Source organism: Trachypithecus francoisi, unplaced genomic scaffold (assembly GCF_009764315.1).
Source record: "Trachypithecus francoisi isolate TF-2019V2 unplaced genomic scaffold, Tfra_2.0 Lachesis_group0, whole genome shotgun sequence".
Lineage (NCBI taxonomy): Eukaryota > Metazoa > Chordata > Mammalia > Primates > Cercopithecidae > Trachypithecus > Trachypithecus francoisi.
In genome coordinates, this window is record NW_022681453.1 from 142,833,573 (window position 1) to 143,040,066 (window position 206,494).

The 206,494-nt window shown below is 43.0% G+C and overlaps 1 protein-coding gene and 1 long non-coding RNA gene across 3 annotated transcripts; both read left to right on the plus strand.

Moving 5' to 3' along the window:
* The first annotated feature begins 7,902 nt into the window (after window positions 1–7,902).
* On the plus strand, window positions 7,903–175,400 carry LARS2 (leucyl-tRNA synthetase 2, mitochondrial). 2 transcript variants are annotated; one of them, XM_033212319.1, is made up of 22 exons: window positions 7,932–8,034; window positions 10,401–10,466; window positions 13,245–13,499; window positions 19,033–19,161; window positions 36,486–36,577; window positions 39,120–39,180; window positions 67,151–67,240; window positions 78,812–78,955; window positions 94,730–94,837; window positions 96,953–97,112; window positions 106,460–106,564; window positions 109,456–109,571; window positions 112,286–112,569; window positions 116,960–117,058; window positions 121,148–121,285; window positions 135,201–135,301; window positions 138,170–138,352; window positions 139,974–140,143; window positions 142,314–142,391; window positions 146,103–146,214; window positions 162,558–162,685; window positions 168,042–175,400. In XM_033212319.1, exons 3-22 carry the CDS (start codon window positions 13,266–13,268, stop codon window positions 168,219–168,221), a joined length of 2,712 nt encoding a protein of 903 aa, XP_033068210.1. In that variant the 5' UTR covers window positions 7,932–8,034; window positions 10,401–10,466; window positions 13,245–13,265; the 3' UTR covers window positions 168,222–175,400. The 2 variants fall into 2 exon arrangements, with proteins under 2 accessions (XP_033068211.1, XP_033068210.1); XM_033212320.1 differs by lacking the exon at window positions 10,401–10,466 and having other exon boundaries at window positions 7,903–8,034; window positions 168,042–169,538.
* Window positions 175,401–176,878: 1,478 nt separating this feature from the next.
* On the plus strand, window positions 176,879–182,875 carry LOC117084022. Its single transcript, XR_004437291.1, has 3 exons — window positions 176,879–177,163; window positions 177,645–177,753; window positions 180,649–182,875. It is a non-coding gene; the product is annotated as an uncharacterized LOC117084022 (long non-coding RNA).
* Window positions 182,876–206,494: the final 23,619 nt, after the last annotated feature.

Sequence of the window (206,494 nt, forward strand, 5' to 3'; positions counted from 1 at the left end):
GCCATGTTGGTGTGCTGCACCCATCAACTCGTCAGCACCCATCAATTCATCATTTATATCATGTATAACTCCCCAATGCAATCCCTCCCCCCTCCCCCCCACCACGATAGGCCCCAGTGTGTGATGTTCCCCGTCCCGAGTCCAAGTGATCTCATTGTTCAGTTCCCACCTATGAGTGAGAACATGCGGTGTTTGGTTTTCTCTTCTTGTGATAGTTTGCTAAGAATGACGGTTTCCAGCTGCATCCATGTCCCTACAAAGGACGCAAACTCATCCTTTTTTATGGCTGCATAGTATTCCATGGTGTATATGTGCCACATTTTCTTAATCCAGTCTGTCACAGATGGACATTTGTGTTGATTCCAAGTCTTTGCTATTGTGAATAGTGCCGCAATAAACATACGTGTGCATGTGTCTTTGTAGTAGAATAATTTGTAATCCTTTGGGTATATACCCAGTAGTGGGATGGCTGGGTCATATGGTACATCTAGTTCTAGATCCTTGAGGAATTGCCATACTGTTTTCCATAATGGTTGAACTAGTTTACAATCCCACCAACAGTGTAAAAGTGTTCCTATTTCTCCACATCCTCTCCAACACCTGTTGTTTCCTGACTTTTTAATGATTGCCATTCTAACTGGTGTGAGATGGTATCTCATTGTGGTTTTGATTTGCATTTCTCTGATGGCGAGTGATGATGAGCATTTTTTCATGTGTCTGTTGGCTGTATGAATGTCTTCTTTTGAGAAATGTCTGTTCATATCCTTTGCCCACTTTTTGATGGGGTTGTTTGTTTTTTTCTTGTATATTTGTTTGAGTTCTTTGTAGATTCTGGATATTAGCCCTTTGTCAGATGAGTAGATTGCAAAAATGTTCTCCCATTCTGTAGGTTGCCTGTTCACTCTGATGGTAGTTTCTTTTGCTGTGCAGAAGCTCTTTAGTTTAATTAGATCCCATTTGTCAATTTTGGCTTTTGCTGCCATTGCTTTTGGTGTTTTAGACATGAAGTCCTTGCCCATGCCTATGTCCTGAATGGTACTACCTAGATTTTCTTCTAGGGTTTTTATGGTATTAGGTCTAACATTTAAGTCTCTAATCCATCTTGAATTAATCTTCGTATAAGGAGTAAGGAAAGGATCCAGTTTCAGCTTTCTACTTATGGCTAGCCAATTTTCCCAGCACCATTTATTAAATAGGGAATCCTTTCCCCATTTCTTGTTTCTCTCAGGTTTCACAAAGATCAGATGGCTGTAGATGTGTGGTATTATTTCTGAGGACTCTGTTCTGTTCCATTGGTCTATATCTCTGTTTTAGTACCAGTACCATGCTGTTTTGGTTACTGTAGCCTTGTATAGTTTGAAGTCAGGTAGCGTGACGCCTCCAGCTTTGTCCTTTTGACTTAGGATTGTCTTGGCAATGCGGGCTCTTTTTTTGGTTCCATATGAACTTTAAAGCCGTTTTTTCCAATTCTGTGAAGAAACTCATTGGTAGCTTGATGGGGATGGCATTGAATCTATAATAACCTTGGGCAGTATGGCCATTTTCACGATATTGATTCTTCCTATCCATGAGCATGGAATGTTCTTCCATTTGTTTGTGTCCTCTTTGATTTCACTGAGCAGTGGTTTGTAGTTCTCCTTGAAGAGGTCCTTTACATCCCTTGTAGGTTGGATTCCTAGGTATTTTATTCTCTTTGAAGCAATTGTGAATGGAAGTTCACTCATGATTTGGCTCTCTGTTTGTCTGTTACTGGTGTATAAGAATGCTTGTGATTTTTGCACATTAATTTTGTATCCTGAGAAGTTGAATCCCTGAATAGACCAATAGCAGGCTCTGAAATTGAGGCAACAATCAGTAGCCTACCCACCGAAAAAAGTCCAGGACCAGATGGATTCACAGCTGAATTCTACCAGAGATACAAGGAGGAGCTGGTACCATTCCTTCTGAAACTATTCCAATCAATAGAAAAAGAGGGAATCCTCCCTAACTCATTTTATGAGCCCAACATCATCCTGATACCAAAGCCTGGCAGAGACACAACAAAAAAAGAGAATTTTAGACCAATATCCCTGATGAACATCGATGCAAAAATCCTCAATAAAATACTGGCAAACCGGATTCAGCAGCACATCAAAAAGCTTATCCACCATGATCAAGTGGGCTTCATCCCTGGGATGCAAGGCTGGTTCAACATTCGCAAATCAATAAACGTAATCCAGCATATAAACAGAACCAAAGACAAGAACCACATGATTATCTCAATAGATGCAGAAAAGGCTTTTGACAAAATTCAACAGTGCTTCATGCTAAAAACGCTCAATAAATTCGGTATTGATGGAACGTACCTCAAAATAATAAGAGCTATTTATGACAAACCCACAGCCAATATCATACTGAATGGGCAAAAACTGGAAAAATTCCCTTTGAAAACTGGCACAAGACAGGGATGCCCTCTCTCACCACTCCTATTCAACATAGTGTTGGAAGTTCTGGCTAGAGCAATCAGGCAAGAGAAAGAAATCAAGGGTATTCAGTTAGGAAAAGAAGAAGTCAAATTGTCCCTGTTTGCAGATGACATGATTGTATATTTAGAAAACCCCATTGTCTCAGCCCAAAATCTCCTTAAGCTGATAAGCAACTTCAGCAAAGTCTCAGGATACAACTTTTATCAAATGTGAAGAAGGCTCTCCTCTTTGGGGACTGTTTATGGTCTCTAGTATTGTTTGACTCTGACTTGCCCTTCAAGTTGAGTCCTGGCCGTAGGGGACAAATAGTGTTATGGGTGTGACTCTGGAGAGCCAAGTTCCTTTAATGGGACAGTGGCAAGTAAAAATATTTCTGAAGATCCATAAGTTAGAGTGTTAATAACAAACAACACTCTGAAAGGCATAAAATTAAGCAAATGGCGATGGGTATCAGTTCCTTTATTTAACGAAGAAACTTTTACACTCTTTTTGGGATACAAAATTCCAAAACCAATACAAACTCATTCCAGAAAACTAATCCCCAACTAATACAGAATCTGTATTCGTTTCTTATGGCTGCTATAACAAATTACCACAAACTTGGTGGCTTTAAAAAAAAAAAAAAACGCATTTATTCTCTTACAAGTCTGGATGTAAGTGAATCCCAAATCAGTTTCACTGGGCAGAAATCAAGGTGTTGGCAGGGACTCACTCCATGTGGAGGCTCTAGGAGATAATCTGTTTTCTTTTTTTTTTTTCTGAAATGGAGTTTTGCTCTTGTTGCCCACGCTGGAGTGCAATGATACGATCCCAGCTCACTGCAACCTTTGCCTCTCTGGTTCAAGCAATTCTCCTGCCTCAGCCTCCCAAGTAGCTGAGATTACAGGTATGAACCACTACGCCTGGATACTTTTGTATTTTACTAGAGATAGGGTTTCACCATGTTGGCCAGGCTGGTGTCAAACTCCTGACCTCGAGTGATCCACCCGCCTTGGCCTCCCAAAGTGCTGGGATTACAGGAATGAGCCACCACACCCAGCCTATTTTCTTTTGTTTTTTTAAATTATGGTAAAAAATATATATAGTGACATTTACCATTTTAACAATTTTTAAATGTACAGTTCAGTGGCATTAAGTACATTCACATTGTTGTGCCAACATGCCCACCTTCCACCCCAGAATTCTTTTTATCTTCCCAAACTGGAACTCTGTACCCCTTAAATAATAACTTCCCATTCCCTCCCCATTACCCTATCCTCTGGCAACCGCCATTCTGCTTTCCATCTTAGAATTTGACTGCTCTAAGTACCTTATATAAGAGGAATCATACAATATTTGTCCTTCAATGATCACCTTATTTCACTGAGCATTTGATTCATCTATATACAGTGCGTGTCACAATTTCCTTCCTTAAAGGCTGAATAACATTCCATTGAATGTATATACCATTTTCTTTTATACATTTAGCTGTGGATGGACACTTTTGTTACTTATACCTTTTTGCTGTAGTGAACAATGCTGCTATAAACATGGGTGTACAAATATCTCTTTGAGGCCCTACTTTCAAACCTTTTGGATATCTACCCAGAACTAGAGTTGCTGGATCACATGAGAAAAATTTGTATTCCTGCCTTTTTCATCTTCAACTGCATGAGCTGCACTCTTTATATTCTTTGGCTCATGGTCCTTTCCTTCATCTTCTAAAACAGCATTGTAGTATCTTGTTTTAGTGGTCATCTTGCCTCTTCTTTCTCAAATTTCTCTCTGCCTCCCTCTTATAAGGATCCTTGTGATTGCATTTAGGGCCACCTGGCTAATCCAGGCTAATCTCCCTACCTCAAGATCCTTAATGTAATCACATGTGCAAAGTCTCTTTTGCTATATAAGGTGACATTCGCAGGTTCCGGGGAGTAGAACCTGGATATCTTTGGGGGGCATTATTCAACCCCACACAGTAAAAAGAATACAGAAACATTGTTAATAGAAAGGTCCATAAAATCCTATTGTCCCTAGAGATCATCACAGGAAATAGTTTGGGATATAGTTTTTTATATTTCTTTCTATGCATATACTAACAAATGCCTTTCTTTTACTTCCTTTCCTTTTTTAAAAAACAAAAAAACGAAGCCAGGCGCGGTGGCTCATGCCTGTAATCCCAGCACTTTGGGAGGCCGAGGCGGGCGGATCACAAGGTTAGGAGATCGAGACCATGGTGAAACCCCATCTCTACTAAAAATACAAAAAATTAGCCGGGCGCGGTGGCAGGCACCTGTAGTCCCGGCTACTCAGGAGGCTGAGACAGGAGAATGGTGTGAACCCGGGAGGCGGAGCTTGCAGTGAGCCAAGATAGCGCCACTGCACTCCAGCCTGGGGGACAGAGCGAGACTCCGTCTCAAAAAAAAAAAAAAAAAAAAAAGGTAACATTCTATACAGCCCAGCAACTTGTCTGTTTCATTTAATAATATATTCAAGCAAGCTCTTTAAGAGTGAAAAGGATTTACTTTCATGCTACTGTCTTCTTTGAACTAAAAATAGCAACTTTCCAGTAAAGTAAGTGACTTTTAGAAAAATTCTAGTTGAAATAATCTTCTAGAAATGTCAATGTTAACTGTAATTCAAAATAGGAAAGACAGATTTTCAACCAAAATAAGGTTAGAAGCTGTATTTTGGGTAAGTTAGAGAAAGGGGCACTCTAGTTATATAAGGATGCACGTGACATACCTGAAGGCTAAACTGCATCAAGTGTGGCAGGTTAATATGCCAGCCAATGTTTCCATGGTATCAGTTTAAATTAAGCATCTGGTGTTCAGAGTGGAACCTGGGTTGGAACCCTGGCTCTGTCATCAACTACATATGTGACCTTAGGTAAGCTATGTCCAGCCTCTGGACCTCAGTGTCCTTGTCTTTGAAGTAAGAGGATTGGACTAGAAGTTCTAACCTCTTTATGATCTTCTGTTCTGCAACTTTATTATTTTTTTTTTTTTTTTGAGGCGGAGTCTCACTCTGTCGCCCGGACTGGAGTGCAGTGGACGGATCTCAGCTCACTGCAAGCTCCGCCTCCCGGGTTTACGCCATTCTCCTGCCTCAGCCTCCCGAGTAGCTGGGACTACAGGCGCCCGCCACCTCGCCCGGCTAGTTTTTGTATTTTTAGTAGAGACGGGGTTTCACCATGTTAGCCAGGATGGTCTCGATCTCCTGACCTCGTGATCCGCCCGTCTCGGCCTCCCAAAGTGCTGGGATTACAGGCTTGAGCCACCGCGCCCGGCCCTGTTCTGCAACTTGAGAAGGGCACTATTCTGCCAGGATGGAGATCCAGTTTTGAATAACAAATCTTATGACCTGAGCAAGACAGCTCTTTTGGGCCTCAGTTTATTTATCTGTAAAATGAGGAGATTGGACTAGAAAGGAGCTAGATCTTTTCTAGCTCTCACATTCTAGGACAGTGAGTCTTCAAACTGAATGTGTCTAGGATCAATTAGGGGTCTTGTTAAAATTCAGAGTCTGATTCAGAAGGTCTGGGGCAGAGACTGAGTTTCTCATTTCCAGCAAATTTCCAGGTGAGGCAATAACAAGGTATTTGGATGTTAAACTATTAGGAAACCTTGTTAGAGATATGGAAATGGGCAACAGAGAATATTGTATGTCCCTTGAGTGGAGTATTGGGGGATTATCTGATGCTATAGGAGCGCACACCTTTGCTTGCCTTTCTGTTAACTAGCTATTGTTCATCTCTGTAAGAATAGAAGCTAAATTATGGAATATGAGGCCGGGCACAGTGGCTCACACCTGTAATCCCAGCACTTTGGAAGGCCAGGGTGGATCACTTGAGGTCAGGAGTTCAAGAGCAGCCTGGCCAACATGGCGAAACTCCTTCTCTACTAAAAATGCAAAAATTAGCCAGGCATGGTAGTGTGCGCTTGTAGTCCCAGCTATTTAGGAGGCTGAGGCAGGAGAATTGCTTGAACCCGGGAGGCGGAGGTTGCAGTGAGCTGAGATCGTGCCACTGCATTCCAGCCTGGGCAACAGAGTGAGACCCTGTCTCAAATAAATAAATAAAAATGTAGAATATGGATACAGTAGTCCCCCTTATGTTCAGTTTCACTTTCTGAGGTTTTGGTTACCTGCGGTCAACCAAGGGCCGAAAATATTAAATGAAAATTTTCAGCAATAAATAATTCATAAGTTTTAAGTTGCATACCATTCTGAGTAGTGTGATGAAATCTTGCTACATCCTGCCTGGGATGTGAACCATTGTGAATCATCCCTTTGTCCAGCATATACACGCTATATAGCTACCTAACTTAGTAGCCATCTCGGTTATCAGACTGACAGATCACAATAAGAAGGGTGAGGACAGTACAATAAGCTATTTTGAGAGAGACCACAGTCATATAACTTTTATTACCGCATATTGTTACAATTGTTCTATTTTATTATTGGATATTTTTGTTAATATCTTACTGTTGTCTAATTTACAATTTAAACCTTATCATAGGTATGTATGCATAGGGAAGAAAAACAGTATACATAGAGTTCAGTACTGACCCAGTTTCAGGCATCCCCTGAAGGTCTTGAAACATGTCTCATGAGAATAGGAGGGACTACTGTAATCATGTGATGAATTTTGTTTGGTAGAGATACGATTTCAAGCCTGTAAGAAAGAAATGGCTCCCAAACATTACTTTTTCCCGTCCTATAGGATATTAACCAATTTTGCACAATTAGCAAACTCATTTCAGTATTCTTGACTGCCCACATATATGAGTTCTTCAAGTTCTCCTTTAAACCGGTTTTACCTTTTTGAAAATTATGCTCTAACACCACTGGTTCTTTGCAATTCATTGATTTGTTGATTTATTACAAGCATGAAACATTTGCCGGGTGTGTTACAGTGCGAGCATGAGATATACAAACTCCTCTAGGAAAGGGAAGGCATCATGCTTTCCTGACTCCCAGCACACTTGCCAGGTAAGAAAAGTACCTTACCCCAAACCTATTCTTGACCAGGTAATTCCACCCCCCGCCCCAGGGATAGAGGATTACGCAATATAGTGAAAGAAGGTGCCTCACTAATCAAGCGGTCAATTAGGAATCAAGAGGTCAAGACCTGCCCAAGCCCAGGAGGCAGTTGTTGCTACGCTGGGATTCAAACCCTGAGGTCTGGGCTACATCCCAGGGCTCTTTTCACCAGCTGCCGCCTAGTTTACTCTGAGGCCACTAAATTAACGGCTTTCATCAGTTTGCTATAATTATAATAATTTGAGCCCCACACGTCTAGAGATTTGCCGACGCCAGAGCGGTTGAAGGGCGTGCCAGAGGCCGGGGGGGCGGAGCCCAGGGCCGAAGCGCAGACGCCCCGCCCGACCCGGCGGGCTGCTGGGAGTTGAGGACTGGGTTGCTCTCTCTCCTTCTCCGGTCCCGCCCCCTTCTGTCTGTGTCGACGGCGGACGCTATCTATAAAGTTGTTGTTTTGACAACATGGCGGCGCCCATGATGCGTGGCAGGGCAGTGCTCGCCTAAAGGTGGAAAACGAGGAATAGAGGAGCCGCAGGCCAGAGCCTGTGAGCAGGTAAACCCCTGGACCGGGCGCAGCGAGATGAGAGACGAAACCCGGTCTCTTCTTCCTCCGGCTCGGGAGAGTCTGACTTGCTGAGGGCAGGAAGGGAAGGTGCGGGCTGAGTTAGGTGGTCCTGGAACGTTGCAGTTTCCACACTGAGAATATCTGAGATGCAGGTCTTCAGGATCTTTGAGCCACCGACCCCACTGATAGCTGTGGACTCTTTCCCAGAAAAATGCACATATACACGTAGTTTTGTACTCAAGCTCCCCTCCCCACTGCTCCCCTATCGCAGTTCATCCTTGGATCTTTGCTCCCCGGACTAAGGGTTTAGACCCAGTTGAAGGTCATCCCTTGCCTCTTTGGGGCCCACAGGTCGTTTTCACATGTTAGGGCTCCGAGGTCCTCAGAAAGATGAGGTTCCAGACAAGAAATCTGCCTGAGGTCACAGGTAATTAGTAGCTGCAAAATCCAAGATACTTATTTGTTTTCACAAAACTTGGTTTCTTTAAGATGAATTTTCCCAGGTGCATTCTTGCACTTTCTTTTGAGTGTTGTGCACAGATGCCCTTGTGTGCTTCTCCCCTGTGTTCTGTTTCTTTTTCTGCCTCCTACTCTTCTAGGCTTCTCTGTCCGTATATGATCTCATTTTTGGTCCAATTCTCAGGCGCTTCCTATTCTCAAAAACCTTAACCTTGAGCTCCAGCTGAGATTGAGGTCAGGGTTGATTCTAAACAGGGGTGGATTAGTGGGAATTGATTCTTTGGAAGGATGTGGAAGAAGAGACAAGATTCTCAGCATCTAGGGACGGAACTGGAGGAGCTAGAGCTAAGAAGAAAAGGGCCAAGTTGATCATAATAAGACATGAGCCACACCTTTCACATCGTCATATCCTCACAGCCGTTTAATAAAATGGCTGCTCTTCACTGTCAATAAGAGGCAGTCCATCAGGGCTTTGGTGGAGGGGTACTTGGAGTGGCCAAGAACAAGGCCTGGGAAGTAAGGGAAAGGAATAGGGCTGAACCCTAGGAAGTTCAGTGATGAATCACAGCCGTGAATAGTGACTATATGTTGATTCTTGTGAGTGCCCTTATGGGATTAGAATTTGAGTGGGGTCTTGGGGACTCCTAACCCCAAAAGATATGAACTATTCTTAAAAAGTCTTAACACAGGTTATCAGATTACTCCCCCAAAAAGGTGGAATCAGTTTATGTTCCTACCAGCAGTTATTTTAAAAATGCATATTTCTTTTTCATTTGCCAATCTGGTAACTGAAATTTCATTGTTTTAATTTGCATTTATTTGATTAGTTGTAAAGTTTATCTTTTTCAGATTAACCATTTGTATGTCCTCTTTATTAACCATTTATATGTCATCTTTGTTATTTTCTTTTGCCCATTTTTAAAATTTGATTTTTAGTGTTTCTTTTCTCACACATGAACTCAGGAGTAGAATAACCTTTTGTTTTTGCAGTTTTGGTGAACATTTTCTCATAGCTAATTGTTTGCTTTCCAATTCTGTTCTTAATGATTTTGATATACAGATATTTTACATTTTTAGCATCAGATTTATTAATATTTTCCTTTGTGAATTTTTTCATTGTTTCATTGTTTTTATACATTGTTTTATACATTTCATTGTTTTTATACTCAGGACAGAACATCCTGCACCCTCTTAAGATTTATTAAATACTCATCTGTGGTCCAGGCGCGGTGGCTCACGCCTGTAATCCCAGCACTTTGGGAGGCTGAGGCAGAGTGATCACGAGGTCAGGAATTCAAGACCAGCCTGGCCAACATAGTGAAACGCCATCTCTACTAAAAATACAAAAACTTAGCTGGGCATGGTGGCGTGTACCTGTAATCCCAGCTACTCGAGAGACTGAGGCAGGAGAATTGCTTAAACCCGGGAGGCGGAGGTTGCCATGAGCCGAGATCACACCATTGCATGATCTCATTGCGACAGTGCAAGACTTTGACTAAAAACAAACAAACTCATCTGTATTTTTATTTTGTTTTATGGTACTTAAAAAAATTCTTTTTTTTTTTGAGGCGGAGTCTCGCTCTGTCGCCCGGACTGGAGTGCAGTGGCCAGATCTCAGCTCACTGCAAGCTCCGCCTCCCGGGTTTACGCCATTCTCCTGCCTCAGCCTCCCGAGTAGCTGGGACTACAGGCGCCCGCCACCTCGCCCAGCTAGTTTTTGTATTTTTAGTAGAGACGGGGTTTCACCGTGTTAGCCAGGATGGTCTCGATCTGCTGACCTCGTGATCCGCCCGTCTCGGCCTCCCAAAGTGCGGGGATTACAGGCTTGAGCCACCGCGCCCGGCCAAAAAAATTCTTATTTATTTTATTTTATTTTTTCTTATTTCTGCTTTTAGATCGAGACCTACAGATAAAAAACATTATTTAATCTGTCTGGGATTTACTCCAGCTTATGATTTGAGGTGGGACTCTAATTTTAAGTTTTTCTCCTCTCTGTCGAATAATCTATTACTATCTAATCTGCTCCTGCTTTTTTAAAAAAATGAACTTTAAATGCTTTTAAATACCCAGATCTGTTTCAGGATTCTCTAGTTCACTGGTTTATTTAAGCAAAGCAGAGGTCATTAGTGAGCCAGGTATTATGTAAACATTTTTAGAAAGCTTATTCTTGTTGTGTAGACAGAGCAGTTTAAGTCACTGTATTTTATAATTTTGTTGTGCCCCTTCGTTTCTATTTGAGAGGATAGCCCAGAACACTCCTTATGTGTTCTTAGGGGATGCTGTCTAGGAGAGAAATGGCAAGCACCCGTGTATGTGTCTTCTGCTAAATGGCGTTCTTTGGCTTGCAAAGGTATGAAAGTATTGACTTGGCAGGAGAACCATAAAATCTATGACTTCTATATAATTAGGGAGTTCTAATTATAGAAACCTAAGCCCTAAAAATATATGCAGTTGCCTTAAGTGTAAAAATGTATGTATATTAGGTTGGTCATATAGAATTGCTAACATTTAACCAATTTCATATAGATCAAATACCTGTAATCAGATCTGTGTACTTTAAAATAGCCAAGCCCAACTAACAGAGCATTTAGTTTTCTTTTTTTCTTTTTCCTTTTTTTTTTGAGATGGAGTCTCACTTTGTCACCCAGGCTCTAGAGTGCAGTGGTGTGATCTCGGCTCACTGCAACCTTTGCCTCCCAGGTTCAAGTTATTCCTCTGCCTCAGCCACCCAAGTAGCTAGGATTACAGGCGCACATCACCATGCCCAGCTAATTTTTGTATTTTTAGTAGAGGAGGGATTTTGCCATGTTGGCCAGGTTGGTCTCAAACTCTTGACCTCAGGTGATCCATCTGCCTCAGCCTCCCAGAATGCTGGGATTACAGATGGAACCACTGCCCCCAGCCTAAGGGAGATTTTGTTTTAAAGTCTATACTTTACCCCTAAAGAAACAAGAGGTGTTTAATGCAGTGAGAATGTCAGTGACTTTGGCAGACCAACTTGTAAGATGCCCACATTATGTTGCTATCTTATGTGAGCATGACACTCACTGTTATAAGCCCATATTGACCTTCCTGGCAACATCTGTGTTCCAGTACCTTTGTGAAACAGGCCAAATCCTAATAGAAGTTGAAATAATTTTGAGAGACTCAAAGAACATCAGCTTAGAATGCCAGGTTTCTTTATTTCTGTCTTGTTTTGAAAAGATCTGTTTTCATCTGTTTTTTCAGTGTAGCACTTCTTGAATGCTATTATGCAAGAAGGGGAAAGTTTAGGCTATTTAGTCTAATATTTATATCTTAAATATTTGTGAAATATTTGATGAAATCTCACCTCAACCCTTTAAATAGCAATACAATATGAAACTTCTTCAATGAGGTCATTTCTAGAATTTACTTGTGGAAGAAGCCAATGAAACATTAAAATTGAATTTTCAGTTACAACTGGATATCCTGGTAGGCCCCAACCTATGAGTTGAATTCCAAAAAATAGCACTCACCATGACTACACGTTATATATTTTTGTTTCTTATCTGCCTCCCTTACTGTTTGTTTCTTATCTGCTTCCCTACTGGTATGTAAGTGCCATGAAAGAAGGGACTCTGGGTCAAGTGTGGGTGGCTCACGTCTGTAATCCCAGCACTTTGGGAGGCCAAGGTGGGCAGATCATGAGGTCAGGAGTTTGAGACCAGCCTGGCTAACATGGTGAAACCCCTTCTCCCTAAAAATACAAAAATTAGCTGGGCATGGTTGTGTGTGCCTATAATCTCAGCTACTCAGGACGCTGAGGCAGGAAAATTGCTTGAACCCAAGAGGCGGAGGTTGCAGTGAGCCAAGATCATGCCATTGCACTCCATCCTGGACAATAGAGGGAGACTCTGTCTCAGAAAAGAAAACAAAAAAAAGAAAGAAGGGACTCTGTTTTTGTTTACTGCTGTATCCCCAGTGCTTAGAACAATGTGTGGGCCTAATGGTACTCAATAAATACTTGGTGGTGGCTCATGCCTGTAATCCCAGCAATTTGGTAGGCTAAGGCAGGTAGATCACTTGAGCCCAGGAGTCAGAGGTTACACTGAGGTATGATTGTGTCACTGCACTCCAGCCTGAGTGAAAGAGCAGGACCCTGTCTCTAAAAAGTAAGTCAATAAATAAATAAATATTTGGTAAATGAAGGAGAAACTAAATGAATTATCAGTCTTCTAAATAGTGGTTATTTTCAGGTTCAGCCTACAGGGTATATTTAACTCATAATATGTATAAAAAGTGCGAATAGTAGTTTAGAGTTTCTGGCCCTCCTGGGAGGCCTGTATTTAGACCTCTTCTGATATTTGAGCCTAATGCCAACCCAGCATGTGCTTGAGCTCTTCTGAGGCTCGAAGACATAGGAAGTGAAGCCTGCTGGAGAGTCCCTGGGCTGGCCCACGGGAAGGGGAGGGAGGGCACTCCATGCCTTCCATGCAACTGGTAAGGTTGTGCAGGAGCTGGCCAGTTGATGGTCTCCATTTTTTTCCTACAGGATTTTTGCATTTTTGATGTTAGGGGTCACTGACCCTTTATATTTTCTATTAAAAAGTTTGTGTTTAGCTCAATTGAATTGCTAAAGTATTCTTTTCAGGGAAAGAAATCATTAAAAGAGTAAGGGGAAAGCACAGGGCCATAACACTGAACTGTGACAAATGGAAAGATAAGCTCTGGGGAGGGTTTGAGGCTGCTTATAGTGTGCTTTCTGCCCTCTTTTTCAGGGCCTTCTCACCTTCTGAAGAATGGCTTCTGCTTGGCAGAGATTGGGTTTTTATGCCTCTCTTCTGAAAATACAGCTAAATGGTGGGCCAGATGTCATCAAGTGGGAAAGAAGAGTAATTCCCGGATGTACCAGAAGTATCTACAGTGCCACGGGAAAATGGACAAAAGAGTATACATTGCAGACAAGAAAGGATGTTGAGAAATGGTGGCATCAGCGATTAAAAGAACAGGCCTCCAAAATTTCAGAAGCTGATGTGAGTATTCTGAGAGATTCTAAGAGGGTAGAGAAGAGGGGCTGAAGGTTTGGACCCTGGGGTTAGACTACCTGGTTCAGATAAGATACTAAATATGTGACCTTGAACTAAATTGTTGAATTTCTCTGTGCTTCAATTCTCTTATCTGAAATGGAGGGTGATCATAATAGTGCCCACCTGCACTATTGGGAGGGGTAAATGGTTTGGGAGGCATAAATGAGGTGATACAAGGATAGTGCTTACAGGAGTTTCCAGTGTGGTGGATGCACATATAGTAATATTGTGCACGAGGTATATGGCAGACAGCAGCAAACCAGATGTTCTAGAGCAACATTTACTAGGGGAAGCTCATCAAAATAGGAGCTCTACCAGATGATGGGTCCTTTGTGGTCCATTGCGTGGTGGGGCAGCACACAGATTTCTGGCAAGGTCATATCTGAGACTCCAGGAGAGGCACCTGGGCTCCTCGCTGGCTGCATGTTCTGAGAAGTAACTGCCCCTTCCCTGGCATGACCTTAGCTTCCAACTCTGTTCTGCGGCCTCAGCATCATAGTTTGGGGGATATCAGCCCTTCCACTGTTGTGATCTGGGGTAGGGTCTAACCTTGAGGTAGCAGCTACACGTGTTAGTGGACCCTTGGCTTCTGCACCAGGTGTACCAGCTCGGCACTCTACCTGAATTGATGGTGGAAGTATAATACTTGGCTGCAGCCAGTTTCCATGGAGTGCTCTCTGTTCCTTTTCTGGGAGGCCAGCCTGTTGGGAATCAGTCTGGAACATGTTAACCCTTACCTCTTGATACTGGTCAAAATGACAGGTGGGAGATGTGATTTGTTACATGAAATGTTTGAATCTGATTGGAGTTTTACTCTTAAATTCTGATCATCTCTTTGTAGTAGTTATAATCAAATAACTTAAACTTCTATGTTTAATAAAGAGATTAGGCCCAAGGCAAGCAGCTGAATAAGTGCAGCTGCACAAGACCACACCTCTCTAAACTTGCCTTTTCCCCATCTCCTGATTGTGTCATCACATTCATTCTTTCTATAAGATTGGTGGTTATGAAAAATGAGTGAGGGGAGGGGAGCTATTTGTGTTAAACTGAAAGATGGTTTTGAGCAATGGTTAGAAAGAAAAATTGCTATTGAGAAAGATGTAGTGTATAACAAGTAAAATGAAATGGAAAAAAAAGGAAAGTTTGAATGTAATGCATAATTTTACAATGAAAGTTTGACTTTTACCTCATTAAGAAGTGAAAAGCCCTTGTGTCAACATCATCAGACTAATGTAACGTCATAGATTCTGAAAACAAACTCTTAAGGAGCAGTTTAATTCTGAGTGAGGACGGTAAAATTAGCTTTCTTTCCCCTTTTGGTTTAGATGATCATTTATTGACTTCCAAACGTTTCGACGTTGTAGCTTATTGATTTTGTGACATCTCATCCTTAAGCATACAGTTTTTTAAAATGTTAAATGAATCAAAAGAAATTGTTTTAGTAATTGGGGAGATAGCATAAGGGGCATTGTGTGTGATCCCCTGGCAGCCCCCTATCAGGGTTTAAATCAAGGAATGGCAAAGCAGAGCGAGCATTCAGTGAGTGAGCCAGAGCCTGGGCTGCAATGCTGGCTCTGCCCCAGGAAACCTGCGTGATGCAGGCCACATCATTTAACATTTTGGATTCTGGGGCTCCTTACATTGTTTACCTCACAGAATTGTTTTGAAAGTCAAATGAGAAAATCTGTGACTGAACGCATTTTACAAATGGAAGTGGTACATAAATAAAAGATACACGAAGATCAGAACATGGTGTGTCTATCAGGAATTGAGACTATGACGGAATGCTCGTGGATTTTGAAGCATTTATAATCGATCTCACTCTGGTATTAGATTCACTTGAAATCCACTCAAATAAGTTTTTCAAAATGTAATGTCTTGTCATCAACACAATTATCATTTAAAAAATAATTTCCATTTAATGAGCATTTAACCGTGTGCCAGGTACTGTCTTTCAGTTGATTATCTCATTTAATCCTGAAACAACCCAGTGGGTAGGTATTATTATCCTCATTTTTAGAGTAAGAAAACTGAGGCTCAGAAAGAGGTTTAGGCAATTTGCCAAGACATGGCAGAGCCGGGATTCAAAATCAAGTGTGTGTTTGATTCCTGAGCTCATGCTTTTTTACCCAGAAACCTTCTTTTGTCTCACCTTTGATTTACAGATAGCAAACTGATCCCAAAAGGCAAAGGAATTTGCCCAAGGCATCACAGCTAGTGACAAAGCTAGGACCAGAGCTAGGGCTCCGGACTTCTATTGAGGTGCTCCTTTTACTCTGTCATTCTCTAGACTCAGCCACAGCTCCAGAGCGTGATCTATATGAAGAGGCAGAAGTCATCTTTCTTCTAAAGTCAGAACCTGACAAAAATAATAGGACCCACTTATAAAAGCCATCCTTTCCCCATCACTTAAAATCTGAATCTCTTTTAAAGGCTTACATTCTTACACTTTTATATAATTATGAAAATTTCCCTTTCAATCAGATTCTTGCTCAATTATAACAGAAACTCCCATCATTCCTTCTCTCTTTTCCACCCCCAGATGATAGAACTCATTTCATTGTCACAGAGGAAAATGACTTAATTCATGCAGAAAAGCAAAAGGCAGAGACAGGCAATAAGCTGAATACCTTTTCTGCAATAAATAAAAATCTTCATGCATATTAAAGACTTAAGAAAACAATACTTTTCTATGTATCTTTTATGAACTCAGATTTGGATTTTGGCTTAGCTAGTATATAATTATTCATTTGATTTTGCTATTAATGTAATCTTTATTGAACAAATGTAAAAAAAGAGATGTTAGTGAAGAAATTACAGGTGGAAAATGTTTGGGGCAGGATTGTTAAATATATAACAAACAGTATAATAAAAATAATTTTATGTAAAAAATTTCAAATGAAAAGCTAGAAACAGCTTAGATCAAGGATTTTACTGTTTTTCTAAGCTCCCAAAGAACTCTTAACAGCTATTTCCCCATGTTCCTAAAAATTTCTGAAGAATAAGCCATATGCCTAATTCATTGTAAGGAGTAAGGCATGAATTGAGTGGATAGTTTTCTTCTGATTCTGCACTAAGTAAAAGGATGGGGTCTTGTACCTCCTTGGAGGGACTTGCTCAAAAGCTGAGAGGGTTATTTGCCACTCACTTTCTTAAGGACAGTTATTAAGTTCCTGAGTTCCCACCAACCCCTGAATCTCAGGTCCTCTCTCACGTTTCTGTGATTTTCCTAAGAGTTATAAATCTGCAGTTTCTAATTAAAGTATGTGACCAATGTGTTGCTTTCCATCCTGTTTGTATAAATCCATTGTAGTTGTCATTTCAGCAGTTCCAGATGATTTTCTAATTTGTGTATGATCCAGATTTCTTAATTGTTCTTTTTTTGCCATCTCTTCCTTCAGGCAGCTTAACACTCCTTGGTAATTTCTAGAGGATGGGGAGCACAGAGAAAAGTTCTATTCTAGTTTTTGTGGGGTTTTTTTTGCCACTTGCTAATGGTTCCGTTAAAGGTTTGTTTAACTTCTTTGCTGAAGGAAGTTTAAGAATTCCTTGGCAAGAATCTGATTTCTGGTTTCTTCTGCTCTACTGATTATATTTGGTTTATGTGCATTATTAGTCATGCGAACACTCAGCAAACAATATTTAAAAACCCCCTCCCACATATGTACACAAAAGAAGGGTTATGAATATTCTGTTTTGTGTTTGTTTGCATTACTTCGGGGGAAGCAAATTGTTAAAGAACTTGAGTAAAGTTCTAGGAAGGGAATAAGGCCAGGAAGAAAAAAACAGAAGGCAGGAATAAATAAAACAAAAGCAGAAATTCTGACCCTCAGTGACCAAACAGAATCAGTCACCCAGTTACCTGTTGCTCTTCCTTTCTCCCCAGCCCCTCCACCCCTGACCCCGTCATGAGATGATTTAAACTTGGGTGTGGGGAACCCTCCTATTACTTGGGTAGGATTTGTGAAGTTTGCTGGATAAAAAGTGCTCCATAGGGGCCAGTTATTAGGCTTTTGGAGCACGAAGGCCAACGAACATTTATCCAACATCTTATGAAACTCCTGCTGGCAGTGGGGGCAGGTGTAGAGAAGGAGGTGACTAAAGCACAGTCCTTACCCTTGAACAGTAGAGGAGTCCATTCAAGGACTACCATCTTTGTTTGCCTTACCCATTCATGTGCACACTCATGACAGCGTTCATCATTTTACCAGAGGAAGAATTAAGACGCCAGAAGTCAGTGATCTAATAAGGACTCACTGGCCTGTGTTCCTTCTGTTCAGATACATGTACAGTTTTCTATGTTTCCCATGATGAAACTGCTTCTTTGGAAGCTGGAGAGTTACATAACCCTGGTCTGAGGCTGCTTATTTATCATCCCTGGAGAACAACAACCTTCTCCTTTGTTAAAAAGATCTTCTCATTACCTTTCCATTTCAACATTTTTGTTGAAAGATAGGCTGTCAATACAATGGGGAAACTCAGGACCCAAATTGGTAGCTTAGGATCCTGTTGTTACTGCTAAACCTACGTCAGAATGCAGCTATAGAGAATTTAGGAAGAGACTCCATTTGTGGAGATGTTACATCTATGTGATTCAACCATTGCTTCTTTGAATTACATGGATATATGTATGTGTTAGAGCTTCCTTCGGAAAAACAGACAGTTCTTTAAGGACCTAGATGGAAGCTGTCTTAAAAGAGAAGTATTGTTTTGTTTTATTTTTAGTGGAGTAGCCATTCTTTTATTCCTTTACTTTCCTAATAATCTTGCTTTCACTTTCCTCTACAGACTTGCGCTGAATTCTTTCTTGCGCGAGATCCAAGAACCCTCTCTTGGGGTCTGCATTGGGACCGCTTTTCTTTCTTTTTTTTTTCCCCCCATAGGGTATTGGGGTACAGGTGGTATTTGGTTACATGAGTAAGTTCTTTAGTGGTGATTTGTGACATTTTGGTGCACCCATCACCCAAGCAGTATAGGCTATACCCTATTTGTAGTCTTTTATCCCTCGCCCCCTTCCACCCTTCCCCCCAAGTCCACAAAGTCCGTTGTATCATTCTTATGCCTTTGCGTCCTCATAGCTTAGCTCACACATATCAGTGAGAACATATGATGTTTGGTTTTCCATTCCTGAGTTACTTCACTTAGAATAATAGTCTCCAATCTCACCCAGGTCACTGCAAATGCTGTTAATTCATTCCTTTTAAAAAAATAAGTTCTTACAAGAGAAAAAAAAATAAGATGTATGGGTAATTAACACTTAGAGGTTGTTTGGCATTATTCTGGACATTTGTTAACTTGAACCAGGGCTTTGAATTTTGCTTTTTGACATTTTAATTGATTTACATTCTGGAAACAGTCTTTTTAAAAGGAAACTTTTAAAATGTTAAATTATTACTTTGCGTAAAATGCCAAAATGTTATGTATACATGTGGAGTTCCCAGAAAATGCTTAATAAATACTCATTGTCGTTCTTTCCTAGAAATCAAAGCCAAAATATTATGTGCTTTCCATGTTCCCTTATCCTTCTGGTAAGCTGCACATGGGCCATGTGCGTGTCTACACCATCAGCGACACCATAGCACGGTTCCAGAAGATGAGAGGGATGCAGGTAAGAACAGGTGCCTGCTGGAGCAGCCCTTGTCTGCCCCACGCAGGGTCAGCATATAGTAATATGTGTTCAAGACAAATGAAGAAAACCAACTTTAGTTAAGATTAGGACAGCTTTGAAGATGGACATGAAAAGCTCAGTGTTTCCTTGTATGAATTAGAAGATACTATAATAAAGCATCTAGGTTAATTGGGGGCAGCTATGAGTTGAGTGTTGTGCTGGGGTGGAGATCGTGTGGGAATGGGGTGAAAGGTAGATACAAATGTGGATAACACTGATAGTCTTCCCAGGAGATGCTCACCCCTGAGTAGAGAATCATTGTATAAGGAACTGAGGTCAATAGTACAAATACACATCAGTGCTATGAGTGGCAGGTGAGACTGCAAGATGTTTCTTTCCATTCTATTTGTTATTTTCCATATTCTTTGGGTGTGTATTTCTTTTCGTTTTTTTTTTTTTTCTTTTGAGATGGAGTCTCTCTCTCTGTTACCCAGGCTGGAGTGCAGTGGCACAGTCTCAGCTGACTGCAACCTCAGCCTTCCGGGTTCACGCCATTCTCCTGCCTCAGCCTCCCGAGTAGCTGGGACTACAGGTGCCCGCCACCACGCCCGGCTAATTTTTTGTAGTTTTAGTAGAGACGGGGTTTCACCGTGTTAGCCAGGATGGTCTTGATCTCCTGACCTTGTGATCCGCCCACCTCGGCCTCCCAAAGTGCTGTGATTACAGGCATGAGCCAATGTGCCCGGCAGACCATGGATTTATTTTCTAATGGAAAAAAATAATTTTTTTAAGAAAAGGTATTTGGGGAGTAACAACTCTGGGGAGTTGGGGAAGGTGCTACTAAAGAAGGAACATCTGGGCCAGGCACCTGGCTCATGCCTGTAATTCCAGTGCTTTGGGAGGCCCAGGCAGGAGGATTACTTGAGCCCGGGAGTTCGAGACCAACCTGGGCAATGTAGCGAAACCCCATCTCTACAAAAAATACAAAAAATTAGCACAGTGTGGTGGCACACACCTGTAGTCCCAGCTACTCAGGAGGCTGAGGTGGGAGAATCACTTGAACCTGGGAAGTCAAGGCTGCAGTGAGTTGTAATTGTGCCACTACACTCCAGCCTGGGCAACAGAGTGAGACCCTATTTAAAAAACAAAAAACAAAAAAACCTGATATGGGCCTGGAAAGATGAGGTGAAATTTATTGTGAGAGAGGAGGACAAACACCCTTCCTTGGTTGATGTGGGCCATTCCTCTTTACCCCATTGCATGCTTTTTAAAAAAAATTTTTGAGACAGGGTCTCATTTTGTCACCCTGGCTAGAGTGCTGTGGTTGCAATCACGGTTCACTGCAGCCTCGACCTCCCAGGCTCAACTTCTGACTCTGTCTCCAAAGTAGCTGGGACTATAGGTACGCGCCACCATGCTCAGCTAATTTTTTGTATTTTTTGTAGAGACAGGGTTTCACCATGTTGTCCAGGCGTGTATTGAACTTCTGGGCTCAAGCAGTCCACCCACCTCAGCCTCCTAAGGTGCTAGGATTATAGATGTGAGCTACTGCACCTAGCCCAGAGCCTAATCTTTACTAGCAATCTTTAGCAACACATCATCTTTAAGATGGGTGTTGGATAATCCTAGTATCTTCTTTAACCACCTACGAAATTGGCAGTATTGAAGAAGGGCTGAGAGCATGGCCCATTGAACCAGACTGCTAGGATTCAAATGCCAGCTCTTAACACTTACAAGCTGTGTGGCCTTTGAGTAGTTAATTAATTAACCTCTTCAACACCTTGTTTCCTCTGATCTATAAAATAGGGATAAAATAGTACCCGCCCCATTGGCCTGTTACAAGGATTCAAAGAGGGTGACTACGAAACACTTAGATAGCCAGCACACAGTATGTAACCAATAAGTATTAGCAATTGCCAGCAGTGGGCAGGAACCTGCTCACACCAGCTCGTGAGAGTCAACTATGTATATCTCTGCCCAATGTTGTGTTTATTAGTCACTTTGGTAGCTTGAAATCTGCCATTAAGGGAGTATTTACACCATGGCAATCAGCAAACCTACAAATCATGGCCTTTTCCTCCAGAGAGCCAATTGTTAATTAAACATTTACTGGAACCCCAGTGGCCATTGCTACTGTGAACTTGTCAGGGCCTATACAAATGGTATCTGCTGCCTCTCAGTTCTTTATATTTTCTTTTAGCAAAGTAAGTGCATCCATTGTCATAACTGGTTTGAAATTTTATGCTGAGCTGACATTGGCTGTAAGAAGTATTCCTAAAAGAGGGTCACGTTGTAATGTCTTTGTCACTTGAAGAGTTCAATAACTTTATACTACCAAATTCAGAGATTTGTGTTCCACTTTAAGATGGCTGAGGGTGTTTGTCTCTCTGGTTTTTATCAGATGTTATTTTTCTCAGATATTGCTTTTCATTGTTTCTGCTCCGTTTATTAGAAAGAGGTGGGACAGGCCAGGTATGGTGGCTCATGCCTGTAATCCCAGTAATTTGGGATGCCAAGGTGGGCAGATCACCTGAGGTCAGGAGTTCGAGACCAGCCTGACCAACATGGGGAAACTCCATCTCTACTGAAAATACAAAATTAGCCTGGTGTGGTGGCCTATGCTTGTAATCTGAGCTACTCGAGAGGCTGAGGCAGGAGAATCGCTTGAACCTGGGAGACAGAGGTTGTGGTAAGCCAAGATTGCACCATTGCACTCCAGCCTGGGCAAAAAGAGTGAAACTCCATCTCCAGAAAAAAAAAAAAAAAGAAAGAGGTGGGACAGAATGAATTGACTCTTTGCCTAAAGTACAATTCTTTTTTTTATTTTATGTATTTTTTTTTGAGACGGAGTCTTGCTCTGTCACCCAGGCTGGAGTGCAGTGGTGTGATCTCTGCTCACTGCAAGCTCTGCCTCCCGGGTTCACGCCATTCTCCTGCCTCAGCCTCCCGAGTAGCTGGGACTACAGTTGCCCGCCACCTCGCCCGGCTAATTTTTTGTATTTTTAGTAGAGACGGGGTTTCACCCTGTTAGCCAGGATGGTCTTGATCTCCTGACCTCGTGACCCACCTGCCTCAGCCTCCCAAAGTGCTGGGATTACAGGCGTAAGCCACCATGCCCGGCTAAAGTACAATTCTTTATCTCACTGGGATAAAGAATCTAGTTGTGATTCTTTAACTAGATTTGTCTGAATTTTTTTTTTAACTTATGCCAACTTATTTTGGACAATTAGTGAGTGCAGGCAAATTGCCGACAGTTAAGGTTTTTTTTTTTTTTTTGGAGGTGGAGCTTCGCTCTTGTTGCCCAGGCTAGAGTGCAATGGTGTGATCTCGTCTCACTGCAACCTCTGTCTCCCGGGTTCAAGCAATTCTCCTGCCTCAGCCTCCCAAGTAGCTGAGATTACAGGCACCCGTCACCACACTCAGCTAATTTTTGTATTTTAGTAGAGACAGGGTTTCATCACGTTGGTCAGGCTGGTCTCAAACTCCTGACCTCAGGTGATCCACCTGCCTTGGGACAGTTAAGCTTTTACAGCAAAACTGTACATTTATGATAGGGTGCAGGGAAGCCTGTTAGCAAAACAGGTGGTTGAGGGGGTTGTAGGTGGGATTCTAATTTCCTTGGATGGGATGAGATATTACAGAGGAGGCTCAAGGCAGAGCCCCAGGCCCAGAGGAACTAGTACCCTTGCAGGCAGCTCAGACCCAAAAGACAAGGAGTCCTCCTACCATATCTGAAGCCTAAGGTCAGGCTAGACCCAGAAATTGAAAAACCTGGATTGGAACCTACCAGTTTCTAGCCAAGTGACTCTGCAGAGTCATTTAATGTCTCTGTATCCATTTTCTTAATCTTTAACATAGGGATAACAATACTTTATTCCTCACAGGGTTATGAGGATTAGATGAGCTAGTGCTTGTATCTGGCACATAATAATCCCATAAGTGATAGCTGTAATTATTATTTATACTGATCTGATTCCTCAGAGCTGCTTAGGAAGGTGTTTTGTCACCATTTAATAAATGAATCCTGCAATTCATAATATCCATCCTGTGGCTTGATTTGCTTCTTATGGTTGAAACCACTATTTGTTATTTGGTTGATGGTTTCTTAGTCTGTGTGATCAGCAGATACCTAAGGTTGTCTTTTTGTTTCACAGTTTCAGTTGCTGTGTTTAAGATGACAAGCCCTCTTTTCAGGGTATTCTCTAAGTTTTCCTGAAATTAATTTCTTATTAATTTTTGTAATTCATATTTAAGTCACAGCATCTCAGATACAACCACCAAATCTGGTGAAAACTTGTCTGGCCATTTTTAAGTGATGTGGCAAAAGAGAAACAGAAATCTTTGTTTCATTGTCAGTAATGTGAAAGAAAGTCTGTTGAGCTTCCTTGTCATTTTAAAATCTTTCCTGCCTAATGTCAGGCTTGGTCCCTGAGGTTGAATAGACTTGGACTCAAGTCAAGTTTAACGATCCTCACTCTAAGCAGGGAAGGAATATCTAATCTTGGACTGTCAAACAGGGTCTGCCACATGTATTGATTAATTCAGTCAGTAAATAATCATTGAGCACCAGCTTTATTCTTGAATGGAGATATATGAAATAGTTCTAAGAACAGCATTATCTCTGCCTCCCAGGTTCAAGCGATTCTTCTGCCTCAGCTTCTCGAGTAGCTGAGATTACAGGTACATGCCACCACACCTGGCTAATTTTTATATTTTTAGTAGAGACAGGGTTTCACCATGTTGGCCAGGCTGGTCTAGAACTCCTGACCTCAGGTGATCCACCTGCCTTGGCCTCTCAAAATGCTGAGATTACAGGTGTGAGCCACTGTGCCCAGCCAGTCCTTGCGATCTTTCAAAGTCCATTTAAATTCTTACATCTACCATAAACCTATCCCTCAATTTTCCAGTTCACATTTGTCACGAAATAATTTAGCGCTTATAGTCAGAACCACAAACTAGGAAAGTCTATATGTCATCCACGTGTTGTTTTATCTGCCCAATAATATAAGCTTTTCAGTGGCAGGGAAGGTCTTTCTAACTTCTTTTGTGTTAGCAGGTCAAGTTTTTTTTTTTTTTTTTTTTTTCTTTATACAAGATGGGGTCTCGCTGTGTGGACCAGGCTGGTCTCGAACTCCTGGCCTCAAGCAGTCTTCCCATCTCGACCTCCCAAAGTGCTAGGATTACAGGCATGAGCCACCACACCCAATCATCATGTCAAGTTTTTAATGGTCAAATGTAACTAATATGTTTTTAGGTCTACAGCCTATAAGGTCCTTTGTTCCCAAGGAGTTTATAATCTGATAAGCCTCAACTGTTTGTGAGTTGATTGATTCAATGGATGTGTTTAAAAGCATACAACTCCTTTATTTAAGTCTGAACTAAGTGTTCATTGTGCATCTATAGCCCAGAATAATGTTTCTCAAACTTTAGAACTCACGAATCCCAGTGACAAAATCCTTGGGCTCAAGATTGGTAAATATTGAATTAAAAGTTAAACTGTCATTCTAGATGATTACTTGACATTTAGATGATTATAAATACAAAGGCAACCCCAGACAGCCAATTCATATGCTAGTTCTTGGTGATCAGGTTTATCTATCAGGAAAAATTAGACCATGCTGCTGTAATAAAAAATCCCCAAATCTCAGTGGCTTAAAACAACATTTCATTTCTTGCTTTTGCTACATGCCTAGCAGGAGGACTCAGTTCAAGGTAGTCAGGACCTGGATGATGGCTGTTCTTACCTCAGTGAGTGCCTCCCCATCTCTGTGACTGGGAGAAGGGGGTATAGTGAATCCCCACTGGCTCTTAAATCTTCCACTTGGACTCAACTCACTTCCATTGACATGGCCACATCCAACCTCAAAGAGGGTAAAGAATATTCCCACCATGTGCCAGGATGGTGAGGAGGATCAAAATGTTTGTGAGCAGCTCCAGTGACCCCCACCTAAGGTGATCTAGATGACCCAGAATATTCTTATTTTGGGTAATCTTTTTAAAAATTATTGATGTAAAAGTATACATTTAGAAACCATCAGGGAGACTAGCAGACCTCTCAACTGGAGCCTGTGGAATTTGAGAAACATTGCCCAGAGCATGAAGTTGTTGCCATCAAGTTTAGCATCCAACCATTTATGCTCTGTAAACATTTCTCTGTGTGTCTGTGATTCTTAAACCTTAGGCTGCGTAATGATCCCCTGAGGAGTTTGCTAAAAAGGCAGGTTGCGATATAGTCCAGGGTGAGGCTCAGGAATTGGTATTTAAATAAGCATTTCAGGTAGTTCTGATGTGTATTTCAGGTAGTTCTGATGCAAGTGCTCTCCCAGATTTGGCTCTTAGATGAATGGGATCGGATGCTCCACAGAGCCAAATGGACATGGTTCTCTAGGTTCAAAAATATATCCATTGAAATGAGGAGAATGCTAAAGGTCACAAGCAGCTGAGCAGGCACACACAGATTAGATGTGGACTGTGTACGTAGAGGGGCAGGTGGTTTGGGGGTGATGAATCAATCAGGAAGCAGGGGGTTCGTCAAAGCAGTGATGGTGTCTGCTCTACCCACATCATGGATTTGTTGTGAGGTTTATGTATGTGAGATGATCACTGAGAAAACCCTCTAAAAACAATATGCAATTTTCAAGTGTAACCCAATTAATAGTAGCAATAAAAAGAGAGTCCTGAGGTTTGGATGTTTGAGCAGGGGCCATTTGAAACCAGAGATAAATTATTCTCTTTCAATAATCAGAAAAGGCTGTACTGCCAATGGGTTTCTTCTTAAACTCATAGAATGCCTGATGACATATTTAAAACTTAGCTCCATATGGTGATTTTGTTGTGTTTTCATATGTTGTATGCACAGATGGTTGGAAAATAAAATTCCCCACCTCCCACCTCAGCTGGTCTCCCCAGCACCTTCTGGTCCAGAAGCCGGGTGATAAAAGCATCAAGGTGCCAAGTCCCCCTCACAGAGTTGGGCTTGGACTAATTTGTCTCAGGCAAAAAGCCACCAGGCATTGCCCAAGTAGAGGAGTTTTCTGCTTGGGCCTTTTTGTTATTCACTGCGGAGGAGGAAGAAAATTGAGGCTATGTGTCTGGCAGCTGCATAATCATAATGTAATTATCCACAAATATCAGGAAGCAAGGGAAGTTCTTAGCTAGTAAACGATAATGTACATTCCATCAGTTTTCAGTTTGCCAGTCAGTCAACAAGTGTTTATGAAGTGCCCGGAGAGTGCATAGCATGGCATTTAGTTTTCAGACTTGCAAATCTCTGTAGCATCTGAAAGTAGATAGTGAATTTCCAGGGCATATTGTCTCAGATGTCCTTCCAAGGAGAGAATGAACTGCTGGTCCAGTGCCTTGATTGGAAACTGGCTGATTTATCTGCCTGACACATCCCTCCACGTTCCCAGAGGAGGTCTGCTGCTTTGGGCCTAGGTACTGTCATTGGTTTTTATAATCTGAAGTATTCACTTGATTTTTATCCCCAATCTGTAATAATGGTGAGTTATTACACTTGCTAAACAAAATTAAATATTGTGTTTCTCATTTCTTGGAAATAAGAAGTGTTGAACATACTCCAAAGACACCACGACACCCTAAAAATAGCAGTTTTTGGAGAAGCAGTAACCATGGTTGCTCTCAATTAGAAGCTGAATTGGTTTCAAATATAAAATTTTGTTTTGATGAAAGGGAGAGAAATCTGGTAATCCCTAGGGAACTTGTTGGCCCTTTCATAGTAACAGTTACATTACTTCCCTCTCTACTGGGAAGGCAGATGACCAGCTGCCTGGGCTTCCTTCTCTTCCATCTCCAAACTCTACTCAGTCTTACTTCTTGTGTCGGATGACAACTGTCTCTTGCCTCTTTAAAGTAATTCCTTCTTTTAAAAAATATATTTTAAAATTGTACATAAATTTCCATATTCCCCCTATAAGAAAAAGAAATACAACATAGATAAGGCTATAGTCCCCTTTGGGCACCCATTTCTGCATCAGGCCCTCACACCAGGCAATAACCTCTGGCATTTTCCGGGTTATATGCCTTTAGAGCCTTCTCTGTATGTTATATGGAACTGTGTTTTCTCCTGCATCCCTTTCTTCTACTTCTAGTTTGCTTGCCGTCCATCCTGCCTGCCAACTCCGAGACACAAGGCTCACCCTGGAGCAGGGCAGGGGAGGGCAGAAGGCCCCACCAGGGTGTGCCATGGCCATGTGATTGCCAGGCCTCGCCCCCGGCCAGGGCTCTGACCCCTGTGTTTCTGTCATCAGTAACTCCTGGTCTTCCATGGTAACAGCTGGCCCCCACTTCTCTCTGATCTCAAAGTGAGGCAGGTTATGCAGTCCTGTTAGTGTTCTTGTGCTGGTCCTTGACCAGTTTGCTGTTAGATCCATCCCTTGCTTTTTGTATGGCAGAAGGGCTGACTCCTGCAGGTCAGGTTCCCAAGCTGGCCCCCTCCTGGTTTTCAACAATAAGAAATCCTAGTAACATTGGAGGACAGGAGAAAGGGAGAGGCCAGAAAATTTCTCCCTCTCTTTCTCTCTCTCTCTCTCTCTGCCCTGGTTTGGTCTTCGCTAATCTAGCTCCATCTGGGCAGTCCAGCCTGTTTGAGCTTCTGCAGCTGAGATCAGCCTTTGGGCTTTATTAACTCTGCTTTCTTACTTTGTCTCTGCAGTCCAGAGGTTGTGGTAATGTCCTGCCCTTCCAAATTGCTAGGTAGATTTACTCGTTTCCTTGGCTTCCCACTCAACTTTAAATATGTAGAGTATTTGTTATACGAACCAGGTGGAAATGATGCTTTCTCAGACTTCGGAAGTTTATTTTATGGATGTCCAAGTTATAGCTACTGGTACTTTTTCTTGATTCCGTCTCTGAGTAGTATTACATTTATTATTTCAAAATTATCATTAGCTGTATTCTGCCACCCTCTGTGATGTCACATTCCTGTCTTTCCAAATTGACATGATATATATTTCAAAGTATATTTTCAGTAGATGTTTTTAAAAATAAAATATGTGGAAAAAATGTTCTGAAGCTGCAGAATGCACTCATGTCCAAGAAGTTAACTTCTAGAAAGTTGAGAGGGTTCAGGTGGGCTCAAGCGTATAAATAGAGATGCCAATAATTTTTTTTTTTATTTTTTTTTAGGGAAATTGCCTAGTTAGCACATGTGAGCTATAAGTTCAGTTCAGTTCAGTTACTTTTTCAACTGCGGATGGATTAAAATAAGTTACTGTGATAGAAAGAAAGGGATTGAAATTTTAAAACCTAAAAGGAGAGTTTGGAGTTCTTCCCAGTGAATTGACAGTCTTGGCCATAGCGAAATCAAGGGCAAGAAAGTGCACCATGTGTCTAGAGGTATTTGATCCGAACATTGCACGAGACATGTACAAGGCTTGCAAAGGAAGCACCTGACCCATTGTCTTTCACGTAAATAGGCCATAACAACTTGACCAAAAAATAGAAGCTGCTCTCTGTGGGGGAAGAGACAAGCTTTGGTATTTTATAATCCTGTTGTAGGTCTTCACTTTGTTTCCCCCTTGACAGTGGTGAATCATCTTATAGAACAAAAGTGAGCTTTGCACTTGGTCTCTGGGCTCTAGGAAACCCAGGGTATAGAAACAAAGAGACCCTTTCCAATTTTGTGGAAATTTGGCTCACAGAGACATAATTCCAATGCTCTGGCTCATGGTGGGAAGAACAATTCTGACTTCAAGATGCAAAAAGGCCTTCCCACAATCTGATTCTGTTAATCTCTCTAGGGCAAACATTTGTTTTTTTGTTAATTTTTGGTAAGAATCTGAAATATTAAGAAACTTTAAGATTTTTCTAACTTTATTTTCATAGACAGCTTAGATAACATGTAAGCTAAGAATATCTTTCCATGTTAATTCTATCTGAAAACAAAAATAGAAATGAATAAGTATATTATGTAAATCAAGGCTGGTTTTTGTGACAGTCTCTGTATTGCCTTTATTTAAAAATATGGACGGCACGTAACAGAATGTTAATAGGCAGAAACATTGAATTGGTGCCATTTTGGCAGTTCTGACAAAGAAACCAAGTGGTAATTAGGTTTCTCCCCTTTCTTGTGGAACAGTTACACAACAGTTAACATTATTCTGCCAGTGACACAGCCCTAGGAGAATTTAAAGCACAGCTGGAAGCTGCTCAGGTGTTGTCCTTGGAAGTATTGCAGAACTTTCTAGTATTCCCATATCCATATTCCCAGCAATGGATTCTTTTTTTTTTTTTTTTTTTGCTCTTGAAATTTAAAAGGAAAAAGAGAAAGAATTGCAGAACTTAGTAGCAAATTTGGAAGAATGTTTGTCATCTATGGATATTCAAGTGAAAATTGTAGCCTAAACAGGGTTTGTTTTATTTATGATTCTTGTCTACCATGGACTAAAAACCCAGCTTAGACCAGCTTAAGCAAAAAGGGAGCCTTTTTTTTTTTTTTTTTTTTTTTAACAGATCCTGAAACTCACAGGATCAAAGGAAATGTAGGAGCTGGGCCCAATGGGTATTGGGACTAGGTCCTTGAAGTACACCAATTTCCCCAGTCTCTCTCCATTTCCTATTTCTGCTTCTCTCCACGTGCCAGCTTTATTTTCTCAGACATTTCTACAAGCTGGGGGGCAGAGCCACCTGAAGCCCTTATGGCTTCTGACCAAGGAGAAAAGAGAGTCCTCTCTTCCTCCAGCTTTCTGCTTTACTCCATATAGCCTAGAGCTGTCTTGAGAAGGATTCAGGCACTTGCCTCTCTCTGTAGCGAGGGGGATGGGTTTTTAAGATTGGCAGTTTGCACTAACACTGTATTAAGTTGGATGCAGAACAGTTTCCTAGAAGGGGAAGATGCTGTTTGAGAGGGTGAAACACTTTGGGCCTGCCACATTTAGTAAGAGGAAAAGAGACCTCAAGTCTCGACTGGATTGGGATATGTCCAGTCAGTTTCGTAAAACTGCATAGAATAGATATACTCAGGGAATGTTAGAATTTTTAGAAAAGGCATATATGCACCACGGGGGTTTAACCCACAGACCCTGACCTAGCAACAAATGAATAACCTACACTGACACAGATATTATGCCTGTCAGTCTGGCTGAGCATCTGAGCCACTTACAGACTCCAAGGAGAGTGCTGTAAAGACTTGCAGCCGAGGTCCTGACTCACTGGCCCTGCTAGCATTTATTCAGCATACATTTAATGACAAAAGCTTTGAGTAAACACCACTATAGGATAATTGACCTGGTTGCCAACACCCTGAGTAGAGAGCAATTATGCACCCGAGGTTGATCAAAGGTTGGTCTTAGGACCACATGAGTAAACAAGCTGTTTAGATAAGCTGTTCTACATTCCTTTATACCTACTTTTAAGCCATTTACTCAAGGATTAGGCTGCTTTCAGCCATAACCCTATCCTGAGACTTTTACAAAACCTTCCAGCCTTCCAAGAAGATTTGTGTCTGTATCCTATAACTTCATCTTAAAGTTTTTCCCACCAGCCTGACTGAACTCCCACAATGCACACGTACATATTTTGTACAGATGTCCCTGATATAGTGTTAAATGAAAAAAGCCCATAAAATAATGTGTATAATCATTTCTATTTCCTTTCTCTTTTTAAAATAATCTTTTTAACTTTAAAAAAAAATTTTTATTTTAGGTTTGGGAGTACATGTGCCGGTTATATAGGTATACTCATGCCAGAGTTTATACCTAGATTATTTTGTGACCCAGGTACTAAGCCTAGTACCCAATAGTTATTTTTTCTGCTCCTCTCCCTCCTCCCACCCACCACCCTCAGGTAGGCCCCAGTGTCTGTTGTTCCCCTTTGTGTCCATATGTTCTTATCATTTAACTCCCACTTGTAAGTGAGAACATGTGGTATTTGTTTTTTGGCCTGCATTAGTTTGCTGAGGATAATGGCCTCTAGCTCCATCCATGTTGCTGCAGAGGACATGATCTTGTTCTTTTTTTTATGGCTGCATAGTATTCTATGCTGTAAATGTACCACATTTTCTTTATCCAGTCTACCATTGATGGGCATTTAGGTTGAGTCCAAGTCTTTGCTATTGTGAATAGCGCGGCAGTGAACATACGTGTGGATGTGTCTGTATGACAGAACAATTTATAATCCTTTGGGTATATACCCAGTAATGGGATTGCTGGGTCAAATAGTAATTCTGTTTTCAGCTTTTTGAAGAATCCCTACACTAGTTTCCACAATGGTTGAACCAATTTACGCTCCCACCAAGAGTCTGTAAGCATTACCCTTTCTCTGCAAAGGTTTTATTTTCGTGAAAACAAATGAGCAGGCTCCTATGTATGTGTACATATGTTTGTGTATATGTATTTGAGTGGGGAGATAGATGTGGAAGGAAACAAAGGCTGGCATTATTGGTTACATCATTGACGAGTAGTGACCAGGAGTTAAAAATCAACTTTGCCTTTATTTATCATTGTATTGTGCCATTTCATTTGTTAAATTAAGCTTGTATTATGTTTGTAATTTGAAAAAAACATCAACTTATGTAAAAAGAAAAGCAGCCTATTCTGACTGACCTCAGGATGGGTGTGGATGCAGGAATTGAAGATAGTAGCTTGGGATCATCCCAGCCTGGAAATCTAAGGTGTCCCAGATTCCCAAGACTGGGAAATGCAGCATAGGATGTGGCAAGCCAGCCTCCCCTGGGGCAACAGCAAGCTTGAGAGGTCCACAGGACTGCTTGTTCACTAAGCACATATCCCTTCCAGAAAGCAGTTGTGAGTGGGTCACATCCACCACCACCTTCAATATGGCAAAGTCTACTGTAGGGCAGAGTCTTTGCCTGGGGCAATTGGAAGCAGGCCCCGTCCTTCCAGTGCGCAGATGGCTGCCTTCTGCTGATGGACTGCTTCTGGTCCAATCAGCTGTGGCAAGAACAGCTGGGCTGCTTTTAATCGAAGCACCTGATGTCAATCTTTAATTACTCAGGAAAGAAGAACTGCTGGGCCTCTTTTACTGAAAAGGGGGCCAAGTACTTGACTGGCCCTTTGAGCCTGCGTGGTCTGTTTGGTTCGGGTAAGAACTTCCAATGCCTAGCACCAACTTTCTGCAGAGGCTTGTCAGAAGTAACCCACCCTTAGGAATGTACATGTATGTGTGAGGATCTGTGTGAGATTCAGGTATTAATATCTTCCATCCTCTTGTCAGAAAGCAACTATATTAAGTGTGGCCAAAGAGATGGAGGCTGAAATTGTGGCAAGGTAATCAGTGATGTGCAATGCTGTGAGATGCTCAAGGTCAAGAAAGCAGACAGCCGCAGCGGCCACAGCAGCAAGTGCTGCCGTTTATTGGGTGCCTGTGCTGTGCTGGGCACCATGCTAGATGCGCCACGACATCATGAACATATCATGCTCAATAATTCAAGGTGGCTGCTTTCAGTCACCACTTACGGTTGAGACTCAGAATAAGTAATGTGCCTCAGGCTCCACTGATAGTAAGTGGGCAGAGTTGGATTTAGGACCTTTGCCCTCAACAGGCTCCTGGAGAACAAGCCTTTGTTAGCATTTCCTGTGCACTAGCCAAAGGAGTAAGAGCAGCTCTATTTTAGAGAGATGGTCTCAGTTCTTTAGATGGAATTGTTTCATCAGACTACTAAAAAACAACTTAAAAATATTAATGTGCATAATGGAAGTATGCCTTTAAGGTAAGTGACTCCAACCACTGGAAGGGGTATGCGTGTTCTCTTATTGCTGCCTTCTAAGACAGGGGCTTAGGAGAGAACAGATCTGGTGACTGGGATTGCAAGATGCACCTAGGTTGGGACACTCTGAAGTGTAAGTGCTTATGGGACCTGAGGCAGAGGTGGCCAGTGGGTAGTACTAGTGTGCACCTTGGAGAGTCCTTGAGCTGGATATAAAGATGGAGGAAAACTCCAGGTGCTCATATGCAGGTGGAAGTGTGGTTTGCTGCAGTCTTTCTGGGAATGTCATTTGGCTGTATATGTCAAACGTCTTAACATTCTTCATACCCTTTTACCCTGTAGTTGCACTTCTAGAAATTTTTCTAAAGGAAATGTTAAGTGTATGTACAAAGATTTATGCCCAAGAGTGTTCATCCTGGCCTTTTTTATAATGGTGAAAAATGGAAATAACTTTTAGGAAAACAAATATAGCTGGCCAAAGCAGTCACTAACAGAATGCATTGATAGCATGTACAGTGAAAAAACAGGAGATAAAAATACATATATAAATCATATATTCTCAATTTTTAAACATTGGATACAAATTGACCACATGTAACTGGTATGTATGGCTGTATGGTAGAATAACAGGTGAGTCTTATTTTCTTCTGTTTTTCTCTACTTACCAAATTATGGTGAATATATAATTATGGAAGAAAACAAGACCTATTTCTTTAGTTGAAAATGTCCCATTCCGATATGCGTGTGTGGTGAGGTGGTGCCAGTAAGTGCCTCTGAGTATTCGTCATTATTTTAAGGAAATGTTTGTGAACATAAGCCCAGCTTCTCTGCATGATCAAAAAGCAAAGTAAGGGACCGGGGGCAGTGGCTTATGCCTGTAATCCTGGCACTTTGGGAGGCAGAAGGATAGCTTGCAGCCAGGAGTTAGAGGTTACAGTGAGCTAATTGTGGCGCCACTGCACTCCAGCCTGGGCAACCAAACAAGACCCTGTCTCTTAAAAAAAAAAGGCAGCAAAATAAAAACCCCAGGTTGACAGCCCATGAACTTGATAGGACATAAGAGGGTCAACTGGAATGGGCTGTTTTCTATAATAGAAATATCAGAGTCTTCTTGGTCAGTCCTTCCCCACAGGCAGGCTTCGGAAAGAAGTGGCGTCTGTGATTTTGTGGCTGGATTTAGTTTCAGAGAATGGCAGGGGACTGAATTTTGTAAACAGGGTGTCTTTCCTGATAGGGTCAGGGAGCCTATGTGTGTCAAACCATTTTTCCTGCTCCTGGCACGTAGTAGTTTGAGAGAACTTGATAGTGAGGCTGCCGGCTCAGCTGCAACTGGCCACTCATTTGCAGACAAGAATGCCTTACTGGTCTGTGCTTGCTTAAGGTAATTGCTTCTAGGCTACTCACTCCTGCTGGGCCACAGTTGCTTGAACAGTCAAATAAGGGGTTGGGGGTAGAGGATATATCTCAAAAGCTTCTCTGTCTTGAAGATTTGTGATTCCTTGTTCTTTGGAGAATGAAAATATCTTCTAGAAGGTGATTAGAGAGCAGTACTCTTTAGAAATAATAATACTAGTGGCCTTATATACAGCACTTTACTGCGTGGCAGGCACTATTCCTGGCACTTTTCTTTCTTTCTTTCTTTTTTTTTTTTTTTTTTGAGACGTAGCCTTGCTCTGTTGCCCAGGCTGGAGTGTGGAGCGCAGTGGCGCAATCTTGGCTCACTGCAAGCTCCGCCTCCCAGGTTCATGCCATTCTCCTGCCTCAGCCTCCTGAGTAGCTGGGACTACAGGCATGTGCCACCGCGTCCGGCCAATTTTTTTTGTATTTTTAGTAGAGACAGGATTTCACCGTGTTAACCAGGATGGTCTCGATCTCCTGACCTCATGATCCGCCTGCCTTGGCCTCCCAAAGTGCTGGGATCACAGGTGTGAGCCATCGCGCGCGACCTGCTTTTCTTAAATTAACTCATTTAATCTTCACAGTAATCCAGTGAGGTAGTTATGCTATCATCCCCATTTTACAGATGACGAAACTGAGGAGAAAAGAGGAACCTACACATGGAACATTTCTTATACCAAAAGCATAGCTAGTGGTTTGCAATTAATTTTAAAATATTGGCTATTTTAGGCCGGGCTCAGTGGCCACTCCTGTAATCCCAGCACTTTGGGAGACCGAGGTAGGTGGATCACTTGAGGCCAGGAGTTCGAGACCAGCCTGGCCAACACAGTGGAACCCCATCTCTATTAAAAATACAAAAATTAGCCAGGCGTGGTGGTGTGTGCCTGTAATCCCAGCTACTAGGGAGGCTCAGGCAGGAGGATCACTTGAACCTGGGAGGCAGAGGTTACAGTGAGCTGAGATTGTGCCATTGCACTCCAGCCTGGGCAACAGAGCAAGACTCTGTCTAAAATATATATATATATTTATATATATAAATTTAGTGTAAATGCTGTATAGGGCTTGGTCCAAAACCTTACTTTTATCCGGTCTCAAAAGTAATTCTCTGGAATACCTTTTCTGCTGTGTTCCTGTGTATTTTTCTTAGCTTTCATCTATCTGGCTGTTTGGGTAGGGTGGAGGTTTCCCTTTCTTGCTGGTAGGGAAGAAAGGGATGAACTTCAGTAGCTGGGCATGGTGGTACACACCTGTAATCCCAGCTACTTGGGAGGCTGAGGTGGGAGAATTGCTTGAACCCAGGAGACTCTCCAACCTGGGTGACAGAGTGAGACATTGTCTTGGTGGGGAAGGGAAAGAAAGGGATGAACTTCAGGAAGAAATGGGTAGTGGGCCATTCAAAAGAGTGTTGCCTCAATCGGGAGAGAAAGAGATAGAAGAAAGAAGCATGAAATTCTCGTGTCTGGAGCAAAATGGAATAGGGTGCTGAATGATGTACATTAAAGAGGGACTGTGTGCTAGATTCAGGCAAGCCGTGAGAAAGGGACAGGCCCGGGCCGCTGAGGAGGGTTGGGATGGACTTTCTTAGGTCTGGGTAGAGCTGGGACTGCCTAGAGCCACCAGTGTGGTCATTATGCATGTCCTCTGCAGCGCTGTCCAGTAGCGCTTTCTGCCATGATTTGAATATCCAATATCTGCACTATCTGGTTCAGAGTCCAACAGTCGCATGTGTCTGCTGCATACTTGAAAGGTGGCTGGTGAGACTGAAGAACTGCATTTTTAATTTTATTTAATTTTAATTAAGTTTAAATGTAATAGCTATGTGTGGCTAGTGGCTACCATATTGGACAGCACAGTTCCATAAATGAAAAATACTGACATGACGTGAGCATTTTGAAAGCCTATACTATATATATATATGAAACTGAAAGAAACTCTTTATAATTTCAGAAAAACAATTTGGGTTCAATATAGAGACTATAGAAAAGAAGAAGCAAATAAAAAGTACTCATGAAAACACTTCCTCAGAGGTAACTTATTGGTAGTTTGGCATATAACCTTCTAAATTGTCTTCTGTAGTTAGGTCATAGGTAGCCAGCTGGCTGTCAGATGCATAACCTGAAATTATGCAGCAAAGGATAAGGCATGTTAGCAGGAGAGAGTGGTGAGTTTGCCCTAGAAGAGAATACCAATGGAGTTCTTAGTGATTTGCCATGGTTGATGTTTCTCTTCTGGGTCCTAGGTCATCAACCCCATGGGATGGGATGCTTTTGGATTGCCTGCTGAAAATGCTGCAATCGAGAGGAATCTACATCCAGAAAGTTGGACACAAAGGTAAATGTTAACAGGCATGCATATTCAAATACTTGCATACAAAAACCTTAAAAAAATTTTTTTTAACCTGTTCATAAAAAATAGAAAGCAAAGCAAACACTGAAGCTTACCAAGAGATAAACAGGATTGTATATATTGGTGTTTGTCTTTTTTTTTTTTTTTTTTTTTATGAGACAGAGTCTTGTTCTGTTGCCCAGGCTGGAGTGCAGTGGCGCCATCTCGGCTCACTGCAAGCTCCGCCTCCTGGGTTCACACCATTCTCCTGCCTCAGCCTCCTGAGTAGCTGGGACTACAGGCGCCCGCCACCATGCCCGACTAATTTTTTTGTATTTTTAGTAGAGATGGGGTTTCACCATGTTAGTCAGGATAGTCTCGACCTCCTGACCTCGTAATCCACCCGTCTCGGCCTCCCATAGTGCTGGGACTACAGGTGCCCGCCACCACGCCTGGCTAATTTTTTTGTATTTTTAGTAGGGATGGGGTTTCACCGTGTTATCTAGGATGTTCTTGATCTCCTGACCTCATGATCCACCTGCCTTGTCCTCTCAAAGTGCTGGGATTACAACCGTGAGCCACTGCGCCCAGCCTGGTGTTTGTCTTTTAACACATTGTATCCTTATCTAAGAAATATTCAAAGAGGGTTTTGGATATTTATTCATGTGTTCATTTTGATGCTTTGTTATTTGCAGTTATTTTTCCTTTGAGTATTTACGTTCGGTAGGAAAAAGAAGAGGGTTGCATTTGTTAAATTTCTATAATGCTTCTGGTCTTCTTGACCGTAGTTTTACTATATCCAAATACTACATTATACTTTTCTCTGAAAATTCGGTTTGCCTTTTGCCTTCACCATTCAGAAGCAAGAGGAACTTAGGCATTCTATGTAGAAATATATGGCCACTTTATTCTGGGCGTGGTTTTCTCGAAGACGGAACACACTCCCAATCCCACCCAAGCTTCAGGCTTCCACTACACGTGGGCCAGCTGTGCTCTTTCCTCTCACTCCTGCTAAAGTCCTGAGGTCCTCACCCTAGAACTTGGCAGAGTCCTCTGGGACCACTGCATCAGCTCATTTCACAAAGGCCTGGGACCCTTCCCCATGCCACCCCTTAGAGAGACAGAAGGGCAGTTCTAGGGCCTGTACCCAGTGTCTCTTACCTCTCTTTGTTCTAGTTTACCCAAGGATACATTGTAAAAATGTCTACTATGCTTCTGTCCATACTCTGTCATCCAGGTCTCTTTTTTCTTCCTAACCCCTAGCTTCTGCTTTTCTAGTAATGTTTAATTCTAGATTAATTAGTTTTATCACTAGATTTTATCTAGTGAGTGAAAAAAGAGGAGGAAATGATGATTCAAATAAAGTAGATCAAACATGGCTTATGTTTGATATAAGCTAGACCAGGAGTTGGCAAGCTATGGCCTGTGGGCTAAATTTGGCCTTCCATGTTTCTGTAAATCTGTGTTTTATTGGAACACAGTCAAATCCATTTGTTTACATATTGTCCATGTCTGCTTTCGTGAGACAGTTGCAGGGCTGAGTAGTTGTGATAGAGATTGATTGGCTCACAAAACTGAAAGCATTCATCATCTGGCCCTTTTAAAGTTTGCCAGCCTCTCTACTAGGGAATAGTGATTAAGATGATGGCCCCTGAGCCAGGCTACCTAGGTGCAAATCCTGCCTTCCCTTCTTGCCAGCAGATCACCTTGAGCAAATTACTTAACTTCTCTTTACTTATCTGTGCTTTGGTTTACTTATCTGTAAAAGAGGGATAGTCATAGTTCCTATCTCATGTGATTGGATGAAGATTAAGCACTTCTCTGCAAAGTGCTTAGCATAGGGCCTTGGATTAAATAAGCTGTCATTAGCTAATCAGAGATTACACAGAGGACTTTTTCATGGTTTTTCATATTTTTAGTCTGCTAGAAACTAAAAGAGGATGCAGTAGAAATGACAAACAAACAAAAAGTAGTCCTTTTTGTTTAAAAAAAGAAAGAGAAAAAGATTTATTTCTTTATTCCGTGTTATATTATAAGTTGGTTTACCCGTTTATCTCCCTATTTCTCAATGGTGGATAGTTTTAGGTTTTAGGATTTACGTTTTGATTAACAAAGCAGTGTGGTTTCTTTTGGATTCCCACAATTTATACATTAAGCCTTTTGTTTTCAGCCACTTTTAAACTTATAAATGCTTGGCTTAAATAATGTGGCTTAAATGCTTGCAGAATATTGACATCTGGATGGCCCAGCAGTGCACATCTCAAAGGGGTTGCCTATTTGAATGGCCAGAGGAGGGGCAGTCCTCAAGGCTAGAGACCATTGTGGTTTCTAATGGATTGTGTATGTGTCCAAATAATGGGTGTCTTCTAATCTGTTGGTATTTTTTGCTGATTCTTAGTGGTTGATTTTTCTGCTAGGGGAAAGCAACACTTAAAGCCCATTTGTGTAATTTAGACTTTTCAGTTTTCCTTTATGTTCTCAAAGTGTAGTTTGTGTATGGCTTTAATCCTCCCTCTAAAAACCAAACCTTTTTCCTATTGTTTCACAGTAATATTAAACACATGAGGAAACAGCTTGATCGACTGGGCCTGTGTTTCAGCTGGGATAGGGTAAGTCAACTCTTTTTCCTGAAAGGTCATCATTTTAAGGACGGTCCTGATGGCATGGAGCACTCCTCTTCCTCTTTGAGTTGGGAGAAGGCAAGGGTGGGAGGCAGGAAGCAGGAGGGAAGGATTAGCACTCCTCAAAAAAGTGTCCTGAGTGGATAATTTGCTTGAAAACAAGTAATTTTCTGTGGGATTAAACTGAGAGTTAACTTCCTATTTAAGTTTAGAGTTGGCCATGATTTCTGTGTGGCAAAAACTTTGCACAAGGATTTCTCTAGTTTTAAGCAGTAGTTCTAAAAGACTGTTGGAATCTATGTTTAAGTGATTAAATATCAATCCATCTGGTCCTTGTGGTAAATAGATATTGATTGACCATTTATTTATCTTTTGTTCCAAGTTCAGAAGTGAGGCTCATAACAGCCCATAATTATTCTGTCACATATAATCATTTGATGTTAGACACTTTCAAACTATACATTAAATCAGTGGAGAATTCCAGACCCACCAGGAGTTCATGGAAAACCACCCGGCTGTTTGGAACACTCATGTGTTGCAAACATATTGTGAACTGGGCCCTTCAAAGCTCTGGCCCAAGGCCCGCCCTTTAGACGTTGAAGAATAATCTGTTGGGTAGGATGGACTGTTGCTTGTCTCCTCCACGAAGGGCCCCTTCCAATGCCACAGTTCCTCTTAACATCCCATTTACTCCACAAAACAATTGGGATTTTCATTGCTGGGCCTGTCAAGTTTGTATCATTTTCTTTATGAGAAGCAGGGGAACAAATCCAAATGAGGGCTCCTCATCCCTCCCCCAACAATTTCTTAAATGATTGAAATTTGATGAGTACAGTGAAAAAGAACAAAAGTCAAACACATTTGAATAAGCCCTGATTTATTGTTTCCTCACGCCAGAGTCAAGTTGTCCTGAGGTGCCAATAGGGAATCGCTCATAGAGGATGAAATACAGTCACAGGCAGAGAGAACTGAGTATTGGCCAGAGCTCTTTCAGGATGAGAGCGTTGATTCCTTGAGGGCAAAAGTGGACTCAGTAACCCTCTAGAATGATAACTAGCTTAGTCCTGCACAGGAATATCAACCACAAGTGACTTAAAAGTTGTTAGATTGTTTTCCTAATCCTCATAGAGGATTAGAAAATACAGAAAAGTATAAAGAACATATTGTGGCTAATTTAACAATTTGCAGTCTTTTATTTTGGAATTATAAACGTTTATATAATTTACAAAGTTCAAATCAATATGCATATATTTTTTGTCTTGAACATTTTTATATCTCATTAACTATTTGAAAAAATGACTTTCTATGAATATATCATAATGTATTTAACCTATCTCTTACTATACATTTAGATAGATTCTAATGTTTCTCTATTATAAATGCAGATTCTCAATCCTTCTTGTGCAAATCCAAAGTCCAGAAAGCTCTGAAAACTGAAAGTTTTTTCGTAATTTATTTGACTGTAAAACCTGAACTGAACTGATATTTCTCACTAAAAATGAATATTCATATATTTTACTGTAAGAATAGTAAGATTACCAAGTAATATCCCAGACCTAGTTAGATAAATGCACTATTTTCTTTTAATTTCCAAAAAGATCTTAATTCTGAAGCACATTTGGCTGACACCATTTCAGATAAGGGATTTTGAACCTCTATTGCAATGATGTAGATATATCACCACTTCTACTACCATTGTCTGTTACTGAACACTTACCATGGGCCAGATACAGAGTAGGTATGACCTTATTATCTCTTTGGACCCCTACAAAGCTCTAAAAGTCATTTACTTTTATTGACATTATTTTCTTGCTGGTCACCCAAGTGGCAAGGCTGGGCTGATTCATTGGCCAAGTTATGACTGCTGTGCTCCTCCGCCACACTTAAGGGAGAAATCTTAGTGCAGATGATCCTGGACTTAGAATGGGGTTATCCTAAATTGAATAAGCCCATCCTAAATTGAAAATATTGTAGGCATGTAATACATCTAACTATCATAGCTTCACCTAGCCTACCTTAAATGTACTCAGGACACTTACATTAACCTCCAGTTGGGCAAAATCATCTGACAACAGTCTTTTGCAGAGTATCGGTTGTTTACCCTCTTGATTGCGCGGCTAACTGCGAGTCGTGGCTCAGGGCTGCTGCCCAGCATCTCAAGAGTATCATACTGCTTTCTACTGAATGCGTATCTCTTTCACACCATTGCACCACTGTAAAGTTGAAAAATTGTTAAGGCAAGCCATCGTAAGTTGGGAACCATCTAATACATATTTTATTATTTCCTTAAAATGAATTCTCAAGTCAAGAACAGTTTAGTATTTATTGCCCAATTATCCTCCATAAAGGCTATACAAATTTCCTTTCTGAAGTTATACAGTTGTTTTCATGTGTATTTCCTTTATTGTTAGTGATTATGAGGTTTTTTCATGTGTTTAATGAATGTTTGCATTTGAACGGGGTTTGTGTGTGAATGGTCTAATCATGTATTTTCCCATATAGGTAGGAGGTGTTTGTCCTTTTTTTAATGATTTCTGTTACAAATATTTTTCCTCGGTCTGTCATTTGCCTTGCATTTTGTTTATAGTGGAATATTATTAGCACACAGATATGTGCTTAGAAAGACCCTCTTTGAGATAGAACAAATAACATATTTTTTCTGATCCTTTGTGATTTACGTTTTACACTTAACTGGAATTATTTTATTATTTGAGATAAGACAAGGAATTACTACTTTTTCTAAATCACCAGTTGATTTAAAAAATTTTTTTCAAACAATCCTTTCTCCTTGTTGATTTAAAAGGCAAACTTTATAGTAGACCAAGTTATTTCATCCGATTATTATACACCAAGTTCTGTTTGTGTTCATTTGATCCATTTATTATTTCATGACTAAACTCGTTTTAATTACAATTGCTTTTAATACTTGGCAACAGAAGTTTTCTCTCATTGTCTGATATTAGCAGTGCCATCTCCACTTTCTGTTGTTTTTCTGATATGTTTGTCCATTTAAAAAAAAAAAAAGCTTTTAGCCTTTATTTGTTGACTTCTATTGGTACACCATTTATAGATACAATTAGTTTTAAAAAATTAAAAGATGGGCAAATATATGAGGGAAACCTTCTTTGGGGCAATTTGGAGTCTTTGTGTTTAATAGGAAAGTGAAAAGCTATTTGTGTTTATTTTCATAACTGGTACTTATTTTCTAATTAAACTTTTTAAAACATAGTTTAAGAGTTCTTTTTGTAAATGATGTCTTGCCTTTGGATTTTGTTTTCTTTTATCTACAGAGACTTGAAAAATATTAATTCTATTATTCGATCTGCTAAAAGATAGCTTTCAGAGTGCTTTTAAAAAATAATTTATATCAACATAAAAAATAAAACAGTGTATTTCTCTTGACCCTCGTGTATGATAAGAAAAGTAGCAGGTAATTGACATTTCCCATTTTCTAAATCTATTTTCCAGGGATTTTTTGTTGTTGGTTTTTATGGGTGTATATCCTGAGATGTTAGTCCTGATTTACTGTTTCATTGTTTTTGGTTTTGTTTTTTAAACGGAGTCTCAGTCTGTCACCCAGGCTGGAGTGCAGTGGTGCAGTCTCAGCTCATTGTAACCTCCGCCTCCTGGGTTCAAGCGATTCTTGTGCCTCAGCCTCCCCAGTAGCAGGGATTACAGGCACGTACCACTACACCTGGCTAATTTTTATACTGTTGAAGAGATGGAGTTTTGCCCATGTTGTCCAGGCTGGTCTCAAATTCCTGGCCTCAAGTGATCCACTGTGCTTGGCCGATTTACTGTTACATTGCAATTTTTCTAATCATGTATCATTTCTTTTTTTTTTTTCTTTTGAGTCAGAATGTCGCTCTGTCGCCCAGGCTGGAGTGCAGTGGCGCCATCTCGGCTCACTGCAAACTCCACCGCCATTCTCCTGCCCCAGCCTCCCGAGTAGCTGGGAGTATAGGCGCCCGCCACCACGCCCAGCTAATGTTTTTAAAATATATTTTTAGTAGAGATGGCATTTCACCATGTTAGCCAGGATGGTCTCGATCTCCTGACCTTGTGATCCGCCTGCCTCGGCCTCCCAAAGTGCTGGGATTGCAGGCGTGAGCCACCGTGCCCGGCCCTGTATCATTTCTTAACCATTACATTTGATATTCGCTTCCAGTTTTACAATCATATTCATAGCAATTATTTAAATTTTAATGCTCTTTAATTTCAGAGTTTATGAGCAGATCTTTTAAAGGACAACTGTTCATTTAAAATTTTTCATTTATGAACATTTTTAGAACTTTGTTTTTTTTTTTTTTTTTTTTTTTTTTTTTTTTTTTTTGAGGCGGAGTCTCACTCGCCCATACTGGAGTGCAGTGGCCAGATCTCAGCTCACTGCAAGCTCCGCCTCCCGGGTTACGCCATTCTCCTGCCTCAGCCTCCGAGTAGCTGGGACTACAGGCGCCCGCCACCTCGCCCGGCTAGTTTTTGTATTTTTAGTAGAGACGGGGTTTCACCATGTTAGCCAGGATGGTCTCGATCTCCTGACCTCGTGATCCGCCCGTCTCGGCCTCCCAAAGTGCTGGGATTACAGGCTTGAGCCACCGCGCCCGGCCTAGAACTTTGTTTTAACTCTTGGTTTGGTGTGATCTTTGCCCAGGTGTCACAGACTACTTTTATAACTAAGAATGACTGCTGCTTTCATCTACAAACAGCAACTTACTGGGATATAGAATCCTTCATTCATGATCTTTTTTCTTTCATATCTCTGTAGTAGACTTTGATCTATTGTCTTTTTAAAAAATACTTACAGGCTTACAGGAAGTTGCCAGGATAGTACAGAGAGATCCTGTGTGCTCTTTACCCAGCTTTGCCCAGTGATAACATTTTACATAACTGTAATAGAATATCAAACGAGGAAGCTGCCTTTGGTACAATACTGTTATTAATAAGTAGAGTGCAAGTCTTATTCAGATTTCACCAGTTTTTAGATGTAATCATTTGTGTCTATTTGTGTGTGTATAGTAGTATAGGTTCTCCTTAACTTGCAGTGAGGTTACATCACAATAAACACATTGTAAGTTGAAAATATCATAGAGTTGAAAATACATTTAATACCCATAACCTAATGAGCATAATACTTGAGCCTACCTTAAATAGGCTCAGAACACCTATATTAGCCTACAGTTGGACAAAATCATCTAGCACAAAGCCTATTTTGTAATAATAGTGAGTATTGAATGTTGAATATCTTATGTAATTTATTGGTGTTCTATTCAATGTGTATCACTTCCACACTATTGTAAAGTCAAAATATAGGTCTAACCATTGTACGTCAAGGACTATTAGTAGTAGTAGTAGTAGCAGCAGCAGCAGCAGCAGTAGTAGTAGTTCTACATGATTTAATTACATGTGTAGTTTAATTACATGTGTAGTTAAGTACTACATGATTTAATTACCACCACCACCTGATCCATTGTATTTTGATGGAGAAGTCTGAGGCTGGCCAGAATTGTCTCTGTTCATATAGTAATTTTTCTATCTGTATTTTGATGCTTGTTTTTTTATTCGTTTTTTCTTTGCCCTTGCCATTTTCCATTTTTCATCCGAGTGTATCTCAGTGTCAATTCATTTACTTTAATTTTGCCTAGTGCTCAGTGACCACTTTTGATGCACAGTTGTAGGTCTTTCATTGTGACGGTTTCAGAGGAGCCCTTTCTCAAGAACACCGTCCGTATACTCATTGCGTTGTCTTCCATTGTTATCACTATCTCTCATGATTTTGGTCTCCTTTTTCTTCTCTCCCTTCTGGAAGAACTTTTTCATGTTTGCTTTTTATACCACTGATTCTATTTCTGTAGAATCAGTGTGGTTTTCTATGGTTTCTAGTACAAATACTAATTTTGTATTTTTAGATTTATTATTATTTTTCCTTGTCTCATTCAGTTCCCATTTTTTTTCTGAATCCTCTTGGCCAGATGCTCTATTTTCCTTCTTGTTTTCCTATCTTATTTATCTTCATAGACCTTATATGTTCAGAAATTTTCCTAAATACTAGGAGATGCCCTTGAAGATTTATTTTTGTTTCCTGTAATAAATGTTTTTTACAACTTTGGTAGGCTGTGTTCTTGTCTGTTTTGGAATCTTTTCGTAGGTACCTGTAGATTTTCCCTCATTTCCTGATTGAGGGGGACTAGTGTATCCATTTGGAGCTTTATCAGCCGGAGGGAGTGTAGTAGAAGCTGCCCCCAAGGCCATTTTTCACTGAAACAAACTCAAAACGTGAGGTCACACTCTTCCCTGCAAGCCATGTGGGCTAAGAGCTATTTACAGTGTGGTTATCCGCAGAGCTGCAGAAGAGTTTGTGAATGGAAGTGGTCAGCAGCACAGCCACATCAGAGCCATGCTCTATTAGAATTTTTACTGGGACAGGCTTTTGGTGACTTCAGGCCCTTCCAAGTTTTGTCCATTAGTGCCTCATAGCCTGTATAAAGTAGGGTGCACATTGAGGGGTTCGTGATGTTCGCCACCATATATCTTTGCTTCTATTTCTTTCTCTCCATCATGTAATTTTCATCTGTAAAGAATGTGGTGTTGCTGAATAGACAATATATAGCAGCATGTAGCTTTTAAGATGAAGGCTCTTGTCTGTCTGGCTTGCTTGCTTTCGTGTAATCACAATTCCATCATCACACCTAAAACACTTAATGATAATGCCTTAGCATCACAGAATCTCAGTTTGCAAATTTCTCTGGTTTTCTTGTGTCTTTTTTTTTTTCCTTCTTTCTTTCTTTCTTTTTTTTTTTTTTTTTAATATTGTGGGTTTGATTGGCTGCACTTCTCTTAGCCTTCTCTTCCCACCGTCATGTTGTTACAGTAGTTTAGGAGCAGTGCTCTCTTTCCATCCAAAACATATAGACTCTGAATCATGTCTGCCTCAGTTTATTTTAAAAGACAGCATGATTTGTATGATTACAAAGTGAAAATTATTATTCCTTCAAAGCCGTTACTAACTTGACACCTTATTGACATAGAGGACTGGACCTCTGATAGGAGGCTTGAACTAATAACGAAGCCTCCAGAATAATAGAAAGACATTATTGTTTTTTATCTTAAAAGAATTTAAAGAATAGCTTAAAACAAAAAGAACTTAAGGGCAAGTGAATGCATGAAAACTCAGTGGGGATGATTCCCTTTGCAAGAGCTTGGAGCCCTGGTTGCCTTGACAACGTGTCACAGACACCCGAAGTGTTTGACCCGCCCAGCCCTCTTTCAAGTGCTCACGGAGGTGAGACAGTTTGTCTGGCAGATCTCCGGCTCTGGATGACTTGTTCTCCCTTAGAGTCAGAAATTAACCTTTTCCTAAAGGTTTGTCCTTTAGTTCAGAGGGGAAAGGCAGTACCTTTGTTTTAGCTGAAATGATTTGGCAGCTTACCTATTTTTAAGATGGTTGGTGTTGACACACAAGGGGTAGTGTAGTCCGTCACCTTGAGGCCAGGGACCACATCTCGTTAATAGATGGTACACTTGCAGTTGACCTCATGAGGAGCTGTGCCCGCTTTGTGCCAGTCAAAAAACATGTGAGATGTGTTTTTTTTTTTTTTTTTTTTTTTTGAGACGGAGTCTCGCTCTGTCACCCAGGCTGGAGTGCAGTGGCGCGATCTCGGCTCACTGCAAGCTCCGCCTCCCGGGTTTACGCCATTCTCCTGCCTCAGCCTCCCGAGTAGCTGGGACTACAGGCGCCCGCCATCTCGCCCGGCTAATTTTTTGTATTTTTTTAGTAGAGACGGGGTTTCACCGTGTTAGCCAGGATGGTCTCGATCTCCTGACCTCGTGATCCACCCGTCTCGGCCTCCCTGAGATGTGTTTTTTATCGCTTCAGCCAGGATAGTGTTCTCGCAGCCTTCAGCCTTAACTAAAGAGGGATGTCTCCTGGGGCTGCCCAGCAATGTAGCTATTCAAGGAAGTTACTTGTTTTGTCCGCAGTCCCAGCTGGTGATCATGAGCCCAGTCAGATCGTCCCTATCAAGGATGTACACTCTGGCTAATGGAATAGAATTTCCCAATGTAATGCTTGTTGAGTGCTTTCAGGAGACAGGATCTTCGCTCATCTTGGAGACCTCAGTTTTGATGATGGATCTGGCTATTAACATTTGGTGGGCATGGTCTGTTGCCCCTCTCAGCTTCAGCTTCTTGCAAGTGCATGCTTCTTGTCATAAGATTAGGTTACTTTTTAAATGCCTTAGAAAATAAGGGTACAAAATCTCTCTCTTCCTGACTGAATCCGGCCTCCAGCTCAGTCTTGTACATCAGCCAGGTACATTTGATAGAATGGGAGACCACAGTTATACAGATACGATGGGGTTTAAGTGCATCAGGAGCAGTATTTAAAAGGTCTTGAAGATGAGGTTGTTACTCCATGAAAACAACAAGGATTATTTTTACATATACTTACAGCCGTGGTTCTCAAACTTTGGCAAGCATCAGAATCACCAAGAGGGCTTGTTAAAGCGCAGATCTCTGGCCCCATCTTCAGAGTTTCTGAATGCGTAGGTCTGTGATTTTGTTTTTCTATTCAGGAAAAGGAACCTTAGGAATGATCATGCTTCCAAACCTTATTAGATAGGAATCAAAGTACAGGCCCATCGTCAATTCTTTCTGACATAAGATAGAACATACATGAATAATAAAAACAAATTTCAGAAAAACTAGGTAATGTTTTGCAAATACAAGACTTACTTTTAATAACTTCCTTTTACTGTGAAATATTAGACATAGACACAGAATAAAACATGCATATATAACTTAATATATTGTAGTAACGTATAGCTACTACCTACATTGAGAAATAAAACATCTGCACCCAGAGGCTCAACATGTGTCCTCCTCCAGTCACAACTCTGTCTCTTCTTTCTATAGGTAACCACTATTCTGACATTTATGATCATTACTACCTTTTTTTCTTTTCTTTCTTTTTTTTTTTTTTTTTCCGAGGCGGAGTTTTGCTCTTCTTGCTCAGGCTGGAGTGCAATGGCATGATCTTGGCTCATTGCAACCTCTGTCTCCCGTGTTCAAGCGATTCTCCTGCCTCAGCCTCCCAAGTAGCTGGGATTACAGGTGTGCACTGCCACAGCCAGCTAATTTTGTATTTTTAGTACAGATGGGGTTTCACCATGTTGGCCAGGCTGGTCTTGAACTCCTGACCTCAAGTGATCCACCCGCCTTGGCCTCCCAAAGTGCTGGGATTACAGGCGTGAGCCACCACACCTGGCCACTGCCTTGTTTTCAATGTAGTTTTACACTACATATACGTTTGGGTTTTTTGGTTCTTTTTCTAGGTGATTTTTAAATTATGGTAATGTTCACATAACAAAAATGTACTATCTTACCTTTTTTTTTTTTTTTTGAGACGGAATCTCTTGCTCTGTCACCCAGGCTGGAGTGCAGTGACTCAATCTCGGTTCACTGCAAGCTCCGCCTCCCGGGTTCATGCCATTCTCCTGCCTCAGCCTCCCGAGTAGCTGGGACTACAGGTGCCTGCCACCACACCCAGATAATTTTTTTTGAATTTTTAGTAGAGATAGGGTTTCACTGTGTTAGCTAGGATGGTCTCAATCTCCTGACCTCGTGATCCGCCTGTCTTGGCTTCCCAAAGTGCTGGGATTACAGGCGTGAGCCACCATGCCCGGCCTACCTTAACCATTTTTAAGTGCCAGTTCATTGCTATTAAGTACGTTCACATTGTGGTGCAACCATTATCACTGTTCATCTCCAGATGAACTCCTTACCTACACATAGTTTTTAAAGTTACATCAATGGAATAACATAGTATGTGTTCTTTGGTGTCTAGCTTTAACTCAACACTTTTTCCCCTCTATTTTTTATTGTAACAATACAAATTTTCAAACACTTAGAAAGATTGAAAGAATAGTACAATAAACATTCATATACCTTTCACCTAGATTCAATAATTGTTGCTGTATTTGCTTTATCTCTTTTTATTTATAAGTATTATATATATATATACACACATGCATTTTCCCCCTGAATTATTTGAGTATGTATTGCAGACATCATGGCTCTTGACCCCAAAGTATTTCAGCATTCCTATCTGAGTAAGAAGTTTTCTTACACAACCACAATACCATTTTGAAAACTAAGAAAATTAACAGTAATTCCATAACGTTATTTATAATCCAGTTTATATGGGAATTTCCCACTTGCCCCAAGAATGTCTTTTATAGTTGTTTTTACTATAAATAAGTCCCCTGCATTAGTTTTCTGCTGCTACCATGACAAATTATCGCAAACTTAGCATCTTAAAACAACATCAGTATATTATCTGACAGTTTCTGTAAGTCAGAAGTTTGAGTGAGCTTGATAGGGTCCTCTACTAGGGTCTTACCAGGCCAAAATCAAGGTGTTGCTAGAGCTGTATTCCTTACTGGATCCTCTGGGGAAAAATCCACTTGTGAGATCATTTAGATTGTTGGTCGAATTCACTTCCTTGGCGACTGTAGGACAGGTCCGTTTCCATACTGGTCATCAGGCAGGGATTGGTCTTTGCTTCTAGAGGCTGCTTGCATTTCTTCTCAAGCCTTCCACGTGGCCCCCTCCAGCAGTGCATTCCCTCTCCTGCTTCAGATCTCTCCCATTCCAGCCAGAGGAAGATTTCTGCTTTTGCATACCCATTTGATTACATTGGGCCACCTGGATAATTTAGGATACCTAATTAATCTTATTTTAATTACATCTACAAAATTCCTTTTGCCATTTAACTAACATATTCAGAGGTTCAAGGGATTAGGGCATGGACATCTTTGAGATGGTGATTCAGCCTACCACATCCTTCTACTTTTTTTTTTTGAGATAGGGTTTTGCTCGGTCGCCCAGGCTGGAGTGCAGTTTCGCGATCTTGGCTAACTACAAATGCTGCTTCCTGGGCTTAAGTGATCCTCCCAAGTAGCTGGGATTACAGGCACCTGCCACCACACCCAGCTAATTTCTGTATTTTTTGTGGAGATGGGATTTTGCCATGTTTTCCAGGCTGATCTTAAACTAGTGAGGTCAAGTGATCCACCTGCCTCAGGCTCCCAAAGTGCTGGACTTACAGGCATGAGCCACCATGCCCAGCCTCTTTTTTTTTTTTTTGAGACAGAGTCTCACTCTGCCACCCAGGCTGGAGTGCAGTGGCGCCATCTCGGCTCCCTGCAAGCTCCACCTCCTGGGTTCATGCCATTCTCCTGCCTCACCCTCTCAAGTAGCTGGGACTACAGGCTCCCGCCACCATGCCCTAATTTGCTAATTTTTTTTTTTTTTGTATTTTTAGTAGAGACGGGGTTTCACCATGTTAGCCAGGATGGTCTCAATCTCCTGATCTTGTGATCTGCCCGCCTCAGCCTCCCAAAGTGCTAGGATTACAGGCTTGAGCCATCGTACCCGGCCCAATTTTTGTTTTTTAATGGTTGTCATGGACTGAATGTATCCTTCTAAAATTCATATGTTGAATCTCTAATCCCCAATGTGGTGATACTAGGAAGTAGAGCCTTCAGGAGATAATTAGGTTTAGATGAGGACATGAGGATGGCATCCTTATGATGAAATTAGTACCCTTATATCAAGACACCACATAGCCCTCCCCGCAAGTCCCCATCTCTCCCTGCCATGTAAGGACACAGCAGTACGATAGACCTCCACAAGTCAAGAAGAGGGTCCTCACCAAGAACCCAATTGGCTAGCCCATTGGTCTTGGTTTCCCAACCTTCAGAACTGTGCAAAATAAATATTTGTTGTTTAAGCCACCCAGTCTGTACTATTTTGTTATAGCAACCCAAGCTGACTAAGATAAATCGTTTGTGCCTCCACTTTTTGTTTTCTATACAATTTAAGAGACTAATACATTTTAAAAAATTATTAACCTGAAAGCTATTGTTGCAACTTTGGTTTGAAACTCCACGTTTTGTTTTCTGCATAATTTAAGAGAAGAATACGTTATAAAAAACAACTATTACTTTATGTTTTTGCACACACAGTGTATAAAGATGTAATTTTGTGACATCAGTAACTGAAAAGGTTATAGAGCTGTACAGAGCTGTATAGAGGCAGTTCATGTACGTTACTGAAGTTGGGCTGGTATAAATTCAAATGGGAATGTTATAACTTTTGGGTGTTAAATATAATCCCCATGACAAAGAAAATAGTTATAGAATATACACAGAAGGAAATGAAAAGGGAATCACAACATTTTACTACCAAAAATCAGTTAAATACAAAGACAGTAATGCAGGAAATGAGGAACAAAAAAGCTACAAGGCATATGAAAAACAAATAGCAAAATGACAGAAGTCTCTCCCTATCAGTAATTACTTTAAAAATAAATGGCTCGAACTCTTCAGTCAAAAGACAGATATTGAAAAAATGTATTAAAAAGCATGATCCATCTATATGCTATCTCCAACAGAGTCATTTTAGATCTAAAGACACAAATAAGCTGAACGTGAAAGGCTGAAAAAAAGATATTTCATGCAAATAGTAATCAAAAGAGAACAAGGGTAACTGTAGTGATCAGACAAAATAGACTTTAAATGAGAAAAGGTTACAAAAGACAAAGAAGAGCATTATAAATAAAAGGCTCAATACAATAAGGTCTATTATAAGTGTTTATGTACCTAATAATAGGCCATCAAAATAACTGAATCAAAAATGGACAGAATTGAAGAGAGAAATAGACAGTTCCACAGTAATAGTTGGAGACTTTCGTACCCCACTCTCAATGGATAGAACAACCAGACAGAAAATACGTAAGGAAACAGGGGACTTGAAAAACGCAATAAACAAACTAGGTCTAACAGACACCAGAACGCTCTGCACGACAAGAGAGTACACATTTTTCTCAAGTGCACATGGAACATTCTCCAGGATAAACCATATATTAGGCCACAAATTAAGTCTAAATAGGTTTTAAAAGATATATAAAGCATCTTCTCAGGCCACAATGGTATGAAGTTAGAAATCAGTAACAGAGGGAAGACTGGAAAATTTGCGAATTTGTGTAAACAACACACTCTTAAACAATAAATGGATTAAAAAATCACAAGGGAAATTAGAAAATACTTAGAGATGAATGAAAATGAAAACAACATACAGTCTTATGGAATACAGCATAAAAATACTAAGTGGCAAATTTATAACTATAAATGTTTACATTAAAAAACAAAGATGTCAAACAACTTTACTACTTATGAAACTACAAAGAGAAGAACAAAGTAAACGTAAAGCCAGCAGAAGAAGGAAGTTGGTTCTTTGAAAAAAATCAACAAAATCGACGGATTTAGGATTGCTGTGTCTTCTTGGTGATTTACCCGTATATAATTGTATAATATGTGTCACTAGTAATTTTCTTTGGTCTGAAGTCTATTTTATGGTATTTTACTATGAAGCATATATGAAATATATTTTACTTGGAAGTGTACATGAAGTGTACTTTATGATATCTTTTTTTTTTTTTTTTTTTGAGAAGGAGTCTCACTCTGTCGCCCAGGCTGGAGTGCAGTGGCCGGATCTCAGCTCACTGCAAGCTCCACCTCCTGGGTTTACGCCACCTGCCTCAGCCTCCCGAGTAGCTGGGACTACAGGCGCCCGCCACCACGCCCGGCTAGTTTTTTTTTTTGTATTTTTTAGTAGAGACGGGGTTTCACCATGTTAGCCAGGATGGTCTCGATCTCCTGACCTCGTGATCCGCCCATCTTGGCCTCCCAAAGTGCTGGGATTACAGGCTTGAGCCACCGCGCCCGGCCCTTTTATGATATGTTAATACAGCCACTTCTCTTAACTTACTTCATCTTACATTAATATAGCCACTCTTTTCTTTTGATTAATTTTTGCCTACTATGTCTTGTCATCTTTTTACTTTCAACCCACTTACTATATTTGAAGTGAGTTTTTTGGAAATTGAAAATAGTTGGGTCATTTTTAAAATACATTCTTCCAATCTCTTTTAATTGGCATATGTAGACCATTTACATGTAATATAATTATTGATATATTAAGACTTAAGTCTAGCATTCATTTGTTTTCTAGTATCTCCTTTTTTTTGTTTCTGTTTTCTTTTTCTGCATTCCTGTGAGTAACTTGAACTTTTTTTAGAATTCCATTTTGACTTATCTATAGTGTGTTTTAGTATCCCATTGTGTAGCTTTTTTATTAGTTGCTTAGGTGTTACATTATAATGAACTACAATCTACTGGTATGATCATTTTACCAGTTTAAATAAAGTGTAGAGACCTTACTTCCCTTTGCATGCCTTTACTTACTCTTTCCCATTTGTAACATAATTGTTTTAAATGTTTCTTCTATGTGCATTGGAAACCACATAGACAGTGTTATAATTCTTGCTTCAACCATCAAATATAATTTGGAAAACTCAAGAGAAAGAAGGTCTATTGTATATACCCGTATTTTTGCATCTCTCATTGCTCTTTTTTTATTCTTAATATTCTAAGGTTCCTTCTTTTATTATTTTTCTTCTGCATAGAGAACTTTCTTTAGCCATTCCTTTAGAGTAGACCTGCTTATGACAAATTCTGTTTGTTTTTCTTTATCTTAGAATGCTTGATTTCCCCTTCGTTTCTGAAGGATATTTTCATGGGATATAGAATTTTGGGTTAACAGTTCTTTTCTTTCAGTACTTGAAAAATGTGCCACTTCTTTCTGGCCTCTGGTTTCTGATAAATCTACTGTCTTTGAATTTTATTCCTACAGGTATTGCATTATTTCTCTCTGGCTGCTTTCAATATTTTTTTCTTTGTCTTTAATTTTCAGAAGTTTGATTATGATGTGTTTTGGAGTAGATTTCTTTGAGTTAATCTTGATTGGTGTTTGCTTAGCTTCTTGCATCTGTATGTTTATGTTGTTGCCAAATTTGAGAGAATTCCAGCAATTGTTTTTTTGAATAGTTTTTCAACTCTACTCTTTTTATCCTTACCTTAGGAGACTCTGATGACATGTATGTCAGATCTTTTGTTATAGTTCCATGTGTCCCTAAGCTCTATTCATTTTTTTTTCCAGTCTGTTTTCTCTCTGCTGTTCATTCAGATTAGGCACATTCAGTTGTTTGGTCTTCAAGTTCACTGATTCCTCTGTCTCCTCCATTCAGCTGGTAAGCCCATCTACTGAGCTTTTATTTGTGTTACTTTATTTGTTAGTTCTGAAATGCTCATTTGGTGGTTCTTTATAACTTTCTTTGCTGGGACTTTCTATTTTCTCATTTGATTCAAGTGTGTTCATAATTGCTTGTTGAAACATTTTTATGCTGTTTACATAAATTCCTTGTCAGATAGTTTTGACATTTGGGTCATGATGGTGTTGGTGTACGTCAATAATCTTTTCTCATTCAGTTTGAAATCTTCCTGGTTTTAGGTATGGCTAATGATTTTCTATCAAAACCAAGATATTTGGGGATTATTTTAAGACTGAATTTTATTTAAACGTTATATTTTAGCAGGCCGCCTCTGATATTGCTATGGCAGGTGAAAGGGGCCACTATCTCTTTACTTCCAGGTGGATATGGAAGTCCAGGATCTCCACATGTTCATCACTTATACTTGGGGGAAGAGAGGGTCTCCTTGTTGCTGCTGGGCAAGGATAGAAGCACAAGCTCCCCACTAGCCTTCCACCAGCATCACCCTGACTCTGAGTGGAAAAGCCACTTGTTACTGTGCCTGTGGGTACAGCTGCCCAAGCTATAATTGTTCTATTTTTCTGGAAGAAAAATAACATTAATTTTATCTGCAGCATCCTTGAAAATGTTAGGATCAACAGGACAGACTCATCTGAAAGATGCTTTTGTGATGCCAGTTCTCTAGGTTTCCTGAATAATGTAAAGGCTGTTAGATACAGACATGGATCCCCACAGGGACTCCGCTGACATGATGGAGAGCACTGAGCTGTGTGGAATTCCTGCCTCTCCATTCCACCTCCTCTGACATTGTCTTATCAGGGAGAGGGAGGTGTACCTCATTCCTGCTAGTTAGGGGTAGAAGTCCAGACTTCTCCTGTGGGCTCCACTGATACCACCAAGAGGGGGATAGGTTGTTCAGTAATGCCCAATAGAGCTAGAAGTCCTAGCTTTTCCCTCAGCTTCTTGTGACACCACCCTGGGAACGCGGTTGCAGTGCCTTATTATTGCCCCTTAAGGGTCTAAGTCTAGGCTCTTCGCTAAGCCTTTCCTGGTGGAACTGCAGTTTTTTCTGTGGTATTGACTGAAGTAGAATGGTTATTGTCTAAAAGTTTTCTGTCTTGGCTAGGTTAACCTTTCCTGGTACTTTATCTAGATAGAGCAGTTTAGTCTTTCTTTTCTTATTTTTTCCCCTCCCTCCCTCCCTCCCTTCCTTTTCTGTTTTCCTTTCTTTCTCTCCTCTCTCTTCTTTCTTTTTCTTTCCTCTGTACTCATTGGCATTTCTGGGTTACTGGCTTTGTTAGCTCCAATTCTGGGACTTACTGGGCATTTAAAAAGTCAACAGGACTTACCATTGTCATTCCTTAGGTACTCACGTCCCTAACCTGCCTTCTCTTCTTCACCATTTAGAGTCTTATTTCATTCATATATATATTCCAGAGTTTTTAGTTGCATTTAGAGAGAATCGGGAAAAGTACATTTACTCCATATTCCCAGAAGTAGAAGATCAGCATGTGTAGTTTCAAAAATCCCTCACCTCTGGTGAGATTCTGATCAGTGCTTCCCCAACCCATCTCTTAAAAATCACTGGACTATCAAAATGATTTTCTATGAGTTTTCTAAATTTAGAGTTTTATTTCTTGTCTGCGTCACATATGAAATATTTCAGGTCATGGCATGTTTCTACTACTCATTGTTTATGGAATTTGCAGGCAGCAAAATGGCTCATTTTGGGCACTGCTGCCACTGTTTGCATCTGTGAAATTGATGATTGATATTTCCTCTTCCTCTGGATCCATGCCTGTGTCTAACAAATAGCCCTTATATTATTCAGGAAACCTAGAGAACTGGCATCACAAAAACATGTTCCAGATGATTCTGTCCTGTTGATTCTGAAATTTTCAAGGATGTTGTAGATAAGATTAATGTTCTTTCTTTCCAAAAAAAAAAAAAAAGGGAACATTTCTGGTTTGGGCAGCTTTATGGCATCTGCCCAACTAGACTAATAACAAATTGCAACTCAAACCAATTAATCTCATCTGTAGTTTAATGGAGGGTTTTCTCTTCCCAACTGTCTAGTTAGAAAAGCTGTTTATATTGTTAGTATGCCTTGATGAAATTCTTGTAAGCTGGCAAAGAGCAATTACCAAGAAATTAAGAGAATTGTTGCCTCTTGTCTGATTATGGATTATTTGTAGAATCTTGTGTAGTTTGTAACAGGGGACCGCTTTCAGGTTACCATAAAAATGATAGTGCTCAAAAAATATTGGCCAAGAAAATAGAAAACAAAGGGGAGCTTACTGATCAAGCTGTTTTCGGTTAAAAAAGAGTGTGAGATGTCTTTAAAACTGCAGAGACCATGATTTCCTTGCCATCAACACTCATTCTCTAAGTTGGCTTCAAGAGCACTTAATTAGAACATGAACATGAACCTCTCAGATGCTTAAGAATTTAACTTTTAGGCCGGGCACAGTGGCTCAAGCCTGTAATCCCAGCACTTTGGGAGGCCGAGACGGGTGGATCACGAGGTCAGGAGATCGAGACCATCCTGGTCTACACGGTGAAACCCCGTCTCTACTAAAAAATACAAAAAACTAGCCGGGCGAGATGGCGGGCGCCTGTAGTCCCAGCTACTTGGGAGGCTGAGGCAGGAGAATGGTGTAAACCCGGGAGGCGGAGCTTGCAGTGAGCCGAGATCGCGCCACTGCACTCCAGCCTGGGCGACAGAGCGAGACTCCGTCTCAAAAAAAAAAAAAAAAAAGAATTTAATTTTTAGCCCTAGATTTGAAAAATAAGACCCTTAAGAATAAAATGCATGCCCTGTAAAAAGGGTCTAGCATTTGTCATTTCCAATTTTCATTAAATGCTCATTTTCAGCCTAAAGTTAGTCCTAAGATAAAGGAACATATTGCATAAAAATGAGTTCTTAGACAAACGTTAGGCTCAAGATTAATTAATTACCCTGATATTAACACCTGTTCCCTCAATTCTGCAAAAAAGAGAACAGGAAAGATAAAGGAGGTTAGAGACAGAACCTTGGCAAAGATGGAATTTGACAGATGGTTGAAGGAAAAGGAATTTAGGAGAAGAGGCTGAGAGGAAGCAGTCAGTAAGGCTGAGGAAGCCTGGGCAGTGGGAGTCATGAGGAATCACAGTTCAGGAAGGAGGAAGACGTGGCTATGTGGTCTAGCGGAGAGCCACTGGCTGGGCCTATAGATGACAAGAAATCATTTGTAGTGGTACAAGTACTAGGTCACTTATGCTTGGATTCTAATTTTGCCTCTGAGTGGCTGTGTGACCTTAAACAAGTTACTTTGCATCTCGATTCTCTGATCAGTAAAATGGCAACTTACTCATTCAACATTTATTAAGCATCCTTTGTACCAGGCAGTCTCCTAAGTACTTGGAATACATCAGTGGGGAGAAAAAGACAAAACCCTTTCTTTCACAGGGAGACCTTACCATTTACAGTTTCAGGAGGGGATGAAGACAGACAATAAACATAATAAATAAGAAAATAATATAGTGTATTAGGAGGCTATAAGTGGTATGGAAAGAAAAAGAGGTAGAGTAGGGTGAGGGGAGAGCAGGAGGGCCAGGGATAAATTGCAATTTTAAATTCAGAGGTCAAGCCCACTTTTGGTAATAACTACCTCCTGGGATTGCAGTGAGAAGGACATGAGAGGCCCCTCAACTGCCAATGCTGGACCCAGTACTTCAGCCCCTGGTAAGCATTAGCCGTTATTGTTATTATTACTGTTGTCATTCCTAAAAGAATATTCACCATGCGGTTCCTTTATCTAGGAGTACTCCAGTTCACTCATGTTGCTTGGTTACTGGCACCTCCTCAGAGCATACGTGTTTAAGCCAGTCCAGTCATAGCTGGGCTGCACTTACCATGGTGCCATGTCACTGCTCGATGCCCCTCTGAATCCAGAGACCTGGGTACTAGTTTTGCTTCTGCTACCCAGGAGCTGGGCAGCTTTGGGTGAGTTTCCTTGTGTATAAAGCAGTGCTCACTATGCCTGCCTCTCAGACCATTCCCACAGTGGTCTGAGAGGCAGGGATGGTGAGCGCTGCTTTATACACGAGAATGTATAAAGATGAGAGGATGGGCTGGGCGCAGTGGTGCATGCCTGTAATCCCAGCACTTTGGGAGGCTGAGGCAGGCAGATCACCTGAGGTCAGGAGTTTGAGACCAGCCTGGGCAACGTGGAGAAACCCCGTCTCTACTAAATACCAAAAAAAAAAAAAAAATTTAGCCGGGCATGGTGGTGGGCTCTTGTAATCCCAGCTACTCAGGAGGCTAAGACGCGAAAATCACTTGAACGTGGGAGGGGGGGGTTGCAGTAAGCTGAGATCGCGCCACTGCACTCCAGCCTGGGTGACAGAGTGAGACGCTGTCTCAAAAAACGAAAACAAGAACAAAAAAAACAAAACGATGAGAGGATGGAGGAAAGAGCAATTTGGGAAGCCTAGAGCTGGATCCCAACGTGTCCTATCATTTGTAAATTGCTGAGGGATTTGTTAGATACAGGAAGGGCTAATTCAGACTCAAAGTCAGGGCTGTACTGAGTGTCTGATCTTCACTCTCTGTCCCTCTCCTGCATGAGGACCATTTAGGAGCATCTAAGTGAGGAACCAGCCCTGTTCCACACTTCCTCCTCTGTTGAAGCCCTGTTGGGAGTTGTGGGAGGGGAAGGCCATTCTCATTAGGTTTTCTGCAGCTTCCTCTTCAAGAATCATTTCTCTTCCAGCAAGAGAAATGAGCTGTCAGAAGCTCTGACTTTGTTTTTTTGTTGTTTGTTTTTGGTTTTTGGTTTTTTTTTTGAGACAGAGTCTCACTCTGTTGCCCAGTCTGGGGTGCAGTGATGTGATCTTGGCTCACTGCAACCTCTGCCTCCTGGGTGCAAGCAACTCCCTGCCTCAGCCTCCCGGTAGCTGGGATTACAGGCGCCCGCCACCATGCCTGGCTAGTTTTTGTTTTAGTAAAGACAGGGTTTCTTTCACATGTTGGCCAGGCTGGTCTTGAACTCCTGACCTCGTGATCCACCCGCCTCAGCCTCCCAAAGTGCTGGGATTACAGGTGTGAACCACCATGCCCAGCCAACTGGCATTTTTATTTTTTATTTATTTATTAAATTGTACTTTATGTTCTAGGGTACATGTGCACAACGTGCAGGTTTGTTTCATAAGTATACATGTGCCATGTTGGTGTGCTGCACCCATTAACTTGTCATTTACATTAGGTATATCTCCTAATGCTATCCTTCCCAGCACCCCCCTCCCCAAAATAGGCCCCAGTGTGTGATGTTCCCCTTCCCGTGTCCATGTGATCTCATTGTTCAATTCCCACCTATGAGTGAGAACATGCAGTGTTTGGTTTTCTGTTCTTGCAATAGTTTGCTGAGAATGATGGTTTCTAGCTGCATCCATGTCCCTACACAGGACACGAACTCATCATTTTTTATGGCTGCATAGTATTCCATGGTGTATATGTGCCACATTGTCTTAATCCAGTCTGTCATTGATGGACATTTGGGTTGGTTCCAAGTCTTTGCTATTGTGAATAGTGCTGCAATAAACATACGTGTGCATGTATCTTTATAGCAGCATGATTTATAATCCTTTGGGTATATACCCAGTAATGGGATGACTGGGTCAAATGATATTTCTAGTTCTAGATCCTTGAGGAATCACCACACTGTTTTCCACAATAGTTGAAATAGTTTACAGTCCCACCAACAGTGTAAAAGTGTTCCTTTTTCTCCACATCCTCTCTAGTACCTGTTGTTTCCTGACTTTTTAATGATTGCCATTCTAACTGGTGTGAGATGGTATCTCATTGTGGTTTTGATTTGCATTTCTCTGATGGCTAGTGATGATGAGCAATTTTTCATGTGTCTTTTGGCTGCATAAATGTCTTCTTTTGAGAAGTGTCTGTTCATATCCTTTGTCCACTTTTTGATGGTTTTTTTTTTTTTTTCTTGTACATTTGTTTGAGTTCTTTGTAGGTTCTGGATATTAGCCCTTTGTTAGATGAGTAGATTGCAAAAATTTTCTCCCATTCTGTAGGTTCCAACTGGCATTTTTAAACAGCTGGTCATTGAGCACAGGTAGCTGCCTAATGAAGTTTATGTATCTGTTGCCACGAAGGTGGGTTGAAAGTTGTTATTTTTTACTGTTTTTTTGTTTTTTTTAAGTTTGTTTTGTGAAAACACAGGGTTGAATGTAAGGACTAAAGAGAATCTGTGTTGGGGTGGGACTGAGGCGTGCAGGGAGGATTTGAATCAAGAGCAGGCTTATGAGAGATCCCCTTTAGCACAGTCATCGGAGTACCCTGATAGAAATTTCATACTAACCAAATCATACTCTTAGCTCCTATTGAAGTCTGTTTCGTTAGGTTCTGTGAAGACATAAAGGCAGGACAGGACCCTGCCTTTCACACAGTATCTGGGAAAGAGATGTATTTGGGAGGAACTTCTTTGCAGTGGTTTTCAACCCTGGCCCCATGTTAAATTTCTAGAGGTGGGGCCTAGGCATTAGTAACTTTTAAAGTTCAATTCCAGGTGTAACCAAGTTTGAGAACCAGTGCTTAGTATAGAGGACTTAGCGGAGAGTGGCCGTCAGTGTCCTGATTCTGGCAGATTTTCTCATGAGCCTGTCTCTTCCCTCTTCCAACACAGCAGATGTACAGAGCTGTGAACTGGAACCTTGAACCATCATCAGTGAGAATCATCTCATGGAGCCTGGATTGTTATTTTCTCTTTTAAGCTGCACAATAGGAATGCCAAGGCTAGTTTCTCTGCCTTTGAGCTGTATTATGCTTTTAGAAGCCCTCCCCTTTAGAATTAAAGGACCTGGGAATGCATAAAAGACAAAGCCATCACTAAACATATGTTTCCTTTTGATCTGTTGCAAATGACAAAAGTGCACAATACAAGAGATCATTTGTTTAAAAAGCATGTGAACAGCTCTCCTGTTTCCAAGACTCATTGTTTTGAAGGCAGGAGGCTCACAGTGAGACTTGGGGAGGTGAAGTGATGCCTTGTTGCTGGAAACTGTGATGTGCAGTGGCCGCTCACCTTTCTGATGTGCTTACAGGGCCGCCGGATGATTGACTTGATAAACATGTTGCCTCAGGTTTTTTGTTTTGTTTTGTTTTGTTAAATTCCTGGTAACTAACCTAAATATCATGAGGTTGTGATGCCAAAGGAATACATGATGGCTTTGAATGAGCTGTTCTGAAATCTAGGGCCAATCACTGTCAAAGATGCAAGTGGACCGAGAAACCAAGACTAAATCCTGCCCAAGCAGCAGTGTGGGGGTGGAGGCAACCTAGCAGGCCCTCCCGGCCAGAGCTGACGGGGAGCAGCCTAGTGTGGATTTCTCCATCTGGTCATGTGTTTTGGTATTTCCCTAATAAACACCATCAATTTTTAGTCGAAAAGCCAATATTTGTTAAGGAGTAGAGCACTGTTTTTTACCCAGTTCTTTCCTCTCCCTTGTGCCTTACTCCAGTAGGCTGATGGGTGTATCAGCCCACCTCTGAGTGGTGTAGTAATGAAGCCAGCCTCACTCACCCCTGCTATCACACGCTCTTTTTATTTTTAGACAGAGTCTTGCTGCGTTGCCCAGGCTGGAGTGCAGTGGCACAGTCTTGGCTCACTGCAACCTCTACCTCCAGGTTCAAGCGATTCTTCTGCCTCAGCCGTCCAAGTAGCTGGGATTACTGGCACGTGCCACCATGCCTGGCTACTTTTTGTATTTTTAGTAGAGACAGGGTTTCACCATGTTGATAGGCTGGTCTCTAACTTCTGACCTCAGGCGATCCGCCCCCCTCGGCCTCCCAAAGTGCAGGGATTACAGGCGTGAGCCGTCGCACCCGGCCCATCACACACTCTGAGTAAAGCCAAGGGATGTAGTACTTGATTTTTCTTGCAAGCCCAGCCTTATGCTTTGCACACATTATTGCCTTTTAACCTCACAGCAACCCTCTAAGATGTGTTTCATTGCTTCTGTTTTCTAATAGGGAAATGTGGCGTGGCCACAAACTAGTGATGCAAGGACTTGAACCCAAGTCAGATGGCTCCAGGGTCTTTCCTGAGATCATGCTCTCCCAGGCTCTTTTCCTGTAGCAAGTGAGCTTTAGGAGACTTCAGTGGGGTACATGGAAGGTGGCCAAGTGCTGTGATTCTTCCTTTACAGACCAAGTGTTATTTTATAGCAGGAACAGTATAGGCTTCCGTGGCTCAGCCTTCTTGGACTTTATCATTGATGAATCGCTGTGTCTCAGGAGCTGCTGGCCAGACTGGCTTAGTTGTTAATTTGTGCAGGCAGTCATTGAGGTATGGGTGGCAGGTCTCAAAAGATGGTATTTTGAGCCTCACTTGTGTTCTGAGAGAACTCAGGTTGTGTGTTGGGCTCTGTGGTTGCTTGTGAATGTGCAAAATATTTTTAATGCCAAAAACCAGGTATTATAGAATGTAGAAATGCAGCTTAGAGGAACAATTCTAGTTGGAATCCCAGATTCGTAAATTTGGTCTCTTGGCAGCTAGATTGCACTTTCTAGAGCTCAGGAAGATATAAAAGTTGACATTTTTATGTAGATTTATGTGGAGTGTGGCTGAATTGCCAGTGCTTTTGTAGCTGTAACTTTGAATTGCCTGACTTTTGTATTAAAAACAATGGTGCATTAATGTAGGTGTTGGCTTATTGGAAAAACAGGCCGAAGGAAACGCCTTTAACTTGTTATTTGACTTCTGTGGTGGTCTCCCTAAGGAGTCTTACCAGTTGGTGCTATCCCACAGCTTGTGGGCAGATGTGAGCAACAGGAAGCCCTACCCCACAGACTCTGGGTTCCCCCTTGGAGTTGCAGGCAGGGTTCCGTCTGGAATTTGGGTGCTGTGGGACAGATTCTCATGGATGATCTTTAAACATTTATTTGTTCAACAACTATTTTCTGGAAAGGGATAAACTCATGTATCAAGAAAAACTGTATGCATCTCTAACTTCAAAATAGGAAATTTATTACACAAATTTATTATGTAGATTTTCCAAGTCAGACAACTACTTGGAGGCATATTAAATGATTTAAGATTTAGATAGTAAAATCAACCACTTATTACCAGTGAATAGCATTATGCACGCATAATAGAGTTTCAGAATTTTATCTGCCTGCAACCCCAGACTTGACATGTCCCTTCCTCTGGTTGGTCTCCGAAATGGTAGAAGGCTTGGTGGTCACATCATGCAGCATTCCTGCGTGCACTGCAAGTCGTGCTCAGCAGAGATGGGGCTACCCCCGATGGAGAAGGGAAACTCACTTAACCGCCTCCATGTTTCCACTTTTGCTCATTGATGTTTAACAAGTTATCAGTATGTATAGAATGGCCACTAGAGAGTTGTTTGATTGATGCTTCTTTAATCAGCCTGTGATTATAACTCAAACTGAAGAAATCTGAATTCATAGATCGGGGTTTCTCCACCTTGGCGCTGTTGATTGACATTTGGGACTGGGTGATTATTTTGTTCTGGGGACTGTCTTGTTCACTACAGGTTTTTAAAGCAGCATCCCTGGCCTCTATCCACTAGATGCCAGTAGCACACACACAACATACACACCTCAGTTGTGACAAACAAAAATGTCTCCAGTCAGTGCCAGATGGTCTCTGGGTAATAAAATTTTCCCAGTTGAGCTCTCTTGCTTTACAGAAGGGAAGAAAGGACTGTTAACATCACCTCTGTGGGTGCTGAGACCCCTAGAAGACCCTTGTCTACAGAACTGGGTTTTGAGTAGGCACGTCCCAGTGAAAATATGAAAATAGACTCTTGATTTCTAGCCAGTTGACTAAAATAAAAGCTTTTCAGCAGTTTAATTTCAGAACGATGGCTTTGATTATTTTGATTGAGATAAAGCATTAGAAGACTCAAAATAGCTGTTTTTGTTTTGCTTTGTTTTAATGAGCAAATCAGGGAAGGTTCCAGAGGGCTCTATGACTTTCAGGAGATGTATTTCTAAGTGATGTCTGTTCCCAACCGTATTTATGATCCGTGTGAGAATGAACTCCTGGTGAGCCTTGCAAGTGTCTGTTCTGGCATTTCTTCATGGAGTGGACATTACTGAGGGTCAGTCAGTGGCTGGGCCCTGTGTGCAGCAGATGGGAATAAAAGGGACAGGAGCACAGTCTTCCTCAGGGTACTCCCAGCCTCCTCTGGGCAGGTGAGTCACGCACTTCAGTACAGTGGAACTTTTGAGTGCTGTGAATATGCCTGGAAATGAAACCACCAGTGATTGGAATAATGGTCCTGGAGCAGTGGTTTTCAAGCTGTACTCTTTCAGCAGTTGAGGTTGCTTTTTCTTCAAATGACATGTGCAGAAATGTAATATAAATAAAATAGATCAGACCCACATTTGAAGCCAGGATGAAAGCAGGGGCCTGTAATTCCCCACCCCTCCCTTTACCTCGGAGCTGACACTTCCAAAGAGAATGACCTTTCGTTGCAGGTTTGACTGAAAGTAGGCTAATGCTTGGTTGGATGAAGATCATTGTTTTTCCTGACTAGATCTATCCTCTTTTTGCTACTTTAGGTAAAAGTGATTTTCAGAACCATCAACCTAAATGAAGATAACAATGCTGTTTCATGACTGTGTAATTTTTACTCTCACTCTGTGGAAGCAGATTCACGGGCTTAGAGGAAAAAAACATATACTTGTATATTTTATATATATGTGTATATATAAAATATGTTGTATATATGTTACATATATAATATATAATGTGTTACATATTTACTAAAAGAATTTTGATATGAACCACTCAAATAATAGAAAAATAGAGAAAATAAAATATTGAACCTCTATTCTTTAGATTTAACAATTCTCATTATTTTCTCAAAATTATTTCACATACTTCTGTAAACCTCTAGTGGGTAAAGATTTTTTAAAAATAAAAAGATATATCCACAATGACCAAGTCTTGGGAATATTTTTTCTATACTACCTCCACCCCTTACCCACATCCCCTATCCCAGTTCATCTTGGGGACCACAAGGTAATAATTTGAATTTTGTTGTGAAACCTGCATGAAGGAATCAAACTTGATTCAATGTGCAGTAGTTCATATCTCTACTTTATTCTTCCTTCAACAACAATTTTGGGTGCCTCAATGTGCCGGGACCTGAGCATATAACAATGAGCAAATGAAATAGACCAAATGTAGCTCCTGCCCTGGGTTTCGTTAACAATGGAAGTTTTTAAGTTGGTTGGCTAGAAAACTGAGGAGAACAAGTTCTGTGCCATGCTAGCTGGAGGGGTAGCTGGAGAGGAAAAGATGATGGATAAGGATGAATTTGGAGGTTTGGGGAAGCAAGCCCATTGGCAGAGTGCTGGTTAGGTTCTTGAGTTGGTGAAGATCTTTGTGCATGACGTCCCTGTAGACATCTGTGAAGCTGGAAGCCAGAGCAAGCTGCATCGTATGTGTGCCTCAGAAATTATGGCTCTTGTGTTGTGGAAGCTGGCCTAGGCGGACAGCTACAATGTGGGCAAAGCCTTTGACTGGCTGGTGGTTCACTAGTTGCCTTGAAGTGGGAAGGTAGAGCCAATAGTCAGAGTTGAGTTATTTTCTCTCTAAAAGAATTGTTTTCTAATAGTTATTACTCACTACTTTCATAAAACAGCACAAAAAAAGGACTCAGGAATCTTACATAAGAAAAACAGCCCACTGGGAGCACAGATGTTTACCTGACACCTTGCTTAGTTCCTACCACATGCCCAAAGTCCAGGTTTGAAGCTGTCTCATTTATTCGCCTTAAGGAAGACTGAGTTGTTTGCACTTTTGGTAAAAGTATGCCTTCTATCGAAAGTTTATTACAAGGCATGGTGGCACACACCTGTAGTCTCTGCTACTGGAGAGGCTGAGGAGGGAGGGTCGTTTGAGCCCAGGAGTTCGAGACTACAGTGAGGCATGATCACACCACTGCACTTCAGCCTTGGCGACACAGCAAGACTTCTGTCTCTTAAAAATAAAGTCTGTTACAAACAGAATCATTTGAAACATTTAAAGAGCACTAGAAAAGAAACGTGACAGTGGAGGTTTTATGCTTATTTGACTTTATCAATCATAAATTGTGTTTTTCAGAATTCTATAACAAATGTGTTTTTAGGACAGAAAGTAAATTTTGGGAACCTTTGATTTAGACTTGGAAATATAAACCAAGTGGTTTCTTACTAAGTTTAATGTTTTTAGTTGTTCTTCCTAAGTAGACAATGGCCCGATTCACATAATGGAATAAGTGGAATATACGGAGTCTAAAGGAGCCACAAAGCCCCAGTTATATGTGGAAACACAGGATGTATTTTCAAATGAGGGCCATACTGAGGCAGGCAAATATTCCTCTTGAATTTTGTGATTGCTTTCAAAATGAACTACGTTTGTGAATAAGCATCAGGGCCCCAGTGTATGTTTGTGTGACAAAAATGTTAATACCCAATTTTGTACAATGTAATTCACTTGTTAGTGCCATAGATGAGTGGGCAGGAGGTGTGCAAAAGATTTGACGTTGAGTTTCTCATTGAACATGCCCTCAGAAAGGTGTAGGTGGCATTTCAATAACATACCTTTCCAGAATAAATTGCAGCTCTCCTTACTTTACAATTGATGAAAATATTTTGAGCTGATAAATAGTTTTGTGATTTCATTACTTTTCAAAATTCAGTTGTAAGACTGATGCATGCATGGCAGGGGGGATGTTTATAATGGCCTGTACATTATTTTTCTTCTTTGTTGGCAGGAAATAACTACGTGCTTGCCAGATTACTACAAGTGGACTCAGTATCTCTTTGTTAAACTGTATGAGGCTGGGCTGGCCTATCAAAAGGAGGTAAGTTAAAATTAGCCGCACTTTTAAAATTTAGTGAATATCTTTAGGATATGTCATTGTAAAATAAGAAGCAAGTAAACCCTGTTTGCACAGTAGCAGTTAAATGAATGCTACGTCAAGGTCATAAATTCAGTCACAGCAGACCCAGAAAGTGACTACTTCCTAGTTCAGTTTAGTGTCATCAAGACAGGGTCTGGGCTTCTTTCACTCTTGAATTCTTACCACATAACCTACTCTCTGGTTCCTGTAATGAGATCAAGGAGGGGGTGTAAGAAGAAAGAATACAGCTTCTCAAATCCTAGCTCAGCTCCCTTTCCCAGCTGTGTGACCAGCTGGGTAACTTAACCTCTAGGAAACATGGTTTTGTATCTGCTGAATGGGAATGGGCACATTTTCCTTATGGGGTACTATGGTTTGGATGTCCTCTCCAAAACTCATGTTGAAATTTAATTGCCATTGTGATGGGTTTAAGAAGAGGAACCTTTAAGAAGTCAGTGGGTCATGAGAGCCCTGTCCTAATAAATGGATTAATGTTATTATTGTGGGAATGAGCTCCCAATAAAAGGATGAGTTCAGCCAAATTCTCTGTGCGTGTGTGTCATACACTCACTTGCTGTTCTACTTACTGCCATGGGATAATGCAGCACAGAGGCCCTTGCAGATGTTGGCACCATGCTCTTGGACTTCCTGACCTCCAGAATCAGCCAGATAAACTTCTATTAATAAATCATCCAGTCTGTGTTATTCTGTTACAGTAGCAGAAAATGGATGAAGACACAGGGTTCTTGGAAAGATTAAAGGTAATAGTTAAAGAACAGCGATCACAGTGGTCTCCTGAGAAATGGAAGTGTTTGTTATGGTGGGAGCTCAATAATGGTAGATAAGACTTGGAATGGTAGGAGATGAGCCAAGAGCATCATAGTGTGATGTAGAACTGTCCAGGATGATAGCCACTAGCCACATGTGAATTTAAGTTTAAAATAATTAAAATTAAATAGTATTTAAAAAGTCAGAGCTGGGCACAGTGGCTCACATCTGTAATCCCAGAACTTTGGGAGATTCACACAGGAGGATTGCTGGAGGCCAGGAGTTCAAGACCAGCCTGGGCAACACAGTGACCCTGTCTCTACAAAAATTAGGAAAAAATTAGTCCCAGTTACTCAAGTATCAAGACAGTGAGACAAGAGGATACTTTGAGCCCATCAGCCTACTGGGGTAAGGCACAAGGGAGAGGAAAGAACTGAGGTAAAAAATAGTGTTCTATTCTTTAACAAATATTGACTTTTTGACTAAAAAGAGATGGTGTTTATTAGGGAAAGACCAAAACGCATGACCAGATGGAGAAATCCACACTAGGCTGCTCCCAGTCAGCTCTGGCTGGGAGGGCCTGCTAGGTTGCCTCCACCCCCACACTGCTACTTGGACAGGATTTAGTCTTGGTTTTTTTCCAGGTAGCTCTCTGTCTTAGTTGGTTTGTACTGCTACACTAGAATACTTGAGACTGGGTAATTTATAAACAACAGAAATGTATTTCCTTGTAGTTCTGGAGGCTGGGAAGTCCAATATCAAGGTGCCGGCCTCTGGCAAGGGCCTTCTTGCTGCATCATCCTACAGTGGAAGGTGAGAGGGCAAGAGAGAGTGAGAGAGTGAGGGAGGGAGCAAGGGGGAGCTGAACTCACTGGTTTTTTTTTGTTTTTGAGACAGAGTCTTGCTGTTGTTGCCCAGGCTGGAGTGCAATGGTGTGATCTCAGCTTACTGTAACCTCTGCCTCCCAGGTTCAAGCAATTCTCCTGCCTCAGCCTCCCGAGTAGCTGGAATTACAGGCATGCGCCACCACGCCCAGCTAATTTTTGTATTTTTAGTAGAGACGGGGTTTCTCCGTGTTGGTCAGACTAGTCTCGAACTCCCAACGTCAGGTAATCTGCCCGCCTCGGCCTCCCAAAGTGCTGAGATTACAGGCCTGAGTTACCATGCCCAGCTGAACACACTTTTATAACAAGCCCACTCTTGATAACTAACCTACACTCGTGATAGCAACATCCATTTATTCATGAGAGCAGAGACCTCATGACCTAATCACCTCTGAAATGTCCCACCTCTTAACACTGTTGCATTAGGGATTAAGTTTCCAACACATGAACTTTGGGGGACACATTCAGACCACAGCAATCTCCTTTTATTGGATAGCTATTTTCGAATTGACCTTGAAACAGAACACATTGCTATTAGCATTCTATTTCTGTGGTTTATTTCAAAATACAAATTTTTGGAATAAACTTTATAAAGTTAACCGACTTTAGAAATATATTTTGTAAAGCATATTTAACCAAAATAACTCAGGTAAATGAGCATTTAGGAATAGTATTCGAGCAGAGCATTACTAAACATAGCTGGAGTGTTTAAGTCTTTTGTTCTTAACAAGCACTGTCCACCAAATGTTCAGTTCTGTTGCAAAAAGAATCTGCTGTTGCTTTCACAAAACAAAGTATTTTCAGCTGCAAATATGAACATAAAGACCTATACTTGGCAGAACATTAATTTTACCTTTTGAAAAACATTTTCTTAAAACTCTTTTTTAAAAAGTTCTATTCCGTCGATGTAGTTTTAGAGGGTTTTGTTGTTGTGGGTTTTTTTTTTTTTTGATTAATATATCATAGTTATACATATTTTACATGTGATATTTGATACATGTATACAATGTGTCATGATCAAATCAGGGTAATTGGGATATCCATCACCTCAAACATTTATCTTTTCTTTGTGTTGGAAATAATTAGATTCCTTCTAAATATTTTGAAACATACAATAAATTATTGTTAACTATAATTTCCCTACTATATTATCAAATGCTAGAACTTATTCCTTTTATCTACCTGTGTTTTTGTACCCATTAACCACTGTCTTTTTATCCCCCCTCTCTCCCCTTCCTTTCCCAGCCCCTGGCCGCCACTATTCTACACTCTACCTCCATGAGATCCACTTTTTTAAGCTCTCACATATAAGTGAGAACATTTGATATTTGTCTTTCTGTGCCTGGCTTATGTCACCTGGTAACCTCCAGTTCCATTCATGTTAATGTAAATGAGAGGATTTTATTCTTTTTTATGGATGAATAATATTCCATAGTGTGTATATACCACATTTTTAAAATCCATTAATCCACTGATGGACACTTGGGTTGATTGGATATCTTGTCTATTGTGAATAGTGCCACAATAAGCATAGGAGTACAGGTATCTCTTCGATAATACTGATTTCAGTTCCTTTGGGTATATACCCAGCAGTGGGATTGCTGAATCATATGTTAGTTTTATTTTTAATTTTACGAGGACCCTCCTTACTGTTTTTCATACAGTGTATGAGGATTCCCCTTTCTCCATATTCTCACCAGCATCCATTACTCTGTCTTTTAATAGAAGCCATTTTAACTGAGTGAAATTATGTTTCATTGCGGTTTTGATTTGCACTTCCCTGATGATTAATGATGTTAAACTTTTTTTTTCTTCCATATGCTTCTTAGCCATTTGTATGTCTTCTTTTGAGAAATGTCTATACAGGTCTTTTGCCCACTTGCTAATTGGAGTATTTGGATTTTTGTTTTTTGCTATTGAGTTGTTTGGATTCCTTATATATTCTGGTTATTAATCCCTCATCAGATGAATAATTTGCAAATGTTTTTCCCCTTCTGTAGGCTATCTCTTCATTTTGTTTATTGCTTCCTTTGCTGTGCAGAAGCTTTTTTGCTTGATGTGATCCCATTTGTCTATTTTTTTTTTTTTTTTGAGATGGAGTCTTGCTCTGTCGCCCAGTCTGGAGTGCAGTGGCCGGATCTCAGCTCACTGCAAGCTCCGCCTCCCGGGTTCACGCTATTCTCCTGCCTCAGCCTCCGGAGTAGCTGGGACTACAGGCGCCCGCCACCTCGCCCGGCTAGGTTTTTTGTATTTTTTAGTAGAGACGGGGTTTCACAGTGTTAGCCAGGATGGTCTCGATCTCCTGACCTCGTGATCCGCCCGTCTCGGCCTCCCAAAGTGCTGGGATTACAGGCTTGAGCCACCGCACCCGGCCCCCATTTGTCTATTTTTGCTTTTATTGCTTGTGCTTTTGTGATCTTACCCAAAAAAAATCCCAATCCAATGTCCTGTAGCATTTCCCTAATGTTTTGTTCTAGTAGTTTCATAGTTTTTGGTCTTACAGTTAAGTCTTTAATCTATTTTGAGTTTATTTTTTTATGTGGTAAAAAACGGGGATTTAGTTTCATTCCTCTGTTTATGGATATCCAGTTTTCCCAGCAACATTTATTAAAGAGACTGTCTTTTTTCCCAATGTATGTTCTTAGAACCTTTGTCAAAAATGAGTTGACTGTATAAGTTCATGGATTTATATCTGGGTTCTCTGTTTCATTTCATTGGTCTGTGTGTCTCCTTTTATGCCAGTACCATGCTGTTTGGGTTACTATAGTTTTTTAGTATAATTTGAAATCAGGTAGCGTGATGCTTTCAGCTTTGTTCTGTTTTTGCTCAGGATTGCTTTGGCTATTCAGGGTCTTTTGTGGTTCCATACAGATTTTAGGGTTGTCTTTCTATTTCTGTAAAGAATGTCATTGATATTTTGATAGGGATTGCATTGAATCTGTGGATCACTTTGTGTAGTATGTGCATTTTAACAATATTAATTCTTCTAGTCCATGAACATAGTATATTTTTCCACTTTTTGTGTGTCCTTTTCAATTTCTATCATCAGTGTTTTATAGTTTTCCTTAGAGATCTTTCACTTAGTTTAAATTTATTCCTAGGTATTTTATTTGTAACTCTTATAAATGGGATTACTTGCTTGATTTCTTTTTCAGATTGATCATTGTTAACATATAGAAATGCTGCTGATTTCTGTGTGTTGATTTTGTATCCTGCAACTTTACTAAATTCATTTATCGAGTCTAAGTTTTTTGGTTAGAATCTTTAGGTTTTTCTAAATATAAAATCATGTTGTCTACAAACAAGAATAATTTGACTTCTTCCTTTCCGGTTTAGTTGCCCTTTATTTGTTTCTCTTGCCTACTTGCCCTAGCTAGGACTTCCAGTACTATGTTGAATAAAAGTGTTGAAAGTGGTAATCCTTGTCTTGTTCCAGATCTTAGTGGAAAGGCTTTCAATTTTTTCCCATTCAGTGTGATATTAGCTATAGGCTTGTCATATATGGCCTTTATTGTGTTGAGGTATGTTCCTACTATACCTGATTTGTTGAGGTGTTTTATTTTTATTTTTATCACGAAGGATGTTGAATTTTATTGAATGCTTTTTTAGCATCTATGGAAATTATGTATTTTGGCCCTTGGTTTTCTCATATGATATGACATTTGTTGATTTATGTATGTTGAACCATCCTTGCATCCCTGAGATGAATCCCTGTTGATCATGGTGAATGATCTTTTTAATGTGTTGTTGAATTCTGTTTACTACTATTTTGTTGAGGATTTTTGCATCTCTATTTATTAGGGATATTGGCCTATAGCTTTCTTTTTTGTTATATCTTTGTCTGGTTTAGATATCAGGGTAATGCTGGCTTTATAGAATAAGTCTAGAAGAATTACCTCTTTCTAGAAGAGTTTGAGAAGAATGAGTATTAGTTAGAATTCAGCAGTGAATCCATCAGGTCCTGGTCTTTTCTTTGATGGAAGACTTTGTATTACTGCTATGAACTCATTACTTGTTCTATTCAGGTTTTTGATTACTTCATGGTTCGATCTTGGTAGGTTGTGTGTGTGTCAGGAATTCATCCATTTCTTCTAGGTTTTCCCATTTGTTGATGTATAGTTGTTCATGATAGTCTCTAATGATCCTTTGTATTTCTGTGGTAAAAGTTGTAATGTTTCTTTTTCTGTGTGATTTTATTTATTTGGCTCTTTTTTTCCTAGTCTAGGTAAAAATTTGTTGATTTTGTGTGACTTTTCAAAAACCAAATTTTTTATTTTGTTGGTCTTTTTTTTTTTTCAGTCTCAATTTCATTTACTTCTACTCTGATCTTTATTATTATTTCGTTCCTTCTACTAATTTTGGGTTTGGTTTGTTCTTGCTTTTCTAGTTCCTTGTGAATTTTTTTGTCTGGAGTTACTTATCTGGAGTCCCGTTGATCTCTCTTCAAAGTTCTTTTTCTTGTATGGTACTCGTTGATTATCAGTCTTGTGCTGGTATTTAGCCTTGGATGGTGGATATAGTTATTAGAAAGAATAATGGTTTATTATGCTTGGACATTCTAGGGAATGATAGAGAGTCCCCTAATTTATGAGTCTGTCTTTAGCTGTCTACATGAATTTAATAGCAGCTGGTGATGGTGCTAATTTACCCACTAGGTAAAGCTAAGTTTGCAGTGTGGCCTTGGCTTCAGGAAGCATACTGAAAGAATTGCTACGTACTGGCACCTCTTCCACTGTGCCTCCTTGTGGCTTTGGAATGTGGTGACAGTAACAAACGGTAGCTTTGTGGGCTCCCCCTGGACTTAGTCCAAATTCAGGCCTATTCTGGATGGAATGGAGCAAGGCTGATTTTCAGAGCTACTTTATAAGACCTATGTGATGTTCCTTAGTTAAGCATGCTTTGTCAAGAAGGAAGCTAATAGACCTTGAAAAAAATCAGTACTCTAAAATATATATTTTACTAGCGTTCTGGAACCTGAAGCTGACAGTATATTCAGAAAAGGTCTTTGATAGTATTAAAAAAAAAAAAAGAAGAAGAAAGAATAGAAAAGAAAGAAAAGAAAAGCAGAGCTTGAGGAGAGAGAGGCGGGGAAAACAATGGAGAGTAGACAAGGGCCTGAGGAGTGATATGCTGGCCAAGAGACAAAAGCATGCTGATGGTGGGTATGATCTAGAACGGACAGGCACCTTGTGTGAAGGGCGAGGCAGGGAGGCAAGGCAAGGAGAATCTGAGGGAAGAGGAGAAATGGTAACAATGAGATAAGAGGCGTGAGGGTTTGAAACAGTAGGACTGGCTGGGGCAGCAAGCCCCACAGCTGCTGTGTCACAGATAGGAAAGCTGATAAACATAAAATTAGGAGAATACTGCCCACGTAATCCCCAAGGGAGCCCAAAGTCACCTACAACTCCAAGAGCCTAATGGCAAAGAAGAGTAGAGAGAAGAGACAAAAATCCCTGCTCCGACTAATCACTGTGCAGATTTGACCCTTTATGAACATGGCTCCTTTGTGTTTGTAATTGTGTTATGAGGTGCATTTCTAAAATGCTTCCTAAAAGCTTCCCACAAATCACTCAAGCAAAAAATATTAGTCCTAATGTTTAACCCTTTAATAAGCAGGGAAATTACTTTCTTTGGAATGTCCAATTCTGTGATATTCCCAGGTAACTATTGCGAGGGAAGCAGTGGGTAAAATTGACCCAGAGCTCAGTGTGTTTGCAAGTGTTTTAATGATTTCAGTGTTAATTTAAGGTTCATTTCAATACAGGCTTGACTTTATTTTACAAATAAGGCTAGTTAACTACAAAGGAACAAGGAATTGGCTTCCGTAGGTGATAGATAACATAAATGCCAACCAGGGAAATGAATAGAGTCAGTGAAGTTGCCCAGAAATTATATCCTATTCATAAGACTGTGCTTGCTTAAAAATCAGCATGTTCATCCAAGTAAATGTTCAAAATGTGGAAATCCAGGATTGCTGGATAAGGGAAGCTATTGGTAGAGACAGTTGTCCAAGAGAGGAGACATGAGCAAAGGGATTTAGGAAGCAACTCCAGGGCTTCAAGGGGTTGCAGGTGCTGTGCTCCCTGAGCCCCAGGGCCCTGGATTTTGATGACTCCTAATTTAACTGCTTTTGGAAAGTCTGAGCCTGAATCTGCAACTCTGTGGCTGAGGTGGATTGGAGTTCTAGAAAGAAATCATGGGGATTCTCACAGCTGATGCATCTTTTGAGACACTATTTCTTTTGGTGTTTTCCCCCTTCCCCCCAAGTCTTTCGCTAGGGGGAGAAATTGCCTTTGTGTTTTGCTTTTTTTGTTTTTGTTTTGTTTTGTCTTTCATTCGATACCTGGGTTTTATTATGATGTGCAAACCTCTTAGGAACACACCTTCCTCGTTGTATTTTGAACCTAGAACCTGAGAGATGCTAGGCCATGTGGGAAATGTCGATAAGAAAATACAGTCCTATTTGTTCTTGCAATCTGCAGTACCAAGTGTTCACTTCTTCCAAATCCTCTGAAGTTTGCCAGGGACAAGAGACAGAGGTGGAGGGATATGGGGTGCTCTTTTTCTACTTTTTTTTTTTTTTTTATATTTCATACAGTTTTAGTTGTGCATGGGTTGTCTGGAGTGGGGAGATGCCTCTTGAATGAACTGTCTACATTCCTAAGCAGTACTTGGTCCTTTCTACCTGTTATTTTAAGTGGAACCCTTCCAGAACCTGCGTACACTGTGGGTAGAAATGTAAATTGCTATAGCCATTATGGAAAACAGTATGGAGGTTCCTCAGAAAATGAAAAATATGATCCAGCAATCCCACCTCTGGGAGTATATCCAAAGGAATTGAAATCAGTGTGTCGGAGGGATATCTGTACACCCATGTTAACTGCAGTACTATTCACAGTAGCCAAGATGTGGAATCAACCTAAGTGTCCATCAATGAATGAATGAATAAGGAAAATGTGGAGTATATACACAATGGAATAGTATTCAGCTTCAAAAAACAATAAAATTCTGTCATTTGGGAATGGCAGAAATGAATCTAGAAGACATTATGCTAAGTGAAATAATCCAGGGACAGAAAGGCAAATTCCATGTGATCTCACTTATATGTGGAATCCTAAAAAATGGTGAATTCATAGAAGTAGAGAGTAGAATGATAGTTACCAGAGGCTGGGGGGGTAGGGGTGGAGCAAGGGAATGGGAAGTACTGTCAGGAGTACAAAGTTTCAGCTAGACGCAGGAATACATTTTGAGATCTGCACAGGGGGGTGACTCTAGTCAGTCATAATGTTTTGTGTATTTCAAGATAACTGAAAGAGTAAATTTATCACCACAGAAAATGTTTTATTAGCTTAATTATTCTACATTGTGTACATACATCAAAATATCACACTGTGTTCCATAAATACAATTATGATTTTTCAATTAATAATTTTTTAAAAAGAAATAATTAAGACTGGGTACGGTGACTCATGCCTGTAATCCCAGCACTTTGAGAGACCAAGGCAGGCAGATCACCTGAGGTCAGGAGTTCGAGACCAGCCTGGCCAACATGGTGAAACCTTGTCTCTACTAAAAATACAAAAATTAGCTGGGCGTGGTGGTGTGCACCTAGAGTCCCCGCTACTTGGAAGGCTGAGGCAGGAGAATCGCTTGAACCCAGGAGGTGGAGGTTGCAGTGAGCCGAGATTGTGCCACTGTACTCCTGCCTAGGTGACAGAGTGAAACCCTGTCTCAAAAAAAAGAAGAAATAATTAAGTGGTGCCCTTCTCTCCAACCCCCTAATACAGGCAGGAATAATAGATAAGGAAATGGACCTTTGGTTTATTAAAGTTTTTAGGTCTAAGGTACTTTTGTCCCATATTTTGTCTCTATGTACTTATTAAGTCAAGGCTTTTGGGAACCCTGTCTTAGAAGGGAAACAAATGCATGTCTTTCCCACCCAGCTCTGAACTTCACATAGTTAAATTTTTCAATGGAGGTACTGCTTCTAGTTGTAAAATTGCAGCCACAGATGGGTTAGCCTCCCCTCACCCCTACTTTTTATGTAACTTTTAGACATATCTCTGGATCAGTCAGGGTCCCAGCAAGAAAGAGAGAGCACACCTGAAAGGAGTCATTGAAGAAAATTTGATAGAGGACTATTTGTGTGGAGTTCAGGGAAACTCAGAAGAGATGGCGATGCGTTTGACCCTGGCAGCAGAAGGATGCCTTTGCCACCTCTAGGCTGCAGGGGCAACGTTAGGGAACAGTTAGTGGAACATGGGAGAGCAGTAGCTGTAGCAGCAGGGGAGACCTGCCCAACAGAGGTGATGACCTTCAGTAGAGGCACGTGACCCCTGCCAGCCCGTCGCCAGGAAGCAGCCAGTGTGCCTGTGGTCGATCGAACCCAACCGGAAGGCAAGGGTCCAAGGGAATGCAGGTCACAGAAGTCACCTTCTTGGGCCACAGAACAGGGCAGGAAGAGGGTCTGGAGTGGCAAATGGGTAATAGTGAACACAATCTCTTATTAGAATTGCTTATTAAAATTTTTACAGCCAGGCATGGTGGCTCATGCCTGTAATCCCAACAGTTTGGGAGGCCAAGGTGGGTGGATCACCTGAGGTCAGGAGTTCAAGACCAGCCTGACCAACATGGTGAAATCCCATCTCTACAAAAAATACAAAATTAGCTGGACTTGGTGGCACATGCCTGTAATCCAGCTACCCAAGAGGCTGAGGCAGGAAAATCGCTTGAACCCAGGAGGCGGAGGTTACAGTGAGCCAAGATCACAACCATTACGCTCCAGCCTGGACAATAAGAGCAAAACTCTGTCTCAAAGAAAAAAAAAATTACAAAAAAATGTATATGAAGTCAGGATATTTTAAGTCCCCAACACATCTCTTTGTACTCATTCCCTTCTTTGCACCAACCGGTACCTGAATGTCATAAAGGTGTGAATGTAGATGACAGAGGTATTTATTTTAAATGAAGATAAACACTAACTAGGACTCTATGGAGAGAATGAATCTTCATAATAGTTAAGACTACGTGTTTTCTGTGTTCTATCAGCTGAATGAATCCATGGAGACAGAGCTCAGAAGAGCTACCATTGTGGGGGCAGGTATTGATTGGTAGAAGGCACAACAGTTTTCTAGGGTGCTGGAAATGTGCTTTATCTTGAAATGAGTGATGGTTACATGAGTATATAACTGTAAAAATTTATCGAGTTGTACACTGAAGATTTATTTCCCTAAAATAATCCTATTCTGTTTAAATTTTAAATAGGTACCATTTTTTCTTCTTTTATTCTGCTTGCTAAGATTTTCCATCCTAAAAGTTCATCCTTTCATATAAGATACCAAAGTTAAGTTAGACACATCCTTAAAGGCTTCTTTCCCAAGCCTGTTCTAATAAGATGGAAGCACAGAGGAAATCAGTGTGTTCTTTGTACAACTTGCAAGTGGTTTCTTTACCAACCAGTACTCCATGGAGCAGAGCCATTGCATTTGCAGGCCTTCTCCCATGTAAGAAACCTCAGGATGGTCTCATTAAATGAGTACTCATCTATGCGATGGCCCACGCCTGTAATCCCAGCACTTTGGGAGGCCAAGACAGGTGGATCAGCTGTAGGTGGATCAGCCTGTAGGTGGATCAGCCTGGCCAACATAGTGAAACCCCATCTCTACTGAAAATACAAAAATTAGCCAGGTGTGATGGTAGGCACCTGTAATCCCAGCTACTCGGGAGGCTGAGGCAGGAGAATCACTTGAACCTAGGAGGCAGAGGTTGCAATGAGCTGAGATCATCACTGCACTGTAGCCCAGGCGACAGTGTGACACTCTGTATCAAAAAAAAAAGAGTACTCACCAGATTGTGCCACTTTGTTTCATGAATTATACAGGCCCTGGTTAACTGGGACCCAGTGGATCAAACAGTGCTCGCCAATGAGCAGGTGGACGAACATGGCTGTTCATGGCGTTCTGGAGCAAAGGTGGAACAGAAGTACCTCAGACAGTGGTTTATTAAGACAACTGCTTATGCAAAGGTGAGTGTCAGCCTGGAGGCTCCCCACTAATGCCTTACATGCTGGCAGGTAACACCAAAGGCTTCTGGATAGGAGAGAGCCTCACTGTGGGGGGTGAACTCTAGGAGGGGCTCAGAGCCATGGGTGTACAGACAGGAAGCAGCAGCTGAGCCTCATCACTCCCTTTGCTGGTGATGGGCTCGTATCTTCAATTGTAAGTCAAGTATAGCACCTAGAGGTCATTGTAGGCCATTGTTTGCTGACCTTTCATCTCACTGCCACAGAGGTCAAAAGTCATCCATAATTGTATCAGTGATAAAGCTTTAAAAAAGAGAGAGGTAGCCTTTAAAAAAAGAGAGAGAGAAAAGTGTCTTCAACTGTGTAGTTCTGATGAGACCTCAGTCTGATGAGACCTCCAGAAAGATAGAATGGAATCTCAGATAAGTAAATGGACCTTTGGTTTATTAACTTTGGTGCATGTCTTTCCCACCCAACTCTAGACTTCACATTCTTAAATTTTTCAATGGAGGTCCAGAAGAGATTATCTAAAAGAAGTGAAGAGATGGCTGGCCTCCATCAGGGAAGGCCAAGTGAAAATGAACTAAGGCAGGTGCTAAAGCTTGATAACTGGTTCCTGGGCCTTAGTTTTCTCATCAATACAATGAGCAGATTGGACCAAGCAGTCTTTAAGGTGCCTTCTAGCTCTTTCCTGTTCAGAGATTCAAGTCAAAACCAATCATTGAAAGTAGGGGCTTGCTTATTAAATCACCAAGAGCCTGGGCAAAAAATCGGTTCTGTACGTATTGGGACCACTCTGTGCAATGTGCTCTTTGAGCTTACCATGTTTCAAGGTGCTGGAGTTGAGGGGTCACTCCCTGAAACTCCAGAGAGAAATGATTAAAGGAAATTAGGGATATTCACATGGCAATTTGGTGACCTTTGTATTCTTATGCATGCATGAGACTGGATGTAAGGTAGGGTCTGAAAAGGTAAGGGCATCATGAAGGACTACTTATGGTATGTCATGTTGTTCTTCCCCTGTGGTAGTCACCATAAGAAGGACAGTTGTCCCCTTTCTTGGTGGCCTGTGAGTTGCTTTGTGGGTATTGACTGAAATGGCCTCTGGGTTAGATCCAATACTGTCGTTCTTATATACAAAGAAAGCACAAGGTTCTCAATTACCTGTGGTCACTACAAAACTCTGTGAATTAGAATTGTAGGACACTAACTCACAATACCAGTGCCATACAGAAATATGACCTCTAGTTTCCTCATGCAAAACACATGTCTTAAATGAGGCTGTTTTTCCATTTTCATTTATTCTGAATGCAGCAGAGAATAGCATATGGATTTGGAGAAGTGCTCATTAGAACTTGCTAACATGGTGCCTTGTTCCTTTTAAGCACAGCAATATTGGAGACTGAATGTGAAGAACAAAGCTGAGGATGTTGCATTCTCTATCACCCCAAGCAGTGGGAACCCCCATCTGCTGACAATTGGGGTCCACTACATTACCAGGAGGGATGCTTGGTTACCTCTTGGACCTGTCAGATGATTCTGTTATAGGCATTGTTGGAGAGGCCACCTAATTAGCTCTTTTGTTTTGACCTCTGCCTCTAGTTGGAAATGTAATAACCTAACTGAGGAGCATTATTCTTTAAATTGTCAGCTGTGAATTTTCAACTGTTCAGTGGAAATGGTTAGTTACCATGGTGACCTACCTGTTTCTTGCTGAACTCCTGTGTAGATGTATTGAAAAAACTGTCTTTGAGGTCAGCACTCGGTTTGCTCTGAAAATCTGGAGAAGAGGGAGAGCAAGACTCCATGAAGCCTAACAGAGATCAATGCTATGGGGCGGAGAACAGAACAGAGACACAGACATAAGGGGGCTGTGCAGTACTGGAAAACATTGGCATTATGACTCAGCTAAGGGTATATAGTAGAGACCCCCAAAAAGGCCATGCATTAGAGTAGGGATGACACCCTAAGACTTATGACAAAATCAAAATAGACTCATTTTAATAAAAAATAAAATAAGCCTGAGTGTTTCAAAAGGAACTTCCAGAACAAAACTCCACATCTTTAAAGGGAGACAGTGTAATCCAGACTCCCAAGGTTGTATATAATTAAAATTACTAGACTTGTAAAGAAGTGGGAAATTATGGCCTAAAATCAAGGTGGGGGGAAAGGCATTCCAATAGAAATAGACCCTGAGATGACCCAGATGTTGGAATTAGTAAATAAAGTCAAAGACATTTATCATATAAATTGTCTGGGACTTAAAGGAAAACATGGTCATAATGAATGAACAGATGGGGAATCTCAGGAGACAGTGGAAACTTAAAAAAAAAGTGAATCAGTTGGAAATCTAGAATATGAAAGTTTAATATCTGAAATGAAAAATCCACTCTTTGGGCTACAGAGGGTAAGTAATGGTTAGGTAGACATAAAACTTCAGGGAAGCTCCCCCCTCACACACCTATGTAGTGAACAGCATGTGTAATGGCCTTAAAACAGAGGTTTATGATGGGTTTGAAAAACTGAAAGGACACTGTAGCTTAAACTAAAAGAGCCAAGTAGAAAGGCTCAAGATAGGGCTGGAGAGATGTTTAGGGGCTAGATCAGGCAAGGTCTTTAGGTCTTGAGGAATTTGCACTTTAACCATGGGGATCATAGGAAACCACTAAAGGATTCTAAGGAAGGGAATGGCATGGTCAGATTTATGTTTTTATAAGATCACTGTGGAAGGAAGGGCAAGTGTGGATGCAGAGAGACCAGTTAGAAGGCTATTGCAATGGTCCAGGCATGCAAAATTTAGACATGGGTGAGAATAGTAGAGATAAGTAAGTAGGTTAGAAAAATACTCAGGTGGCAAAATCCATAGAGCTTGGTAATATATTGGAAGACAGTATGTAGGAGATGGTAACATTGAGGAAACCCTGGCTTGAATAGCACCTGAATGGTTAAAGCTGCTTACTGGGATAGGGAGTCCTGGAAGAGACATAGTCCTGACCCTTTTAAGTTTGAAATGGCCAGGAGATATTTGAGTAGATATAGGAAATAATAGGGAAATTATTATTTGGATTATTTGGAAAATTATTTGGGAAATTAGGTCCAAAACTTCAAAGATTGAGTGAGGTAGGACCTGGTATGATAAAAATCGTCTTGAGTTAGTGAAGAAGTCCTCCTATATAGATAAGGATGAGATGTTGAATCAGTTAGTAATGCTTTTCAGCTGCAAGCAACTGGAAACCTGAGATACGGTGGCTTAAACGAATGGGAAATTACTGTACCCACATAACAGTCTGCCAAGACTGAACTGGGATAGGGTTCTGAGTTGTCGTCTCAGTAGTTCTCTTGGCCCTGTCTTCTGTCACCTTATGGAGAGATGGTTGCTGCAGCTCCAGACATTGCCTCTCCATTTAAGACAGAAAGAAAAGGGCCGGGCACAGTGGCTCATGCCTGTAATCTCAGCACTTTGGGAGGCTGAAGTGGGAGGATCACTTGAGCCTAGGACTTCAAGACCAGCTTAGGCAATATTGAGACCCCCATTTCTACAAAAAAAAAAAAAAGAAAGAAAGAAAAGAAAAGAAGCAGAAAGGGCAGTGCCAAAAACTGTTCCTTTTATCTGGAAAACAAAAACTTTCTCAAAAATCCCCAGTAGAATTCCACTGATGTCCTGTTAGCCCCAGGTGTGTTTTGGCCACCCCCAGCTTCAAGGGAGACTAGGAAAGCAGGCTTGGGCTTTTTAGCTTCTGTAGTTGAGCTGGAGGGGGGAAGAGGCTGCGCAGTGGGTGCTGGGATAGGCAGTGAGCTGTGCCTGCAGTTATCTTTAGAGCTTTGTATTTGCATCTCGTTTTGCAGCTCTGCGGGCTGCCTCTGTGATGTATGGCTGTGGTCTTCTTGGGAGCATGGCTGTGAAGGAGCCCTCCTTTCATTCACTTAACTTCCTAATTTTAAAGACAATGCCTGATGTGAAAATTACAGAGAACCCAGTAATATAAAGATGCTTTATTCAGGCTGTTCTGTGTTATATTTGATTTTTCTCCTCTTACCCCCCACCCAGTCTTCCTAGGATTGTTTGCTTTGTGAAACACTAAAAGTGATTTCAGCCACTCATTCTGTGAAAAAGAAAACTTGCAGTAGGAGTATCTGAAGAACATGAATTAGTCTTGGCAGAGCTGTGTGGGCGGTGTCTTGTGGGCAGCACTGCTGAGGTGAGAGCAAGGAGAGGAGGATGGATTGGAGCCTTATATACAGCAAGCAAAAGGGATTCAGAGTCTGATGGAATGCCTCAGTTCCTGACAGCAGAGTGACAACTGGAAGGAGAGGCAAATAGAGAGAAGGTCTCACATTTGAACTTCTCTATTTAGAGTTGTGATTTTGATATCTCCTGCTGACTCTGCTGGCCCCTCTTGGCTGCAGTGCAGGCTCTCAGCCCCTGGGCATCATGCACGCGCCCCTCCTTGGTGTTAAATGGACATAACCATGCCCTCATGGTGCTTAGTCAACCCCCACACCAAATTGGTGGTTATGTTTTCCCGGTTTTCAGGAGTTACATGGCAACTGCTGTAATACAAACAAAGTCTGCATTTGCCTCTCATTTCCTACCTGATTATCTCAGATCAGAGCTCAGGCCTTTCTTTGTACCATCTTACTGAACCCTCACTTTAATCTTTTGAGGATAGGTACTCCTCTTATCTTCATTTTACTGATGAGCAGACTGAGGCTCATACTAGTAATAAGTAACAGCATGGGGATTCAAATCTGAGCGGCTGAGCTGTTAAACCAGCAGTCTCTCCTTCTCTGTGGTCTGAATTCATTCATTTTTTTTTTTCCTGAGATGTTATTGAGTGCCTGGCCAGACCCTAGGTGGGGTGCTAAGAATACAGACAGAGCAGCTGAGGTCTCTGCTCTTAAGGAGCTTAGACTCTAGTGCCACAGACGGTGGTGGACATGAGCCGTCACATCCCCTGCAGGAGAGTGCAGGAGGAGGAGGAGCCCCAGATCTGCCCAGCAGTCCAAGGAGGCATCACTGGGGAAGTGGTGAAAGATGGGAAGCGCAGAATGTCTGCAAGGGAGCATCTTATTGCCCTGCAGATGTGCAGGAAACCTTCTTCTTCATGGAGTATTTCTAACTAGGATGAATTTCTGCTGGTGAGAAGCAGATGGGCAACAGTGAGCCATTATGAAATCAGTGGGCACTGGAGGCAATAAGCGCCCATTTCCCGGCCCTCTTTGTTCCTGTCCTCCTGATTTTACCTGTGAACTTGTGAGTAAAGCAGAAGTACCTTTACCAGAACACACTGGTCTTGTTTTACCCTGCAGAGCATGCAAACACGGGGCTGGAGGAGAGAGGAGGTAAGGGGAGAGAAGGGAAGTTTGTGCCAGGAGTTCTTTGGGGAGGTGGCGGAGGACGTTAGAGCCAAGACAGCCTCACAGAAGCAGTGAGGCAGGGTCCAGCCTCCAAGAGTCACCTGAACTGTGGAATGAAGACCGTTAGGGGACCTTTGTTCCAACTCTGAGGCACTGGGATGCTTATGGAAGCATTTGGCTGCCCCCTGGAAATTGGGCCTCTTGCCTGGCTTTCTGCTCCTAACTTCAGATCCTGTCTCAGCCCCAGAACAGAGGCTGGGTCACGGGTAGCACCAGGAAGTGCCTCTCCAGTCACATTGCCCCCTTAATCCCCTTCACCCCTGTCACCCCTGTGTTGCTCTGGAAGCTTTGCAAAGGAATTGCTGGAGAAGTTTGGTAACTTGACCCTACTCTGCCCTCTGACCTCAAGAAAGTGTCTCTTCCTGTTTGTGCGTCAAAGCACTTCCTCCTCTTGTGTGTGCATACTGTGCCTTCTAAGGGGGTGGGGGGGGGGGGGGGGGTGGGGGTGGGGGGGGGGGGCACAAATTAGATGTTGGTAGAAGAGGCAAAATGACAGAACTGGGAGGAGCAAGTGAGAAATGTTTAGCAAACTGTCAGCTTCTCTGCAGGGCTCTGAGGACCAGGCCAGGGCTGGGATTTGGTGATGATGATGATGCTTGGGTTTATCTACGACGAGGGCTTTCTCTTAAAAGCTCTATGGCTTCGAAGCTCTTACTGCATTTATCCCCACCATGCACCTCTGTGGTCAGACAAGGCTGCGGGTGGCCTTATCCCTCCTCACTTTAAAAAAGATTAGATACTGTCGGGTAGGAGGCCAGAGCCCATGCCGGCTCTTAACTCCTGTTCTCAGACCAGTGCTCAGCCACACCCTCAGAGCCCCCAGCCTCCCTGTCAGGATTCTCCCCCACGCCATGGCTGTCTCTTCTCTTGGCTACAGTAGATTCTGTTCCCAGTCCCAGGGATCTGGTTTTGACTCCCTGTCTCACAAAGCTAATTAATAGTTAAATTCTGCTCCTTCTTACATAATATCTCCTGCTTCTGTTTTCTGTTTTCCCTGCCTCTCCAGCATCTTTTCTCTCCTAAGCTATTCTAAGTTGAACTCCCTTCTACCCTCCATCCGTTGCTCTCAGCCCTTCTCAGCATGATTGCTGGCCAGAGTGGCCAGTGCCACAGGGACCAGGTGGAAGTTGTTACTGGGAGAGCCAGCCCCTCAGAAGTCCTTCTAGGGATGGGACTGGGCAGGGGTGGGAATGGCACAAAGGCCACAGAAAAGTAGACAACTTGAGGTTGGCTTTTCCCTGGCACTTCCCAGGCAAGCGAAAAGCTGCCTGAATAGAGGGAGTAAAATCTTTAATAACAGCTTGGGGCCTAGGTGAGATGCTGGGAGGAGGCAAGTGGCTGGCTCTCAGCAGGCCGGAGAGGGAACTTCCTCCAGGAAAGGTCCGCCAGGGGTTGGTACAGGACTGGGCCCTCGCTCTGGGATTCCGAAACCAGTAGTGTTTCTAAATGGTAGAGAGACAGTGCAGGCCATCAGGTTTCCCTCCTTGAATGCAGGGCCTTCCTGCTGACCTCCCAAGTGTCCCCACCGAGTGCCTAGTCACATCTGTTTTAGTCTCTTATTAGGTCAATTCTCTACCATCATCTCATTTCCCTTAGCCCTGACTTCTTGCCCACACTCCGCTGTCCCTCCCTGTCAGTGAAATAAAGACAGCTATGCTTGGCACACATACTCCAGAGTGTATGAGAATAAAAGAAAACTTCTGCAGGAAGCACGGTGTCTGGGTCAGCAACCTGCTCTGCAAAGAAAAAGGTTTTCATGTTTTGTTTCTAAGATGGAATGACTGCAAAGGAAAAATGGAAGAAATAATTTAATAGTATACTTCTTCTGGTATATGGACAATGAAATAAATTGTAAATTTGCTCAGGAAACAATAAAAATAGAAAAGCATTGTGTGTTCCTTTTGAACCCTGAGTGGCCTTTTCGAGCTCCTGTTTTTTGGGTGTACAGGTCTTCTTGAGGCGTCAGCCTGGACTCCATGGGAAGAGATGTATTTAGCCTCATGTTGAGGGGTCTCAGGGATCGCTGCAGAAGCCTGGTGAGTGTCACCAATTGAACCTCTTTAGCTTAGAGAGTTATTTGAACTTCAAAGCTAGAAGAAACTTGAGAGAGCATTTCGTTCAGGGTCCCTTTTTAATCCCTGCCCTGGTCTGAAAAACATAAAAGCAAATAAACAGAAAACCCCTCATGCCTGCCTTTACTGCTGCTTGAAATTGCAAAATCAATATAATGTCTGAAAAGGAATTAAAATAAATGAATAAGGTGTTGCTTTATTTTGAGCAGCCCACATCATGTCCTCCTCACCCCTTCCCAGGGGGCTGATTGCCATCCTGAGGTGTGTGTCCCATTCTTGAAAATTGCTGACCCAGCCTACATCTTATTTTATAATCGAGGTACCAAGACCAGGGAAGGGCCAGAACCCAACTTGGGTCTCCCCAGTCTCAGTCCTGCATTCTTTTTTATTATTATTATTTGAGACTGAATCTCACTCTGTCTCCCAGGCTGGAGTGCAGTGGTACAGTCTCGGCTTACTGCAACCTCCACCTCCCAGATTCAAGTGATTCTCCTCCTTCAGCCTCCTGAGTAGCTGGGATTACAAGCAGCTGCCACCATGCCCAGCTAATTTTTGCGTTTTTAGTAGAGACAGGGTTTCACCTGCACTCTTTACCCCTGCTCTTGGGGACAATTCCCAAGCAACTGAGTATTTCTGAGAATCATATGCAGACAATAGCCAGTTAGCATGTGTTGCAGGAAGGCAGGGCATTTGCAATAGGAAATGCAATAAGTAAGTACAGAGAGGGCACACATGGCCAGGTAATGGAAAGTGTGGTGATTAGAGGTTTTCTGGTTTGTTCTTGATGGAATTGACTCATTGTCCTTTCTGTCTTGCTTTTGTCATTATTTACTCCAACGCTCTGTCCTTACGCTGAGTTATTCTGAGCCCAGCTGCACAGAGACCAGTAAAGACCCATCTGGTGGCTGCTGCTATGAAGGAAGCAAATAGTCATGAACACATACATGCATGTCAATACTGTGTTTTTCAAAATAACCATTCTCTTATGCAGAGAGACGCTTTTCCACAGTACCTTTCCACTTCTCTGTATATTTGCTTACTGTTCCCGGATGGCTAGCTCTAAGTGTCAGATTTGCTCAAAATAGAGACTTAGTAGAGCTGTAATAAGTTGAAAACTCAAGTAAAATGCATTCTGTAGTTTTAAAAGAGTATATTAACAAGATGCTTTTAACTATGCAAAAGCATATATACAAACGTACTAGATTTTATCAATCCTGACATGATTAGTTTTACATTGAATGCTCCATTAAGAAAGAAAAATGCTATCAATATATTGTAAGATACCACTGATTGTAAGACATGTCCCAATGTCAGAGTTTTTGGGAAAATGTATATCTTAGAATGAATAGAAGGTACGATATAAGTAGGATGGAAGGATATAGAACAAAATATTAATAGTTATCTCCCTGGATATTTTGACCAATTGTGGGTAATTGTTAATTTTCTTCTTCTCTTACAAAATTTCCATAAAAACGTTATTGCTAGGCAAGGTGGCTCATGCCTGTAATCCCAACAGTCCTTTGGGAGGCCAAGGCAGGTAGATCGCTTGAGGCCAGGAGTTCAAGACCAGCCTGGGCAACTGGCGAAACCTCATCTCTACAAAAAAATACAAAAATTAACTGCGTGTGCTGGTGTTCACCTATAGTATGCGCCTATAGTCCCAGCTACTCAGGAGGCTGAGGTGAGCCGAGATCACCAACTTCAGCCTGGGCGACAGAGTGAGACCCTGTCTCAGAAAAAAAAAAAAGATTATCATTTTGATAACTATAAAAGAAAACAGCATAATATCAGGACTATATCATAATTTATTTACACATCTTCTTTAGACCTGAGTGTCTTAGAAAGGGATGGTCTTATGTTCTTGCAAATATTCAGTCTATAGGGAGGCTTCCAACTTGAAGGCAAGTGAGTAGAATGTCCCCTGGGATGGTTGTTACCATTTTGTTTTTCATGATTAGACCAGTAAAACCTTTCAGACTTGCCATCAGGACTGCCCTTTCCTGGAATGAGACCACCTTTTCAGGCAAGGATAGTCTAATGCCACAGATTAGACTGAGGACAATTTTCAAGTTGTAGCTATTTGACTACTCCCTCCCTCTCCTGTGGGAGCCTCTCTCTTATCTTGTAGACCCAGGGGCAGGGAGGTGACATAGGTGGCTCTGTGAATCAGAAGCAATCTTATCAGACAGGTGGCTCTGTCGTTAGGAGAGTTTGGCCTTCGTCATCTGCATTCTTAGGACTGTGGTGGTGACGTTTCAGAACCTGTAGTTACCTTCTCTCCAAAGTTAGTGGAATTAGAATTGTTCTGCTGCTGAAATGGTGGGTCAGAGCGGGGAAGAAAAGATGGATAAGTGTAACCTGAGTGGATATATGGATAAGAAGAGATTAGTCAAATTGGCTGTCGCCATACTTCCTGGTTCCCTTTACTGCATCCTTTTCCACAGAGCATGTATATGGGGCTGTGTAATGCAGTCCCCAGGGCATTCCCTGATGGGCATACCTAGAAAGCACATCCTTCTTTTCTAGCACCAGTGACACCGTTTACATGTACACGAGTCCTTTTATTGGAAGCTATTCTGTAGCACTTAGTTTGTCCCTCACTTTCCCGTAGCTCTGGGCTGTGCACTTCTATGTGTGGCTGCGTGGTGCCTCTTTTCCTCTTCCCCTGAAATCCCACGAAACCACACCTTGTTGGCAAGTCATATGTCATTAGCAGGATGCCTTGCTCGGAATGGATTATTTCCCTGCTGGGTTAACAGCACTTTCATTGGAATTGAGACTTTCAGATACTACAATGGTATTTGCAAATAAATGTTTTGCATTGTGATGCTACAACAAATGGATTTTGCTTGGAATACATATCACATTCCAACGAGAGGTTGACGCAGGGCTATCATAGGGAGGCTTTATTATATTTATGTATTTGTCATGTCTTCTCAAAAGTCAAACAAGGTAGTCATCATGCCAAATGGGTTTTTTTGGTTTTTGTTTTTTGCTTTTTTGAGACAGAGTCTTACTGTCGCCCAGTCTGGAGTACAGTGGTGCTATATAGGCTCATTGCAACCTCTGCCATCTGGGTTCAAGCGATGCTTCTGCCTCAGCCTCCTGAGCAGCTGGGATTACAGGCGCCCGCCACCATGCCCAGCTAATTTTTGTATTTTTATTAGAGACGGTGTTTCACCATGTTAGTCAGGCTGGTCTCGAACTCCTGACCTTGTGATCTGCCTGCCTTGGCCTCCCAAAGTGCTGGGATTATAGGCGTGAGCCCCCGCGCCCGGCCAGGTTTTTTTAATGTATAAATTGTCATGCCAGAGTCTAGTCAGGGGACTAGAGTGTGAGAGAAAGGTCATTCCTCCAGAATATTCTAGAGGAAATAACTCTATTTTTAAACATTTTGCTGCCTTCAGAATTGATTTTCCTTTTTTAGAACTTAAATATATATTGTGCCTTTAAAGTGATTGCATTGAAATGATCCCCCCCTTCCCCACCCCAAAAAAAGAATAAAGAAATTTTGGCAACAAGAATAAGTTTTAGAAAAATATATATAAATCATCATTCAAAAATAATTGCAAATCAAATCACACTGATTTATAAGTATGCTAAGTGTCAAGCTTTTAAAAAGTGTACATTTTAATTAGATGTTGTCGTTCAATCTTGTGTCTTCCATTCTCTCAAATCTGTGTCCAGCTCTTAAGGTTTTTGATTATCCACCCTCCCCTTAGTAGCTAATACATCCACTTGTTTTAAAGGGTCTGTACTTCTCAGTTTGCTTGCACTTTTTTTTTTAACCTGGGTCTTCTAAAATGTGTCATGTTTTCAACCCACTTTTTCTAGAATTCTCATTTGTGGTCGTGTCGTACCTTGTTCTTAATGCTTCAGTTCAACTTTCCCTCTTGGAAAGTATGGATTTATTCCTAGCATTATTTCTGCTTCTTAGAAGAGAAAGTCATATTAGCCATGTTATATTTAATCTTCTTTTTGTCCCCAGCTTTTTAGTTTTAATCTTTCTCTCTCTTATTCCTGATTATATTTTGTATTACTAAAACCTTTTTGATTGGATGTTACTTCAGCCCATCTTTTATTGGTGCATGTTCTTAAACACTGGCTCATCTTGACTCATGAATGCCTAGTTCTGTTTCAATTTCTTCAAACATCTTCGTTCAGATGGTGTACCCTAGAGTGACAGTGGCAGTCTTTTCAGACATATCCTAGCACAAACGGATTTAAGGCCCCTTTGCAAACCACATTACTTCTATATAGGCCAAATAGCAACCACAGGGAAACTTTATAATCAGAAGATCTGGATAATTCATTATCTTGGATCTGCTGCTGACTGATTGAGTTTAGGGAAATCACATGACCTCTCAACCCCATTTTTAAAATTTATTAAATGAGAGGTGTTAAATAAGTTAATGATTTCGAAAGTGTTTCAAAGCCTTGGGAGTCGATAGCGAGGAATTGAGGAATTAGAGGAGAGAAAGGGCATTTCTTTCAGCTCTTACATATTGGGTTCCCTCAGATTTGATTTGAAAAGGGTTTCATAGCACTTTTAAAGATAATCTAAAAACCTGCTATTTTCCCAGGTTTTTGGATTCTGTGAGCCAGTGGGATTTCTATAAATTAAGATTGGCCAGTATAGGGAAGAGGTATACATACCAGTCCTGTCTGCCAGATGTAAAGACATGAAATGAGGTGACTACCATCTACTATCACTGTGATTACAACACTAAAAAAAGGGGGGGGAGGGGGAGGATATAAACTCAACAAAACCCCAAACAAACAAAAATAGCTCTTTAAACAGCTATAGCACTGTAACTACTCACATCGTTCTTATTCTGGGGGAGCCCTGGTCTGGGCCAGCCCAGAGTTGAAGGAGAGGTTATCAGCAGTATTGGACAAGGTATTTTCTGAAGCCCTGTTCATCAGAAAACAGTCCTGAATCACGTGTTTATTATACAAAGCGCTTGCAGAGTTGTTCGAGATGTTGATTTCATTTAGTTAATTTTAAAAATTTCTTTTGGTTTTTAAAAATATTCATAGATTTGGTTAGGTTTTAAGCAGGCATTGTTCCAGAATTAGCATATGAAAGCATTCATATTTCGTCCTATTTGAATCTGTCATCCTCATCAAGATCTGAATATTTTAAGCTAGGTACCTCCATAAGAAGTTTCCCAGCCTTGACGATTAAATCTAGAAGAAAAAGCACAATGAGAGGGCTAATACACTAGTGGCTCAGTAATATTGGTAAAGGAATGGATGTAAAGTGCTATCAGAATTGGACCCAGTCAGGGAGATAGAGCCAATTTTCAGACCATATAATGTGGATTTGATATGATGGAAAGACATCAGATCCCATTAGACCACAGATGGGTTTGCTTGGAGGTTAAATGGAGCCTCATCTGTCTTTGGAGAGGAAAAGCTATTGGTCATTTTCAAAGTTTATAATATACTTGCATGCTTGTTGACATTTAAGACCCCCTAAATTGCTCTAAAAATTGAAAAGCATTCTAGAGTACTTAATTTTGTCAGAAGATTAATTGTTTATTGTTGTATTAGTATATAATTAACATATTCAAGATCTACTTTTGCTATAGTGACATCGAGGCATTACTATATTAGCTAATATAGATATATATGTGTCAGGATATTGAAATTTTTATAATCCATTGATGTTAGTTAGGAAACTTGGTTGCAAACAACATAAAGTTACTCTGGTTAACTTAAGCCAAAGAGGAATTGATTAGAAGAGAATCAGGTTACTCATAATTGAATGAGAAAGCCGGAGATCCAAGCTCGGACAGAAATGAGGGGAGAACAAGGGCACAGCCACAATCTTTTCCCAAAAAGGGTTAAGCGATTGCTGCCATTGGTACCAGCATCTCCAGCCTCTGAATCTGGTGTGGCATTTTAGCCAGTTGATCCTGTGCCTCTGGGTCACCCCATAGTGTTCTGAAACCGTACTGAGCCTATGACTGGTTATACTCCTTAGTGTCAGTGGGGAAGGGAGTGAGATGTGGTGGCAAGTTTGTCCCCTTTCAAGCTGAGTAATAAACCAAGAGACCTGAGTACAGTGGTCTCAGGCCTGGCTCCAATTAGCTAAGTGATATGGGGCAGATTGCTCTCTGGGCCTGTGTGTCCTCATCTATAAAGAGAGGGGATTTTGATGACGTCAGCCCTATGGCTCTATGACCAGAGTCTGCCTTCTAGGAAGAAAATAAAAATATAAGTAAGATAATAGAAGCAGATGGATCTCTAATACATGCCTTTTAGTTAGAGTATGATAAGCTGAAACTGTCTGAAATACAGATATGGGAAAGCTGAATTTAAGGACTGTTGTTATAAAGTAGTAATTGCATAGCAGAGTATCAGACTGAATATGGACTTGGGAGTCAGCTACATCTTGCTTCAAGTGTTGCTTCCACAGCTCCATCCCATACTTACGGAGTGACTTAGGGAAAAGTTCTGAGACTTGTTTCCTCATCTGGGACATGGACTTGACTTGTGCTGTTGATGTGAAGATTAAACGAGGCAACATACATAAAGGTGCCTGGTATTTAGGAATTATTCTGCAAAGGTTACTACTTCCCTTCTCAGATGCCTGGGGATCTGCTTCTGTAGTACTGCTCTCTAATTCTCTCCCTTGAGTACAGGGAATTAAATGGTAATTTAATGAGCATTTGCCCAAGATAAGGCACAGTTCTAGGCTTTGGGCCAGGCCCTGTGTGGAATATAAAGAAAAATCAGAGTTTGCAGTTGAGCCATAGAGATCACAGGCCAACATTTCCCTATGCCATACTCTCTGAATTCAGATCAGGAGCACTGCGGGGTTAAGAATTGCAGCCTACACAATACCAAACTTAGCAGTTATGTTTTTGTCGTTGTTGTTGCTTTACATTTTTATTGGAAAATGAAATATGGGTGATCATATAAAACAAGTATATAGCCTATTGAATTATTTTAAAGCGATAGTTTGCGTAGATAGATGACAAATATGGAAAATGCTTTGGGTGTGTGTGTGTGTGTGTGTGTGTGTGTGTTTTTAAAGACAAAGTCTCGCTCTGTCACCCAGGCTGGAGTACAGTGGTGTAATCTTGGCTCACTGCAACCTCTGCCTCCTGGGTTCAAGCAATTCTCTTGCCTCAGCCTCCCAAGTACCTGGGACTACAGGCAAGCACCACCACACCTGGCTAATTTTTGTATTTTTAGTAGAGACAGGGTTTCACCATGTTGGCCAGGTTGGTCTCGAACACCTGACCTCAGGTGATCTGCCCGCCTCAGCCTCCCAAAGTGCTGATATTACAGGCATGAGCCACTGCACCTGGCCTGTTATTTTTTTTTTTTTTTAATCATACATTGACATAAGAATCTTTGTGCTGTAGCAGAAAGAACACTGTTAGTAAATCTAGGTTCTAGTCCTGGCTCATTAATTCCTGTGATCTTGCATGGGCCACATAACCTGTTATAACATAAGTTTATTCATCTGAAAATGAGCTACCATACCAGAGTGTGGGAAGAGATATATGAAAAGCACTTTATGAATTATAAAACACCAAACAAAGCATCATTATATTGCCTCTATTAACCGTCATGTAAAGGAATTTAAAATTGGGATCTTCACATTACAAATATGATTGACTTTTAAATCCATCTGTTGAAGGAACACATCTCAGTATCAAATAAGGGCTGGTATGTGCTTGAGGCCATAGAGAATAATTTATATAAAGACCTCCATTTTAAAGGAATTTAGGATTAAAAGTAGACAAGATGAAAATCAATGTACGTTTCTAATGGCAAATGTTTATACAAATTAATCTCATGTTTCCCTTATATATTTATAAAATTAGTATTTTTTAATTGCAAAGATAAACTTTATAATGTCCTATGTATGATATTGTTTAGTTGTGGAACATTTATGAATGACTTAGAATTTCAAAATTCATAAACTTGAACTTAATTTTTTTAGTTCCTAGACTATGGGAAAGAATGTACCAAACACATTTGCCAAAGATGTGAATTATGACCTTTGTGAATTTTCTTCTTTCTATGAAACCTTGACTCACTTGGGACAGCAAAATCGGTCAAACCCATCTCACTGAACTGAGTCATAATGAATGCATCTGTTTCTAACCTTTCCTGGCTTCCCCTGACTTAGTGAACAAGGAGAGAGCTAAATCCTGAATCTCCTTTAGTGTCCCTGCTTTTCCTGCCTTAATAAGCTGCAAATCATTTGCTTCTTTTTAAATAAGCCTTGTGCCTCTACTTCTTTGTTCTCCTTTCTTTTGCACAGGCCATGCAGGACGCGTTGGCAGACCTTCCAGAATGGTATGGAATAAAAGGCATGCAAGCCCACTGGATCGGGGACTGTGTGGGCTGCCACCTGGACTTCACATTAAAGGTGATCAAGTGATAGCAGCTCCAGCAATTCATGCTTACAAATCTCCTCTACATTTGGGACTCATTGAGTAAACCAGCAACTTGGGACTCCCCAGCAGCACAGTCCAAACATGCACAATTTTAAATTTTCTAGTAGCCACATTTTTTAAAAGTGCAAAGAACAGGTGAAATGAATTTTAATAACATATTTTATTTAACCCATTATAACGAAAATGATTCCATTTCACGATGGGCTCAATAAAAAATGATTTATTGAAGAGTTTACATTTTAGTACAGTCTTTGAAATCCATATTCTACATTTATAGTACATACTAGCCATATTTCAAGTGCTGTGATTCATAGCCACATATTGCTACTGGCTACCATATTGGACAGCACAGACACAGAGGGTCTTTAGGGGTCCATGAATCCCTGAAATTTTATGTACAAAGTGTTTGTGTGGGCATTTTCCTGAGCAATGGGTCCATTACTCTCATTGTAGTCTCCAAGGGGATCATGTCACAAAGCAGATTAAAAGCCAAGGAAGCAGAAGCTAACTGTAGCACCATTTCAAAACTAGATGGACTTAGAGCTTAGGGATTGTGTTTGAAACTGCTGTGGAAACACTGCTGAAAGGTCACAATATAGGGCCCACCTGTTCTGGAAGGGGCCCCTAAAACTTCTCTCTTTGTCTCTAATGACAAGAGAGTTGTTCTATTGCTCTTTTTTACCTGGGTGTTCTTTTTTTTATCCTTCGGATTTCTCCTTCTGTCATCAAGATTTTCTGCTCTGTTCATTTAGCGCCAAACCTGCCCTCACCTTTGTTCCAGTCAAAAACCTTTAGGAGGAGGAAGCAGCAGCTGAGACAAAGTTGGCCTTCCTTTCTAGACTCTTGCATACTGACAGCCGTACCTGGTGTCTGCAAGCACCTGCCGCTTGCCACTGAGCTCATAATTCCCTGTGCAACCTCCTCACAAAAGTGATCCAACGTACTCCAACTGCAAACATGGAAAGCCTCCCATAAGGGAGTGCGTACTTTGGAAACATTTCAATAACAAATCCTGGACTGAGCTTTTCCTCTTACTGCTTTCCCAAGAAGGTGACGAGAGTTCTGAAATTCAGTCCTGCCGTGACTTTTGTTTAAATGTGCAAGGCCATCTCTTTCAGGGCCTTTGCATTAGCCTGAGTCTGGTCCTCATGTCAAAGGCCTTTGCTTCTTAACTAGCGTTTGGTGTGGGTCTCTGGGCCTGCCGGCTACTACGTGTGGAATATCTTCTACACTTTCTTCTTTGCCCAACATTTTTCTATGAACATGTTTTTATCTCCATTCCTGGACCCACCTGAAAATGAGATGGGGCAACATAGTGTCTCAGGAAGGAAGCATCTCAGTCCTACAGGGTAGGCCACATCTATGCCTCTGTGCCCCAATTCTGACTCCATAGGTGACACCTAATTGGCACTTAGGCCATGTGGTAGACTGTATTTAGCTCATCATTGGCACTCTGTCAATGTGTTTGAATAAATGAAGGAAGTAGCACCTGTCCATTCTGTGTCCTCCATGTCTGTCATATTAATTGGCACTCAGTAGATGGCTAATGTGTGCGTCTTTCTTAGAAGGCGTTTTAACCAGCTTTTGGGACTCATAGTCATGAACTCAGCTCAGGCCATCTTTTCTCTCTTCAAAACAGTAATAACCTTGGCACCTGTTTTTCTTGTTAGAAAAGTAGATGCCTTTTTTTTTTTTTTTCTACTCTACCCTTATATCCTTGAAGAAAATACAGCTTCTTTCTCAGAACACAAACAATGTAACACTAATAGTTATTTTTGATTTGTGAACAAAGGAGCCAGAAGAGCCAGGAAAGTGTCTTTCTGAGCATTCTTGGACCACCTTCAACTTGGGAATGCCTGCGTGCCCGGTGTGGGGCAAGTGGTAGGAGGTGTTTCTGCAAAAGGAACTGTGATCCTCTTCTCAGCTTCTGCCAGGCACCATCTCAATCCCCACACCCCTGGCCCGGTGGTCAGAACTGTGGTCACTGTTGGGGAATGAGGAGGGAAGGGGAAGGGGATACAGTTAGGGAGCAACACAGCCCAAAGGGAGGACTGAGAAATGACGTCACTCTTCTTTCCTACCACCAGGTTCATGGTCAAGCCACGGGGGAAAAGCTGACTGCCTATACGGCCACCCCTGAAGCCATTTATGGCACCTCCCATGTGGCCATCTCGCCCAGCCACAGACTCCTACACGGGCACAGCTCTCTGAAGGAAGCCTTGAGGATGGCTCTTGTCCCTGGCAAAGGTGAGTTGGCAAGTTACGGCTCAGGTGGTAGTATTGCTGCCTTACATTTGGATGGTGCCTCCCAGAGTTCAAGGTCCTTTCCTGTATATCATCTTGCGTGGGTCGTTCTTTGCCTTAGCCTTACTTTTTGTTTTTATTTTGAAACATGAGGATAAAAAAGAGCTCTGGAAATCTTTTTATTACCCCTGGTTTCTCCATGAAACTAGTTTGTCTGTGTCTTGAGCTTCTGATTGAAAGCGCAGCTCTCTCCCTTTCAATATAATCTAAAGTTCTTTTCTCCTAGTTATCAATTAGGAAAAGATATAGGAATCTATTCTATTAGGAATAGAATCTTCTCCTAATTTATAATTTCACCATCAAATAAAGCTACACTGTCAGAGACCAGAGGGAAGCCAGTAAGAATGAGAGCAAACTTTTCAAACTTAATTTTATTGTTTTAAAGAATTCATGTGGTCATCTGAGCAGCGTCTTGCTCCATACAGATTTTTAACGTACCTGCTTTCTGAATGGATCAAGCTGACTTAGAATCGGCATATCAAGTTGTACTTGGTCCCTGAAGATTTGAAGATTCTGTGGTTGCAAGCAACAGAATCCATCTCTGACTAACCCAGAGGAAAAGGGGAACACATTGGAAGGCTGTGGGGAAGACCGTTGCTAGAGGAACAGCTGAAGAGCCAGTCCGAAAGAAGACTTGGAGAGTGCAGCCCTGAGAGTTTGGGGAGCAGGAACTCACAGACAGTCCCCTGAATGCCACTGTCAGTAATTCTGCTCTAACCCCACCTTCAGTGCCTGAAGCACTTGGTTCAAGACTCCTCTCGCAGGGAAAGGTGTTTGACTGGTGTAACAGGGGCCCCCAGCCTCTTTCTTGGCAAAGGGAGGCCAGGCACCTTCCTTGGTAGACCACAAAGATTGTCCCCAGGGAGGGAGGGGGAGCTCTCCAAAACAAACTTGAGGGCTCTTACCAGAGAAAGGCATATGAAGCCTGGGTAGGTGAAAAGAAGTCCATTCTAAGTTAGAAATAAGTCTCTGCAGTAATTTAAATATTTCCACAAATATCTCATCCCTATTCTCTTTCATGACTATAAACTTCAACCCAAAGTATACAATCTGAATTATTGGGGTCTGAAATAGCATTTGACAAAAAAAATGTTTTGGATGATGATATTAAGTTGCCGTCTTTGAAATGACCAGAATGAAACACTGCCTAATACTAGGTTGGAGAGATAGACAATGTCATCCCAATTTCTCTCTGCTTATGACTTTGTTTACTTAGACCATTAAAGCCGGATTCAAATCAGTGAGCACTTTCTCAAGAGCCTGCTGCGTGCACTCTTGGTGGGGCATAGATGAGGCATTCCAGTCTTAACTGGATTCCCCTGGGAGGCAGAACAGAGGACAGCCAGATGCTTATGCCACTCACCCCACACAAGGCAGATGTCACCCCTCAGTTTCACCTCTTTGTGATATGCATTGAAATAGAGAAAAGAGTCTTTTGAGTTAAAATTTCTATGTGGGCCGGGCGCGGTGGCTCAAGCCTGTAATCCCAGCACTTTGGGAGGCCGAGACGGGCGGATCACGAGGTCAGGAGATCGAGACCATCCTGGCTAACACGGTGAAACCCCGTCTCTACTAAAAATACAAAAACTAGCCGGGCGAGGTGGCGGGCGCCTGTAGTCTCAGCTACTTGGGAGGCTGAGGCAGGAGAATGGCGTGAACCTGGGAGGCGGAGCTTGCAGTGAGCTGAGATCCGGCCACTGCACTCCAGTCCCGGTGACAGAGCGAGACTCCGCCTCAAAAAAAAAAAAAAAAAAAAATTTCTATGTGTGCTTACAAAGCCCAATATAGCTATCTCTCTCAGGTTTATTTTCTGTACTTGCTCAAAAGAAAAACTGGATACTTTTCAACTGTTTAGTTTAAAGGGAAATCTCATAGTTTTTACTCTCATGAGCAATTTGATATTCCTTGAGGGGTATGGTGACTGAATAATATCTAAAATTGAAGAACTAAAACATGGAAACATCTCTAGCCCTTACATTTTCTCTTATGGCTAATTTGGAGACACAAATGAAAATAAGGGAATATTAATAGGGGAGCTATAATTTGTTAAGGAGCTAGCAAATTACAGAGGTTGGAGTTCCTGAGATGAAAGGCACTGTATACCTTCAAAACATTTTCATATGAAGGAAATTGAGAAATTTTTTAGTACATGCAGACAGCACTGTTTTCATGACCACATGGATATCAACACACCTGACCTGGCCTCGTCATTTCATTTTGGCAAATTTAGTGCCAAGTGTAATGTTCCATTTGAAGGGCTCATTATTTTCTCCCCTCTTTTTAATAATCTCTGAAATTGTTCCAAATGGAACATTACACTTGGCAATAAAATTTTCCAATTCTAATTTTCAGAGTAGAAATATTCTTTTTGCAGATGTCAATGTATTCAAAATCTCTGGATTAATTTGCACATCAAGTCCCTGGATTTTGACATCATAGTCACAGAAGGCCAGTACAGTGCATTGAGTGTAATTCACCAAAAGGTGAATTCAGATTACCCTAGGAATGTATGATTTATGCCTCTTCTGGCTTTTGGGATTACATTTTAAACCAGGATGTTGTATCACTGCTGTCATTTACCATTGCTGACCACCTCATTTTTTTCATCGATGTCAGGTTTTAAGGATGATTTGTGTTAAAGCAGTGACCACTGAGTGTCATGGAAGTGCACAGTTGTGACTAAATTTATCATTTGCAGGAGTTTCAGTTCTCAATCATGAGCTCCTGTTGTTGCTAAGTTTATTTCTACATATCAGCTCCTGATTTGGCCCAAGATGACCAAGATTCTGGTCCTAGATCCATCCATGTGACTTAAGGAAGGTCACATAAGCTTTTTAAGTTTAGCCTTCTTGGCAGAGCACATAATGGGGCTGCCAGCTAAGGTGGTCTTGGAGGACCTTGTGGGTAGAGAAGGAGCCCTGAGGGGCCCTGTGGAGGCGAGTGACCCATGTGGCCAGGGCGATGCTAGAGTGGCAGGCCGGCTGACCCCATTAATTGGGGAAAGAGATGGCAAGGCCCCCAGAACAGCAGGGGTCAGGATGGAAGGAGGGAACCGATCTGAGAGGTCTGTGGAAAGCTGCGAGGGTGGAGGATCCCCAGATGATTCCTTGATTTCTAGCCTGGCCAACTGGGTTGCCGATGTTATTGGCTAAATGAACTGTTTTTACCTAGCATCCTTAATTTGGCACAGATTCCTTTAAGAGAGGAAAAAAAGCAAGGTGCTCCCCTAGAGCTCTTGAAATTTAGTTTATTTCCATAATCATTGACGTCGCCTCCTTTTCTCAGCTGACCAAATCTGACTTAAGTCATGTTATGTAAGCTCTGATTTGATAGGAACTAGAAACCATAAAAGGCATCAATGGGGAAATATCATCAGAGTTCTAGAAGCTGTTCTGTCTTTTCCTGAAATCTTTTCTTACATTCCTAATATTAAAATATTCAAACCCTGGGGCTTTGGAACCACACATTTTAGCTCTGAGTCACCGACTATCTACACAATATATTTTTTGCTGAAAGGGCAGATGAGGTCTCTCTAAAGGACAACTTGGAACTCTGTTGTTATTGACACATTACAGGCACATTAGAGAGCAAGAGCCTCCCTGGAAGCCCCAGGACGTTAAGTAATAATTAATTGCTCACTGTTGTTTTGCTCTTGTCTCCATAGCATCGGTATGAGGTGAGGACAAAGGGTGAGAGCAGATCTGTAATTCTGGGGTAATGGTTTGGTTTTCCATCAAACTTTCAAGTAGAATTCTTTGATGTTATGTGAAGGGAAAAGCTTGTGTGCTCAAAAAATCTGGAATAAACAAAAATAAACGGGTATCTTTGCTTTGGACTTCTCAGAATCTTTGCTGTGCTAATGTGCACTGCAACTGTCTGAGAGAGGAAGTCATAGGCAACACTTGTCACACCCACTTGCCCACCAAGCCCTGTTTCCATGAAGTATGCCTAGGAACTAGTTATATGGACTGCTGCCTTGGTGAACACCAAATAAAAGTCATTTGTCTGTTTTTCCAGAGGGTGAGAGAGATGGCCTTCTTTGCAGTGGGTGCCTTGAGAGTGAAGGACAGATACCTTTTTGTCTAATGTTTTCTTTGTAATTACTAAAATGTTTTGCTGTTATCTAACTACTATGGGAAATGCTTCAGTTTCTTCAGATTTCGGGATTCCTGCATCACATCACTAGCACAGGAGTGATTGCTGAACACATTAGTAATTACAAAGGAAACACGAGAAATATGGAGAACACTAGAGACCTATTCAGGAACTTTGATTTTAATTATGTTGTTTCTAGGAAATAGATTTTGACCAGGTATAGCATGTGAGCTGCTACCATGCATTCATTGCAAATCTGCTAATATTTAAGTTCAAAGACCAATTTTTTTGTCCTACCTGAAAAACTGTTATAATATAACTTTTCTGTGTAATAAAAAGCAGTTCAACTCTTTCAAGCAGTACACTACATTTTTTCATGTTACTTTCTTTTGTAACAACTGAGCATACCATATAATAACCTACTTAATATATAGAATTCCATGGTTTTTAATATAGTCACAAATTTATACAACCATCCCCACAGTCAATTTTAGAACATTTTCATCATCCTAGAAATCTCAGACCCTCTGGCAGTCATCCCTCCCCAATTCTTGCCTCATCTCCAGCCCTAGGCAATCACTAATCTACCATCTGTCTCCATAGATCTGCCTATTCTGGACATTTCATGTAAATGGAATCAAATATAATATTTGTCATCTTATTGTCTGGCTCCTTTCACTTAGCATAATGTTTTCTTTCCTTTTTATTTCCAAGTAATACTTCATTGTATGGCTAGGCCACATTTTATTTATCCATTTTATTAATTGACAGGCATTTGGGTTATTTCTACTTTTTTACTATTAATATTATGAATTCTATGAACATTAATAAAGATTTGTGTGTGGATGTATGTTTTTATTTCTTTGGCAATATACCTAGGGGTAGAATTGCTGGGCCATGAAGTTTAAGGAACTGCCAGACTATTTTCCAAAGTGGCTTCACCATTTTACATTCCCACCAGCAGTGTATGAGAATTCCAGTTTCTCCACATCATTACCAGCTCTTCTTATTGTTTGTGATCATTTTGATTATGGTCATCCTTGTGTATATGATGTGGTATCTCAGTGTAGTTTTAATTTGCATTTCCCTGATGGCTAGCATTGTCAAGCATCTTTTCATGTGTTTATTGACCATTTATATGTCTTCTTTGGGGAAATGTCTATTCAGTTCTCTTGCCCCTTTTAAAAAATTCATTTTCATTTTAATTTTTAATTTTAGTTTGTCTTATTATTATCTTAACCATTTTTATATATTCTAGATACTAGTCTCTTATCAGATATGTAATTTACTCAGTTGTTTTCCACTTCTGAGAGTTTGTCTTCATGATGCCCTTTGAAGCACAAGTTTTTCATTTTGATGAAATTCAGTTTATCTATTTTTTCTTTTGTTGCTTTTGCTTTTGGTGATAACTAAAACGCCATTGCCTAATAAAAGTCCACAAAGATTTATTTTATTTTCTAAGAGTTTTATAGTTTTAGATCTTACAATTGGATCTTTAATCCATTTGGAGTTAATTTTTATATATGGCATGAAGTAAGGGTCCAACTTCTTTCTTTTGCACATGGTCAGGTTACTTTTTAACTCACGTTCCCACATTATCTTAAAAATCAGGCTGCTTCTGCCTCTTTATTTTCTGGTCTTCACTTAATATGCTATCAGGAAACATTTCTGTGTTTTTATGCAGGCTTCACAATTGTTTTTTAATTGTGCAGAATAATTAAATTATTATTTTTTAATCCATACATAATGTCTTATCAACTCAATGTACCTTAATATCCTAAGTCTTTCCCATCATGTTGAACACTGGGCTTTTTTCGTGTTTGGGGCTATTATGGAGATAACTGCTGTGACCATTTATGTCCACATGGCTCTTTGCTTCATAGAATTTTCCTTAGGAGATATTTCCAAGTGTGAGGTTTTTTTGGTCAAAGGTTGCAAACATTTTTCTATTTTTCTATTTTCTATTTCTATTTCTACACGGTTTCTGAAAGGGCTATATCAATTTATAGTGCCATATCCCGTGATGTATGCATTTCACAGTGACGTCACAAACATTAGTGTCACCTTGCTAAAACGTTTTGGTAACTTATCAGATATAAAATGATAATACTTCAAGATCACTCTTTTTAAAAACCAATTTGTTTTTTAAAGTCCAAGTAATATACATATGTTATATGAAAAGTTAAAGAGTACTAACAATAACAAGAACAGTAAAAGCAGCCTCCTTACCCAAACACTTTTATTTTAGGTATATGTTACTTAGAATATAAGTTTGGTGGCTATGACAGAGGCTTAGATAAACAGTAGTTTATTCTACCCACATGAAACTCTTGAGCATGTGTGATAAGTCTACTTCGTGAGGTAGTTAGGGCAATGATCCTCTGTCTTGTCTTCCTGCTCTGCCCTTCTAGAGTTTTGTCCTTCTCTGTGTTTCAAAGTTGCTCTACACTTGATCTGCATTCCAGTGAAGTAAGAAGTGGGGAAGGGTGGGGAGAAGGGCGTGCTCCTTCCCTTTGAGGCGGTGATCTAACAGTTGCTTCTGCATATCCTACATGGCCACACCTAGCTGCAAGGGAGGCTGAACAGTGCTTCCATTAGCTAAACACAACAGCCATGTGTCCAACTCAACATTGTATTGCTGAGTCAGAAGAGGAGGCAGGTACAGGGGTTAACTGGTAGTCTGTGCCACCCACTGTTATTCTGGCATTGACGTCCCTGTCTGTATGCCTGTCCATATGCCATATATGCTTATACTGCTGTCTTTTGATTCACCAGTTCTGGATGTTACCTATTGACTTTTATTCTACCACCCCTCACCTCCCAGTCTCCTGATAACATCATATAATTGCAAAATTTGAAAATACAACTTTCTTCTTTGAGAAAAGATAGTGTGGAGGCCGGGTGCGATGGCTCATGTCTGTAATCCCAGCACTTTGGGAGGCAGAGACAGGCAGATCATCTGAGGTCAGGAGTTCGAGACCAGCCTGGCCAACATGGTGAAACCCCATCTCTACTAAAAATACAAAAATTAGTTGGGTGTGGTAGCATGCGCCTGTAATCCCAGCTACTTGGGTGGCCAAAGCACCAGAATTGCTTGAACCTGGGAGGCAGAGGTTGCAGTGAGCTGAGATCACAACACTGTACTCTAGCCTGGGTGACAGAGTGGGACCCCGTCTCCAAAAAACAAAAGATAAGAAAAGATAGTGTAGAATCAGAAATACAGGTCTCTACTTTGAGAAGTGAGTCTGCACTCAGCTCCAGCAACAGGTGTCTCCCAGCTAATACATCTGTACCATGGGTGCTGGCTGGAGACCCGTGGGGGTTGCATTTCACTGTTACCCTACCATATCTCATTCTGTGCTTCCTGACACCCAAGGTGATGAAAGATAAGGGCTGATTTAGATGCCTATAGTCAATCATTACTCGTTGAAATACAGACCCTGGCTAGGCACAGTGGTTCTCACCTGTAATTCCAGCAATTTGGGAGGCCAAAATGGTAGGATTGTGTGAGCCCAGTTGTTTGAGACCAGCCTGGGCAACATAGGGAGATCCTGGCTCTACAAAAAAAAAAAAACATAGCTAGGTTTGGTGGTGTACACCTGTGGTTCTAGCTACTCAGGAAGGTGAGGTGGGAGGATCAGGGTGAGACCCTATTTCTAAATAAATAAATATCTTAAAAATAATTAAATATAGATCTAATTCTTAGGCTTATTTTAATTTTGGGGTTTGCAAAGTAGACAATTACATGAAGTCTTAAAACATGGCAAGTATTATAAATAGTAAGAATTCATAAGTTATAACTGTTAATTGCTTATATTGTAAATTAAGTCAAGTGAACTCACTAATTGTCTACCGTCTGTCATCTCTTCTTCCGTTGGGACTTTACTTAGGTCATTATGCTTCCAACTCTCCATAAATTCACATATATGCACGTATGGCTTATCTCCTTGTTATAGTAGTTGTAATACACTTCATTTAAGATGATAGAGTGTTAGCTGGGTGTAGTGGCTCCTGCCTGTAATCCCAGCGCTTTGGGAGTCTGAGGTGGGAGGATCACTTGAGACCAGGAATTTTAGACCAGCCTGGGCAACATAGCAAGACCCCCATCTCTACAAAAAAAAAAAAATTCTTATATATATATAAATGTAAAATAAGATGTTATTTTAAATAACATAATACAATGTTAGAACAATACCTGTAATACAATTATTGTGTTGTAACATAATACAATAATACAATGTTAGAGTAAATCCAAATTAAGTGTTTTATTAGGGCCACATAAATATTGTTCACAACTGAGCCAAATACATTTTCCTTTTTATATAACTTTTTATTTTTCCTAAAGTTCATAATGTCTTCATTTTTTTTCATTTACTTTGTATTCTTTGAATTTCTAGCTAAGTCTTCCTGTACACGCCCCATATTTCTTTGAAACTCCTCTAGTGCAGTTTTCTGTACATTCCAACCTGCCAGGTAATCTATCAATTTCCTTATTTTCCCAGAGATGCTTCCCAGGGTACTCACTGTGTACTGCTCAGATATGACCTGGTCATTCTCCAGACCTCTGCTGCAACCTGGTCTCTTAGAACTTCCCTCCGTCTTTGTTCTTTGAGTGTCCTCATACTTTTTTCTTTGCTAGATCCCTTGTTTCCTGGATCCTATGTCTGTCCCTTCCTTGATTTGCCCCTTCATTTTGCTGGAATGCATTCTCCAGCATCTCCTAAGAAAAAGGTAAGTGGGTAGGAACTCTTTTGTCTTAGGATATCTGGAAATCTCTTCCCTCCTTTCTGTTCATTTCCTACTCCCTCTCCACTTCCCTCTTCAAGTGTTATGATGGTTTGGAATTTCTGATGTCCTTGGTTTCACTATAGATAGACTTTGTGTTTCTCATCTTCTGTATATTTGAGGTATTTTTCAAAAGGAAAAGACGGTGATGGGAATGTCATTACTCTACCATCTGGAAAGCAAAAATGCTTTTTCAGATTTCATGAGCATGGAAGAACATTTTCTCATGTGCGTATTTAATCTTTCGATTATTCACTGGTGTGAATTATCTACAAAGGACAACTTCTTTAACAATTAGCACAAAGCACAGAAGTTCTAGTGCTTATTTTTCTCACTTGTTTCCTCCGAGATTCAGATGGTGTTGGTGTCTCAGTTGAATGGCATCCACAGTTATTTGCTCTCATTTTCAGATTGCCTCACGCCCGTGATGGCTGTGAACATGCTCACCCAGCAGGAGGTCCCTGTCGTTATTTTGGCCAGAGCTGACTTGGAAGGCTCTCTGGATTCAAAAATAGGTAAGCAGCTATTAAAATGTAACCACAACAGTATATCTTGCAGATTTAGGATCAAAATACTCCCCTGTTGCTGTCATCTGGAAGAGCTGACTATTGATTCTATGGTCTGATTTGTTTCCTCATAAAAATGAATAGCCCTTCATTTAGTCATCCCTTGTTTCAGAACTACATTTTGAAAATAAACTAGGTATATTGCACTTTACTAGTTGCTACTGAGAATAATTAGAAATATCTGACCTACAAATCTTGCCAGTAGAGTTTGTTGTTAAGACTTGTACATATGATATGAGGAACAATGCAGCTCAGATGAAAATTCAGTTTCAAGACTCATAGAACCATCCCAGGTATACTACCAGCTTTAAAAAAAAAGAAAGAAAAGAAAACTCATAGAACCAACAGCAACTGCTGGGACGGGGGTTCAAATGAAGCACAAATGATCGATGTGGGCTGGGTTTTGGTGAAGGCTTTGTGGAGGAGGCGAACTCGAGCTATTCAAGAAAAGGATTGTGAAACAGCAGTAAAACTGAAGGCATATTTAGAACTGTAAATTGGATGTCCTTGGCAGCCTTACTCATTCGTGAGCGTTCTAAACTATCGTCATGTAACAGGAAGTCTGAGAATGAACAAAGAGAAGGGAACCTAAAGACAGCTTTGTCCAAAATCTGCCTCCTTTAGGACAGACCTGTGCATTTTTCATTACCAGCATTCCTACTGTAGGTTCCAGCCAGTCCCCAGAGTCCTGAAACCTTGCAGAGAAAGTTATTTCCACACTATTTCCTAGCATACAGAAATAGCATTTCTTCTTAAATTCACATTTTTTCCCCTCATAACACTCAGATCAGTTTTTGATGAAATTGTTTGAAGAAATGTCAAAGCAGAAAATTCGTGTTACTCTCTTCTAACCATTTAAACCTAGAAAGTGTGTTGTTTAAAGAAATAATTCCTTCTGTTACTTTTATGCATTTTAAAATTAGTAAAATGTATTAATATAACCAGCTGGGATAAACATAAAGGCAGTTTTTATCGATGTGGCTTTTGGGGGAGTTTTTTGTTTGTTTGTTTGTTTGATATTTTGAATCATATTACTGACACAATATTGAGAGTTTTGAAGGAAAAAAATCGGATTTTTTTAGGTGCATATGGAAAACTGTCTCTCCTGTTGTCTTGATGTCCCATAGTTTCATAATTAACTTTTTCCAAATGTTTACTTTTGCCCTCCAAGAAGAACAAGAGCAGAAATAAACAGGAGATAAAGTGGTGTTTTTGCCTCCCACCTGCACTGTTAGAAATAGTTCACGTTCAACTGAGCGCAACATGACTACCGCCATGGCCTGAGGCATTCTTTATACGGCCAAATACATTTTGTGGTTACAGTGTCTCCTTTTAAACATTACTCCTAGTTCTTCCAAATTCTATTTTAGAATGTAGTAAATGACTATTTTCCCTTCTTGAATATGAACAGCTTTTGGTATTATTTATTGCTTGCCATTTGTCCTCATCCTTCAAGTCCACTCAACATTTATTCACTGCATTAGATGCATTTTGTCTATAATCTCAGCTAGAACACTACAGAACTTTTCATCATGTCACAGAGCTTTTCATCATATTTGGGAGCTTTAGAACATGTCTCCCAAACTTTCAACCACTGTTTTAGGGCATTGTTCCAATCTGATTTAAGCACCTTGTGCAATACCCTTAGCTTTGTATCTCTCAGTTTTCACACAATGTGTTGTATCCATGAGTATGTCACCTGCTTTGACGGTTGACCCTATAGCAGAGGTTCTCAACCAGGGGAGATTTTGCCACCAGGAGACATTTAGCAATTTTGGAGACATTTTTGTTTGTCACAACTCACGGAGTGCTAGTGGTACAGTTCAACATCCTGTAATGCACAAGACAACCCCCACAACAAAGTCCACGATGTCAGTAGTACCAAGGTTGAGAAATTCTGCCCTTACAGAACCAAAAGCTGGGAAGAAAAAAAAAACCCCGTTTTTATGAATACCCAAAACGAAAACAGCAGGCCTTGGCCCCTCTGGGTGAACAATTTATTAATGCCCAAATTCTCAAGGACATATGTGGGTTGAAGAATAAATGCCTACTTAGAATGTACTATTGCCTTTGGGAACAAAACATAGTTACTAGCTTTTGACTTCCTGACTGAGTGGATTTTCCTAGGATTGCTGGGAAATGCTGGAGGAGTTGGCCCTGCTTCTCGAGAGAAACCCACTGCCCTCTGCCACTGACGGAATTCAAGGAAGAGGTTTCCACAAATGCTTATGATTTTCAGTGGCAAAAAAAAAAGCACTCAAAAATGTGTATATTAGGATTGTAACTATTTAAAAAAAATAGGCTGGACACAGTGGCTCACACCTGTAATCCCAGCACTTTGGGAGGGGCAAGGTGGGCGATCACTTGAGGTCAGGAGTTCGAGACCAGCCTGGTCAACGTGACGAAACCCCTTTTCTACTAAAAATACAAAAATTAATCAGGCATGGTAGCACACGCCTGTAATTCCAGCTACTCTGGAGGCTGAGACATGAGAATCTCTTGAACCCGAGAGGCGGAAGTTGCAGTGAGCCAAGATCGTTCTACTGTACTCTAACCTGGGCGACAGAGCAAGACTCTGTCTCAAAACAAGAACAAAAACTAAGCAGAGGAAAAAGACTTAAAGGAGGTAATACCAATATGGTAAACTAGTTGTATTTTGGCAGTGGGTTTCTCCAAGACCATGTTCCATTTTCCCAACTAATGTGATGTGGTTTTAAAACTTCTGTAACTAAAAGAGATAGTCTCCTTTAAGAAGCTAAAGCTGGGTGTCAGTACTGTCAGTTGTTTTGTGATTTGGGCACTTGTGAAGGAAATGTTTTGTTTTCTTCTCCTCTGAATAGGAATTCCCAGTACTAGCTCAGAGGACACCATCTTAGCCCAAACCCTGGGCCTGGCCTACTCTGAAGTCATTGAAACTTTGCCAGATGGCACAGAGAGACTGAGCAGCTCTGCTGAGGTTGGTGCCTAAGAACTTACTTCCAGAATGATCACCTTGATGCGATTTTGATAGACATTTTCCTTCAGGTGCAAATTACAACCTGTTCCTTCACTCGTCCCCATACCTAACAGCCTTGTAGCCTCATATCTCTATGAAAACAAAATAATACTCTTCAAGATATGAAAGTTTGTCCATTGTAAATCAATTTCAGTCCTCGAACAGAATGGATCAAAGTAACTAATTTTATGTTGGGGATCTCTGCTTGAGAAAAATTATCTTTTCTAAGGAATCTCTGATTCCTTGGGAGAGGTGATTAAAATTGTTTCTTCTTCCTAGAGGAGGTATCTGTTCTCTCCAGATTACTGACATTATTTCTGCCTAAAGTGTAACTCACTTATAGAAATGAACAGGGAAGTTCAGAGTCATGTTTATTTGGTCAGGGTTGTCTCTTGCTAGCATGAAACAGCAGCACTTAAAGATGGTATATCTGGCAGGATTTGAGCCCAGCCTCTATGTTGAACTAACCTGGAAAGTAGGATGGAAGAGGTAGGGTGAGGGATGGGAGGAGGTAGTGGGAGCAGTGACACTCAAGTTTGAGCACAGGTCAGAATCCCCTGGTGGCCTTGTTAAACCACAGCCTGGCCCCCACCCCCACCCCAGGGATTCTGATTTAGTAGTCCCAGGTGAGAGCCCAAAATTTGCACTTCTAACAAGTTTCCAGATACTGCTGCTAATGCTGCTGGTCCAGGGAATGCATTTTGAGAATCAAGGGCTTAGAACCTTGCCACTCAATGTCTGGTCCCTGGACCAGCAGCACTGGCATCACTTGTTAGAAATGTGGGATCTTAGATCCCACGCTAGTCTAATAAGATCCTTATATGATTTGTATGCACATTAAAAGTTTGAGAATACTGGCTTAGAGCACTCTTAAACTTAACTGCACACTGGAAATACCTGAAAGTTTTAAAATAATACTGATGCCTGGGTCTCACTCCAGATACTCTGATTTGATGGTTACTGGTGGTAAGGAGGGCATAGATCAGACATCAACAGTGTTCAGAGCTCCCTAGTTGATTCTGATGTGCGGCAGAGCCTGGGAACTATTGACTTAACATAGCGATGCCACCCCTGGCCATGGCTCTGAATCACCTGGGAGGTGCCTACAGGTCCCACCTTGGCTGATCTTGATTCAGTGAGACCTGAAGTTCCATGTTTTTCCGGTTTGCGACTATCTGGCTATATTTATATCTATAAAATAAGGGAATATGGGCAGGTTTTCTCCTTTGTAGGGAGTGCATGGTTTCTAACCCCATGTTTGTGGCTTTACTTCATAAATTGCATCCCCAGACATGAGTCATGCTCTAAGATATGGACCCTTAAGCCTTTTTTTAGACCTTGTTTGAGCAGGTTCCCTGGAGGGTGGAGCAGAGCGAAGTCACAGTGTCTGTAAGGAGCCCCAGTTAACCCTCTCAAGAAAGGGGACACTCGTGGCCAAAATTAGGCTTCTGAAGTTCCCAGTGAAACATCCAGTCTTTAGTACAGTTCTCTGAGCATCAGTTATGCTTCCTGGCTTCTTTCACACAGCTTCAGATGGTCTATTGAAGCCTCTCCTGACTCTAGGCTGAATATCTAGAGTAAAAGAATTATTTCAATAAGTAGAAGGAGAATGGCTAGGGAAAGGCCGCTTTCGTCTATGAGCTTCTGGAATGGAAAGACAGTGATGTTAGGAGAAGACTGACTTTCAGGAGAGCTTTTTATGATTTGCATCGTGACTGTGATAGTGGACGTGCAGAAAGACACTTCAGACCGTTCATGAAAAGGGCTACTTTTGATCAACATAGCTGTATTTTCTTATTCTTTATGCCTCTTGACTGTAAGCTCCTTGAGGACATGGGAAGATCATATTTATCTTTGTGCCCCCAGTGGCTAGCACAAGCCCAGCACATACAGATGCCCAGTGGGTCTTCATTGAACAAATTTGAGGGTGCCCACAATCCAGGTTGTTACCAAGCCACACTGGCACAATTCATATAATTAGTTTGGCTCTCTGAAAAGCACCAAGTGAAAAGATAATTTCTCTTTTGTACTATTAGTGGTCTGTCCTGCTGTCTATAAAATGGGAGCATTTAAATATAAAAAGAGTGGTCTGGTTCTTCAAGCTGAAGCCTCAGAATGTTCCTCTGCTTGCCTGAATTCCTTCTGCTTTAGGATAATATTGAATTTTTATTTTCTGAATATTTTCCCCCCAACAGGGGAGTAGTCATTAAAAATCCTTATCATGCAGTTCTTTACTGGCAGCTAAAAGCTGATATTTGATGATCTCTGTAAGTGTCACAGGGCTCTGGTGATAAGGAAAGCCACAGAACCAGGGCCAACCAAGACACATTAGACACAGTAGACACAGTGCCTCGGGCCCACAATACTTTTAGAGGCCTCTGCAAAAGTTTTAATTTCTTTTAAAATCAGAAGAAAAAAATGAACTTTTAGGGTCAAAAGTTACATTTCTCTTTATATTGATGCAGTTGTAAAATATAGTTCTTAATATTATCTGAAGGAGCAAGGAGCCTACAAAGGCAGAAGCACCTGGGGCTCGTGAAAGTCATGAATACAGCTCTGCACAGAACTGGTCCCTGGGGAGAGCCACACATAAACATGGCAGGACTGGTGGCAGCATCGGGGTGGTGACTCGTGCTATGCAGAGAGGAGTGAGCTCTCTTTTCTCTCCCTGTCAGTTCACAGGTATGACCCGGCAGGATGCTTTTCTAGCCCTGACTCAGAAAGCCCGGGGGAAGAGAGTGGGTGGAGACGTGACAAGTGATAAACTGAAAGACTGGCTGATTTCGCGGCAACGGTACTGGGGCACACCAATCCCCATTGTCCACTGCCCAGCCTGTGGCCCCACACCTGTGCCCCTGGAGGACTTGCCCGTGACCTTGCCCAACATCGCGTCTTTCACTGGCAAGGGAGGCTCTCCACTGGCCATGGCTTCAGAGTGGGTGAACTGCTCCTGCCCGAGGTAAGAAGCCACATCCCTGCTGCGGTGACTGTGCCTATGGCCCCATACCTGCTAGGGCTTCAGACACCCTCCTCCCTCCTGGTGCTAATAACTCTGCTCCCTTTTTCCCTGACTTCCACGAGGCTGGAAAGAACACTGTGGGTCTTTGAGGCCCTTTAAGAGAAGGGTCTGGAATCTGTGACCCTGCCTCTGCAATGGGCATCCTCCATTCTCTGAGCTATTGGAAGCAGCAGTGTCAGTTCAGATCTATGCCAGAAACATCTGATCCAACTGATGGAAAAACTCTAAATTTTCCTTACAGCTTTGTAAAAAAAACACTTTCCTCCATTTTGATATTCCAAAGAGCCACATGGAGAGGAGAGAAAAATGTTCTCTTCTCCACCTTGCAGTTTTCCAATATAGTGACTGTAACAACAGTGGAGATTTTATCACGAGGAGCAGAGTCGTAGCTAAGAGAGCAAGTGTGCTTGGGGGCTCCATTCTTTAATATGCTGAAGCACCATGGTTCCTTTCTCCTCATTTTGGAAGCGGGATTATGGTTTTCTATCTATTCACTGGCATGTCTCAAATGTGGTTTTTAATGATGCTGTCCATATCAGCTAATTAAACAAATAGCAGATACCAAGTTCCAGTGTTTTCCTTCTTCTGCGGAGAAGCCATTTTTCTCTGCCTTATAGATCATGATGAGGATATTTTAAAATAATTTTGTATTCTGCCCGTGTAGGGCTGAGGTATTAGGTTGACAATTAGGAAACCACATAATGTAATTGGAAGTCTTGAGCTGGGAGTCAGATCAGTGATGGATTCAAGTCCTGGCTCTGCCTCCTAACTGTCTAGCCTTGGGAAAGTCATTTACCTTCTCTGAGCTTGAAATCCCTCATCAGAAACAAAAATAACCCCATCGAAGGGCTTTTCAGAAGACTAGAATTAACACATGTCATCCTGCACAGTGATACCTTCTAGGTCTTCAATAAATGGAAACTTTACAGCCATCTAGCCAGGTACTTGTGAGCCATCCTCCCAGGTCCTCACTGAGGCAGTTTTGAAATTCAAGATGGAACTTGGAGGGAGGTATGTAGGAAGGCCCAGACCATTTTAGGGTAGAAATGCTGGCTCCAGGAGAAAAAGGGCTTCCCTACCAGAGATGTTGGTGGCCTACATACAGCACAGCAGTTGTGGCCCTATTGATGAGGATAAGGTTTCCTGCCTTGGCTGCAGAATTACTGGAGGGCAGAACCTAGGCCTTGGTGTTGGGCAAGGCTCCCTGGATAATCTTAATGAGCATCCAAGGCTGAGAGCCACTGAGCCAGTGTGGCAGAGCGAGGCAGCTCAGTGGTACAGACTACAAGCACCAGAGCCCACCAGATGTGGATTTCTTACCCTTGAACTACAAGGCCTTGGAAAAGTTTCTTAACCTCTCTGAATCCTAGTTACTCATCTGAAAAATGGGGATATGAGTAGTATTGGTCTCATAATCCTCAGGGCTACTGGGGATTAAATGAGGTAATCCCCAGTAGCCCTGAGGATTATGAGATTAAATGAGATAATTTCAAGTACTTTTGAAGTACTTGGCTCAGTTCCTACTACCCAGAATTATTATCATTACTATTGGAGCTAATCCTGATAACATTACCACCATTATCTATCACTTCTATCCCTCCTACTTGCCACGTAGCTTCTTCCTACTTTTTAATATCAGCAATAAAACATGTTAGTTGCCTTCAAGTCCAACAAGACCATTAAAAAGGAAATCAGCACGGCAAATGTTAGCCAGATGTTATTCCTTTTATAAATTGAGCTCTGCATTTCTCCCTCACTTGGACCTCACTTGCACAAGGTGAGGAAGAAAAAGTAATCTTTATTTTCTAATTGTTTCCCAAAATAGTGTCTGTGTTCTGGTTGGTTGCTCTCCAAATAAAAAGACCTGGCTTTAATTTAGAGATGCACTGTTGAGATCAGCTTCTTAGAGCAGCCCTGGGTGATAGGAAGCTGGATTCCCTGAGGACTCTTTCCGAAAAGCTTCTACTCTTAGAGACCACCACTGTTCTCACTGGGAGGTCCCCTGATTAAAATGCAGGGGGTCCCAAAGCCCTGCCAGATCTAGGGCGCCCATGCTCTCTGCTCAGCCACTGCCTTTAACCAGCTGATGAGGGAGCTGGGGGAATATGTGGGGGACTGGCCATTTCCTTGGGTAATATTTGTAAAGCTGGTATGAACTACTTCACAAATGGAAGATAGAAATGCAACCCTTCTTTTATTCTTAAATTAAAAATACGGGCTCAAGCCCATACATGCTAAATTTGCAGAAGATGTATCAGTTCCTCTTGGGACTCCTCATCCCTTCTCCCCAAATTCTGCAATAACCCCCAAAGACTTACACTGCCCAAAGCGTGATATTTGGAGGGGCGATGAGCCTCTTATCCATGCCTTAGAAGGGAGAGCCTGCTATGGCTTCCTGCTGCCACAGAAGGCCCTGTTGATAGCTGGTCCTACCCATCAGACAGAAGGTGCTGATTCTCTGCTGATCCAGGCCTTGAGGAGTCTCCAAGGCAGCTAATCCCTGTCCTGTGCTAGGCTTGACTAAGGGTACCTTCTTTTGAGTTCCTAGGTAGTGTGGCTTTTGGCACCTGGTTCTTTCAGTCCCACAGGCCCACAACTCTAGGAATGTTCTTAAGAATGAGTGTAGGCCGGGCGCGGTGGCTCAAGCCTGTAATCCCAGCACTTTGGGAGGCCGAGATGGGCGGATCATGAGGTCAGGAGTTCGAGACCATCCTGGCTAACACGGTGAAACCCCGTCTCTACTAAAAAATACAAAAAGCTAGCCGGGTGAGGTGGCGGGCGCCTGTAGTCCCAGCTACTCGGGAGGCTGAGGCAGGAGAATGGCGTAAACCCGGGAGGCGGAGCTTGCAGTGAGCTGAGATCCGGCCACTGCACTCCAGCCTGGGCGACAGAGCGAGACTCTGTCTCAAAAAAAAAAAAAAAAAAAAAGAATGAGTGTAGCAGCTGGGCATGGTGGCTCATGCCTGTAATGCCTGCACTTTGGGAGGCCGAGGCAGGCGGATCACTTGAGGTCAGGAGTTTGAGACCAGCCTGGCCAACATGGTGAAACCCCGTCTCTACTAAAAATACAAACATTTGCCGGGCATGGTGGCATGCACCTGTAATCCCAGTTACTCGGAAGGCTGAGGCAGGAGAATTGCTTGAGCCCAGGAGGCAGAGGTTGCAGTGAGCTGAGATTGAGCCACTGCACTCTAGCCCAGGTGACAGAGCCAGACTCCCATCTCAAAAAAAAAAGAAAAAAAAAGAATGAGTATAACACTTGGGCCCTTGTGAGACCTTGGTCCTTCTGGACATGTCTGTCCCTAGGACAGGAATTCCTTTTTCTTTTCAACCCTTCACATATCAAGGATCTCACTTTATTCTCTGTCTTGAGCACCAGGGCTTTCTTCACTCTTCCATAAGGAACCTATCTTTAGGCAGTGGTCTGGCGGTAGATAATGTAATTAGCTCTGGAGGGGGGGTCCTGATTTCTATTATTTGCCAATTTTTGTGATGTACATACTCCCATCAGGGCCAGTTTCAAGCTACCAACTTGCCATCTTTTGTCACAGTGGTATAAAAGAGATGCTGACAATTGATTCTCACAGGCTGGCATGAGCTGGCTCCAGCAATCATTGCCTTTGTCTTCCTCGGGTCATCCTGGTAGATTTCTGCACCTGTCACCCCAGAACAGAAGTGGAAGAAAAATCCAAGTTGATTTTCCACACATCTCCCTATGTTTGGTTCTCATTTCTCTTCATGCATTGATTGGCTTCGCAAGCATCATGAAGTAGACACTGGCGAAGGCAATCTTGACATGCCTGGAACAGAAGTTAATGCACAAAAGAGATACCTAATCCTGTCTTGTCCTTTTGGGTGGTGAGGCTTTCTACCCTGAATTGTCTTTTCATATGTGGCTTTATTCTTTTTTTTTTTTTTTTTTTTTTTTGAGATGGAATCTTGCTCTGTCGCCGGGCTGGAGTGCAGTGGCACGATCTTGGCTCACTGCAACTTCCGCCTCCTGGGTTCAAGAGATTCACCTACCTTAGCCTCCTGACTAGCTGGGACTACAGGCACATGCCACCACACCCAGCTAATTTTTCATATTTTTAGTAGAGATGGGATTTCACCATGTTGGCCAGTATGGTCTCGATCTCTTGACCTTGTGATCCGCCCCCCTCAGACTCCCAAAGTGCTGGGATTAAAAGCTTGAGCCACTGCCCCCAGCCTGTGGCTTTATTCTTATGACATTTTAAATTCATACTTATTGTTATAGCTCTCTCAAAAGCTAGTGGAAAACTGCATTAAAATTTAAAAAGAAACCAAATGATGAATTTCATTTCTTTCTTAGGTGCAAGGGAGCAGCCAAGAGAGAGACAGACACAATGGATACCTTTGTTGATTCTGCTTGGTACTACTTCAGATACACTGACCCTCACAATTCGCACAGGTAAAACGTCCTTGCTGACGTCCTTGAGCATGTGTCAGTATAGCTCCTCCCAGAAGCAAAGACCAAGATAGAATTAGACATGCAAAAGATTTCTTGGGGGAAATGCCTGTGCAGATTAAAGGGGAGAAGAGGAGGAGTGGGCAGAGAGTGCTCTTAGACCACAATGGCCTATGACAGGTGTGAAAGGAGAAGGGAAAGGAAGGAGGATCAGATGGAGGAGGCTCAGTGCACAGCGCAACTCTGAGAAAGCCTCGACCTGGCCAGTGGGAAGCCCCGAGCAAAGCTAGTCCATTAGAGTCTTCAGTCAGGCTAAAATGTCTCGGCTCCGGCCCCTCCCTCTACTCTCCTGAGAGCAGCCTGGGAGAGCAACATGGGCTGGCAGGAACACACCAGGGTGGGTCCACAGATGCAGCAACTGGAAGCTGTCAGTCAACTGTGCACCGCGGAACAGTCTCTCTTAAAGGGAGAGTGCTACATCATTAAGTTAGATTATTCATAGCCAAGTAAATCCCAAGTACAACACAAATACAAAACAGAAAAAGGAAGAAAATGCTACTGTAATACTCTCCTTGCAGTGAACTGCATTTGTATGATTGTAAAGATGTAATGTTATTTATTTAACTGAAAAGAATGCTGTAACTCTACAGAGAAGGTAGCAGGTGGGGAGGGTGAGAGAGCTAAGAAGCCTCACCTCTTACCACAGAGTCAATAGATCATTTCCTAAATTGATAAATCAATAAAGAGTATAAACATGTTTTTTTTTTTCAATAATTGCCAGGAGAAACAACCAAAAGAATTAAAAGTGGCTAAGAGACAGGCCTGAGGCAAGGAAAGAATTGGGGCTGGAGACCACTGTTTTTCATTATAAATCTTCCAGTACCATTTGATTTTTCAGCTGTATTCGTGTGTTTCTTTGAACCCTGCCCCCGCCCCTGCCCACCCAAAAAAAAAGAAATTAAGGGAAAGAGAACAGTAGGTAGCCTTGTAAAGAGAGATAATGAGAGCTGAAAGAAACTCTTCCAGAGCCCGGGAAAAAAACAGCATTGTGCTTAAAAGGGCCTTGCCTGATGGCTCTTGTCCGTGGCAGAAACATTCTGGAACCCTGTTCCCTACATATAAAATATGCCCCCCATTCTTTGTAGTTCTAAAATAATATATTTCTAGTGAGACAGATACTCCTGCCCTCACCCTGCCAGAATTTCAACCTGCAGTGTTGTGATTCTGTAATTTGAGTTCATATCAGATATGAAGGGGATCCTTGTCGGCATGGTGGCTCACGCCTGTAATCCCAGCACTTTGGGAGGCCGAGGAGGTGGATCGCCTGAGGTCAGGAGTTGGAGACCAGTCTGACTGACATGGCAAAACCCTGTCTCTACCAAAAATACAAAAATTAGCTGGGCATAGTGGCGAGCCTGTAATCCCAGCTACTCAGAAGGCTGAGACAGAAGAATCACTTGAACTAGGGAGGCAGAGGTTGCAGTGAGCCAAGATCGCGCCACTGCACTCCAGCCTGGGCGACAGAGTGAGACTTCCTCTCAAAAAAAATAAAAAAGAAAAGAAAAAAGAAATGAGGGGGATACTGAGTGAAAGATACCTTGCAAAGGCAGGAAGGGTGCAAGGTGACGATTGTGGCTGGGAACCACCAGCATGGCTTTCTCTGGCCCACAGAGGGGCTCCCCTTCAGGGCCTTTCCTCTATAAGGGGCCATTGGTGCATTTCATGTAGCAATAACTGGCTTAGAATGCAAGTGGGGTCAGGCTCTTTACTTTCTCTGAGTGCTTCAAAGGAAAGCCTTCACACAGATGAGAGAGACTCCAAGTAACTGTGGCAGGAGAGACATCCTGAGACCGTCACAGCCTGTGAACAGCACTTCATTTCCCTCATGGCACACTGTGGTTAGCTTCAGCCTGGGTGCGAGTTCTTCCTGGGGTGGTTTCCTGAGTGGATCATAAATCCAAGCTGTAGCTACTTTCAACATTTCATTCCTTAATATATCCCAAACTTGTTTTCCGGCCAAATACCATCCTTCACTTCCCTTTCTTTTCTGTCGCCTGGATTGGCAGTTGAATTTCTTTAGGGAACTATTTTTCACAAAGCAAAAAAGTGATTTTTAAAAATTTTATCAGAATTCTGGTACAGTGACTGGAGAACACCAAACTATATTAAAATGCAAATATGTGGTGGTGGCCGGACTCTTTTCTAGCCTCAGAGCTGAAGCCAGCCAAGTCCATCCTGGGGAAAAAGGTGGCTTGAGGTATCAGGGAACCAATTCACAAATATTCAAAGCCCTCCAAAGGCAAAGGTTTGCTTGATTGGCTGACCTCAAGGGACAGCATTACCTTGGCAGCACAGAGGTCTGTCGCCAGCCAGTGCTGCCCCTCCCTCTGAGGGTCCCAGCCAGAAAATGGAAATGGCATTTCCTTTCCTCTACAGTGTCCATTAGGACCCGAGAGTATGAGAAACCGTTTCTATTAGTATCTGTTGGCCAAAAAGTATCTGTTAAGTACTGTTAAGTGAGAGAGAGTTATTGGGCTATTTTATGGTAATTCACCCTAAATATGCTGCATTGCATTCATTAAGCAATATACAGGCTCTTGCTGATTATATTTTCAGGCTGCTTTAAAAAACAAAATCAATTTTCTATTTTAAAATAAATATTTACAGCTGGGGCACAGTAGCTTACGCCTGTAATCCCGTAATTTTGGGAGGCCAAGGCAGGAAGATCAGTTGAGGCCAGGAGTTCGAGACCAGCCTGGACTGAACATAGCAAGACCTTGTCTCCACAAAAAATGTTTTAAAAAATTAACAGATGGCCGGGTGCAGTGGCTCACGCCTGTAGTCCCAGCACTTTGGGAGGTCGAGGTGGGCAGATCACCTGTGGTCAGGAGTTCGAGACCAGCCTGGCCAACATGGCAGAACCCCATCTCTACTAAAAATGTAAAAATTAGCCAGGTGTGGTGGCAGGCACCTGTAATCTTAGCTACTCAGGAGACTGAGGCACAAGAATAGCTTGAACCCTGGAGGCGGAGATTGCAGTGAGCCGAGATCACACCCCTGCACCCCAGCCTGGGTAACAGCAGGACTCCATCTCAAAAAGAAAAAAAAAAAAAAAAAGAAAAGAAAAAATTAGCTGGGCATAGTGGTGTGTGTCTGTAGTCCTAGATACTTGGGAGGTTGAAGCTGGAAGATCGCCTGAGCCCAGGAGTTGGAAGATGCAGTGAACTATAATTGTGCCACTGCATCCAGCCTGGGTGACCGAGCAAGACACTATCTTTAATAAAGGAAAAAAAAGTTTAAATGTGAAAATAAATTAATAAATAAAATAGGCATTTAGTAGCTACATGTTAATCTTCATTGTAAATACCACATTGCCCTCTATTGGTAGGAACTCCGAAGTCTCAATTTTGTAATCATAATAATAAAAATTAAAGTGAATCTAGATATTCAAGGTACCTTGTAGCAAGTTGCCTTTTTTTGCTAGTATGTTTTCCTCTTGTTCTCATTTTATATGCAAATTGCTTTTGTTGAAATATGTCAGTAATATCTTCTGTAACCATTTTTAAAATTTCATAAATTAACACATCTGACTTTTTTCTTTTTTAATATATAAGCTTTTCTCATATATATACATTCTTTGTTGGTTTGTTTGTTTGTTTTGTTTTTGAGATAGAGTCTCCCTCTGCTGTCCAGGCTGGAGTGCAATGGCACAATCTTGGTTCACTGCAACCTCCGCCTCCCGGGTTCAAGCTATTCTCTTGCCTCAGCCTCCTAAGTAGTTGGGATTACAGGTGGCCACCACCACACCTGGCTAATTTTTGTATTTTTAGTAGAGATGGGGTTTTGCCATGTTGGGCAGGCTGGTCTCAAACTCCTGACCTCAGCTGATCCGCCTGCCTTGGCCTCCCAAAGTGCTGGGATGACAGGCATGAGCCACCAGGCCCGGCCTTCTCTTATATTTTAAAAAGAAAATCATTGTTATTCCCTGATAAAGTTCATTTCAGGGCATATGCATGTTACAGTAGGTCTGTTTAATTTACACAATTGTGGCAAAGCAGGTTTTTTAAAAATGTCCCTATCTCTTTTTTACAGCCCTTTTAACACAGCAGTGGCCGATTACTGGATGCCTGTGGATTTGTACATTGGAGGGAAAGAACATGCTGTCATGCACTTGTTCTATGCAAGATTCTTTAGTCATTTTTGCCATGATCAGAAAATGGTTAAACATAGGTAAGCATTCATACTGCTTTGCAAAAGAATTCAGTTGCATGAATAGCAACTTTAAGCAGGTGTGAGTTCTTCTGAAGCAAGGTAAATGCATGTAGTAGAAGAATACTAGTTTTCTAGTATGCTTTAGAGGTTGTTGTCAACCTTAACCATTTGAGGTCCATTTATATTGCTTAATCAGTTCTGGCAAGTGATGTTGCTAGTTTGCATAGAACCTAGCCTTCCGTGTTTCTGTTTAACTGAGTTAAGTAATTAAGAATTGTACCCGTGAGGCAGAGAGGAGTGGCCCATAATGTTTTATAGCATCTCGTGTGAGGTCATGCTTATCACCCAGTCCTTCTGTGTCAGCTCTGTTCCTAAGCTTGGCTGAATCCCACCTTGATGCATCCCTCTGAAAAATGTATAGAGTGGATTTGAAATAGAGAATCACATTGTAAAAACATCAGTAAATTCTTTTCCTGTTGGCCTATTGTAACCCTTTCCTCATAATGGCCAGAAAAATGTGTGTGTACTTTTTCCCGTGAAACGTATCATATATAAAAATTACATATTTAATGCATTTAAAGAATTGTACAATCCATTAAATATGTAATTTTTATATATGAACATACATGCCCCACTCCTCAGTTTAACAGAGTGTTATAGGCACCTTAGAATCCCCAAGGTGCCCCCTCCTATTATGTATCTCTCTTCTATGCCCACCACCTCGCCCCTAGCTAATACCGATCCCGGAGTTTTAATTCCTCACTTGCTTGCTTTTCTTTATAAATGTATCATTTCTGCATGTATTTTTAAACTATGTATTGTCTGGTTTTCCTGTGTTTGAACTTTACATAGGTAGAATTATATTTCAGGTATTCTGTCTTGCTTTCCTCACTCAACAGTTTTTTGAGATTCAGCAGTGCTGACGGATGAAGTTATATTTCTTCCTGTTTCACTGCTGCAAGATATTCCATTATATGGAATGAAACTTCCAATATAGAACTCAGTTTATGTATCATACCACCATTGATGGTGGTCAGACTGTTTTGTGCAATTGTGAACAAAACTGCTATGAACCTTCTTGCACATGGTTCCTGACATACGCGTCACCATTTCTTTAAAATGCGTACCTAAGAATAGAATTGCTCGATTGTAGGATATGCACATGTTCAACTGTCTTGAGAAACACCAAACTGTTTTCCATAGTGATTACCTAAGCCTATACTTCCACTAGTAGAAATGAGGGTTCCAATCTCTCTACATCATCATCAACATTTTGTACTATCCAGCTTTTAATTTCACCAAACCAGTGGGTATATAATGGGTCACGTTGTGAGTTAAATTTGAATTTCAAGACATCAATTTTTTAAAATTTTTTTTATTTTTAATTTTTGCAGGTACATAGTAGGTGTATACTTATGGGGTACATGAGGTATTTTGGTACAGGCATGCAATTTATAGTAATCACATCATGGAAAATTGGGTATCCATCCCTCGAAGCATTTATCCTTTGTGTTACAAAATCCAGTTATACTCTTTTAGTTATTTTTATATGTTTAATTAAGTTATTGTTGACTAGTTGATTTCTTAATAAAGTTTCATAGGTTTATGAAATGTTTCATAGGTTTATGAATCTCTGTGATCAAATCCCTGTTTGTATCCTATGCTTTTTTTCTAGATCGTTTCTCTTTTATTGATTTGTAAGGGGTTCTTTAAATATTCTTGATACTAATCCTTTTTCAGCTATATGTATTGCAGGTAGTTTTTTCTAGTTCTTGGCTTGTCTTGTTTTTATGGCATCTTTTGATGAAAAGAAGCTCTTAATTTAATGTAGTAAAAATTAATAATCTTTCCTTTATGGCTATTGCTTTCGGTGTGTCAGTACTGTTAATGGAATAGTTCATCCTTTTCCCCATTGATCTGTAGTGCCCTCTCCATCATAAATCAAGTTGTCATATATTCCAGGGCCTATTGATAGGATCTTTATTCTGGGACTACAGGCGCCCACAAGCACGCCCAGCTCATTTTTGTATTTTTAGTAGAGATGGGGTTTCACAGTGTTGGTCAGGCTGGTCTCGAACTCCTAACCTCAAGTGATCCACCTGCCTCGGCCTCCCAAAGTGCTGGGATTATAGGCATGAGCCACTGTGCCCGGCCAGTTTCTTTATAGCTATCTTCCAGTTTCTAATTGTCTCTCTGTCTCCATCTGCTGATTAACCCATTCTTTGAGTTTTTTATTTTAATTATTCTTCATTTCTAGAAGTTCTAGGTTTTTAAATTTTCCTTTATTTTTATAGTATTTTCTTGCTATCTTTTAAGTCTTCATTTTCTAAAATAGATTAAACATACTATTATGTTGTCTGATAATTCTTTAATGTCATTATGGGTCTGTTTAGTCATTTGTTGTTTCTGCTCTTCTCATTCATGATGCCTAGTTCTTTGGGGGATGGAGTGCAAGGGGTGTTTTAACTGACCTTATATTCTCGAACTTTTTTTTTTTTTTTTAATAGGAACTGTTTGGAACCTCGCTGCTAGAGGTGATTTTGTGTTAGCTTCTCCCTGTTGCCTGGAGATGCTACCAATCCAAGTCCACTTTAAATTGAACTTCCTGCTTGAGGTTTTTAGAACCATATAGGTAATATGCATACAGTCCCAAACCCACATGAGGTTCAACTTCTGTCTACAGATTCTCAGGAGAAATACTTTTCTTCCTCCTACACATTACCATGGTCAAGATAGGCGTGTTTCCTTGTTTGTCTCTTCTAACCACAGGTTTATTTGTAGTTCATTGATGATTTCTAGTTCATTGATGATTCCTGTCTTGAGATCTTCTAGACTCCCAAAGTTGCTTAGGCTTTAGGTTTTGTGTCCCATCTTTTGTGTACCACGCCATGCACAAATATTTATGATCACAGGGGTTCTATAGATATGCCCAGGGTAGACGCTGGCTTCAGGAACTGTGTTTTCCTAAGTTGGGTTTGGTTTTGTTTTGCCAGCTCAATGTATTTTACATTCCAACTAACTTTTTCACTTGTTTTGCATCAGGACAATAATTCAGGCTCTCTTGTCTGCTGTATTACCAGAAGCATAATTGCTGGATTTTTTTTTCAGTTGTTGTTATGTTGTTTTTCTGTTTGTTTACTACAACATCCTTTAGAACATTTTTTAATTACAGAGAAGAAAGGGGAAATATCTGATTATTTCCCTATCCAGATAACCCATGTTGACAATTAAAAAAAAAGTAATACATGTCTAAACTATTTTGTAACTACACAGAAAGTGAACATTGTTGTCTCCCGCCCTGCACACCACTCTTTAGCCCTTTCCTCAACTTTTAGGTTTCTTTTTATTTCTTCCAGGAAAAGATTTTGCCTATCCCCACATGTGTTTTTATTGATATACTCATTTTAAATGTTGCTTATATTGCATACATATCCTTTGCTTCTTTGAGTTAATATAGCTTTGGCCGGGCGCGGTGGCTCAAGCCTGTAATCCCAGCACTTTGGGAGGCCGAGGCGGGCGGATCACAAGGTCAGGAGATCGAGACCATCCTGGCTAACACGATGAAACCCCATCTCTACTAAAAAATACAAAAAACTAGCCGGGCGAGGTGGCGGGCGCCTGTAGTCCCAGCTACTCGGGAGGCTGAGGCAGGAGAATGGCGTGAACCCAGGAGGCGGAGCTTGCAGTGAGCTGAGATCTGGCCAGTGCACTCCAGCTTGGGTAACAGAGCGAGACTCTGTCTCAAAAAAAAAAAAAAAAAAAAAAATATATATATATATATATATAGCTTGGTGGTCTTTCCGTATCAGCACAAACAAATATCACATTCTTTTTAATGTAGGCATAGTATTCCCTCATTTGGACATACCATAATTTATGTAAGCGGTCACCTATTCTTCCAATTACTATTTTTTTTTTAAAGTCCAGTGACCCTCTTTATTGATATGCTTAGCAAATAATTGGGAGCATCTCTGTAGGCTCAAGTCCTCACACTGGGGAATTCTGGGTCAAAAAATATGTGTCTGTAAAATTTTGATAGATAGAAAAATATTACTTTTAAAACTTCTGTAATGCAGACAGAAACCCATTTTCATTAAAATGAAGCACTTTGAAAGCTCCTTCCCTTCACCTAACCCTCGGACCAGATGGCCGACTCTGCACATGCATGCATGGATTAAAAGAAGTCTACTGTACCGAAAACTAATTTAGGGTCTAAATTAAATGCTTAAAATAAATTTATTCTCATCAGTTCCAGAGACCTTCATGTATAAAAATAAACTGGTCTGCATCAGAAGGACACTAAAAACATTAACAGCATTACTCCTCATGTAAATAAATTTGTTAAAATGTTTGTACTTTAGGTTCTAGAATTTACCAATTCTGCCTTGCATTTCTTATGTCTGGAAACTAATTTACCTAACTAGATAAAGATTGTCATTGACAATGGGAATTGTGTCCTATTACTGTCATGTTCTCATGGATATTACACATTTTTAGTGAAATCTTTCTTCCTTCCTTCCTTCCTTCCTTCCTTCTTTCTCTTCCTTTCTCTCTTTCCTTTCTCTCTTTCCTTCTTTCCCTCCCTCCCTCCCTCCCTCCCTCCTTCCTTCCTTCCTTCCTTCCTTCCTTCCTTCCTTCCTTCCTTCCTTCCTTCTTTCTTCTTGAGTTTGGGTTGGGTGTGGTGGCTTACACCTGTAATCCCAGCACTTTGGGAGGCCAAGGTGGATGGATCACTTGAGGTCAGGAGTTAGAGACCAGCCTGGCCAATATGATGAAACCCCATTTCTACTAAAAACACAAAATTTATCTGAGCACGGTGGCATGTGCCTGTGGCCCCAGCTACTAGGGAGGCTGAGGCACAAGAATTGCTTGAACCTGGGAGGCAGAGGCTGCAGTGAGCCAAGATCATGCCACTGCACTCCAACTTGGGCAACAGAGCAAGACTCTGTCTAAAAATTAAAAAAAAAAAAAGAAAAGAAAAGAAATTAAGTTTAATCCCTTGAAACAGATAAAAGTTTATGTTCTTCAAAGGAAATGTTCTCCGGTGTGTGCAGTTGTGCACACCTATGTTCTTAGCTACTCCAGAAGCTGAGATTGAGGCTGAGACGGGAGGATCACTTGAGCCCAGAAGCTTAATTCCAGCCCGGGCAACATAGCAATACCCTGTTTCTAAAACAAAACAAAACACAAAGGAAATGTCCTCCATGGGCTAGGGAGCATTGATTAAAACTTAAGTTTAAAGACCAAATACAACTTGAGAAACATCTCAGGCCAGGCGTGGTGGTTCACGCTTGTAATCCCAGCACTTTGGAAGACCAAGGCGGAAGGATCACTTTCGGCCAGGAGTTTGAGACCAGCATAGGCAACATAGTAAGACTCCATCTGTTAAAAAAAAAAAAAAAAAGAGCCAGGTGTGGTGGTGCACACTTTTAGTCCCAGCTACTTGGGAGTCTGAGGCAGCAGAATTACCTGAGTCCAGGAGTTCGAGGCTGCAGTGAGCCATGATTGCCACTGCATTCCAGCCCAAACAACAAATAAGACATTGTCTCCAAAAAAAAAAGTTGGGGGGAATAACTCCTTCTTATGTAGGTCTGGAAACAAAGACCATATGTAAGTGATTTCTAGCCCCTTAACAGTAGAGCATATTTCTGCCAGTTTCTGAATGATTTTTTATAGAAGTACTCAATCAGTAAATTATTCAGTGGCCAAATATCCTAAGGTGTAGGACAGGGTCTGGCTATTTTTGTGATTTTTTTTTTTTTTTTTTTTTTGAGACGGAGTCTCGCTCTGTCGCCCAGGCTGGAGTGCAGTGGCGCCATCTCGGCTCACTGCAAGCTCCGCCTCCCGGGTTTACACCATTCTCCTGCCTCAGCCTCCCAAGTAGCTGGGACTACAGGTGCCCGCCATCTCGCCCGGCTAGTTTTTTGTATTTTTTAGTAGAGACAGGGTTTCACCGTGTAGACCAGGATGGTCTCAATCTCCTGACCTCGTGATCCACCCGTCTCGGCCTCCCAAAGTGCTGGGATTACAGGCTTGAGCCACCGCGCCCGGCCTGCATTACCTCTTTCTTAAAGGTGTTTTGGTAAACCAGTCAACCACACATGAAATGAAAGTCACCCACTTTCTGTGATGAGTAATTTGGAATCAGAATTTTTGAGAGCCTCCCAACAACTTTATCAAGCTGGCCTGGGAGGAAAAATTAAGACCTGTCAACCACATATGTATTTCTGAAATCTGCATAAATTGGAATTTCCTAGCCTATTTCTGTATTCCTTTTGATTAACATTGTCATTTCAGGAGGCTATTTGAGATGATAGTACAGCTATTCCATTTCAGTTTAACATTTCTGAGACCCTCAGCCCTTATCTCAAGTAGCAGCTCTGGAACAGGAATCCAAAGACCTCTGTCTGTGTTCAGTGATGCCCCTGATTAGCTATGTGGACAAGAAGCTGAACTTCTTTGGGTCTCAGTGGTCTCATATGTTAGGAACTCAGTTATCTCTGAGCACCCTTTTCACTCTGATTCTAATTTCTTCGAATACAGACAGCAAAGGTTTATGTATATCTAATTATCTTTCCTGTTTTCTAAGAGTTGTGGACTTTTTTTTCATCACCTCCATGTTTAGGCTTGCAGTTCGAACTTAAAGTCTCCTTATCATACATACGAGGCTGGCCTCCAAGTTGAGTGTGCCACCACACAGGGCAGCAGGTGCCTTAGTTGTGTGGTCTGAAATACCAAGTTAATGATTAACCAGGAATTAATGTAAGCAGGAAGCCCAAAAAAGAAGATATCCAAATGATTAATAAACATTTTATCACACTATAAAATAACCAATAAACATCTTACACTATAAAATGTTTCTGGCCCAGCATGATGGCTCACACCTGTAATCCCAACACTTTGGGATGCCAAGACAGGAAGATCATTTGAGTGCAGGAGTTCGAGACCAGCCTGGGCAACAAACACAGCAAGACCCCATTTCTATGATTTAAAAAAAAAAAAATTTCCCTCACTGGCAAATATAAATTATTCAGCAGTGAGATGCCATCTTCCATGTAGTAAGGAAGCTAGCATAAGAGCAGCACTCTCATATATTGCAGGAAGTAGCTTGGAACAATCTTTCTGAAAAGCAGTTTGGCAATACATAGTGAGAGCCTTAGAAATATTCATTTTTGGATGCACTAATTGCACTGCTAAAAATCTATCCTAAGGAAATAATCAGAAATGCAAACTTATGCACCAAGATGTTCATGTAAGTGTTATTTCAATTAGCTAAAAATTTGGATACAATCTGAATGCCCCAAAATGCTGAGACAGGGTAAATAAAGTATAATCCATCTACGTGGAGCACACTTACACAACACTTTCAATTAAATTACAAAGAATGTTTAATAACATGAAGAAATTCATCTGAAGTAATGAGAAATAGAAAAAGCAAGATACAGCTTGGTTATCTTTGTCTTTATATATACATGCACCTATATACACATACTCAAAGCAAGAGAAAAGACTAGAAAAACTCATGCCAACATGTTAACACTAGCTATCTCTGGGTGGTGAGCCCAATGTACTTCTGATTTTTTCCAGATTTTTTATAATGATTATGTAACTTTATCATTTACAATATGGTATATATTCTGAAGAAGGAAAATGCGCTGAGCCTCCTGCTGTGCTTGGAGTTGTGGGGTAGGATCAGCTTTCAGCTTCCCTCCTCCTGGTGGTTAGCATCAGGTTGAAAGAGAGGGGGCACATTAGAGCGTGGGAACATGTCGTGGCCCATCTTCACTGAATGAGATCGGGAAGCCTTTTCTCTCCCTTTGTGGGAGACTGCTGTAAATATGGAATCTTGTCACTTTTTGTTGTAGCTCTGTAATGCAACTTAGACACTAAATTCCCCAAACTGAATTTCTCCCTTCAGTTTGGAATCAACAGAAAGCAAGCAGCTGCTCAGGTAGCTCCCATGCGGAGGGCAGGCTGCCTGCTCACCCTGGAGAGCACAGCAAGCCCGCATCCACAGGGCTTTCTTCTCTGTTTCTCTGATCATGCCAGAAACGGGACTACTGGGAAAAGGAACAGGAAGGGAAGAGAAGCTTTACTTGGGTCCTGCTGTATTAGTAAGCCCTCCTTCTGTGCCACTGACTGGCTGCTAGGATATGGGAATGGTGATATTTTAAGAATGAGCCATGGCTAATACTTGGAAACTAAGCTAATTATGTGCCATGATAGTCCTTGGCACAGAACAAGGAAGAAGAGGAAGGTAAAGTTAGTCTGATTTAATGAAAAGTCCAATTTGGAGACCATTTTCAGAGATCCATGGCCTTCAAAGATCTGCAGCCTGGCAGGCCACTCTCCCACCAGGTCAGGGGAGTGCACAGTAGGCTATCTGGGGCTTCATGAGTAGATAAATGTCATCTGCAGCAAGTAGGTGGGGCTCTGATATGCCCTGATATTCTTTGCTCATATTGTAATTAGCACATTCTTTGTATGTAGTGATTTTTTAAGAGCACTTAAAATGGCCAATGTTCTGAATTTCCTTGTTTATCCTAATAATTAGCAACTCCTTACCTCCCTCCCTCCCTCTCCTCCCTCCCTACCTTCCCTCTGTCCCTTCTCTTCCCTCCCTCCCTCCCTCCCATCTTTCCTTCTTCCAAGTGGGACAAATGTGCCCTTCAATGCCCAGCAGCTATCAGTTGTTGCAATTTCTGAATTAGTGCAGTCTAAACTAATGAATAAATTGTGAAGATCTCCCCCCAGTTTTCATCATTGTGCTTACATATAGCTGTGCTTCAGTGCAAGCAAGCATGATCTACCTCCAGGGATGTACTGAAGGAGTAGGAAGAAAGCTGACTCAGATAAATCCAGGGCCTTCTTCAAGGCAGAGGCCCTGCCTAATACTCCCACATTTGATGGTCCTGAGTCCGAAGGGTTTGTTAGTGGTTTAGAGTTGCAGATTTTCCACTCACGTATAAAGGCCCCTGCTGTACACAGTCACTATGATGAATGAATAACTCAGCTGCATACACAAGTCTGTTCCCAAGTACCATCTGCTGAGTGAATGAATGAGTGAACAAAAGGGAAACACATTACCCCAATTGTGAATCTGAATAATGAACTTGGCAATGTGATGTGATCTGTGCTTCAGCAGGCTTGGGTTCCGAGTCCAACAGGGCCCTTGACATCCTTTGTCCTTCATTCCTGTGCACTTTGCACCTCCATATCACATTTGGTATGTCTTTCTTGTAGTGTTGATGGTTATTTATGAGCATGTCTTGGGCTGCCTGCTCTTATTGTAAGCTCTCCAATTAATTGCCCAGTGTGCTGTGTACCCAATTGTCATGTAAATACATGTTGAATGAATAAACAAGTGTGACTCATTCAGAGCTAAACTACGCATGAGAGTAGACATGGCCAGCTTCAGCCAAGAGAGTGAAGACCAGATTCCCAAAGCCCTGTGGCCCATTCCCTAGCTCCCTGGAAGAGTGGAGGGAAAACACTTGGGAACAAGCAGGCTTCTGGGAGCTGGGAAGCGCCCCTTTCCCCACTGGGAAATTCCATGTGAGCACTCATCAGGGCATTCTCCTGCTCTCATTCTCTTGCTTCGGCTGCTTGGGATCTTTCAATGCACCCCTCCCTGCAAAAAGGTGGTGGCGCTAGCTGGAAAGTATAGCATCCAGTGCCCCTCTTCACTCATTTCTTTCTTCCCTCCTCTCTTGCCTCCACTTTGTCCCACCCACATTATCCCCCACCCCTCCTGCTGGTAGGTTTATTCATTCACTGAAACAAGCCTAGTTGAGTCCAAAGAATTAACATTACTGAGCATCTATTAGGAACTGGAGACTGAGAGTGGCCTTCAAGGATTTCAAGGCCAGGAGCAGTGGCTCATGCCTGTAATCCCAGCATTTTGGGAGGCCAAGGTAGGAGGATTGCATGAGCTCAGGAGTTCAAGACCAGCCTGGGCAACATAGTGAGACCTCATGTCTACCAAAAATACAAAAAATTAGCTGGGTATGGTAGTGCGCACCTGTGGTCCCAGCTGCTTGTGGGGGCTGAGGTGGGAATATCACTTGAGCCCAGGAGACTGAGGCTGCAGTGCACCCCAGCCTAGGTGACAGAACAAGACCATGTCTCAAAAAAAAAAAAAAAAAAAATCCTCCTCCTCACAGGAGAAGGGTAAGCAGCTTATCTAAATACACAATAAAATGTAATAGCTGCTAGATACAATACAGGCCCTACACAGGATGCATCAGGAAGGAAAAAGGAACTAATTCTAATTCTGACCAGGAGATACCTTCTTAGTGGAGATGGCATTTGAGTTGAGCCAGGAAGGAGGACTAGAGTTCTGATAACAGTTTGGGAAATGGCGTGAGTAAAGACATGGAAGCACGTGTGGGCAACATTCGAAAGAGCAGAGAGAGTGGCAGGGGATGGGGAGAAGTCCTGGATGGCTATGTGGAGGAATTTGGACTTGATTGGGAGGAGGAGCTCTTCAAATATGACTACACGCTTTTCCTCCCTCACAGCTGAGAGTTAGTTGTCAGGCATTGGTTTGGTTCAGTGATCGTCAACAGGCTGGCTCCCCAGGGGCAGAGATTGCTTTGCCCAGATTATATCCCCAGTGCCTAGCTCAGTGCCAGGCACATAGCAGGCACTCAAGAAATACTCACCGAAGAAATAAGCATACATTTCACATAATAACTCTGCTTTCTGATTATATGGTACAAAGAAGAATTCTGAGACTCATTCTGAGCACCAGCAGTGCTGCTGTCGATGAACGGCGTCTGGGTGGTTGTAGGCGAGGGCACTGGGGTTAGTTGGCTAGGTTTTGCCATCCCTGCTCTAAATGATCCATCTGGGATGGCCCCTGCTGCACTGCAACCCTCAGAGAAGACAGACGGTCCAGAAGAGCTTCAACTATCAAGTTGCATTGTTGGGAGCTTTCCGATGTTAGGATGTATTCATGTAACTAGCAGGCCTTGGTGTGGGTGTACTGCTGAGGGCCTGCCTGCCAGTTCTGGGGAGAGCCTCCCTTGTGGACATCCCCTGAGAGCACTCACTCAGAAATGGTTACAGGTGGGTTAGAAACAGGCAAATGAAACGATAGTGTTCGCAGTCAGGCTATGGGGACCCATAGTGAGGAGACAGTGCCTCGAAGCGGGCGGCGGAAGGTTGATTTCACGTTCTGCTAATTGTGCTGAATGCCAATGACACAAGTCTGTTTTATGTTGTGAAAATTCATCATTATACCCCTAGGACTCACGCTTTTCAGTATGTATGCTATACTTTAACAGTTTACCTTAAAAAAAAAAAGTTATGATAGACGAGGCAGGAGAAGCTGCAGCAGGTTTTAGTCAGATTTTCGCAGGTTGCAATTCTGTCTGTTCTCAAAAGGTGGCAGTGTTGTGCCACTTGATAAAATGCAAGACCAGAGAACAGGATTCCTTGGATTCCCAATGGATTCCCAGCTCCTTCTTGAGGCCTAATGTTGATTTTTTTTTTTTTGGTTTTTTTGTTTGTTTGTTTGTTTTGTTTTGAGACGGAGTCTCGCTCTGTCGCCCAGGCTGAAGTGCAGTGGTGCGACCTCGGCTCACTGCAACCTCTGCCTCCCAGGCTCAAGCAACTCTCCTGCCTCAGCCTCCAGAGCAGCTGGGACTACAGGTGCGAGCCACCACACCCGGCCAGCTTTTTGTATTTCAGTAGAGACAGGGTTTCACCGTGTTGCCCAGGCCAGACTCGAAATCCTGAGCTCAGGCAATCCGCCCGCCTCGGCCTCCCAAAGTGCTAGGATTATAAGCATGAGCCACTGCGCCTGGCCAATGCTGCTGATTTTGATCATCCTACCTGTCTTTATCTTTGAATCCAGATCATTCCCTCCTAATTTTTGTCCTAAAAACACCTTTAAAAATTTATCTTGAGCAACCAAAGCCATGTACTGGTGATGTTTGAGGAGAACATCACTGGATCTCCAGGAAATGACTGCTCCTACCTGGTGCCCTGAACATGAAATACTTAATGTGTGTTATCAGCAGATGTCTCCATGAATCATTCTTCGAGTTTGGAATAGGTCTTGCTGAAATGCCTCAAAATTGAATCAGGCAGATTCTTAAGAATAAACAACTGCAAATTTGCAATAATTTCAGTATGAAGGTCAACCTGTTTTTGTCCTCTTATGAGAAAAAGTTTATATTTCACTATTTACCCAGTAAGGGTATAACTAAAACTACTTTTTAAAAACAGGCACTATAAATAAGTTATAATCAATTCATATTTCAGAACACTAGGTAACTTTTTTGAAAGTGAGATAGATCTATATGAACTGCTATGGAGAAATCCACTCATATGATTAAGTGAAATACCATAAAGTATACATAAGGTATAATCCCACTTATATAAATCCCAAAAAATATATAAAACCATATGTGGGTAGGTATACATTTATGTATACAAAGGCATTGAAAAATGTCTCCAGACTTTACCAGGGATATTTACCAAACTATTAATAACAACTGCCTCCTGAAAGGACATAGGCCTAGAAAGGAGTGGTAGTGTTTGGATTTGAACAGAAGGTTTATATTCATGTATGACTTGTATGGTTTAAAACTTTTTTTAGGCCAGGCAGGGTGGCTCACACCTGTAATCCCGGTACTTTGGGAAGCCGAGGCAGGCGGATCACCTGAGGTCAGGAGTTTGAGACCATCCTGGCCAACTTGGTGAAACCCTGTCTCTACTAAAAATACAAAAATTAGCTGGATGTAGTGGTGGGCATCTGTAATCCCAGCTACTCAGGAAGCTAAGGCAGGAGAATCGCTTGCACCTGGGAGGCGGAGGTTGCAGTGAGCCGAGATTGCGCCATTGCACTCCAGCCTGGGCAACAGAGTGAGACTCCGTCTCAAAAAAAAAAAAAATTTACAAGTACGTTTATGAAGTCATTTTATTTAATCTTCCCAACTACACTTTGAGGCAGGTTTTTTTGTTTTGTTTTGTTTTGTTTAAGACAGAGTCTTGCACTGTCGCCCGGGCTGGAGTGCAGTGGCACAATCTTGGCTCACTGCAACCTCTGCCTCCCAGGTTCATGCTATTCTCCTACCTCAGCCTCCTGAGTAATAGAGAGGGCTTTCACTATGTTGGCCAGGCTGGTCTCAAACTCCTGATCTCGTGATCTGCCTACCTTGGCCTCCCGAAGGGCTGGGACTACAGGCATGAGCCACCACACCCAGCCGAGGCAGGTTTTTTTTAACCCCCATTATATAGGTAAGCAAACTGATACTCAGCACAAGTAAGTGACTTGCCTTGGCTCACAGAATTCGCTGAGAAACAGAACTGAGACTTTGAATCCAGGGCTTCCAAATCTGAGGCCTAAGGCTCTTTCCACTTCACCATAATATAAAATAGACCTGTAGGTAATACCTACAGATTTGACTTTCTTTTCTTTTCTTTTCTTTTTTTTTTTTTTTTTTGAGACAGAGTTTCATTCTTGTCGTCCAGACTCGAGTGCAGTGGCACGTCTCAGCTCACTGCAACCTCTACCTCCCTGGTTCAAGCGATTCTCATGCCTCAACTTCCCAAGTAGCTGGGATTACAGGCAGCCACCAACATGCCCAGCTAATTTTTTTGTTTGTTTTGAGTAGATTCGGAGTTTCACCATGTTAGCCAGGCTGGTCTCAAACTCCTAACCTCAGGTGATCCGCCTGCCTCAGCCTCCCAAAGTGCTGGAATTACAGGTGTCAGCCACCACACGCGGCCTGAATTTGTTTTCTTATCGCTTATTTCTAAAGAGCCATTTGTTTAAGCTGGGTTTATAAGTGGCCTTGGTCAGCCCACCTGCTTTTATGAGACGCAGCTACTTCTGTCCATCCGAGGTAAGGTCTGTGTTGCTGTTTTCTCAATGCTTCATGTCCCACTCCTCCTGTTTCCTTTTCCTGTTATCTTTCCTCAGGGAGCCTTTTCATAAGCTGCTGGCCCAAGGCCTTATCAAGGGGCAGACATTCCGCCTACCATCTGGACAATATCTACAGGGAGACGAAGTGGATCTCACAGGTAAGAATGGCCCGTCCGGTCCCATCCAGGTACTCCCCGAGAGCCAAGGCCAGGCCTGAGAGCTACTGAGCAAGCAGGCATCTGCCTCTGGAGTGGGGCAGGATGCTGGAGAGAGACCTGCTGGCCGTGTGGTCTCTAAGCCTCAGCTCCCTCTTGGCCTGCGCCCCCGAAGCCTGGTCCTGGACTGGCCGTCTGCTCCTCTGCCCCAGCCCCCTTCAGCCCAAGTGCCACCTCAGCTTCCGGCATGGTTTTCATTTGTATGTAACAGAATCAGTTGGGGTATCACCTTCTATCCCAGACCATCTTTGAAAGCCCACCTCAGGGACAGAACCCCCAGGCCCAAGACACATTCTTCCAGAACTGGGGTACTCCCAGTGTTTCTCCCCACATGGTCTAGTGGCATATTTCAGACCCTTAGGGGTCAGCACTCTGTTTACTCGTAGCACCCCAGAGCAGCCCCCTCTTAGCATTTCCCAGTAAAACACCTCCCCCTGACTCCCCGAACTTCCCTCCTGTCCCAGCTGTCCTAAGCCTTTTCCCTCCACTCTGCATTTTCACCCTTCATCCTTTACATTTCACCCTTCATTTTCACCCTGAGGATCACCAGGTCTTCAGGTTCCATGGTGAGGATGCATCACGTGCACCCAGCACACACGTGGAATATGGGACATGTTAGAAAACGGGTAGGGGCGAGGCGCGGTGGCTCACACTTGTAATCCCAGCACTTTGGGAGGCCAAGGCAGACGGATCACCTAAGGTCAGGAGTTCAAGACCATCCTGGTCAACTTGGCGAAACCCCATCTCTACTAAAAACAAAAATTAGCCAGGCGTGGTGGCATGTACCTGTAATCGCAGCTACTCAGGAGACTGAGGCAGGAGAATCGCTTGAACCCAGGAGGTGGAGGTTGCAGTGAGCCACGATCATGCCACTGCACTCCAGCCTGGGCAACAGAGCAAGACTCTGTCTCAGAAAAGAAAGAGAGAGAGAGAGAGAGAGAGAGAAAGAAAAGAAAGCAGGGGAGATATGCAGTATATATAGGGACAACTGTGAGAAACCCCCAGCACTGTGACCATTACATTTAGAAAAACCAGTGCAGAATGGACGAAATTAGGTCACACAACAACCCTGTAAATGGGAGGCAGCCTCTCCAGCCAAACATTAGAGACAGGGTTTAGGGAAACAGTCGATGCAGTTACCTCATCAAAGCAAAATATATCAAGGTTTGTAATAGTCCGTGGGAGAAAAAGAAGCTGGAGAAGCAGAACTGGCAGTGTTTCTCCAGCATGGATGACAGAGGGAAAGAGCTAAATTCAGGTGCACATAGAATTCAGCTTCACAATTAGTGAAGTGTTCTTTGTAAGGGGCAAGGCTGCCCATGTATAGCTGTGCAGTTTGTGCACTACACAAAAGAACCAAGCCAAGGCTCTGATTTCAGTAGGGCCTGAAATGCAGCCATTTGTCAAGTCATACATTTCAGGGCCACATCTGCCAAAAGAGGGTGACTTTTTCTAACTTGTCAACTTCTCTGCCCAGAAAGATACATTTTTCCTAATTTGCACAACAGTGTTTTAAGGTCTAGACACAGCCTGGGGCAGAGTAGAGGGGGCCAGTGGTTCCCTGAGTCTCACCACAGCCTGGATAAACATCTAGGACTTCAGTCTCCCCTTGTCTGCTGTCATGGGGTCAGGCAGTCTCATGAACATCTTTTCTCTTCCCACGTAGTCTTGCCTACTGGGTGAGAATACTTTGATCAGCAAGGGCAGGTTTCTGTCTCCTTCATGGATGTAACTCTCATGAAGTATGGAGTTGGCTTTTAGGTCTGTACATCAGTCCCCTGTTAGTTTGGTTGCTGTTGGAGTCAGAGATTATTTGGCTGGGAGGAAAAGAAATCCACCCAAACCCAGTTGCAGGAAATAGAGCTAGGCTCCACTGCCCATAGGAAGTCACCAGCCACTCCTTTTTCCTTTTCTCCTTCTCAGCTCTCTAGTTCCTAGTTCTCCCTGCTACTCTCCATTCTTCTGCCCTGTTCTCCTTCATCTGCCAGACTTGGATTCTGCTCTCCACAGTTTCAATTTAACAAATGACCTTGGGTAGATGCAGTGGCAAATCTCGCCCCATCTCCTTAGGACCTGATGGTTCCAGTGCTCAGCAACATGGAAATAGAATTTCTGTGTCTCTTAGCTCCAATTTGTGAGATAGAGGCTTAGCCTTGCCAGGTGCTCTTACTAGTCCTCTCCGGTAGGGCTTGGCAACAAGGTCACCTCATCCAAATGTGGCCATTTAAGACCTCTTCCATCAGCACCATCTAGACCAGTGGTATGTGAGTAGGGGAGGAGACAGTTCCAAAGAATAGGGTATCGGTGGCTGGCACCACAAAGGGACCACTACATTTACCATGAGCCCAGTAAGTAAATTCCATATGTGCTGAGAGTACGAGATCATGTTTTGGTGACTGCAGCATGGATGGGACAGGTCAGGCTGCCAACTTGCATGAGAGACCCTTGATCCATCAAGAAAACGGCAACGTATATGAATTTTTCAAAATTACTTTTTACTTTCCTTTTTTGTGTATAAATAATTTACTTGTAAAGGGGGAAATTGTTTTACAGAAAAAGCTGGCACAGGCCATTATAACTGTACTGTTTATTCATGAAGGTTTGTGAGAGGAAGGTGGGCCTCATTCATTTAAAAATAAAAATATTTTTATAACAATACGGAGGGAGAGAAAGCGGCTTGTTAAGTGAATTAGTGTGATTCTTCAAATGGACACTTTCCATCACTCACCCAGTTTTTTCTTATTGACGCTATTTCTGTAGAAGCAATTCAGAATCACATATACCATACCTATGGATTGTTTTGGCATCTAGGTTCCGTTCCTGTTCATGCAAAAACGAAAGAGAAGTTAGAGGTGACGTGGGAGAAGATGAGTAAGTCCAAACACAACGGGGTGGACCCAGAAGAAGTTGTGGAGCAGTATGGGATCGACACAATTCGGCTCTACATCCTTTTTGCCGCCCCTCCTGAGAAGGATATCTTGTGGGATGTGAAAAGTAAGTCACCTTCCTCTTCCTGACCTGCTTCCTTTGTGATCTGCCCTGGACTTTGAAGGAATTTGAGGAAGGAAATGTCTTTGCTGAAGACAGTAGTAGAGAATTCTAGGAATCTGTTCCATAGAGCAAGTAGCAGCTTGACCAGCATCCTGCAACCACTCTTAGATGGGTGTTGACAAAAGTAAGCGAGCCTCAGAGTCATGTGGAAAACATGTTGCAGATGCAGACTCCACTGCTCCGCCCATGCCTGCTGACACAGCCTCCAGAATGGGGCTCAGCAGGTGGCCTTTGAACAAGCTCAGCGGTTATTCTGGTGCACCCTCTACAAGGACCACGCTTTGAGAGTGGTTTCCTTGGAGACAGACTGGCTTCTGAGCTACTCCTAGGCCTGCTATAGTCCCAAGAGGCCAGTTCCCTCTTTCTTGATGTACCCTGGAAGGTTTTTTCTAGAACAGTGTCATTCTCCCTCACCAATCCGGAAAGCCCCTGGAGGGGCCTGGGCCTGGTGTTACCTATGGCCTCTCAGTCACCCATAGCACCCTCCATCTCCCCGCTTAGGGGAGATTTGTCTCTCCAGAGTTGTTTAGCACTAAAATGACATGAAGTAAAATAATCTTGAGTATCTGGCTATTCTAGAATAAACCCGTCCAACAGTCATTCATTTTTACTTCATATGATCTGCCGTAAGTGTTGTTGTGGGAAGAGGAAGTCAGATGCCTGAAATCCTGAGCCTTATGTGAAGTATGCATGTCATTTGAGAAATCACTGTTTATTTTGATGTACTGTGGCTAGTGGGAAGTGTGGTCTGGAACAGTGGTCACAGATGCCAGTCCTGGAACTAGCTGCCTCAGAATCACTGGGGGGCTTGCAAAGCACAGACAGGTGGAGGTTCTGGCTCCCAACCCTAACTCAGGGGACAGGCTCCAGGAATCTTTCTAAGAAGCCTCCCAGAAGGTTCTACTGTGCATTCAGGCTTGAGGATGCCTAGCCTAGTGGCCAGAGAGTACAAGGACCTGGACTGACCCTAATTTGGCTACTGGTATAACCCAGGGCCACCAAGTAAAGCCAATTCAGCTTTACCAGAAGATCAGATCAAAAGCTGGATTGGATGAACTTGTGTAAAATATGGAAAACACACATACCTGCAAGGACAGGGATTGTGTCAACGCACTTCACACTCTACAGCAGCGTGGCTGCAAGCACAGTCACGCTATCCACAAGATAAGAGCTTGCACTAGCAGGAGTCAGCACTGTCTCCCAAGCACCATGTTAGCTCCATGGCATTTTTGTCCCAGCAAGCTTGCTTAATCAAGGCGGCAGGGCACCAGCGCTCATCTTGACCAAGCTTCTGAGCTCATGACCGTTGGTGGGTGGCACTTTGAGTGGCCCTGCCATCTAGTGCCCTGAATCTGGGTGCTAAAATGAGATAGAATTGGTCCTGGTCTGAATTCTCAGGCACTGAAAGCCAGGGAGGATCCTTCAGCCTGCCCTCAGAGGAATCCATTAGGGTGCAGTGAAGTGCCGCTTCAATTCACAGATGCTTTTCTCCACGTAGTTATACCAAGTCCATCACCCTTATGTTGTGCACTCTCTCTTTCTCATTTACTGATGCTGAGTTCAGCTGATGCTCTTCCTGGGGTGCTGAGATGGCAACAACGACTGTGGGCCTTGACAACTAGGTTTATTGAGGCCAGGGCTTCTGGGAAGGCTCCTCAGCCTCAGCTGCTGAGTGACAAGGAGAAAGCCGAGGCCAGGAAGCTCTGGGAGTACAAGAACTCCATCATCTCTCAGGTCAGAAACTCCCCAGTTCCAGTGGTTAACTCTGTAACCAAGCACTCTTTGGGAACCTTTGCCTATGGTCTTTGCGGCCCTCCCTGCTGTGGGGTAGGCCACTGTGGGTCTTCCTTTCTGGTGATGGTGGTCCTTGCTTTGAGTGATTGACCCTGCTGTTTTGGATAGTTTACCAAGGTGGATCACCAGTGCATACGTTCTAATGCAAAGAGAGGCCCTCAGGAAATGGCTGTCTGATGATATCTCACATTTGTCCATCCTGGGTCTCAGGAAGCTGCCACTTTCCATGTTTCCACATTTAACACATCCAAGCAGAGAACCAAATCCAGGATCACCCTGTCCATCCAGGATGACACCATATGTGTTACATTAACAGAAACACAGTTTTAGAGTTGACGGGGGCATTCAGAAACTGTCCTCTGTAGCCTCCTCATTGTACAGATGGGGACAGAGATGAGGTCCAGATATCTCGCCTAACGTCACACAGCTAGTGAGAAACTGAGCGGAGATTAGAATCCCAGTCCTCCACATAGCCAGGACTTTCCCACTCAGTTACTTTGTTACACAATATCCATGTGAACTATTGTGGGTTAACTTCTGCAAATCTGAGTCATTATAATGGTTATCTAATATCCCAAATTCTTCTTAAGCTGATTTAAAAAAAAAAAAAAAGTATGCTGATTCAGACATAAAATTAATCAGCATCACTCATCTACACTCTGATAATGAAGACAATAATGCATGGCAGGCTTTTGCCTCTCTGGTTTATGTAACCTGAAATGGCCCTGGGTCCAGCATGGTCTCATTTGTTGACACTTCTTCCGCTTTATTTCTGTCCTCTGTACCCTCTCTGTATGGAGGAACAGAGCTCCCTGAATGAATGTAGGGGTCTGAGTGATGCCTGAGCGATTGAGTTCATACCACATATTTTCTCCCTGGATTTGGCAAATTCTTCTATGCTGTCAGATAATAGAATTGGGTTATTTCAACAAGTTGGAAACTTTTGACATCCTTAAAGATGTGTAACTTTTCTGTATTCTTGCCTGTAGTCAAAATGGAAAAGCACAGAAATATGAAAAAGCTGACAAGTTGTGTTAATGTTCTTATGTTGGCTGTACACTTCAAAATGTAAAATTGACCGGGCCCAGTGGCTCACGCTGATAATCCCAGCACTTTGGGAGGCCAAGGCGGGCGGATCACAAGATCAGGAGATCGAGACCATCCTGGCTAACACGGTGAAACCCCATTTCTACTAAAAATACAAAAAAATCGCCTGGCATGGTGGCACGTGCCTGTAGTCCCAACTACTTGGGAGGCTGAGGCAGGAGAATCGCTTGAGCCTGAGAGGCAAAGGTTGCAGTGAGCCAAGATCGTGCCATTGCACTCCAACTTGGGCGACAAAGCAAGTCTCTGTCTCAAAAAAAAAAAAAAAAAAGTAAAATTAACCTTATCCCGTAGACTAAAAACCATCAGTGTGAAGCAAAGCCACATAACCAAGCAGAAGTGACATCCTTTACTCCTGTTTTCTGTTATGTTGCGTTTGTCCATCAGTGGGTCCTGCCTCCTATTCATGTTACTAGCATTGTTTTTTGTTGTTGTTGTTGTTGTTGTTGTTTTTGAGACGAAGTCTCGCTCTGTTGCCCAGGCTGGAGTGCAGTGGCACAATCTCGGCTCACTGCAACCTCGCCTCCCGGGTTCAAGCAATTCTCCTGCCTCAGCCTCCCGAGTAGCTGGGATTACAGGCATGCGCCACCACACCCAGCTAATTTTTTGTATTTTTGTAGAAATGGAGTTTTGCCATGTTGGCCAGGCTGATCTCGAGCTCTTGACCTCAAGTAATCCACCCACCTCGGCCTTCCAAAGTGCTAGGATTACAGGTGTGAGCCACCACTCCCAGCCACTAGCACTGTTTTTCTAAACACCTACTATGAGAACCAACAGTATCCCAGATATGTGGAAGAATAGTCTTAAACAGTGGAAACAGTGTTGACTTTGAATTTTAAAAATATTTGTGCAGATGAAACATAGCGATTATTTGAGATAGTAGATATATTTATAAATATATTTGCATCCAATTCATTTTCCTTTTTTTTGTTTTGATAATTTAGTCTTTTTGTGGAAAACTTAAAAGAATTTGGAAATAAGTGAATAATTGAATCTTTACCAATAGGTGACCAGCCATTTCACAGAGGACTTCTCACTGAATTCTGCAATTTCTCAGCTGATGGGACTCAGCAGTGCCCTCTCGGTAAGTGGCCTGTCCTCTCATTTGCTGGTTGCAGAGGAGGGAGGGAGAGGTGTGGCAAGGGGTCCCACAGGGTCCCAAGAGGGACAGAGAGCACCCCCACTGTGTCACCACCTAGGTGTGGCTTGATTATCTTAAGGAAACATTTTTCCATAGTCACAACCTAGTTTTATTACTGGACGTTTCTTAAAGATTTTCTGGTCCAAACCCCCTTATCCCCCAATATTTACAGATGAGGACATTGAGGCACAGGGAAGTTAGATGACATGTCTGGTTGATTAGTGACAAATCTAAGACCAGACTCAGGCCTCCCTGTCTTCTGGCTCTTCACACCCTTGCTGTCTGATTTCCTGAATGAATTGTGATACCTCCTCAGCATCATTACATTTGATATTCATTTAACCTGGATGGATCAGGATCATTCTCACCAATGCCAAAAGTCAGCCTTTTCAGTATGGATTTTCTCCTTGCTAAGTGTGACTGCCATTTTTCTTGCCAGGGAAAGGACTTGTCAACGAATGTTCTTAGTATTGGACAACAAAAGCATTCATTAAAGCTATTAACAAATGCTTTTTTAAAATGAAGGCCTCTCCAAGCTTTTAAGACCAGTGGGGGCCAGGCATGGTGGCTCACGCCTGTAATCTCAACGCTTTGGAAGACCAAGCTGAGAAGATCACTTGAGGCCAGGAGTTCAAGACCTGCCTGGGCCACACAGAAAATAAAATAATTAGGCCGGGCGCAGTGGCTCACGCCTGTAATCCTAGCACTTTGGGAGGCCGAGGCAGGCAGATCACGAGGTCAGGAGATCGAGACCATCCTGGCTGGCATGGTGAAACCCCGTCTCTATTAAAAATACAAAAAAATTAGCCAGGCGTGGTGGCGGGCACCTGTAGTCCCAGCTACTCTGGAGGCTGAGGCAGGAGAATGGCGTGAACCCAGGAGGCGGAGCTTGCAGTGAGCCAAGATCACACCACTGCACTCCAGCCTGAGTGACAGAGCGAGACTCCGCCTCAACAAAAACAAAACAAAAAAGTAAAATAAAATAATTAGCCAGATGTGGTGGCATATACCTGTAGCCCCAGCTGGTCGGGAAGCTGAGGCGAGAGGATCGCTTGAACCCATCCTGGGCAACAGAGTGGGAGACCCTGTCTCTAAAAATAAAATAAAATAAGTAATTTAAAAAAAGCAAAATAAAGATAAAAAAGAACAATGGAAGAAATTTCAAATTTGACTACATAAAACTTGACATTTTCAGTATGTTAAAAAAATTATAACATATGTCAGACAGAAGGTTAATGTCCTTAATAGGTAAAGCACTCTTGCATATTAATATGAAAATACCTAACCAAAAATGGTCAAAGCATATGAAAAGATAATAACTCACAGAAGATGATATAGAGATAGCCAATAAATTTGTGGAGAAAAAAAAAATCTGCCTCTCTAATTATCATGAAAGGCAAATTTAAAACAAGGTGCTTTTTTTTTTTTTAAATACCTGTCAAATTTGCTGAGAATGCTTAACATAACTATTCAGGGCCAGGCACTGTGGCTCATGCCTGTAATCCCAGAACTTTGGGAGGCCGAGGCAGCAAGATCGATTGAGCTCAGGAATTTGAGACCAGTCTGGGCAACATAACAAGACCTCATCTATAAAAATTTAAAAATTAGCCAAGTGTGGTGGCATGCACCTATAGTCCCAGCTACTCAGGAGGCTGAGGTGGGAGGATCCCTTGAGCCCAGGAATTTGAGGTTGCAGTGAGCTGTTTGGTGCCACCGTACTCTAGCCTGGGTGACAGAGTGAGACCCTCTCTCAAAAAAATGAAAATAAATGCATAATTATTCCCCATGTTATTGCAAAGATGGCAAGATAGACTGTTACACACCAGTGATAGCTGTGGTTGATGTAACCTTGCCAGGAAGCACTCTGGCTGTCAGGTTGATTGTGTTCTATCCTCTGATCCAGGAGTGTTCATTGCACATAATTTATAATCAGAGACTCGGAACCCCAAATGTCCTCTGATGGGGGAATTGGGAAATGACTGATGTCGTATCAATAAGAAAGGAATGTGCCACCACCATGAACATCATATCTTGAAGAATACTTAATATCAGAAACTGTTTATGAAATAATATTAAGTAAAAACACATGACACAAGGCCAGGCACAGTGGCTCACACCTGTAATCCCAGCACTTCGGGGGGTCAAGACAGACAGATCGTTTGAGGTCAGGAGTTCAGCACCAGCCTGGTCAACATGGTGAAACCCTGTCTCTACTAAAAATACAAAAAATTAGCCGGGTGTGGTGGTACACACCTGTAAACCTGTAGTCCCAGGTACTCAGGAGGCTGAGGCAGGAGGATTGCTTGGACCAGGAGGAAGAGGTTGCAGTGAGCTGAGATCATGCCACTGCACTCCAGCTTGGGCAACAGAGAGAGACTCTGTCTCAAAAAAAAAAAAAAAATACAAAAGTGTTCATATGAGCTGGGTGCAGTGGTTCACACCTGTAATCCTAGTATTTTGGGAGGCCAGGGCACCAGATGGCTTGAGCCCAGGAGTTCGAGACCAGCCTGAGCAATATAGTGAGACACCCCATCTCTGTAAAAAAAATAATAATAATTTTTAAAATAAAAAAAAAGTGTTCATATGGTAAGAATATCAATCCTGAAAATGTTACATATGTAATAAGCATCTATATATACATTTTTGCATTTTTGGAGACAAGGATATAATATACCTTTTTTTCTAGGTTATATAATTATGAGTAGTTTTTCATTTCCTGTATTTTCTGTGCTGAGTGTTAGTTTTTTAATCAGAAAAAATAAAGCAAGAAACTGAAATGAAACTGTAATGAATTTCTCTTTTTCCATTCTGGAATTTGAGAAGTCCTTAATAATAACACACAGAGCTAAACACAACCATGTTTGCTGGAATTGACCAAAGGTGTTTAAGAGAATAGGGGTCCCTGAGTAGGGTAGAGAGTCCCCGCTGCCCTGGGTGTTTCACAGTTTAATACCTTTGAGCAGGTCTCCATGCATTTATCTGGGGACCTACAGTGCAGAGGAAACCTAGCAGAGTGGTTAAGAGTTTGGCTACAGTATGCCTGGGGGCAGATTGCCCTCCCTCGCTGATCCTTAGCTGCTTCATCTGTCCAATGGGGTAAGAATACCACCCTCAAAGAGTGGTGAGGACTAAATAAGTTAACATCATGTATTCGTTGTTGCTACTGCTGTAGTTTTTTTTTTTTTAAGACAGGGTCTCACTGGCCCAAGCTTCAGTGCAGTGGTACAATCATAGCTCACCATAGCCTTGATCTCCTGGTCTTAAGTGATCCTCCCACTTCAGCCTCCCAAGTAACTGGGACTATAGGTGTGCAACTGTGCCTGGCTAATGTTTTTTTGTCTTTTAATTTTTCATAGAGATGAGGTCTTGCTATAGTGCCCAGGCTGGTCTCAAATTCTTGGGCTCAAGTGATCCTCCTGCCTTGGCCTCCCAAAGTACTGGGAGGATAGGCATGAGCTACCATACCTGGCTTGCTGTAGTTTATCTCAGTGCTATCATTAAGTAGGAGAAGTTCTTTGTCCCAAGCAGAAATGGATGGCAAAGGGAGTTTCTTCCTACCAGCTTGTGTCTCTGGACTTCAGATACATTAATGGTCTTTCTTACCTGTGCTTATTTTTATACCTCAGTCTTCTTACTTTTTTTTCTCTTCCTCAGCAAGCCTCTCAGAGAGTCATTCTCCATAGCCCCGAGTTTGAGGATGCTCTGTGTGCCCTGATGGTGATGGCTGCTCCAATGGCCCCTCACATAACCTCAGAGATCTGGGCAGGTACGTGGCAGAGTCCTTGTTTGACCAGTTACTACTAACTAGAATTTGCCCAAGCCTCTTTTTGAACATCATTCGGGACTCAGATGTCCTCAGATATAGGGTCCAACATTTGGCATCTATACTCATCAGCCTCTCTGTGCTGTACTCTGAATGGTAGTATTTCATCCACATGGTCACCCCTACCAAAAGGAAAGACACTTCCTTGCTTTGAATAATGTGCCCAGACTAATGTAGGTGTTGATGTTACCACCTTAATCCCTTCTTGTGACTGAGCCTCCCAGTATCCACATACTATGACCTACATGGTCTTTTTAAGATAGAAACTCATGTTTAGTACCACTCTACAGGTGGAAATTAAGTTATAGGTCTAAACTTACACTGTAATTCAGCACTTTTCACCAATTATTCCTAATCTAGGCATCAAAGCAGGCCTGACTGCCTGCTTGAATTTCAGCCCCTAGCACTCTCTCCACATCATTGGAACGTTAGCCTGGACAAAACCAAGACTTCACATAATCATCAAACTGGGATTAGGCCAAGTATATAGGGAGGGGCAAAGTGACACGTAATTGAGCTCCTGAAGGATCATGCATGGGAAAGTCTTCAGATGTTTCTAGAAATAGGTCATCTGAAATGCATGTGATCTCTCCTAATTAAATTTACTGATGTGGTGTCACAGAGAAGAAATGCGTGTTGTTCAGTTGTGCAAACCACGAGTCTCAGTGTAAGCTTGAGTGATAAGAAGAATTTGAGGATTATGTGAAATTCCCACCACCCAAGCAGCTTTATGCCTACAGGAGATGGGTGGAAATTACAGTAGGACTTTTAGTTGACAGAGTAGTGCCAGTGTCTCTCACAAAGCCTTGTTTATTGCCTTCTACTTTAAAACATGGTGCTCCTTGTTGATTTAAGGGTATCGCTGGGAATTGGGCCCTACCATCTCCCTCAGAGTTGCTTCTTAATTCCACAGGAGGAGCAGTGGTTCCTTTTTCTTTTTAGCTAAGATGAGACTGTTATTTTTCCAGGGTCCCCTTTTTTACAGTGTAAGTGTCTCTGTCAAAAGGAAGTGTTTCTCATCCCTTGAGGGAGAGCAAATCTGTTTTAATTTGCTTTCATTGTAAACCCATGAGCTTGGTTTGGATTTTTATCCTTTTTGATATCTAAAGCCACTTTAAAATTAAACTTGTTCAGCCAAATACTGAAGTTTACGCAGTGGGATGATTTGCCAGCCAGTTTTGTGTTTATGTACCGTATCTACAATTTCTGACTTTTAGCATCAACCAAAAAAGTGGAAAGGGCTTTGGAAATCAGGAACTAATTCTAAAAACTGGGTAAGGATTTGGATGGGTCTGACTCTGAAGTTTCCTTTGGATTCATTCTTTGCTGCTTGCAAGACTGAATCAAGGTCCAGTTTACTTTAGCAGGAAAGAGATGTGGTGTAGCTCCCAACAGATTTTGCCCACTTTATATGCTTTAAGACATCCCGATTGAGTACAAGTGTATTTCATTGTGTCTTAAGTCATCTTCTGGGTCTTTCCAGTTACTCTTTTAGTTACCCTTTTTAAACCAAGCTTTTGCAACTCCTGGCCCCCTCCAACAGGTGGTTTAGTTGGAAGAGGTCAGAGAGTCCTGGGTTGAGTGTATCCAAGATAAGTCTGAATTCTGTAATGAATTCCTGTCTTTCCATTCTGGAATTCGGGAAGTCCTTAATAATAGCATGCAGAGCGAAACACAACCATGTAGCTTAAATACTCCTACCAGTCAGTGTCAGGTGCCTCTTTCATAGGGGTTGCAATTTTAAGTGACAATGAGGTAGTGCAACTGATTTACAGTGCGAGGGGAATGAGAGAGAAGGAGAAGGCAATTATAAGGATTTCACGAGTTGAGCAAGGTTTTAAACGTAAAGACAAAGGACGTGAGGAAAGATGGGAAGAACTGAAATTGTTTTCAGTGTATCTACAGAGGAAACCATTTTAAAATTTCTCACATTTTGAATCTTTAAGGGAGAATTTTTGAGTCCAGTTTGTGTTTAGAAACCTCATACCAGTTAATGAAATCATACCATTGGATAGTCAGAATTGTTTTGTCCTTTTTGTTCTAAGGAACCTCTCAAATGAGCAATTTTGTTCATATCAGAAGTTCCCCAAAGGGATCACTGTCATTCCAAATTGTCTTTGGAAACTTGTGGCACTTAAAAAGATATGCACAGGAGTTAGGGCTGTAATTAGAAAACATAAAGAAAGGATGTGCTTGTGGTGGAGGAGGCAGTTTTAGGTTGAAAAGACCAAGAAGACCCTGTGAGAGCCTCAACACATCCACAGGTTGGTGCTTGTGGAATTTTACGTCTTGGTGCTTGATCAAAGTCATCATTGATCAGGAGCCAGACAAAGCCTCCTGATTATTGGTGGACAAAACTAACATAAAAGCAGTTCTCAGGAACACAAGAACAAGACTGAGGAAGAAGTCATTATGAGATTTTACAATGGGAGCTTGGGGCACAGTGTGTCTCCAAGAAGTAACCGACTGACCACTTCACCCTTAGGGCCAGCTCAGGGACAAATGTATGGGACCTATTCCCATCCTCTCCCAGTAGACAAACAACATTCAAGATAGTACACAAGCAGAAAGCAGATAGATAGGTCATTAGGCCAGCAGTGTTAGTTGCTAGAAAACAGTTTCACCAAAGAACATTAGAATTCTGATCAAAAAACCAAATGTCCAAAGTGGGACCTATTCTTAAGAAAATCAGATAAATGCAACACTAAAAGCTTCAGTGAAATCCTGGAGTTCAATTCAGCATGAACTTAATTCCCAGCCAAGGGTGAGTGGCACCTCATCCAGGTAGAGACACAAGGGGGTCTCAGATGCGTGCACTGTTTCTGAGTCAAGGGTTCCAGCCAAAGGCAGTGAGGATCTCAGGTGAAATTCTGTGAACCCGCAATTCTATCAGCCTTCTCCAGCCAGAGACCACCAGGAACACACCTTCAGATAACAAGTTGGGTTTATTACCAGGGAGAGACATTGGGCATCTCAGTAAGAGGGTATTAGGAAGCACCTGTTATATAATGAATTTGGGCTTTGGTAGAATAATTTGGGGAAAGGTCTCAGGAAGTGAGGATTTGCTCTAGATTGAGTGCTGTCAATAAGTCAATAGTTTTGTGATTGGTAGCTTAAGAAATCTTATCTCTAGGGAGGTACACCTGAGCAAGGATAAAGTTGTAATTAGTAAAGAAATAGTAGTCACTCGTATTTGCCTAGAGAAGGGGATGTTTGATATTTTGTGTTTCACAGTGACCTTGTCTTTGTGCTTTGACAAAATTATGACGTGGTCTTGTTTTGGTCTCCTTTAATGTTTTTGATGTGACTGTCTGATGTTGGTGTTCAGTGAGATCATTTGTGTTGAAGAGGAGAATAATATGGCCTAGCTATGCACAACTGGTGAATTTCTTATAACACTGAGGCCCAGCTATAATTGTCAGACCAGTTCCCAGGTGACAAGGACTGAGAATAGAAATCTGCTTACCATCACCCTCTAGAAATAAACAGCCACTGTCAGCGTCTTAGTGCAGATCAGGTGGTGGGTGTGGTGGCTGGGTGCGGTGGCTCACACCTATAATCCCAGCACTTTGGGAGGCCCAGGCAGGAGGATCACTTGAGCCCAGGAGTTCAAGACTAGCCTGGGCAACATAGGGAGACCCCATCTCTACGAAAAATTTAAAATTATCTGGGTGTGGTGGCATGTGTCTGTAGGCTCAGCTACTCCGGAGGCTGAGGTGGGAGGATCACTTGAGCCCAGGAATTCCTGGCTGCAGGGAGCCATGATCATACCACTGTACTCCAGCCTGGCTGACAGAGCAAGAGCCTGTCTCATAAAACATAAAAAAGAAAAAGTAAAATGATTGTGTTCACTTACCTATGTGTATTGTATTTTGTGTCCACTTATCTGTGTTGTGTTTTAATTGTCATGTCTCTTTATAAAATTTAAATACCCTAAAATTTACCCATTTTAAGTATATACTCAGTGATTTCAGTAAATTGATATACTTGTTCAGCCATCACCATGATCAGTTTTAGAACTGGATTTCCATGACCGAAAAAAGGTTCCTCACACCATTAGTCAATCTCACACCCATTCCAACTCCCAGCATGACTAATCTTTCTGTCTCTGTAGTTTTGCCTTTTCCAGAAATGTTATATAAATGAAATCATACAATGTGTAGTCATTTCTGTTTTCTTTCATTTAGCATAATGCTTTTGAGATTAATCCATGTTCTGTTTATAGTAGTTCATTCCCTTTTATTGATGGCTTGTTTGATTGTTAAGCTAGAGGTTATCTTATAACCTGATTTATTCACTTAAATAAATATTCCATGAATGTATTTATTTATGGGTCATTAAATACTTTTCTACAACATCTTTTTTTTTTTTTTTGCTTTTTTTGGAGATGGAGTCTCGCTCTGTCACCTAGGCTGGAATGCAGTAGTACGATCTCAGCTCACTGCAACTTCCCGTCCCAGGTTCAAGAGATTCTCCTGCCTCAGCCTCCTGAGTAGCTGGGATTACAGGCACCTGCCACCACACCCGGCTAATTTTTGTATTTTTAGTAGAGACAGAGTTTCACCATGTTGGCCAGGCTGGTCTCAAACTTCTGACCACACAGGATCTGCCTGCCTCGGCCTCCCAAAGTGCTGGGATTGCAGGCATGAGCCACTGCGCCTGGCCTACAACATCATATTTAATGGTCATACAGTTTTCCATTGTTTGAATTTACACACTATCATTGAACATTCAAACTGTTTATAGTTATACATTTTTTTAAAAAAGCTAAATAGCTGCCGGGTGCAGTAGCTCACACCTATAATCTCAGCACTTTGGGAGGCCGAGGTGGGCAGATCACCTGAGGTCGGGAGTTCGAGACCAGCTGTCAGGCTCTACTAAAAATGCAAAATTAGCTGGGCGTGGTGGCGCGTGCCTGTGAAGTCGCACCTACTCAAGAGGCTGAGGCAGGAGAGTTGCTTGAACGCGGGTGCTGGAGGTTGTAGTGAGCCAAGATCGCGCCATTGCACTCCCACCTGGTGACCTGGTGACAGACCGAGACTCCATCTCAAAAAAAAAAAAAACAAATGCATGATTGTCCATGTGTGCCATGACTTAGTGTGTCTAACATTTCACTCCCATAAACAATCTGCCATGGACAATTCTGTGCATAAATCTTGTTCTCACTTCAAATTATTTCCTTGAAGTGGAAAAGATATGAATCTATTTAAGACTCTTGATATATATTGACAAATTATTTTCCTGAGAAGTTATTCCATCTTCCACTTTAGGATCTGTTTTTGAATTGTGCATTGTGCTTCGATGATTTAACTATTGAATTTTTACAGACAGTTTTAACACCTGGCAGGCTAACCTTTCTTCATTTCTTTTCTTATAATTCTTTAACTCTTCTCACCTGTGTATTTTTCTCAGCAAAACTCTGCATAGTTTCTGAAGTTTTCCCGAAATCACCATGACAGTTAAATTGAAATGTGGTTAAACTTAGAATTAATTTAGGAAGGTTTCACATCTTTACCTCATCCAAACTTTAATCTCAGCTCATGGTCTGTCTCAAATATTTTCTTTTCTTTTGTATTCTTGTAGACTAGAATCTCTTTCTGCTATATTTTCTGACTGATAACGGCTGGTATATTTTTCTTCTGTAAACACACTGACACCAACATTTGTTTTATTTCAGTTAAGATTTATTGTGAGTTGATAGTCTTCTTAATGGTGTCAAATAAAGGTTAATACCATGGAAATTTAATCAGTTAAGAAAAATATATGTAGAATGATAAACTATAAGAAAGAATTAATCTATTAATCTAATAGATTAATCCAAGTAACTTGAATCCTCTGGAATATATGAGGGAAATAACTCATTATTTTCTTAGTATAATTGATTTTTTAAATCTTTTTAAATTTTTTAAAATTTATTTTTATTTTTTGAGACAGAGTCTCACTCTGTTGTCCAGGCTGGAGTGCAGTGGCACAATCTGGGCTTATTTCAGCCTTGACCTCCTGGGCTTAAGCGAACCTCGTGCCTCAGCCTCCCAAGTAGCTGGGACTGTAAGCACATGCCACCATGCCCAGCTAATTTTTGTATTTTTTTTTTTTTTTTATAGAGACAGTGTCTTACTGTGTTGCCCAGGCTGGTCCTGAGCTCCTGGCTCAAGCAATCCTCCCTCCTTGGCCTCCCAAAGTGCTGGGATTATAGGCATGAGCCACTGCACCTGGCCTACTGTCTTTTAAAAAAGATGTAATTGAGAAATAAAAATTGCATATATCTATGGTGTACAATGTGATGTTTTGATATATATACACACTGTGGAATGATTAAACAAAGGTAATTAGCATATCCATCACCTCACACATATCATTTGTTGTGATGGGAATGTTAAATATCTACTCTCTTAGCAATTTTCAACTAAATAATGCATTGCTATTAACTGTAGTCACCAGGATGCACAGTAGATCTCCAGAACCTATTCCAACGGCATATAATTTTTTAAATTTTGATTTACATATTTGTTTTCTGTCCTAATTCCCTACTGATCTCTCTTACTTTAACAGGTAAAATCCTCTTGGATTTTCTAGGATTCTATGACCAGCAAATAAGGATGCTTTCTTCTTCTAATAGTTATACCATGGTGTCTGATTATTTTCTTTATTATACTTCTTAGAAAACCCTCTGCAGTGTTAAAGGATGCTGGCTACAGGCAATCAGGTCTCATTTCCAGATATAAATGGAACAAACGCCTCCCTGGTTAGATGTGATGTTGGCTGTTGGTTTGGGGTGGATAGTCTCTGTCATGTTAAGGAAGCAGCCTTCTGTTTTTGTTTACCAGCACTCATATTAGGAATGGGAGTTATATTTTACTTAATGCCTGTTGTCCAGTTGTTGAGGTGATGTATTATTTGCTTTTAATTTTCTCTTTTGCCCTTTAGATATGATGTATATTCAGTTCATTGATTGCCTATGTGTTCAGTTCATTGATTGCCTAATATTGAGATATCCTCAGATAAATTCATATTGACCACGGCATGGTAGACTTAATATACCATTAAATTCTATTTGGAAAAAAATCTATTTGCAAAAAAATCTATTTGCTGGGGTTATATAGAATTTTCAGTTATTTTACTAACACTAGCTTTTTCTCAATATGAATTGTTAGGTTAGTGAAAGAGGGTTTCACTGACTTCACAGAGGAAATGAGTTGCCTCTGTCTTTTTTTTTTGAAACAGAGTCACACTCTGTCGCCCAGACTGCAGTGCAGTAGCGCCATCTCAGCTCACTGCAACTTCTGCCTCCCGGGTTCAAGCAATTCTCGTGCCTTAGCCTCTTGAGTAGCTGGGATTACAGGCACACGCCACCACGCCTGGCTAATTTTTGTATTTTTAGTAGAGATGGGGTTTCGCCATGTTGACCAGGCTGGTCTCAAACTCCTGACTTCAGGTGATCTGCCCACCTCAGCCTCCCAAAGTGCTGGAATTACAGGCGTGAACCACAGCGCCCAGCCACCTCTTTTTACTGTGTTACAAGAGACTTCAGGAAGGTGGTGTTAGGCCCTGACAAGCTGCAGCCATATTATATTGTATTTTGCAGCCTTTTATTATCTTCTCTCTTTTTTTTTTTTTTTTTTGGAGATAGAGTCTCGTTCTGTCCCCCAGGCTGGAGTGCAATGGCACTATCTCGGCTCACTGCAAGCTCTGCCTCCCAGGGTTCACGCCATTCGCCTGTCTCAGCCTCCTCAGTAGCTGGGACTACAGGCGCCCGCCACCACACCTGGCTAATTTTTTGTATTTTTAGTAGAGATGGGGTTTCACCATGTTGGTCAGGATGGTCTTGATCTTCTGACCTCATGATCAGCCCGCCTCAGCCTCCCAAAGTGCTGGGATTACAGGCGTGAGCCACTGCGCCCGGCCCCACATTAAGTCTTTTAAGTGGCCTGCTGTTAATTCTGTCGTAGTCTTTGCTATAAAACAATACTGATCCAATTTGTGATAAACTCACCCACTCTTATCATAGAATATACATTTCTCCCTTTCATCTTCCTTCTTTGGCCCACATTATCTGTCTACCTCCTTCATTTTGTTTCTCCCAGGAAGGACTGATGTAAATTGGATTTTCAGAAACTCCCTCCCGCATGCCCCTCTGGTCTCTGCATCTAGAATACCGGAGTCAGAGGAACTGCTCTCTCTAGGGTCCTTCCTCTCCCAGGCAGGTCTTATGGTACAGTGTACACTGTGGTGTTGCCTCTGTCAGTCTGTCCTTCATTTCTGTGACCAGATCTCCAACAGGACATGTTCTAAAGAAGTGTGGTAGAAACTGGCCCATTTCAAACTTTGCACCGTGATTTTTCTACGCGTTACCCCACCGGGGCTTTTGCGATCTGTTTTATAGTGAAGAGCGGATCTAGATGGAATCTTAGTTTTGCTACAGTGTTTCCATCAGTCATTCCATAAACATTGATTGAGCATGTACTATGTGTCAGGCAGTGTTCTAGGCATTTGTAGGAAAGCGGGAGAGAGCAGTTGGAGCAGTGGACATTGTGTTCATTTCAGTTGCAGTCCTCCCTAAAGTTTTACAGATCTATAGCAACTAATTTTTTTTTTTTTCAATTCAAAGAAGCAGTGGGAAACCTTTGTCTCCTGCTCTCCCCCATGAGATGTGTATCGTTTTTTCTGAATGAGCAGCTGGGGACATAGCCCAGGCAAGTGGGGAGGCTTAAGCACCAGGAATGTCCCCCTGGGTCATTACTCATGGGCATTAGGTGCCCCCAGGAGAGAATGGGGAAATGATGCCTCTTGCCTCTCCCAGCATGTGAGGAGGGTTAATGGAACAGGATGTTGAAAGTCCTTTGCAAACAGAAGCACTATATTGTGATAGGGCCTCAATATTGTCTTCTCAGACTGTCAAGTCATTCCTGTCCCAAGGATCTGAGACAGTTTTTATGCATATTTCATTTTTTCTAAAACACTTACCTTTCATATACCTTCGGTTTTATTCCTGCATCTTAGAAAGATAACTCCAGAATGACTGAAGAGAACATGGTCCACCAAGGTGGCATGTTCAGAAATGACCATTCCCAGAGTTCCCCTGAGAGGCTGATTTTCAAAGGAAAAGTTCTCCCCAAAGCAACAGAATTGAGATCTATCTCTTAAGGGAGATTTGAAGTCCTCTTGGCATAGTGGCCATTATTGCCCTGGATAAAAAGAAAACATTTTAGAGATGCCCAAAGTACTTAGAGCCTAACAGTCCTCTATCAATTGCTTAAAGAGTGAACGGAGACCTTTTATAAGAAACAGACCCAGCGTCTTGGCAGTTTGCAAACAGGATGAGGAAATCTTTTTTTTCCTTCCTGAAGCTTCCGATCTGAGAAGCTAAAGACACCACATCTGAATTCACAAAGTTTCTTTTGTTTACCATAATACTGTCCTATATAGATGAGGGTGGTAGCTGCTTACCTAGGGAAATTTTGAGTATTTGGAGCCACTTGATACTGTTTCTAGATGAAAGACTCAAGGGTTCCTTTGTTGGTGAACAGTAAAAGAGCAGAAAAGCATCAAACAGGCACACTGGCTCACTCCTGTATTCCCAGCACTTTGCGAGGCCAAAGCGGACAGATCACCTGAAGTCAGGAGACCAGCTTGGCCAACATGGTAAAACTCTGTCTCTACTAAAAAATACAAAAAATTAGCCGGGCGTGGTGGCACATGCCTATAATCCTAGCTACTCAGGATGGGCTGGGGCAGGAGAATGGCTTGAACCTGGGAGGTGGAGGTTGCAGTGAGCTGAGATTGTGCCACAGCACTCCTGCCTGGGCGACAGAGTGAGACTCTGTCTCAAAAATAAAGAAAGAAAAGAAAAGAAAAGGAAGGAAGGAAGGAAGGAAGGAAGGGAGGGAGGGAGGGAGGGAGGGAGGGAGGGAAGGGAAGGAAGGGAAGGAAGGATGATATATCACCAAACAGCGAGCTCCTTGGTGGTGCTCATGTTGGAGACATAATTTCACCATCCTCAAAAATGACCCAACAGGCAACAGCTTGGATGGATCTTACGAGAATATGCTGATTGAAAGAAGTTAATCACTGAAGCAATCTACCATATTATTCCATTTATATAACAGTCCTGAGATAACACAATTGTAGAGATGGAGAACGTATTCATGGTTGCCGTGGGTTAGGAGTTGGGGATGGTGGCTCTTGACTGTGTTAACTGGTGGTGGTTACATGAAGCTACACATGGTTATGCTAAGCTACACACACATACACACACACACACACACACACACACACATTAGTTATTAAACTGATGGAATCCAAATAAGCTCTGTGGATTGCATTCATGTGAACTTCCTGGTTTTGATATTGTGATATAATCATGCCAGCTATGACCATTGGAGGAGGCTGGATGAAGGGTACACAGGACCTCCTGAACATTTCTTTGTAACTTCCTGTGAATCTATAATTATTGCAGCATAAAGGATTTTTTTAATTGCCTTTCTAAACTCATAAGTCTTGAGTGTTGAGATTCTAATTCTGGAAAATAGTATAGACCATGAGAGAGGAAGGGAGGGAGGAAGGAATTCATTTCCAGTGGAAAGTTTTATTTTTATTTTTATTTATTTATTTTTTGAGACAGGGTCTCACTCTGTTGCCCAGGCTGAGTGCAGTGGCATGATCACAGCTCACTGCAACCTCAACCTCTCAGGCTCAGGTGATCCTCCCGCCTCAGCCTCCTGAGGAGCTGGGACATAGGCGTGTGCCACCACATCTGGCTAATTTTTGATTTTTTTGTAGCGAAAAGGGCCGAGTCTAGTCTCGAACTCCTGGGCTTAAGCGATCCCTCCACCTCAGCCTCTCAAAGTGCTGGGATTATAGGTGTGCGCCACCACACCTGGCCTGAAGGTTTTAACACCCACATGTACACACACACCTAACCAGATCCAACCATTCATCTTACTACTGTCTGAGGCAGGCATTCCTTCTGCTGCGTGTGGCAGAGTGCGTGGAGTGTGCCTGCAGGAGCACTCGGAGCCCTGGCTGGCCTGCCCTCAGGGTACTGCTCCCAGGGAGTGAACTCACTCTGTATGTGCCCAGCTTCTGAAGAAAAGTGCCTACAACCATCTGCAGAAAATCTGTCCAGTTTCCAGCGTGCCTCTCTGGGCTTCTTAAAGCAAAGCAAAACCTAATTTGTAAATTGAAAAGCATGTCTATACGTGTTTTGTAAAATATTCAACATTACTAGAAAGTGTGTCCTAAGCTGTCACTCAGTTGCTTCCCAGAGAACCTTTGTCACCAATGCTATGTTTAATCTGACAGAAGAATGTGATGGATGGATGTGACTTGTCTACCTTTATACAGGTGTTAACATCCTGTACAAACATTTTTTGCTCTTCCTGTGCTTTAGAGTGGTTCTGTATCAACAATATTCCATTCTTTTTTAACAGAGATAGGGAGTCCTAACCAATGAATGTAGTGATGGGCATTTGGGTGATAGTCCTTCTTTTGCTGTGTGTGTGTGTGTGTGTGTGTGTGTCTGTGTGTGTGTGTGTCTTTGTGTGCCTCTTTGAGATTAGTCCCTTGTCCAAAATACAAGTTATTTAAAATAAGTAAGATCTTAGCATTTCTGTTTCTCTGGCCATTTTTATAGTTCTACAGTGACTTTTCCTTCTTGCTTTTGCCTCTGGTGTCTGACTGATGATCTCCAAGTAATCCATCAACACCTTAAGTTTGAGAGCACAGTGAGGAGAGCCTTTATCTCCCTTAGGGATTCTGAAGGAATTCTCCCTCTTGAGGTCTCAGTCCACAACTCTATTTTTCTTCATAAAATAATTTGGGATGACTTTCTTCATAGCTTTTTATAAAAAGTGGCTGTGAAATGTAGCTATTGTGTTTTGCTCTCTATACGTTGTACTCATTAACTTCAACAAAATTATAAACGTAAAAATCATATGGAAGTATGTGTGATAATTACAGGGGAGAACAAGATACCCACTGATGCTCTGATAGTTTTTTATACACGAAATGTGTGTGCTGTGCAGATGTTGCTATTTCAAAATAATGTCAATGAAATTATTTCTCTGGATAAAGGATAAAGCAAAGTGGCCTCACTTCCTATTCACTTCCTTGGAATTGCCAAGGCTAGACGCGGCACAGCAGGGATCAGACGCCACAGAGCCCCCGCGTCTTCCCCGCTGGTGTGTCTATGAGTGCAGGGGTGGGGAGATGAGCTGGAGGCAGGCCTGAAGATGGCCAGCAGGAGAGGACTGCCATCCACAGAAGCCATGATCCCTCTGGGGTGCCCTGGTGACATGGCAGCCTCACCACCTCTCAGTGGGGAGAGGAGGCTTGTTTCAGTTATTCTGCGGGAAAGTCTGCAACAGCAGCTCACCCAGAGAAGGGGAAGAAAGGGGTGGGCTGTGGGCCACAGCCAGCCTTGTCAGGTAGGCTTGCATGCCAGGGCCTTGCCACTTCCCAGCCTGTGTTTGGACTTTCCCCATGTGTGTCCTGAAGGCCAGCTTTCCACCTGACCTCTCCCCTTGGCATTACAACATAAAGGAATCATTGTATTTTCCATGCAAGTGTTAGGCATTTTTACTTCCCTAAAATGAGCAAGGAGGCAAAAACACTACATAAAAACCAGGGTCCTGAGTTTCTGTTCCTCACTGCTGAACAGGATGGCCCCACTCCCATCTATATGGAAATGTTGGCAGGGACCCAGACTACTATAAATAAGCATCCTGACTGCTCCAGGAAGGCTGGGCTTCCTCATTTTTTTTTTAAAGTGGAATTTGTAACAGCTTCTGCCCAGAACATTTGTGTCCAAGGTCCTTTCATCTCCCAGGCATCCTGTACAACTGCCATACGGAGGTTTTGGAAATCTTCCCACTGCAGCTGGGTCACAGGACAAGCCACACAGGGCCAGCTCGCTAAAAGAAGTGATGATCTCTCTTCTGTGACCTCGGTCTCATATTCAGATGTGAGTTTTAATAGGATTCCATCTGAACAAGCAGGAATCTCCTTTCTCCTTCTGCCAAAAGGCACATCTGTTAGACACAGAATAGGTTCATTAGTAAGCGCAAAAGCCCCGGGCCACAGGAGCCATCTGGGCAGCAGGAATCTGTCTTTCATACCACATGATCCTCAGCTTCTAAGGAGTCTTCACTTCCCTCAGGCTGACTGGCAACACAGGGTTACAGCAAGAGTGCCAGATCGTAAAACATGGAAAGCTACATACAACAAATAAAGCTGTGGCACTGGCACAAGAACCAAGACAGGTCAACAGAAGAGTGGACTGATGGAAAGTGCAAGTCAGAGCAGTCGGTGGAACTCTCAGCTCCAGTCCACAACAAGATAAGGAGCTTGTGCTAGCTCATAAGTCAGCTGTGTCACCGAAGACACCATTGAGTTCGGCTACCATTTTTTCCCCTCTCAATGAAGGAGGCGATGTGTTGATTTACATTCTGGCCCAAGTTCTTTACCTCATGGCAAACAGGCACTTTGAGTAGCTCAGAAGTGAACAGTTTTTGAAACAGTCCCTGGTATAATACATCTTGAAAGAAAAATCACAAACCAATAGGGAAGGGAAGATGTATTCAACAAATTGGGTTTGGAACGCTGACCATGTTGTTTTCTTTTTAATAATGTTTTTTCACAGTAAACACAAAATAAATTACTAATAGATTTGAAGATTATATGGAGAAGAAAATGAAATCATGAAAAGAAACTAAAAGAAAAAAATTGATCTCACAGGACGAAAAAATGTTATTTTTAAATATTTTTTCAAATTAAAAAAGTAATAAAACATCCTTTGTAGAAAATCTATAACATAGTAGTTTAAAAAGAAAGACAAGGCTGGGCATGGTGGCTTATGCCTGTAATCCCAGCACTTTGGGAGGCTGAGGCAGGCAGATCACCTGAGGCCAGGAGTTTGAGACCAGCCTGGCCAACATGGTGAAACCCTGTCTCTACTAAAAATACAAAAATTAGCCAGGCGTGGTGACGCACATCTGTAGTCTCAGCTACTCAGGAGGCTGAGGCACAAGAATCGCTTTAACCTGGGAGGCAGAGGTTGCAGTGAGTCAAGGTCTTACCACTGCACTCCAGCTTGGATGACAGAGTGAGACTCTGTCTCAAAAAAAGAAACAAAGAGAAATCACCCATACTTCTCCTTCCCAGAGATACTACTTGGATTTATTTACTACCAATGTTATTACTATTTTATTCCAATTGATGTTATTACTATTTCCTTCCAATCTGTTCATATAAAATTTTTATTAAACTAGGGTCCTATTATATATATATATATATATATATATATATATAATTGTGTGTCATTTTTGCTGTGAAATATCATTTTAAAACATGGGAAAAAGAACATACAAAATTGTATTTACAACATGATCTTGTGGTGGTAGTGTTTTGTAGAGTTGGTTTATATATACAAATAGTATTGCATACATTAAATTATTATCTTTTAAAATAAGTTTAAAATGCTATCTGGGGCTGGGTGCGGTGGCTCATGCCTATAATCCCAGCACTTCAGGAGGCCGAGGCAGGTGGATCACCTGAGGTCAGGAGTTCGAGACCAGCCTGGCCAACATGATGATGCCCCATCTCTACTAAAAATACAAAACATTAGCCAGGCTTGTCAGTGGGCACCTGTAACCGCAGCTACTCGGGAGGCTGAGGCAGGAAAATCACTTGAACCTGGGAGGCAGAGGTTGCAGTGAGCTGAGATTGTGCCACTGCACTCCAGCCTGGGCAATGAGCGAAACTCCATCTCAAAAAGTTAAAAATGCTATCTGGGTGAACACGATGTTTATTTTTATATTTTGGACCTTTCCAAATTTTCTGCAAGGAGCGTGTACACTACATTTGTCATCAAGGAAGATAAAACAAAAAGTTGTCATTCCCAGTGTTACTGGAGCTGGTTTTGGTGGAATTGACTCCCTCTGTCACAGACTCAGCTTCAGCCCATACCCTGAGCCATGGACCTATCCCTCTAATGCATTGTTCTAGTCTCAGGGCTAATAACAAGGGAGAGGTGTCGAAGGGCCAGTTCCACCACCAATGGAAAAGCTATTCCCAGGTGAGGACTACAGCTGCCAGGGCACTGCTCCAAAATGGGCATGCTGGCCATATTCACTTGCCCGCTTCTGCCCAGGCATCTATTTTTCTGTGGTGTGTATTCCCTGTACCTTTGGGGGCATCTCTTGTACTCATGAAATCAGCAGAGGCTTGCATCTATCTACCTATCTACCTACCTACCTACCTACCTACCTACCTACCTATCTGTCTATCTATGAAGCACGGTCTTGCTCTGTCACCCAGATTGGACTACAGTGGGGAATCATAGCTCACTACAGCCTCAAACTCCTGGGCTCAAGCAGTCTTCTTGCCTCAGCCTCCCAAGTACCTGGGATTAGAGGCAGGAGCCACCATGCTGGCGAATTTTTTTTTTTTCACAGATGGGGTCTCGCTGTGTTCCCCAGCCTTAAACTCCTGGCCTCAAGCGGTCCTCCCATCTCGGCCTCCCAAAGGGCTGAGATGACAGCAGAGGCTTTGAAGTCAAAGCTTTCCCTGCTAGGACGAGCCCTAGTTAAAGTCCTGGAGCACTGGCCACTGCCACTGCACTTGGACAGCTGCCTTCTGCTACCCTTAGTGCCACCTCTACTTGGGGGCTGTGGCACGAAGCATTCTGGGAAACGGGGCTTGAGACGGTTTCATTCCTCAGTGTTTCCTCATGTTTGGCCCACCCTGAGCCAAGGAAAGCTCCTTCCATTCCAGTAATCAGAGGGCTCCATTCCTAAGAGGAAGTTTGCGGGAAGGTTAGGATCCCTCTGCGCATGGTGAGGAGTGTCCTGCTGTTCACTGCATCCTGGCTCCAGTAATTGTGAGTAAAAGAATAGGTTGGTTATGAGTAAAAGAACAGGTTGGGAGGCCTTCTCAGACTATAGAATGCATAAGCGAGATAGGTAGCGAATGCCGCTCCGTACTTTGGAATCAGCTCTCAGGGTAGCACAAAGGCATTCCTTCACCAGCAGAACTTCAGGGGGATGCCATTCACACCAGCAGCCTGTGTCTCCACATGCACACTTCAGAATGGCATAGCCACCCATCTTCACAGCCCTGCGCGCCGTCTGTGAACAACAAGAGCTCCCCAGCAACCTGGGATTCTAAACCAGGCCAAAGTGTTGAGCACCTGGCAGGCTGTGCTGTGTGGGGGCGGAAGCTTTGGTCCTGCTCTCATAAGCCTCCCTGTTCTTAGAGTGACCCCACTCTTCTGTGCCTTGGCATTGCAGGCCTGGCGCTGGTGCCAAGGAAGCTCTGTGCCCACTACTCCTGGGACGCCAATGTGCTGCTCCAGGCATGGCCTGCCGTGGACCCGGAGTTCCTGCAGCAGCCGGAGGTCGTCCAGATGGCAGTTCTGGTAAGTATCTCCCCTCAACCCCAGAGCCCGGCAGTCCCTGCCCTGCTAGTGGCCCCTAAACACTGTGGTGGTTTTGAGAGGTCTATTAGCAGGCCTTTCTGGCTCACTCAGCTCAGCCCTCAGCCACACCTTGTGACCAGAAGGCACAAGGCCTGTCTTTCCTTTGCCAGTACCCTCAGTTTTGTAGGTCACCACACCCCAGAAGCATGTGAGCATGAAACTGTCATGGCCCTCAAGGGCTTGGAAAGGGGAGTCATAAACCTGGCCTGCCTTATAGGTTCTCATTGTTTTTCCAGCTGAGGACCGTGTTTCAGTCGCTCTCATTTTCACTCAGGTGCTCTTGGGGGCTTTTGGGGGCTGGGGAAGGGTAACAGTGAGGTGGGTGGCTATGCAGTAATACCTGTAAAACATAATTCAGAAAGCCTCCATAATTTTTTTTTTTTTTGTAAATTAGGTAATTTTAAGTACATAAGAGGAGTTTATTGTTTAAACCTTTTCTAAGAGCAAGTAACCCCCTTATAGTTTATCCTATATGTGATTTTTCTACATTTACTTAATTTGTTAAATGAGACACATTTATGATGAATATCTCTTAAATATGCTGATGTGTCTGAAGGAAAAAAGAGGACAGGGAGTGGACTTTGAACCACATGTCTCCCTGGAACCACACATGGGGCCAGGTAATTCACATTCAAAATGATCATTTCACTCTTATCACCCTATAAAGTGGGTGTTGCCATTCTCATTTTTTCAATTGAGGACTGAGGCTCAGTGACGTTGGTCCACCTAGCCCAGGTTTATTCGTTTATTCACAAATGCTTATCAAGTCTGACTCTACATCAGGCATAGTGCTCTGGGGATACAAAATCAAGATAGGACAGACAGGTTCCCTGCCCTCATGGAGCTTACAGCATAGTAGGAGAGAGAGGGAAGAATAAAAAGGAAAGAGGAAAATAAATAAAATGACGCAAATTGTGAAAAGTGCCCTGAACAAACCCACCTAGGGGCTGAGGGAGGGCATAGCCCCACAGAGGTTGGCCAGCCAGGCCCTGGCCCCTCTGCACCTGTGCAGGCCCAGGGCCCAGCAGGAAGGTGGAGGTTTGGAAAGACAATACTTTGCCAAGGAGACCGGGCTCTTTCACAGCTCCCTTGTCTCCGCACCAACTCTCCTGGCACTATGTTCTCTGCCACCCCACCCCAAAGGGAGAGGAGGTGAGAGTGCCCTGGCAGACTTCTTCCAAAAATCTTCAAAACCAAAACCATCCTTGTGGCATAGAGGAAATTTCTTTTCATCATCATCATCATTATTATTATTATTATTTAATAGAGACATGGTCTCACTCTGTTGCCCAGGCTGGTCTCAAGCTCCTGGGCTCAAGCAGTCTTTTTGCCTCAGCCTCCCAAATTGCTGGGATTAGAGACATGAGCCACCACACCCAACCCAGAATTTTTTTTTTTTTTTTTGAGACAGAGTCTCACTCTGTCGCCCAAGCTGGAGTGCAGTGGCACAATCTTGGCTCACTACAACCTCTGCCTCAAGCAATTCTCCTGGCTCAGCCTCCCAGTTAGCTGAGATTACAGGCATGTGCTACCATGCGCAGCTAATTTTTGCATTTTTAGTAGAGATGGAGTTTCATCATGTTGGCCAGGCTGATTTCAAACTCCTGACCTCATGTGATCTGCCCGCCTCAGCCTCCCAAAGTGCTGGGATTACAGGTGGGAGCTACCACACCCGGCCCCAGCCCAGAAATTGCTTTAATTTGAATAATGTTTATGATAAATAAATATCTCATGCATCCCTAAGAACTTGTCCTCAGCCCAGTTGAGACATGCTAACTTGAGAAAAAGGGAGAGCTTCAGTCTATGAAAATATCTTTCTATCTTAAATTACCACTGCAGAAAAGAAATTGAGTTTTGATCATTGGTAAAATAATTTTAGATAATCATTGAAATGCAAACCTACAATTAAAAGCATGTGTAAGACTTTCTGCAAGTGTACCCAGCTTGAGAACCCGGGCTGGGTCGGCACCGTGCCAGCAGCAAAGACTTCTGTGAAGGCCTGGGTTCTCACTCCGCGTGATCTCACTTTGTGCCCTGGCCAGAAACATGCTGCAAGCACAGTTCAGTGTCATTCAGTTCAGTTGTGCCCGTGTTCTTTGTGCCTATGACATGCTGGGCTCTGCCCCCACCAGGGATACAGAGACAAGAGCTACCGCCTTATCACTTTGGAACAAAGGTCTGGGGGCACATGAGCTGTCACACACAGTTTATGTAAGGGCTTGGAAGTCGGGCCATCCTGGGTATAAGTCTCAGTTTTACAACACAGTTAACACCTCTAAGCCTCAGTTTCCTGAGTTATAAAATGGAGGCACGCACAGCGCCTGCCTTATCCGGCTATTGAGAGAATTAGGTGGGATAATGCCAGGAAGTGCTTAGCTTGCTTCTGGATGCACTAACGACAAAATCCTCTTAACACAGAGTGAGCGCCGACCCAGGGCCACGCTCCGCCCTGGAACTTCCCAGGTATGAGCTTATTTGCTAAGCACAGTGGCTCTGTGAGGCAGGCTTGTTGTTGTCCCCATTTCACAGACAGGCAGATGTGTGACTAACCTTATCTTACAGGCAAGGAAATGGTGGCAGGATGGGGCAGAATAACTCACTGAAGGTCACACAGCTAGTCCAGAATCTACTCTATGAATGGTGACTGCTGCTAGCATCAGTGTTGCCACTTCTGGCAGTTGGAGAATCAGAAAATGCATCATGAGGAAAAGGAGAGGCGGCTTTGGCTTTGAAAGAGAAGCAGCCTCTCCCCAGTGGAGAGAAGGGTGCCGCAATACCAGGAGCAAACACAGGAGGCAGGCCCACAGAGACCCGGGCTGAGCCAGGGAGGGGCTGGAGCAGAGGGCACAGGGCAGTGCTGGAAACAAGGCTAAAGGTGGGGAGTGTCCCCTCCTCGGAGGCCAGACTCCACCCCTCAGAGGACGGGGGCTGTCAGGGTGTGTGAGCAGGAGAGAGAGGGGCTGTGTCAGGTCATCCTGTCTCTACCGCTGCCTGGGGTGGAGGCCTAGGTGGACAAGTGACTTCACTTCATGTGCCTCAGCTTCCCCATCTGTAAAATGGGATGGGATATTCATGCATCGACTCAGGTTCATGCAAGTGAATTGCATAGTTTAGTGCTTGGCAGAGTGCGAGCTCAGCAAATGGAAGCTTGTATTGTTATTAGCCATTCCAAGGCTACCCTCATGATGGCGACAGTTGATGGATTCGAGTGGGAGGAACACCTGTGGCCTGGGCCCTGTCCGACAGGTGTCAGAAAAGTCCAGGGGAGTCATGCTTAGGCCCTCTCCAAAGATGGAGGTGCAAGAGCCCCCCAGCATAGCAGCCTCTGTTTGAAGTGATATCAATGTGCTTATTCCTCTTTGGGCCCTTGAAGCCCAGGCTCAGTGTTGAGTCCCAGCCTGACTTGTCTGCCCATCTCATTGGCATTTTATGCCAGAGACAGGGGGAGCATGATCGGCACCTACTCACCCTAAAGGGACTGCCTTGGTAAGGCAACTCAGGGGAGGCCCGGGGAGCCAGAACCGTGTGAGGGTGCCCGAGGCAGCATGGGAAAGACTCGGAGCACCATGGCCACATCCAGAGATCACATGCCCTGCCCCCAAAGCCCCAGCTGTGGACAAGAATGACTCAGGTCCCTTGGACAGGCTGTCACCAGTGATGACTTAGGACCACCCTGCCCGGCTCCGGCAAAGCACAGGAAGCTCGAAGGGTTTAGAAATGGGTCATTGTTGTGCTAAGGCCATGCGTCAAAGAGGACATCCCACAGCCAGCTCCTTCTATCCTGGCCACCACTCTTGACAAAGGCAGAGGGAGTACGGCTTAGTGAGCTGGTCCCTTTACACAGGTTATTTTACCTCCTTCACTCCAGAATCTGGATAATTCTGTCCTTAAGAAAAAAAAAAAAAAAAAAAAAAACTAAGCTCAAGATCCCACAGCTTGTAAGACCAGGCCTGAGCGTCAAACCTGAGTCTGCCCACATGAGAGCACCATGCTCCCCCTCGCCCAGCACCCCCTCTGTGGGTGGTGACCCAAAGGAGATGTTGGCCTGGGCTGCTCTTCCATAGGAGGAAAGACATGATTCACTGACAACTGCATGTCCTGAGAATTCCCTGCTGGGGACCCCAGGACTTCACTAGGGGCATGGCTCTTGTGTGACAGGTGGAAGCTCTCTTCCAGGGTCTCAGTCCAGCCCAGCATGTGGCCTTGAAAGAAGGCAGCTTCTAATGACTCAGAAACACCAGGGCAGAGGGGCCACAGTCCTTCACCCCACACACGTAGTTCCCCAGCTTCAGAACGCCTTAAAACCCTGCAGCATGGAGCCTCACGCTTTCAAACAATATTTCATAATATGCCAGGACTGCGTGTTTTATTTATATCCTCTCCCTGTTTCCTAGGCTAATGCAGACAATAAAAATGCCACCAAGTTCTGCAGAAATCTGAAAAAAAAGGAAGTGGGTGATTAGGGGACATTTGATAATGTGCTTTGGTTGAAACTTGAGAAATTATTCCTCGTAACTTTTCCTAAGACCGTGACTGTATTTTCCAAGTGAAAAACAAGAGTTAGTGAAAGAAATGTGTGTGTAGATTTCAGAGCAATGGGATTGAGGATTTGGGAGCATGACTGCTCAGAAGCTGAACCACGTGGTCATCTTCCCTCATTGAATCAATATTCGGTGAACACCCACCTGTGTCTGGAACTGTACTGACCCATGTTAAGGGAGAAAGAGTGATTAATGTGACAAGATGTAGGTCCAATTTCTAAGTCGTCACACTTGAGCGCCCCCTTCTGGAGCCAGTCAGCAGAGGGAGAAGTGTGACTGTGTCCCCCGTGAAACGGTCAACTGTTTGGTCCACTTGAGACCTAGGTAAAATCCGAGGGGACAGCTCGCTCTAGCCTGGATCTGAACTTAGACTTGAGCCCCGATGACAGAATAATCCCTTTCTGCCTGGAAATGGCCCAAGCCATCTCATGCTGAGGATTTTTGACATCATCTCTACCACAGCTGTGTATGAGAGCAGTGCTCAGAAAATGCAAGGCAGTCCTCACTCCACCTACGGGCACTCACATGCAGTCTCAGTGTCTGTCTCTCTCTGCAGGTCTAGGTATTAATCCTATTCAGCTGGTTGCGTTTTACCCTTGTGGGAAGCAGGGTGCTGACTTCCTCCTTTCTCCACCTCTATTCCCTTCCCCTGAACAAATGCAGCCACGCCCTTTGCAGGCAGGAGGTTTGGTATTGGGCCGCCCGCCACTCTGAGGATGTTCCTCATTGTTTGTCTTGGCTTTTCTCCTTCTCAGATCAACAATAAAGCTTGTGGCAAAATTCCTGTGCCCCAACAAGTTGCCCAGGACCAGGACAAAGTCCACGAATTTGTTCTCCAAAGTGAGCTGGGTGTCAGGCTTTTGCAAGGGCGAAGCATCAAGAAGTCCTTCCTCTCCCCGAGAACTGCCCTCATCAACTTCCTGGTGCAAGATTGACAGCCAGGAGGCTGCAGCTACCACGTAGGGCCTCTGAGGAACCTCCTTCCAGGCCTGGGATGAGGGGGCGATGTCTGCTTCCCAGGGGAAGGGAAAAGACAAATGTCTTGACTGTTGACCTCAGTCCTGTGGCAGACTGCAGTCAACAGTGTGCCTCTGTAGTGGGGCCTGGTGCTGGGGCGAAGGTGAGCTGAGCAACAGAGAAATATGAGCTACTGAGGACGGTGTCGGACAGCCTGCCCCTCACCCCCGACTCACACTGCAGGTGGAGGAGGCCATCTGATCCCATGGGAAGCCCTCAGAGACACTGCTGGGTGGGAGCAGGAAGGAGCACAGTGCCCCTCAAACAGCCAGATAGCCTGCGGATCTGGGAAATGGCTCTGCCTTAGGTGCTCCTCGGGAATTTAAGGTCAGCCTGAGGAACTGCAGGACTCAGGTGCAGTGTGCCAGCCACTTGGAACTGCTAACTGAGCCTCCAGAGGGTGGTGAATGGTCTCTTTGCCTTCAGACTGCATGAGGAAGCCATTTAGGAAATGCTCAAATAACCAATATGTGGAAATGGACACAGGGATTTTCTGAAGTTGCTTTGAATCAAAAGGCAGGCAGTGCTGGTTCCTCCACCTCTGTCCCCACCACTCCCCAGCTCTGTCATGCAGGCCTGTCCTCCCCAACCCCAGCTGGACATGCCTCCCAGGCCTGCTATGGTTCTGACACACAGGATCCCAGGCAAAGCACCACTTCCTCACATGAATGAGGAGCAGCAAGTTGTGACCACTCCCTTGGGTATACAATTTGCTGTGTAGTGAAATGGAACCAGGCTCCAGGCTGCTCATCCCCAACCTCAGAGCCCCACCGCAGCCCAGTAGGGATGCAGCAGGCCCCGGAGGGCTCATGTGGGCCCCAGATGGCAATGCCACCATTATTGATTTGACTCCAGAGCCAGTTATTAGGAAGAGCAAGCTCACCACAGAAGAGTGGAACTGAGGCCCCCCAGGTGTTGCCTTCAGTGTCCAAGCCACAGCAGTCTGGCTGTTGGGAAGACAGCCAGGAATAGGCTCATGTCATTGGCACATTAGGCTAATCCTGGTTTTATGTGAAGTCAGCAATTAAGTGTTCCCACTAGAACTGGTCTAAGCCACTGATTAATATTTAAGGAAGGAAGGTGGGGGAGAATCTAGCCATTTTGTAATGCCAGAAATCTATATTTGTTATCTGATGCCATTTTTCTGAAGTAGCCTCAGATGTGATCCCCCTGCAGTTCAGCAGTTAACAGATGACTTTTTTAGTGTAATAAAATGTTTATCATCTGTGACTTCAGGACATATGTGTGATCTTGGAATATCTACCATATTCCAATTTCAGAGTTAATGACAAACAGATTGAGGTATTCCATCATCATCAGAAGCATTGGCTGTGTGTCTGACTCCACATGGAATGCTATAAAGTGGGATACATGTGGTTCTTCTTGTTCCAGAACTTACAGTCCATGGTAGACAACACTGATACAGGCACACTAGCAACAGCAGTTAAGTCACTGGTTCTCAGGCCTAATACTCTGCGTGGTCCTCATGCCCAGATATTCCAACTTAATTGGTCCACGGTGTGGCTTAAGCATCAGGAATCTTTAAAACTACAAGTGATTCTAATGGGCAGCAAAGTTTGAGAACCACTGGATACATTGATGCACTTGAACCATAATTTCTATCTAGTTCTTCCTCTTCCTAATCTTCAGCTTAGCGGGGTAAGTGTGGTCCAGGACCAAGAGTAGGACCAAAAGGGAAGACGGGGACCAGAAGTCTGGAGTGCTAGAGCTGAGTTGAATGTACTTAGTCTCATTGCACATGGCAGTGAATATGGATTAAATAGAAGCCCATGAAAATACTTGGTACAAGGAAGGAGGAGTGAGTGTTTTTGCTTGATTATCTTGTTCTTTCTTAGGGTAAGCTAAGTGGTCTTGAACAAGATGAGGGAAGGGAGCCCTTTATTTGCACATGATCTGACCAGGCAATGGGCCAGTAAAGCCTCCGGGCTGCTAGACTAACCAGCTGGCTGACACCAACATGACTCTGGAGAAATTGCTCCTAGAGGATAAAGCTTTTGCACACAAGAGCTCATCAGTACATACTAAGAGTATGGGTAATGGAACAACTGGACAGAAAACTCTGACCCCTGGGAGTGGGGTGGTGGGGAATAATCTCAGCCATTTATTGACTGTCTTATTGAGGTCAGAAACTGGACTCAGCAGGTTCACTTATATTATTATCTTATTTAATTCCCACAAAAACTATAGAGGGAAGGAATTATTCTCTATAAAAGAAGGAACCCAGGCTCTGAGGTTCAATAAGTAGCTCGGTTTTCACGGCTAATAAGTAGGAGAGCCGGGATCCAAGCCCACATCTTCTGGCCTCCACATTTGCCTCCCCGCCATGTCTACCAGTCCCCTCACCTACTTGTCCATGTTGCTTGATGTGCACGGACAGGTGAGATGGCTCCCAAAACCACTGGCATTTTGAGCAGAGTATCGCTGCGGCTTCCCTCCTGGAAAGCCAGTAAACCTGGGAAATCACAGAGGTGGTGTCCTCTCTACAGGGGCAGTGGTGGGTGAGAGGCCAAGAGCGTGTGGTTAGTTCCAGAGAACTGGGGGGAAAGGTTGTCCAGCAAGTGGAAGATGTAGACTCGTGGGCGGGTATCAGGGTTATTTCTATGGGGCAATAAGAGAACAGAGTTTGTGCCCAGGGAGAGTGGTGCTCCATGGCAAATGCTACCACAATAGGAGCCAGCTGTCTGCCTAAGAAAATTGATCTCTAAGACCCTAAAACAATTAATGAGCTGGGAAACAGCACAGGCATATTTCATCCCAGCCTAAATGCACACCTTCAGGGGACTGGCTTTGAAAAGCAGGGTACATCCAGTCCATGGAAGGCGCGGCAACCAGCAACAGATGGTTTTTTAAAAACATGTAGGCTGGAAATTTTCTCATGAATCAAGGAAGATACATACACAATGCAATCCTGACCTTTTTGTTTTTTTCAACGCTTACAAAGAAAATTGGAAGCAGGAAATTTGCTTGCATATCATAGGCTGAGACTCCTACAAGTTATTTTTTCCTTCTGTCTACTTTTTTGCATTTTCTCATTTTTATTGGCCATGAAGTTATTTCAGTAATACTTCATGAGGCAAAACATCAAAATGTACTATTTTGTGAAGCTGTAAATGAGCTAAGAACTTGTTTCCCTTGATTTTTCTTTTCTTCTCCCAGGCAGGATATCTAGCTGCCTCTGAGGATGTATTCTAGCTAGGAAAACATGCTCCTTTCCTTGTATGAGGTGAAATCCAAAGAATAAAAAGCAGCCCCCATGAAGTTCCTGCTCACGCAGTTGCTCAGTCTGGGTAGGTGTGGGGAGCTCCCTTTCTTGTATCTCAGCCTTAGGCTCTTGAAACCTTAGGACAGAAGAACAGAAGGCAACGTTCCCCTAATGGAACTCTCCTGCTTACTTGCTGACAGATTCGAGGTTGTGGATAGGAGGCATTATCACCTCCTTTTGCAGATAACGAAACTTGAGACCATAACAGTAAGTGATGATGTATCTTGACCCCCAATCTGTGCTCATTCAACTTAGAGCACCCCCTCCCCGTACTGCCACTAGGCAAAGTGTAGTGCAGGAGGTAAACTCTCTTTCTGTTATGGTTTTTTTTTTTTCTGAGACAGAGTCTCACTTCATCACCCAGGCTGGAGTGCAGTGGTGCGATCTCAGCTCACTACAACCTCTGCCTCGGGGGTTCAAGTGATTCTCGTGCCTTAGCCACCTGAGTGGTTGGACGTACAGGCACGGACCACCACACCCAGCTAATTTAGGAGGTAAACTTTCTTAACTGGCGGGCCCAGCTGGACTGCATAAGTCAAGGAAAGACGGAGGGGTAGACCAAAAGAGTTTTCCCTCCTCTTTCTTCCTGTGAGAGGAGCAAGCAGAAAACAGCGGTCTCGTGGGCTGGGTCCTTGCCTGACACTCAGAGGTGGGTGGCTAAAGGCTCTCATCCAAGCTGATGAGCTTGGAGAAAGGAATCTGGGGTGACCAACAACCAGCAAGTAGGGAAATCCCCCGAGGGCGGGTGGGTGGTTGGTGACAGTGCTGGTAGGGAGGGGAGAGCCTGGAGCAGCCACGGAAAGGCCAGTCCTGTACGCAGAGGCCTCAGATCCAAGGGTGGGCCCAGTGACCTCACTCCAGGCCTCCATTGCCCTCCCTCGGCCTGTCCACGTGAGGGGCTGGAGGCAGCTGTGCAGCAATAATGAGGCCCTGGAGGGGAGGTGGTGATCAGGACTGCTGGAATCCAATGCCTGATGACTCATCTCCCTGTGCCTTAAGTCCTAAACTTGAATTTCAGTTCTTATTCAGCCTCTGGAAGAGCACATCTAAGACAGACACCCTGTATACAGGAGCCATGGGCTGCAATCCCCCGACATTACAATAATATCTATCATTTCTGAGGACTTATGATGGGCCTGGCCCTGTTCTAAGTGCTTTGCCACATAAGGAGCCTTGCCCAAGACCACACACAAGAAGGTGGCAGAGCCATGATCCCACTCTGCTCCACCTCGCTGGTTCCCAAAGACCTTTGTGCAAAACCAGCCCTCGAACCTCCTGAATTTTCCCAGATGGTCCTTATTTATAGCTTTCTCTCCAGTTGTTCCCCAAATGCCCTAGAGCCTGCCGAAACCACACTTGCTCATGTGTGTCTGGGAAGGTTGGCTCACTGTGGGCACACACCTGGTTGAATGCATACCTGAAGTTCTGAGGCACCCAATTCGGCATGTGGGGTCGGCTCTCTTTCAGCCTGGGACTGACCGCCCCCAGGGAGCCATCACCCCTGGCAGACAGAGCCTCCTTTGGACACCATCCCTGGGACCTGGAAGCCAGGAAGCCATCTTTGCTCAGCTCCACCTACTGTGAGGAAAATCCCATGGCAGATGGGAGAGGGGAGACCTGTTCTAGACCTCCCCGGTGATCAGCACTCCTTGGCACCACAGCAGCCCCATCTGTGTATTTCACAGATCATCCTTTCCACAAACAATAGAAGAGCCCCATCTGGGATTAATTAAGGAGGGCTCAGCCCTGGTCCCGCCCAAGGGAGGCCTCACCCACCACATCTGCTGCTGCATACTCATGGCTGCCCTCAGAACTCAGAGGAGAACTAGATCTTAGGGGCCGGGTTCCCCTTCCTCAACCACTGCTGCGGGGTTGTAGAAAGGAATAATGTGTCCTTTACACGGTGAGATCCATAGAGGGAGCAGGCACCCAAAGATTATATGCCATTCATTGGGTCCAGCTTGTCAGTCCTCAGGGCCAGAGTGGGCCAGAGGGGCTTTGTCAGGTGAACTCAGAGAGACTCATTGTGCACAAGAGGGCAGCTGCTGCAGAGATAGGCTGAGAGCTGCGACAAGGGAACCTAAAGCAAGTGTCGCCGGATATCCCCATTATTAGTTATCAACTAACTCTTAGTTACATCATAGTTTCCAGGAAATATTTTAGTTTTCTATTAATATTTTAACTACTAGCATCAGAGTCATCAGCAAATATCTAAGTCATCAGTAAACATCTCAGATGTCAGTTTCCCTCTGAGTGAATGTAGTAGACCTCTTAGTCATCATTTACTTCATTATTACTGGTGATACCTTAATTATGCACTAATTATTAGTGGCTGCTAATATCTCACCTACCAATCATCTTCAGCATCAACATGTTTTAATTATCAGCTGATAATTCATGTAGCCATAACAAGTAAACCCCCAACTGTCAGTGGTCTGACCCAGCAAACTTTATTTCTCATTCCCATAAGTCTAATCCTCTGGAGAAGGGAACAGGGGAGGAGGTTCTGTTCCATTCAGTTCCAGCTTGACGGAGGGTTCGTGCAGACTCCACCGTCTTCAGCTCTTGGCTTTCATGGTTGCCCTAGACATCAAATCTAGCCCACAGATAAGGGGGAGGGAGGTGGAGTGTCACAGGGGCTTTGGCCAGGTCTGAAAGCAGTGTACGTCACTTCTGCCCACTTCCTCTTGGCTAGAATTCAGCCATGTGCCTTAGCCAATTGCTAGAGGCTGGGTAGCCACTTCCCAGCAGCAACTCTGCAGGAGGGAAGGGGAGCCTGATCTTGGAGGGCAGCTGGCCGCCTCTGCCACATGGACAAACCTTGTTTTCAAATTGTTGCTTGTCAGTGTACACCTAAGTTACCTTCTAAGTATCTCAGGTATCTGCTGACACCTTGTTTTGCAGCTACTTCTGAGTCACAACTGTTTGCCTTCTAAATCTGTGACAGTTGCTGTGGGTCTGCAATAGCGGCGCAATCAGACTCTTGTTGCCTGCCAAACTGGGATGTTGCCTGCCAAACTGGGATGGCGCCTGCCCCTTGCTCTAGACTTTGCATGGAGATGTGTGAAGTCATGGACGTGCTTTGTGCCATTTTATAAAATACCAGGTTTACTCCGAGGGTTTGTTTATTGGTCCCCAGTTCTCCCCACCCTCCTTCTTCTGTGAGGCTCACACATTGGTTGTGAGACAGTTTGGAGTATTTTGGTTTAGGGGGTGTTGGGACATTTTGAAAGGTAGAGAAAATCAGGCTTCCCAGATGCCCTTCAGGAAACCTGGGAAATTCTCCAGATTCCTGCTCCTAAAAGGTCATGGCTGCTCATTCAGGGTGGAAATGTGACACTTCCCCAGATGCCTCACTGTCCAGGAGACTCACGCCTCACCCCAACACACACACACACCCCACCCCACCCCCCACACACACCACATACACCACACACCACCTACACCACACCAGACACATGCACATGTATACACCACATACCACACATTCATACACACCACAAAACTGAGGGCCTGCTTTGGGGGAAGGTAATTTATTTTTGCCTGACAGAAGAACATGCCTCACATTATGTGGCTGTGGAGGTGGGGAGGGCAATTTAGTCTTGAGAGTTCATCAGAGTCACAGCTGTTAGGGAAGTGCCCGGGCCTGGGGCCAAGGTGGACGGTGAGACAGGAAGGCTGCCCCCATTTCCACATGTGCTCATACGGGGCTCCCCCACCTGAGGCCTCCAACTACAGGTGTGCCGCTCCCCTGACTGCACCCACCTTTGGTGGGAGTCTTCTGTATGATTAATAAAAAGCATAGTAATAATAATCATATGTAATGGCCATGGTGTATTGTTACTTTTTCTTTTTTTTTTTTCTTTAAGACAGGGTCTCACTCTGTCACCCAGGCTGGAGTGCCGTGTCATGACACTGCAGCCTCAACCTCCCAGGCTCAAGAAATCCTCCTGCCTCAGCCTCCCTAAGAGCTGGGACCATAGGCATGCACAAGCACACTCAGATAATTTTTTGAATTTTTTGTACAGACAGGGATGTACTCCCTTTGTGCCACAGATTGAACTTGACAGATGGCCCACAGGGTTAGAGGGGGCTTTCAGGAACCTGTCTGGGCTCTATTGTTTATGAACCACAAGATCTTGGCAGGTTCCTTAACCTCTCTGTCCTCTGTTTCCTCGTCTGTGAAATGGAGAGAATGGCTCCAACCTCTGCCTTGCTGTGAGGGTGCACTGAAGTAATGTGTGTGTAACAGATTCAGGACAGCCCAGGGCACACAGTGAGGGCACTACTCTTCAGTCAGCCAGCGCTCTTAGGAGGACGTGTGCTTCGTCCCATCGAATCCTCACCAGCCACGTGTGAGGAGCGTTCCACTTTACAGATGAGGAAACAGGCTTGGCAACATCAGGTAACCTGCCTTAGGCCACCTAGCCTCGCTTCTGCGCAGGCAGAAGCCCCACCCTGGCCTGGGAAAGCCTGGGAACCAGTGCGGCATCCTGATGGGGATGGAGACAGGGAAGAGGCAGCCTCCCGCCCTCCAATGCCCTGAGGAACAGCCTCCAGAGGAAGAGGAGTTGCCGGTCTCCCTGGCCTGCCAGGAAAAGGTGAGTCCTGAGGCAGTCCTGTGGGGAGCATTGGCTACCCAGGGAGGGAGAGAGGAGGCGGTCAGAGGCCTGGTCCTGATTCTCATAGGCTTCCCTTCCTGCAGCTCTTCCTTTTCCTATGGCTGCTCAAGACTGCGGGTTCCAGCCTGGGTATCCATCTGACTATCTCTATTTTGTAGAGATAGACCCCATCTCTACAAAAATTTAAAAATTAGCCAGGTGTGGTGGTGCACACCCATGTGGCCACGTACTCGGGAAGCTGAGGTGAGAGGATCACTTGATCCCAGGATGTGGAGGCTGCAGTGAGCTAAGATCCTGCCACTGCACTCCAGCCTGGGTGACAGAGCGAGACCCTATCTCAATGAAAATTGTAGGCCGGGCGCGGTGGCTCAAGCCTGTAATCCCAGCACTTTGGGAGGCCGAGACGGGCGGATCAGGAGGTCAGGAAATCGAGACCATCCTGGCTAACAGGGTGAAACCCCGTCTCTACTAAAAACAAATACAAAAAACTAGCCGGGTGAGGTGGCGGGCGCCTGTAGTCCCAGCTACTCGGGAGACTGAGGCAGGAGAATGGTGTAAACCCGGGAGATGGAGCTTGCAGTGAGCCGAGATCCGGCCACTGCACTCTAGCCTGGGCGGCAGAGCGAGACTCTGTCTCAAAAAAAAAAAAAAAAAAGAAAGAAAAGAAAATTGTAAAGACTACTGGGTGACCACAGGTGGGGCGAGTGTTCCCTGGGGGCTGCAGTGGAGATGAGGCCCAATCGAAGTCCATGCTGGGAGATGCAAGAGGTAGTGACAAACAAGGGCCTCCCAGAGGGTAGTTGAGGCTCAAGACTGGCTTTGGGGGTCAGGGAGAGACAATGGTAGTGGGATGGAGGGGTCTTGCATCTCATTTTTTTCTAGGTGCTGATCTCTCTCTGAAACCCAAGGGTCAGTTCAAGAGACAGGAATTGTGACTGTCTGTTGCTCCCCCAGGGTGTGTGTGTGCCGGTGCCCACCCTCCCAGGCCTGAGCAGTGGCTCAAGGGCAGAGTCCAGGGCAGAACAAAGAACACCAGGTCACCTAGAGGGTTGTGCTCACCTGCACCTGCTGCCACAACCCCGCAAGCTACCACAAGCCTCACTGCTCTGCGGTATGCTAAGCAAATTATATCTGGAGTTAAATAAGACACAGTCCCCATGAGCTCTGTCCATTCCCCCACCTCAGTGGCCTCCTCACTGCTTCTTGGATAGGCAGGGCACACTCTTGCCTCAAGACCGCACACCTGCTGTCCCTCTACCCAGAGAGCTCCACCCCACATGGCTCACTCTCTCATCCTTCTGTTGTCTGCTTCCAGTGAGGTCTTCCCTGACCATCCTACATAAAATACCACCCCACCCCAGCACTCCCGACCCCCTAGCAAATAACAGTATATTTTGCTTAATTTACTGTGTCTTATCATTTGTCTTCCCTTCCAGAATATCAGCATCATGAGGGCAGGGACTTTTGCAGCTTTATTTACAGCAGTTTTATCATCTGTTGTATCTCTAGACCTAGACTGCCATTCAGACACACCATAGGTGCTCAGTAAGGATTTGAATGAATGAATGAACCCCTGTGCACCTGGATAGTGCATTATGGGAGTCAGACAACTCACTGCAGCCCCTAGATACTCACAGTGGGATCCCAGGACCGGCACCATGGGCATCACCTTGGGTGCTTGTTAGAAATGCTTATTCTTAGACCCCACCCCAGACTTGTTGAATCAGAAGCTGCGCTTTACCAAGATCCTTGGATGATCCCAAATGCACATTACAGTCTGAGAAGAGCTACACTCATGCTGGAAAGTGGTCCCTGTAGGGCCTTCCCTAGAATGCCCAGCTCCAGTACAGCTCACAAAACCCTCATGAACAATGTGGCCCCTGTCCATCTCATGAACCTGTTCTCCGGGTCCTGGACTACCATACATTCTCCACTCCAGACGCAGGAGGCACAAGCAGGTGTCAGGAACTAGCAATCCATCTCCCCTCCGGGCCTTCCCAGGGACTGGTCTCTCCCAGAACACCCTTACCCCCTCTCCCTGGCTAGCTCCTTACGTGCCTTGAACAATCACTGAAAGGGTTTAGGTTACAGAGAGACAAGGTCAGAACCTTTTTTTAGGCGGAGGTTGCAGTGAGCTGAGATCCGGCCACTGCACTCCAGCCTGGGCGACAGAGTAAGACTCCATCTCAAAAAAAAAAAAAACAAAAAAACCAGAATCTTGCTCTTGTTGCCCAGGTTGCAGTGCAATGGCACGATCTCGGCTCACTGCAACCTCCTCCTCCCAGGTTCAAGCGATTCTTCTGCCTCAGCCTCCCAAGTAGCTGGGATTACAGGCGCCTGCTACCACCCCTGGCTAAGTTTTTGTATTTTCAGTAGAGACGGGGTTTCACCATGTTGGCCAGGCTCCAGGCTGGTTTCGAACTCCTGACCTCAGGTGGTCCACCCACCTCAGCCTCCCAAAGTGTTGGGATTACAGGCATGAGCCACTGCGCCCGGCCAGTCAGAACCATTTTTAGAAAAAACTTCCTGCTTGTAGTGAACACAGTGAATCAGGGGCAAGAGACTGAAGAGGAGGCTTCAGCCACTGCCCCGAGCAAGGTGGCGAGGAGCTCACCTGGGGCCAGCCCCCGAGCATACAGGGAATGTCTGGGGCTCTGGGTGAGGGCAGAGCTATGGAATGAGAGAGATGGGGCAGATGGGGCAGTGTTGCCAGTGGACAGGCCCTGGAAGCATGCTGGAAAGGGAAAGACCAGGACTGGAACATCAGCGCATTACTAGGGTAGAGGGTGCTGCCTTGTGGGGAGAGCCAGGAGGGCAGGCTCATTCAGGGGTCCAGAGCCTACAGCTGAGGGGGCCTGGCTGTGAAGGGGTCACTGTATGCCCTTGAGCCACCATGCCTGAACCTGCTTTGTATCCTCCAGAGGAAACTGAGTTAAACTCCTAAGATACTTAATACGTTGAGTTAATCTCCTAAGATAGGATATCAGGATAGGGCGAACTGAGAACATGTCCATTCCAAGGAGGCATGTTCCCGGGCCCAGCCTTTGGGGTCTGGTGGCTGAAGTGAGTCAGCAGAGCATGTTTCACCCTGCATGGCCCATGGAGAGGCCTCTGGGGGGCAAGTGGCCATTTGCTTCCCTGATGGCTACCTCTCTGCCCGGGTACAGAAGGTGGCAAGAAGGCAGGAGAAGAAAGGCCCCAGCTCTCTATCTCTTTGTTGTAACCATCACAAGGACATGGGACTCAGGCTGCAGAGGCCTTCAGAGGTCTTCTAGCCCAGGGATGCTCAGCTGCCTCCCCAGTCCCTCCTTCAGGGAACCTGCTCACCTCATGAGAAACAAACCACCATTTTTGGAGGAGTTTGAATCCAGTCTCTCAGCATCTTGTTGCAATCGCTATGCACAGGGAGGTTTAAGACTCTACAGCTGGCTTCTCACTTGTGGGGAGCATTTTGTTGCCATGGAGCCTGCAGAACCAACCTGCCCTCCCCACGGCTGGATAACCTGTCTCACCAGTGCACAGTTCTCCAGTTTGGCATCTCTGAAGTCAAGATGTGTTCTTAAAGGGAATAACTGTGATGTCATTGCTGCAAATCTTGCACAATGGCCACTGGTAACTTGGAAGAAAATCCCAGAGACAAGAGTGGAGCAGCTTGTTAGGAAATGCCACATCCTCAGTGCTCGTGACGATGGGAAGGATCAGAGCATAGAAGACGTGGACGTCACAATTCTTGTACAACAGTGATTCAGAAGAGTTCTGAATGTGAACAGATTTCAGCCATGCCGTAACCAACTTATTTTACTTGTATTTTATATGTATCATAGTGATATATGGTAAAATTTAACTAAATAATGGCCGGGCACAGTGGCCCATGCCTGTAATCCCAGCACTTTGGGAGGCAGAGATGGGCAAATCACTTGAGGTCAGGAGTTTGAGACCAGCCTGGCCAGCATGGCGAAACCCCATCTCTACTGAAAATACAAACATTAGCCGGGCATGGTGGCACATGCCTGTAATCCCAGCTACTTGGAGGAGGCTGAAGCATGAGAATCGCTGGAACCTGGGAGGCAGAGGTTGCAGTGAGTGGAGATTGTGCCACTGCACTCTAGCCTGGGTGACAGGGTGACATTTTGTCTAAAAATAATAATCTAAATTTAAAAATAATCTAAATAAGTCTGAAAGATATAGTTCATTAAGTATAGAATTAAAAATCTAAGTAATAAGAGAACACCATGCCATAGTTTAATGTCAGCATTTTTTGTTTGTGTGTGCGTGCGTGTGTGTGTGTGTGTGTGTGTGGTGCATGCACCTTAAAATCAATGAGATCTTTGATTTAATGAAATATGGATAATTGTCCATTAAAGTCTCCTTAATACCTTGAGTTGAACTCCTAAGATAGCATTGTACTGAAATCGTCTTGGTGTCTGTTTTCCCTACTAGGCTACTTCCTTGAGGGCTGAGCAGCACCTTGATGGTGGAGAGTCTCCCGAATCTAACACAATGTACAGTAGGTAAGCGTAGTCATGTGCTGTCACCCAGTGGGTTTGGGTAGTGGTATGTTCCTATATACCAGCCATAAAGGTGCCTGCACTTTTTCTGGGAGGGTGGGCAGAGTTTAGAATCCCTAAACCGCTTCATCAGCAAGGCCCCTGGTGTGGTTGTAGAGATTGTACACTGCACAAAGGCACCCAGACAAGGGGCCCAGTGGGGCTGAAATTAGTGCCCAAGCTACGTGCCCGTGGACTGCCCAGTACAGGCAGCTTTTCTCATTTTTACAAATATGCAATGGAGGTGATCAGTGGATTTGTTCCTCAGCCCCTAAGTGGAATTCTCCCTGCAGTGCCTCTGACCTTAGGAGTCCTAAGCAGCTGGTCAGGATGGGCTAAAAGTCTGACCTTCAGATTGGCCCAAATGAATGTTGTTGGGGCGGAGGAAGTGGTTACAGACTTTTGGGTGAAGCTGGCGGTGCAGGAAAATCTTTAATTCTGATTCTGACCTTACGCCGGCTCTGTGACCTCAAGTTAGTGAAACACAAATGGGATTTTGATTTCTTTAATTCCAAAGTTGACTCGGGGGTGCCAGCTGGTGGGTAGGGTGGGAGTTCTGAGAGGAAACAGTACTGAAAATAGTTTGGGGACATTCTGTAAGTTGAAAACTGCTGAGCAGCCCTAAATGATGCCTGGAGATTTCTCCTCATGGGGAACAAAAGGGTAACAACTGGAGGGTTTCCTGCTTGGCCCTTCAGTTAAGACTTTGGCTCTGGTCTCTCCGGCTGCCACAGAATCACTGATTATTGAGGATCAGCCGTGGGGCATCGTCTGAACACAGTAGCCCATTGCAAATATAGTTTGCGTGTGTTTTCAAGTCTTGGTGGCCAAGAGCTGGGCTGACCCCAAGAGCGAAGAAGCCGGATGGGGAGGCAAAGACAGCTGCGAGGAGGGAGTGAGGGAGCTGCTGGAGGAAGCACTGTGGGTCTATTTTAAGACTGGAAAATTGGAAAGCTCAGGAAGTACAATGTGTTTCAGTAACGGGGCCCAGCAAGCCCTGGCCTTCGCTGGGATATTTCCCCTGAGGTGAGAGTACAAAAGGACTGAACATTTCTATTTACCAAAATGCTGAGGCCAGAGCCCATGGGAGCCGGGAAGGGGAGAGGAGTGGGGAGGACAACCAAGTGTTTAAACCAGATAGAACCCACGGGTGTGTTGGTGGTTCTGGACCTTGGCTATCGATCAGAATGGCCCTCTCTGGGCCAGAACTGAAAACCACTGGGCAGTGGAATAATGGAGAGATTGGCAGATGATGGCCTGTGGGTCAAAGCTAGCCTAGCATCTGTTTTTGTAAATGAAGTTGTATTGGAACACTGCCATGCTCAATTGTTTATATATCATCTGTGTCTGCTTTTGAACAGAGTTGAGTATTTGCAACAGAGACCTTATGTCCTATGAAGTCTAAAATATTTATTATCTATCCCTGTACAGAGAAAATCTGTCAGTGACACAAGGGTCACTAGGCTTGGGGGTCTAAAAACTTGGGTTCAGTTCTGGTGTACCTATATCCCTATCTGGTGACCCAGGGCAAAGCTTTAGCTTCTCCAGTTTCTTTCTCTGTAAATCAAGTAGCAATGCCCACCTTACCCAGGTGTGAATATTGAATAGATAATATATTTATTGTACTCCTCTAAGGCCTTTTTAGTTATTATTTTAGATATTACAACATACAACCTTATAATAATCTTCCTTGAGTTAATATTGTACCACTTTACAAACAAGGCAAAAATTGAACCATTCTTGCAACAGTTTCCCTTCCCTGTCCTTTGAGGTATACACTTTTTCTACATATTTTATAAATCCCATATAAATGCATATTATTTTTGCTTCAGACAGTCAAGTCTTCAAAGAAATTTTAAAAAGAAAAAATACTTTTATATTTACCCCAGTAGTTACCATTTCTGGAGTTTTTCCTCCTTCTTGTAGTTCTGGGCTTCAATCTAAGATAAATTCCCTTTAGCTTAAAGCATTTTCTTTAGTGTTTCTTTCAGTGGTTCTTCAGCAGTAAGTTCTCATAGCTTTGGTTTGAGAAACCTTTCTTTCCCTATTCCATACTGGATACAGCCTTCTTGCATGGTACTTTTTTTTTTTTCAACATTTTAGATATCATTTCATTGACTCCTGGATTTCATTGTTTCAGATGAAAATTAACCATCATTCTTTTTGTTGTTTGTATTAAAGATAATGTTTTCTTTCCTTTGGCTACTTAGAAGATTTTCTGTTTTAACTCTAAAGATTGTATCTATAGTTTGACTAGGATATGCCTAGTTGTAGTTTTTTTCTTTGTATTTATCCCGCTTGGGGTTTTTAAGATTTAGGAATTTGTGGGTTGATATCTTTCATCAATTTTGGAAAATTGTCAGCCATTAAATCTTCACAAATATGTCTCCCCCAATTTCACCTCTCTTCTCTTTCTGGTATATCACTTTAATTTACTTTTTTTTTTTTTTTTGAGACGGAGTCTCGCTCTGTCGCCCAGGCTGGAGTGCAGTGGCCGGATCTCAGCTCACTGCAAGCTCTGCCTCCCGGGTTTACGCCATTCTCTCGCCTCAGCCTCCCGAGTAGCTGGGACTACAGGCGCCCGCCATCTTGCCCTGCTAATTTTTTGTATTTTTTTTTTTTTTTAGTAGAGACGGGGTTTCACAGTGTTAGCCAGGATGGTCTCGATCTCCTGACCTCGTGATCCGCCCGTCTCGGCCTCCCAAAGTGCTGGGATTACAGGCTTGAGCCACCGCGCCCGGCCTTTAATTTACATTTGATCATTTGATATTGTCTCACAGTCCTCTGACCGTCTGTTCTGTACTTTTTTTTTAATTTTAAAAAGAAATACAGTTGTGAGAAATTATTAATAGAGATCCTTTGGACCCTTTACCTAGTTTCCCCCAGTGATAACGTCTTGCAGAACTACAGTATCTCACAACCAGGATACTGTCCTTGATAAAACCCATCAATCTTATTCAGATGTTCTTAGTTCTTGTATTGATTGTGTGTGTATGTGTGCACATGCACACATGTATTTAGTCTTTGCAATTCAATCACAGGTGTATGTTCATGTATGCACCATCACAGTCCAGATTCAGAACAATTTCATCGCTACAACGTTTCCTCAAGTTACCTTTTTATAACCACCCCCATCCTCCTACTACACCCCTACCTCACCACTAACCTCTGGCAACCACTAATCTGTTCTTCATCTCTATAATTTGGATATTCAAGAATGTTATATAATTGGTATTATATAGTATGTGGCCTTTCAGATTGCCTTTTTATACTCAGCAGAATTCCCTTGAGATTCATCCAAGTTGTTCCATTATTAATAGTTCATTTTTTTTTAATCATTGAGTTGAATTCTATGGTATGAATATATCATTGTTTAACCATTCACCCATCAAAGGACATCTTGGTTATTTCCAGTTTTGGCTACTATCAGTAAAGCTGCTATGAACATTCATGTACAGGTTTTTGTGTAAATATAACTTCTCATTTCTCTGGATAAATGTCTGCTGTGGTTTGAATGTCTCCTCTAAAACTCTTATTGAAACTTAATCCCCAATGGCAGTATTGAGAAGTGAGACCTTTAACAAGTGATTGGCAGGCTGGGCGCGGGGGCTCACGCCTGTAGTCCAAGCACTTTGGGAGGCCGAGGCGGGTGGATCACCTGAGGTCAGGAATTCAAGACCAGCCTGGCCAAAATGGCAAAACCCCATCTCTACTAAAAATACAAAAATATGAAAATTAGCCGGGCGTGCTGGCATGTGCCTGTAATCTCAGCTACTCAGGAGGCTGAGGCAGGAGAATCGCATGAACCCAGGAAGCAGAGGTTGCAGTGAGCTTAGATTGCACCACTGCACTCAAGCCTGGGCAACAGAGCAAGACTCCATCTCCAAAAAAAAAAGGTGATTGGATTACACTATTAATGGATTAATGGATTAATAAATTAGTGGATTGATGAGTTATCATGGGAGGGGAATTGGTGACCTTATAAAAAGAAGAAAAGAGACAAGATGGCAAGTTAGCCATGTGATGCCCTGCACCCCCCTCAGTACACCAGAGTTCCCACCAGCAAGAAGGCTCTCACCAGATGCAGCCTCTTGACCTTGGACTTCTCAGGCTACATAACTGTAAAAAATAAATTCCCTTTCTTAATACATTACCCAGTGTCAGGTATTCTGTTACAAGCAATAGAAAATGGACTAAAACACTGCCCAAGAATGCAATTCCTAGGTCACAGGATAATTGTATATTTACTGGCATGTGTTTTGAGTTCTCTAATTCTTTCTTCTTCTGTGTGGACTCTATTCTTAAATTAAGGTTTTATTTCTCTGTCAGATACTTCATATTTTCCTATATTTGCCTATCTTTTTACATAAATTCTTTAACATATTTAAAGAGTTATCTTAAATCCTTGTTGGCTAATGCTAGCATCTGGGTTATCTGTGGGTCTGCTTCTGTTGGTCATTTCTTTTTGTCTGATGAAGGATCACATTGTCTTTCACATGTCTTATCATTTTTTCAGTGTATGCCAGAGATAGATATAAAATCACAGGAGAGAGTGAGGTGTATAATATTCCCCCCAGAAAGAACTATTACCTTTCAGGAAACTAGAGAGAGGGGCCCACCTGCTCAAGAGCTGCATTTTGTGAACACTGAGATGCAGCCTTGGTAATTTCGGTTCACTTAGTTTCAACTCTTGAGTGTGGTATCAGGCCACCCCCTCCAGCAGAGGTGGTCTCTGAACAGGTGCTAAGCAGATTTGGCAACACTGAATGGCATCCCCAAGAAGTCTGCTGGGTTTCTGCAGGACACTCTTCTTTACCAAGCCAACCACCATTATCTTACAAGGCTTCCTGGAGGGAACCTCCAGATTATGTGAGGGGTCTCCTTCATGCTTTTGCCACATTGCTTTGGGATGGTTTGGATTATCTCCTGCTCCCTCCATCCCCCACACCATGTATGCTTCTTGATAACAGGGACTGTGCCTCTTCCATCTGTGTTTCCCATTGATACATAGTGGTTATGAGTTGGGCCAAAAGCGAACACAATAAATGTTTGTTGAATGAACAAATTTCTGGAGAAGGAATATGGTAACAGAGTGGTGGCAGGTCACCATAGCACTTAGAACAGGGTTTTGCACTGGGCCTGTAGTTGATCCCAGAGTAGAGAAGGCCCTACTAGTATGTCCAGCCCATCTGATGGTTGTGGCTCTATTAAGCAGTTAGGAAAAGGAGACAGCAAAGTGATTGAAGGCATGGGAACCAAAATTTTTTTTTTTTTTTTGACGGAGTCTTGCTCTGTCGCCCAGGCAGGAGTGCAGTGGCGCGATCTCGGCTCACTGCAAGCTCCGCCTCCCGGGTTCACGCCATTCTCCTGCCTCAGCCTCCTGAGTAGCTGGGACTACAGGCGCCCGCCACCGCGCCCGGCTAATTTTTTGTATTTTTAGTAGAGACGGGGTTTCACCATGGTCTCGATCTCCTGACCTTGTGATCCGCCCGCCTCGGCCTCCCAAAGTGCTGGGATTACAGGCGTGAGCCACCGCGCCCAGCAGGAACCAGCATTAACCTTTCTCTTCAAGTTTTGAGGATGGTTGTTATGGAGGGGAGAAGCATATTTGGAGCAATTTATGCATATCTGGATGGAACTATGGAACTCCCTTGAGGAAGAAAAGAAGCTGTAGACATTGGCTTCCCATCATAGAGGCCTGGATAAAGGTGGAGGTGACCCAGAGACAGCCTTCCTCACTGGCCAGTGGCACACTGGCACCTACCCAGGGTCACTTTGTAAACTTGTTTCCAATATAAAATCTGTATGCATGCCAGAGTCATAAGCTATATTTTTCCAACATAAAATCTGTATGCATGCCAGAGTCATAAGCTATATGTGATGAAAATGAGGGTGAATGGGCAAACCATTCTGCAGGAAAAAAAGATAATCCTCATGTCTGAATAATGGGTCCTGGGGAGTGGTTTTGACTTCTCCTGGCATGGGAGACAGAAGCAGACACAGCAAGATGATGCCCATGTGAAATGGTGAGGACTAAGGGGACAGATGGAAATCTCTGGCTTCAGAGGATGACGAGTCAGTCAACTGAAAATTAGGAGGTAGGGCGGTCCCAGCAGAGGGGGTGGCATATATGCAAATGCTAAGTGGCAGGAAAGTTCTAAGTGTCTTTGAGGAAGTGAAAGGCAAATGTGACCAGGGCACAGCAAATGAAGGCAGGGGACCATGAAGAGAAGGACTGGAGCCAGCTTCTCCACATTAACGATTCTGGATTTATTCAAAGGTGATGCTCCATTTGCGGGTTCAAAATATTGACTGCAATGAACATGGGTTGAATAAACAGTGAGAGAGTGAATGAATGACTATTATCAAGTAAAGAGATGAGAGGCACACAAGCATAAGAATGGAGACCCAAGTAATTCCATTTACTGAAGAAGGAATAGTGAGGCCTTATTCAAGGGCAGAGGTGCTGAGAATTTCTCTCCTGGACTGCACCATGGAAATTCAGATGTTTCTAGCTGTAGGGGAAGCCTTCACTTTCCCAGGTGTGGGTCTGTTCCTTAATATAGTGTAAGGGTAGAGGAAAAACTTCCTCTCTTCACCGAACTGACAAAAGGCAGATTAACAGAAGAGAAGGGTCTGCAAAATCTGTTAACGCTCATACAAACATGGGAGCTGTGCACAAAGTATAAGACTTGAAGAGAGGCCAGGTGGTTGAGGGTTTAATACTCTTTTCATAGGGAGAGACGTATGGACACGGGAGGCAGACATTATTCTGTAAATGATTCTTTAGATGACCATTATACCACCTTCTTCTGCTCCACACCCCTCCTTCCTCTCTCCTTCTCTATTCTGTAATCTCAAAACACCCAGAATCCCTGGTGAGGGCCAACAAGTGTCACATCCCCTGACAAACAGGAGGAGGAACTGTTGACCACACCCCAGTGCGCTTTACATTTTTCAGTGTGAAGTCACATGTAGTCTGCACTAGACCGTGGGAATCATTGGCTCATGGAGACACCAGTAATGGGGACACTCAGTTACTTGAGTGGACATGGATTAAGTAAGACAGCCCCAAATATAAGCTGGGCCTCTGTGTCAGTATCCTCCAGCAGGCCACACAAAGGTATGGGGCACGATGCACACTTCTCAGGAGAGGACAAGGTGTCCCGAATCATGGACAATCATCGGGATGAAACTATGCATAGCGCTGCCCTTGCCCTCCAGGCAGCAGACACAGGGGCTTTTTGCTGCTGTCTCCCATCAATTACTGGAAGCTCCAGGTATGTTCATTCAAGTTCTCTGAGAAGCAGATACCAGGATGGGATAAGACATGCAAGAGAGATGTTGGAGAAAATGCCTGTGCAGGAGAACAGAGAGCAAGATGGGGGCACTGGGAGAACCATCAGATTTCGATGCAGGCTGACCCCTGTGAAGGAGAGAAGTAAAGGAGGCCTTAGACAGCTGTTTAGGGGAGTCCTTGCGTCAGAGTCACCTGTCCGTGGAGCCCCACATCTCTCAGGAATAGGCCTGCCTGAGTATCCCTGCCTTGCTCAGCAGTAGGCTGGTAGCAGCCTGTGGGAGGCAGAGCCTTGGCACAGATGCGGTGGCAGGTCCTAAGCACAGTGTCTGGGGTCTCTGGCAATCACACTCCCACAGTGGAAGGTTGGAGGGCCTGCCAGTGGGCTAAGAGGGCTGTGGCCCAGTCCTCTCCACAGCCTGCCACCAGCTCGGCCCCTAGCCAGTCCCAGCAAAGTCAGTTCCAAAGGCGGTGGGACTGTGGGGGGGGAAACAGCCATCCCCACACAAGCCTCCCTGCACACCTCGAGGGAAGGTCACCCAGGACAGCCAGCTCCACAGCAGAGGGAGGACCCGTGAGGCACTTTCACGTCAATAGGGGTTGCATGTCCTGAGAGGAAATCAAACCATGAAATTATTTCCAACACAAAAGCCCATTTATTTTAACAAGAGAAAATATGAGTGGCTCCAAACAGCCCTCAGACGTGATGGGTACCTGGGTACCCTGTGGACATCTGTGATGCCTTGTGGTCCATTCACAGTTCCTGGAAGGCACAGAGCGTATCTTTTCCATGTTTTGGGTTCTTTTTTTTTTTTTTTAACGGACTTAAAGGGTTGTGAGCATTTTGCAAAAGAATCAAACACCATGCCAGTTGCCAGTCTGTGCCAGCACCTTTGACTCCCAGTCTGGCCCTGCTCAGTGGCAGGATTTAGATTTAAAATCCATTTTTCCAAGAAGACAGGATGGTGAACATGTAAATCTGATATTCAGTCTCCAGGCCTGGTGACTTGCTCTTCCGAGGCCCCAAAGCCCAGGAGAGGCGCTGCACTCGGTTCTCTCCGTGTTCCGTCTGAACATCACCTGCTTCAGTTCCCCAGTAAACTGGTTGTGCCGATTGACCTGGTACATCACTCAGCTGTGGCTTCGGGGCTATGTTTTTATCTCCTAAGCGGTTAAGGTTTAAAGACGGGGAGCAGAGTGGGCGGGAAAGGGCGGGAAGACGTCAGCAGATGTGAAATCAGGCAGACTAAAATAAACAGGGTACTCTTCCTTCCTGTCTGTAGGGCTTACCATCTCCAAGAGGTGGGTCACTTCTCCTCCCCGGGAGCAGCTGGGGAACTGCTTCACAGCCACATCCTCCGTTCACAGTTTCTCTAGCAGCTTCTAGGGTTTTCCCGAGCCTGCCCTCAAGCTGCGAGGAGCCTCTTTTGTAGCTCACATCCCAACCATGTGGATTAATGAAAATGTCACAGGGGCTTTTTCTTTTTGATGCTGTCTTATACATGTAGCTCAAAAATGTTCCCAAGTCCTCTGGCCTTCTGGAGTCACCCATTTTTTTTAACTTTTATTTTAGATTTAGGGGTACATGTGAAGGTGTGTTACATAGGTAAACATGTGTCACAAGGGTCTGTTGTACAGACTGTTTCATCACCCAGCTATTAAGCCCAGTACCCAATATTTTTTCTGCTCCTCTCCCTCCTCTCACCCTCCAACCTCAAGTAGACCCCAGTGTCTGTTGTTCTCCTCTTTGTGTCCATAAGTTCTTTTTTTTTTTTTTTGAGACAGAGTCTCGTTCTGTCACCCAGTCTGGAGTGCAGTGGTGAGATCTCGGCTCACTGCAAGCTCCGCCTCCCGGATTCACGCTATTCTCCTGCTTCAGCCTCCCGAGTAGCTGAGACCACAGGCACCTGCCACATACCTGGCTAATTTTTTTGTATTTTTAGTAGGGAAGGGGTTTCACCATGTTAGCCAGGATGGTCTCGATCTCCTGATCTTGTGATCTGCCCGCCTCAGCCTCCCAAAGTGCTGGGATTACAGGCGTGAGCCACTGCACCCGGCCTTCATCACACAGCTATTAAGCCCAATACCCAATAGTTAATTTTCCTGCTCCTCTCCCTCCTCCCACCCTTCACCCTCAAGTAGACCCCAGTGTCTGTCGTTCCTTTATTTGCGTCCATAAGGGCTTATCATTTAGCTCCCATGTATAAGTGAGAACATGCAGTATTTGGTTTTGTGTTCCTACATTAGTTTGCTGAGAATAATAGCCGCCAGCTCCAATCCACTTATTTTATTACTCAAATAAAATAGATCCAACCACTAATCTCATGAAACTAGGAGAAGTTGTGCCCTCTCACCACTGAAACTAGCCCATTCAAGGTCACCAATGACCTTCATGTTGCAAAGCCAATGATACTTTCAACACTCATCTTAATTCTACAGACACACTCTTCTTTCTCTTCTTCTGCCTCCTGGCTGCGCTGTCTCAGCCTCATTTTCTGGCTCTTTCCTCTCTTTGAACTACTGGGGGCTTGGTCCTGGACCCTCTATTCTTCTCGTTCTTCTCTATACCCTCTGCCCAGATGAGCTTACTCAGGCCCATGGCATCAAACACCAATGGCACCAAATTTCACATCCACTGATGAAAATGCCTTTGTAAAAATGACATTGAGAAAAATCTGGCATAGGAAAATTATGAAAGTGAAAGAAATCTGACCTGACTCTATCTTGCTTCAAACCTTCACACTACCCTTGTTCATGCCTGGGCATAGGCCAAACTAACTTTGGGAGGAATTTAGTTTATAGTTTAACTCTGTTATTATTTTTTAGAGAAAAGGTCTTGCTCTGTTACCCAGGCTGGGGTGCAGTGGCACAATCATATAGCTCACTGCAGCCGTGAACTCCAGGGCTCAAGTGATCCTCCCACCTCAGCCTGCCAAGTAGCTGGAACTACAGGCATACACCACTACTTCTGGCTAATTTTTTTCCTTCTTTCTTTTTTTTAAGACAGAGTCTCGCTCTGTCGCCCAGGCTGGAGTGTAGCGGTGCAATCTTGCCTCATTGCAACCTCCGCCTCCTGGGTTCAAGCAATTCTCCTGCCTCAGCCTCCCAAGTAGCTGGGATTACAGGCATGCACAACCATGCCTGGCTAATTTTTGTATTTTTAGTAGAGATGGGGTTTTACCATGTTGGCCAGGCTGATCTTAAACTCCTGACCTCAGGTGATCCACTTGCCTCGGCCTCCCAAAGTCCTGGGGTTATAGGTGTGAGCCACTGTGCCCGGCCTTTTTTTTTTTTTTTTGAGGCAGAGTCTCACTCTGTCACCCAGGCTGGAGTGCAGTGGTGCAATCTCAGGTCACTGCAACCTCTGTGTCCCGGGTTCAAGTGATTCTCATGCCTCAGCCTCCCAAGTAGCTAGGTTTACAGGTGCATGCCACCACGCCTGGCTAAGTTTGTATTTTTAGTAGAGACAGGGTTTCACCATGTTGGCCAGAGTAGTCTTGAACTCCTGACCTCAAGTGATCTGCCCACCTCAGCCTGCCAAAGTGCTGGGATTACAGGTGTGAGCCACCATGCCTGGCCCACTCCTGGGTAATTTTTTTTTTTTTTTTAATTTTGTAGAGACAAGATCTCATTATGCTGCTCAGGCTGGTCTCAAACCCCTGGCTTCAAGTGATCCTTCTGCCTCAGCTTCCCAAAGTGTCAAGATATACAGGTGTGAGCCACCGTAGCCAGTGTATAGCTTAACTTTGAAACAAAAATGTTAACAGCCCTCCCCGAAGCAAACTCCCTCCTTGCTTGGGGACCAGACTACCTTTGTAAAAGTAACAAACTGGAGGCCAGGTGAGGTGGCTCACACCTCTAATCCCAGCACTTTGGGAGGCTGAGGTGGGTGGATCACGAGGTCAGGAGATCAAGACCATCCTGGCTAACACAGTGAAACCCCGTCTCTACTAAATATACAAAAAATTAGCTGGGCAGGGTGGCAGGTGCCTGTAATCCCACTACTCAGGAAGCTGAAGCAGGAGAATTGCTTGAACCCAGAGGCAGAGGTTGCAGTGAGCTGAGATTATGCCATTGCACTCCAGCCTGGGTGACAGAGCGAGACTCCAACTCAAAAACAAACAAACAAAACAAATTGGCCACATTAAGGGAGGAGGCCACCCCTCATATTGTCTTATGCCCAATTTCTGCCTCCAAAGAAAGAAGTAAAAACTAAAAGGCAGAAATGAAGTCCACAAGCAGACAGCCCGCCACCACATCCTAGGCCTGGTAGTTAAAGATTGACCCCTGACCTAATTGGTGATGTTATCTACAGATTACAGACATTGTATGGAAAAGCACTGTGAAAATCCCCGTCCTGTTCTGTTCTATCCTAATTACTGGTTTATGCAGCCCCCAGTCGTGTACCCCCTGCCTGCTCAATCACAACCCTCTCACACAGACCCCCTTAGAGTTGTAAGCCCTTAAGAGAGACAGGAATTGCTCATTCGGGGAGCTCGGTTGTTGGAGACGTGAGTCTTGCCAAAGCTCCCGGCTGAATAAAGCCCTTCCTTCTTTAACTCGGTGTCTGAGGGGTTTTTTCTGTGGCTTGTCTTGCTACAATATGATTAGAAAGTATGGCCCAGGAGTCATGCAGCCAGAGGCCACAAGATCACTAACCTCCCCAATTGCTCCTGTAGATAATATTACTGTTACAAAACCTAAGATTGGTATTTGAGGTATTTTTCAGATCCTATGTTCTGATGGACCAGCTGACACCACCCAGACAGGTAATCTGGCTCAACTAGTTCTGCAATCCACTCAGGAATAGAAGACAGCAAGAAGAGCCTATTTCAACCCACTATGATTGCATCCTGACCCAACCAATCAGCATTCCTCATTCCATAGCCCCCTGCCCACCAAACTATCTTAAAAAGCCCTAGCCTCTGAATTTTCAGGGAGGCTGATTTGAGTATTAATACAACTCTGGCTTCCCATTTAGCTGGCTCTATGTGTATTAAACTCTTTATCGATTGCAATCTCTGTCTTGATTAATCAGTCCTACCTGGGCAGCAGGCAAGAAGAACATGCGGGGAGGTTACGCTGACCTTCAGACCACTCAGTGGGCTTCTTCACCTCTCCACTTTTTATTTTCTCTCGAACATGTTTCTCCCCAAATCTGTCCCATTTCAGTAAATGGCCATCTCTCACTCAACTCTCCCAGATGCTCAAACCAGAAACTTAGGAATTCTTCCCTTTTCTATATCATTTCCTATATCTCTACCCACAATCTTAGTCTGCTCCACCACCCAGAGCTCTCTTGAGTTCGTGAGTCCCTCCACTGCTTTCTGGTTCCAGTGTCACCTCCCTGACATCAGCCCCTATCACCTCACCTGTGCTACAACTGCCTTTCCGAACACCTCAGGTGTGGTACAATAGCAAATATGTATTTCACCTTTGCCCCAGATTTCTGGCACACAGCTCCCAGAGCTCCAAAACCCTCTGGAATTTCCTGTGATCGTGTTAGATAGTTAGCCAGATATGAGCAGGACAGGAGAGGGCTCCCTGGCAACAGGAATGTCAGGCAATCATCAGGTGATGGTCAGGACGTTGTTAAACTATCTCTCTGAAATAATAATTGGTCACAGCCAGCAGCAGGGAAAGGCCGTCTCCCGGTAGATAGAAAACATCTGAAGCTGGTGATCAGCAGCTTCCCAATAAGATCTCAGGAATTGGGCAAGTAGGCTCAAGCATGTGCACTAAGAGGCAAAATGGCAGAGTTTAACTGGTATATGACCTTCCTCTATGCACACTCGACTGGTAAGGGAAAAATGAGCATGTACACAACTTCAGTAAACACATTGCGCATGTGGCCCCTCCCAAGTGCCGGCAGGCCACTGCACATTTGTGTAGCCCACCCCAAGGGAAGAGCTGGGGGAGAAGTAATGCAACCCTGGAAGCACGCCAACCTATAAGACCCCAAGTCAAAGGTCAAACCACATATCTGACTCTCTCAAGTTGCCTACTTGGTCCTCTTCCAAGTGTACTGTACTTCCTTTCATTCCTACTCTAAAACTTTTTAATGCCGGGTGCGGTGGCTCAAGCCTGTAATCCCAGCACTTTGGGAGGCTGAGACGGGCAGATCACGAGGTCAGGAGATCGAGACCATCCTGGCTAATACGGTGAAACCCCGTCTCTACTAAAAAAATACAAAAAACTAGCCGGGCGACGAGGCGGGCGCCTGTAGTCCCAGCTACTTGGGAGGCTGAGGCAGGAGAATGGCGTGAACCCAGGAGGCGGAGCTTGCAGTGAGCTAAGAGCCGGCCACTGCACTCCAGCCTGGGCGGCAGAGCAAGACTCCGTCTCAAAAAAACAAAAAAAAAACAAAAAAAAACAACAAAAAAAACTTCTTAATAAACTTTCACTCTTACTCTAAAACTTGCCTCAGTCTCTCACTCTGCCTTATGCTCCTCCATCAAATTCTTTCTTCTGAGGAGGCAAGAATTGAGGTTGCTGCTGATCTGTATGGATTCCCAGCTGCTAATAATAGGACTGTGTTTTGTTATTTATAACAAGCCCCTTTTAACCCTACTTGAGTTTATGCTAATGAAATGACTCCTGCAAGGAAGCGGGTGCCTAGATAGCTTCAGGTTGGGGGCTGGTGCCAGAAAGACAGGAGTGATTAAAGTGTTGGAACTGTCACCCCAGCCCCTGACCTACATGGAAGAGGTTCTGAATATTGAGTTCAATGACCAATGGTCAGGAATTTGATCAATCACGCCTGCAATAATGAAACCTCCATAAAAAGCCCTAAAGACTGGGATTCACAGAACTTTTAGGTTGGTGACCATGTCCATATGCTGGAAGGGCAGTGTGCCTGGAGAGGGCATGGAAGCTCTGCGCTACCCACCCCCACACCTTGTGATATGGTTTGGCTGTGTCCCTACCCAAATCTCATCTTGAATTGTAGTTCCTGTAATTCCCACATGTTGTGGGAGGGACCTGGTGGGAGATAATTGAATCATGGGGCAGCTTCCCCCATACTGTTCTCATGGTAGTGAATAAGTCTCAGAAGATCTGATGGTTTTATAAAGGGAAACCCCTTTTGCTTGGCTCTCATTCTGTCTTGTCTGCCACATGTAAGACGTGCCTCTCACTTTCACGTGTGATTGTGAGGCCTCCACAGCCATGTGGAACTGTGAATTCATTAAATCTCTTCTTCTTTATAAATTACCCAGTCTTGGGTATGTCTTTATCAGCAGCATGAAAACAGACTAATACACCTTGCCCTGTGCATTTCTTCCATCTGGCTATTCCTGGTTGGATCCTTTATAATAAACTGGTCAATGTAAGTAAAGCATTTGCCTCCGTTCTGTGAGTCATTCTAGCCAAGTATTGAACCTGAGGAGGGGGTCATGGGAACGCTCAAATTGGTAGCCAAGTTGGACAGAGGTACAGGTAGACTGGGACCTGGGACTTTTTGGCTGAGTCGGAAGTGGGGCAATCTTGTGGGACTGAGCCCTTAGCCCAGCATCTGTGCTAACTCCGGATAGTGTCAGAAGTGAATTGAATTGTTTGGAGAGTGAGAACTAAAAAGAAAACCCTAAACCCCCTACCTAACTGAATAGACCTTCTCTTGGCCAAGGGGACTCCAGGGAAACCTTAAAAACTGAGTTCTCAGCCATGACAGGACAGGAGATCAAACTCACTTCAGTATACTCCCTCCCTTTCACACTTTAGACACAACTGACCAGCATTAATGTGAAAACAGAGGTCCTAAGACTAACAGAACAGACTCTTTGTGGTAATAAGATACCAAATTACAAACAAGACCTAAGCGTGCTCCAGGCAAGGGTGAGATCACACACCCTACACTTAAAGAATAAACTATGTTCCAACTGCCACAAGGTTTTCCTTTTTCTCTAGCCCCTAAACAAGCACTGGCCTTGAGATAAGCAATACTGAAACAATTGCAGTTCATCCCACAGACTCTGGCTGGCTGATTCCCCATTCTACAAGCCATACTACAGCCTTGATAGGACAGGAGACTGATTTCTATACATTTTTCCTGATAAGAGACCAATGACCATGGACTAGTTCTGACCGGGTTTGACAGAGGCTGCACACTGGGGTGACTTCACGTCTCTTCCTCACCTTCTGATGTACAGGGCTTAATTGTAATGCATTTAAATATGAAGTCTCCACCCCAAAGTGAACCTTGGTTATATGTTACAGGCATGTTTGTTCAACATGCATGCATCAGGACCCCCTTCATGCATATTCATAGCCCCTCCTATAACCTGTTGAATGTGTGTACTTGGCCAACCATTTGGCATAAACCCCCGTTCCAACCCATTCTCCTTCAAAGTGCCCGCCTTTTGGGATCTACCAGCAGCTTTGCTTCCCAGCCTGGGAATGGCCAGCCTGCAGGCTGTAACCCTCTATCAGAAATAAAGTCTCCTCTCCAAATGTATAGATTTCATGATTTTTCAGTTGACAACACCCAGATGGTGTCAGAGAATTTGAGAATTGCTTGGTGTGGAGAAACCACAAATTTGGTGTCAGAAAAAAGACATCATGGCCAGGCACAGTGGCTCACGCCTGTAATCCCAACACTTTGGGAGGCTGAGGCTGGCAGATTGCTTGAGGCCAGGAGTTCGAGACCTACTTGGCCAACATAGAAAAACACCATCTCTACTAAAAATATAAAAAATTAGCCAGGTGTGGCAGCACATGCCTGTAATCTCAGCTATTTGGGAGGCTGAGGCATGAGAATTACTTGAGCCTGGGAGGTGGAGGTTGCAGTGAGCCGAGATCGCAGCACTGCACTCCAACCTGGGTGACAGAGTGAGACTCTGTCTCCAAAAAACAAGCAAAAAGGTATAACACCCGTCTTCTCCCATTGGCAGCCAACCCTGTCCCTAAGTCCATTCTTAACACGGCAGCTGTGGTCGTCTTTTCAGAGCTTAGTGCAGGTTATGTCACACTTTCTTACCAATCCCCATGAGCAAACCCAGTAATGGGCTGAGAGACCCCAACTCCCCCAGCCCCTACCCAGCTCAGCATCCCCCAAACCAGTGCCCTTCCCACTCCAGCCACTCAGACCCTGCTTGCCTACATTCCTCTGCAGGAGTGCCCCTCCCCACCTGAGACGATGGTATTTCTCAACCTTCAGATCTCCTTCAAATGATACCCCCTTAACAGGCTCCCTGAAAATTCTCGTGACTATTTTTGCAGACCTGTTAGCTCCCCCTTTTCTCAGTCTCCTCCTTCTAGACCACAAGAGTGTGTCTGTGGTGGGGGAAGGCTGCTTATAACCAAGAATGTGATTGTTTTCCTAGGCTGAAGTGCATCTGCTCATGGGCCACCCTATTAGCAACATAAAGAATTGGCTGAGCAGTTAAAGGACACTTGTTCTCTGGCACTGACACAATTCTCTGACCAAATTCTAGAACATGTGTTTCTCTCCCTCAAAACAATTTCTGTGAGCTGAGAGGGGCAATGGAAGATCTTGTTCTCCCCCTTCTAGAGAAAATTTTGGGAGTCATGGCATTCCCCCTCCCTGGCTGTGGTGACTACTTAAGTGTTTGGAATATCTGCTTTAATACAGGGCAACCCACACCCTGGCAATGGTGCTGAGCTGGGAGTCATCGCCTGGCTCAAGCTGGGCCAGAGTTTCTCCCCAGAAATTTGGATTTGGGACAGAAAAAGGAGAGTCAATCATCCTTGGAGAGCCCAGACTCTAATAGGGGATAGGTGTTCAAGATGGTCACCATGGCCAGGGAAGCCAGCAGCACATCTGTGACGAGCAGAGGAGAAAGTGGCGGGGATTGGGGGACACTCCAACTGAGCACCTTCCTTCACACACCTGTGCCAGCTGCTCTTCTGTCCTGTGCACCGTGACATGTGCCCATAACTTGTCAACAGCTTCCATTTTCCTTAAGCTAGGTTGACAGGGGCTCCTGTCATTTGCAAGCAAAAGAATAATAAATAATATAGAAAGGAAGTATTTAAAGACTCAGCCTATTGATAGTTAAATAGTGGGAGCTAACGCTTTTTTTTTTTTTTTTTGAGACAGAGTCTTGCTCTGTTCCCCAGGCTGGAGTGCAGTGACATGATCTCGACTCACTGCAACCTCTGCCTCCCCGGTTCAAGCGAGTCTTGTGGCTCAGCCTCCCAAGCAGCTGGGACTACGGGTGCGTGCCACTAGGCTTGGCTCAATTTTTTAGTATTTCTAGTAGAGATGGGTTTTTACCATATTGGCCAGGCTGGTCTCGAACTGCTGGCCTCAAGTCATCCACCTGCCTCAGCCTCCCAAAGTGCTGGGATTACAGGTGTGAGCCACCGCTCCTGGCCAGGAGCTACCTCTTTATGAGAAAAAAAAAAAAAAAAAAAAAAATCCCCTCTAGTCTGACCTGTTTGGAAGCAGACAGATTTGAGTGTGAATTCAAGCTCAGATCCAGCATGACCTGGGCATGCTGCTCACTCCCGGGTGTAGGCCAAGCTGATTATAGGAGGAATTTTGTTTATAGTTTAACTCTGAAGCACGATGATAATTGTCCCTCCCTAAAACTGACACCCCTCTTTGTTTGGGGGCTGCAATCACCTTTGTAAGACGAGTGAAAGGCCACAAAATTAGGATTCTGGGAAGGGCCTGAATTCTGCTAAAATGTAGGCATGGTTTCTATAATCCTTTACTGCTCAGAAGCCATGTGGCCAGAGGTTACATGATTTTTATTTTATTTATTTATTTAATTAATTTATTTTTTGAGGCAGAGTCTCACTCTGTCACCCATGCTGGGGTGCAGTGGTGTAATCACAGCTCACCGCAGCCTTGACCTCCCAAGCCCAAGCAATTCTCCCACCTTAGTCTCCTGAGTAGCTGGGACCATAGCTGCGCATCACCACATCCACCTAATTTAAAAAAATTTTTGTTGGCCGGGCACAGTGGCTCACACCTGTAATCCCAGCACTTTGGGAGGCTGAGGCAGGTGGATCATCTGAGCTCAGGAGTTCGAGACCAGCCTGGCCAACATGGTGAAACCCCATCTCTACTAAGAATACAAAAATTAGCCGGGTATGGTGGCAGGCACCTGTAATCCCAGTTACTTTGGAGGCCGAGGCAGGAGAATTGCTTGAACCTGGGAGGCGGAGGTTGCAGTGAGCCAAGATTACACTATTGCACTCCAGCCTGGGTGACAACAGTGAAATTCTGTCTCAAAAAAAAAAAAAAAAAGAGAGAGAGAGATGGGGTCTTCCCATGTTGCCCTCCCACTTGGGATTATAATCATGAGCCATCACTCCTAGCAAGACTTGTGACTTCTCCAAATGCTCCTACAGATAACACCACTATTGTAGAACCTAAGGTTGGTCTTTTGAGATGTTTTTCAGACCTTTGCGTTGTGGCAACCAACTGACCCAACACAGACTCATGACTTAGCTAGTCCTGTGGCCCGCCCCCACCCAGAGGTGGACTCAGCCCACGATGGCCATTTTCCACACCCCTATGATTGCATCCCCAACCAATCAGCAGACCACTGCCCATTTCCCAGACCACTGCCCATCAAACTATCCTTCAAAAATCCTAACTTCCAAGCCTTCAGGGACACTGATTTGAGTGATAACTCCAGTCCTCTTGTGTGACTGACGTCACATTAATTAAACTCTTTCTTTATTGCAATACCATGGTCTTGGTGAGCTAGTTTCATTTGTGCAACAGGCAGGAAGAACCCACTGGGTGATTACACCACTTAATCTCTCTGAGACTCACTGAGTTCATATGTAAAATGGGGCTAGTAATGCTCACAGTGTTCTGAAGACGAAAGAGATACAAACATTATAGGGGTTAGGTGTTTCAATGACCAGGATTTTCTTGTCCTCTGACCAAAGCTCACTATTCCCAGGATTCAGGTGTTTTTGTCAATAGTATCAAAAGTCTTAAAGTTGAGGCACATATCTGCAGACTCAACATTGTTCCTGTAGGATTTTCCCAAGGGATAAAGTAACAGCATATTGTGCTAAGACTTACAAACATCACTGTTGATTGTAACCAAAAATTGGAAACCAACTAACAGTAGGGACTAATTTCACAAATCATAGTGTACCACTCCCATAAACCATGTATAAGGGTCAAGGGAAAAGTTCCCCTTCTCCTCTGAAGGGTCACTGAAAAATCAACTGACAAAAGGCAGATTAATAGGAGAATAAACAAAATGTATTTTAACATGTATAACTAGGGGGCACCACAGGAGGATGATTACCCAGTAACCCAATGGGATACAGAAGCTTATATACCCTTATTCAAAGGGGATGGGGTAGATGGGGAATGCAGTCAATTTCCCACATGGGGAAATGCAAATGATGATTAGGGAGAATGAGTGGACAGAAATTAGCTTATAAATGATTCTCTTCAGAATCTGAATGAGCCGACAGGCAGGCATTATCTTGTGAAAAAGCTCATACATGTGTGGTTGCATTCCTCACTCTTTATTTTCTGAGATAGATAATGAGATTTCAGGGAGGGGAGGAAGGGAATTTGTGATACCAATAACAATGTGTAGTCAATCAATAGCTTATGTTATCTTAATACAAATTCTTGATAAACATCTTAGGAATGGCCTCTTCTTTTTTCCTTAAAAACCTAACTGTAACTGCTGGTAATCAGAGTGTATATTCAGGGCAACTTGAATCTATGCTCCTAGCTGGCCATCCTCAAACCATGAGTCAAATAAACTATATAACTAGTATATATAACTATATATGTATAGCTATAACTATAATTATTATAATTCCACCATCAGCAAGCTTTGGGGTTATTTCAGGATTCTGCTATCACTCATAGTACTACTATGAAAATTCTGTACCTGTCTCTGAAGGCATGAGTTTCCCTGGGGATAGCTGCAGGAGTGGAAGAGCTGGGTGAGGTCCATGTGCATGCTCTACAAGATGACTATTTCCAAAGTGTTCTGCAAGGGAGGAGAGCCTTCCTTTTTCCACATCCTCCGCAACACTTGCTGTCACCTGGCTTTGTAGTCAGTGCTTCTTTGGTAGGGTTTACAGTGGCAACTTCCTGTCTCCACATGCCAGTCCCAAAGGTGGGATCAGGTGTTTAGCTCCCTATGAGTCAGCTCCTGAGGCCACCTTCTGGGAGTTGTTAGAGGGCCAAGGGGAACAACAGGGTCTTTCGTGCTGGAAGGAGTTGGGTCTGCCTTCTAGCTCCCCCACCAATAGGCTGTGCTACCTTAGGTAAGTGCCATGACCTCATTGAGCTTCCGTTTCTGCAAAATGAGGATGGCCTCTAATGTGCAGGGCTGTCAATGATGACTGCCCAACTGAAGATCTTGTAAAGCACCAAGCACAGTGTGGTGGCTGTGGTTGTTCCGTTCTATCCTTTGCCTCTCATTCATAATTCCAGGTTCTGGAACTGCCATACTTATGCTCTCTTGATACTGATTCCAATTGTTCATTGCTAGGGTTTGAATGTGTCCTGCAAAGTTCAGGCAGGATCTTTAAGAGGCGATTAGGTCATGAGGGCTCTGTCCTCATGAATGGATTAATGCCGTCATGGTGAGAGTGGGTTAGTAATTGTGGGATTGGGTTTCTGGTAAAAAGATGAGTTAGGCCCCCTTCCCTGCTCTCTTTCTTGCATGTGCTCTCCTGGCTCTCACCTTCCACCAGAGGATGATGCAGCAAGAAGGTTCTGCCAGATGCTGACTCCTTGACTTTGGACTTCCTAACCTCCAGAACTGTAAGAGATACATTTCTTTAAAAACTTACCCAGCCTGTGGTATTCTGTTATTGCAACACAAACAGACTAAGACATCCATCTTGGCACATCAAAAATGACAGTTGCTTCAAAGGTCTTTGTTTTGTTTTTGATGGATCAAGACAACTGCTCAAAGAACAGATCACTTGGGGAAGAATCTTGTATAGCCAACTCCTCTGTGGTTTTGCTGTCAGAGAAGAAAACTTTGTAGCTCCATCTGATTCAGTGATATGGTTGATCTGGGGCATATTTAAGTCTAAGTGACAAAGCTGGATTAGCAAATGCTCTGCTAGGCTGGGTCTGTGTGTACATGGCCTTGATAGATATACTGGTTTGATGAAATGCAAATATCTGACAAAGATTATGGGGACACAAGTCTTCTTTGTCATGTTTTATTGCTATCTGGGGGGTCCTGACTCATTTATAAGAGGGAGAGAGGGGAAGGAGAATGAAGGGGACTGAGTATTGGCCCTGAACCAGTTCAGTCTGAGCTCAGGATTTTACTCACTGGATCTCAAGAAAGAGGTAGGTCTCATTACATCATCCTGAAAACAGAATGGGAGGTTTATTTCAGTGACTTCTCAGAAAGAAAAAAAAAAATCAGTAGTTCTGCAATGACTTTGTTTTCTGACCTTCTTATATAAAGAGATTTGGAGTGCTCAATTTTACTTATCATCAGAGAAATCAGATTAAACCACAATGAGATACCTCCTCACACCAACCAGAATGGTAAAATGAAAAGAATGGTAAAATCAAGTATTGATGAGGATGTGGGAGAGCAAGAACTCTCCTTTGCTGATAGCAACTGTACAACCACTTTAGAGCCCTGGTTAGCAGGATCTATTACTAGGATCTACCAGTACGCTATGACCCAGCAATTCCATTCTCATTGATATACCTGATAGAAATGCCTACATTAGTTCACCAACAGCCCTGCCCTATAGCATATTCACAGCAGGGCTATTCAAAATAGCCCCCAAATGAGAACTATCCAAATGCCTGTTACAACGGAATAGCTAAAGCATGGTACATCACACAATGGAATATTATACAGCCATAAAAATGCACACACTGCAATGACACACAACAATGTGAATGATTCTCACAAACATAATGTTGAACAAAATAAACTGGACTCAAAATAATATATATATACAGTAATAATAATATATACTGTGTGAGTCTATTTATATGAAAAACAGAGCTAGTCAAAACTTATATATGCTTTTGGAAGTCAGGATAGTAGTTACCGTTAGGAAGGTGGTGGTTAGGTTAGGACACAGGGGGCTTCTATGGTGCTGGTCAGGTGCTATTTCTTGATCTGGGTTCAGGTTGCACACAGGTATTCAGTTAATGAAAATCCATCATGTTATACTCTTTCCATATATCATACTTCTATCAAAAGTTACAAAAAAATGGCAGGTGGCTATTACCTTTAGCCTGCACCCAATGGAGGTCAATTCATAGGTGGGAAATTCATGGATTTGAAAACTTAGGTGCAGATAGGACCTCAGACATCACTCAGTACAGAGAGCAGACATTCAGGGATTAAATCCTTACTCCTCTATTTACCAGCTATGTGCCATTAGGCAATCTACTTAAACTCTCTGAACCTCCATTTCTCTATTTGTAAAATGGGATAATGGAATTTATTTAGGAGAGCTGTTATGAGGATTAAGGGCAAGAATGCAAACTCTTAGCCAGTGCTTAGCAAATGTCAACTATTATTAGCATTATTATTGTCCAGTACAATATGCATTCATTCATTCATTCATTCATTCACAATAATTAATTAAGTACTGTACAGATACCAGGGTGAGCAAGACACACCTGATCCTTACCCTCACAGAGCTTACAGTCTAGTCTGGGCTCCTCCTGGACCCACAGTAGTGTTGGTAACAGAAGACATGGCCCCCCCCATTCAGGCTTGGCAGGCAAACATTCACTGATAGATACACTCTGGAAGCAGTTCTGGGAGCTTCAATAGCCAAGCATTCACTCTGATTATTTTGTTACGAGAGGTGATATGGTTTAGAGCCAGGCTGCCTGTGTTCAAATCCCAGATCCTCTGCTTACTAGCTGTGGAATTTTTTTTCTAGCTGTGGAATTTTAGGCAAGTTCTTTTTTTTTTTTTTTTTTTTTGAGACGGAGTTTCGCTCTGTGGCCCAGGCTGGAGTGCAGTGGCCAGATCTCAGCTCACTGCAAGCTCCACCTCCCAGGTTTACGCCATTCTCCTGCCTCAGCCTCCCGAGTAGCTGGGACTACAGGCGCAGGCCACCTCGCCCGGCTAGTTTTTTTTTTGTATTTTTTTTTAGTAGAGACGGGGTTTCACCGTGTTAGCCAGGATGGTCTCGATCTCCTGACCTCGTGATCCACCCGTCTCGGCCTCCCAAAGTGCTGGGATTACAGGCTTGAGCCACCGTGCCCGGCCTAGGCAAGTTCTTTATCTCCCTTATGCCTATTTCCTCATCTGTGTAAAGGAGTAGATAACAGAACCTATCTCATGGGTTGTTGGGAAGGTTTAACAGTGTAATACATGTAGAGGATATAAAATGATGCTGGGTACAGAGTAGATGCTATGATGTGTTAGTGGTCCTTGTTGATCTTGTTATAAATAATCAAGGGTTCTCACACTGACCACAGCTAGATGACAATCAGCAGAGAGCCAGGCAGACCTCCTTGGTGTCTATGAAGAAATTCAAGTCATTCCAGCAGCACTGTGGAGTTCTCAAGAATATGCCTAACTCATGGATGTCTACTCTACAGCTATGCTTGCACAGGTATGAAATGGTTTATAAGTCATCCCTTGATATGGTAAATGTAGCAGCAAAAGCATAGAAGCAGCCTAGATGTCTGTGAATAGGAGATGGGTTAAAAAATCCATGACTCACTCAAAGAAAGAAATATTAGCCCTAAGAAAGAACAAGGTGGCTGCATGTGAAATGATGTGAAAAGATTTCCAAGAATATTGTTAAGTGCAAAAAGCAAGAGGCAGTGTATTTACTTCCTGTGTTTTAAAAAAACAAAACCAAAAAAGAAATGTACATGCCCAGGTACTTTGGTAATGTGACTTTCGGTAATGTAGTTGGCTTTGGAGGAGACATTGGGGCATAGGAGTGTGAGGATACCTTCTTTTTTTTTTTTTTTTTTTTTTTTTTTTTTTTTTTTTTTTGAGACGGAGTCTTGCTCTGTCGCCCGGGCTGGAGTGCCGTGGCCAGATCTCAGCTCACTGCAAGTTGCGCCTCCCAGGTTTACGCCATTCTCCTGCCTCAGCCTCCGGAGTAGCTGGGACTACAGGCGCCCACCACTTCGCCTGGCTAGTTTTTTTGTATTTTTAGTAGAGACGGGGTTTCACCATGTTAGCCAGGATGGTCTCGATCTCCTGACCTCGTGATCCGCCCGTCTCAGCCTCCCAAAGTGCTGGGATTACAGGCTTGAGCCACCACGCCCGGCGAGGATACCTTCTTTTCACTGTATGTTCAGTTGTACCTTTTGAATTTTAACCCATATGCATGTTTTATTTTTTAAAAGAGTAATCCAGAGACTAGGGCCAATTCAGAAATCAGCACTACAGTTCATTGTACTGTTAAACATCTTTTGCTGCTCTCTGAGCAGATGGCCCTGGGAGGGGTTGGGCCAGGGCCAGCGGGAAACCTCCCTCCCCTAAGGGTGTATGGGGAGCCTGTGGCTAGGCACATGCCTCCAGCTGGGTCTGCTTGCACAGCCAAAGGGCTGGGGTGCAGAACTGAGGCTGGCAAAGACAGTGGGCTCCAGCAGCCTGGCAGAGGCCACACACGCAGGACAAGGTCACGGTCCTAATATCTGGGTCTGGCCTCGGCACCTTTCCAGGGTAAAAATCATGGGACAAAGGGTCATTGCAAGCACCAGGAAAGGGCCTCCATTGCAGCTGCTTCTCTTCATTCATGGGGCAATTCCACAGTGGACCTTGGGCCAGAGAAGACCAATCTGTTCAGGAAACAGATTTAGAGGGGCCAGTGTTTTCCTGGCCTGCTCTGGGCTATCAGTGGAATGGAAAGAGCCCAAAGGAACCTTAATTCTTAATTATTCGTCCATGTGCTCAGCTGAAATATAAAGATTCTTTTCAGAGCCCTCCCTGAAGTAGCCCTCCAGCTTTGAGACACACACAGCATTGTGTGCAGAGACATTTCCTATAGCCAAGCAAAAGCGACAGAGAGGCCCTTTCAGTTTGCTGCAAAATAAGCAGGGCTCTGTCCCAAGACAGGCGGCCTTTGCCTCATGGGCCCCTTGGTAATTCATAGGCTGCCTGAGCTCCATTTACTGCCTACAGTCTATTAGCCTAGGGCTTTTCAAATGCCCTTTGGCCAACAATTCTTTATATAGATCTATATGAAAAACATATACATATGCATGCAAACAAATTTTTCTTTTTTTTTTTTTTTTAGACAGAGTCTCGCTTTATTACCCAGGCTGGAGTGCAGTGGCGTGCTGCAGCCTTGATCTCCCAGGCTCAAGTGATCTTCCTACCTCAGCTTGCCAAGTAGCTGGGACCACAGGTATGCAACACCATGCCTGGTTATTTTTTTTTTTTTTTTTTTTTTGTAGAGATAGGGTCTCACTCTGTTTCCTAGGCTGGTCTCAAACTCCTGGGCTCAAGCAATCCTTCCACCTTGACCTCCCAAAGTGTTAGGATTACAGGTATGAGCCACTGAGCTTGGC

Bases quoted from the DNA above. Each gene is read 5' to 3' on its own strand.
- LARS2 (XM_033212320.1), top strand. From the start codon at position 13,266: ATGGCTTCTGCTTGGCAGAGATTGGGTTTTTATGCCTCTCTTCTGAAA. The intron at 36,578-39,119 runs GTAAATGTTAAC...ATTGTTTCACAG, and splicing joins CCAGAAAGTTGGACACAAAG to TAATATTAAACACATGAGGA. The intron at 146,215-162,557 runs GTACGTGGCAGA...TTGGCATTGCAG, and splicing joins AACCTCAGAGATCTGGGCAG to GCCTGGCGCTGGTGCCAAGG.